This window comes from Indicator indicator, chromosome 2 (genome assembly GCF_027791375.1).
Source record: "Indicator indicator isolate 239-I01 chromosome 2, UM_Iind_1.1, whole genome shotgun sequence".
Lineage (NCBI taxonomy): Eukaryota > Metazoa > Chordata > Aves > Piciformes > Indicatoridae > Indicator > Indicator indicator.
Genome location: NC_072011.1, coordinates 30,793,196 through 31,081,553, shown reverse-complemented (window position 1 = coordinate 31,081,553; position 288,358 = coordinate 30,793,196). Strand labels below are relative to the sequence as shown.

The window sequence follows — 288,358 nt, the reverse complement described above, 5'->3', positions numbered from 1 at the left end:
ATTATTGCTGTATCCCTCCTAAGCAGTCCAAGAGGAGGGGGCTGCTAGATATGGAGACTTGGGCAAGACGGATACTCCCTCCAGTTGTTTATGACAATTCCTGTCTCCTGATGACCTTTCATGCCTCAGCCATGAAAGAGGAAGCTCTCAGAACACCACTTGGAAAAGATATGACTCCTTCAGCACTACCATCACCAAACCCAACAAACTAAAAATACATTTAAGAAAAAATGTCCCTCGTTGGTGCTCATCACCAGAGTGGGAGAGAAATGAATGGAAAAATCCTCCCTCCAGCACTGTGACACATTCCTTGTACGCACTGCACAGAAATTCTCCATCAAATCCTCTGGGCTTTAACACCATAACATGTACAAAAATGCTTGGGACAATTACATATTTATTTGTTTATTATATTCTCTAGAAGTATGTACATCTAGGTGTTAAAGTCCATGACTGGATATTCAGGTTGTATTCCTCTTTTAATTACAATATTGTCTGAATCTGGTTTTACAAAGAATGTTTTTCTTTCTACCCCTGTCATCCTTCTTTCACCGTTATTTCTGGAGATGCCTGGGGTCATTGGTTCTGCAGTTAGTGATTGGAAGATTCTACTGTGCTAATTATATTCGACATTTAATACATATATCAATATTGATAATTGACAATTGATATCTAGGTATTTGCCATATTTTTCCAGAAATGCACTAATCATGTTGATTACCTCACCATCAATGGCAGACCAGACTAGATATGGAACATAGTGGCATGACAGGGTGAGAAAGCATTATATTTACCCTGTTGGGTCAACAAGTTTATGTTTGTGCCACCCAGACCCCAGCTTGTCCTTGACACAATGAAGAAGTGGGGAGGGAGGACACATCCACCTGCCTGCCAACACCCAGTGTTGGCATGGCCTCTGCCATCTTGGGAGAAACAGCATCACAGCAAGTGGCTGACTCAAGAATTTTGTGCCTTCTGGAGGAGTTCTACTTAATTTGAGGTTATGCAGATCTAGGATGGGGAGAGGCACACAAAGTTAAACATCTGCCCACGCAAAGCAGAAAGAAGCAAACCCCCTCTCCCATCACAAATTCTGCAAGACACAAGAGCAAAGACTTAGATACTTATTCACTCAGTTTTTGGAGAAGAGACTCAGATCATCCTGTACTCTCTCTCTGAGGCAGTGAGCTCTAAGCCTCCAGGGCAAGGGTAGGAAGAGAACCCCAGCATTTGCACCCTGCACAGCAGCTCACAGCTGCACCTAATCACTGCTGCCTCAAGAGCCAGAAAGCACTGCAAACTTGTAAGCAAATAGCCAGCTGTGATTTCAGAGCAAAAGGAAAGTGCGGGATAAAAGTACCTGAACTGAGAATGCCTCCACATTTGGGTAGGCTACAGAGCCAGTGAAGGGGGCTGCAGTCTAGGACGGGTGTTGAAGCAAAGGGATTTTGGTGACAAACTGCATAAATGCATTGGCACAAGCAAGGCAGGTCTCCTTGTCCTTAATGAAACCAGACATCTATCCTGATTGGATACAGCTCTGTACCAACTTCCTGACTGCTACTCACAGCCTGCATCTTTATTTAGCTTCTAAATTCAAAAGCTCTCTGATAAACATTGGGTAGCACACAATAGTGTGTTTATTGTCGCTTCTCCTGTGAGCAGATTTCTTAATTGTCTCAAGTGATGACTGTATATTGCACTAATTGTCCCAGGCCCCATGAGACCTCACGTTTGCCTGGTTTTCCTGAAGGGGTTTTCTCAGAGCAGATGGTTTTGCTCGCAACGGCTGCATTTTGTTTCTGTCAGGAGGAACTGTTACAGCCCAGCAGCTGAGTGGTCCCAAAGGCAGGTGTGGGACCATCTCTGGAAAGAGCCTTCTGGCAGGAGCAGGGATAGATCATATCTGGGGCTGCTACCTATTGAGAGTGTGAAGGGCCACAGAACAGAAACAAAGCACAACAGGCTGGGCACAACCCATTCCTGCAAACAGCAAATCTGAACCTTCTGCTAACTTTAACCAAATGTTGCAATAACAAAAAAATTTGATTAATTCTCATTCCATCTGAGCACTTTGCCTTCCTGTATTTTACAACAGCACTAGCTAATCAGGCAGTTTTTATGTATGACAATGAACAACTCTTTCCCATAATGATTTTCTGTGCTCCTGGTGCACTTTTCTTCGTTATATCAGACAGCACTTAGAAAGACAGTTATTACTACTCCACAAATGAGGAAGATGAGATGCACAAAAGTTATGTGATCAGGTCAAGACCCAATTATGATCACAGAAATAAGTAAGAAAGACCAGAAAATCCAGACAGCTGTATGAGACCTCTTGTTCCTTTGTCATGGTGCCAGCACCAGTACAATTCCGGGCACGCAGCACTGGATAGGAGTATTTATGACTGGTAAGGTTCATCTTCTGTCTTTAATTGTTGCATACAAACTGAGCTCTAACAGACATCCCCACTCTTGAGAAGGCACTGTGCAAATAATTATTTAATCAATCACTAATGGTTGTGGTAATTTGGGCACATACACATTTATACATCTGACATGAACTCTTCATATGGAATCTGCTTTGCGAACACACAAAGTGGTGGGTTTTGAAGGGTCATATTTTAATTTTTTTTTAAAGCAAATGTCAAAGGAATGCCCCCTCAAGCTCCTAAAAAATTCAAGTGCACGTTTTGATTAATCTCTTGCCAAAGTTTGCTTTCAATTGTCATTTTTTATATTTAGTTGCCATATATAAGTGCAGAAATGCAAGTCAAACCACAAAAAATTATTTCACACTCACAAAAAGCCACAATAAAATTGTGAAAAGCATATAATCTTTAACAAACTTGGAAACCTTCTCTCTAGAGCAGGGACAGTTGCATTTTTGCATCAAGCCCATTCTTCAATAAGGTCATTTCTCCAAAACCTTCCTATTCTTAGACTAGGGGAAGAACTTAGCAAGACACTGCTTCTCAAAAATAGAAACAGTATGTGCTCAGTAAAGCAGCAGGGGTAACCACAAGGACTTCCAACAGAAAGATCTGACTTGTATGAGCCAAGGCATTTCCACCAATGCTTGGGAGACAAAGTTTTGGGAATGAGCTCAGTCTCTGAGTTCCACGAACTCCAAATGTGAAATGCCTTTGGGCGCAGACCATTATGATGCTATTGAGAGTCATTTAAGGAGTGCCAAAACCATTTTGTCCTTGATGACACATTGGGAATTAGTGATGCTTTCTGAAGGTTGGGCTGGCAGCATGTCAAAAATCAGTTGCCTTCTAATGAGTTGCCAACTTTGATAAATTGATCATGAATCAAAAAAATCTTTTCAGTCATGAAGGTGTTGTCCACCTGATGCTGTCACTTCAACATGCCTTTCCACCAACTTTAATGGCCCTTGGAATAGACAGAGCTTCAAAAGGGGCTCTGGACCTTAATACAAACCTGCCCTCAGGGTTGCAAAGGCACAGACACTGTGAACACATCAGAGGTTTAACACTTTGGTAGTCTGAAGGCAAAGAGCTATGGTGCAGGTTGTATGGAATGAAAGTAAGTGGGATGACAATGAGAATTAAATCAATATCCTAAGAAACAACAGTGAGAAACTGTGAGCTAGTAGCTTTGTAGACACAATGGTACAGAATAATTTAAATCCACCCAAGTCAACGTCCAGGAAAGATGCTGTGAAGTGGCTTCTCTCTGACTCCTCCATAGATCCATAGACCCCCACTCTTTCTGCTAAGTGGGCAGAGTGAAAGTCTCACAGAAATCTGGGGTTTAAACTGGTGGTGATGAGCAGTGCTCAGCAGCCGGACACAATTACCCCACCACAAGGAAGAAAAATCTACTGTTAGAGACAGCAGATGACACCATGTCTGTAAGCAGGATGAAATACACCACATGCAGATGTGAAGACAGTAGCCTTAGTGGCATCCTTGCCTTGGAGTGCTGATATGGCTCCTGCCTGAGACACTGATATAAAGGTAGGCATCTTTTCCTCAGGGCCTCAGTGGCAGTGGACTAAAACTTGCTCTGAGCACCATTGCCTTTATTTTTTAACCTAAACCTTTAAAGGTTTGTTCATTGTCATGTTATGCCACATAAGATATGCAGTTCTCTGGCAAAAGGACAAAAGCATTGTGGGTGACAGGTAAGCTAGCCTGCCTGCTCCATCTTCCCAATCCTTTCTGAACCCATGAGCACATCTCTAAACCTGTTTCCTTTCTGTCATGCACACAGGAGACAGGGCCAAGGCAACGTTGCTGAAAGGCATTCTGTGTCATCTGTGAGAAGAGAGGATTTCTCCTCTTGTTCTGCAGCTGCCTGACTGAGATTGGTGAGAAATGGGTTTGAGCCATGCAGGGCATGCACCATTTCAGCACCTCCCAGCCATGCCCATGGGAGTCAGCAAGCTCGCTGCATGGGTCACACCTGCCATAGTCGATAGACTGGTGGAAGGGGATTTCAAAACTGCAGATGCTGTTCAGAGGCTAAACACTGTCTCTAAGTTGATGTTATGCTTACAACCGAGTCCCACAAATTCCACCTCAACATGACCTTCCTCCAAGAACCTAGGAGGCTCATTTTAGAGAGATTAATGAGTGCTTTTACAAGTTGCTGAATTTGTCTTAGTGTGTCCTCGAGCTGGCAACATCTTTTTATTTTGTTGGAACTGAGGCAGGTTACTTCCTCCACCTGTGCTTGCTGAGAGTAACCTCAAGGTGTTTGACAGTAACACTGTTGGGCTATGTTCATCATTCCCTAACACAGCTGACACTTTGATACATTTTCTGTCAGGTGAAATTTAGAGGCACATTAACCTGCTTGACAGGAACAGTGAGTCACAAACAGCTCCTAAGGAGAAACGTCCATGCTGTGGAAAAGGTTTCAGGGTTTTTTAGACTACAGTTTGATACATCTACTAATTATATTTTCAGCTTCACAGATACTTTAAAAACAAAATAAAAACAAACAAAAAACCCCAAACAAACCCCTAAATCATAAAAATACATAGCGTTTGTAGAAAAAAGAGCTGATTTTGCTGCCTGAATTTTCTGGACATTTCTATTTCCTTTAAACACCCAAAACCAAAATCAGCTGTGAGACTCTCTTCATACCAACTAATCTGCTACTAATTTCCGAGTTGTTTGGTCTGCATTGTGAGAGCTGGTTTTGTCCAGAGCATCTGCCTCAGAGTCCAAAAATCAAGAAGAAATTATCTTTCTCTGGCTGTACTTGCTGTCCTGAAGGGTCAAACCCCCAAACATGTCCTAGCCCAGGCAATAGGCTAAGCACCTGCAAATGTGCTAACCTGGACACTTCCTGGGGTCCAGATGGCCAAGGTAAATGTGTGGTAACATTGTAAGCACCTGTGAATGTGCAAACCTGGACATTTCCTGGGGTCCAGATGAGCAAGTACCACGTGTAATTAACTTTGGAACACAGCTGTGAACTGTGTGTGCCCCTGGACATGTTCGGATATGCCCCAGCCTAGAGGTACAGTTATCAGGGTTCTGTGATACTAAAGGGCATAAATTGTCAGTGTTTAAATCAGCCAAGAAGTCAGGCAACTTGCCTTGTTCTCACCTAGACAGCAACAAGAGAAAAATGCTGCCCAAGCAGCAGCTGAGGGCCTGCTTACCACAAAGAGACAAGAGCCAAATGCTGCCCAAGAGCAGCTGAAGAACCTGCTCTAGCAGACCAGCAACTTCACCCAGGCCTTGCACCTGGACCAAGGCAGAAAGGGAAATGCTCCAAGGGAATTGAATCCCAGAAGAGGCTACAGCCCAGTGATTGGGCACGAGAAGAGAGAGGCCCCCTAGCCCTCTCTGAGCCAAGGACTGCTCGAATTATAGCCACAGCATCTGGGAAGATACCAGACAGAGGAGCAAGTCATGAGGCACCTGCCACGGAATCCCATTTGTGGAAAAACCACAGATCACAGCAGCTGTATGTCCAATTTGAATTGCTGTATTGGAAAGGTTAGATCTGTGCTTAAGTCATTTAACTGTCTTTGTATGTGGAGTGTAAAACCCACACCCAAATAATTGAACATGTGAATATATTTTGTAAATAAGTTACTGTGGTGTCTGAAGATACCACTGCCCAAGATATTAATTATAAAATATATAAAAATATACATTTTATTACACTTGCCTATCCCTGCTTGTCCCACAGAGTTTCCAGTGCTGTTGGTACTGGTGGTGAGCTGTTATGTGTTGCTGCCTGGGACTGTGTAGGGGCTTGCCTTGGCAGCTTTGCTCTTAGGATCTCTGGAGAGCAGGATGGGAAAGGATGCATCGCCCCCAGGGTCCTGACTGCGGCACAGTGCAGGGACTCCTGTTTTTCATTGACAACCAGCTCCAGTTTGTGCCTGAATGAGACATTGCCACTCAGCTGGTTTCTGGAAGGCTTCCCTGGAGACATGCTACTTCCACCAAGGCCTATGAGGAGCCTGGGAGCAATTTGATCATACGAGGCAGCTTGGGAACAGCAACTGGCACTGTTTTTTTCTAGTAATTTTTTTTTCGGAGGTAGAGTCATTCTGGTGGTGATGGCTATTGTCCAAGGTGTTTAAAAACAGGGCTAATAGTGCCACTAGTATCTTTAACTTGAAAGTGATCACAGCTGGGAATAAATCTTTCTGTCAAACTGTTGGTTTGCTGGTTTAGTTTCATCTTCTGTTTAGCAGGGTAGTCAAGCCACATGAATCACTTCTTTCTTTCTTTTACTCTCTCTCACTCTATGTACTTCTATGGTTCCCATCATACTCATATCTGAGTACCTCTCCCCCAGAGGAATTTAAGAGTAAAAATAACTCTTAATCTCCTTTCCCAGGCTGGAGAGAACTGCCTTTAGTTTATAATTTCCTAAGGGGGTGTTAAACATACTATATCTCAAAAGAGCTCTTTTCTCCACGGGAATATGTTATGGGAAAAACTACATCAAACAACAGCTGAAGGTGAACAGAAAAGGGAGAAATCCTAGGACCTGGGTCTGGTCCTAAGTACATAACAGAAATGTGGTTTCTTTTTTATGTTCATGCAATCTGAAATTGCACTGTATAAGGCCCAAAAGTCAGTTATATTCCCTGCAGTAGTATAACTATGTAATTCAAGTGCAGGATGTTTTGAGATGCATTAGCTAATCCTGTAGGCCACTATGAAGATGTAAAATGCTATGTATGTGCTAAGTGTGGGGTGCCCCTGTCCATGGCAGGGCGGTTGGAACTAGATGATCCTTGTGGTCCCTTCCAGCCCTGACTGATTCTATGATTCTATGATTATTAAAGCTGAATTGAATAATGAAGTAAAGATTCTGCAGAGTAATTTAAAAGAAACTATTTCTTCCACTTGTTTGAGGGAACGAGCACAAAAAGATTAATGCCTTTTATAAAGAATTAGCAAACTGTTAACTGCACTTGCTGTAGGCAGTGAAGTGTTTGTTTCTGGGCAAAAGACCTTTTTCTGGATAGCCACATCCATTAGATACTTCCAATTAAATCAAACTTGATAATGGTGCTAACAATTTATATTAAAAGAATTGACAGTCCTAGGTACTTGAAAGTAGTGTCACTATGAAGGAAGGCATTTGTCTATAAAGCCACCTAGCAAAATCTTGAACAGGAAGATCAGAAGGAATTCCCAACCATACTTACAATGTAAGAAAGTGCACTTTGATTAGTTTATGCCACCACTTTGCTATCTTTACAGTCATTTCTGCCTTGTCACTCTGGCTTCCCAGGAAGTAATACAGGCTTTGATGCTGGTCCCATGTATGATACTATGTACCCCAAAATGACAAGCTTCCATTGATATCAGTAGTATACAAAGGGGGAAAAAAACAATAAAAATTAATCCATGTAGGCAATATTCTGTACTAGCAATGACACATTATTCAGAAGATGCTGCAAAGAACTGTATTTTGGGTATTTGAAACAGTATTTTCAGAGTAGCTGAAAAGACAGACCTTGGCACTTGGTGGGCCTTGGTGCTTAGCTCCATTGACTGCAGCAAGCAATGAGAAGTTAACAGAACAATTAACAAATGCTTTTGATCATCCGTGTGAAAAAAAGGGTCAAAGAACCTTGGAGTACTTGTTCAGAGCAAACCATGGCTGGACTGTTACATACTGTTTTATTTATCTTAGAATTCCTACTTAGAAAAACATTGCTTTTGTATACACTCCTACTTAGAAAGCTGACAGCACACGGAAGAAGAATTTTCCTTAGACTTCTCTGATATGTAAATGCCAGGTAAGTGGCAACACACATTGTTTATAAGGTGGCCAAACCCCCAGGTGATTCAAATTTGAAAGATGTATCTGAGCTGACTGATGTAAGAGTACATCTGAAATCAAAGAGTTTGTCCCAGGGAGCTTTGCAGTGTATCCCTTGCAGGGAAGGCAGGGAGGCACTCACATTGTTCTCTGGAAGCTGGCAGCAAGCTGAAATGGAATTAATCTGTTGAAAGCAATCTTGAGGCTGTTTTATCTGAGTGGCTGAACTCTGTGTGAGGTTACATATAGAAAGAAGTTACTTTGCATTAGCAAAGCAGATTAGATTTGAATATTTTACTCTTTGTTGTGACCTTGACTATACATAAAATGACAGTCAGGTGAGACCTCATCAGGGCTTGCTCTTTGGGAGGAAATGGAAAGAAATATATAAGACCACTCTTGATTCTACCATTATCTTTGAGAAGACCCTCAAAAACAGCACTGCCCTATTCCCAAGCATTGTGGCTGTTGGCCAGAGCTCTCTTAACCCCTTTCCTCACTTGGATCAGTTATAAAATCAGCATAACACTATACATTTCCAGAATAGGCTCGATCCTTAATCAATGTTGGTTCAGAGTGCTTGATAAAACTATGTTTTGCTATTTGATACTGAACTGTCTTGGAGCAATAAGTAACACAAATACATTCAAGAGCAATGTATATATAGAAAGGCTCAGGAAATGTGGCATAAACGATTGCGAAGTGGCTCAAGAACAGAGTTCAGATGGTTTGGATTGGTGGCACAGAGTCAACTTGGAGGCCTGTGGCAAGTGGTGTTCCCCAGGGATCAGTAGTGGGTCCAGTTTTGTTCAATATCTTTATTAACAACCTGGATGAGGGGATTGAGAGTACCCTCAGCAAGTTCACTCATGATACAAAACTGGGAGGGTTGGGGAGGGTGGGGGTGGCTGACACTTTGTCAGGCTGTGCTGCATCCAATGAGACCTGGACAGACTGGAGAGCTTGGTGAAGGCAAACCACGTGAAGTTCAATAAGGACAAGTTCAGGGTCCTGCATCTGGGGAGGAATAACAGCAGGCACCAGCTGCTGGAGAGCAGCTCCATGGGGAAAGACTTGGAGTCCTAGTGGACAGCAAGCTCTCCATGGGACAGCAATGTGCCCTTGTGGCCAAGAGAGCCAATGGGATCCTGGGGTGCATCCAAGAAAAGTGTGTCTGGTAGGTCTAGGGAAGTTCTTCTGCCCCCTACTCTGCCCTGGTGAGACCACACCTGGAATACTGCATCCAGTTTTGGATTCCCCAGTTCAAGAGAAAGAGACCTGTTGAAGAGAGTCCAACAGAGAGCCATGAGGATGATTAGGGGACTTCAGCATCTTTCCTATAATGAGAGACTGAGAGACGTGGGGCTGTATAGTCTGAAGAAGAGAAGACTGAGAGGGGATCTGATCAATGCCTATAAATATCTGAGGAGTGGGTGTCAAGCAGAGGAGGCCAATCTCTTTTTGGTGGTGTGCAGTAATAATACAAGGAACAATGGATACAAACTTGAATATAGAAGGATTCACCTCAATATGAGGAGAAACTTCTTTACAGTGAGAGTGAGAGACCACTGGAACAGGCTGCCCATGGGGATTGTGTAGTCTCCTTCTCTGGAGACTTTCAAAACCTGCCTGGATGCATTCCCATGTGGACTGCCCTAGGTGATCCTGGTTTTGGCAGGAGGATTGGACTCCATGATCTCTGGAGGTCCTTTCCAACCTTTGACATTCCATGATTTTGTGATAATCTGGAAACTGTCCTGAAGACTTGTTCACAAAAAAGTATTTGCATTTTATTATACCAGCAGACCAGGGGAGCCCCAGAATACAAAGACAACTAGACTGGCATGAAATTTTGAGTGTGCCTATTCTTCAACAGCAACTTTTACTGAGACTCTTAGCAAGGTCTTTTGGAGAATTTTACCCTTCTGCCAGCTGCAGTCATGTCCTGAATAACCCAGCCCAGTGGGTAGGGGTCCTGGCAACTGGCTGAGGCACCATCTGCAGTGGTGCAACTTCACTCTGCATTGAACAACTGGCAATTGCTTGTTTTGATATATCTTCATGTCCCAAACATCCTGTGCATCCTTTCCTGAATCAGCAATTAAACCAAAATTCCCACTAAGATGAGAAATAATTTTACTTTAGCAGGAATACCATTTGTCTGGTGTTTCTGTGTATCAGTGTTTTTTAAATGTATTACTGCTTGGCTGTACAGAACTAAATATGTCTGCTAGTTAATAAAACCTGACTCCCCCAAACTATGCATTTCTTTAGGAATGCTCTGGTGTCATTAAGTGGTGGAGAACTTGGCTGACATCCAGTGTCTTTCATGGGTGACCTCTTAAAATACCAAACTATTTAAAACCAAGTTGACTGAATTGCTTCAGCATATTTCATTGGACATTCAGGATGATGTTCATCTCAGCTACAATTAAATAATGAAGCCACACAGGACGCACTAAGCCAAGTGCCTAAGGCAGGTCAAGAGCCTGTGAGGCCTGTGTCTCTTCATTGGCAACAACAAAAAACTAAAAGACTAAGACGGATCAGGGTGTCTGATTTTTAGACAACTTACATTACCATACTCAGGATGTAAGAAAAATAAAAACACAGTGCAATTTTGCAGTCAGCTGACATCAGTTTCAGCCCCTGCTAGACGGAGGCAATCTGCCATCTCTTAATCCCTACCCTGACTGACGCTTTGCCAGAAGAGAAAAGGGGAATCCTTCATCTTTTTCTCCTCTTGTTTTTTCTGTTCATTCTTTACTTGTAAGATTATTTTAAAAGTACATGATCTGTCTGTATATACAGACCCCCTAAGTGCTACTGCCTTTAGTAAGACCAGTGGCAAGATGAATCTAGGGTTGTTGAAGCCTATCATGAAACTGCACCATGTCTGAAACAAAGTTTTGTTTTGCCTAAAGCTCGTTTTGTTCAGGAAGGTGTTACTAGTTACATTGGTAAAATATGTAGAGTTAAACAATATAGTTTTACATCAGACTGGATTTTTATGTGAACATTCTTGCTCAGGAACGATAGTGGCAATTTTTGATTTGTTGTAAATTAATTCATTACTGACTGAACTGCAGGGGGAAAGAAAGGGGGGGGGAAATCCCAAGCATCACAAGCAAAACATGTTCTCCTCTCCACTGTAAATTTTCCATGTAGGCTACCCCATATAGGGAAGTTGTATTTTACTGTATAATGAGGTTACTATGTACTAATCCCCTTGGACTGAAGCAATTATCACCTGCCTGCTAGGTGCCTAAATGCTGCATTACAAGGGGATTATTTTCTCTTTTATTCTGACTGAGGCCTGGTCTACCCACAAATTCACACTGGTTAAACTAATTCAGAAGGGAGTTTTTATTTTGCCTCCTCTGCATCTGTTATGTGTTGCATTAATAAAACCAGACTCAGTGACAATTCCCTTGATATGTTGTAATTTAAAGTAGTAAAACCATTATTTCTGTGCTACCTGGTCATTTACCATTATTCACTAGCCTAAGCTATTTGATTTTTTTTTAAAGCATATTTTATTTTATAGTTGTGAGTTTCCTCAGTTTAGCTTTGAACTATGTATTGAAGCACAGCTAAATACCATAAGGAAGGCAAGTTTGGGGCTTTTTCAGTCTGTGGAATGACACAAGGCATGTATAGGTGCCATGAGAAATAGGTCAGAAATTAATCTTTTTATTTGGCTTCTCAGTCAGTGCAACAAAATAGTGCCAGGGGACAGGTGGCTGTCAGAGGTGCTATCTTTTGAATAAGATGTAAACATCTAGCCATTTGTAGAGCTTCTCCAGCCCTCATGTCAATCTTCACAGCAGTAATGAAAGATTCCTTCCTCCAGTGTCCTCAATGAGCTGCAGTTTACATGACTTGATTTCCATATAACTTATTTGCATGAAGTAGTTATCACAAATCTTTTGTGTAGATATGCATCCAGTTTACAGGCATCTGTCTACCATCTCAGAGCAGATTGTGATGGTTGAGTGAGCTGTACCCATGCACACATTTTATACAACCACACATTACACTTCATCCACTGTCTCTAAACACAGACAAGGAGAGAAATACCCACTCCAATGTGTGACTCTAATCTCGTATACTGAGCTGGTCCTTTGCCACTTACTTCAAAGCTGGAAGATGTATTTTGACATGAGCCATTGCTCCCCATTCTGCTGAGCGTTCAAAACGCTGCCAGGCACAACCCAGACCCACTTTTCTGGGGCACAGAATTGCCAAGGTTGGAAGGGATCTCAAAGATTGTCTAGTTCTAAACCCCCTGCCATGGGCAAGGACACCTCACACTAGATCAGGTTGCCCAGAGCCCTATCCAGCCTGGCCTTAAGAGCTTCCAGAGATGTGGCTTCTACCACTTCCCTGGGCAACCTGTTCCAGTGCCTCACCACCCTCATGGTGAAGAACTTCTTCCTAATATCCAACCTGAACCTACCCACTTCTAGTTTTGCTCCACTCCCTGGAGTTCTATCACTACCTGACATCCTAAGAAGTCCCTCACCAGCTTTCTTGTAAGCCCCTTTAAGATACTGAAAGGCCACAATAAAGGCTCCTTGGAGCTTTCTCTTCTTCAGACTGAATAATCCCAAATCTCTCTGTCTGCTTCTACAGACATCTGACACATCTTGTCCTACTTTTCTCTCCACACTTCCTCATGGATTGTAGGACAGACAATATTTCCGTAGCCAGGCAATTCGTGACTGTGTACAGTTGTAATGGGCTTGCCCAATATTTTGAGAATGTTGTCTTATTTGGATGAAAGACATCATCCAACATCCCCTTCATTTGTTAGTTGCAATGTATCTGGAAACTCCTCAATCATATTGTGCCTATTGTTTCAGGAAGCTGGAAAAATGTATGCAAATTATTTCAAATAAAAATAGAATTTATTATGGTTGTGTAAATGCTCTTCAAGAGTCTGAGCCCTGCAGACGCTGTCAAGAAGAAAGTTAATTGCATAAATCTTTGTAAGACCATCTTGAAACCCACTTCATTGTCTTACTGATAATCTTGGTCCTACACTTAGTGCAATCAGTGTAAGACTAGCAATTTGAAAAATGAACTGACTTCAAATAAGTCAGTACTGAGCATCTACCTCACAGATTCCTACTGATTTCACCGTGTGTACAGCCCAGGGATGCTACAGGTGATGATTTTTCCCCCATTAGATAAGCAGTATGGCAAGACTCACCAAGACTTCCTGATTCTGCTGCTCTACATGGTGATACAAACCAAACACGAACCCAAATCAGATAGCAAAATCAGATTAATTTGCAGTTGGTTTGTACTGCAAACCTCCCACCCTGGCTTGTCTACCATCTTGAGCTGTGGTACAACAAAATCAGGTAGACAGAAAAACCCAAATAATCTCCAATGCCTATAAAGACCTGAGAAGTCTAGGCCCATTCAGAGGGAATGCAGACAATGTTTTGAAAAGATTATGTCACTTAGCAGAGGTCTAAAAGAAGAGAAAAAAGGAACTCTAGCTGAACTGTCTCAGTGAAGACAGGGTGCATGAGGAACCTGAAGATATAAAAGTCCATAGGGCCTGAAGAAATATGTCTCAGAGTCCTGAGGGAATTAGCTGATATAGTTGCCAAGACACTCTCCGTGATAGCTGAAAAGTTCTGGCAGTCAGGAGAAGTCGCTGGTGGTTGGAAAAAAATGGAACATTACACCCATTTTTAAAAAACGGTAGGAAGGAGGACCCTGGGAACTACCAACCTGGCAGCCTCACCTCCATGCCTGGGAACATCATGGAACAGATCCTTCAAGATGCCATGTTGAGGCACATGGAGGGACAATGGTTTCAAAGTGGAGAAGAACAGATTTTGATTGGATATCAGGAACAAGTTCTTTACTATGAGGGTAGTGGAACACTGGAACACGTTGCCCACGGAGCTGGTTGGGGCCCCATCCCTGGAGATATTCAAAGTGAGGCTCAACAGGGCTCTGGGCAACATGATCTAGTTGAGTATCTAGTTGAGTATCTAGTTGGATTAGATGACCTTCAGAGGTCCCTTCCAACCCAGACCATTCCATGATTCTGTGATTCTGTAAGACATGTTGGCAACACAGAATCATAAATCAGTCAGGGTTGGAAGGGACCACAAGGATCATCTACTTCCAACCCCCCTGCCATGGGCAGGGACACCTCACACTAGATCAGGCTGGCCTTAAACACCTCCAGGGATGGGGCCTCAACCACCTCCCTGGACAACCCATTCCAGGCTCTCATCACTCTCATGGTGAAGAACTTCTTCCTTATGTCCAGTCTGAATCTCCCCACTTCCAGCTTTATTCCATTCCCCCTAGTCCTATCACTACCTGAAATCCTCAAAATTCCCTCCCCAGCTTTCTTGTAGGCCCAGATACTGGAAGGCCACAATAATGTCACCTCGAAGCTTTCTCTTCTCCAGACTGAAGAGCCCCAACTCTTTCAGTCTGTCCTCATAGGAGAGGTGCTCCAGTCCTCTGATCATCCTCATGGCCTTTCTCTGAACACATTCCAGCATGTCCATATCCCTCTTGTAACAGGGGCTCCAGAACTGGATGCAGTACTCCAGGTGGGGTCTCACCGAGCTTGGGTAGAGGGGGAGAATCACCTCCCTTGACCTGCTGGCCACACTTCTCTTGGTGCAGCCCAGGATCTGGTTGGCTTTCTGGGCTGCAAGTGCACATTGAGAGCTCATGTTGAGCTTCTCATCCACCAGCACCCCCAAGTCCCTCTCCTCAGGGCTGCTTTCCAGCCAGTCACTGCCCAGCCTGTATTTGTGCTTGGGATTGCCTCGACCCAGATGCAGGACCCTGCACTTGGTCTTGTTGAACCTCATGAGGTTGTCATGGGCCCACCTCTCCAGCCTGTCAAGGTCCCTCTGGATGGCACCCCTCTATGACAACATGACAAGCAAGAACCAGTGTCCAGATGTCTCCTCCACCTGCACACTTCACTATCACTATTATTTAATTAGAAGATGAGCTTCTGCAGATTTCTCACAAAATAAGAAGGAATTATTATTATTATTTCCACAATTGTTTTGTTACTTGAGTCACATCTGCTCTAAATCTAGGTGGAAGCCAAAACTGGAACTGTCAGCTCTGCTGAAGTATTTTTTCTTCTGTTTATTAATGATGGCAACTGTAATCTTGATGATATCCTTGCCTTTTGTCTCACAGTCAAACCCAAAATCCTATATATTGTATGTGGCTTCCCTGAAGTGCTTTCCACTCCTGCTTCTGTAACGAGGAATGCCTTAAGATGTTCTTTGGAAACTGAAATCTTTAACTCCATTTGATGGGAGGGAAAGAAGAGAGTGCAGTAGGAAAGTCTTAGAGCCAGCTGCGATGGAGATAGGAGGGAACCGCATCTGTAGGTGATTTATACTCCACTAGTTCAGGTCTTTGCTGGTTTCCCTTCTGCCTGCTCTACCTGTGCCACCACTCTTGGAAACCAGACTTGCTTCTGCATCCTGCCAGGAAGAGAGAACTTAACAGCGTACAAAGTAGTGGCTTCTACAGGGTCAGCCCTTTTGACTAGGCCAATCATAGTCCTCATCCTGTCTATTTCCCCAGTAGCTGGAGGACCAATAAGACTGGTTTTGTAGATCCCTATATGCCCAGGGAGCCTTTGACCAGTGCTGACTCTGCTCCCTCCTTATGTTCCCCACTTCCCTCAGCCATGCCATAGAGCCAGCTGCTCCTAGACTAACTGGAGAACATTGCTGGAGAAAATTTTGCTGACCATGGGCTATAGTTAAGTGCTTTTGTCTCCAGCTGCAATCAAGGCAGATTGTTAGCATATTCCTTTGCTAACAGTCCTTTCAGAAGGCTGTGATTCCTGGCCAAACACTAACAAATTCATGTCAGTCAGCAGACAACACAACCTTCCTAAATGTTGTCTTTTTCAAAACGGTTTTGGTTGCCTCTCAATGCCTGGCTTGTGACATCTATGCTCTGATTTTCAGAGGCAACTTTTAACTTCAGTTCCTGTAAATATCATGCAGACTTTTGAGCCTCCAGCACTACTCAGAGACAGGCCAAATACAGGAATAGCATTCATGTAAATGTGACTATAAGTACATAATAAGCCTTTGTCCAGGTGTGTGAGAGCAATGCTGCAGAAATCCTCAAGTGCACAGCTTCTGCCTCTGCAGTGGAGTCACAGACACTAAGTGCTGATTATCAGCTCATATCACAAGGTATTTGAAACTTGTAAGCTTATTTTTTTTGTTCAGGTAAGACTTCTTGCTCTTTTTCTTTCAAAACTTGCAATGACTCAGTGTTCTGTGACTGTAACTGTAATCTTTTCAGGGTCATAAACTCCCTGTGCTGCTGCAATATTATTGAAGGAAGCAGTTTTCCTCATTCATGCCATCTGTTGTTCACTTAGGTCTGGGCGCGGTGGCTTGCAGTTGGACAGCAAGGTAAATGACACAGCGAGAAAACAAGGACAGTTAGTCATTGAGGTAGAAAATTATCTGTTTTCAGGCTGAAAATTTCCTTTTCCTTCAGTATTTGCCAGTACAAAACAAAGTATGCTGGGACACAAACATAAGTGCAGTTTACATAAATCATAGAATCATAGAATCAGTCAGGGTTGGAAGAGACCACAAGGATCATCTAGTTCCAGCCCCCCTGCCATGGGCAGGGACACCTCACACTAGATCAGGCTGGTCAGAGCCTCATCCAGCCTGGCCTTAAACACCTCCAGGGATGGGGCCTCAACCACCTCCCTGGACAACTCATTCCAGGCTCTCACCACTCTCATGGTGAAGAACTTCTTCCTCACGTCCAGTCTGAATCTCCCCACTTCCAGCTTTATTCCATTCCCCCTAGTCCTGTCACTACCTGAAATCCTAAAAAGTCCCTCCCCAGCTTTCTTGTAGGCCCCTTTCAGATACTGGAAGGCCACAAGGATGAAATTCCCTTCAGTCAGACAGTGAAGAAGAAAGATGAAATCCTACACTGCAGGTGCCGTAAAATATTAGTTGGATGAGCAACTGCTTTGCATTACATTTCAAAGGACTATCTCTGATAGAGAGGTTATTAATTTATGAACATGAAAATTGAAATATGAAAAACAATTTTAAAATTAATATTAAAAATTATTAGTAACCAATTAATCACTATTTTATACACAGATTCTAGTGCATGATTGTGAGATATATCCCATAACTGGTCTCGTATGTATGGTTTGAACCCAAATAGAATATTTACAGAAGGAATTTCAATTAAGGAAAGAAAGGTGCAATTCTGCCACTTGCCCACCAGATGGTGACTTGACAAGATGCTGAAGATGCTTTAACTATATACAGAGAAGTTACAACGTCAGAGGCTTGAATTACCAACGTCACACGGCTGGAAGCGGGAGGTTTTAAACTGCATGTTAGTGGGTGCAAAGCACGAGAAAGATACACTCATAGTAACAAACTTGTTCCTAACATCCAATCTAAACCTGCTCTTCTCCAGTTTGAAGCCATTGCCCCTTGTCCTGTCACTGCAGGCCTTTGTAAAAAGTCCCTCTCTATCCTTCATGTAGGCCCACTTCAGGTAATGGAAGGCTGCTATTACGTCTGCCTGGAGCCTCCTCTTCTCCAGGCTGAACAACCCCAGCTCCCTCAGCCTGTCCTTGTAGCAGAGGTGCTCCAATCCCCTGATCATTTTTGTGGCCTTACCTGAAAAATAGTTGCTAACAAGACAACAGAAATTAAAATCTGTTCATACTTTCCCAAGAATGAGATATGCAGTCACTGCAATCCTCTGTCACACATTCTGATACCTTGTCTCCTCTGGAATAATCTAATAACTGAAGTTTCCACTCCAAGAAGCCCTCTGCATTAATCATTTGATCCTTCAAGATCTCAGCTCAATTATTGTCAGCCTGCATCTCTGCAACTAGGAAATTATATCTAGAGCTACTCCAAAGTGATGTCAAAGTGCAAGAGTTGAATGAAGAAGGAGCTTCACATCTAACAGTCAAGCGTCCTCTCCAGGACACTGATGAGCTGGTAGGTAATAGTTTCCAAGGGGAAAAAGATATAATTAATGCAATCAATTTACTTCACGTTTTGCCTTGTCTCAAAAATTATTGAGTCATTAATCTTAGCAATGTCATGGTGCTGTCATTCACTGAGTTCAATTAAATAGCACCTCACCATTAGAAATCTGTGTGCTCTTCACATTCAGTAATACCCTTCCTGACCATAATGAGTGAAGCTCCCCTTGTTGAATTAGGAAGAATTTAAAGGAAAAGAGTTAATGAAGATGAATAAGGTACACTGCCTCAGTATATTGCATCCCATGCACACCTAACTTTGACAGTAAGTAGCCAAATTCTTCTTATACAGGCACAGGCATTAAATGGAAATACAAGTTCACAATCTTCATTTCAGGGCCCCTAGCTTTTGTGCTTTTCCATTCTCTAGTTTCTGTTTTCACAGAACTAATGCACAGTTTCTGGACCTGGACAATGTCTTACATGAGCCAGGGTACCCACTTGCCTTCTTCAGAAAAATGTACTATAAAGTGGCTTTCTGCCTTTGTGTTGTAGCAGCTGCTGCTGAAACAGCACAGTATTGCAATGCAGAAAAGTGTTCACCAAAGGAGAGGAGTCTGAAGGAAAAATCCTCCAGGTCTGAATTAGAAATTGGAAAAAAAAATGTGTGTCAAGAGGTTAATTGAACTGAAGTTAATTTACGCTGCATGAACAAGCAAAAGTTTCTGTGATGCCAGAATTAACATGGGAATATCAATGAAACTGCATTACATCAGATCAATAAATCATCAGGGGAAAAGAATCTGATTGTGTCTAAGGGAATTGTCAGAACAAAAAGTCACATAGGGGACTTATTTTTGTCCAGCAAGTTGAAATTATGTCAGTGGGGATGATACTAAAGAGGGCACCTGTATTCTGATGAGGGGAAAACATTGCTGCTGACCACTAGAGAATGCGTGGGGTAGGTCTTTGGGTTACCTCTATTTCACACAAGAGCACAATGCCAGGAATCCCAGGCCATCATTGACTGGTCTCAGGCCACCTCATGACACAGGCTGCAGGTTATTAGCAATAACAAATGTTTGATTCCCTAAGGATATATAGCACCTATGGTAATTAATCTTGCCTGTCAGCAAAAATAATCAGCTATAGTAATAGTTACAGCATGAGACTTCTGGATTTGGAGCTAGCCTGAATTAATGTGCTCTGCCAGCATTATGCAGCGCTCATGCCATCTCACATGCACTGAACTTGGTCTTAACTCCAGTCCTTATGCCTGTAAATGCTATAAGTGTGCTGGATACCATAGGGGCACACTTTCTGACCTGTTTCCCAAAATGACTGGTATGAAATAGAGTCAACACATGTATTTGCTGTGCTTTGGTGTCATGGGGCTATATAGAATGACTGGTATGCACTATAGCCACACATGGTAAAAGAGGGTTTTGGCATTGACTCCTGAGGTCTTCCCTGAAAAGAGACAGAAGAGGAAGAAGAGGCAGAGCACATAGATGCATACACAGAACCCATCATCGCTGTATAAACAAGGGACACAGTCAATGATTACAAAGAGATTCAACTCATTACAGGGTACAGAGTGTGTTAAATCCTCAACTGAGTAGACTGATTTGGATGTGTATTATATTTTCACTGAAGCATAATCCTCTTTAGAGAATGACTTTATTCCCAAATGAGGGCATCTGCATAGGAGTTTAATGCAGTTTAACTTGTCCTTATTGATTTTTTTATGATTAACTGATTTGCTTTCACTATCTAAAATGTACCTGTGACAGGCTGGAATTTGTGGCACTGCAGGTCTTATCTTCCTAAGAGTAAGGTATTGCTCACACTGTGCTTCTGAGAACAAGTGGTATAACTTCAGAGTTGCAAAGGCAGTGTTGTTGCTATCATTGGTACTTTCCAAGTCCCGTGTTGGGAAAGGAGCACCAAGACTTGAGGAGCTTTGCTCTATCCCTGACCAGATGTAACCCCTGGAAACCAGATGTAACCACTGGAAATGATGCACTGATTATTGTTCATACATTAAAGAGTTGTAGTGGCTTAATGCTGTATAATTCCCTATTGTGTTATTAACACTCTTTTCTTGGAGACATCCTTCCACAGAAGGATCCTTCCACTGCCTTCCTTTACAAATGTTAGTTCACACCATCTTTCTTAGCACAAGCTGGGACTGAATTTTGAACATTAGAAGAAAGGCAGATGTCTTGGCAACAGATTATATCAAAGCCCACTAAATTCTCAACTGGCTTAGAGCTATCCACTAGGATGCCATAGTCAGAGTCCTGCAGTCCTAATGCTGCAAGTGATCTGCAGCTGGTACTCATCAGGAAAACAGTTTTCCATGGAGCTCCATACTCTGAAGTCTTTGCTATATTAAGAGGAAGAATGCTTGCCTGGTGAAGTACAAATAGTTTTAAGAGCATGGTGAAATTGGAAAAGTTAGTGAAAATACTCACAGAATACTCCCTTAACATACACATTCTTATATCTACTTCCTTCTCCTTTTATTTCCACATGGTTGAGGTAAATTTATTCTCTTTCTCAATTATTCTTTTTGACTATTTATGGGCACTCTTTCGAAACTGGCAATTCTTGCAAAGTCTTCTGCTTATAGTTGTGAGGGTTTTGCTAGGGGACGATTTATTGTTTGACAGAGGGTTTATTCTGTATTATTAGGAAGAAAAATTATTTAAAGAGAGAATAGCAGAGAAAAAAAGCATGAAAGCATCAGGGAATGATTCTGACGCAAGAGCAGAAAAAGATAAAACCAACACTGGATATGGCTAAAGGAAAATGAAGCCATAACTCACAGTAAAAATTGTAGAGAAACGAAGGGACATTTTGCTGAGAGACAAAAGTGGTCTTTCTTCACATAGATGTATGTATTTGTAACTCATAATTTTGAGCAGATTTTCCAAGTAATTAGAAATACCAAGTCCTGTATATCACTGGTTTTATCATCTCACACATTTTTTTCCCTGCTTTCTACTCTTGTTTTATCATTGAAAAACTGTCTCTGACTAGCAGAATAAAGGAAGGAAAAAAGCAAAGATGGACATATCTTAAAAACGAACATATGTTTATTTGACATACTTGCACCTTCTCTTGCAATTCTGATAGTTTCTTGGTTTCCAACATATCTACCATGGAAATGTTAGTATTATTGAAGCAGCTGTTGAATTTTTACAGGATATGCCAGGAAAAAGCTTGTAATGTCTGTATGTGTAACCATTTTAATTGGCTGCTTTAGTTTGACTAATAAGGTGCTAAGAACAGTATGGAGCTACCTGTCTCCTACCCTGGGTCTGCTGCAGTACTTCAAATGCTAAAGGCAGCAGTCTGTGCTAAACAAAGAATGTCTTCCCACCAAAGCTTGCTGCAGACATGCTCATACCACACTGCCTTGAACATGGGAAGTGACTGGTGTGGTAGCTGATGTTCTTGCCCCCCCTGTAGGACCCCATTTGAGGCAAGGAATTAGGGGATGGAGAGGGCAAGCTGTGGTGGAAAAGAGGAGGAAAGGGAAACTGGCACCAAACTAAGATGGAGTTGGCAAGGGGAACTGGAACAGACCTGTGGGGGAATGGCCCTGCAGATGAGTTGGGGGAACTGGGAAGGTATGACGTTTACCAGCAACTGGGGAGAGTTGAAACAAACTGAAGAGAGGGAGCAATCTGGGCAAAGACACTGGCTCAAGAAGAAATCCATGGAGCACAAATTCGGATGGGATGAAAGGGAGAATGCATTTAATGCAGGAGGCAACACTGGGGAAGAAAAAGAAGTTTCATCTGCTGCAGAAATCAGTAGGCACATGGTGAATTAGGTGTTGAAGTACAGGAAGTTAAAAGCGTATCTCAAGGAGCAACTGACCACTAGTATGAAAAATCCTATTCTGTCCTTACGGTCATTAAAGAGATCTTATGTCACACCTGACATGCCACTTTAAAACTGACATTGAAGATCACTAGTACTATGCTTCTTTCTCTAGATTTTCATACCTGGCTTGGGATACTGGAGCTCTCCCAACCGCCAAGGCTGGTGGGCAATGGACAATGGACAATGATAGTGGGTGTTTCAAGCTCTCAGATCCCAAATATGCCCAAATCATCAGATTCTCATCACTTCAAACAAGGTGCTGAAATCAATGCTACCTTTTGACCTCAATTGTTCTATGCCTCAGCTGTGAAACAGGGATCAGACAGCTTCCTCCCTGCTTATTACCAATGTGGTACAAACTCACACAAAAATACAGCAGGTTCTGAAGTGTGAATCAACCTGCAGGGAGGTGGAGGGTCCATGGGACACATTGCAAGGCCAGGAGCCCAGGTGCAGAGCTTGAAGCAGGGCAGCAGAGGATGCCATGCCGTCTCAGATACAATGCAGAGGAGGAGGGGTGTTGCAGGACTCACCAGGAAGGCTGTACTGGGAAAAGCAGCTTGGGAATTGTTGGATCAACATTTGAGATGGATTGAAAGACTGTAGTGCTCAACTGGCAGACAGCCAGATGAGGAAACATCCAGCTTTCTGAGAAGCATTTGTATAGTGCTCTGAAAAGTAGGTTACATTTGCAGAAGGTTGTGCTTGAAACAGAAAATATTGGATATGTATCTATCAAGGGAGCACAACCCACTGTGCACAGGCACTGCAATAGGCTCTATGATAGCAAGAGGGATGTGGGCAAACTGATTTCAGATAGGATGCATTCCTAATCACCTAATTTTTGAGCACATAATTTGGTGATCCTAATAAGGCTTTTCAGTGATGCTTTTCCCTGCTATGACTGGTATTAGGGAATTTTTCAGCACCTGACTAGGACAAAAGCAAAATATATTCAGCCTCACTCAGCAGGACTCTTGGCAATAGTGAGACATCAGGCAAGCACCGCCTGTGTTCAGCACAATTAGGCATTTACCACATTTGGGAAGGAATGAGGTTAAAAGCACTGATGTTGCTGAATTCTATCATAAATTATCTAATCTCCTAAAGAAATTCTTATTAACAACACTGTAACAGGCTTTAAGCTGCAAAAAGTGCTGATGAAAAGTGAAGTCCAAAGCTGGGGATCTTTGGGGACAAAGTCAAAATGAATCAAAAGCATCATCTTATGGAAAAATAAATGAGATCATTTTCTCCCCTAACCTTTGATATTTGGCATTAAATTTCTTCAGAAAGTTGCATCTGTCTCACAGCAGGGAGAAAGAAAGAACCAGTAGGTAAGAAACCTTTACTCTACAGCTAAGGTAAAAAATTCCAATCAGGAAAGTCATTGGGTCATGGAATTTGTGATCTTCTCCATCTATTTTGTCTCTGTACAGCCCAGGATACCCAGCTAACTAGTCTTCGTGGCACCTGCATGCGCAGTTCCTATTAAGTGCAGAAAAAAAGAAAAGTGAAGACCCAGCCAATGCAGCAGCAGTACACATTATAAACAAAGCCAACAAAAGCTGAACATGAAAAAAGCCATATCAGAGGGAAAAATTGCCCTGTGTGCTCTGGCCACGTAGCAAAGTGATGATACTACAATTAGTAAGTAAACAAAATGAAGCCCAGAAGTGAGGTAAAGAAGCCAATCATCATGGCCATGGTATGGTGCAGACAAGAAGAGAATAACAGCATGTCACTGTGCATCCTGCAGTAGGAATCTCCTTATCATATAGCTTCCCAGGAGCCAAGGGAGGATCATGGAAAGGTAAGTATGAGAAGCCTACAGATTTGAGTAACTGACTGGAGTTATTCCTGAGTGCCTCACTGGAATATGCAGCTGATGCAGTTAGGCATTTGCCACCATGTTCCTTCCTGAACTCTCATTCCAAAAGTGAGGGTTTCAGTTTCAACCTGTCATAAAAAGAGAATAATCCAGCATCACTTTTCATTATTTAATATTTTTTGAACCATTTATATTTGTAGTTTGTGAATAACAAGGAAAAATAGGGATGCAAGTGAACCCATCTCTTTGTTGCCTGGCAAGATGGATTACTTTCAATAGATATGAAAGGCTGCAAGCAGCTACACGATACTCCTCTACTGTCATGTAAGCAGATTTTGACTCTGCAGTAACCTGTGTGGTTAATAATAATAATAAGGAAAATTCAGCTTTGGTTCCACTTAGAAAGAAAGTAAAAAAAAATCTTCAAAAATTATCAGTTATGTTTTCCATATCAGCCCCCTTTGAAATACAGAATCCTGGGCCAGATCCTGAGCTGATACCAAGGAAGATGTCTCCGCTGGCTCTGGCTGAACTCTCAATTTTATAAAGATTGCAGAACTGGCTGGGACTTTCACAACTCTTTTCAAACTGCCTTCAAAATTCTAAATAAAAGCAAAAACAATAGCCATACTTCCCTCCTCTCTGCCTTTTTAGGTATTCCAATTTTAGTATGAGCAGTGCCAGTATGAATAGTGAAGGTCAGATAAATCAATTTCTTTTTGTTAAAGTCAGTGGAAAGCTGCTGGTGATCCGTGTGAGGCCTTGTGTCAGGAAGATCTGTCGTCTCAGAAGCTGGGGCACAAGGGATTGTTTTATTTTTGAAGGGTATATTTTTAGTGAGACTGAGTCAGAGTATGACTTTCTCTTGAAAAAAAAAAAAAGATGGAAAAGTGGAGAGATGCTCCTCTCTTAGTTGCTAACATGTGTGGTTTCTCTGCAACAGACGTGTGACCACCTAGACTGACACTTGCATTTGAGCAGTGCCTGCAAGTTGCACCCAAGAGCAAGATCAGGCCATTGTCTGCATCCCACTGCCCCTCAATAAATAAATGTTTCCCAGGTGTACATTTTGCCTCTGTAGATTCTTCAGAAAAACTTTCCCTCTTTATGCTCTCATTCAAAGGCATCAAGGTAGAAAGATCTAGGCTTCCTCTAAAAATTATCATGACAATTTCTTTCTGAAAGAAACGAACCCAGATGTCTGTTTCAATCTTAAATGTCTTGACTCACACATTCTGTATTTGGTGCACCGTCTCTCAACATATAAACAGTTATTCCACAGAGTCATATCAGAGTGAGATCTCATTGTTTCCATTTTGTTCTTAGCTAATTTCTAATAACCCAAAGTCATGGGCCATAGAATTTCTTATTAAAGGATACAGAATTTTTTGCCTTAGTGCCGTAAAGAAATAAAAATAAATTACTGAACAAGTAATTAACACTTTAGTTCTTACCTATATAAGTTAATGAGGTTCTTGATTAACATGGGAACTTTGACATCTCATCCCAACCACCAACACCTGTAATGTTGTGTCTGTAGGGAGCTGGTCTGTAGGGAGCAGCAGGGCTGCTCCATGATCTGGCTAGGAGAAGTCTCCCAGTAGAAAAAAGAAAAGCACAACTGACGAATAAACAAAGGCTTTCTCTATCCTTAGCAGCCTTTACAGGGGAGAGGGGAATCTGGTGACAGGCTCACTGCTGTCATGAGTGAGCATAATGTAAATACCTTGACAGGCAGAATCTGAAATGTTGACAGATGTAACATAGCTGCAAAGCAAGTAATAACCAAGTGTTAAACCCCTGCAGTGAGGGCAAAGCCCATCTCTGCTGGCATTCTCCTTATCCTTTCTCCCCTGCTCCTCCTTTGTAAGATCTTCCTTCTATTTTTTAACTCTTTCTTCCACCTCCTTTCTCCTTCCTTCCTTTTATGCTTTTTCCCCCACCCCCTTCTTGCCTCTTGGGATCAAGCAGTTTGGGCCCCATGATTCTTCACGGTTCATCGATCTTGCTTTGCAGAGTTTCATTCCTTCATGTCAAACAAAGATTTCAAGGAGGACAGCAGAGGCTAGAGAAAGGAGGTTACATCAGGCATGTTGCAGACAGCAATGAAATGTGTTTGTAACCTTGCCAGATGGATGGACAGCCCCCACGCAGCAGGGGCTCTCAGAAGCAGATTTAAAGTCATACATACCAGAGGGTGGGGAGGGGGACAGAGAGGTGGGATGTTGAATTTCCATATATTTCCATGAGCTTACTGTCATTTCTGCCTAGCATGTCACTAGCAGCATATTACAAGGTTTTCCTGCACTAGTCCTGCTGATTTAAAGCATACCCTGGCCTAGATGCTTCATTTCCCCCTCAAAACAAATGCATGCTGTGAAAAGACTGTAGATGCTGTCTGGAGCTCGTAGGAAGCATTCCTTGTCATGGTTTGCTTGTTTGTGCTTATTGCAGCTGCTATTCTAAGACATGCAAAACAATTAAGTGACTATAAACAGGGATATCCCAGTCAGCCTTTGAGTGTATTGAGGATTTGATACAATATCATCCAAGTACAAAGGCACATTGTGAAAACAAGCAGATGCTTGTCACGCCAGCAAGTCTTATAGGTGTTATAATCTGCATTGCTCTTGTGCCTGCAGCCACAGCCCTGGATACAAATCCTCTGTGACAGGATCCATCCAGAGGGCAACAGGGAAGAGCCTGGACTGGGGAAATTACATTGTCCAGGCATCTGAAGAAGCAGCATCATGAAAAACAGCAAATAAGAGAGTTCAACACTGTTTATAAAAGGGACCTACAGCAATGTCCAGTCCTTGAGACTTCCTTTCTGTCAAAGCACCAGAAAAGAAGAAGCCTAATCCCAAATGCAGCCTCTCTTGGGCATGGTGAGCAGCCCAACCCCAGCCCTCCAACTCATCACCACCAAGCCACTGCTATCAGCCCTGCTCCATTGAAAACTAAAGGAATAGATCTGTTCAAGAAGGCTAAGGACCGAGTTTTCAAAACAGGGTTCTATTTAAACATATTTTCCATATTTCAAAACAGGCTGCAGCAATCAAATCCCAACCAGACTGCTGGAAAACTTTGCAGCCTGCACTGAAGACTGAGTTATGCCCTGGCTGTCCCAGCATCTGAAGCTTGTAAGAGATAGACAGAAATCTCCTTTTCCTTCTGCCAACTCCATGACAACAGTCTTTGCAGTGAGGACAGCTCTTCTCTGTCCCAAGAAGCCAATGTCAGCAAAGCTTCTTATAACCACAGCTTCTTCACTGGTCTTTCAGGATGGAGATGAGGGAATCAGTTTTTCTATTCTCAGAACAATATAGGGCATGTCATAAATCATACCAGCCAACCTTGGACCTTACAGGGTCTTACACAGACTGAGTGTTACTGAGTTGTGATTGCCAGAGGGAGGTACTTTAGCTGGTTGAGTGCTCCCTGCATTTGAAAAGGCTCAGTCAGGCTCTCAGCCCCAAAATACTGCCCATAACTGAAGAAATGCATTGGGAAAATCCAGATTCTCAATATTCTTGCCTGAGCAGGGCAAGACATTTTAAGAGGAATTACTGGTTTAGAAATATTCTAGGAGTTTTTATGTATTCAAAGCAGTATTATATCATGCCTGTCTAATTTTTGCTATATTTTGTCTTATGTCAGTGTCAACCATGAATCCATGTGTGTTTGGTTTTAGTTTAACCTAAGTCAGACAATTCTTTTTCTTACAGAATCACAAAATCTTTGAAGTTGAAAAAGACCTCTAAGATCATCAGGTTCAACCATCAACCCAACACCACTATGTTCTGAAATGCCATGTCTACATATTTTTTAACACCTCCAGGGATGGTGACTCCATTACTTTCCTGGGCAGCCAGTTCCAATGCTTGGCCACTCTTTCAGTGAAGGAACTTTTCCTAACAACTGATCTAAGCCTCCTTTGCTGCAACTTGAGGCCATTTCCTCTTGTCCTATCTGTAGTTACTTGGGAAAAGAGACCAGCCCCCACCTCACTACAACCTCCTTTCAGGTAATTGTAAAGAGCAATAAGATCTTCCCTCAGCCTCCTCTTCTCCAGACTGGACAACCCCAGACCCCTCAGATGCTCCTCCTAGATCATGTGTTCCAGGCCCTTCCTGAGCCTGTACTGGTTTGAGGCCAGACAGATCCTCTCTTGCCCCGAGAGGGACAAAAGAATGAGACTCACACAAACGGATTGGAGAGTGATGGAAAGTTTAAATGGAAAAGCAATTGGTGAAACTACAAAAACTACAAAGCATAGTGACAAGAATAACCCAAAGCATACGGAACCCCTTGCATAACACCCAAAGGCTTCCCAACTCTTCCCTTCTCCCACCTGAGGGTAAACCCAAACCCCCAGGGCTCTTTCTTCCCCCCCACCCCCACCCCCGCCTGCTAGGCTAGTCTCAGGCTGGCCAGGTCTGAGACTGCCCCCCCTCCATTCTCCTCCTGGCATTAGGCCTAGACAGGCCTAAGAGGCCTTGAGATACTCCCCCACCATTACCCGATAGGGAAGCATCTCCCATGGGAGCAGAGAGGGAAGAAAGAGGCAGAGAATGACTTTGCAGGTGGATTGATGGGGGGCAGGATTTATGGGTAGCAATACGCCGTTTCCAGTGTCCACCTTACTGGGTTGGACGCTCAGGACACCGGAGGTGGAGCTTGTGTGGCAGTGACAGGAGGCACCCAGCCTGAACTGCCACAGAACCTCATTACCCTTCTCTGGAAATGCTTCATCACTTTGTCCTTCTTGTAGCAAGGAGACCAAAAATGAACACAGTATTCAAGGTGTGGCCTCACCAGTGCCAAGTATGGGGCACAGCCACTTCCCTACTCCTGCTGGCCACACTGTTCCTGGTACAGGCCAGGAATGTTGCTGGCCTTTTTGTCTCCCTGAGAACACCTTTGGCTCATGTTCAGCCATCTGTCAACCAGGACCACTAGGTCCTTTTCTGCCAGGCAGCTTTCCAGCTAATCTACCTCAAGCCTGTAGCACTACATGGGGTTGTTGTGATCCAGGTTCAGAACTCTGAACTTGACCTTGTTAAACTTCATACATTTGACCTTGGCCCGTCAATCTAGCCTGTCCAGATGCATCCGCAGAGCTTTCCTACATTTGAGCGCTCAATGCTCCTGTACTATTTGGTGTCATCAGCAAATTTACTGAGGAAGCACAAAATCCTCTCATCCAGGTCATTAAAACATGTATTGAATAAGACTGGCCCCAATCCTGAGCCCTGGGGAACACCGTTTGTGACCAGCCTCCAGCGGGATTTAACTCCGCTCACCACAGAATCACAGAATGCCAGGTTGGAAGAGACCCTAAGGATCATCTGGTCCAATATTTCTAGGTGATAGCCTAGGCTAAATGAGATGGCCCAGCACCCTGTGTCCAGTGCAGGGGAATCCACTACTTCTCTTGGGAGATTATTCCAGCATCGAACTGCTGTGATTGTGAAAAATTTTCCTCTGGAGTCCAATCAGAATCTCCCCAGGAATAACTTGCACACATTGTCCCTTGACTTTTCCACATGACTCCTTGTAAAAAGGGAGACTCCATCCTCCTGGCAGCCACCCTGTATGTACTGGTACATAGTAAAAAGGTCTTTCCTAAGCCTTGTCCTCTCGAGGCTGAACAAATCCATTTCTCTCAGCCTTTCCTCATATAGCAGGTCTTCCAGTCTTCTGGTCATTTTTGTGGCCCTTCTCTGGACACTTTCTAGCCTGTCCTCATCTTTTTTGTATAGCAGGGACCAACACTGAAAGCAGTCCTCCAGGTGTGGCCTGACAAGCATTGAGCAGAGTGGGATAATGACTTCTTTATCTCTGCTGGTAACGTCCTTGTTGATGCAACCCAGCAAGCTGTTGGCTTGCTCTGCTGCTGCAGTAGCACTGTGTTCACTCATGCTGAGTTTCTTGTCCACTACAATTCTCTGGGCTCAGCTGTTCAGGCATTTTTTTACCTTACTTAGACAGGATACACCTGTCTAAGCCATAAGCTGAAAGCTTTCTAGGAGGAATGCTGTGGAAAGCAGTGTCAAAAGTCCAGGTGGACAGCAGCTACAACCTTTCCTTCATCCACTGGGCAGGTCACCTGGTTATAGAAGAAGATCAAGTTGGTCAAGCAGGACCTGCTTTTCATGAATCCATCCTGACTGAGCCTGATCACCTGGTTGTCCTGCACATGGAGTGTGAGTGCACAGAAGATGAAACACTTCAGATTTCTCCCTGGTACCGAGGTCAGTCTAACAGCCCTGTAGTACTTAAACCCTCCTTCTGGCCATTGGCAATCCTCCCCTTGTCTTGGACCTCCACTGTTAACCAGGACTGCATATAAATGATGGAGCATGTCTTGGCAACTAAATAATTTTCTTTGCTCCCCATCCCATTGTCTACCACCACTCTCTGCTTCAGCAAACATCAGAAAACTTTCACAGAACTTGCAGAACTCTCAAAAATTAAGAAGACAAGCCTAAAGACAACAGGTTTGGCGACTTGAGAGGGGTCAGCTGGACCTTCAGCTCATTTGTCAGCTCTAGGTGGCACCACAGATTCCAGCATGCTCTGGTACACAGTAAGCTGCTTAGCTGTTAGTTCATTTCAAGGAGCTTAAAACAAGACCTTCCCTTGGAAGCAAAGGCAGTGGCTGAGAGTAGGAGCATATGAATTTGCCCTGAAGTGCCAGAATGAGCCCAGTTTTGCTTTTATGCACAGCAGATTTTCATTGCTTTTCTAAAGCCATTTCTCTCCTTGGCACTCTGTAAAACAAGGAGTATCAAACCCCTCAAATGTCTTCAGATGCTGCTGAGAAATTTGTCACCAAACCTTAAAGCTGTTGTTTAATTACTTACCTCACAGCCAGATTCCTCTTCTTGCTTATAGAAATTTCTGCAGTCTGGTATGTGTTTTCAGGCAAGATCAAGCAGTTTTCCAGAAAAAAAAAAAAAAAAAAAAAAGGTCTTTTCAGATCTGCAATCATGTCATGTTTGAACTCCAGCTGGGCTCTTTTCTGAGTGCAACTTGTCAATGGTTTGCAACACAGTGTCTCCTTCTGTAGCTGGTGTTTTACTGTTCACATCTGAAGCTTACTTTGAGCTTCTGCTGTCCTATGCACACATCGTCTCCTGGTAGAATGCACTAGGAAATGAGGTCTGCCACCCTGCCATGCTCAGTCTGGTGTAATGCAGGAAATACATAGAGATGTTATGGTATGGTATGGTAGTAGTATGCTATGCTATGCTCTTCTATGCTATGCTATGCTATGCTATGTTATGTTTATGTTATATGTTATGTTATGTTATGTTATGTTATGTTATGTTATGTTATGTTATGTTATGTTATGTTATGTTATGTTATGTTATGTTATGTTATGTTATGTTATGTTATGTTATGTTATGTTATGTTATGCTATGAGTAGAACACTACTGCCACATGTGCAGAGCTACCTCTAGCAATTGTATGATGGCATGTGTGTTGGGTGGCTGGTTTGTCCAAATATCTGGTGAACACTTGACAGTTTACTAAGATAAATTGCCATCTAACTGCTGCTTCCTGCCCCCATTCATTGGTTTCTTGCCACTAATGAATAAAGGTAAGATTTCAGGGAATTACCATTCTTGAGACTTCAGAGAGATCCAGGTTGTCTGATTTTGCAAGTTAAATGATCAGTCCAGGAATCCCTCTTAACCTACTCCCAAAAAGTTTTTTTCTGTTTTATTTGTGTTTTTTTCTTTCCCTCTTGCCACTTAAAATAAGAAAATTCAACCAAAATAACAGCTTAGGAAATGTTAAGAATCTTTCAAGAGTAGTTTAAATATTAGTATTTTCCCCTCTTCCTAATTTCTAAATAATAATTTTCAAATCCCTGTGCCCTACCCTAGTGGGTATCAAGTGCAGAAGTAAACTGTCATAGTAATGCTTACATTAAATGCTGTCTAGGAAATGACAATTCTTTCTAGGATGACTCACTTGTGAACACTACAGTTTAAAGTGAATGCAGTCACTATAGCCTAGGTACCTCCCTGTATGAATACAGCAGTGTCAGCAGCCCGTCTGGGTTGGAACACAAGCCCTGTGAGGAGAGGCTGAGGGAGCTGGGGTTGTTTAGCCTGGTGAAGATCTTGGAGGTCTCTTCCAACCTGGCTGATTCTATGATTCTATGATTCATCCAGTTGGGTATAGCCCATTTTCACTGAACACAGAAATAGTTTGCAGAAAAGTATTTGGTCAATTATCTACTATTTGGCTTCATGGACAAGAGGGAGTAAAACAGAAAAAAAAAAACATAATTCAGAATACAAATGAGTCAGATATCAATGCAGTACCAGGACGTGTAGGATGACTGCTAACAGTAGCTAATTTCAGAGCTCCCAGATAGCACAGTATGTTATTGACTTGTGGCTGCTCTCCAGCAATAGTGTGTGGATGGATGGAAAAGGATATGGTAGAAAAAAAAAAAAAAAAAAACAAGTTTGCACTAAGTTTGTCAGTGTCAGCCAACAAAAGGGTCCCATTTGAGAGGGCCACAGCCAAGTGAATTGCAGGGTGCCCAGCACCCAGACATTGTTGCACCCCACCACCTGGACTGGTCCACTCAGACAAGGGTGACAATGCAGAGAGCAACATCTCCTTCCGCTCTGGTGAGACCCCAGCTGGAGTACTACATCCAGTTCTGGAACCCCTATTACAAGAGGGATATGGACATGCTGGAACATGTCCAGAGAAGGGCCACCAGGATGATCAGAGGGCTGGAGCACTTCTCCTGTGAGGAGAGACTGAGAGAATTGGGACTGTTCAGTCTGGAGAAGAGAAGGCTCTGAGGTGTCCTCCTTGTGGCCTTCCAGGATCTGAAGGGGGCCTACAAGAAAGCTGGGGAGGGACTTTTTAGGATGTCAGGTAGTGATAGGACTAGGGGGAATGGAATGAAGCTGGAAGTGGGGAGATTCAGGATGGACGTGAGGAAGTTCTTCACCATGAGGGTGGTGAGAGCCTGGAATGGGTTGTCCAGGGAGGTGGTTGAGGCTCCATCCCTGGAGGTGTTTAAGGCCAGGCTGGATGAGGCTCTGACCAGCCTGATCTAGTGTGAGGTGTCCCTGCCCATGGCAGGGGGGTTGGAACTGGATGATCCTTGTGGTCCCTTCCAACCCTGACTGATTCTATGATTCTATGATTCTATGATCCACCAGCAGATCCACAACCCATTGGAGAGATTTTCCTCCCCTCCCTCCCTCCAAATTTCAGTATATCTTGCTTGTAAAAATCATGGAGCCTACCAATTTGTTCTTTAAGTAAAGATTTAAATCTCATGTTTAGTGATGTGTATACACAAATTGGTCACTGGAGAGGAAAACTAAATGGCTTACAAAGCCCCAGAAATGGAAGACCTCAGCTCCCACTGAAATTACTGGGATTTAGGTACCTATTTTCCTTGGAGTGATGAACCAAAGTATATCCTACATCTTCCACAGTTAAAAGAATTCCAAAATGGGAACAGGGCTTAATTTCTAAAATCAGTAGTGTCCTCCATTAAAAAACCTGTGTTATATTTCATTTAGTGGCTGCTCCACAAATACTCTCAGCAGCTGTTGCATTGTCTTGGTTGGGATTCCTCTCACCTAACTTTAGCCTTCCCAGCAGAGACTTCCAGTCTGAACTTGATCCCTTGGCCTCCTTTGCAGCCAGGTTACTCCTCCATATGGTCATCCAGTACTCCAAAAATTTAGAGGCAGATTTTCTATGGCTCCGTAGTTGAATTTTCTTTGAACAATCAACTAGTTTACAAAGGCTTGCTCTGAGAAAACACCCCTTAGCCCACTAAAAGTCACTACATGAGACATGAAGAAACTTATATGTAAGATAAAACAATTGTATTTACTCTTTGAGATCTGAACTATTTCTGTAAATCAGAAGCTGTAAACCAGCAGGGAGCTGACTGAGGATGGCCCCTGGGAGCAGAATGCTGCTCTCCCAAGAACTCCCAAGGACCCCAGAAGAGAGATTCATTAATGGCTTTGGCTTCATTTCTATCTGGAAAAGGTAGCAGGGCAGAATGCTTTTATCTCACTGGTGTTAGTTTTTAGTTATAGGTGACAAAACCTGAAGTATCACTCTAGCTGGAGCTGCAGTCTTGAGCATTACAGTGAAAAGGGTTTTCCTGGGAACAGGGGAGGAAAGAAGTCAGGAAATTTCTCTCTGAAGTCCACAGTAACCTTCTGGCACTGCAGAAGCAGCTCTGGGCAACCATCAGAGCTGACACAGTTTCCACAGAGGTTGTGAAGAAGTGCAACCAGTTCCCCAAGGAGTACTGGTGATGTCCTCAGCACTACAACTTTGTCAAATTAGTAGGTTCTAGTTAAAAGCAGCTCATTTCTTCAGGTAAAATACAGATCTTCTCAAAACAGTGGGTTCCCTCAACTCTGGGTAAAAAGCAATATCTAGAATATGCAGAATTGAATCTTTGATTACTCAGGTATTGGAAAAAAGCAAAGATTAAGACAAGCACCAACTTTTGGTAAAGTGATAAACTGAGCTATTAACCTGGGCTACTACTCTTGTTCTCAGCCTAGAAGGTTTATGAAGGTTTTGTGTTTGGATTTTTTTGTTTAATTCTTTGTCCTCCCTATGTGTGAAGGTGGGGGCATTTGTGCTCATTCAGGCCACCTGAAGGAGGTAATTTAATCTGCCAGTGTGGTACCAAAGCTGTAACTACTCTCATGATTTGCCATATCTGGAGCCCCCATCAATGATGAGGTGCCTCTGTAATGGCCCTTTGAGCACACAGTTCAGAGCAAGGAAGTCAGTCCTGCTGAGCAGTGAGGTGGTTTCTGATCACCTTTGGATGCTTGCTGAAGGTGCTGAGAGCAACAGAAGCAGCTTTCTGTACCAAGCTTCATAGATCTCTCCTAAAATTTAGTGGTAAGTGATGATATCTACTTGCTAAGCCCTTGTGCAGCAGCTTGACCTGTTACTAGAACACAACGTGCTAAGACCTGACTACTGAAAGTGTCTGTGTCATTTTTAATTATATTTGAGCATCCCCTTAGCTTTTTGATTGGCAGGTTGTTGCTTTAGGAGGAGGTAATTGTATCTTTGCACGTTGACATTCTGGTGCTCTGATGTATGAAGTTTGCAGCAGGTTAAATCTGAGTCCTCTTTCCTGGTCAGACTTTTCTTGACCCCGCTGAAATCTGGGCACCTACTCCCTTTACATGGCATTTCCCTTTTCTTCAGCCCTGGCTCCTAGGGCCTCTCCGGATGATGTTGCCTCCAGAAACCAGCTTTGTCCCTGTTGGCAAGGAGGGGTCTCAAGCCACTTCTCAGAAAATGAAACTGCCCCCTTGCACCTGGATTCTACCCACATAAATCATGCAAGTCCCCATGTGTTGGCCCAGCACCATAGGGCAGAGGAATATTTCCAGAAAGGCTTTAATTAGAGGAAGGGGAGGCAGCAAGCTGCCAGTATGTTACTGCTGCTGCAGCTGTGCCTGTCTCAGCTTTGTGCTGTGGCTTGTACTCTGTGGGTAATAGAATTGAAATCAAAACATAACCATATCGCTCTGATGCTCTGGCTGCTGAATAGCAGTATTGTGAATAAATGAGAATTACTTCAGAGAATGGCTCTAATGTGGCAGAATTGCAGCAATCAGGGAATAAAGTTAGATTTAAGAGTATCTGGTAAAGGAGCTGATTGTCATTCAAAGGCAAACTGCTGCTGTTCAGTCTTTCTGCAAGTGGGGTAAGCATTGTCCAGAGGAACTGGCAACACTTGAGGGTCAGGGTAACTCCTCATTCCTGCCCTGCCTCTGCCTGTGGCTTTATGTAAACAATTTTGGTACCTTACAGTTTTCCCTGGTTTTAAGAGCATCCAATTCCTGGGTTCTTGGTGCTCCTTGAGACTGCTTGTTTCACTGTATAAAGAGCCACACAAGCAATAAAATTTACACACACATACACTCCCAATACCAAACTAGCCAGGTTAAAGGACAGAAAATGGAATTGTTCCATAGCGAAAACTGCAGGGGAACGGTTGGAAGGACCTAGTAGGATTTCAATCAATTAAGCCCTTGAGATAACCTTGTGTCTTGCCTTCTACAATGCATGTATGATGCCAGAGTTCAGTATCACTGCTATTCAGTGCTCCTTCATGTTGATTTTGTGTGTATCTCATCGTCTTTGCCATTGTTCTCATAACACATCTTCACCATCTGCCTCAGAATTAGCCTACAGAGAGAGGGGGCAAAAGGCAAAAGTGTAAACCAGTTTTAGAAACATAAACCTCAAGAGACTTTTTACTAGTTGGTTTGTGAAAGAAACTTGTGCCACAGGCATGGTAGGTCAGTGTGGGTGGGGAGGAGTTCTGGGTCTCCTGGCTTCCAGCAACAGCAAAGGGCAACCGGTGACCATTTGGTGATGCAGACCCCTGAGTCTCAAGCGGTTCAAGACCAAACTTCCTATCTTCAGACTGCTACAGCCATGCAAATGGTGAACAGGGAGGCTGATCAGAAGAGTACCTGACCTGGGTTTTTAAAACCAGATTATCTTTTGGGTATTCTGTTTAAGTCACTAGTTTTTCAGGGAGGCTGAGCGTCTGTGACTTCAACATAATTGAATTTGTCAGGTTTTAGAACCTCAGGAGGCTTTTATCCTAAGTCTATGGATCAATGATTCCTTCTTTTTATTTTCTTTTTTTTTTTTTTGCTTTATTAAACTTGTGGACTTCTTTCTCCTCCTGAGTTTGAAATGGGTACCAAGACTTTCCATGTAGCATGAGTTGTCAGAGGGAAAGAAGTCAAGCCTCACTCATGCTGTCATGGGGACTCACATTTTAATGAGTTCTAGTAAATGGCCCTGTGAACAGAGAAAAATGCAATTTGCTTTTCTCACCTCTTTCATGATGGCAGATAAAACAACTCTCAACTTGCCCATCCAAAAATGTTTATTCTCACCTAAGCATATGCAAATTATGAATTTGTAGATTTTATCAAGAATTATTCTAGCTTTACCAGAAACTGCCTTTAACTATTCTACAGTCATATTAACATTGCAAGTAAAAAACAAAGTCTGTGGCTAGATACATCCCACCAACAATAATACAGCATCACTTTTAAAAAAATAAATGGAACAAATAGATATGAGACAACTTGGTTTATACAGTCATTAACAATTATATGGATTAACTAACACTTGGTCTCATTTTGATGTAGTCTTTTTCTGTTCTACGTCACTTGTCTAAAAGAACATTTCTCTGTGTGCATGTGCATTTCATTTTTGTGATGGAAGGGACAACATGTAGCTTGAGTTCTTTCTGTGGTATGATGGCATGAATCTGATTCAGTGTAGATCAGGACCAATGAATCCATTGGTTTTGATCTGTAGGTCAAAATCTATTGCCTCATAACCTCCTGTATGATAACTTCTGGGTAAAAGGCCTTTATGCTTCACAGACAGGTTAAAAAGATGCTGAGAACAGATTTTGTTTCATTGGTGTTTATTTTTTTTTCTCATTAAACCAAGAAATTAAAACTGTTCTTGGAATCTGGCTAACCATAACACTAAGGCATTTCTTCCTCTGCCTGTAGATATTAGATATCCTGTTTGTACTGGAGCATTATATACTTTAAAGTATGCACTGTTGTCCTCAGTGCTATTCTTTAAGACATAAGGCAAAGGTTTAAGGCAAAAATGACAATTACTCAAGTATTACATGGGACCACCTACTTCACCTATCCTTGCTCCAGGATATTCCTCACATTCCTCTCATGTGAATAAAAGGGAGGGTGGGGGGTAGGGTAGAAATCATACAGGGAAGTCAAGTTCTTCCTTACAGATTTTCTATACAACTACAAAACAATATGACAGACGGTTTCTGGCACTCTTCTTCAAGGTCAGCAGTTTCAGAAGCCTTTCTGAAACCCCTTTGTTATAGTGGTAGCTGTACACCTTGGATGTCTGCTGTTACAAAAGCTCCTGCCTACCAATACAACTGTTTCCCTATGTAAAGTTGCCAAACTGGTTTCATCCTGCCTACAGATCTCACTTATTTCAACTCTAGAAGCCAGGTGTGAGCCAGAAGAATCTCTGAAATTGTGTGGTGTGAACCTCCCTCTCAAGTTTCATCAGCAAGATGAATACATTTGGACTGAAATCCAGTGGGAATAACAGGTTGGGGCACTTTTCTGCCTGTTTGTGATAAGCTATTTCCTCATGCAATGAAATGTATTTTGCATAAACCTGATGATCTCTCACATGTTGCTACCCAGGACATGTTGTTACCCATGGTTTACAAGCAATCAGAAACTGACCTGTCAGCACCACAGAAGGCTCTTTGGGGTTTGTTTTGGCAGCTTCCATGGCTCTGAGTTACTTGCAGAAGGTGTTCTGTGAACTTCCACTTCCCCAGCTCAACATTGTGTGTCAGGCTCCAGGCAACTTGCCATCCTGCAGGGTATTTCATGTTGTCCAAAACTCCTCACAATGTTGTCAGTGAAGTATCAGCAGCATAGAGACCCATGTGACTATCTGGGATGTAGAAAGGGCAAGACTAAAGCCCTTCTGATTTCAGGAGATCAGGAGTTTGACTGTGATTCTCCTGTACTCCAAGGAAGCATAAAATTGCTTGTCTACTGGCTGTGGTGGGAAGCACAGATGGTTCCTTATTACTGGGTGGTTGTGTTGGTTTGGTTTTCTCCCCTTTTCTTGAGTAAGAAGACTAACAAAGACTTCCCCAGGAGGGGTTCAAAAGGAAGCTTTCTTTTCATAGAGCTGGGCAGGAAATATTTTTCCTAATATCAACAATCTGTTAGTTCAGACAGTATTTCAGGTAAGCATTGTCTCTAGCAGCTAGGGAACTTCTTGAAAAAAAATATTTCCCCTTAAAAACATCTGTTCCCAGTATTTTATGGCTCATGTACAATTCTAGAACTAGATAAAGATGCTCTCTTATCTATGTCTACCCCTTATTCTTGCAGGACCTGGGGCAGCAGGGAGGCAGAAGGTGTACAGCAGAGGAAGGGGAGGCTTTGTTATTCATATTTGTGGTTAACCAGGCTTGAAAGGCAGCTCATCCTCAGTCTGAGATGAACTCTGTTTTGGCCAATGACTTTTACTCTGTTAACACAAATTCCCACATCCAAGTTCATCACAGTGATTTATAGGAGCCCTACCTAGGTGTTCTTGTCAGTGGAGAAGAACAAGCTACCAGATGCCTCAAAGATGACAGGGATGTGAGTCTTGCCTCTGTATGAGAGTAGCAAGCACCAGCAAAGCTCTTCAGAAGGACAATGAGTATCAGGGAAGAACGGGGATGATTTGACGCTTGGAGTGTGGTCCTTACATCTGTCTAGCATCCTCTGTATCTTCTCAACATGCTGTTTTGCTGGCTGGTGCTCCAGTGCCACTGTGCAGACAGCCTACAGCAACATAGGCTGGACAGAGTGTGCTCTGGCCCCTGCTGGGTTGCTCCAACCAGGTAGGGAACAGTCTTTGTAGATATTCATGTGTGCAAATTGGTTCAAGATGGCATTGACATCATATAAACCTGCAAACAAATCCTGTGCCTCAGTGCTTAGCTGCTGGGGATTCTCCCTAATAGAAAGCTCTGTTTCTCACAGCATTACACCAAGGAAATGTGGTTTTGTTGATGGATTTATACACCCAACTTGGAGCGTAGCCCTGATAGCTTTCCTCCAGATAGCAATTCCTAGTGTAGAACAAAGATGAATGTGAAACAATAAATATCCTTAAAAAGACAAGTTGGAGCCTTTTCTGATCTAAGCTGAAGTATTAGATGATAGATGAAAGCACCTATAGCTAGGCCAATTTACATCTGTATTGCCAGTGAAGTTCAAAATGCTACCTGCTGCCTCTTTCGTTCTGTATGAAGTGTCACACTCATGTACCTTGTGAATGGCAATACTGCTGATGGTGTGCCTTTTCAGTTTTGCTTTTTTGGCTGTTGTTTTTTTGTTCTTAATTTTTCCTTATAAGATTCTCCAGAGTCGTAACAGCATGAACATCTGCACAGGGTTACTTACTGGCCTGCTGGTCCTGGCAAAGAAGGGTGAAGTGTCCCTCCTCCTTACCCAGCAACGTTTTCTACCTATGATACACTGTGAAATGTTGGGTGAGAAGAAAGCACCAAGTTATGCAAGGCCATGCTGGAGAAATATCCAGGAAGGGCAAGTGCATGCTGGAAGCATTTAGATGGTGGAGAGGCTTTTAACTGTGGGAGCTGAGACTCTGCATGTGCTAAAGGAGCAGTGTGATTCTTGGGTTTGTTAGCAAAAAACCTGTGGTAAACACCTTGACTAATATTTGGGCTTTCTTGGGCAGTCTCCTAACTTATTTCAGGCTAAAGTAAATAAAAACATTAGAGGCAGCTCTTGCTTCCCATGAATCTGGGCTCACAACCCTGGTCTCCAGAGGGCTGCTGTGTTTTTTCAGCAAATGAGAACTCTGGTTTTAGTTTTAGTTCCTCTTCTCTTGTCCTTCACTGGCTGCTTTCTTGCCTTCAAGACTCCATAGCCATCTCCCAGTGACAATGCAGTGGCAAAACATTATTCCCTCTCCTGGAAAGGGAAATCTCATCCCTTTGGCACGTAGTGCTGCATGAGTTAATTCCTAGCTGGAGCATGTGCTTGAGTACTCCTCTGAGCCCATGACAAAGGAAACCAAACAGGAGGTGCTAACAAAGGAGGATGGGCCTGTCTGCAGCAGGAAACTGAGAAGCAGAAATTTAAGGGATGGAGTGTCAGCTCTGGTTGGCTTGTAACTCATGTCAATCTCTGGCAGTTCTGTGTTTATAGATCTTGTGTTCTCTTCCTGTTTACATCAGGTTCATCTGAGTTCTCCACCTTGCATGTGAAAATATATTCAGAGGGGAGTAACATCCTCTCTGAAATTCATGCTCTAAGATGCTCTCTCTTTTTTCTTTTTTTTTTTTATATATACTGATTATTTTAATTATTATTTAACCATGCTTCTGAGTTCCTAGTGTGCAATTACAAATCCATTGCTCCTTCATTACTTATAGCTGCTGCCCCATGGTAGTACACTGAATTGGTTTACATCCTACCTTGGGTTTGAAAATGTAGAGAGAAGTATGCTCAATAAAACAGCACTCTGCAGTAGGAACTTAACTATACAGCCTCCTTAGGAAGATATAATGACATGGGTTTTGACAGGATGTGAGTCCTTTGAAGTTCTGTGCCTAGCTTTTCTTGTAAACAGAGCCAGGTTCAATTTCTCATCTGGACAATGCATGAAAATTAACATATTGGTCTTGTCTACTTTGGGTTTGAAGATCCATCTTGTAACCAGTTGTAAAAGCCTTTGAAAGTCCACCATTGTGGATGTTGTGACGACTGATTGAAAGTGTGCCATGAGCTTGTAAGGAAAGGCAGCAGATGCTGGGCGTGCAGTCTGTGTGCAGCCAGGGGTCTGCACCGCACCAAGGGAAATTAATTTGTTGCATATGTTCTATCTGTGACTGAGCAAATGGAAGAAGGGGAGAGGACCATATTGCCTCTGACCTGCATGCCCCAAATTCACTTTTTTTTTCCCTTCCAGCTGCAGTTGCTGTATAAAAGCGTGATGAATGGAAGCTTTCACTTGAGACCTACTCGTATTATCTATGGTAAAAATTAGGCACCCCTGCACCCGTTCTACTGTCCCCTCTTTATCTGCCCCGATATCTATGGGGGTAAGACTGCTCAATGTTTGAGAGCTGATTGTAGTGGCTAAACAAGGGAGAAGCTTGCTGGAGTCCTTAAAGTTCTCTAGATGAGTTTTGATATCAGCATTTCAAAAATCTCCAAAGGATCCCTTTTCACTGTAACTACAATAGAAAATAAAATATAGGGAATTACTTTTGAAGTGGAGCAAAGGCCTGCTCTTTTCCAGGTGCTGCGTGCAAGGACAACTATTTCATGTGGAGGAGCTCAAAGTGAGATTAAGAGGTTGAAGGCACTTGCAAGATTTTGCTATCACTTGCACATTGAGTATCTTCTCCATTTTTGAGAACTACTTCATAGATGTTTTCAGTGTGACACTGGATATTCAAGCATAAGCATTTGCACTTGGCTCTGCTCTTTCCCAGCCTTTCTGGTGGATGGCTCTTCTTGGTATTGCCAAGCCTTTCTCTGTCCTGCAGTGATTTTGTTCCTCTCTTCGCCATTGATCTCCTGAGTCCTGATCCAGGCTGTTGCTAAATGGAACAAACTTGACTCAAAGAATGTATGTAGGTACTTGGCCTGAAGGATCTCAGTCCTCACAGGTCATAGTACCTGCAGTTTCTTTAGAAACTGGTGGGGAACTGGAGCACTCCTCTCCTTGGAAAACAGCATATTTTTGGCTCCCTGAAGTCAAACAGAAGGAGTCAAGATAGGAGAAACTTTGCTATTGTCTATTTAAGAGAAGATCTCAGATGCTAGTGAGATGTAGCTGTGAAAATCTAGTCACAGTTTTTTACTGCTTTTTGGAGGGTGGGGGGGAAAGTGTTTTTCCTGTTCACTGCTGTCTGTGCAGTCCCACTTCCACAAATAAAAGATAAGCAGAGTCTTTACTCCAGACCCCAGGTAATGCTGTTCCATCTAGTAGTCAGGGGTGCAGAGGGTAAAGGGGTGTCATGTAGGACATGCCTTCTCACTTGAAATACTACTATCTGAGGTTTGGTCTATGGATTTCTGATGTCATCCCCACAGAATTTGGCAAATTGTAATACCCCAGAGTATCAGCATGCTTTGTAGTTCTCCTGGGTCTATAAATGCTGCCTGATGGCATAGTGAAGCAGGTAGAAGTGTTAATCTCATCTTCATGGGAAAAACTATTTTGGCTTAAACAGAGCTATATGGTTGCCCCAGCTTAGTTACCTGGAAAATTTGTATTGAGCACCTGCTTTTTAAAAGAGAAAATCATTGCCACCACCAAAAAAAAAAAAAAAAAAAAAAGGCAAACGTTTTTCAGGTATTGGAGAAGGTGGCTATTTAAGGACATTATCCTTAGAGTGTAAGAGCTCTCAACCCCCATGTGTAAGAAATCAGGCAAAGAAGGGAAGAGACCAGCATGGCTGAGTAGAAACCTGTGGGTCAAATTAAAGAGCAAGATGTAATTGCACAGACAGTGTAAGTAGGAACAGGTAACCTGGAAGGAGTATAGGAACACTACCTGGTTGTGTAGAGATGAGGCCAGGAAGGCCAAGGCATGGCTAGAGCTGAACCTGGCAAGGAATGCAAAGAATAACACAAGGGGCTTCTACAAGTACATTGAAAAACAAAGAAGACGTAAAGAAAGTGTTTCCCCTTTGAGGAGTGTGAATGGAGAGCTTGTGTCAACAGAAAAGAAGACTGAGGTACTCAACGGCTTTTTTACCTCAGTCTTTATTCAGACCCCCTTCTGAGTCGATGGACCACTAGGTATGGATCAGCAGGGTAAAGTCCCTCCCACCTAGGGGCAGATTGTGTTCAGGACCACCTGAGGAACTTGAGCATACATACATCTATGGGACCTGAGGACATGCATCCCAGACTTCTGAAGGAATCGGCTGATATAGTTGAAAAGCCACTCTCCATAGTATCTGAAAAGTCCCAGCAGTCAGGTGAGGCAGACAGGAAGAAAGGAAGAATTGCACTCATCTATAAAAAGGGTAAAAAGGAGGACCTTGGAAATTACCAACCTGTCAGTCTCACCTCTGTACCTGGGAAGGTCATAGAACAGATCCTCCTGGAAGCTATACTGGAACACATGGAGGACGGGGAGGTACTTTGAGCCAGCCAGCATGGCTTCCCCAAGCACAAGTCCTGCCTGAACAACCTAGTGGTTTTCTATGATGGTGTAACTACATCAGTGGACAAGGGGAGACCAACAGATGTCATCTATCTGGATTTTGTAAAGCCTTTGACACAGTAGGCCATGACATCCTTCCTTCTAAACTGGACAGATACGGATTTGTTGGGTGGCCTGTTCAGTGGATAAGGAATTGATTGGATAATCTCATACAAAGGATAATGGCCAATGGCTTGATGTCCAGATGGAAACCGGAGACAAGTGGTGTCCCACAAGGATCTGTACTGGGACCTGTGCTGTTCAATGTCTTCATCAATGATATAGACTGCAAGACTGAGTGCACCCTCCACAGATTTGCAGGTGATACCAAGCTGAGAGACCTGAACAGGCTGGAGTGGTGGTCTGAGAAGAATCTCATGAGCTTCAATAAGGCAAAGCATAAAGTCTTATACCAAGGTGAGGGCAATCCTTGATATCAGTGCAGGCTGAGGGATGATGAAATTGAGAGCAGCCCTGCAGAAAAGGATTTGGTGGGTACTGGTAGATGAGAAGCTGACATATCAAGAAAGGTGCTTCTGCCACTCTGCTCTGGTGAGATCTCACCTGGAGTACTCTGTTGAACTATGGGACTGCCAACACAAGAGAGACATAGACCTGCTGGAATGGGTCCAGAGGAGGGCCACAAAAATGATCTGGGGCATGGAACACCTCTCCTATAAAGACAGGCTGAAAGAATTTGGGCTGTTAAGCCTGTAGAACAGAAGGCTCTGCAGAGACCTTATAACAACATTTCAATATCTTAAGGGGACCTCCAGGAAAGTTGGGGAAGTACTGTTTAGAAGGGCTTTTAGCGATAGGAAGAAGGACAATGGTTTTAAAGTGGAGCAGGGTAGATTTAGATTGGACAAAAGGAGGAGGTTCTTTGCAATGAGAGTGGTAAAATACTGAAACAGGTTACTCAGGGATGTGTTTGAGGCCCTGTCCATGGAGACTGGATGTAGCCCTGGGAAGCCTGACCTAGATGGAGGTGTCCCTGCTGACTGCAGAGGGGTTGGACAAGATGACCTTAGAGGGTCCCTTCCAACCCAATGCAATCTGTGAATTTGTGAATGGAGGTGAGTCTTAAACTGGAAATGACATAGCTCTTCAGAGACCAGAAGTGTTCTCTGTTGGGGTTGCACTAAATGGCTCAGAGCACTGTTAAATAAGGAGCCACTCCTCAGGTGTGGGCCTTGCTGATAATGCTGCAGCACCTCTTTGGGAGCTGGCTGCTCAGTGAAGTAAGGCAGGCTGTTTGGTTTGTGTCCCAAATGTCCTGTATTCACACAAGGAAGCAAACTCAGAACTTGTGCTAGCTGGCACAGCAGCCAGCCATCTGCTTGCAAAGAGGGGGTGAGCAGGCTAGGAGAGGACAGGCCCCATGCTGGGGATACTGCTTCTGCTGCTGACCAAACCAAAAGCAGTGAAATCAGGCTGACATTGAATTTGCTTTAATGGCCATTGTGACTTGCTGGAGATATGATTTATCAAGTGAGAAGCGAAGCCCTGACTCCAGACTGGGGAACCCAGTAGAGACTGGGGAGGGGTAAACTCTTCCCAGCTGGGAGAATATGTCATAGCTTGTTGAAACTAAGGCCTTTCTGCCTGCATAAAATGCCAGTGGTTCTGAAAAGTTTTGTTCCTGTCCAGCATGCCTTGAGAACCCTGTTCTGTGCTGAGACTTTACCTGAAGGGAGGTTGGAGGAAAAAGGGGGCCAGCCTCTTCTCCTTGGTGTCAAGCAACAGGACTAGAGGAAATGGTTTCAAGCTGCACTAGGTGAGGCTGAGGTTAGATGTTAAGAAGTATTTCTTCACTGAAAGGGCTATCAAACATTGGAATTGTCTGCCCCAGGCAGTGGTGGAGTCACAGGGTGGAGGTGTTTAAGCAGCCTGTGAACACAGCATTTACGGACATGGTTTAGTGTTGACCCTTAAGTGCTGGGTTGAGGGTTGGACTGCATGATCTTTGATGTCTCTTCCAAACAGATGTATTCTGTGACTACTGCTGCTTGTGCAACAGGGCTGCACCTCTGGTTCAGGTGCCAGAGCACCTCTGCTGTCTCCACATCTGAGGCCATGTGGGTGTGCTAAAGAATCACTTTGTATTGTTTAAGCTGGTAGGGAAGGATGGGGATGCTAGCTGTTACTGGCTTCTTACCTTTATTTCAGGTGAAGCTCACTGCAAGTAAGGTGTTTATTAACTGGAGGGGAATATTGGAAAACTGTCTGAAATAATATTTTTGGAGAATGGAAAAGAGCTTTGGAGCATGGAAAAGAGCTTTGGAGCTAAGCAAGTAGCATCTGTGGTTTCCAGTGAGGGCATGGTGTTTCTTCCATGCACTCAACTCTGCCTCTTCCCCTAAAATCCATCTGGGAAAATAAGTGAATCATTTCTCGTCAGGCTACAAGAATTTCAAAACTCCTCTCCAGGGTTCCTTTGACACTCTTCTGCATACATCTTAATTTCCTTGTAACAATCCCAATCCACTTCTCATGGGTATCCATGGGATCCTTGTTATCAGCCTCAGCTGGAAAAAGGATTTTTTCTTTTCCTTATTATAACTGCTATTAACTGGCATAGTTCTTGTCTGCCTCCATTACAGGGGCCATTAATATAACAGGTCAGAGAAAGCAAGCTCTGCCCATGCCCCTCAAAGGTGTTCCCATAGCATGGAGACAGAGTGTGCTGGCTGTGCAAAAGGGAGCTGGTCTAGCTGCCTGTTTGCTCTGGGAGCACTAAGGCCTGAAGCTGTCAGAAAGGGCATCCTTTGTCCCCATTTAAACCCCTGTGTGCACGTGTGGGAGAGTGATACAGGTGACAGGCTGGGAACTTCCTGACTGCTGTTTTAATTGCCTGTTCCTCAAGAAGCCTCTGGGGTGAACCAGTGCTCTGCAGCTTGTTACTTGCATGGCCTCCATGGGCATCCTGCAGAGCCAGTGGGTAAAAGCAATGCTGAGTTGCCCTTAGAGCTTGCCTTTCTCCTCTGCCTTCTCAGAGTAACTAGGTGCTGGAGTTAGGGCGAGCTGCCAATTTAAACAGCACTCTTCCTGCTGCAGCAGTGGGACAGAACACTGAAGTCTCACCTTCCTCTTCAGCATTGGAAATACCCAGGTCAGGGCTCAAGTGGAGTGACTAGAAAAAAGTTTTAGAGAGAAAATTAAAAAACAGTGAAGTCCTATGTGCTTGTTCTAGGAGCAAGTCACAGGTCCAACAAGAAAGATCCTGGGTTAGCTGTGGCTCCTGAAAACCCCCCAGGGGTTTTAGCTCTCTAAACTAGATGCATGTAGGACGAGGAGCAGGTGTAGCACAGGATTATCCGGGTCTTGGACTGGCCACTGGAAGGTGTTTCATATGACGATACCCCCAGGGAGGTCCATTTCTTTTGGAAAAGCAGGCTCTTTCCTGCCTGACTGTAGAAGAGAGGGATACTTGATCCTCTGTGTCCATGCTCTCATGTTTGCAGTGCCTTGAGCTAGCCTTTGTGCAAGATAGTTGAGATAGGGCAGGGCAAAGAGGTAGTCCTTCTGCCCTGTACAGCCTGCTGGCCTGGGGCAGGTCCAACCAATTCTGTTACAGCAGCAGACCTGATGTCCAGGTCTTGCCAGGTATACTCACACATGGCACTTAGCCTGTGCTGTATCTGGGATAGGCCTGTAGTTAAAATCTGGCTGGTGTTATAGAACTCATTGCCTGATGTCCACACTTCTAATGTGTTCTTGTGGCCATACAGACTAAAAGGGATGCATAGAAAGAGTTAAGAAAAGTAAGTTTCTGTGCTGGGCAGCATATAGTCTTCAATCCCAAGACATCAAAACCATCAAACTTCATTCTGGATAAAGGAGCTTAGTGCTATGCTTTTGCAAAGAAAAAAAAAATAGAAAACTAGATTAGAGAAGTCCTGGTAGTTCTGCTTATGGCCAGTATGCAGAGCTTTCTAAGAGCTGTAAAGATCTGTGATTACATTTATATAAATTACCCTAATCCACAAATTTGTAACCCATAAAACCTGGCCATATTGGGCTAGAGAAATACAGAATTATCAGACACTGTGGTGTGTTAGTACATGTCTTGTAGTGTTTTTTTTCTTAACCCAAGTAAGACAAGTAACAAGGTGCTTCTACCCTCCCACTGTTTGGGTTCTGGTTGATCGTGACAATTTTTCTCTGTGCTTCAAATATGCATTTAGGGGGCAGGAAAACCTCACCACCCTTTAAACTTGTCTTAAGAGACAGCATGACCAAGGAATCGATAAGTCAGTAAATACAATCCAGGAATTTACTTTTGTGTCCTTATTGTCTTAACTGTGGTGCTGGTTATACAGATGCAAGCAATCTTAAAATCACAGATCCTGGTTTACATGGCTTGCTTTTGAGAACACACTCATCTCACTTCATCTATTTGACTGCTAACACTTCTCATTCTCGGGCTTAATGCTGCAATTTCTGGGTCCCAGACCCCACAGAGGGGCAGCTTGGGTTGCTTGCTGGCATTTCACTTTTTGGATCCTAACTCTCTTTCCTGACTTTGGCAATTGCTATGTTATCCCTGCAGCACCTTTTTTATCTAACATGGCTCCATGGCTCGCTAATGCCTTTGCAGGGACTGAGGAAACACTATTTCATGTGCTCATCCAACCCTTTAAAAACTAGAGAGGCTATTGAGGAATGTGTCTACTTAAAATGTTCACCTGCAGCCTTTACTCAACGGAGGTTGTGTCCACATTATTAAAATGAGACTGAAAGATAAATTTTAAAATCCTCGACCTTAAGGGATTAGGTCATGGGTTAAAGTAACCTCAAATGTCTTTTCCAGACAGAATGATTTTGTGTTCTGACCCTTCCACTAAGCTGTTGAGAGTCCTCTATAACTCCTAAAACAGAGAATGCTGAAAGGGCTTGTGATGTGAATGCCTGACACCTGTAGTATTGAATATTTCATACTTAACTGGGGAACAGCAGGAAGATAACATTGGCTGGTAACATCAGCTCGATATTTGACTAGACTGTGTTTTGTGTTAGAGAGTTTGCATTATTAATGTGGGCTGAAGCCAGCCTGTGGAGGTCACATTCCTGTGGGTCCTACAACCATAACTTGTTTAACCCTGTATCTATTCAATGTAATTTCTTTAAAGAGGTACAAAAGGCAAACAAGGCAGATGAGTTGTGCTATGGAGCAACCCAGCCTGCAGACTTTCAGAAAATGTAAATGTTTGTAGGAATCTATGCTGGGGAAGAAAACACACAGAACCCATCTTCCAAGCTACCGGGGGTGGGGAAATAGCAATGTAGTCATGAAGGGGCAGCAGGGCTCACAAGTGCCATTTGGGAAATATTGGAAAAGTAGTAAAAGGATTTCTAAATGCCGATGTGCTTGTGAACCAGTAACCTGATGTGACTGCTTCCTGGCACATAAAGTACTTATAAAAATGTTCCAGCATGTGATGCTGCCATCTGCCATGAAATGGAAGCATCTTCATAGTCACCAGTAAGAGGGCTTGTCTCAGCAAGCTTCGTCCATTCCTCTACAAATGTGCATGTGTGCTCACTACCCTCCCCAGGCTCCCCAGAGGTCTTTGGTCAGATGAGCAGGCAGGAGCTGATCCAGGGCATGTCCACCCTTTGTCCCAAACACTAATTTCCCTAAGTTGCCATTAATTTCAGTGGCACTGGGATGCAATGCCTCTAGTGAGCCATATGGGAGTAGAGAAGAGATATCTGTCCTACACTGGCTCATACATCAGGTGTTCAGCACAGGGGTGCAGGCAAACACCCTTGCTCTGCTTGGCATATCAGAATCATGTCTGGGCTCGTCTAGTGCTTAATGTCCTTCTAACAGCCACACTTTCTAATTCAGAGTGTGTGGACTTATGGGTGTTAGGGTGCATGCAGGTCTTTTGGTTCTGGCTTACTCCAAGACAGTCAATATTCTCTATCCTGACAAAGTTTAGAAATACCTTCCTAAAATAAAATAAAATTCCCCCAGTTGCACTGGGCTCTGCCACCCAGAAATGCATGATGGTCTCCGAGGTCTTACAAGCCCTTACACAGAGGGACCCATGAAATAAGCTACGCTAAATTGTGCCCTCTGAAGGGACCTGCCTCTCATCTCCTGCCTCACTGGATAAAAAGTGTCAGACTTGTGGGGAACTTGTAGAAATTATGCCATCTGCTCTGAGTCTTCTTTCTCTTCCTTGCAAGAAGAGCAAGTTCCTATCACCTTCTTAAAGCTCCACATCTGTTCCTAAACTGGATGAACCAGACTTGTACTGTACTTCTGTAATGCCTACCTTCTGGTGCAAAGTTTTGGTGACAAATGTCATAATTCCTTTCTTATAGCAATTGAAAAAGGGAGAGATAAATGAGAAACCCAAACAGAGTTAAGATGCTAAGTAGGGATGTGGTTGCAGAAGTTAGAGCTCTGTATCTTGGTGTCATCTTAGGTCAAGCTTACCTTAAGCAGCTCAGCTCTTACTCCAAAAGGGGCAGTAGATTGCTCCTTGTGCTCAAATCTTATGTTTGGGTCAGTGCTGCTTGTAAAGACTCAATTCAGAAATTAAATGCAGTTACTGGATGTCATTGCAGGAATCTTACGTCAATATCTGTCTAATTTTAATTTAACATTTCAAGCACAGAATTTGGGACCCATGTCAGCAACATGCTGCTTGCCTCAGTTTTTCTCCTTGGAGAAGTCTAAGTGATCCTGCAGGCTGTAATGTTCCCTCCAGCAAAACCTCTTAAAGGATTAGTTTTGACTTGTGATTAAAAGTGGCAGGGAACACTTGGCAGATCTGTGACTTGCAACAAGGCAGTACAATCTCCTTTCTGGGCCTTTCTTTTTTTCTCCCTCTTATTTATGTTTGAAAGCTGTCAGATTGCCTACCAGGCCTGGGAGGGCAGGAGGGTTTTGGTTCAAGACTCAGTATTTAGTCTGGCAGAGGGTGGGGTGGGAATGTGTGTATTCGGGTGTAGGCAAAGCTTTCTGTTTGACAGCCATTGATATGAATTCTTGTACTGTGTCCTCTGCTAGAGAGGTTGTATATCTGCAAGGGAAGACTGAAGGAGGCAATGTCCTCAGAGGACATTTACAGGTGGAAAGAGCAGCTGAAGATCAGCATCAGGCTTTGGGGGAGAGGCTGAGGCTGCAATGGAAGTGGAGCTGCTTGCCATATGAGTGATGCCTGACAAAACTCAATCCAGGTCTCTCGCAGATGCAGAGCAAAGGCTTTCCTCCACATGAGTGGTAGTAGTTGTCAAGGCCTTGACAAGACTGTATGGTTGAAAAGTTACCACCAAATCATAGAATTATAGAATGGTTTTGGTTGGAAGTGACCTCCAAACATCATTTAGTCCAGCCTCCCCCTGCACTGAGCAAGGACATCCTCCAATAGATCAGGTTCCTCAGAGCCTTGTTGAGCCTGACCTCGAGTATGTCCAGGGATGGGCCCTCAACCTCCCTGGGCAACGTGTTCCACTACCTTCATAGTAAAGAATTTGTTCCTAACATCCAATCTAAATCTACTCTAATTTAAAACCATCACCCCTGGTACTATCACTAAATAGTCCCTCTCCATCCTTCTTGTAGGCCCTTTTCAGGTACTGGAAGGTTGCTGTGAGGTCTCCCTGGAGACTTCTCTACTCCAGGCTGAACAGCCCCATTTCCCCCAGCGTGTCTTCACAAAAGAGTTATTCCAGCCCCCTGATGATTTCTGTGGCCCTCTTCTGGAGCCACTCCAGCAGGTCCATGTCCTTCCTGTGCTGAGGGTTCCAGAGCTAGACTCAGTACTCAGGTGAGGTCTCACCAGAGCAGAGTGGCAGAATTCCCCCTCTGGATCTGCTGCCCGTGCTTCTTTTGCTGCAGCCTATGATGCAACTGGCCTTCTGGGCTGCAAGTGCACACTGCCTGCTCCCTCGGCTTCTCATCTGCCAGTACCCACCAAATCATTTTCTGCAGGGCTGCTCTCAATTTCATCATCCCTCAGCCTGCACTGATATCAAGGATTGCCCTCACCTCGGTATAAGACTTTATGCTTTGCCTTATTGAAGCTCATGAGATTCTTCTCAGACCACCACTCCAGCCTGTTCAGGTCTCTCTGGATGGTCTTCTGCCCTTCAGTCTTACCAACTGCACCACTCAGCTTAGTACCATCTGCAAATCTGTGGAGGGTGCACTCAGTCTTGCAGTCTATATCATTGATGAAGATACTGAACAGCACAGGTCCCAGTACAGACCCTTGTGGGACACCACAATAAAAGGTCTGATTAACATCCTATGCCAGATGTGTAGTGTGTTCCTGCAGGCTGTCCGGGAGACCTGACTGCCGACAGGTGAGTGAGCTTGACAAGAATAGAGAGGCACATGGAGTTCATCCCAGCATTAGCAAAGGGAGACTGACCAGAGAGCTCAGCTTGGACAGCCTTGACAGCATGCAGTGTTTTATATAGTACGGACATTGATAAAAGCCCTGAGAGACAGGGACCTCTGCCCTTTCATCACCCTTCAGTGAGGGCATTGCTGGGGAGTACTTCTGATTACTTGGGGGTAGCTTGGATTTGCCTATCAGGTATGAGAGGTTCCCCTTTCATATTTCTCTAAAGTCCTTCACAACTGTTAACTGAGCTACACATTAACCGTGCAGGACTGACATTAACTATAGCTGAGCTTGGTACAGTGAGGAGCAGAAAGCCTGTGATGACATTGCTGAGCTTCAGGCCAGAATCAGACTCTCTCTTGAATTTTTGTTTTACCTCCAGGCAGTTTGCTTTCCTATTGCAAAGATGGAAAAGATAGCATGTGAATGGATTACTGCAGCTGGTAAACCCCTTGAGAGCATGAGATCAGTAGCTCAGTCCTGTGCAGTGCCAATAGGATTATGCAGCTCTTCCTCCTCTGGGGGAATCTGCTAGGGCAAACTCCTGCATGCCCAAAATGTACCTTCTCCTCCCGCTTCAGCCAGTGGAACTAACCTTTGGTGGGGTTTTGTCAGTAGTTTTGCAGGCACAGGGAGATCTGTAGACACTTCAGGCATGTGGTTAGAGACAAATGGTTCTGCTATGTGCCTGGCTGGCCTCAACCTCTGAAGAGGCAGATGTGTGCCAGACTCAGATGAAAAAACTTTCTATGTGCTAACCCCCAGGGATCCTTAATTCCTTACAGGCATGTCTGTGTCCCCTGAGCATCAGGCTTTCCACAGGCTACAAACTAGAGGGGTCAAGGTGAAGCGTCTGGACCTTTTCTTCCTTTGGACTGAGTATGTGTGTGTGAGGAAGTGTGTGCATACTCACACACATCTGCAAGAGCGCAGAGGTGAGGACTGCCACAGTCACCCATGTCTTAGAGCTGAGGTGCCAGCCCATGGCAGAGGCAGGATGCTGTGCAGGAAGATTGGAGAGGTGAGGTGAAATGAAAAGGTGACTATCAGTGCCGGAAAAGTCTTGAATTCAAATGCAAAGTTTGCTTTTTTCTTTTAAACCTGTGAACCATTTTTAGGATATGTACAAGCCATATGTAGAAGGCATTAAAGGGATAAATATAGAGCAGATGTGTTTGCCTGAGCCTTTACCTGGGGCTGGAATGAGTGGATGAGCACCCTGGGAGCATGACACCTCAGCCACTTTGCTTAGGTCACTGTCAAGGAGAGTGTGTACATAGGAATTTGGATTATTTTCTCCTATTGATTCAACTCAAAGAGCTAAATACTACCTCCCATCATAAATGGTGCAGTAACCATTAACAGGTTCAGAGGTAAAATATGAGGGTTAACAATATCTTTAGTGAAAGATAAACAGGTTCTGTTACCAATTTATCAGGAGAGTGAATAAAGAAATCCCAAAATTATAGTCCCCCTGGTCTCAATGTATCTTTTGGGAAGAACTATCTGAAGCCTGAGAACTAAGGCTGAAAAAATGAGACAGTAACCAGGCCTGGTGATTTATTTATCTTCCAGGAGACAGCATTGCTGCTTTATATTTTTTTTCCACTACAGAAGATCTTTATTTTAACAGGATGATTAAGTATTGACATCTAGGCAGACCAAATCAATATTGCATTTCCAATTCAGGATAATAAAAATACCACACTGTATAAAGAAGGAAACCAAGCTGGTGATGCTTTACTGTTCCCATGTGTCATGGGTTAAGGATTATGCCTTTAAGAACCATAAAGTACAAGCCTCCAGAGGCTAGATGGGTCCAGGGAGTGAACAGGAGGTTGTAATCTTTTGGTATTTCATTCTCACAATGCCTGCATCTCCAATGTAAAACTGGCTGTATGGCTAGTTTCTTCCCCTTTTCCCCTTTTCCCATCTCTCTCCTTCCTGATGCTTCTCCCTTATCCGTGTGATGCAGGGGAGTGAGGCCTGGGTGACCTTGGCAGGGGCCTGAACCAGGCGAGCCAAATTTTAGCTGCGTCACTTAGTGCAGAATGTGCACTATGGGGGGGTGCACAGACATATGGGAGGAAGGGGGAGGGGATGTATTTGTGGCCTTTCTTTTTTTGTCTGGTTTGGTGGAAGTTTGGAGAAGGCTTTGGCCTGGTGGGCTTAGTATTAAGCCCAGCCTATGGATCTTTGTGTATGTTGCACTGCTTTGCACTATAGTTTGTAGTTGTTAATAGCAACTTCCATTTAATCTTCCAATAATATTCTGTATTTCCATCCAATCCAATCCTGTGCGGAGTCTTCTTTAACTACTTTGAGAGTAGTTTTAGAGCCTGTCTTCCCTCACTACTTAAATAAAGACACCATGTCATAACCAGGGGGTATTACTGTCCTGGAGGAGCTGCTGTGCTTTGCTATGTTCACAATTCTAGGGAGAAGTTTCAAGGAGAGCTGGGATTTGGTGCAGCTGTACCATGTATTCACCCAAAGAATTTGGGGCACTTGATGGGAAGACAAAGAAGAAATGCTTCCTGTCAGGATTAATGAAGAGACACCAGCTTCGCTTGCTACAGCTCATTACAGAAAATTAGCAATGACAAATCACTTACAGCTGTGAGAGACAGAGTGCTCTTTTCACCTTTTCCCTCTCATTTAATGAAAATTAGTGGCAATAGGTTGATCAAATGCCAGCACCATGAGCCAAGACAAGCAGTGCTTAATGACTACAGTTTCTTTAGGTTTCCTTCTTTTGCAGAGGACGTTGTGCAGTGGTGCAAATGGCTGTGCTGTTTCTTAGGCTAGAGTGCACTGTCTCAGCTCCCTGGCTACTGAGTCCAGTCTTGGCAACTCAGGAAAGATTTACAATCAGCCCTTCCTTAATGTTAGGTTTCACTTGCCCTTTTGAGCTATGGTCAAGATCAAAGAGTAGGCTTTTCCAACTTGCAGACACCCAGCTGCCCCATCCTCCAACTCCACCTCTGCAGCTAAGTAGCAGTTTATCAAAGCATTCCTTCCTTCTGTGCTTTTTTTTTTTTTTTTTTAAAGGATAATGCCTACATTAAAGGTAACAACTCCTTGCTGTCATATGTATTAGGAAGGGTGTTACCTGCATCATGATATTTTCTGAATCAAGTGCATTACATCTGGGAGGCCAAAGGACTTTCTTCACAATTTCTGAAAAAGAAAAAAACAAACAAACCCAACCACCAAAAACAAACAAACAAACAAATCCCAAAACAAACAAACACAAATAAAACTCCAAACTTGCTTTAACTTTGAGAGGCAGATCTTATTGCTCCAACAGTCAATTACTCTCTGTGCTAGAAATGTCTAATTTTTCTTGTTATGGATGAAATGGCCAATAGGCATTGGAAATTTTTCCCCCAGTAAATACTAAAGGATGTGGGCAGGTCACCTCTTGCTCTTTAGCTGGCTAAACTATTTGTATGGAGTTTTGCTGGTCTTCCACTATAAATTAGTTTTTCCTAATTGCCAACCATTCATGTACCACTTCTCCTGAATCCTTGTCTGCTTTAACTTCCAAGGAGCAGCACAGTTGTCAGCACTTGTAAAGTCTTGTTAGAGCCATGTGCAGATGGCAATGCTATGTTCCTATTCTTCAACACTGCCTATCTAAGTATGGGAAATAGTCTGGTCACCAGTCAGCTGGAACTCCAGGAACTCCTGTTATTGCAAGGAAAGAAGTATGCTGTGATCCAAACTCATCAGACAATAGCTATGAACAAATAAGTCTCATTGCATTACCTTACTGTATTTGAGCCAGGAGAAACTAAAGTGTCCTGTGGTTTAAATTTCAGTTCATGCAGAATGCATCAGGAACTTTCTGAAAATATGCTTTAAAGCAAAACCAACACAAAATAGTATTTTTTTTCTTTTTCTGAAAACACAGAAAAGTGTCTCTACCACCACCTCAGTGCTTGAGGTGTGGAACAGGTCAGCCCTGGTATCTCTAACCCATTCCCTGTGGCACAGACTCCCAGCACAGTCCTGGAGCAGCCTGGGTCTGGGCTGCTGCTCATGGGTTTTGCACTGGGGCTGCTCCTACAGAGAAGCCTGAGAGTGGGTGCAAAGCTCTAGGTTTTGAAATTGGGCTGATACACTTAAAGTCTTGAAAACCCAGAAAGCCCAGAGGGGTTCCATTTGGTGTTTTATACTCTCATTGTCAGAGAAGTAGTAAGTTTGAAGTTGTTTTCTTCCCCTTGTTAATTAGATTGTCACTGTGGAAAGAACTCCAAATTCTCCATTTCTTTAGTGAGACCTATCATGTGTCTCCAAGCTGTGACTCTAGTTATTATTATTCTCTTTCTCCACCTAGTATTCCTGTATGGCTGTTTATTAAGTATTGTCATCTTTGCAGGTGATTATAAGAACAGTGATGTATTGACTTTGTGTGTTTGACAACATCCCAATGTCCCCTTCCCTAAGACAAGAAAACAAGGAGTGACTGAGTAACATGTGTATGAAGAACTTGGACATTTCTTTGTTCACTCAGCCCCAGATGTTCTTTTCCCAAGCCTCATATTCGACCTACCATTAGAAATTTGAGAGAAATGCTTTACTGTAGCTGCTGGCTTGGCTGCTTTTCAGGTTCAGAGAGTTTCCTATGTTCACAAGCCCTTTTTTTTTTTTTTTACTTTTAAATATCTCTCCAGAAATTTGTATTATCCTCCTTAGTGCACAAAAATATCGACATGTGCATAACATTTTAGAGCTTCTTTGTAGCATGTTAATCTCAGACTAAAAACCTCTTGGTCCCAGTTTCATTTTTAATAGGATAGCAAACTAAGAGGATACATGAGGATTATTCTAATCTCACCCTGGAGCTGCCTCCAGCTCTACTGCCTATCTGGGACCTATTATGGAACTGCCTTCTCCAGTACTCTAGAAAAGATGTGCTTATCTTGATTTAACAAGTAATGATAGCAAAAGCAAAAGCCTGAGCTGTCACGCTTTGGAAAGAATGGATTAGCTAATTGATTGCAAAAATAAATGCTAGGCTGGAGGTAAACATTTTTGAGTGCTGTCCTCCTCTTGCTTTCTTCTTTAGTCCCTTGAGAATGTTTGTATACTGGGGGAGGGTGGGAGGGGAGAGAGGGGGAGGATGTATTAAACACAACCAGCCATTCCTCCTCCAAAGGACTGCTTGTGGTGAGCTACTGCTTCATCTTGCAGCTCTCGAGTAGTCCATTGCATGTGCTTTGGAAGAGCAATGAAACTGGTGAGGGGTCTAGAGCACAATTCTTATGAGGAGCAGACAAGGGAACTGGGGTGGAATAGTTGGAGAAAAGGAGGCTGAGGGGAGACCATATGGCTCTCTACAACTACTTGAAAGGATGCTGTAGTAAAGGTGGGGGTTCGTCTCTTCTCCCAAGTAACAAGTGATAGGACAAGAGGAAATGGCCTCAGGTTGTGCCAGAGAATGTTTAGTTTAGACATTTAGGAAAATTCCTTCATCGTGGCACTGAGGGTAAGGGAGAGCACACTGAGGATGTTGCTGTAACCAGTGTACAGTCATACTTCCATCCACCCTTCTCCATGGGTGAGGAACTGAGGGAAGATTCAGTTGCCACAGCAAGACTGGCTGAGTCACTCTAAGATTCAAGCACAAGTTTTACCTGTCTGTATAGCTCACTGCATGATGATTTCTCTCCCTTTCACACTGAAAATAGTTATGTTTTGCTGTGAGGAAACCATCACAGGTCTAGTCTTTAATGTGTCTTCCTTTGGCTTCAGAAGACATCACAGAATTTCCCAAGCAGAGAAATCACTCTTGTCAACAGCACAGGAATAGTCACACACACAGTTTCCCCTTTCCTCTCTTCCTCTCTCCATCCACCCCCCTGCCCCAGGATGCAATTTATACAATCTTGTACAAAATGCAAGCAGACACTAGGCTAGTTAAAGACACATTTCTCTTTATTTGAAAGCTTTCTATCCACAGTTAAAAGGCAGCTGAAGTATAGTATGCAATGTTTGGGTTTTTTTAGTAAGCTTATTATTCACCAAGTCTGAGAAAAGGAACAATTCTTGGCTCTGACTTCCCACGATAACAGTGAAGTTAGTGGAAGAATAAACTAAAGTAGTAGTAGTAGTCCACCTGATGTATAAAATACACGTTAGCAGATACAAATATGATGTGAGTGATGACTGATTCTTTCCCTTCTCAAGCATTCAGTGTCCAAAGTCCAAACAGCCCCTAGTGCCTGGGAGAGGAGGGTCATGTAACCTTAGATGTACTGGCCCTCGTCTCTAGGACTGCCCTCATTGTCCTGTATAAATGCTTACTGCTGGAACCTCAACATCAGAGAAGGTCAATGTATTAGCCCACAGGAGCTTCTGTAGGTCATCAGGACCCAGGTGTAAGAGACCTATCCTGTCAGTGTGCTTTCTTTTCTGTTTATCTGAACTCTGTCAGTTTCCATGAATCTTTTCTGGATGACAGTCATCCCCAGGAGCCAGGATTCCCAGGGTCCTGTGAATGGGCTAAATGTCAGGGTGCTACAGACTGCTTTGAGCTGAAGACAAATGCCCTACTCATATGTCTGGGGGAGTTTCAGGAAGTGCTTCCTTTAGGAAGATCTCCATTTGAGACTGGGAAATGGGAACTGAGTAGCAGAGTCCATGCAAGGTGAAGATCCAAGAGTGCTGCAGCATGGATGCTAGCCCATATATTACATAACAAGAAAAGTCAACCGTGTTCTCCTGTTCTGAATTACAGGACGGTAATTCCACCTTAATGATCTGACTACTACAGAAACCACCTGAGCTTTGCTCCTCTGTTTAGACAACCATATACTTCTGTGTGCAATTATAGTCTTGTTCTATGTTTCAGCTGCCTGGCATATATTTTTTTATCTCCATCCTTATATACTTAATATTGAGGTAGAAGTTTCAACTCGTATTAAAACACATAAAGAAAATGAACACAATCTTAGCAGGCTAGCAGTCCAATGACCTTCAAAATTTGCAAAAATCTTTCACTATGTGGCTATAAAATGAGCGAGTAGCAGAAAAATAGTTCTAAAAATATCAGAAAAAATAGTATTTTTTTAAAAGTACAGTAGTGAGTTGCATACACTTTTTTTCACCACATTTCTTAACAAAACTTCTTCCTTTGCAACAAATGGCAGAATTTTTTGTGACATCACAGATATTGGTATCCAAGTAAGAGTACAGGAAGAATTCCTGAAAGCATTAACTTCTTTGAACAAGGATCTAAATATAGGTAATTTATAGTAGTTGGGTTCAGTTAGGCATTGCTTTTATACATGTTTATTGCAGAAAAAAAAAATCTGCATTCCTTATTAAGTCTGTAAGGAAGATCAAAGCAATATAGTTATAAACTTTACAAGGACACTTAAATGACTTATTGTTCATACAGTATTTAAATATAAGAAACACAAATCACAACCACAGTCTTTTGTTGTTGGTTGGGGTTTTAAAATTTTTGTTTGGTTGGTTTGGTTTGGGGGGTTGTGTTTGTTGGTTTTTTTTATTTTTCTTTTCAACCTCTGTAATACTACAGCAAGTTTACATTAATACCTAAATGAAGTGATTTAAACTACTGCTATAACAGCTGCTGTTACCTGTACTCAATATTAAACAAGCTCCAAATTTCAGCTGAAAGAACTTGGGTAAGCTTGAATTTCATCCTGTTGATTTAATTATTGTCAGGAATGTGAAAATACATTCAGTGTAAGAAAGTTGTTAAAGCCAAAGGGAAAAAAGCAGTTATTATTCTTACAGCTATTTTCCAAGAAATACTAGATGTTCCAGCTTTAACACTACATTTTTAGATTGGGGAGGTGTGGGGGGGAACCATGAGTAAAGAAGACAGATACTGTTTACAAGTCTTCAAGGAGAACAAGTAACTGACATCAAAGGCAACTTTGCAGACTCAGTTGAAATGTATCAATTTGTAATCTACACATTTACAGGGGCTGCTCTGCTCTGAAAGCTGTTTCCCAATCTGTGCCAAAACATGTGAGGCTGTGTAGAATACTTCTGATGATAGACTTCCAGGCTCTGTTTCTCCATAATTGATTAAGTTATTAGTTATGGAGGGAGAGAAGAGATCCCTGAGGCTTGGTAAAACAGTATTCAGTTACTAAAAGCAGCCCTTGGTGAATTAATATCATTCTACCAGCTCTTTCTACTCATTATTCCTTCAAATCTTGTTTTCCTGGACACCAGCTGTCACAGAGAAAGTCTCCTGCCTTTTCTTCTCCTGCCTCTCTGGCTGGCTGAAGTTGGACGAGCACGGTCTGGAGCGTCTCCTTCACCACCTGGATCTCCCTCTGCAGAGACTGTGCAAGCTTTATTAAGGAATAAATCTATAGGTGATTGGCAGTCCCTTTCTTCTTTCCAAGTTATTAAACAAATTCTTGTTCTGCTGTTCACGACAGATGGCCATGGGTATCTAATTGTAGCTTCAAGTTCTTCCAAATTGTTGGGATTAAAGATGAATATACTTCTCACACTTCCCTTAAAAGAAAAAAAAAAAAAGAAAAAAAAAAAGATCGAGGCAAACTGAAGCTCTCAAGTTTAGCACTTTCAAAGAGAGAGGGAATGGATACTGCTGGGATACTCTTCTCATGGGAAGGAAGGAGATGAAGAAAGTGTATCAGCAGCAGCAATAGCTTTGGGTGAAGGGTGGTTTTTCAACTCAGAGACGCAGCCCTTGATGGAGCACACACCAGGTAAAGGCAACAGGGGCAGCAGGAGCAGTCTGAGACATGAACTGGATGTCCACAGCTTGTGTGGCATTAGTGAGCTCAGCAATGTGTGCTATGCAAGGCAGGCTGGGAATCTATGTAGTTTATAGCAGATAAAGTGTTTCCACTCCCTTACTTCCAGAAGGCTTTAATCTTAGCTGAATTATCAATATAATTGCAGCACAGAAATCACAGATATAAAGCTATATGAGGCCCTACAGTGAATGCTTTGAACAAGCTGAAAAGCAGAGAGATCAGCAGTAGCAAGGTTGTGCTGTTCTATATCAAAAGGAAAAAGGCCACCTGAAAAGCATCTGAAAATGCAGTAAAAATTCTTCATTTGGTTTGAGTTTTCCACATTTTATTTGCCATTGTCTAGTTTAGGTTTTCTGTAATGCACTCAGAAGGAAAATGATGGGTAGTGGTTCAGCCTCTTAACATATCTTCCACTTCCCTTTTTCCCTAGCTCCACAACAACAGAGGGAAGGTGTCAGGTGGGGATGACAAGGATAGGAAGGTTGTGACCAGTAGCGACCAGAGTGGCAGATGAAGGTATGACATGCACAGAGACAGCAGCAACTGCTGAGATATGCACAAGTTTTTAGGCAGCTGGGTCTCCTAGGCACTACACCTTTTTGTTCTGACTATTCTCTCCTGGGAATAAGCACAGCTTGTACTATTGATACATCAGCTTTTCTGATGATCATCTTATGCCAGTGAGACCATCCATTGTTGAATCAAATGCCAAGGACTGAGTGTAGTTCAGTGAGACAGCCAACCTTATCATCTCTTCCATAGCTTACACTACGTGGAGAGCAAAGCAAGCACAAGAAGAATTAGACCCTGCTGAAGCTCTAAACCAATGACCAATGTGAACAAGCACTAGAGCCCGTCCACACTGAGGCTTCCTGTGCAGGTATAGCTGAAGGGCAAGGACCCTAATAGGCTAACCCAAGTGGGTCAAAGGAGAAAGAAATAAGTTAATATCTAGCATTAAGACATCAAATGATCTCTGAGAGAGGCAGAAACTCACTTCAGGGGAAATGAAACAGGCTGACACTGGAACAACTCCATTTAAAAATATGACACACAGGAAGGATAATGCACAAGGACAGGCTTTAGCCTTTACAGAGCTCATCTATTATGAAATATTGTTTCAGTCAACCCCAATGTCAATGCAATGTCAAGAAAAAAAGACAGCCTCAGGTTATGTGACTGCAAGAAGGGAGCTGCTACTTTTGAAAAATTGAAATGAGGGAGGACCATGGTAAAGCTACACAAACCACCGCTCCTTCAAGCACAGTTATGCCTTTGAAAAGTTTTTTTGCCTTCTTTTGATTGTATCAGTTCCTCAAATTTTCACCTTTGTCTATATCTATATCTATATCTATATCTATATCTATATCTATATCTATATCTATATCTATATCTATCTATGTATTTACTATGGTGTTAAAATGTTTACCAGACATATCCATGCATAATTCTAATTTCTAGACAGCTCTATTAATCTCAAAGGTATTCTGTCTCTGATTACAAGTAATGGCAGTACACACAAAACTTTGCCTTTCCTACAGTCTCAAAGTACTGTACAAGGACAAATTAATTATGCTTTGCATCTTCTCTAAAGTAAGAAACATTATTATCGTCTTATAAATGGTCTGGACTGTCCACCCTTCTGCAATTTAATCATGAGGCTCTGATGAAAACCTAATTGGTAAAACAGAAATTCTTCAGTTTATGAACACCATGAAGCCTCTGAAATTCAATTACTTCTGAGGCACAGTCTCTGACTACATGCTGCTATTTGTAATATCCCAAGCAATTACAAAACTCTTTTCAGGTAAAGAGAATAAGCAAAATCAAAGAAAAACCTTGAGCATCATGACAGAGTCTGTGATTTACAAAGAGAGATTACTGCAAACTTATTTACTGCAAGAAAAATGGGTTCATCAATGTCCTGTTCTGTCACACAGAGGTGTCATACAAGAGGTGTATATTGCAAACCAGTTGCATTCCTATAGAGAAGAGTATGCTGTAAGACAAAAGGCCTTGAAAGGACAAAGACCACCACAGAACTGAGGTGTAAGGGCTTATGGGATTTTGGAGAATAGCAGAAATTTTGGACATCTGAATTAAAAATTAAGTCTTGAAAAACAGAAATAATCTGAAAGAGTTGTTTGTTTGTTTGTTTTTAACCTGGTTATCTATTCTAATTGTTTATAATAGTTATTACAGTGTCTTCTTCCTCCAAGAAGTTCAGGTAGATGTTCCACTACATAACTGCATGTGTCTCCTAATCACAGGAACCAGTATGTACACACAGAGGAGCCAACCACTTGAAAAGTAGCTCTTCAGAAAAGGATTTTGATGTCATGGTGAACAGTGAACTGAACTTTAGCCAGCAGTGTGTCTTGTGGCAAAGGTGGCCAACAGAGTAAGAAAAGCATTGCCAGCAGGTGGAGGGAGCTGATCCTTCTGCTCTACTCAGCACTGGTAAGGGCCCATCTGGAGTGCAGGGTCCACTTCTGGGCTTCACGGTATGTGAAAGATGTGGACTTACTATGGTGAGTCCAGCACAGGGCTGGGTCAGTGGACTGCAGCATCTGTCATATATGGAGATACTGAGAGAGCAGGGACTGTTTAACCTGGAGAAGAGAAGGCCCAGTTGCTGAAGGGTGGGAATGAAGAAGAGGGAGCCAGACTCTTCTTGCCAGTGTACAGTAACAGAACAAGAAGCAACAGGCAAAAATTCTAAACCAGAAAATTGAATCTGAATACAAGAAAATTACTTGGGTTTACTGTTATTTGTTTTAATGAGTGTCAAACTCTGGAACATGCTGCACAGAGAGGTTGTGTAGTCTCCATCCTTGGAGATACTAAAAACCTGACTGGGTATGATCTTGGGCAACCTGCTCTATGACCCTACTCGAGCATGGGTCAGGTCAAACCAGATGATCTCAAGAAGTCACTTCCAACTAAATGATTTTGTGATTATGCAAGCTGTGTGCCAAAGGATGAGAGAAGAGGAAAGATAATTCAACATTTATTTGGAATGACCTGAGCTTTGACCTTTTCAAAGTGCACTCTTGGGAGTGAAGGGAAGACGCTGAGCAAGTCCCTGCTGCTCCTATATGAGGCCTCTGCTGCTCCTATATGAGGCCTGTGTGATGTCTCTCAGCAAGAGAGCAAAATGGAAGTCCATCATTTCTCCTTACAAAATACAGGAGGTGCTTACGGTATTGAAATCAGATCAGAAATTTTGCATTTTCCCCCTCCATTACTGTCTCACTCCTTCACATACATGAGTCTGTTTCTACAAACTAACAGAATACCCCTCCCACATCAAAACCAAAATACTCCTCAGTGTTTTGAGAAATGGATCACTTCAGTGGTCTGCATATCAGCTGTCTCCAAATCAGCAGAAAATGGAAGGCAAAGAAGCTGCAGCACATGGGTGGAAATATACTGATCTACCTCCAACACAGCATGAACAATATAAGTGGAACCACAATATGACACATACTGGGAAGAACTCACTCTCCTGTCATCAAAAATAAAATCAGAGAGGCCACCATTGCTGCCTCTCACTCTTGTGGGATCCACAAATGTCTTGCAGGTTCACCTAGGGTGAAATTCCTCAGTAAGGCACAATCAGGGCTAAATTCTACACTTGTGATTCTGTCAAAAACCTACACTGGCATAAAGCCAAGACTTATGTGAAAGCCTGCTGGGTGATAAAGGTGAAGGGTCAGTAAAGTGACCTGAAGTGACTAATGAATGTTTAGGTACAAAATTCTATTTTCAAAACAACTGCTTAAAACACCCATTTTAGGGCAAGGAGTAGAAATTGCTTCTATAATAATAGTCCAGACAGGTTTTCTTCCAAGAAAAGCATTTTCACTAAGAGGAACCATTACATGCATTCAAATTGTCTATCAAAATGCAACTGCTAATTAAGAACAAAAACGACCATGAAATTGCAATACAGGCTCCATCTAATTTTACTTGGAATTCCAGGCCTTTACTGTCAGGGAAGTAACACTTCTCATTAGTGCTGTAGTCACCAGAATGAGTCACCTCTCCTCCTTTGGTTTTTCCACTACATCATTAAGTCTGTTTCCACACACATGCCAACGATTAACCATAACTGAACATTTTGCAAAGCTGATTTGGTTATACTACGTACAATTTAGCAAATGTTACAGCGCTACCGAGGAGTTCTTCCTCCCACTCTAGTGCTTGATGCTTTTAATGCAGAAGTACAGCTCAATATTTGTTGTGAAAAGCTTCAGTAATAAATGAGAATCTCAAGCAGGACTGTGCCTATAGTTGGGACTAAGAAATACCACTGATTTCTCCTTTGTTCAGGTTGTGCCGGTAATTATGACAAGCAGCATGGTTGATTTAAGTGTGTTCTGTCATTGAAAAGCAGAATCAAAAACAATGACATCTGGGGTTTTTCTTCTAATACAAACTTAATTAATAATCAAAGATATCACGGACTAAATATTAGCAAACGGGTTGAAAGCATCAGGAATTTATTTTATCAGTGGAGTCTTTAAAAGCCTTTTAATAATCAGACAGGACCAATCTAGATCTATGCAGCTTTACATTTAGATTTTTAATCTAGGACAGTTCGTAACATTCATGTGTAAGAGGTATGCATGGGCTGATGAGTTGAAGGGCAAAAATAACCAGTAAACAGGACTCTGAAGAAATTTATCCTGCTTTCATTACAATTTCAGGTCTTTTAAGCTCCTGCTCTCAGAGTTCTATGGATTTCCAATGCCAAATGCATAATTATCCAATATTTGGGATAAGAAATTGTTTTATTTAAAACCATTAATCATGAATTTTTCTTCTGAGGATACTTATTGACATCAATCTTGGTGCTAGTACCTGCAATATGGGTGAGTTACCAATGAGTAAAGTTTAGTTTATAGGCACTAAGCAGCTCTCATTTAAAAATCCAACCTATCAGTCTGCAGCACTGCAGTAGCTATTTTCTTCATTCCTCTTACAAGCACAGCACCACGATTACATGTACCAGATGGAAACATTTTACACACATTGATCTGGACTACCTCTGAAATAGCAACTGAATGTTAATGAGGGGTAGCTGAATTGCTGGACTGCCTCTTTGTATGTCCCTATGTCCGAAACACAGATTCTTATTTGTTAATAGTGGTCTTGCTAGGACCAGGATACTGCACTATGTGCATTTCTCTAGTGAGCTGAATTTCACCAACAGAGGATGTCTGTGTCAGACATCTGTGGCTTAGAACAAGACGAATCTACAACTCTACTCAAACTTTCAGTGACTAGGTTTTGTTTTTATAACTAACTCCAGCAGTTTCAACAGCTACAAAGAAATATACACACTGCATAGAAAATGCAAATACTACTATTTGACCTACTTGTAGGGTATTCTCTTCAGGGAAAAAACAATAACCAAAAAGTTTTTCGGTTTATTTCACCTTACCTAGTAAACTGTTAACTATGGTTAGACCTGATTGTTTGGTTTGAATACGAACTTAAGCCCACTGCAAAGAACCTGTAGAGACTGTAAATACAACTAAAAGAATAGTGCAAATTGGCCTGCAGCAAATATCAGAAAATAATCTTTCTGTGCATTGAAATGTGTAGAAGAAATTGATGTAGTAACAATTAGTGACTGGATTTCTCCCCTCTGATGCAACCCCTCACCAGAAACTTCCCTCTCATCTTCCTTTAAAGTTTATCATTTTGATATCTCTACAGAAATCAAGTTTCTAGAATGGGAATTTTGCAATGAGCTAGCAATAGATGCCAAATTACTTATAACACAGTGGTAATTCCACATACCCACCTCAGCTTAGGGGGAACCAAATGCTTCCTAGCACCATCATCATCTGATCTCACATTCAGCTGTCTGTACAGGCTCTTCTTCTAATCTTTCCAAGCTGAATTTATTAATCTTTCTTCATTATCCTATTGCCTGCCAACTCTTCTCCACTAAAACCTAAGCAGCTAAGTACTCTATCTTCCTTAGCCTCACTGGTTCTTTCTCTCTTTTCCCTTACTTAGAAGAACAGAATCTCTTTTTTGATAAGTTTTTCTGTAGGGAAAAGGGTGTGTTAAACAATACTCTGTGTTCTTAAATTCTGAAAACTGTCCACAGATGTAGGCCCAATGATTGTCTTATAAAGGTTAAGCAATTTTCAATCAGCTAATGAATGACAGATGAAGCACAAAAAGAGATAAGACAACATCTCATCTGGCTACTTGCACTGGAATGTTAGAGACAGATTAAATTGCATAAGATGCCACACGATGCACCTGCTGCCCATTTTTTAAAAGGAAAAAAAAAATCCACCAAACTAAAAGTGGCAATACACACATTGCCATATATACAAATGATGTAGCATTGAATTTAGCTAGATCATGTTGGAAATGCAGGTATATGGATGCTTGCATCCAGAGAGCATTTGCTGCACTAGATATTTATTTAAACAAGCATTACAAACAACAGGATTTTAACAGTAGAACAAAGGCTTTTCAGTGCCTAATCTCAATTTACTAACTTCTATTTAAATCAATTAATGGTGGATTAGACTGCAGTGAAAACACATTGTAGGAAAACTTGATACAACAAAAATGTCCGATTCAGCAAGACAACAGATTCTCTGTTGCTTAATGTATGAGTCAGCAGTGTGCTCAGGTGGCAAAGAAGGCCAACAGCATGCTGGCCTGTATTGGGAGTAGCCTGACAAGTAGGAGGGCCAGGAAAGTGATTGTGCCCCCGTACTCAGCACTGGTGAGGCCATACCTTGAGTACTGTGTTCAGTTTTGGGGCTCTCACTGCAAGAAAGATGATGAAGTGCTGGGGTGTATCCAGAGAAGGGCAACAAACCTGGTGAAGGGTCTAGAGAGCAGAGCTTATGAGGAGCAGCAGAGGGAACTGGGGTTGTTTAGTCTGGAGAAAAGGAGGCTGAGGGGAGACCTTACTGGTCTCTACAACTACCTGAAAGGAAGTCGGAGAGAGGTGGGGCATGGTCTCTTTTCCCTAGTAACAAGTGATAAGATGAGAAGAAACAGCTTCAAGCTGCACCAGAGGAGGCACCCAAAAAGGGTTCTCAAACACTGGAAGAGGCTCCCCAGGGAACTGGTTGAATCACCATCCCTGCAGAGATATGGTGTTAAAAGACATGGGTTAGCACCAGACTTGTAGAATTAGATAATGTTTGGACTTAATGATCTTAAAGGCCTTTTCCAACCAAAGGAAATCTATGATTCTATTTAGTCCGTGTCAAGAACCAGTGTTCCATGTTACATACTTACGCAGCCTGATACGTATCTCAAAAAGGATATGAATAACTCCTTCATCAACTCTGCAGGAGGAAGTTTGCAGCTGACCTTCCAGATGCACCAATTTCTCACTTATTGCTTCACATTTTCCTCCCAACTCTGCAGAAAATATGAAGAACTCCTACAGGAGGTTGAAAAAGAAAAGAAAACACGTTTGCTGCTAACTGCATTTTCTGCATCAAATTTGCATCAATTAAGCAGAAAATGAAATACTAGTAAGGGGATGTTGTATTTTGCAGTGCTACAATATTGCCTGAAGGGAAATTACCATTGGAGAGACAAAAAAAAATGTTAATATATAATAAATTAGTGATTTATATGAAATGGACGAGCTTGTGGCCTCAGTTTATTTCCCAGCAGAAAAAAATTTATGATCTCACCCTCAACAGAGGATTAAAAGACTCTGAAGACAGAACTGTTCTCCCTCTTCCGTGGTGTCTCAACACAGCAGGATGGGGAAATCTTATGCTGACTACACCATTCAGGCTTCTAAATTTCAAGTTGTTTATGTAAATATGATTTACACTTATAGGTCATTTAAATATTTCAAGCAGCAACACTTTTGCTATCTTTTATAAACACAAAATGCACTTTTTTTTTTTTTTTGAGGAAAAAATCTGGCTACAAAACTTAGGGACTTAACTCACCAGAGAGAATACATCAGAGTCTTAGAGATTGGAAGATGAAACAACACTTTTTTACTGTGTTATGAAACAAAACTTAATTTTTCAAAACTAGCGCTTCTCTACTTAGAACATATACAAAGATTTTTTTCTATTTTAAATTAAGTATTTCAAACCAGTTGCAAAATCCTTCCTGTAAGTTTGTCTGCTTTCAGATGTACTGCACAAGGGTAATTTGGATCTTCTGTATTTTCTATTGAGTACTTTGAGAAATGACTCAGATAAATGGCAATTATGAGAGGGAGAAGGGGGAAATATTTAAAATCAAGCAATTTCTGCAGCACTGAGGCAAGCCTCTCTTCTCCATCCCAAGGCATCATAGTGCTGCCTCCAGTGAATGATAAGAGTTCATTTGTAAGGAAAAGATTACAGTGCCAAGATGAAGTTCTGCTGGAGCCATGCTGAAAAAATGGAATCATTCATTAGCAGGAATCCAGAAAACTGGATTTTCTCTAGACCTAGCCTATGCACTGGTCCATAAAGCCAGCTGTACGTGTGGCCATATACAAACCAGAAAGCTTTTCTCCTTTATAAAAGTACTCAGAGTCCTTAGCAATGATCTCTTGCTATAATGGCAGCCATCAGTGATTGTTTATGACGAATAAAGACTTTGCAATCAAAAGCCTTCCAAAGAAATCCTGCTCATACTTTTTGGAACAGTGTCCATTGTAAGTAAAACAATCTGATTTTTGGTAGCACTTTTAACAGACCTCAGTTCTGTGCTGTCCTTATACTTTACATCACATAGTGCATACACAAATGTCTGAAGAGCTCTGCTTGCTGGCACGACCTCTCTTAACGCACAGAGCTTCAACTTCTGCTTTCCTAGGTCTTCTCCCAGACATGGAAATCCAGTGGATCCCATGGGTATGCAACCAGCTGCAGCTTGAAACCTGGACAACTGAGCCAGTTAAGAGAGGTTATGCTGCAAACATCCACAGCTTGGACACAGAAGCACAATATGAGAAACAGCTGGCTGAGTCCCTGGCTCGCGTCAGAAGACCTGAGCAGCTGTCTTCATAGTCATTACCAACCACGAGAATCTACAGCAGCACTCTGCAGAAAGCAAACCGTATCCTGGGTTGCATCAAGAGAAGTGTGGCCAGCAGGTCAAGAGAGGCAATTCTCCCCCTCTACACCACTCTCATGAGACCCCACCTGGAGTACTGTGTCCAGTTCTGGAGCCCCTATTACAAGAGGGATATGGACATGCTGGAATGTGTCCAGAGAAGGGCCACCAGGATGATCAGAGGGCTGGAGCATCTCTCCTATGAGGATACACTGAGAGAGTTGGGGTTTTGTTCAGTTTGGAGAAGAGAAGGCTCTAAGGAGATCTTATTGTGGCCTTCCAGTATCTGAAGGGGGCCTACAAGAAAGCTGGGGAGGGACTTTTTAGGATGTCAGGTAGGGATAAGACTAGGGGGAATCGATCCAATCTAGAGGAGGGGAGATTTAGATTAGATGTTAGGAAGTTCTTCACCATAAGGGTGGTGAGATACTGGAACAGGTTGCCTAAAGAGATGGTGGAAGCCCCATTCTTGGAATTTTTTAAGGCCAGATTGGATGTGGCTCTGTGCAACCTGATCTAGTGTGTGGTGTCTCTGCGCAAGGCTGGAGGGTTGGAACTAGGTGACCCTTGAGGTCCCTTCCAGCCATGACAGTTCTGTGATACTGTGACTTACAGATGTAAAAATGACCTACTGTTTATAAAATGAGAATAGGGGAGGAGAAGGAACATGTCCTCCCTGTGGCAACACACGTCCTTTTCTCAAGACCAGGAACAGAAGATGAGGAATAAATCTTTCATCCTACTGCTAGATAATTATTCAGTACACAAGTAGGACTTCCTATGCTGTTAGGGAATGGGATACTTCAGGTAAAGCTTTTAGGGAATCATTCTGTGACACATATGTACGAACAGGTGACAGCTGCCTAAAAGAACTTAGGCTAGAAGAGTCAGTAAATTGCAAAACTAAAGTACTCTAAAAACCATTACAAATTTAAAACCGTCTAGAGAAAGCTCCATCTCTGAATACTGATTTTTCTCTAACAGTTAATTACATAAGAAAATCAGGTCTTCCCATAGCCTTCTTTCTCAAAACAAAAGCAAGACAAAATCCACTCAGTGCTATGCAATCATCAAATAGTTAATTTAGGAAGAATGGCTTTTAATTAATACACAAACTATTTAGTACTGCTCTGACAGAAAAAAAAGCCATAAAAGAAATTTTCAAATCTGACTCTTTTTACAGACTGTAAGTCAACTAAATGAATTAGTCATGTACAGGTCTTACAGTGATCCACAAAAAAGCAGATTCTTGCTCTTATATCAAGATACTGAATACTTTAGTCTGATCTGGCCCCTGATTTTATCAAGATTTTGGGTGACATCCATGGTGTCAAGAAGGAAGACACTCCTAGTCATTTTAAATTATCAGTTACTACAGACAGCAAGTAAAAGCTATAGTACATTCCTGAATACCTGTGCCATTAAGTATACTTAAACAGAAAAAGCATTATAAAGATACACATAATAGTAGACTATCTCATTCTTTTTTCCTGTTCATGGCAGGAACTTTTATCCAGATAATTGGTCACCCAATTAGCACTAGAATCAGTTGCTGTAAGAGAAGATTCATTTCCTCCACTTTAAAACTGCCCCTACATTTCCTGACTTGTTGATGCAAATACAAGTTCACTGGGCAGCTAATGTAAATGATAATCACACTGGCTGGATTTGTGAAGATCCACAGTGGAAATTTTTTCCCTATTTACTGTGTCAGTGAATGTATGTAGCAAAACAGGCCTTTTAGACCTACCTTCTCAACAAACTTTGAGCTGAAAGATGCTAGAGACAGCATTTAGATACCTGGTTGGCAAACAAGCTTCAAGTTGCAAGTGTGGCCTTCCTCTAATGTGCACAGATCGTGAAAATCCAAGACAAAGCGTAGCTACAGCCTAAAATTCACAGTCACAGTGCAGCTGGATGACTGCACTTACTCGTGAGCTGCTACACAACCTGATTTCAGAGAACTGTAGGATGGTTTGGGTTGGAAGATCATCTCATTCCAACTCCAACCCAACCAGGTTGCTCAACACCCCATCCAGTTTGGCCTTTGGTACTTCCAAGGAGAAGGGATTCATAATCTCTTTAGGCAATCTGTTCTAGTGTCTCACCACATTGTTACTTTACCCCCAATTAAAATATTATTATAGAATCACAGAATTTCATGTTTGACATTTTCTTTTCCCTTTTAAAGTAAAATTTTTACAGCTGAGTAAAGAGAAGTCTCAGAACAGATGGAAGGAAGGAACCCAGCAAACTAGGCCCCAGACCCTAGGTGAACACTTATTCTGTAGCAAGGGCATCTCACGGTGCTTTGCATCAGTACTAAGCTGCACTCTGCGGTTCTAAGCTTTGGTTGGGACATTCCACCCCTCTGCAGTTCCAGGCAAGGATGCATAGATAAACTGATTTTGTACCTACATGATAGCTGCCTTTTTGGTTGAAATGAAAAAATTCTCCATAATTTAGACAAGTATTGTCCCTCACGAACTTACTTGCAGGCATGATACGAAAAATGCAGAAGGGTCATCATATAAATTATGATTTTCCAGAACATACATACACACACACGCACACACACACACACACACACACACATATATATATATATATATATATATACAGCCTTTCTTATTTGGGACTTATTGGAGCCCAGACTACTAACTTCAGTTTAACATCAGGAAGAGATATACATGAAATGAAAAAGAAAATATACAAGAACAAACCCAACTATTCAACCAATTCCATGGCTTCTGCCCCAGGCTCTCATTTGAAAAAAAAAGTTCAATAACCCAGAGTAGTAGGAAAGATATCTTTCTGTGTCCTTCATGCCTGGTAATGCCAAGGGTAAGATTTGTATGTGACATTGGTCTGTGCAGGCAAGGAAATCACTGTCAGTGACACAAAAACTATTCAGAACTGCTCCCAGCTGGAAAGCTCCACTTTACACCGAGTAACAACCCTGAGAAGAGAGTGGATTCTGGCTCAACATGTTAATAAAATACAACTCTTCAAGCTTATTTATCAAGCTTATAATAACAAGTAAGTTATTTCTTAAGAATTTTTAAGATTTATTTGGTTATTTTTTGTGCTAAGAGCATTTTTAGGAAGCAGCTATGAGAGACTGCAGGAGCCAGGAAAGAGCTGAGACGCAATACTGCTTTATAGATTTTTCTGTGAACAGAAGATTAATCTGATTGGGATTTTTTTTTTTCCTTAAACCCTTAAGCATGTGAAAATAGACCAAATGTGGGTGTGATTTGGTAGTTTTGAAGGTTAATTTTTTCTGCCTTTTTCACACAAAGCAGAAATTCTGTTTCCCTGAGATGCGAGTCTGATGCAAGAAACACGAAGAGCAGACAGTGTTCCAGTTGATGCACATCTGGAGCACAGCATATTGAATTAAGAGCAGAGGGAATTACTTCCACTTTATTCTTCTGCATTTCATTTCATCCCTTTACAGGTTATTTTAGTCACCTATGAGCATTGGCTTCTCAAAAGCATTACCCAAGGAAAATGTTTGATCAGCTTTTTCAGTGAAAACACCTTCTGTGCTGTCTTGGATCTAGTTTGGCAATTTTATATAGAAGAATTAGTATTGTAGTAGCTAGGTTAATCTAAGTCTAGTAGAGTCACTATTCAAGTCTTAGGTGATTGTGCTGAAAATCAGGAATCCTGCATATATCCTTAAAATTCATTCTTCCTACAGAAGAAATTTTGTAAAAAGGTGTTGCCTTATTTCCAATCAGCAATATCATAACTGAAATAAGACAAAAGCTTTAGAAGATCTTCTGAACAACATCAAAGCCAGATTTCTTCCATTTGCACTATATGCTGTCTCTCCTATAATAGTTGAAATCATTCAAAGTAACAGAAATAACTACAAAAAGTTGACCTTACAGACAGATGCTTCACATTATGACACAATGTTTAGAACAGTGACTTATTGTTGTCAGAAGTGCTGCATGCTTACCATCACCCCTTGCAGAAGTTAAGGGAAATTGTGAGCACTGAAACTCCAGAACATCAGGCCAGAGCACAGAATCATATCTTAAATAATTTCTAGAAATAAATGCACTCACATGTCTGCACTGCTTGACCAGATGCTTCAGTCACATGCAGGATAAGCACACACAGACTCCAGGAACTATATGGCCACGTAGTATCTGAAGAGCAGGTGGAGGAAGTGTTTGCCCCATCTCTGTGTCCCAGATCTCCTGCCCTGTGTGCAGCATCCTGCACAAGAGTTGTAGATGAGGAAGGCAAAGTGGCCACTGAATGGGTGGATTTATACTGGATATTTGGAAGAAATTCTTTACAGTGAGGGTGGTGAGACACTGGAACAGGTTGCCCAGGAAGGTTGTGGATGCCCCCTCCCTGGAAGTCTTCTAGGCCAGACCTTGAGCAACTTGGTATAGCAGAAGGTATCCATGACCACAGTGGGGGCCTGGAACTAGATGAACTTTAACGTTCTTTCCAACCCAAACCATGAACAACAAAATCCTAGCATCATGCCATGGCTGACTAGGAGGCAATCAGGGACAACCAAAGATCTCTCTGTGACTTGCAGTGCGATCAAGCTCACTGTGACTGTCCTCAGCTGGTCTACAGGGATCTTAGCAGCTGAGAGGGATTTGGTGATTCTGGTTGCAGGACACAGCCTCCCCCAGGGCTACATTGCCCTTGCAGTGAGCAAGTTTTCCTGCTGCAAACTTACCATGCTACAAACCAAGATGGTGACATTTGATTTTACCCTTATATAGCACACAGTGATAATGAATAGTTGTCCTCCCTATTGTCACTTTTTATGTCATCAAAGACTTTGACTTTCAACCAGACTAAACCTTTTCTTTTCTATTCCTTTCCTTCTTTTCTTCAGCATGTTCCTGTCTTTACAGATTGAGATGCCCAGACCAGTGCCTCTGAAGGTTTTGACATTCTCAGCTAAGCACAATAATTATTTTTGTCTTACAATTGACATTGCCATTAACGAAGCTGCAACTGTAGCTGACTACAACCCCAGATTTTCCATCTGTAGCACTGTCAGCTGCTATTTGCCATCTGTATACATAAATGCAAATCTTTTCTTCCTTAAATATAATTTGTACCTGTCTTTTAACACAGCTGGGGGCAGGAGTGCACAGATCTGCTGGAAGCTAGGAAGACACTTCAGAGAGACCTGGACAGGCTGGGGGCGATGGTATGAGGTTTAACCAGGCCAAGTGCAGGGTCCTGCACTTTGACCACAATAACCCCATGCAGTGCTACAGACTGGGGGGTGAGTGGCTGGAGAGCAGCCTGGCAGAGAGGGACCTGGGAGTGCTGGTTGACAACCAGCTGAACATGAGCCAGCAGTGTGCCCAGGCGGCACGGAGGGCCAAGGGCATCTTGGCTTACGTCAGGAATAGTGTGGCCAGCAGGACTGTCCCTGTACAGTGAGGTGTACAGGTGAGGCCTCACCGCAAGTACTGTGTGAAATTCTGGGCCCCTCACTTCAGGAAGGATATTGAGGTGCTGCAGTGAGTCCAGAGCTGACTGACGAGACTGGTGACGGGGCTGGAGGGAAAGTCTTATGAGGAGAAGCTGAAGGAGCTGGGGTTATTAACCCTGGAGGAGACTCAGGGGGGTCCTTATCATAGTCTACAACCACCTGAAGGGAAGTTGTAGTAAGGTGGGGGTTGGGCTCCTCTCCAGGCAACTTGTGGCAAGTTGAGAGGGCATGACCTGAAGCTGTGCCAGGGAAGGTTTAGTTTGGATGTTAGGAAGCACTTCCTCACGGAAAGGATAATGGAATGGACGGCCCAGGGAGGTGGAAGAGTCACTGCCCCTGGAGGTGTTTAAGATTGGATGTGGCACTTAGTGACGTGGTCTCGTCGATGTGGTGGTGTTAGGTCGTAGGCTGGACTTGATGATCACAGCCTCAATAATTCTGTGATTCTTTGATATCCCATCTTGATTTCAAGCTATTCTTTCAATCCATCAAGAACATTTGGAACTCTAATCCTAATTTAAATTATGTTGACTGTCACAAACTCCTATCCTACCTCCTTTAAAAAAAAAAAAACCAACATATCTTCCATTTACTGATCCGCTGGGACTTCAAGCTTCCTCTAAGAATTTTCAAAGAGGTTTGTTAATGATTTGGAGATTAATTTTCTTAGCTCCTATGCACTCAGAAGAAATTTCATGAGTACTTGACAAGAGTACACCTTACTTGCCTTGGGATCTTTTACTGTATTTGTCTCTCACTATCTTGCAGTGAATATTAAGAGCACTATATCTATGGACATAGTTTATAATTTTTAGAAATACCAAAAGCAAACAAACAAAACCCAACCAAACAAACCCCAAACATCCTCTGCAATCCTTTTGTTATTTTCTCAGTCATCTCTTTCTTATTAGAAGATACACAGCCTTTCTTTCACCTATCCTTTTTATACACCTAATCCCTGAAGTTCTTTTGTTGTTCTGCATGTCTTTTGTTTACTGCAGTTTAGTGTGTTCAGTGGTCATGCTGGTTCGCTCTCACACTGTGTAGTACCCTATTTAGGCTCATTCTTAGGAATATTCTTGTCTTGTCCTTTCCAAAATTTTTTTTTAACTACTGAAGAGTTACTGACATAACTACTGAAGAGTTACTGACATAACTATTTGGTCTGTTACTGTTTGCATTTTTCTGTATCAAAAGAAAATGGTGCTGTACTATAAACATGAAGTCGTCCAACAGAAACTCATCCATTGCTTCCTAACTTTATTTAGATGAGCTTTTCTTTCATGGAGGTGGTTATCTGCCTTTTCTCAAAAGAGGGTTCAAGGTTGCTTTCCAATTAGTTTTGCACTCTAGCCATATTCTTTCAGACCTGTTCCATCAGACTCTTTCTGTAGAGTTAGGAGAGCATTACAGCACACACCTCAGATTCTCATATGCAACAGTTCAGGCATAAAGCTTTCCAGACAGTTGTTTTCCAGCTGTGACCTACCTCCTCCCCATCATCACATGCTTTTCCCACATTCCCTTTGCTTCCCCCTTCCCTCCTCTGTAGGGATATGACAATACATGGAAGTGTTAAATGACTCATCAAAATTACAGCCCAACACTGGCACTTCTTTCCCTCGTGTATCTTCCACTACAGCTATGAAGACAAGTTTTTGAGAAAGCATCTGCATGGGAATAGTTTTCCACTGCCTTTGAGCACCTTGCTGTGGTCTGAGTAACAGCAGTTTTCCCATTCTCATCTCATTCCTGAGTGTGGACTTCCTAAAATGAGTGCACACTCCTGCACTGACTCATTTAAACAAACTGGGACAATTCCAGTTCCTGCTGTGGGAGGATGAGGCTCTTTACTAACTTACCAATAAAAACTCACACAGTGGGCCAGGACTTGGAAAAGAAATAAAAGCATCAAACTGTTTTCTGGTGTCCACATCCTGATGTGGTATGAGTCAGCATAGATGGGTATCATTTATAGGTGGTTTCTAGAAGTATTCACTCCTGTCTCTGCTCCCCAGACACTAAGATGCAAACAGGGTGCTCTACTGCAGACAGTGGTGAAACTGACAAGAGTGGATTAGGGGACCAGAGCATCAAAAGAACACTGAGACAAAACCTTGACACAGTACAGGGTGCTGATAGTTTCATAGAGCTTTTTACACTGTCACTGGCTTTGGTTCAGAACATACACAATTTTTAGCTTCCAGCAAATATTATTCTGTCTTGGCAACTATCACTACCAATGTGCCCCTGGTATTTTGCCCTGCTGGCAGAAGGGCTTTTTACTGCTAGGGATTACCTACCCTTACTTCACATCACCTATGGACACTAACATCTGAATAATTTTGCTTTACTTCCCAGCAAAATTCACTGATAAGAAAGGCTATTTGCCTTTTTTTTTTTTTTTTTTTTTTTTTTGCAAAGTTCACCTTTATTCACAGGGCTTCTTGGCTTTATTTATGCTGAACTCAGGCAGCCAAGCAGTTTGTCCTCTGTGTGCTCATGTCACAGTCTCCTTGTACACAATGTCAACAATCTGAGTTGGGTCTTGCAGTTAGATTATCTTTCCCAGCTGCTCTGCAGCCTTTGGATTCATTGGTGGGAATCCAAAGAAATACCTCATTTGAATAGTTATCCCAAAATGTAATTTTTATTTATTTGTTTAATGTTTGCTTGGCTGAACACTCCTCATTTGTACTTGACAAGTGGCATGTATGCTGTTATGGAAGGTGACCTGGGGGTACTAATCCATGTAATCAATATGCTGGCTGGACACAATCCTCAGATACTAAATTTCCTTAATATGTAAATTGCAGCCCAAGGCATACGAATATAAACATAAAACAGAGTGAGCTCTTAGAAACATTGTAACTCCTCTTACATGTTTATTACCTAAACTCTCAGTTTGTATATAGACAGCTTTTTGCATGTAAGCAGGTTTTTCTCATAGAGAATGCACCTCATGTTACTCAATTACCCTAGGCTTTCTTAAACATATAGACTAGGATCTAACATATTTTTATTTATTAAAACAGTGTAAAATGGCAAATATTCAGTATTTTTATTCAGATTAAATTCTTACTACCCTGTATGCTGCTGCAGTATGCTTTTATGCTTCAAAATTAAATTCAAAAGTAAATTCTAGTGCTACACAAAGAAACAAGTAAAGCATCATAACTTCGTTCCATTCCTGAGCATCACTGCAGTGCTACAGCAAGGCTGGCTAAATATTATCGGTCCTGGTTTTTTTCTGTGTTATTCATCCTGTTGTTGGCATGTGTTAAAAGCACTAGCACGGGATTTAACTATAAACTCCTCGAAACACACGCCAATTATGCCACTATCTTCAACGCCAAAAAAAAAAATTCAAACCAAAACAACAATAAAAAAGCCCACTAGCTTTGCCTGTGTTGTTTTTTATCCTGGGTTAACACAGTCCACTTCCACAAGCCCCCCCTTACACACAGACAGGAGGGAAATTTACACATAAAACTCTGGGTTGAGATAAGGAGTTTATTGAGCTGATCCAATGCACAACTACCTCTGCCTATTTTCAGAAACACAGCAAAAGCAGAAGCAGCAGAAGCCATTGATAAAACAGTTCCCCCCCACCAAAGCACCCAACCCAGCAGAAAAGACCAACATTCCAAAACAGGAAATCTGAAGCAGCAACTGGAACAGGAAGCCTCTCATGTTAGAATCTGAACTTCAAGCCCCATGATACTTTGCTCCAGCCAGCAGTTTTATTTTGAAGCTGTCATGATGGCAGCATGGTACTGAATACACATCAGCAGATCTAACTGAACCCATGACACTTTTCAAAGTGCTCACACAAACTGTTCTCTAGCAATTTTAATACCTTTTCAAAGTGCTCACACAAATTGTTCTCTAGCAATTTTAATACCTTAAAAACAATTGTCATTAGCTCTGAGACCCAGGGAAGCCTGTACAGTATCACCACTTTATCCTGCCTAGAAAGCACTTACCTCAGATAAATGACCCTCTGCTCCAAATGAAATGTCTTCCGTAACCTGTTAGAGACAAATTATTAAGTACACAGTAGATGCATGCTATATAAACAGTAAGATTTCAATGTAACTTATAACAACCATATAATTAAATAAGTTGAACAATTACATAACAACATAATTTTGCTTCACACACATGAAACATTTCAATTGAACTTATAATGGAGAAGTGGCAGCCACCCAATGTTTAAAGCTAAGTTTGAATCCATTTTATTAGTGCCTATCTTTGGCTTGCCTGTTAAAACCCACAAAGAATACAGCTTCTAAAACTGAAGGACTAAATATAGATTGAAACAAACTTTTCTACCAAGCTCTTAAGGAGCTACACATCATTGAGCTGTCTACAGATTTTTTTTTTTTTTGGCACAAATCCTGTAAGTGATTTTGGGCAGGAGAAATAAGAGACCCCACTGATGTTCTGAACACGTGCCAACTATAGTCAGTTCCTCTTTCAAAATGTGCTTCATCTGTAAAGTCTATAAGAAATTAGCCAACATTTCATTGATTGGCTGAGAAGAAAAGAAATTTTAGATTAATAGTATTGGAAAATCATTAGTATTTATCACACATAACAGTACTGACAGTCTTTAAATAAACTAAATTGGGATGTTGCTTTGGTAGGGCAATATTTAGTATCACAGGTATGTACATATATACACATAAAGTGCATGGTCATTACCATAGAGGTATTGTTATCTGAAAAAAGTTTGCTCAGGTTTCTTTTATCTGTAATTCTAATTTTCTGATTATATTTTTACTGCAAAATACACATAAGCATTAAGCTTACTGAGACACTATGATCTCTAGCTGAAGAGTGAGCATTTTTACCAGTAGATATTACCCAGCAGTATCACATGTAGCTAAGGGGCATCTTACTGCACAAAAAACGTGTGACTGTACAACAATGATCCGATCATTGTGTAGAAACCAGTTGCCTGTCACCACAGAAATCCTTTCCAGCTTAAATCAACACAACATACAGTCAGGCGCTGGCTTTCACTGATGCTTAATGCTGACATTGAAAACAAAGATGAAATTTAAAGTTTCTAAATTATTTTTGAAGCTGACAAATACAATGTTCAATTAAAACACACACTAATACACAGTTTATTTAGCTTTCTAATGGCTTTGTCCTTCACACACTGCACATTTGTCTTCTGGACCACAGGCTATCTCAATACACAGTAATGAGTTACAGCCTGCTGGCAGAGGTGTTTTTTGGTGCTTGCTGTCACTAAATTCTGGAAAAATTTGTGTTGTATGCTGTAATTACTTTTTTTTTAATGACAGACACCACATTGAATATTATTTTTTTCATGATAGTTCACTTAATATCATTTGGAACATTCAGTATCTTTTTAAAAAGTGAATCAAATGAAGGTTTTGCAATTAGAGAACATTTTCCCAACACCAGAGTGCTCTACAAAAGACCCCGAAACATCATCCCAGATGGCAAAACTGAAGCATGTAGAGGTGAGGAAAAGGCAGCAGCCCTTATGCTTACCCCTGATTTCCATTTCTTTTATGGTGAAAAAGTACGAACTAATCTACAAAGAACTCTGATTGGATAACTACCAAAAATGCTGACTTACAAAAGGTAACACTACTCAATTTTGGGTTTTACCTTGTAACTTTAATCACCTCAATTTTCTTGAAATCTAGTAGGTGTTTCTTCCCTTCATAGTGATTAAGAGGAAGCACTGCACAGCATGCCAGATAGCAGAAGAAGAAAAAAGGATTAAGTCAGGAACGGAAGCCTGCAGGTGCACACATACTCATGTTCATCAAGATACTTGGTGTTAGGCAGATCCCAGCACACACACATCTCTCTCTTACTAGTTATCGTCAGTGTTTCTGGTATTATAATAAGGTTTTGCTTCCACACACATTATCAACAAGCAAAAAAATAAAGCAAGATATCATAAGGAGTGGAACAAGCAGGAGTTAATGTCTGAAAAGAAATGAAATGTTACTGTGTATTTTAGAAATCAGCTAGATATCTAACTATGAATAATGGGCATAGCAATTTCCACCCCAGTTATCATCTGGGCATAAAAAAAAAAAAGTCCTGGTCAGTTTAAAAGTATGTAACATTTCTGGGATGACAACAAGAACTCATCTTTAACTCCTCAGAGACTTGGCAGAAAATTAAGCCCAATTAGTCACAAAAAGACAAACTATAACTGCAATGATAGGGTGCTCAAATTTTATCAAAATAGCTACCAGCTGGAAAGTAGATGCTTATACAAAAATTCAAGAATCTGTAACAAATAGACTAGACAACAAGCTGACTTTCATATGGTTGAGGCTATTGTCTCTAACTTTGCTTCAGCATTTTTTAAAGTTACCATAATCTAATGAGTTATCCATAGTTGTGAGGAGTGCACCTTAATTTTTAAGTAACTCTGAGTATTACACAGGATGACTTTTGCTGACCTCATGTTATTTAGTTTTCCCCAAAAAATTAGTAGTGATGTTTCAACAAGCTGAGCTGCCAAAGCCTATGATTGTCTTCCCTGGTTAACTGCCAGTGTTATAAAGGAAATCTGATTTACTGGATTATTATGGGATGCCAAAGTCTACCACATAAACTGAGGGAAAAAATAACCTATACTGTCTTAGAAAACACAGTTATGAAGACTATCAAGTAACTGTTGACAGTTAATAAACCTGTGCCCACACATGACAATAAAATATCAGAAATTTCAAAAAGCTTATATATCTTATACCAAAACATGTTACATTATATAGTCTACTAAGGATATTTAATTAAAATAAAAAATGGCCCCTCTGCAATTCTTCCCATTTGTATCCTTTGCTTTTCTTAATACTGTCATGTTTCTTATTTGTTTCCTTGTTTTTCTTCCTAATGAAACCTATGCAGTAAGATACAGTTATATGCAAATAAACTGTATTTATAATATACATCAGCAAAACCAATACCTACTCCATAGTAAAACTTAGCCAGATATGATACAATAAATGACTGGAGAACTTAATTTATAGAATTTCACCATAAAGTAAATCAATCACGCAGGAATGAAATGTGCCTGGTTGATTCTGTGATACGGTATTATTACCCTTTGTTATACTGTTTTGAAGCAAGTAATTCAGTAATCTCCAAATACAAGGAACACCACCCCTTGCTTCTAGAAATTCCCTAATGGGGAACAGGGTTGAACAGTTGAAGAGAATAGTCATTCTAGAAACATGGCAACCCCATCAAGCTACTCTTCTTACAGGGACACCACACCACAGCCTTGTTAAATATTATCAAACCAAGTATTTTGACCAAAAAAAAACAAAATCAAAAGAAAAACAAAAACGTGGTTTTTAGTCTCCAACATAGCCATTTCATGGAAAAATTATTGTTGTCCATTAGCAGTGAACCTTTTTACAGATGTTTAACAGCAAGTCGGGATCCCTAATAGAAAAACATGTGTGTTTTGCCAGCAAAAGTCATCCTGTGTAATACCTAGAGGTACTTAAAAATGACGGTGCACTCATTTGGTTATGATAAACTTTTTAAATTTTTTAAATTTATCATAACCAAATGAGTTACCCATTTGGTTATGGTAAATAACCAAGTAAGTTAGCCATCTGGTTATGATAAATTTAAAAAATGCTGAAGCAAAGTTATAGACAATAGCCTCAATCACACGAAAGTTGTCTAGTGTATTTGTTATAGATTCTTGGATTTTCATACAAGCATCTACTTTCCAGCTGGTAGCTATTTTGATGGAATTTGAGCATCCTATCATTATGTTGTTTTGGGGTTTTTTGCTGGTGTTTTTTTGGGTTTTTTGTTTGTTTGGTTGGTCGGTTTTTGCCACAAGCATTAAATTAATATTAAAACATAAAAATACAATACCATATAACAGAGCACTTAAGTGTTTCAGAAGTGGTTCATCTTTCAACTAAGTCCATTTACAAATATAGACATATTGTCTCTGCACTTCAACATGTTCAAAACTGGAAATTAGTGTGGTTTGTAACTAATGTCTCAGAGGGTTTTTTTTGTAGGCTTTCGGATTCTGCCTCATGATGAACTACTAAGAGACATTAGGGAATGTTATGCTATGGCTCTCCTCTAAAAGTTTGGACACTGCCTGGCATTCCTACTGAGATCCTACCAGCTTTGCTACCTAAAGTGCGCTCATTTAGGTAAAGCTCCTATACCCCACAACAAGGGAAAAAAAATCATCTCCTGAAAGTATAAAAGCAAGACCAACCCTAATTCCAGAACTATGATACAGTCTACACTTTGGGGGGGTTATGTTTGCAACGGGTTGCAGTCATCACTGACACATAACTTTGCCGCAACCATCAAAGCTGCAGGCAGCACTGTAGGAGAGGGAGACTAGTTGAGTAAACCATGATAAAACACAGCTGTGTTGCTCAGCTCCTTCTAAAAGCTGGAAAATGAATGAATGTTCTTACACTAACAGCCTGTTTCTTTTTTCCTTTCAAGTTTGTCAGTCCTAGGAGCGCTGTGGAAACACATGCAGGAACACCTCCACTGGTCCTTCACTGATTGGCATTTTCATGTTTGCTTTTACACATCAGCTTCTAAATGGATTTTGGCATATTCTCAAAATGGAGTTTGTTCAAGATACCAGCATAGGTCAGATCCTGGGCAAAGGCATTTATACCACAAAGTTTAAGCCAGATGAAGAGCCAAAGTCAGAAAGATCATGTCCCTAAGTTCACTCTATGGTAGATAAAGACAGAGAGAAATTTATCAAAAAGCTGCAAGTACACTTTCCTCTTCCATTAAACAACATGAGGAAAACCTGTCCCTCTTGAGACCTGCACCTCTCTCCAAAACCAGGAATTATCTCACTTCAGCTGCCTGGACAAATGAGTAAGAGGGGGAAAAACAAACCAAAGCTGCAGCTGACCACCAGGGGAAAAACAAACACTCTCTATGCGAAGTCAGCCAGTAAACCTTTTTCTGTAGGAAAAGGGCTGCAAGTACTATTAAAGCCCAAATTAAAACCAATTTTACTGAGAGGAAATTTTACAGTAAGGTAAGGGTCTGCTTTCCACTAAGTCTCAAGCAGTATAAATGCAAAATTAGGTGTCGGCTTTCAAGATAACGCACAGCTCAATGGCTCTTAATAGCAGGTACAATTAATCACACTTAATTTTTGCGAGTCCAATTCCAAGGTAATAAAATTGACAACTCGCGTTGGAAGACTCTTTTGCCATAGTGGTACTGTTTGGTGCTGAAACTTTTTAAACAGCTTGTTTACCTTGGCAGTGCAGTTAAAAGATTATCAGGTAGCTTTACATTTTTCAAGCAAGGAAGGAATTTTGCCAAGGAAATCTGACAAACCATTTAAGCCCTGTTATTTTTTTCCTCTTAGTATTTGTTGGATGGTTGAAGCCTACCAGCAACTGAGCTAGGAAGCCTTTGACCATTACACTAGGGAAGGAAATCTTACTCTCCACTTCAGCTGATACAGATTCATGCTTACAAATCAGCAGAACTCAGGGTGAAACTCATCAGTGAGATGAGGAACAGCTGACCATTTGTGTTAAATACTTAATAATTTTTCCCTTAAATCTTGATGTAAATTCTGTATTTATTGCCTGAAAAATTTGCACATTTTAGAAAGACTGATGATGAAAGGAAAAATGTTGAAGGGCTTCTGAGAAGCTAATAAGCTATTTTATTCATGTCCCAGATTGGAGGCCAGATGTTAAGTTCATACTTAACCTGCCCTCCTGACCTGTCACCCAAATTCAACTCCTGTCAAAAGAAAAACAAGCACTACCCCTTGAAATATAACTGTAGAATATTTCAGATACCTCTTTAAGCTCACTGTGCTTGGGGCAGGGAAGAACATCCCATTCTGTGTCCTTTGGGAAGTGATCTTTTCTGTTTTCAGAATCAGATGGGCCATCAGCAGTCATCTCCATCTTATTAATTTCGTTCTCCTCCTCAAAAGCACAGCAACTGGTTTCTTTCAGTTGAAACCCTTGCATCAACAGCTGACAGGCCTCCAAGTCAGCTTCCCACACTCTTTGTAGCAGCTGGCTCCCACAGCTGAAATAAAAGCCAAAAGAAATTAAAACTGCTGTTCAGGGAGAATAGTTGCTATTTCAAGTAACTGTTGGGGTGACTGTTTATTATTAGATAAACAAAACCAACAAAAAACCAACAGCATCTCAAACATTTCCAAAGATATAGCACAAGCTATGTCAAACTGAAAAGCAGTAAAATTATGTCCCTATTGCAAAGCCAATGCCACAAAAAGACTTGTTGTTCCTTCCTACTCTACGGTGTACAGTGGCTACATGTGATTTTCTCCTGAATGGACACAAGTCCAGGGGTGTTGTGACTGCAGCTAAAGCTTCCTTCATGCCATCAGATAGACATTTCATGCTAAAAGCAATTACATTGTGTTTCCCAGAGCCCAAAAGCCCAAGGGAACAGATTTAAGTCTCCTCCCCTCTCCCCTTTTCACAATAGGGAAAGAAAATTAGGCAGGAGGAGAAGAGAGAAGTAAAACATCGAAAAAAAGTCTTGCATTGATTTGGAAGTAAAAAGGAAAGTTTAACAAAAAATAAAAGGTATTTAACTAAAAGGAAGGTTACAAAGGTATAAGGAAAAAGGATAAATAAAAATATATACAAAACCAGACACAGCTGGCAAAGGATTCTCTGGATGTAAGATGGATTCTCTTTGGATGCAGTCCTCTTAGGTGTCTGGGACTTCATGGAACAGGCCTGACCACATGGTTAACAGCTCACAGCAGCAGGGTACCAGAGAGCCAAGGGCAGGAGAGAGAGTGAGACAGGAAACTGCCCCCTCCTAAATAGGGTTGTGGACAGGCAGTGGAATAAACTTTGACCCAGGGATCCCTCCCCCTGGGAGGAGGTCAGGTCTATCTGCCCACCTGGGGTCAGGTTTCTTCCAGCCCACCACTCCTGGACTGGACTTAACCCAGCACACATGGTTTTCCTGCATTTGATGTAGAAGAACATGTATGAACAATCACACTATCTACTGCATTAAATCAGCTCTACTGTTTTGAAAATAGGCACACTAAATATCTTGTTAGAAATGTGAAATGTGCTTGCATCAACCCTGGTGAATATGATTAAATAGATCAACTGTTGCTCCACTTTGGGGTGTTGTACTTATCTCTCACTAATGTGCTTTGTTGTTCAGTTTTTTACTTTGTTATCCCACCAAATAAAAGTATTAGGAAATTAAAAATACCAACCTTCTTCATACTATAAATCCATTAATCATCTCTCAGAGATGTCCACATATATTACAAATATTGGTCCCAAAATCAGTCCCATAGAAATTTTCACATAAAGTAAATGGGAATTCTGGGCATAGATAGTTTTTCAGACAATGAATACTCAAATTGCTCTGCTTGGAAGAGATGTGGTCACATCTCCTCTAAAGGTGTGACAAATACACACTTTGTCTAAGGAACCAAAAAATTCAGTTGTCTTCTAAAATAGGACAGATCAGTGGCAGAGCCTGGGATAGGACTCAGAAGAGCTGATTCCCATGGCAATACACACTTCCAGACAGATTTGAATGCTAATATCTAATAGCCACAACATTTTCTTCACAGTTCTTTTCAACTTCTGTCATTTACTATATAATAGTAAGCAATTTTAAGTGACTAAAAGAAGGAGAATAACTATTTGATTTTAACTTCTGACTAAATTAAATATAAGCTTATCTTTTATTCTAACTGAAGGATAAAGGATTTGTACTGCACACAATGAATTTATTAATCTAACAACGGTACATTTTTAACTCTACAAACTCTACAACATGTGAAGCTGTAAAATTAATATAGTAACATTTTAAGACTGAGAGTCGAACAAAGCTGCAGAAGCTGAGCTATATGATCTGTATCAGTATACATGTTTATTGAAGGCAGAATGATACATAGAGTGCAAAAATCAGTCTTCTCCAAGGAGCTCGGACTATAACCAATTAGAAGAATAAAAAATCTTCACTTCACACACTTCTGTGTTCCATCCAGGCAGCACTTCCCCTACAAAGCCAGGAAAATAAAATACCCCTCACTGTTTCCCTACTTGTCAGTCTCATTATCATGGGTACACAGTTAAAAGATTTCCCTGCAGACAAACATAAGCCCATTTACTTGCTTTTTGAAAAAAAAAGTTTGCTTGCAGCTATATATGGCTTATTGTTAAAGGCTCATAAAATGCACTGGAGACTTTAATCATAATTTCCAGTGGATAGCTTGTTTTGGCTATGCAATTTAATGAAGAGCTCTATTGACAAAACTAGGGCAGAGATAGTGATCTATGTGGAGAAGATTAATGGCATATATAAAAGGACAGCATAACAGTACCTGGGCTGCTGATAGTCAGTCATGACTTAGCTCATTGGTCAGCATACTTTTGATTGTGCCTAAGTTTTATGCTCATTTTAGTAATCAGCAATTACACAGCATAATGCTAATAGCTTGTGTTTATTTTAAGGACATCCTTGTTTTATCATTGCATTTGTAAAAAAATCAAATGTATGTTGAATTAAGATACTAAGAGGTTACACTGAACGTTTCAACTGAAATCAGTGGATGCACATATACATGCACACTCTGAACAAACTTAAGCCAAATGATCCTACTTTTTTTCGGTCTGCAATTCCAGATTCAGTGCCTAGAAACATCATTCAAACACATTTTTTTAAATAAAAATTACTTTATAGCTGCAAATAGATGATACATACCAAGTAATTATTACAAATTATGTTGTTCCCAGCTGTAATGGTTTAGCATAAGGACTAACCTGCCTGCTCCCCCAACAGAAAAGTGAGGGCGAGAGTGACACACAAAACTCAGGGCTAAGACAGAGATAAGAGTTTAATATAGCATGATATATCATAAGCAAAATGCATAATTATCTTAGCTAATAATCTAATTAATCTAAAAATTACAAGGCATGATTACCTTATCTTAGCCTATTTGCAGAAGAAACTCAGTGAAATACAGGGACAAAACCAGCGTAAAAGAGAAAACCAAAACCAACAGCTACCCAACTCCCACTCTTTCCACCACCATGCCTGCAGAAAAAGAGACCACACCCAAGAAGCTGAAACCCCAAAGCAGCAGCCAGATCAGGAAGCCTCCCATGTTGCAATCTGAACTTCAAGCCCCATAATACTTTGTTCCAGTTAGCGCTTTCACTTTTCTGAAGCTGGCATGACTGCGGCATGGTATGAATAACAGCAGCAGTTCAATTCAATCCATGACACCAGCATACAAAAATCTTTAGCTTTTATATCAGGTGTAAAATCAAGCTCAACTGAATGTCAGAGTTTAGTTTATTGATGTTCAATTCACACTAAAGCTGCATTTGCAGCCTCCATGAAGCCAAAAGTATGTGGATACTTGTACTGAACACAGTAAGTTTTTTCAGGTATGCAACTTTTCAAAATGATGGATAGAAATAACTTCTGATTTTCTATTAATATAAAAACATATCAATGTAAATACATTTTTATATAAATATGAAAATACATATTTTTATATAACTATGAAAATATATAAATGTTTTATGACGTATCAGTCTCAGAGTGTTACACATCTGTCTGTACATTACTATCAAAGTGGCAGATGTGGCAAATTCAGTGGAAACGCTAGGAGCAGTTTGCTGGAATCCACAACAAATTATAATCCATCAACCACTTACATAGACCCAGCAACAACAAAGCATACCTTAATCACCTACTGACAGGGAACTTCCAAGTGCCAGAGTGCTCATGAGTCAAAAGTGCCAGGTGTTGTACAAACACCAAAGAGATTACAGTGACGCTCCTTTTCTCAGAAAGACTTTTAAGTTTAAAAATAGCAACAACAGCTAGGATACAGACAAGAATGCTCAAAGAATCACTGAGGCAACAGTGGACTGAACATGCACAGTCTTTACAAGAGTAACTAGTTACAGCTTAACTAACATCTCTCTTATGAGGAAAGGCTGAGATACCTGTGGCTGCTTAGCCTGAAGAAGAGAAAGCTGAGAGGAGAAATGATCGGTGTTTACAAATACACTAAGGGTGGATGTCAAGAAGATGAGGCCAGCCTCTTGTCACTGGTGCCCAGTGACAGAACAAGGGGCAATGGATGCAAACTGGGACACAGAAAGTTCTGCCTCAACATGAGGAAAAATTACTTTACTGTGAAGGTGATAGAGCACTGGAACTGGCTGCCCAGAGGGATTGCAGAAGCTCCTTCTCTGGAGACTTTCAAACTCAGCCTGGATGCATTCACAGATTCACAGATTGTATTGGAAGGGACCCTCACAGGTCATCTTGTCCAACCTTCCTGCAGTCAGCAGGGACACCTCCAACCAGATTGGGCCACATCAAGTCTGATCTTGAATATCTACAGGGACGGAGCCTCAACTCTGTCCATGGGCAACCCAATCCAGTATTTTAGAACTCTCACCATAAAGAACTTCCTCTTTATGTTCAACCTACATCTACCCTGCTCCTGTTTAAAACCATATTGCACTGGAAAATTTGTAAAAAAAAAATTTCAGACAAATGAAAGTGTAATACTTATGACACACAAAGAGTGAGTGTAGTAGTATTAAGATCTTACCTATTAAGCAACATCTCATTTTCTGACCAGCCTCTATCTATAGTTAACAGAAATCCTGTGTGGCCTGCCCTGGGTGATGCTGCTTTGGCAGGGGGCTTGAACTAGATGATCTCCAAAGATCCCATCCAACCCCTACCATTCTGTGATTCTGTAATTAAGCTAATCACTGTCAAGCACTCTGAAGTATCACAGTGTATGTGCATTTTAAGGACTTGCAGAAGGCAAATGAAACAAGTCAGTGGATATCTAAGATCTCCACCATTCCTCTATCCTTACATGAAAGAAAGGATAAAGATGGTAAAAGATTTGGAGCAGCCTTGACATTGAAGGTTAGTAGTTAAGTTTGATGTGACAAGATCAAAACCACAAAAACAGTCATTGCAGTGGCAACAGCATTTTGAATGGATGAGAGTAGGGCAAGACTGCTTTTGTCAAATCAGAGCCAGGGAAAAAGATGTTGAAGTAAGTGAGACACAAGACTCCACAGTAGTCATTTTTTAACTGGATGGATAGCTGAGACAGGTCTTATCTCAAGGACGCTAAGCAGAGCAGGCCTAAGTTGACTTGAAGAATGGCTGAGACATCCACAGCAACATAAAAGGACACAGAAGGGAGAATTCTGGATTAGGTCAAGTTGATGATGACGAAAGAGCTGTCAGAGAAACAGAGATGTTTATGGAAAGGAAAAAATGAATGCGAATCATAGAGGTGTACCCTCCAGCACTCTTCAGAAAGTGGAAGTTGAAATTGTAATTGTAGATGCCTTAAGTCTCAAATATTTTTCTAGGAAGGAACACTGGAGACCAGAGGGTACAAGAAAACTAGAGGATATCTTCAGTCTACACATGTTGTTGGGTGAAATTCATGTTGAGACTCATATCCAGCAAGGATTCTCTTTCTCTTCTTTAAAGTCCAGAGAACATTGGTCCTCTTGTCTTTTCACAAGATTCTCAGAGGTATCAACGAGTGCTCTCTATGTGGCTCTCAGTGCAACTTTATTCTAAAGCTATTTATAGTGCTAACTGAAACTACAAGAATATGACTTTCCTATTGAGGGTTCTGCATACAGACAAAAGGCACATTCAGTTCCTGAACATTGTAGCCTAAATGAAAACATACCCATGTAAAAATAGCCAAAAGATTTGTATTAAATTCTATTAACAAAACAAAACAAAACACACCCAACCACAAAGTCCCTCTGAATCTCTTCAAGGGCAAATCGGAAACAATGCAAGGAGATGTTATTACTTTTAAGTCTCATAATTTCTAGTTTTTAGGAATACCCCTTGGTGAGTGAATTGTTAAAAGTGATTTGTATCACCCTGAGGTCAACACTGTGTGTTGATAAATGATGCTGATTATTTTAATGGAAATCCCTGCAAGAAGCCAAGAGTGTGAGACTGAAGCTAAAAGGCTATATAGTAAGTCATCTGTTTAGAAACTGCATAAACAAAAGAAAATTTATGAGAGGAAATTAATTATCCCTAAGAAGAATACTCAGCTTCTTTCTAATAGGTGAGCCACACTAAGGTACAGATTCAGGAAAGCTTGTACTTACCTTTTCCGAGTAACGTGTTAACAATGCATTCACTGACCCTTAAAGTGGTTTTCTTTGACAAGAAAGCAAATGAAATGCAACAAAAATAGTCTGGCAGGAACAACAGGGATTTTCATCACGCCAGTTAAAATGACTGCAAAGTTTTGAGGCTTACAGAAAAAAGCAATACAACTCAAAAGACTTTGTTCTATATCCCTATTCTTTATTGATCTATTGTACCAACTAGGGAAAGTTTCTCTGTATTTTGGTCACTCATTTCTATATATTCTTTGCACCACAGGGAAGGAACTAGCTCCTTTTACACTACATTTAGTTATACCTTTGTAGCTTTTTACGGCCACAGCCATGCAGTGAACAAAGAAGCCAAGTAAAGTATAGGTGATGATGGAAAGCAACCATAATTCTTGACTGTTAGCAGAAATTTACCCCTCTAATTTGGTTTATCGTATAAATTCACAATCATGCATTAATAGCCCTTGTTATATTTAACAGGTATTTATTACTTCAGGAACATGTTTTTCCTTCATTAAAAAAAAAAAAAAATTCCAATCTGATCAGTTCTTGATCTTTAACCTTACCTGTAATATTTTAAGATGTCTACCATGAATCTGCTGAATGAACCAAAGACTACAATGTTCCTACCAGTGGACCAAACGAGGCTTTAAGGAGAAGGAGGTACATAGCTCTCTTGTCCCTGGCTGGCTGGTGTGCAACGGCAGACTGACAAGGGTGAAGGTATAGGTAAGGCTAATCAGATCATAGGTCTCAGCTGATGAGCATAAGACATAGGAAAAGGAACAAAGAAAACCTGCACTCTGCCCAAACAACAATTTTTTTCCCCTTGGTCTGTGCACTAGGAATTCACTTTTTCTAAGTATCTGAAATCAAACCCTTTTGTTTTTCACTTGTTTCAAGTCTTCCTAATCTTATAAGACCCTTCATACAACTTCAATTCCACAACCCAATTCCTTGCACTGTCTCTTCTCTCCAATCTCCTCAGGAGCTGAAAATTTCATCAACTGACTTCATACTGTTCCCATCATGTAGTTGCACCCCAGTGCGGAAGACATTCTTCCAACTCTCTCATTTCAAAACTCACTGAAAACTTGTTTGCTGTTCAGCACTGTCATTGCATTTCTCCATACAAAAACAAGACTCAGTCTGAGAAAATCAGGAAACTCTACACTCCCTTGTCAGAGGACAACTTACTCTAACCTTGGACACTAGCTAGAACTCCTATCCAAAAAGCTCGAAGCATATAGTACTTTTCTTTGGCACAAGCAATTTACTTCTCTGACCTTACCTTTCCCTTATGAAACATAAAATAAGATCTAGAAAACAAGTAGCTGATCCTCTTTACAAGTACTCTGGACCAGAACCACAAGAGCCCAGGAAAGTAATCCTCACAATTCCCACCTAACTTGCATAATCCTGTACTTTTAATACCTAGAAAATTTTGCTCTGAGATGACTTTTCTAATATCTAAACATTATGAGCAACAGAGAAATCCTCTGCACAACAGTCCTATCCAAAAGACATCCTGGCCCACACATACAGGACATGATAGTGCCACACAGAGATATGGGTAGCACTCTTGTGCAGCTGGAAGAATCAATGATAGTAGTGGCTCTGGTTTCTACAGCATCCAAGGAGCAGAAGCAAACATGCAGAGAAGGATATATTTGAGGGAACAGGTAAGCAGATCTCCCAGACCACCTCAATGTGGTGGCTAGGGTATCTTTCCTCTACTCAGGGATGCATCAGAGCAGAGCATACTTGGAGGTGCAGTAGATAAAACACTTGGAGCAAAACCTCCTGTGTCTTTGTTGATTGATCTAACCTCTACAATACTTCTAGAGTACATCTGTCATGGTAGGGCCATGACATGGCCCAGTACAAACCCAGACAGGCCTTAAGATGTCTAGACAGGGTCCCTTTCTCTCCCCTCCATCCTGCAGGAAAACAGGGCAACGTGGGAAAAAGAACAAAGGGGACAGGACGCTTGCCTGTCTGGTAAACACAATGTTTATCTGGGATGAGAGCACGTAAGCTGACCACTGCTCCCCCAGATACAAGGTCCTTGCTTCTGCCTTTTATGGTTATAGCCTGGCAGAACGCCTTGGGTGACTTGGTAGTCACCCTTGCCTTGCTTCAAGCCTTGCCTTGCCTTGCTCAAACATCACTTCAAGCCTACTTGGACCTGTCTCGTACAAGCTGCCTCAAGTTGCCCTGCCCTGCCTCAAGTGCCTGGTCCAGAGCCTGGGATAAAGCCACAAGCCATACACATGCAAGCTGGAGAAGCCACGAGCCTAAAAGCCAGAGTTGCCTTAGCCTGCTTCCCCTTGCCACCAGAATCGTGCCATGCCTCGGTTTACCCAGGAACCAAGCAAGCGCCTGTCACCAAGAGCCTCGTTAACTGCCCAACGTCCATTGAAGCCAGACCAGCCTGGGACCACACAGTAATCTCTCCTTGCTGGCAATCTGCCGTGCTGCGCCGTATGAGAGCGCCCCAAAGCTAACACACAGCAGCAGCATCCCCCATGTGGGTAAAACTAGCTGTGAGTAATTAATTCACTGCCCCTTGGGTTTAAAGGTTCTTATCAAGCCTCCCCCCCACTGTAACTAAGTGCTACCTGCTCTCAGAGACTTTTTCTTTCCAAGTGGTTGCCTCCTAATTTGCATAGAATAGTTTGTATTTTGCCCTAAGACTGCATATTCCCATTGTAAATACATATTCCAACTGTACAATGATCCTATTCAGTGAGTTTTGGCATATTTTATTAATAAAGGGTTACTATTTTTATTAATACCTGTTTGCCATATCATTTATTATTGTTGCGAGGGCAATTAATTAATAAATAATTCCCCCCTCAACCACAACAACATCCACCATAGACTAAGTTATGTTGGGATTAGGAGCTATGACTTCTTGGCTTTGTGGATTAAAAAAGAAACAGTTTGATGCCTTCCACTATAGACACCCTAGGTTCACTATGACATTATCCTTACAGAATGGAACTGAAGTGGAATAAACCACTTTGGAAGAAAAAATACCACACTGGAATGCAACCACTCAAATGCTGTACAATCTCCTTCAGATTGCTGTAGCCTGCTGCACAGATCTTGCTGCTTTCACATCTCTCTGCTCCTGTTTAAACTTTCACTCCAAGGACAGTGTATTTGTGCAGGTCTGGCAACTGGGACAACATCCACAGGTTTTTATACTTCTCTCAGTCAGAAACTGAAATCTTTTCTTTCTCATCCCTATTTTCTCACTCCTCTGTGCTATTAGCTAACAGGTAGCACTGCCATTTGATTGCTCTTGGTAGCTCCGGGCAGTGTTTTTAGACAAAGATCTTACAAAAGGACGTGCACATGATGAACATATGGTGCACTATAGAACTAACCAGCTGAGAACAGCTAAATCATATATGATGCTTATCTGTATTATGTTCTATTTATAAACAATTTTAATTGCATTGATTTGTCGTTGTGTGAAGGACAATTGTATGTGAAGGTGAATGGATGGATGTGAAGATGAGTATACCTGAAGGAAATAAGCCTTCTGAACTTGTATAAATACTTAACCTTTTAACATAATTGTAGTGACATTGAAGCAAAGCCAACATATTATATAACAATTATATATTTCACAGTGCTACAAAATGAAACACAGTTTTCAAATGTGCATACCAACTTGTCAAAGCAGGGTAAAAAAGAGGGAGCTGTGAGTGTAGGCATTTTCCTACTTTGGATTTGTATCTAAATTATTTCTATCAGCTGCTGAAATACATTATTGAGAATACAACCTTTAGTGCAGAAGGCAAGAAAAAATATGCATTAGGAGGGAGGGCTAAGAAGCAAACCACTGCCCAGAACTGACTGCAAGTGGGATCAGCATATCTGATTTCCTTCCAGAATGCCATCTTTCTCTCTAGTTCCATAGAGTTTGATTTAAAGTTATATGTAATACATCAAAATATTTCTCACATGAAAAGTCATTAATTCTCACATTATTTTTTTAAATCGGTTTTGGGCATTTTGTACATATGCATAATGAGGTTATGCCACTGATTCTATAAATTGCATAATTAAGAAGCAAATTGATAAATGCATTCTATTATGATGGATGGATTCTAAAATTCCTAAAGAATTTTCTCAGACCTTTTATATGCCATTAATTTCAATTGATTAAAGAATACTTCCCATCTAAGACATCCCCATTTTTCATAGGAAGAGGCTAATAACAACAAATGAGAAATGTTAATGCAGAAACATATAGTCTCCCACAGTGAACAGAAAAAAAACCCAGAAATATCTTACAGTATTTTCTGTCAAGTGTTTTTTAAAAATGAAGTTACACAATTTATCCACAAATTCTTCTATTCAGTGAAACGTTACCTACTGGATCCAGTATATTAAAGGGATAGAAACTAAACTGAAATCTAAAAACAATCTGTTAAGAATCATGACATCTTTCCCTTGTCCATAGGAAAACAAAACAAAACCAACAAAAACTCAATCTCACCATTCTAAGGAGAGAACAACCACCTTCTATTTTATGTGAAAGTTACATATTTTATGCCTTCTTTTTGTTTTCTGGAAGGCTCATTCAAAACAAGGAGGAAGAACAGTTTTTCTTGTGCTTAAAACCTATAATGGATATCTGATTAGTGTTATTAACAAAAAAAAAAAAAAAATTAAAAGATACCACACATTACTGAACATTTTTGTCATTCTCTCTTCAGTCCTCCAGACACTTGTTTTACCCAGCACAAAACTTTAATCACAGCCTGCCATCTTTCTATCAATATTCCATGTCACTATGTTATACTTAAATTATCTCCACTGGAAACACAAAATGATAGACTGCTGCAGCTGATGGTTTTCGCTTTATTTCTTGATGTAAGGTGGATGCAGGAATGGGACTGACAAGTCGAATGCAGGAAGTTAAGTAATTTGCAAGGGAAGAGGGAAGGAATCTTGTTGCAAGAATTTACTACTCAGTACTGTCCCTACATTTACTGTACAGTTTATTTTTACAATATTAACTAATCTGTAATGTAAAATTTTACTACCTGCTTTCAGGGCTATTTATATATCTCTTAAAAAAAGAACAGATTAATGATCCTCTGCCCCTACCTCCACTGAAAAATCTATCATAAATAATCTGTTCTAAGAGTAAAGCATTTAACTTTGATAGATGAGGAGAAATCTACCATGGAATTCTTATTAAGCAGTCCCCATAAAGCCAGCTTCTCAACCATAGTTTATCATTCACCTCATTCACAAGCCGATAAAGCACCTTCAAGTTTGGTGCTAACTCTGATAACTCAGTCTGCATCCTGCCTGCCTTCGGCTCCTGCAATAACAGCAAAGCCCCACTATGTCATTAAACAGTTGAGCTCAGATTTTTTTTACTAGATTGGAATTGCTGGAATAAGGTATTTTTTCTGAACTACTTAATATTTGAACCGAAATCAGCTTGGAAGGAAAGGCATGAATTAGGCCTTGATTTTGGAAACCATGTACTCAGAATCTATGTATTCATCTAAGCTCTGCTCAAACAGAACCTAAATGCTTTCATGAGCTTGAACCCCACAAAGGATGGAACCTCTAGTGAATTCTAGTGAAACTGAAGCAATTCAGCAGCTTTCAAAGTCACAACCAGTTCTAATCCAAGAAAATACATTGTTTCCAAAAGCATGCATTTGCATTGAGGCCACATTCTCAGCTGCCACAAATCCACACTGCTGCAACAGCAGCAATGTCTATTTATACCAAGAGAAGAATGCATTCTTATTGCAAGCAATTAGAATCATGAGCCTGATCTCTTAGCTTTTATTGCAGAGGACTGCAAATGTTAGGAAGCATATAGAAGGTACCTAAATTTCTCCTCTCAATTTTATTTACCTCTGTTCTCCAATATAAAATTCAAGAGATTACAATATATTCCCACGTCTGAAAGGTTTAGACTTTCAGAGTCAAGTGAATTCACGAATGTGAATCACCCTGTGCACTACTGACTGAGCATTAATTAAGCATACATGATGATTAAAAACAACAGGACAAAGAAACACCCTTCTAGAAGAGATATAATTGAGAGAGATGGTATATTGCCATCATGTGGGAATGGACCTTGAAATTCAACCTTTATAACCAGGAAGACACACCTCAAAAAAATGAGAGTATTGGCCAAATACTGATGTCAATAGCTGTGTGCTTACAGGCTTCCTCTGAAATATCTGAGGGCATGAATTGACCTGCTCTAGCTGCAGGGTCAAATAAGGTCAGCAGTCAAATCCCATTCTGGCTCCAAGAGAGCAAGAGGGAAAGGGAAAGGTCTGTTGATCTTCCCTGGTTGGACTCCGTTAGCTACAACACACTCTGCACTGCTGATGACAGCACTCTGTAAACTGCTGAGGCCTGAATGTCTTCCCATACTGTCAGAGTATGCTCTCAGCCGTAAGTATATTAAGTAACGAACGCTTCCAAATGCTAGTGGGATAACTGTCCCAACTGCATGCAAGATAGAGCTATCCTACATCTTCACACTCTTGCTAAACAGGTAGTGATACTTCATTTATTTTCTTTTTGTTTAAGTATCATGATGCTTCTGTATAGTTGACCATCGAGGACTTTGGACAAATAGGAAGAGGAAGCCAGAATGACTGATGTCAAGTCATATTAGACATTCATCATTCACTAAATGGGATCCTCTCTGCATTCACAAGTATCACTGATTAACAAACAAACAAACAAGATTAATATGAGTTTCAAAATCTTAATAAAATTAACATAATTCAATGAAATAGAAAAAGGTGAAAAAACAGGGAAGAGAACAAGGGACTGAAAAAGAAAGGGGGGGGGGGGGAAGAAAATTAAAAAAAAAAAAAGGAAAATTACTTCTGCTCCAAAACAGGGAAATAGCAGCACACCAAAGCAGGGAAACAATACAGTTACTTATTCTCGATGAGGCAAGAGTTTGCAGCAGAGAGGACTACTGTGACACTAATGAGTTTCAGCATAGTGTTAAACTCCAGCTTTGCAGGCATGACTGATCAGCACCAGAACACAAGAAAAAGCACCAGCGCAAGAAAAAAACATACAGAATAAGAAAACACCCTCACAAAACTCACAATTAATAATCAGTTAGAGAAGCTGTGAACTTTCAGCACATTTTCTTTCCAAGCAAGGGCAATACTTTCTGTCTTTAGGGGGGCAGACTCAGCTTCACCCTCTGATGATTTTTGCTATGCTAATATAAACTGAATGGAAGACAAAGAGCCTGGAGGGAAGGTGGGAGGTGGGCAAGCTTTTTCATGAATGAGTGGCAAAATCCTCTGTCCCCTTGTCATTGCTAATGCAGCACACTAACTACTGAAGTTCATTCATTAGCTTCAAAAAGCCCTAGCCTGTACAGAACCTGAATTAATATGGACAGAGAGTTACTAAAGGTTGTGTGGCCACGTGCTTTGCTTTTTCTAAAGCTTTAAGAGGCACTGGAAACTGGCCCCAAATCTGACCCACTTTTTTTTCTTTTTTTTTTTTTTTAGCTCTAGTTTCAATGCTGAGATTAGATTTTAAAAGAACAAAGCTTTCTTCTCCTCATAAAATAGTACAGTCATGTGCCACATACTTCCTCCACCTTCCAATTACAAAAGAAAACAAGAGATTAATATTTGTGACCTAGTGTCCCTAAGCAAGCAAAATGCCAAGTAAAGACAATTGCTAAGCTTGTAATTCTTGTGCCGTTCTTTGCACCTTACTGTCTCATACAGATGCCAAATAGTCATTAAAAAAAGTTCAGGGCACAACAAAATACCAAATATACATTGGTACAATACTAATTCTTTGCTAGATTTTAAAAAGCCAAAGCAAATTTTGTGTTATGTCCCCTTCCTCCAAATAACTGCTGGACCTAAAAGAAAAACTCTCATCACACTCTTTGCCCTGGTGCTCACGGGCAACTTCAACCACTCAGATATTAGGTGGTAAGATCACACAGCCAAGCACAAACAGTCCAAAAGGTTCCTGCAGCGCATTGATGACAATTTTCTCCTGCAAGTAGCTGAAGAACCAACAAGGAGAAGTGTAATGCTGGACAAGTGCAGGGTCCTACATCTGGGGAGAATTAACAACAGGCACCACTACAGGTTAGGGACTGCCCTGCTGGAAAGCAGAGAAAGACCTTGGAGTGCTGGTAGACATCAAGTTCTCCACGGGACAGCAATGTGCTCTTGTGGCCAAGAGAGCCAGTGGTATCCTGGAATGCATCAAGAAAGGTGTGTCCAGCAGGTCTAGGGAAGTTCTTCTACCTCTCTACTCTGCCCTGGTGAGACCACACCTGGAATACTGAATCCAGTTTTGGGCTCCCCAGTTCAAGAGAGACAGAGAACTGCTAGAGAGAATCCAACAAAGCCACGAGGATGATTAGGGGACTTGAGCATCTCCCCTCTGAAGAGAGACTGAGATTCCTGGGGCTGTTTAGTCTTGAGAAGAGAAAATTGAGATGGGATCTCATCAATGTGTATAAATATCTGAGGGGTGGGTTTCAAGTGGATGGGGCCAAGCTCTTTTTGGTGGTTCACAGTGATAAGACAAGGAACAATGGGTTCAAACTAGAACATAGAGGATTTCACCTCAACATGAGGAGAAACTTCTTTACAGTGAGGGTGACAGAGCACTGGAACAGGATGCCCAGGGAGGTTGTGGAGTCTCCTTCTCTGGAGACTTGCAGAACCCCCTTTGGCAGGGGCATTGGACACAATGATCTCTTAAAGTCCCTTCCAGGCTCTGATATACTGTGATACTGTGATACATCCCTCTCCTTCTCCAAAAATCTCCCTCCACACCTTCAGTCAGCAGATGGTTCCTCAGAAATAAAGTCCTCCTGTCCTTGCAGCAAGCATCACTGCAGACTTAGAAGGATCCTTGCTGCTGCACAAAAGACATGGTGGGTTCCATCAATGCAATTATCTTCTACCTTGTGGAGGACATGAATAAAAGCAATAGTGGGAGGTCCATTGCTGGGTGTGGGGTTTATATTGTTCTCACTTGGTGAAAGAAGCAGACTGCATTCATTTCTCCATTTTCACTGCTTGTGCAGTGTGCATTTTATCCATAGATGGGTATAAATATTAATGATGCCAGTGCTGAAAGAGACAAGTTGGGAACCAAGAACTGTATCCTGGCATGAGATATGGGTCTATCAAAGGATCTCCACTTGCACGTGGTACCAGAATCACCCTGAAGATGAAATGTGCATTATGCTGCAGAGACATTATTACAAACTCTGATCTGCACTTCCCAGAAAGACAGTTTCAGTTTACACCTCCTGTGGGCATTACCTAAACTTTCTACATCCAGAAACACAAGGAACAACAAAGATTGCCCCCTTTCTCCCTGACCCAGTTAATCTAGGCTAATCCATTTCCAGGAAACAATGTAATAAAATTTCTTGTGAGATAATTTAAATTTAACTAAGAGCTTCCAAGTTACCATACTCTGTCAGGACATTGCAGACATTTTCAAATATATTGCAATTGATTGCAAAGGCAACATGATGAGAATCTGCACTGTAGTCATGAAGTCTGAGGTATCTTGCAAAATAATCTGCTGTGTTTTAAAGGTAGGAATAGGTTATCTGTGAATCACATGCTTTTTTTTTTATATTCCTACTAACCACCTTCACCTCCTCCCTGATATACAGAGAAGATACACAAACATAGGCATGGTAAGGGAATACAGTTGGAAATGAAAGGAAGAAGTAAGAAGAAAATTTACAAAGTGGAAATAAGACAACTGGAAGGAATGATAGAATGACAGAATGGTTTGGGTTGCATGGGACCTTTAAAGGTCATTTAGTCCAACCACCTTGCAGGGAGCAGGGATATCTTGAACTAGGTCAGGTTGGTCAGAGCCCCATCCAACCTGACCTTTCCAGGGAGGGTACATCTACCACTTCTCTGGGCAACCAGTGTTTCATCACCCTCATTGTAAAGAGTATTTCCCTTATAGCTAGTCTAAATCTGCCCTCTTTAATTTAAAACCATCTACAAAACAGTCTACCCACCAAGCCCATCTCTCTCCAAACGACAGAAGGATGTTGGGGGGGATCATGTCAAAGGTCTTACAGAAGTCAAGATAGGTGACATCCATAGTTCTTCCCTTGCTCACTGCTGTAGTTACTCCATCACAGAAGGCCACTAGATTGATCAAGCAGGACTTGCCCTTCATGCAGCCATTCTGGCTGTTTTGAATCACCTCCTTGTTCTCTATGTGCTTTAGCATACCTTCTAGGACGATCTGTTCCAACATCTTCCCAGGCACAGAGGTGAGGTTGACAGGTTGGTAGTTCCTTTCCACCAGTTTTAAAAATGATTGCAATATTTCCCTTTTTCCAGTCACCAGGGACTTCACCTGACTGCCATGAGTTTTCAAAGGTAGTGACTGGCAACTACATCAGCTAAGAGAGACAGAAAAGGTGATAAAGAAGCCACAATAAAGGAAAGACCAAGAGCAAAACCAGAAAGCCTCCTGCCTAAGAATGCTAACTTCAAGACAGACCAATTAAAGAACAGCAAATAAGAATGAGTTTAAGTAAGAAAAGCTACTTCAGTTTTTCATGGTATTTGAATTTACCATTGTGAAAATCAAGTTTCCAAAACTATTTTAAAAAGGGAATGTATCTCCCAAATAAGGCTGGGCTAAAACAGCAAACCAAAAATATTCCCTGTAATTTATTAATTAACATACTTAGTAGTTTGCTTATTATTCACATCTCTTTTTTATTCATTAATGGTTTTGGCATGTAAACTTCCCTCACTACAATAGCAGCAAAACCAAAGATCAGTGAGACCTTGCCAATTCTGCACCTGCAAGGACACACAAGCCCTTTTGATGTGTCCCTGAGTTTACGTTTAAGATCAGTGGCAGTATGAAACACTTCTCCCTTCAGTGTGTTCTGCTATTCAGAACATTCCATATCCAGCTCTGGTCCCAAAAACATTTCTGAAACTTACTATGCTATAAAGGAAACTCCAGAAACATGGTATGTAAGCAGGATGAATAGTAAGGGAAGAGCACAACTGTTTTAGGACTGTTTGTCTCAATTTGTAGTGGCAAATTAACCCTTGGCATGGGACCCTTGGGACATTGAACATCTTATCTGAAGGGATGGGGCTCAGTGAAAATGACAGTTACAAATGCAGTAAAAACATTGCCTGCATGAGAAAACTACGAGTTTCTGATATAGAATGTATGCATGTACTAGCAGTCTGAACAATCAGGTTGCAGCCACATTTGTTCTGTCCTAGTCAAGTGACATTTGGCTGAAACCCTTAAAAAAAAAAAATCACAGATGTACAGCACCAGGTAAAAGATACCTTGGGCTCAGATTTTTGTTTTTCATCAGGTTGTCCTAATTATGCATGATCCCCTTCACAGTGAAAAGGGAGCTGTGCAGGTGAGCACACCTTACATCAGGGCAAGACTACTACATGTCCTGTACTGTGCTCATCCGTGAGTTGAGAAAAGCCACCACTAACATAAACCCAAACATTACTGAACAGAAAAGAAATTGAGACAAAGAGTGAAAGAGAGTCAATTAAAGAAGAAAGGATTTACACATTTGCAAAGCTACCAGGTGCTGTATCATTTAGCAATGACAAAGCTCAGTCACTGCCATGCTACACCTTACTAGGAGACATATTTATTCACTTCCCCGTTCTTGCTGAATGGCACAGACAGCAGCTCAGTAAAACACTTTTGTGTAATTGTCACCAGTTATTCTTGAACAATATTATTTCCCAAAAGGAATTTCATTACTCCTATCTGGGAATTAGAAAATGCCACTAACAAGCTCAGTTTTCATGATGAATGGAAATCACAGCATAATCTTCTGAGGCCTGGAAAACAGTACAACCACGTTAAATTCCTTCAGCTCAAGAAATGTCATCTTTACATCAGCTGGTACAAAAAAAATTGTTTCCAGCCTGAGGCAGTTACGATAAGGGATTTAGAAGCCATCACCATGTGGGCCATGAGATATAAAGGACTGCATCACTGTATATAAAGTGCTTGCTGCTCACAATTTCAGAGCTAATGTCCTCACAGCTGTGTATGACTTCAACCATCTGGGAAAAAAAAGAGACTAAATGAGTCATTGGAAGGATCTAGTATTTTGTCTAATGCATTTAACACTCCTGTAGCCCAACTCTTGGTAAGCAAATCAAGATCAGATCATTATCCATCAATGGATGAAGCTATGCGCTCTCTTGGAAATTATGCAGAAAAAACAGTCTTGGGGGAGGTAAGCAAAGATGACATTTTAGTCCTCTCTGTGTGCTCTTAAGATGCTGCCAGCAGCTGAAATGGCCCTCAGTGCAACTTAGGTGGGTCACAGGTTACACAAAATTAACGCAGGCCATCTGGCACTCTCAAGCATGCCTGTGCTGCTGTGTATACAAGGGGGGGAAAACTTTTGGAAAGCCTTATTCAGCAGTCTTACAACAGCAGTTCTCTTCTAGCAGATATCAGGCTTTCTAGACCATGTCATACAGAACACAAACAGCTCAAGATAAAGATTGATAAGAATCTGTAGATGGCCACAGAGAAGTTTTAGCATTAAAACACTCAATATTTGCAAGTTTATACTTGTAGGTTTGGATAACACAGACTGCTCCTCAGCAGTAGTGTTGGACTTCAAACAGGGCTCTGGGTGGGTGCAGCAGGCTAAAAAGCTCCATCTGGACTCGGGGATCTCACTTCACTGCAGAGTATCTTTACAGTCTTGAGAAATGTTTAAATGCCCAATTGCTCAACTAGTGATAAAGGCAGGTCCTTCTGGGGTTTCTTCTGCCTCAGGGTTCAATTTCTCATGACAGGTCTAGCTCTTACACTCTTAATATGTGCAGAAAGGTAAAAGGGAGTCCCAGGATCTTTGGTTTCTCCTGGTATTTCATTTGGTCTCTGCCTTCTCTCCCCTCAAGGTGTATTTTCGCTTGTAAGATGCTCTTTCATTGAATATCGTATCCATCACTAATTTCTCAGGTAATCCTCGCCACCCAAATTTTGTGCTCTTATGTCTTTGTATCACTCTTTCCAGGGCTCAGTTCATGACCCTCTATCATTTACTTAAGGTCATTTATTGGAGAACTTGATGGTTCTTGAAAGACTCAGATTGTTGAAACTGAATTTAGTAATGCCCAGCAGTCTTCACGTGGAGTAGAAAGAAGCAAGATGAAGAAATACACATTTGGTGCAAGAACAAGTGTCCCTCAAGCAGATGCTCATCTGACTTTCAATGAGCTAGATCAAGCAACTTCTCTTAAATGGCTCAAGTGATGAGCTGAAGTTATGTAAGCAAAATTTCTAGCAGTTCAGATATCCAGCCATCTGCCTTCACTGAACGCATTTCTGTTATGTTAGCACTGACCACTTTTGCAAATCTCCTATTTACTAACAAAAGATAAGAGATTTGAAAGGTCTACCATGGAAGCAATGGCAATGGTAGTTACAAAAAATGCAGCTGGTGATTTAATGTATAAAATCTAGAATTACCATGAGGTATACTGGTGACTGGGAAAAAAAAGCCTACAAGATTATTAAACCTGTTATTTATTTGTTCTTCTCTTGAAAGATGCTGTCCTACTGCTCAGAATACAAACTGTATTTTAAAAGACAAAAAAGTGTCAAGTAACCTGTATACTTCATGGATGGTTAGCTTTCTTTGGGGTGAAATTATTAGATACTGGACATATTTTCTTTTGTGGCAATGCATATTTTCCCTTTTTTCTTTTTTTTTCCTGTAGGTGCAAGGCTATTAAAAGCATACTGTTCTTAATCAGATTAATATTCACAGTATCTTAATAACAAATTAAGCAACTTGAGAACAGATGCATCTTGTAGGCTACAGTTAAAAGTACTGCATTTATTTAAGAAGAAGGAAAAAAAAAAAAAAGGCAAGGAAAAAAAAACTCCCACACACTCCAGTGAGTAAAATTGATTCCCCCAGCCAAAACAAAACCCAAAACCAAAATAAAAACAAACAAAACACACAAACAAACAAACCCCCCCCCCCCCCAACAAGCAACCAACAGAGAACGAAAGCAACATATTCCAAAATTTTCTTCAGAAAATAGACAAAACAGAAAAAGGGGAGGGGAATTTAAATTTATTAAATTGATACTTTAAAAATGTTAACCTTAAGTAAAGCTTTGTTAGTCTGAGTTTTCTTCATTAATTCTTTTCTATTATAAAAGTAGTCAAAAATAATATTTCTTACAGTTGTACTTTATTTTGAAGTTTTATCTTAAATTGAAGGCTTTTGAATTTAGGTTGTTTCTATTTAAAACACTACCTTGTTTTGTTGTATGTCTCACCTGGAGGAAAAACTTTAGAAGGTTATTGGAAGTCATGCTGCATCAACCTGATCCTCTACCAGTTTCAAAAGCATTCAGAAAAGTGTATCCATGAGCCAGATGCAAATTTTACCTCTGTCTACAATGCAAACTTGAAACAGTCATTAAACTTTCCTGAGAGAGCCTTTCTTTAGGCTATGATATATAAGGAGTAATTTGAGAATCTATATGAGGAAAAAAAAAAAAAAAAGGAGAAACAGTCTCTCAAGTTAATTCCTTAAGAGGGAAGGAAAGAAAAGCAAGCCTCTCAGGCTTTTGCTTACTTTTTTTAATTACTTAAGCTGTAAAGCAGGTGGAGTTAATTACACAAAGTCCAAAGAACCTTTAAAAAACAACCATCTATAACCACTTTATTAGCATAAATGTATAAAAAAATAAAGATGCAGCATCTTAAGGATTTATTTCTGGCAAAACTACTGGAGATTTTATCTTCCCTTCAACATTAAAATACATTCTTAGCCCTTAATTAGTTAAGATAAACTATTATTAGAATAATGGCATTTGTACATATTGCAAAACTGTCACTGGTTCAGGACTGAATCTTTGCCATCTGGGGGCTTGGCCAACCCTATGGTGGGGTTTGGCAGGGGAGGAGATTTTTATTGCGTATATTTTATGACTTTTAGGGATTTTTCTTATTGTTAGAAGAATTTTTGTTGTTTTCTGTTATTGGCACTGTTTTTTAATTCTTAAGGGCAAGAAGAGACATTTTAGAAACTTGGCAACACTTCAACAGTCTGTTAGAGAAAAGCTGATGGCAAGCTCTGAAGCACATGTTAAATACACCAGAACAGCTGCAGTGATATGCTTGGGACTGCATTTGTGTTCTCAGCACAGGCTGGGAAGAACACTTACCTCAGTAGCAAAACTTTGAAGCCTGTAGCCTGGTTGCAAAAGAGAACCTACACAGAAACAGGCCTAGGCCTATGTGGTATGGAGGAAGGCAACCCTTGCATATAAAAGCAACAAAATATATTAAAATATTCAATAACACATCTGCTAAGCTAAATTTGAAGTGGTCAGCTGCTGTTCATAAAAAAAGGTTCCCAAATATAAAGCAGTGCCAAGAAGAGAGTTCAAATTTCAATCTCTCCCTTGAAATAATACTCCCCACAGAATCACAATAAATACCATAAGTTCAGCATGGAAATTTCTCCCACAAAGAGCAGGAAGAGGGGAAAAAAGCATGCTGCAAGCTTATTAACACCTATCAAGACACATAAAACTCTGCTGCAATTTAAGACACTGATATAGAAAGTCCAGATAGACAACCCAAAGATTATAAAAAAGGCATAAATTGAAACAAGCCACAACTGCTAATTCTATCTGATAAATTCTCAGAAGGAGAAAAAAAAATCTATACAGATTATTGTATACATAATTATTAAAAAAAATTTTACTTCTTTCTGGGAGCCCAATATGTCAGTTAAATCCACACAGCCCAGAAGCATCAATACACGTTGCTACATCTTGTATTTTAATAAAGTGTATGGTTTTCAAAAAGACAACCCAAAGAAAGTACTTAAGACTCATTTTAGAATTATAGGTTGGAGTAAATGGAGTATAAATACTATTAAGAGCAAGATTAGACAGGGCACAGACACATAGCTTGATGTTCGAAGTCTGTTTCCATTATTTTTCAGTCAGCTCTCTAAATTACTTTTAAATTTAAGAGTTAAACAAAATAAATACTTCTATATTCAAAAGTATAAGTGAACTAATCTAAAGATCTAGAGCTATCTCCTTATCAACACAATATAAAATAATGAGGGCAACAAGTTTATTCATTACGCCTGCTCAGTAAAAAAAAAAAAAAAAGAAAAAGGAAGTGGCATTAATTTGACGAGTTGCATGTTATTAAGACACAAACTGCAATTACTTCCAATGAAATATTTTAAATCTTTTTCCAGTATAAATATACTTGTGCAAGGCAAAGTCAGCTATAGTAGAGGATTCCATTACAACAGCAGAGCAATATTCACTAACCATATTTCAAGGAACAGCCTAAAACCTGAGGGTGATCTAGAGCCCCTTTCATATGGAAAGGGAAGGAAATATAAATGCTAGCATTTGTTTGGAGAGAAAAAATATGTAAAAAACTTCTGCATTAGGATTCAGTTCTTAAAATATCTCCATTGTTGTCTTGGTTTCTATTTGCTTTCCACAACCCCCCAAAATAGCATTATTTCAAAACTGTTATATAAAGAGTCACTAATTGTCAAAGACACCCAGAATACTGGTAAGATATCCCTTGGCTCTGCTCAGAGTTGGGATCTGGAGAGATGCACATCAGCCACATGCATGCTTTTGTTTCTCTGGCTGTACCACCACAGCCCCAGAGCAGTCCTACATACTAGAGGACACAGCAATTCTTTCTAGTACCTGCATCCATTGGCTGTCTGGTTGCAAAGCTGCTGAATTCATCTATGAACAGAGATCTTAACAATAACACTTACAGGATTTCCAACTCTGAACTATTTTTGGTATTATTCCAATGCAGGTTCCAAAACATTTCCTATGAAATTTATGCATGTTAATGCTGTATTAACAAGCGTTTTTTAGCTTTCAAAATTTTCCATGACATCATCCTTACCTATGTAGTTTATCCTCCAGCACTTCCATGTACTTCTCAGCATTTTCTTTCACACTGGTCACTGCAAAATAAAAGTTAGGTAATGCTATAACTATACCATTCTGTATTTTTTTTTAAACAAACTCATCTCTTATCCACAAATTTTACATATCTCAGTCAAAAATCAGAATTCTATTAGCCCTGTCCACAGTCAAGTTACAGTGTGGGGGGTGTCTTTCTATTTTCTTGAAAGACTATTGTATCCATACATTAATTTATTTAGTAATGCGTTTACCTCTTGGTCATGTCAGAAAACTGTTGAGACTAACATGGGCATGGTTTGTAGACATTTCCTCCTGACACATGAAACTCCCCAAATAAATCAAAAGAACCCAGCTCCACACAAAATAAGAAAAAAACCTTGCATATCTAAGTCCTCATGATTACCTTCGAAAGAATCACAGAATCATTGAAACATTCAGGTTGGAAAAGACCCTCAGGATCACCAAGTCCAACCAACAATCCTACTCTACAAGGTTTACCCCTAAACCCTATCCCCAAGCACCACATCCAAATCACCTTTAAACACATCCAGGGTTGGTGACTCAACCACCTCCCTGGGCAGCCCGTTCCAATGCCTGACCACACTTTCTGTGAAGAAACAAGCAAGCCTAACTGCTTTGTCAGTCCATGTCCTTTAAAATGTTATGAGTCTTGTATCAAACTTCTAATAGAACTGAAAACATAGAATTTCGAGAATTATCACTCAAGATTGTTGAGATTTGGGGGGAGGGATGTTTTTTTATGTTTTGGGGCTTTTTGTTTCTTCTTAAATTTGTGACGTAGATATTGCCTCCCTACAATTTCTTCACTCAGAAGAAACTCCAATAAACTATTTGCCATAACACACAATAATAAAACAACTCTTTTGGATGACTCTTGGTACTCCATCATGAGTACAAATTGGGAGAAAAGTAAATCCCCTCCAGGAAACTGGAGGCTTTTAGAGGATAATAATTTTCACACTCTGGTAACTCGGTTTTCCATTCTCTAATAGCTGGCTGCCAATTCCAGGCCTAGAATTACAGAACATTAGGGGTTGGAAGGGATCTCAAAAGATCATCTAGTCCAACACCCCTACCAGAGCAGGATCACTTAGCGTAGGTCACACAGGAACACCTACAGGTAGCTCTTGAACGTCTCCAGAGAAGAAGACTCCACAAGCTCTCTGGGCAGCCCGTTCCAGCGTTTTGACATCCTCACAGTGAAAAAGTTTTTCCTTATGTTCAGAAGACTGTTGATCACTGTGTCACTTTTAAACCCTTTATGTGTTGTACATCAACTAAATGTGAAGATGCTGTTTTTGTAAATCAATCACTTTTTATGGGCAAAGCTTGCTATGGGGATAAAGCACCTTGCAAATTTACCTGTCCATCACTCCGTATCTTCTTTACAATATAGTAGAGCACAGTATAATCACAGCTTAGACACATGAAGCTTTTCACATATTTCTCACTTCCCCCATTTATTTTACTTTTTTTTGCCTTCACAAAGCAGATTGTCACACACTAAAGCCTAATCTGAAAACTGTTAACCAAATAAGCTGCACTAAAGCAGTGTTCACACACACACATAGGAGTTTACTAGCTGAAACCACTTAGATAATACCATTAGCGGTAAGCATCAGGGTCAATGTAACATCAACTGTCTGCAGAAGGTGGTGTTCCTCCCACTCAGACAGCAGTCACACATCACTGAAGCAGTCCTCCATTGCAATAGCAAATATAAGATACATTTGGTAGAGCTGGTTTACTTTTTGAGTGGTTTTATTTTATGAGAAAATTTATTGGATTAACAGGGAAAAAAAATCCAAACCAACTAAGAACAAACCAAAAAGCCCCAAAACAACCTCAAAACTGAAACCCAAACCCAAAAACCAAACCCCACCATAACCCTACTACTCTGGAAAGAACCTTACTTTTGTCCTTAATATCTTTAATTCAGGTTCGCTGTCAGAACAGGTTCTGCAACACATCTTGAGCCAGTAGGATTCTGGAAGACTATAATGTACACAGAGAACCGAATTCATTTATACATTCACAGACCCATCTTTCCATTAGAAGAGCACTGGTGAATGTTATGCAAAAGGTTCTACAAAAATTTTTTCCATGGCACTGGAGACTAAATAAGTCTCTTTAGCTTGCAGCGGTTCTGTAACAACTGCAAAGCTTAGTAGAAGATCTCAGTTTGCATACCATGCTTTTATTAGCACACTTCCTGTGGAATTGTGGAGACTGTAAGGCTGCAACTCCTCCTACAGCTTTATATAAACTACCATCACTTTTTCCAAACTCCCTATCTATCAATCCCCAAAGCACTAACCTGAAATTCAGCACATGCTTTGACAGCAGATAGGTTAAAGGTGTACGGCTGCTATACTTCCTCTTCTCTTGCCATTGTTGCAGTATCTTTCGTGAGCTGTTACAAATCAGGGGCTTATTCTTTCAGATAACGAACTCAGCAGACATGATTACTTTTTGGAGAAGGAGAAGAAGTGGCAGAGAATCTGTCTCACACTCACTTTGTTTCTAACTGATATAGCAACTTCTGTGTTACATGAAAGATAAACCTTGCTCTCAATTTCAGCTTCTGTGTTTCTCACTTTTTAATTGGCTATGATCTGATAGAGTAATTTGCACTTTCACAGTTCAGTCCTGCCCCTATATGCAATTTTGCAATGCCCTTGAAGCACACAGCTTAATATATCAGCATTATTCAATGACAAAAAGTAACGGACAAGAATACACCACTAGACAAAAGTAGGTCAGTAAAAAGCTAATCCTCATGTGGAAATCACCTCACATCACTAAACCCTACTCTCTCCTGTCAAATGTTTTAACTACATTAAAAGAAATGCAAACTTTGCTGCTGAAAGAGAAAGCTCCCCAGACTAGCTTTGTCTCTTTGCCACCTTCTGCATGTAATTGGGAGAGCTATGACCTGGAGATTTTTCTGGAAGGAAAACACTGCTTAAAAAATCCAATGCAAGCTACTTCTCTTGTAACAAACAGCAAGCAGCACTGCAACAAATCCAGAAGTACTTTCAGCCTTCTCTATCATCCATTTGCAACAGAAGACAAGCAAGAATTGTAGATTTTTTTGTTCTACTTTAACAAATCTGTTCACCATCACTTCAAAGCAAAAAAAAAAAAAAAAAAGTAAACAGGAAGCTCTGATACCTTCAATCTAGCTAAGTACTAGATGACAGAGAAAAAAAATAATAATAATTTATGAGATTCTTTTCTGCCTAAGTATGACAAATGGTTTATTTTTATATGTAAGTGAATGGGACTGTTTTTTCCATCAGTTCTCCAGGGTTTTACATGCTTAGCTCATACTGGCCTTGAGGGGAGTTATTAAAATAAAGTAGTATAAAAACAGAAGATCAGGCACCAGGGTATTTACTAAGATTTAAAATAAGACTTTTCTTGTGAAGCTTTAATTGAAGATAAGTGATTCAGCATTTCTTTGTTATGTATTTTTTCTTCCTATTAGAGCAGCAAAGTCTTGGAATCAGTCTTGATCAGACAGAGTTGAGGGGCAGCTGTGAGCTCCTGTGGTGGCCTTTAGCTGTCACAGAGTGTAAACCTGCGTTTTTAAAAGCAACACAAATATTTTCCAATAATTAGCCTACATAGTGTTCTTTTAAAACAACATAATGGGTTTTTTTCATGTGAAAGCAGCTTCCCTGAGGTGGTGCTATTTCTATTACTTACAAATATTACTTGAACCTGCACATCAAAGCATATAATCTTTTTTAATCTTCTGTCTTGCACCTCACAAACTGAATTTACAAAGACCTAAGGCCTATAACATATGCTTTGGAATCTGTGATCAATATTTTAAAAAACTTTCTAAAACTGAGTACCTGACTACAGACACCTTGAACCCTGTGTCCACATGAAAGCTCCAGATGTAGATGGCTGGCACCTCAGAAAAGTTTCTAAAATTAAATTAGGTGCCTAATAAAATTGGTAGCCACCACCACAGCAGCTTTTAAATGCTAGCCTGTAGACCTGTAGGTCTACAGTTCTCTGCCAGACAAGTGATGTGTACTTTGAGTCACAGAGATACAAAGTCCAAAGTTAATTTTTCACCTTCCATTCTAAAAATAAATAATTTTTTTTTTTTTTGGTGAGTGAAGAATGAGGTGAAAAGGGACACACAGTTTTATGCAAAATTAAAGGTTGGAAGAGCCACAATGGCTGATAGCAGATCTACACACAGCATGAAAAGAACTGCCAGATATTACCTGCCTGTGTGACAAACCTACACAATTAGCCTCTCCAATCCACAAGCATTACACTCCTTCTCAAATACATTTTTTAGTCAGGTACAGAAAAACTTCCACATGCTTCAATAAGATTTTTGCCCAATTTAAGAATCTACAATGAGATTTAGCTCTTAGGAATGATATAAAAATAGAAATGACTGCATGGACATGCATTTATCCACCTGGGGTAAAGTCTAAGGGCAGAATTAGGTGTGAATAAGGTTGACAGATTGCTTGTTCTGTCACTATTCTATTTTTTAAGTGTAAAAATTAATGCTAACAGAAAGCAAAAGCAGGACAAGATTAGTTTAAAATATCTGATGTTGTCTGTTGTGTAAGACATGCTGCATTAACATGTGAAGTTGAGGCCTCAAAAATAACAGAATGGCTTCATTGCATTGAAAGGTTAACTTGAAAAGGCAGTCAGACTTCAGAGACAACATCTCAGCTGCTCGGCTACATGTCAAGATGATTTATCAAGTCCTAGTAACAAGATTTTGGATTACAGAAGGGTAGGGAATTTTGCTCTTTTTGACAGGGGAAAAACCCAAAGAACAAGCTCTGCATAAAGAACAACAGTCTCTTCCCAGTGCATTATTCCTAGGCAACTCAAGTCGAAAGAACAGAAAAATCTAGGATTAAAGAGTGGAAAATAGGCAGCTTGATACACACGTGTGTGTAGTCTGAAAAAGCTAACATTTTGGGTTAAGTCAATCAACCAAATTCTGTGCGGGTTCACTGATTGTCTTCCAGTACTGAAGTTAGTAGTGAGATATGCAGTTACTGTCTGCCTCTTTCAGCCACCAGAGATGAAGTAGCCAAAAGTCCTCTAAACGGATTGGCCATTCCATGAATCAGAAAACTACATGAGGGTGAACCGAAAAGACAAGAATTGTTACCAAACATCTATGAAATTAAAGCCACATGTTTAAAGACATAAACCAATTTTACTTGATGGAGTTGAAGATACTACCTGCCTAATTGGAGATGATTCCATAACTCAGCCACAAGGATTTTCATCCTTCTGAAAACAGCTGACCTGGAGAACAGGATGGTCTCCTGCCACACAAACACAAAGCTGTGCTTTGCAGTGACATGCCACCAGCAGGTAGTTCAAGCACATAACTTCTGCTGGGACTGAGTTGTGTAAATGTAACAGGGTTGCATTACACAAGGCTATGCAGTGCTTCTCATTCCCTTTGGATATAAGATTCTGCAGCAACTGCTGGGTGATTTGGTAATGTTGATCTTATCATAATCCCACCCCACAAGAGCACAGGGGGCTTCCAGGAATCTATCGTCAAATGCCACCACACTGTTTTCACAGCTCTCAGAGGGATGCAGTTTGTTGCTTCTTGTCCATATGGAGAATTTCACCATCAGATTCAGTTGCCTCTCCAGCACGAGACAGTGAACTACTCTTCAGATATCAGAAACAATTAAAGGTTCTAGCTTGAGCATTACTACCTTAAAATACTTTGCTCACTCTTATACTTAAAATGTTATTGTATACTGCCACTTCATACCGTCAACCTTTGTAAAAATATGGTAAGTCATTAAAATACATCAAGAGTAATAAAGAAATAACAGAATTGTCAAAAGACAGGAGAGCATAGCGTTTTACCACTTCTGCTGCACTGAAACAGGAAAAGAAGAAAAGTACAGAGTGAACTATTCATCTTCCTCAGGAAGTTCCCTTTGAGGCTGTTGATACAGAAGGTCTACTGTTAGCTTTCTCTCAAACACATGGGTACATCCTGAACAGGAAGAAGCATACAGCCTAACCTCTAGACATGCTGGGAGTGGGTGGGCATTGCAATACCCAAGACAAGCTTCCTCTCTTTAAGAGACCCTAGAAAGGCCAAGTACCAGCACATTTGGAGAGATGGAAGTGTTTTACACACAGCATAAGCAGGCAAAAAACATGTTCCATCTGCTTCTGTCTGCCTCCAAGGCTCTCAACATATTTACAGCTGGCTTAATTTGCAGGCCTTGGTGCAACAATGAATTTGAGCCTGCAACAAGTCAGATAATGCAAAACATTACAGTTAAATGTATGTAATATACAGAAAACTCTGGTTTGAACAGAGGAGCCACATCCTGCCCTCAAGTCAGATGTCAGGGCAGATAAAGGCTACAGAAAATCTCAGCATGAACGGAAGTTTGACAAAGAAAAGCCAGAAAACTAGACTGTATGAAGATAAATGACAGGAGGCACCCGCAGCTCTGTCTATAATAATGTACAATTCTGTCTCTGGACATGGCATGAAAGGTTTGCAGAGAAGAAAAGGGAGGGGGACAAGACCCTGCACAAAAAGGCACCATTGAAAAACAGACATTCCCAGAATTTACCTCCTGACCCTTCTTCATTTTGTGTGGTATTTTTTTCCAAAGAGATAGGTGACCCTTCAAGTTATGTGATGATTAAGTTGCCTAAATTGAAGAGAATTTCCATACTTTCACAGGCTTTCTAAGCTTCTTTCACATTTCTGCGAAACCTAGTGAGTCTGACAAACAGTGGTTCCTCCCATGCTACATGTGCAAGACAGCAGGTGGAAGGTGGTGAATTGCTTTCTAAATACTTTCAGTAAATTATCTACCATTAAAATTTTTTAAAAAATCAGCGTCATTTTACAGATTGCTTTTGTCATGCAACATCAAAGCAAGCACACCGCTTCTAAATCAAAGCAGCAGAAGGTGAGCTTATGATCCAGTAGCGACCAGAGGACTCAAATACACAACAACAGACCTGCCTTGACACTTTAAGAGGCTTTTTAAAGCATAGGGGGGGGTTATGAAGTGATTAGTCCAAGATCACCTACTCATCAAGCCAAAAGTCTGGGAGAAGCCTCCAGACCTAACAACTTAAACTTCTCTGCTGCACATGCCACCTCTGCAGTAACCACAGGCTGGGTGCAGACTCATTATCACAGGTTTGGTTACTTTCATTACTTTTCCACAAATTATTCAAAAGCTACAGACACTTGGAGTTCACAAAATGGAGCTTTAGACTGGCTACAGACTTGGAGAAAACCATTCCAACTTCCTCACACATTTGATACCAGATAGCAACGTTTTTACTGCAGGGAAATTTGAACTCAGACCCCAACTATCTGCTTTATGCTTCTAACATAAACAAGCCGACCTCCCCCAGAAAGGTCTTCTTCATTACATACAAGTTTTACTTTGATAGAATCTTAGAATTGTTAGGGTTGGAAGGGACCTCAGGGATCATCTAGTTCCAACCCCCTGCCATGGGCAGGGACACCTCACACTACATCAGGTTGCCCAGAGCCACCTCCAGCCTATCCTTAAAAACCTCCAGGGATGAGGCTTCTACCACCTCCCTGGGCAACCTGTTCCAATGTCTCACCACCCTCATGGGGAAAAACTTTTTCCTAACATCCAATCTGAATCTCCCTACTTCTAGTTTTGCTCCACTCCCTGGAGTCCTGTCACTACATGACATCCTAAAAAGTCCCTCCCCAGCTTTCTTGTAGGTCCCCTTCAGATACTGGAAGGCCACAATAAGGTCACCTTGGAGCCTTCTCTTCGCCAGACTGAACAGCCCCAGCTCTTTCAGTCTGTCCTCCTAGAAGAGATGCTCCAGCCCTCTGATCATCTTGGTGGCCCTTCTCAGCACCTCCAGATCCTTCTTGTAATAGGGGCTCCGGAACTGGATGCAGTACTCCAGGTGAGGTCTCACCAGAGCTGAGTAGAGGAGAAGAATCACCTCCCTTGATCTGCTGACTATGCTTCTCTTGTTGCAGCCCAGGATGTGATTGGCTTTCTGGGCTGCAAGTGCACACTGCTGTCTCATGTTGAGCTTCTCATCCACCAGCACCCACAAGTCCTTTTCCTCAGGGCTGCTTTCCAGCCACTCACTGCCCAGCCTATATAGGTGCTTGGGATTGTCCCGACCCAGATGCAGGACCTTGCACTTGGTCTTGTTGAACCTCATGAGCTTGGCTTGTGCCCACCTCTCCAGCCTGTCAAGGTCCCTCTGGATGCCATCCCTTCCTTCCAGCCTGTCTGCTGCACCACACAGCTTGGTGTCATCAGCAAACTTGCTGAGGGTGCACTCAATGCCACTGTCCATGTCACCAACAAAGATGTTGAACAAGACTGGTCCCAGGACTGATTCCTGAGGGACTCCACTTGTCACTGGCCTCCACTGGGACATGGAGTCATTGACAGCCACTCATTGGGTGCAGCCATCACCCAACTGAATGGTCCACTGAATGGTCCATCCATCAAACCCAGACTGCACCAGCTTGGAGACCAGGATGTGGTACAGGACAGTGTTGAAGGCTTTGCTCAGGTCCAGGTAAATGACATCAGTTGCTCAGCCTTCATCTATTAATGTTGTGACTTTGTCTTAGAAGGCCACCAGGTTTGTCAGGCAGGATTTGCCCTTGGTGAAACCATGCTGATTGTACCCAATCACCTCTTCATTATTATTCCGCCTCGGCAGTGCCCCCAGGAGGATCTGCTCCATGAATTTACTGGGCACAGAGGTGAGACTGACTGGTCTACAGTTCCCTGGGTCCTCCTCCTTTCCCATTTTGAAAATGGGAGTTATGTTTCCTCTTTTCCAGTCAGTGGGGACCTCCCCAGACTGCCATGACTTTTGGAATATAATAGAGAGTGGTTTAGTAACCTCATCCACCAGTTATCTCATCAGGTCCCATGGACTTGAACACTTTCGGGTTCTTCAGAAGGTCATGAACCTGATCTTCACTCACAATGGGCAGTTCCTTCTTCCAGTCCCTGCCATTATCTTCCGTGATCCCAGGAGTGTGGCTGGAGCCCTTGCTGTTGAACACTGAGGTAAAGAAGTCACTGAGAACCTCAGCCTTCTTCATGTCACTTGTCACCAGCTCCCCTGTTTCCTTTCTGAGGGGGCCCACACCTTCTCTAGTCTTCTTTTTACCATTAATACACCTATAGAAATTTTTGCTGTTCCCCTTGATCTCCCTGGCTAGATTTAATTCTAACTGAGCCTTACTTTATTTAAAATGAGTTAAGATATGGAACCATGCACAATAGTTAGCTCCCAAGCAACTGCATAATGACACTTCTGGAAGGATGCTGGAGATTCACACCAAGAACATCCTCTGGGGTTGGAGGCTCCTGAGTTCTCCTACATGCAAGACAAGGGTTGAGTTTTACTCTCCCATCCCATCACAAAGACAGGACTCTCATGTTTTGCTAGCTTCTCTGCAGCCACCCAAGTTACTGTTTTTGTAGAACATTATGCAATAATTTAGTAAGGTACTTTCTCACTGAAAACATCATATCCTTTCCAAAAACCATAAGGAAAATTTCCTTCCACTTTCTATTCCTATTTCCCTTCCATCTTCTACTGAGCAATTAGGAGTAGGACAGAGCAATTAGGGAGAGAGAGCACTATGCTTAAATTTTCTCCACATTTCTCTTACCTGGTTTTCCCCTCTGCCTGTTCATAACCTACTACTTTATTCCTCTGCTGACCATGTGTACAGAGCTCCCCCCTTCAAAAAAAAAAAAAAAAGTTTTTTTTTTCTTTTTTCTCATTTTTCTTTGCAAAACAAAGCCTGGACATCAAGGAGAAACACATGTCCGGCTTGCCCTCTGTGGACTGTCAGTGGCCACAAGAGATCATCTGGAAACCATTACACAAGCTAACAAGTCAACTAGACTTGCATGTGCATAGGCACCAAAAGAGTTCAAATTTGTAGCTCAAACTGCCACAAGTTTTTCCTGAAAGAAAGATTTATTTTAACGCTGTTAGATAAAGCAGAAAGACTGAAAATGAGTCATTCATATAGCTATCCAAGATAAACAGGGAACTTTATGCAAGGTCTAAGCTCTATGACAAACTTAGAGCCTGTATCACAAAAAGGAGGAAGAGTTCAAAGAAGAGACAAGCTATAAGATAAGTGAAATCACAATTCCATTTTTAGTTTAACAGGATATCTTATGGCTAAGAGGGATGACCCACAGACCATCAGACCTATGTTACAGCTGCTTAGCAACATCAAGGCTTCTAAAATACACAATAGCTGGTACAAAGTTCTCCCACAGTGGCTGTTCTGCTGAAATTTTAAGTATTCAGCATACACTTAATGTTTTATTTCCTGAAAAATTAAACGTTTTATTTCCAAAAAATTGAAATTAGGAAACCACTTTGGCTTTTTAATTTAAGGTTACAAAGAAAAGAAGGTCAAAGATTTCTTTGAATCACTCTAACTCCTCCAGATTTTTTTTTCCAAAAGGATTCCACAAAATTTCATGCTAGTCTTAATACTGCTCATTATCTTTTCTCCAGCTCAAACATGTTGGTGAGTCAGGTTAAAAGAATTAGCAAGAACGTAGGCATACAGAGAGACAAGCCTCAGACAGAGGATAATATGTATTTTGTATTTCAGCAAATACAATTATTTAATGCAGAAGGTGTTTGTGCTCAAAACTTATTTATGGAACAAAAACACAGCACTGCAGCATACCCCCCCCAAAAAAAAAAAATTATATATATAATTAGAATTTGCTCCCAAATTTTGCCATAGAATCTGGCTACTAAAAAGATTAAAGGGAAAGATGAGTGCAAGTATAAGAGCTCTGCAAAACCACCAAAAAACCTGTTTAAATAAGGCCATTGTTACCACTGACAAAGAAAAATGAGAAACTTGTCTTCACAACAGTAGAACAAATGCCTGCTGTAACATCAGTCCTTCTGATTATTTTTAAAATAGCAAAGCAGAGCTCAAAGGTATACACTGAAGGCAGAAGTAATACAAATTGCAATAGCAACAAGAAAGAGGAATATTCAGCACTGCAAGCAATTTTTAACAACCTTGAAATGACATCAAATAAAGCAGGGACTTCCTGTACCAACATTTTCAAATGACAACTGCAAATAGCACTAACTTGCACTTTATCACTGCTGTTCTCTCCAAGGATCTAGAACAGGTCTTCAAACTACAGAGAAGCAGCAATTTCTTTTTTAAAAAATAGCTGACAATGGGGAGCGATACAGAAAAGTGAAGCGTCCCACTTAGATACACAGCAGTTTTCAGAATCTCTTTGTGAACTGCTTGGCCACTGTTGGTGATATCAGGCATCCTTACTGCAATGGAATTACACAGCTTCTAAAAGGAAATTTAAAAAAAAAAAAAAAAAGTGAAGCTGCCCAGCAGAGAGGCTGAGCAGAGCCTGTTCTACAGCCATTCCAGACACAAGGAGTAAAGCAGACAGCTTTCTCATATCACTTTCCTTAATCCCTAATAATCTTTGCTCTGGCCACCACATCCTCCTGGCTTTATGCAACCTGAACAGAACTGCTTGTTTCACTAAAACCACCAGTAATATTTGGCTATACCTAACATATCAATGTAAACATGATGCTTTTGAACACGGACATGCAAACCTAGGGCAGAGATTTACAAAACATAACAGGGGAAGTTCCAGCAGCTGAGCAAGACAGATGTAGCTACAAGAATGCATGTGCACTAAGTGCTCATACTAGTTCTGAGCACCCTAAAGGGCAGAGTCACTGACACAAATGTGCAGTGTTGAGTGGGCAGACATTTTTGGAACTCCCTTCAAGACAAGATCAGTAATTTAATTGGCTGGTTTAAAAATATTGCTTACACTATAAAATCTTTGTTAGCTTTCATATTAACTTTTGAGTGCAAAATTCTACCACACTAAAGCTCTTGAAGGCAGTAGCTTTAATATCTCTAAGGTAAGGCGCTCATAATGAAGGCATAAGATTTCCCATAAGATCCTGGGCTGCATCAAGAGAAGTGTGGCCAGCAGATCAGGGGAGGTGATTCCCATCCTCTACCCAGCTCTGGTGAGACCCCACCTGGACTACTGCATCCAGTTCTGGAGCCCCTATTACAAGAGGGATATGGACATGCTGGAACGTGTTCAGAGAAGGGCCACCAGGATGATCAGAGGGCTGGAGCACCTCTCCTATGAGGACAGACTGAAAGAGTTGGGGCTGTTCAGTCTGCAGAAGAGAAGGCTCCAAGGTGACCTTATTGTGGCCTTCCAGTATCTGAAGGGGGCCTACAAGAAAGCTGGGGAGGGACTTTTTAGGCTATCAGGTAGTGACAGGACCTGGGGGAATGGAATAAAGCTGGAATTGAGGAGATTCAGGCTGGACGTGAGGAAGAAATTCTTCACCATGAGAGTGGTGAGAGCCTGGAATGGGTTGCCCAGGGAGGTGGTTGAGGCCCCATCCCTGGAGGTGTTTAAGGCCAGGCTGGATGAGGCTCTGACCAGCCTGATCTAGTGTGAGGTGTCCCTGCCCATGGCAGGGGGGTTGGAACTAGATGATCCTTGTGGTTCCTTCCAACCCTGACTGATTCTATGATTCTAAGATGATAAAGTACATTTTATAAATGAGCTGACACACTGTTTTCAGCTGTACAATAAACAAGGGATTCCAATGACACTCCAGTGGAAGACAAAAACTACTACATTGCAGATTACCATGTTAATTTCCACCTGTGCTACTCTACTTCATATCTCTTTTTCCTTGATATTCTGTTCTGTTATCAGAGCTAGACATAAATCTGCATCTTCTCCTTATCTCAATAAACTATGAAATATTTGAGCTTCCTCTAACCTTTTTTTTTTTGAAAGAAATTTAATTTGCACTTTTCTTAGAGAGACGATTTAAAAAGCAGCCTTATTAGTACTTCAAAATCTCTTTCTAGACTGAAGCAGTTTCAGCATCAATAGAAAATCTTTTACTTGAATTAAACCCTAAGACTTCTGTTTGAATAATATACATAAAAGAAAGGAATTGAAGACCTTGCCCTTGTCCTGAAGGGTCAACCCCCCAAACATGCCCTAGCCAGACAATGGGCTAAGCACCTGCAAATGTGCTAACCTGGACACTTCCTGGGGTCCAGATAAACATGTACGACATGTAATTAACTTTGTAACACAGCTGTGAACTCTGTGTGCCCCTGGCCATGCTTGAATATGCCTCATCCCGTAAGTCCAGTTATCAGGGTTCTGTGTTACCAAAGCGCATAAATTGTCTTGGGACAGTATTTAAACCAGCCAAGAAGTCAGGCAACTTGCCTTGTTCTCACCTAGACAGCAACAAGAGACAAATGCTGCCCAAGTAGCAGCTGAGGGCCTGCTCTACGACACCAGCTTCACCCAGGTCTTGCACCTGGATCAAGGCAGAAAGGGGAAAAGCTCCAAGGGAATTGAATCCCAGAGGAGGCTGCAGCCCAGTGAGGGAACGCTATCCCTCTCCGAGCCCAGGGCAAGCTCCAGACCATGAACCGGGCACGACAAGAGAGAGGCTCCCTAGCACTCTCTGAGCCAAGGACTGCTTGAATTATAGCCACAGCATCTGGGAAGATACCAGACAGAGGAGCAAGTCATGAGTACCCAGCTAATCTGCCACAGAATCCCATTTGTTGGAAAACCACAGATCACAGCAGCTGTATGTCCAATTTGAATTGCTATATTGGAAATGTTAGATTTGTGCTTAAATCATTTAACTGTCTTTATATGTGGAGTGTAAAACCCACAACCAAATAATTGAACCTATGAATACATTTTTGTAAATAAGTTATGGTGGTGTTTGAAGATACCCCCACTAGGAAATATTAATTATAAAATATATAAAAAATACATTTTCATTGCAGCCCTTCACATGCAGTCTCAGTATTGCTATACTGTAAGTAGGATGAGTGGATTCATTATTATTTTCTTGTTTTTTCTTCCTAGTGAAAATAACCACTTCTGGTTGATCTGACACTTCTGCTTGACTATTGACTATGAATTTCTTTTTTGTGTATTTTGTCTACCATATTACCCCAGCTCTCTTCCTCCCTGACTCCTAAACCTGCAGTGTTTGTACCTCATTTTCTCTCCATTCTTTTTTTTCTTTCTATTTCTATGCCTTTCAAATTCCTCTTTTTCAGTTTGTCGCCTTTGCTCTTTCACTTAAGCTATAAATAATTCATTATTTCACTTCTGGTTTTGCTCTCCATATCAAATTACTGCCAGAAAAGAAAACTTTTAGCACAATCTAATAAAGACTCCCAAGTCAGTAGCTTGTGGACACTTTTACATACCACATTCTAGAGATGTTGAAGTAACTTCCCAACAGTGCAGGGATTCCTGCAGAAGCTTAATTTAGTATTTTCTAATACCAAATGTTCTTTATGTATGAATTCACATGCTTAGTTGATCTAATCTTCATGATGCAAATTATTTCTTGAGTGGCACCTGGAACTAGAAGTCCAACTGCGGTAAAAGTCAAGGTCCAAATCTTCAGGACATCTCAAAACCCATAGCACCAGCAGTATTATGAGGCTGCTCCAAAACATACAGAATTAGGATTGCATGGCTCCTCTCTCTCAACCCTCTATTCTCACTAAGGTGTAAGAGCAGCAATAAATCCTACTTCTGGCCACTCTCAGGACAAACTAATCAGCTCTTCAGACAACATCCACCCATTTCTCATTGCTCCTTCATGGAAAAGAATGCCATGTAGATGGAATTGTCTGCAAACCACCAGCTGCACCACACCAAATTTCAGCTGTCATGACTATAGAATGAAATTTTTCATCAGTTCTACGGTCTGAACATAGAGAGGGTGGCTTGGGTTTCTATTAGACAGTTAAACATATATGACAGTCTGCCCAGGAAGAGACTGGAGTGGTACCAGAAGTGGATGAGGTCATACAGGAAAAAAAAAAAAAAAAGATCATAATGAAGAGCAGTTTGAAAAGTGCTGCTGGAGGAACTGAGTCCAAGGGGAACTCTGCTCATCTGAGCTGGTCTGCAGCTGATGAGCATGTTACAGCCCACTTTCTAGGGCACTCTCTTGAAGTCTGAGTAGCACTATAGAGCACCACATTGGACAATGTTTTTTCAGTTGAGCTGCTGCCTCTTTGCTCACCTGGATTGATATGTCAGTTGAACAGTTAAGAGTGGTTTGCCTGACTGGGTTTTTTTCCCCTCAATTGAATTTTAAAGGCTGAGCTAAAATGCCCACAGTCTAATAGAAGTGGACTTATACCAGCCTGTGCGTTTATGCAAAGTTGAAGAACATTCAACAGCTTTCTGAACTTTAAAGTCTCCTATGGATTTTGCTACTTACACCAGGTCAAACTGCAGAAATGAGAAATGCTCACACAGCAATGCTTCCACAGTGCTGGACTGCAAGTGGCTTTTTCAAAGCGCTGTTTGTGCATTTTAGCCATAAAACTTCTAGTGATATCAGTAGGAGTCACACAGCTAAATCCCCTAGCAACACTTTGGGAAGATGACTTCTATTTAAAGGAGGATTAGGAGAAAATACTTCTTACACAATTTTCCATGTAACATTATCAGTCTTAAATTCAGAGAAATACGGAATCATTTGGGGGAAATACATGTTTCACTGGGTATCAATTTTTCCATCCAATTAGGCTGGGCAGCTGAGTGTTCAACACACACCAAGGCTTCCCCCTCCCTTTCCACAGAGTGCATATATTAAACAAAAGTTAAGACTTCTAGGTTTTCAACTTTGTTGGTTTTACGTTCCTTTTGGGATTTAAAGTACTATTTTGTTTAATTATTTTCTCTCTACTCATGCACACTATTGAATGACAGCAATAATGAGCTCAGAATCACTGTACCAATCCCAGTAGGAACCATTCATAGTTTGCTAATAGGACATTATATTTGCATTACCAAGTTCAGTTCAAAGCAAGTTGTGTAAATTAGCTCTGAGGGTTACTACCACGAATCTAAAACCAGAACATCAGGTCAATTAGCACAGCTCTAAAGCACATTAGTTTGGGTGAAAACATAAGGGATATGATTAAAAATCTAGGAAAACCTCTCCCTTCTCAAGCTAAGTGCCTCACAAAAGATATCTGGTTTTGCTTCTGGGAGAAACCAAAATGCCTCAGCTCACAGAAATTAGTTCTGATGCCTACGACCCTGATGCCTAATAAGCAACACTTGTCTATTCGAAAGAGGGAGCAAATTAACTTGAAGGTGGTGTTGAAACCCTCAGAACCCCACAGAGATACTTTCTTCCCCATCCAAATTAAAAGAACAGGTGAGTATGATGAAGACTTGGAAGATCTGGGAATTTACTGTAAAAATATATTGCTTACATGAAAATGAAACACAGAAAAGCTATTTAGTTTCTACCACAGAGATAGGACCAAACTCACAGCCACAGACCAAAAAGTCACAGTTAAATAGTGATGAATACAGGTTGAGATGTGATCTGCTGGAGAGCAGCCCCATGGAGAAGGACTTGGGAGTCCTGGTGGACAAGAAGTTACCTATGGAACAGCGGTGTGCCCTTGTAGCCAACAAGGCCAATGGTATCCTGGGGTGCATTAAGAGTGTTTCCAGCAGATCAAGGGAGGTTCTCCTCCCCCCTCTTCTCTGCCCTAGTGAGACCTCACCTGGAGTGTTGTGTCCAGTTTTGGGCTCCCCAGTTCAAGAGGGACAGGGATCTGCTTGAGAGAGTCCAATGGAGGGCTACAAGGATGATTAATGGACTGGAGCATGTGCCCTGTGAGGAGAGGCTGAGAGCCCTGGGGCTGTTCAGTCTGGAGAAGACCGAGAGAGGATTTAATAAATGTTTATAAATACCTGAGGGCTGGGTATCAAGAGGGAGGGAACAGGCTTTTCTCAGTTGCACCCTGTGATAGGACAAAGGGCAATGTATATAAACTACAGTACATGAGGTTCCACCTCAACATGAGTAAGAATTTCTTTACTGTAAGGGTCACGGAGCACTGGAACAGGCTCCCCAGAGAAGTTGTGGAGTCTCCTTCTCTGCAGACTTTCAAGACCCACCTGGATGCATTCCTGTGTGACCTGCACTGGTCCTGCTCTGGCAGGGGTGTTGGACTCGATCTTCAGAAATCCCTTCCAGCCCCTAACATCCTGTGATCAGACCCACAAGAAATTAAGGCAGGGAGTACTGTAGGACTAACTACCTTTCAGGCAAACAGCACACATACATACACACACTCACACGCTCTCTATATATAGACACACACTACTACAGAAGTAGTTAATGGCCTTAATGAACTTCAGAGACCACGCATAGCATCTTTGGCTCAAACTACTGGAACAAAAGCATACAGATACCACAGGAGAAAAAGTATCCTAAAGAAGTTCTTTCTCAGTACTACAGCTCTGATGAAGACAAAGGACATCACATAAAAACAAAAGAAAGGGCCAAAGGATATTATTTGTTCAAGACAGTTGACTGTTCCAAACCCTCTAATCAATTCAGGTCATTCTTATCAAGTCAGAACAATAGATGGGCTGTACCTCTGCTCAACCAAAGATGATTTCAGGACCCATTCCTCGGATCATTTTGTGGTTAGCTTCTGAAGTTTCAGCTGAACAACTGCCTTACAAAACTGCTTATTCTGTAAATGCTAGCCCATAATACATCATTTTGCTCTGCAGAAACATACTTGAAATAACAACTAAGTGAATTCCGAAATTAAGAAACAGGACTTCGGACTACACAAAAACAATCAATCAATGGACAGGTTTCATAGTCAACTGCACAAAAATGTTCATTCCTTGTGCACTAAGATTGATACAGATGACACAGAAGAGGATTTCATCATTAATATTTGTATTTCCTTTCTTTGTAATCCATGCATGCCTGTTTGGCAATTGCCTAACTGATCTTTGGAGGCTGAACTCACCAAAGCTTCTGACAAGCTCTGGAGGAAATGACTGTGATATATATAGAACCTAGTAGAAAGATATTTTAAAGAAGAGAAAGATACTGGAAAATTATTTTGTGTGTTTGAGTCCAGTATCTCTGTGAGCTGGCCATGACCAGCTAAACAGCTGTAACCTCCTGGTGGATGAAATAGTGAAAATGTAAGGATTTGTCTATATAAAACACTGGGCATGCTTTTGGGGACAAAACAGCACACATAACAGATTCCACCCTATTTGTAATTCAAACTGTTGTCTGAAACAGAAAATAGTGTTTTAATAAATTATAAATAGCTGGCAAGGACTTGTGGATACTCAGTTGGGTGAAAAATGCTTTGTATGGATGACAGCAACACATGAAAGATTAGAAAGCATATGTAAATTGAAAGATAATAATTATATTGTCAAAATACAAACAAACAAAAGGCACATTTCAGAAAGTAAGCACTGTAAGATGCTTACTATTGTATGAAAACTCAGCAACAAAAACAGATGAGCTAGAGTGCCCATCGAAGTAAAAGCTCTTTGGTATAAGTGCTTCTGAAACCAGAGAGAGCAACACAAATCAATAGATTGCTTATTATATCTACCTATCTAGTAGCTCAGAAAGGCTTAGATTAGCCTAGGTTACAAGTACAAATGTATTTGCAGAGGCAGAGAAGTAACATATTACTGCAAGATTCAACAGGATATACTGTGAAGAAAATTCTCTTTAAGGACTACTCAGATAAATTTGAGTTCTCAAAAAATTTTAAACTCAATTGAGTTATTTTCTTTCCTTATTTCAATTACAGCTGTTCATTTCAATTTGTTAGGTTTTTTTTTTTTGGGGTGGGAGGGTTTGTTTATTTCTTTTTTTTTTTCTGTTGGGTTCTTACCACGTTTTATATTCATTAAAAAGGCAGAGAAACTGCTGAACATTTAATCGGGGTGGAGATTGTGTAAAATATAAAATGTTTTGTCTATATCCCACAGAAATATCAGTTAGAACTTTCTCTTTAACATATAACACACAAATGTACGGGAATACATGTCAGACTTTTCCTCAAGATGCATCCATGTAAGGGTCAGGACAAGCACAGAAAGAGGGAAAAGTTTCTCTCTGTTTTCTTTGTGTTTCACATGAGACTGTCAGCCTGTTGTCACTTCCCTAATGAGTGGTGTAACTATTATTCTTAAATGTGCATCATTTCAAGTTTCAGCATCTTAAAAAACTAAATTACCTAAAGAGATGTCCAAAGGGGAACCATTCCCTAAGAAAATGCATTTGAGCAGTAGCAATTAACTACTCCCTTTCTAAAAAGTTGTGGGACAGAATTGCTTAATAATGATTCACTTCAAATTATCCCAGACCTCAGATTTTTTTAATAGCTTCATTCTCCTTGTTCTGCCTCAGAAGATATTTAAACAGGACACTACACTTCATAGAACAGCAGGAAGGAAGCATTGCTTCACTAGCACAAAATGGAGCATGTCAGCAAAGGAAAATACGACTGCTTAACCTTGATTTCTGGCATTGCATCTTTGCTCAAAATACGTTATAGTGGGAAGTTATGTAACATTTGGACAGCTATGACTCTTAGAAATGCATTAACATACTGATTCTTTTACAAATTTTTAAATGGAGTTGGGAACTCTTGTTCTTCCACCAAACTGGACAATCTGTAGGAGTTATTGGCCATGTGAACTGGTCAAATAGACAACATGGGGTCAGGTGTGGCCATTCCAGATGACCACTGCCTGAAGTTACCACCTCTTCCTCTTGGCCTTCCTAACAGGTTCCTAAAATCCACTCTCTATGGTTAGAGTAGCTATCGTAAAATCTTTTTCCATCCTGCCCTCAGTTACTACTGTAGTCATCCATCTTCTACTAGTAGAACAGAAATTTCTCATTCATGAAGGTTTAGGACGAGGAGCATGCTAAGCAGCAGACACCCCAGGGCATGGTCTCAGGTCAGAGCACTATGGCAGGACTTAAGCCCTACAAAGAGTGAACAGTGCCACCTTCTGACCCATTGCCCTGAGCTGTTGGAGCATGCCAGCCTTCCACAGTCAGCCAGGCATGTAATGACTTACCCAGATTCAGAGGGCAGGACAGACCTGTCAAGCTTGAACAGTGCAAGCGGGAGCAGAGAGGCAGACAAAATAAAGGAAAAAGAGAAAGAAACCTCTCTGTAATATCTACCGTCATCTTGCCACAAAAATCTCCTTGTAGTCTAATATGAATTACCTTTGATTAATCTTCTATCTCCTGGCCTCCTTCGTTAAGAAATTAGCAACAAAGGCATTAAATTACATTGCATTTGTTGTATTTAATGTGTACTGCTTTGAGACTCCATCAGTTCTGAAAAGCGTTAATGTAATCTGCTTTCTCCCAGGGCTTGGAAAATACAACACAGACATAACTCATCCAGTTTGTAACAAAAAATAAGCCACTACCCTAGTTAGTCAATTACTTGAAAAATGTTTGTTGTTTTGACTTAAACTGTCCAAGAAACAAATTTTGCAGTTTCAGTGTTTACCTGTAGTGCATATTTACAGTGATTTCTAGAAAAGGATTGCTACTCTCAAGTACATTTTGTGGCAGACTGCAGTTTTCCCCAAAGGCAATTTCATTCTTAGAAACAACACAACAACACAGAGGTTATTTAGAGGAAAAATATACAAGCACCCTAATAGGCTATAAATTCTTTCCACAAACTTCTGCTGGCTTTTCTAAACTCTTAAATTATCTCTGGTGCTGTGGATTGTATGATCATGGCACTACAGATGTGGAGGAAGGGACCAGATGGAAAACAGGGGTGGGGGTGCAGGGGTGGGGTGGAAATCCTTTAGTGTTGAAAAAAGTCTATTTCAGGAAAAAACTTTTTATGAAAAGCACAGAGGTAGCAATATACTTTGGCTACCACGATGGAAATTCTAGCTGATGGGAACCACATCTATTTCAGATCAAGATGCTTCAGAGGAAAATGACAGCTTGTATGTCTGGACTGTATTTAAGGGAAAATCTCAGCCTCTTCTAAGTATGCTTTGTCCACTGCAACTGCTGAAATAAAGCAAGGATTCTAGATTTTGTCTAAAACGGTGAGTGGAGTGAGTCTCCTGGGCTGACCAAAATAGGTAGCAAGAAAATCTCTTTGCGAATTATGTCTTGGTGAAAACCAAACCAACCAAACAAAAACCCAACAATAAAAAAGCCAACCAAGCAAAAACAATAAAACCCAAACAAAAACACAGGAAAAACAAAAAACACTCAGGCTTCTGTCCATGATTGGACAATCCCTACCCAGCAGCTTCCAGATGACAGCTGCATGTTACCTCTGCCATGAGGAAGCTCCTGGGCCAAGAGTTCCTGCTCAGTGTCCTGCCTTTGAACAAGCAGTATTCACAAGACCCCAAGAAACTAAGTGATGTTCTTCATGGAGAGAGGAACTGTTTTACCATTTCACTGTTATATGAACAGATCCAGAAAGATGTGCATCAGCATCAGCAGAGAACATGAGGTAAAGACAGGAGCTGAATCCAAGTGTCCAACTGCCCAGTTTGTTGCTCCAAACTGAACACTGCTTCAACAGTTAAACACGTAATCAAAATTAAAGCTATTTATGGTATTTCATTTCTCAGAACATTACTGAGTTGAAACCAAATCCAACCTCTTAGCTGTAAAAGAGGACACACTGCATCCTGCCAATACACATTTCACTGCAGATGATGGGTCAGATCATCATATCATCTCAAGCACCAGAATGATTCAGAAGTTCAGTGGAGATATCCTCAATAGCAGAAATAGTCAGTGTTCAGGCAGATTGCTTTCCAGCCTCCTGCATAGGCATACAGCACTCCTCACCAAAGAAACATGAGACATGCCAACTGTTCATAGAAGGCTGGGCATCCTAGGCAGCAGATGTGCTGATCAATTGGGATTGACAATGTCTACCAAGGCAGCCCTCAAACTCTCCACAATGGGAGGCTGTAACTTGCAGAGGTCAAAGCAAAAAGTTAATTAGCTAGTATATACCACAGAACTAAACTCACTCTTCTCATCATCTCAGCAGGGCACTGCTTCTGACCTGCTTTTTTCCTCTTTTTTTTTCCCCACTTACATCTACCCCACCTCAACAGACTGTTAACAAGAGTATTTCATCTATCTGTAGTCACAGCTCTAAGTATCTGCGTCAGCTCTGTATATTCCTATAGTGATAGTGTCAGCATTTACCTTAACCCAGAAACCACATACAGAACATTTGCATCTCAGGTGGGCTGGTAGGGAAGGAAGCCTTTAGGGAGGGAGGCATGTCAAGGCATATCATAGCAGAGGAACTGCTGCAGGGAGAAGGTGTTAGGGGGTACCAATGTGCTTCGTTTTGAATCTGATAGATAAGCTGTTGGAATAGAAGAGGGAGGACAGAAAAACAGAAATGGCACAAAACAAATTTCCCTGTCAGTTCCCTGGACATTAAGGTCTCTGTCTCTTTGAAAGAATAACACATATAAGCAATTCCAGCAAAACCCTCTTTTGGCAGCATTAATTAATATGCTTCCAGCTCAACACTAGCATCTCCTCATATATAAATGGCCAACACATATAGAGACTGATCTCAGTGTGAACAGCTGTTTGTAGTGCTGCATCAGCAAAACTCATCACAGGCAAGTTATTTTCCATAGGGCATAACAGGCAACACCCAATCCAAACACTAGTCATATGACATTTCAATTCAATGCTTTTGTTTAGATTTCATCTTATTGCTATCATTTTTCACATTTCCCTTTATCATTTTAACAGAAATTCTTCCACCATCAAGCACAATGTTTTCAGATTTTGTAGTAGAACTAAAATGGATGGATGGATAAAGAACTGGCTTGATGGACACACCCCAAATGGCTGTCAATGGCTCCATGTCCCAGTGGAGGCCAGTGACAAGTGGAGTCCCTTAGGGATCAGTCCTGGGACCAGTCTTGGTCAACATCTTTGTTGGTGACATGGACAGTGGCATTGAGTGCACCCTCAGCAAGTTTGCTGATGACACCAAGATGTGTGGTGCAGCAGACAGGCTGGAGGGAAGGGATGGCATCCAGAGGGACCTGGACAGGCTGGAGAGGTGGGCACAAGCCAACCTCATGAGGTTCAACAAGACCAAGTGCAGGGTCCTGCATCTGGGTCGAGGCAATCCCAAGCACAAATACAGGCTGGGCAGTGACTGGCTGGAAAGCAGTCCTGAGGAGAGGGACTTGTGGGTGCTGGTGGACGAGAAGCTCAACATGAGCTGTCAATGTGCACTTGCAGCCCAGAAAGCCAACCAGATCCTGGGCTGCACCAAGAGAAGTGTGGCCAGCAGGTCAAGAGAGGTGATTCTCCCCCTCTACTCTGCTCTGGTGAGACCCCACCTGGACTACTGCATCCAGTTCTGGAGCCCCTATTACAAGAGGGATATGGACATGCTGGAACGTGTCCAGAGAAGGGCCACCAGGATGATCAGAGGGCTGGAGCACCTCTCCTATAAGGACAGACTGAAAGAGTTGGGGCTGTTCAGTCTGCAGAAGAGAAGGCTCCAAGGTGACCTTATTGTGGCCTTCCAGTATCTGAAGGGGGCCTACAAGAAGGTTGGGGAGGGACTTTTTAGGCTATCAGGTAGTGACAGGACTAGGGGGAATGGAATAAAGCTGGAAGTGGGGAGATTCAGACTGGACATAAGGAAGAAGTTCTTCATCATGAGAGTGGTGAGAGCCTGGAATGGGTTGTCCAGGCAGGTGGTTGAGACCCCATCCCTGGAGGTGTTTAAGGCCAATCTGGATGAGGCTCTGGCAGCCTGATCTAGTGTGAGGTGTCCCTGCCCATGGCAGGGGGGTTGGAACTAGATGATCCTTGTGGTTTCTTCCAACCCTGACTGATTCTATGATTCTAAAACTTAAGAATTAAAATAACTAACCAAATAAATAAATAAATAAATAAATAAATTGCATCTCTCAAAAATCCCATTGAAAAACTTATTTCAGTTCTGATCAGCTTTAGCTAAGTTGAAGTATTTATTGATTAATCAGTGGATCACAGAGATAAAAAGAAAAACAGAACATCCTCAACAATCAATGCAACACAAAACTCAAAGAGCAGAGGGGACCCAGTCAGCAAAGGCAAGTATCTTCATAACTCTCTTATCTAAAAAATATCAACATGTTAAAACACAAACCAAAACAAACCTCAAACATTTTTTTCATTGCAGGATTTAAAAGGACTCTCTCACCTCTTCCATGAAAGCTGCATCAGATTTGACACAGAGAGCACCAGAACAAATTACCAATAGATAGGGTGAGGCATTGCAGATTGAATCAGAGCTCAAATGGGTAGCGCTCACAGTACTGCCACTGGAAAAAGAAGCAAAAATCTCTTTGCTTTAATCACAGCTCCTTTGTCCACCCACAGAAAACTCCCAGAGAGAGTCTGGAAGCCTACTGCTTCAACTCCTGATGAGCATTCATGATTCACAGTAGGTAACAGGCACAAGAAGATGTAACAAGGATAGAGCAAGGGGTCAGAGGATTGAACTCTTAGTGTCAGTCCATATGGAATGGGAAGTCAAACACAAAATGTAGTGGCTCTGGGGTTCAACTGGTGTACATAGAACTGGCTCAAATGAGATAGGAAAGGTACAGCAATAGTTTGCTTGGGTAATATCCTTCACACTACCCTCATGCAAGTAATTGTAGATGGATTTATGTTTCTAATACCTCTAAGAAGTAGGAAGTCACCGTTTTCTTTATTGAATAACACCGTCCTCTGATGAAACTTAAAAAATGTACAAGTCTCAGTAGCATTAATATGTTTTTCAGAAGAACAGCACTATTTTATTTCTCTTATCTTTACTTCTTACAGATTTGTTTTAAATTAAGCAATAAAAGACAAAACAAAGATAAAATTAATTTTGCTAGTGTAGTTCAAAAAGAAATTATTTTTCCATTCAAATGTTTTAGAAGCATCAAAAAAAAAATCAGGTCAAGTGATGATAAGTTTATCCTTCTTGCTGATAAACAAGCCTTTCCACATATTACCTCAGAATGTGTTTTATCTAGTTAACGCAAACAGCTTTGATATGGGAATTAGGGACAAAAATAATTGCTTGCTAATCTCTTGATTATTTTCAGTTGAGATAAAATAAAACCTGTGACAGCCAGTTTCAAATATCATTCACTTGAAGAAAACATATCTACTTCTGTCTCAAAATATTCCTAAAGTTGCACTTAAGCAAAAAGTAATTGATAAAGCTAGCTAGAGACCACATTTCATAAGGAAAAAAAATACAACATATAGGCACATACATAAAGTAAAATTATAGTAATTATTCAAAAGCTAGGCTACTTTAAAGCCTGGAGAAGAGAAGGCTTTGGAGAGGCTTGATAATGATCTTTCAGTACCTGAAGATGGTCTACAAGAAAGATGGAGAGAGACTGTTTACAAAGGCCTGCAGGATAGGATGAGGGCCAATGGTTTCAAACTAGAAAAGAGTAGATTTAGATTGGATGCTAGGAACAAGGTCTTTACCATTAGGATAGTGGAACACTGGAACAGATTGTCCAGGGAGGTGGCTGGGGCCCCATCCCTGGAGATACTCAAGGTGATGCTCAACAGGGCTCCAGGCAACCTGATCTAGTTGAGGATGCCCCTGCTTACTGGAGAGGGGGGTTGGACTAGATGACCTTTGGAGGTCTCTTCCAAGCCAGACCATTCTATGATTCTAGGAAAGAAGCCAGATTACTCTTTAAGAAAGTAGGAAGTTTATCAATAATATTTTCTCTTTCTAATCAAGTCATTCATTGTTCTGGCCACTACTAACAAATCCCTTTAGCTCAGTAGTAGAAGTACATCAATCTGAATTAAATATTTTTGCGAGTTCAAATCACCTTGTCTGGACTCAGGTTATTCCAGACATGGGACAGTGGAAAAAACTTCCAAAAAGAAAAAAAAACTTCAATCCAAAGATAGCACTTCAGGGGCTGCAGGTTTGAATGAAATGACAGTTCCCTCTGCATAGTCCTAGAACCATGAGACTGAGAAAAGAATGATGTTAACCCATGTGCTTTCTGACATCACCTGCAATCTTGACTTCATTTCACCTGAAGATCTCTGGCTGGAGATGGGAAAAAGGGTCAGAAAATGGAATTTACATCTTTGTAACAGACTGACCATGATAACAAGACAGTGTGAAGGACAGCACGCATCTCTCTGAGATTAACCATTTATATAGTCTGCAGTCAGAGACAAAGGTGAGCTGGTTGACCATACAAACTGCTCCAGGCATGGTCAGTACCTGTTCTTCTCAGTCCTTCACCAGCATAAGACTAATGAATCACCAGTGTAAGTTCACATCTAGGGTGCAGGAGAAAGAAAAGGAGAGACCTGACTTGGAAGGAAAAGAAAGTGAATGAAAAGTGACGATACCTTCACACAGGCTTTTATATTGCTCTGTTGGACAATATCCAGCATGCCATAGATGGATCTCTTTGGGTGGTTGTGGGTTTTTTTCCCTCCCCTCATTCCCTCCAGCTATTGTTTTTTTGTTTTGTTTTGTTTTTTAAAAGCCAACAAACCCAAGACACAAGAACGCGTTCTGGGATATATGACCTACGACCTACTCCTACTACTTGTCCAACTACCCCTTCACAAGGAGCTCACTCTGTATGACAGGCCCACAATTGAGGTGCAGACAGAGTCCTCTCCAGCCTTACAGACTGGGGGGATTTTTGGATTAGGGGTGAACTTCAGCAACTTTCCTTCACTGTCTGCTAGCTTTTCCCAGGGACTGACTATACTGTCAGAGCACCTCACATCCAATAAACTCAGAGTAAGACCAAGAAAATGCAGACACATGGCAAGTGGTGCAACATCAGGAGACAGAAAAGCTGAAACTGCATTTTCTGGAGAAATTTAATCGGATCAGCAAAGAAAGTTTTGGAGTTTACCAGTAGCAAATGTTAAAGGAAAACCAGAGCAGAAAGTATCCTGACAGAAAAAGAACAAGCCTGTCTGCAAGATGTGACCAAGCGGCACAAACCACCCACCCAGTGGAGCAGAAGGAGAAAGAAAACCAAAAGAAGAGTTTTATTTTTGCAGTCAGTGTTGTAATTGCAAATGATTAGGCCAGCACAGTGCTTTGAATCACAAGCATAATATTGAGTCTCAAGTGTTCCCCAATCACGTCCATCTGGAGATGAAACAGGGTTTGCTCTAATGCTGGACTCAAACATCAGAATGAAAATGCTACACTTTAACGAAGTTAAAAAATGGATCCTGACAGAACAAGAGATGGAATAAGCTAGTGTAGTCATTTCTGTTGTAAAACACTGGCTAACTGAAAAACTGTGTAACTGCATCTTTGAAATATAAATTCAAAGTCTGTATCAAAAGAAAATCAGAATTTCTAGTTCATCATTTTACAGCCTTCGGAATCCTCTAGTCCTAGTCCAGATACAAAATGTGAGCTCTTTCTTGCTATGTTACACAAAATTGATGAATGCAGTTTTGACTGTTCACTGCATCCTATGAGAATCTAAGTAGAAAGTAAAACCAAATAAAGAAACTCACCAATGTTAGCAAAGACATTCCTCCTGCAATTAAAATTGAACATTCTCTCTCCTTTATTGCTGATCCTCATACTAAAATTTAATTGTTTCAGTTTCCCAGCATGTAGAGGATGCTGGGGAGATTTTCATCTAATCTCTACACTTCTCAGCTACTCAGTTCTACTGAACTCTAATATTAGCTGAGGGGGATACAGTTAGTATAAAATTAAAATTTATTTCTTTATCATTATACAGGTCATAAAATCTGTTGCTTTCAGGCACAATTTTACACATACATGAGTGAAGTTTCACCACTTCAATCTTCCATATAGCTCTTTTCCTTAGGGTTGTGGTATTGATGGGCAAGCTACAAAAGCTGTATTTTCACTAAATTCTAAGACAATTCTCATTTCTTCTGGAAAAGAACTCGATACCTCTATAGTTTTAGTCCGGTTATGATAATTATCATTCAAAGTTCTCAACTCCACATAGTTACTCAGCTGTAGAACTCATTACAGATCCATCAGAAATACAGTTGCTCCATCTTCTCTTTCAGATACATTGAAATGTAATAATTACAAAGAACTGTGGGACAATGCTGCAATATGAACTTTTCACTCATCACAAAGCTTTTGTGCTGGTGCACAGGTCTTTTTCAGGCTTAATTTGTTATTAATAAAACTTTAGATTATAGTCATTGTTGTGGTTTTAGATAAATAGGTAAATAAATAAATCAACACTGGAAAAATTCCTTATTTGAAAAAACGGTCTGCATCATCCTCCAAGTAATTCTCTACTTACACATTTTACCAAAAATATTAGGAGAGACAAGAAAAAGCAAATTACTTTTCACAGACACTGGAGTGTCAGACTACTTTTTTCTGGTTTGGGGTTTTTTTTGTTTGTTTTTTTTAACCAGGATATGGAGAAGTTCAGAAGAGAATAAAGCAAGTGAGACTTAGGGCAAGAGAGCACTCAGCTTGAAAATGTCCAACGTCAGTAGCTGTGGTAGTTACTTCTCTGAGGGGCACAGATACCAAGATGAGGGAAGCAACCAGGACACACTATGTAAGAATTTAATTAAGTACTAACCTAAACAAGCAGGGAGTACCTCCAAGATGTTTAAGCAGAAAAACAGACATCAAAGACATCTCAGAAGGATAAAAAGTTATAATTCAGATGCTTCGCTGCTGTTTAAACCTGGGGTAGTCTCCAAGTCTCATTATATTTTAGGTTATTAGTGACTTAATATTATTCCATGCTGCAACATTTAAATCTCCAAGCTAAATAAGGGGTGGGTGCTTTGAACTAACATTCATAGTAAAATTGGTGACTTGATACAGTCTTCAAAAATGGAAGGGATTTTAATTAGGCAAAATTGACAGTGATGAAGAGCAAAGATGAGAAACCGATTCCTGCTGTGGACATGAATTCTGCTTAACTAATCAATGTAATCAAATGCTTAAAAAGTCTTCACTCGGGTGCTGCACACAGCAGTTTCCCAGGAAAGAAGCAGAGCAATTTCATCTGCCACTGGGGCAGGCAAATACCACACCGGGTTTCACCTACCACATAGTTTGAAACTTCACAACAGATTCATCCGTTATGATCCCTTTTGTTGTTCCAGATAAACGAAGAAGAAATCACAAAAGGTACCGAAAGCCATTATCACAGCAAATTGGAGAAGAATAAAAGCAACCATGGCAAGTTCACTGCAGAATGCTGACAGCAACCCAAGCTCAGAAATTATATAATGAATTCCTGAAAAACTTCACAGCAAGGCTGTTTTTCAGGCAATACAAATATGCTGAAGGCTGGGTAAAAAAAGGAAGAGGGAGGAAAGCAGGATGATTCATTCAGCACTTTTTGTGTGAGAGAAGTGTAGTCGTTCACTGAAGGATAACTCAAAACACATCTATGCCAAGCTGTGCACTGAGAGAGTGAAAGCCAGAAAAACCAGACAACTGCTGTCTAAGAGTAACAGAGCTCAGGATGAAAATAAAGCATTCAAAACGAAAAACAAAATATACATACACACAAAAAGATATCCTTTTTTTCTTTTGTGGAAGAAATGAGGGAGGGTTTACAAAAAATTGCTTGATGCATGATCAATACACTCCTAATCATACATACTGCAGCATATATGCTTCCCAAAAGTAGCTCTCTCAGTAAATGAGCGAAGCGTGTTTTTGCACGAACAATTCAGGTCTAATCTCCTCTAATTTCCCCAATGAGATTCAATGAAGCAACTTTATCTGAAATATATCCGCTAAAGCAATGACTAAAAAGGATACACAAAAAAAAACCACCACTAAAATTGCAGTGCAGAGGTTGATCTGACCATGAAATGTAAAGCATAAGAAGACAATTGATACATCCATTTTGAGGTGAGAGCAAAGCAGTCATCAGTGTATTAAAAGTCACTCGGTTGCCTGACTACTGCAAAAGGCCTGTTCAATGTGAAACAAAACTTTCACTGACATCTCCCCAACACTGTTTCTCTTCAGGAGTGACTGACTGATTTGAACACACTCAATGCCACTGTCCATGTCACCAACAAAGATGTTGAACAAGACTGGACCCAGCACTGATCCCTGAGGGACTCCACTTGTCACTGGCCTCCACTTGGACATGGAGCCATTGACAGCCACTCTTTGGGTGCAGCCATCAAGCCAGTTCTTTATTCACTGAACGGTCCATCCATCAAACCCAGACTGCACCAGCTTGGAGACCAGGATGTGGTGGGGGACAGCGTCGGAGGCTTTGCTCAGGTCCAGGTAAATGACATCAGTTAAAACTGGCAGTACAAATCTTCAAGTCATAGTTGAGGGGAAAATAAATAAATAATCAAGCATGAATTTCTATTCCATAAAGTCTAGCATTAGACTTCAATATTTAACAGGGAGCTTGATTTGTTTAGAAACAGTCTCCTGCAGATCATGACAGCTTCTTGTGTAAGAGGTCATTTTGCAAGTCCTTAGTTTTAATGTCTGATGGAATTAACTAACTGCAATTCATCATTTACCTTTAAAGGTCTCTTCCAACCCAAAGTATTCTATGACCTTCTGAAGTCACCATCCTTCACTTACAATGATATTGATATTTCCACCACACCACTCTTCAGTATCACGGACTGGAATTCAGCAAGGGAGTAAGCAGTAGTGATCAGCAAACTTAAGTAGAACCACAAAATCCATTTGGCCACAAACCTCATTTAAGTTATCAAAGCCAAAAGAATTACACAGTCTACACTGCAAAATCATTGTGTGACAATTAAAATGATGCCATAATGAAGGAAGGGAAAAAAAAATAGCTGCTAGTTTTTGATACAACCTTTTCAGACTTGGAAAACTTTTGAAATATCAGTTGTCATCATCCTGAAAAGTGATGTTGTCATTACCCCAAATCCCCATTTCTTAATTATAAGAACTGATTGCCCAGAGGAACAAATGAGAAATAGGGAAGAAAAGGGACTGGTACTGTGAGTCTAGCCTCCACTAGCATCAAAAGAGATACTCTCACATGCCAAAATTGTTCCGTTTACATGGCTTCAGCTTCCAAATCATACTGGACTTTTTGGCAGTCATGACCTCTGTGCCCAGACACTAAGACATGCATTTGTAAGACATCCCTAATCAGAACAAAACTGTTCTCAGTACAGGAGATGTGATTGTGGTTAACACACATCTCCATCTCTCCCCCTTTCTCTATCTTCCTCTACTTCTACAGATAAGAGTTTTTGCCATGTAGTTTAACTGGGTTTATTGAGAATACAGTAAGGTGAAGAAAAGCCTTACACAGAACACCCCAGTAACAAAGTTCAGTCTTACATTAAAAGTGTCCTCTTTACATGGGATGCTTTTCTACATCATAATTTTAATTTATTCCATAATTTCTGCAGTAATTTGTAGATAGGACATTAGTGCAGTCACATAAGAAATACAATCCTATCTTAGCAAAAATGATAGACAGTGCTGACTCACAGTTGGCAAGAATGGAATAGATTCAAAAGTAATTTGCCAGTCCTTTGTACTCTAAGTTTTGATGATATTTCAGTAGAGATAAAAGGGCAAAGATTTTCCTTTGAAAACAAACTTGAAAAATATTTTCAAGAAAAAGTCCAGGGGAAGCTAATTTTTTGTAAATGTATTCTCTGTGCTACTACTTTTTGTTTCTAGTATTTGCTTGATGTTTTAAAAACATCTAAGTGTTAAACTGGAAGTAATTAAGGACTTGGAAAACCCATAGCATTGAAAACTTGCAGGAAGCCTTCATGCAATTTGACACAATATTATGTTAGATTTTTCTAACCAAGAGGAGTCGGTTCACAGCAAAATACAAACATTTCAAACATTTTCATCGCTACAAAACTGTAACCTACTCCACAAGCTCCCTGAGGACACAGAATATACCATTCTGGTATTTTGTTGGTGGTCTAAACCACTCAGCATGCCTCTGAGTTCACTGATCTCTGAGTGGAGGACAGCAATGACCCAGCAATGTGCCCTTGTGGCCAAGAAGGTATCCTCGGGTGTATTAGAAGGGGTGTGGTTAGTAGGTCAAGAGAGGTTCTCTTCCTGATGAGGAAAGGCTGAGGGAGCCAAGTCTCTTTAGCTTGGAGAGAGAGGTGACCTCACTAATGTTTATAAATATGTGAAGGGTGAGTGTTGGGAGGACAGAGCCAGGCTCTTCTCAGTGATGTCCAATGATAGGACAAAGGGCAAGGCATGCAAGCTGGAGCATAGGAGGTTCCATGTGCACATAAGTAAAAACTCTTTCAATGTGAGGGTGACAAAACACTGAAGCTGGCTGCACAGAGAGGTTGTGGATCTCCTTCAAGGCAGACATTCAAAACCCACCTGGAGGCATTCCTGTGTAATCTGCTCTAGGTGGTCCTGCTCTAATGGGGGGGCGTTGGACTACATGATCCTCCAAGGTTGCTTCCAACCTCTTAACATTCTGTGATTCCCTGAGTTCTGCCATTAGCTAAAGACTCCTGGGGTTTGTATCCCTATTTTCACAGGAGCATGACACTCAAGGGTCTATCTCAGGTATCAGTCTAGTCAAAATGCCACTGCTCATTAGAGAGGAAAAAGAGATCACCAGATAATATCGCTGTCTATCCTCTTGGTTAAAGACAAAGAGGACTGGCAGTAAACCTAGATTCCCTTTCTTTCTCTGGCAACATAGTGAAGTACATCAAGTGTCTCTTCTTCCAGGTGGTAAAGGAAATGTAATACTGCCTACACTTTAGAGGACAAACAGCTTTTCTTGGGGCTTTGGAAAAAAATGCAGTAAAAACTAATGACAACTAAAAAAATCACTTTATTCTGTCTTCAGGATAGTGCTGCAGGCTAAGAACTCAAACAGAAAGAAACATTTTCCTGAAGCTCTGTGTTAAATACCTAAGCTCTAGAGAGACACAAGGCTAGAGACTTCTCTCTCTCCTTAACTTTTCTTATTGGCTAGGCCTAAACAGTTCTGCAGATCCCCATTCGAGGCACTAAATTCTCCTGTATAGGATGCTCATAGTCATGACTGTGCTGTACCACACCCAGCAACTAGAAGCCAGCAATCCACTTTGCAGCATTTAGTTCTTTCAGATCAGTAACTTATTAAAGAACAGTAGGGAAAAGCCACATTAGGTTGTCGGAGACATTAAGAGAGCATTTGCCTGGCATATACTAAGGGCAAAATCAGACTAAACTGGCTTCAGCCCTGTGTTAAAGGATCTTTATCTCAGAGGGGTTGAGAGACTAATTAATTTGTGCTTAAAAAAAAAAAACTTCAGAAACTTGGAAGAATGATGCTGCTCTGCTTGTAAAGCATTAATTCTTCTTCAGTTAATTAAATTCAGACTCCTTTTCCTTTAACATATATGAGTGTATCCCTCAATAAGATACATTGCATAAAGCACAGAAGCAGAAGGTGCCTTGGAGTTCAAGGCTGATGACTGCCTATGTTCCTTCAACACATTCCTTTCATACACTGTATATGCTAAGGTGACTGAAAAGCTAAGAAATAAATTAAAACTTTAGACTGTAATGAGGCAAGCAGTTTTGCCCTTTGTTCCTCTTTGCTGTCCTCAACATGCCAGAAGGCTGGGGATGACACAGACCTACTTATTTGTGGTGGAATATGATCACCTGCAATTAAAAAGGAACTAGGTACATCTGGAAGGCTTAATTTTCTTTTGTATTATCAGGAGATGCAGGCTTGCTCCATATGAGAGTGAAATAAAACATTGGGAGCATCCTACCATGTCTCCTGCACTCCACACTAGGATCTGCCTCCAACTGAGTACTCCAGGGAGAGTACTCTGAAACACTGAAGAACAGCTGTCCCAGATACTAGGATACTAAACCAGACACTGAGAACAAATCCCAAAGCAGTGCTAATACAGACCATGGCTTGCCAGTCTGGGGACCAGTCAGACACTCTCCACCACATTTATGCACTGAAGTGAATGGTACAAGAACAATTTATGCTGATAGTTACTCAAGAACACAGGCTTTGCACAGGAATGCAGGAACCAAAGATACAAATCCCACTGCATCAAATACACAGCTGGAGAGTAACCAAAACTAAAATTGTGCTGGTCAGCAATGTTGTAATCTTGGACTATAACTAGAACAATGCCTGAATTCAAATCAGTCTTCACCTGCACTACTACTTTTTAGGTAGTCTTTAAAAGATGTGATTATCTTTGGATAACAACTATTAAAATGGGTTCACCCACAAGCAAATCAGGCTGTATGCCAGAATATATAATGTATGTTTTGAGAGCAGATGACATAAACACTATTTAAATAGCTATAACCTTCCAGAGTTGTATCTTTATATTATCTTCTTATTTACTTTATTAGAAAATAGTAAGCTAAGTTTATATGATGATTTTAATATATTTATAACAAGTTCAACTTCAATGAAAGTGAATTCTTCTTAAAAAGCATAAAAAGAATACTGCAAAGAGGTATTCAATTACTAAATGACATCCAATTACTTATGCTCAAATGAAAGAAGCTAAATTGCATTTTAAATCATCAAAGGCAAACAACGCCTCAAATTAGAGAATGGATATACAACCAGTTGTGGGTCCAAAATTCTTCCAAGAATACAGCCCTGGAAGACCTGTATGTCCAAACAGTTTTTATTTGGAGATTGGAAGAAGGGAAACAACTTTCTTACTAGTTTAACTCAGTCGGTTTCTCAGTGTTCAATAAATGAGCTACTAAAGCTGAATCAAAGTGAAAATGAAAATGACCATGCAGCTCCTGCAGGAAAGGCAAGAAAGAAAACATGATGTCAAAAGTTCAGTTTCAACCAAACTGATATTCCAGGTGCTTGAAGTCCAGACTTCCCTTTCAGATCAGCAGCTGCACTTTCCTGCTAAAACTGTAACTGGATATAGTTCTGTTCTGTGCACAAGCAGCTGAATATAAAAAATACATTTAACATGTCATAGCAACCTTATGTCTCTAATGCTTCATAATAATATCAAATCAAATGTAAAAGCAATTGTTTTCACCTTCATTTCTAACCCTATCCTCATTAGCTGTGATTCTGTAGCTGGTGGCTGAGACTGGCAGCCTGTCAAAGTGCTGTGCTGCACAAGGCACCAGCCTGGAGCACGCTGCCAACACAGGCTGCACTTACCCCAGCCTCTTCTCCCTCCCCACTGCCCTTCTGTATTTTGTATCTTCTGCTACACAGAGGATACAAACCGTGGCTGAAATTCCCTCAACGCACCTCAAAATAAAGAGGGTTAAAGAGGAGTACTCCCAGGAGTACTCCATGATCTTACCAGGCACAGAGGTAAGACTGACTGGCCTGAACCAGGGAACTATAGGCCAGTCAGTCTCACCTCTGTGCCTGGTGAGATCATGGAGCACATTCTCCTGGAGGCACTACTGAGACAGAAGAATAGTGAAGAGGTGATTTGGTACAGTCAGCATGGCTTCACCAAGGGCAAATCCTGCCTGACAAACCAGGTGGCCTTCTATGACAAGGTCACAACATTAATAGATGAGGAGAGAGCAACTGATGTAATTTACCTGGACCTGAGCAAAGCCTTCAACACTGGCCCACACCACATCCTGGTCTCCAAACTGGTGACACATGGGTTTGATGGGTGGACCACGAGATTGATAAAGAACTGGCTTGATGGCTGTCAATGGCTCCATGTCCAAGTGGAGGCCAGTGACAAGTGGAGTCCCTTAGGGATCAGTCCTGGGACCAGTCTTGGTCAACATCTTTGTTGGTGACATGGACAGTGGCATTGAGTGCACCCTCAGCAAGTCTGCTGATGACACCAAGCTGTGTGGTGCAGCAGACATGCTGGAGGGAAGGGATGGCATCCAGAGGGACCTGGACAGGCTGGAGAGGTGGGCACAAGCCAACCTCATGAGGTTCAACAAGACCAAGTGTAGGGTCCTGCATCTGGGTCGGGGCAATCCCAGGCACAAATACAGGCTGGGCAGTGACTGGCTGGAAAGCAGCCCTGAGAAGAGGGACTTGTGGGTGCTGGTGGATGAGAAGCTCAACATGAGACAGCAGTGTGCACTTGCAGCCCAGAAAGCCAACCAGATCCTGGGCTGCACCAAGAGAAGTGTGGCCAGCAGATCAAGGGAGGTGAATCTCCCCCTCTACTCAGCTCTGGTGAGACCCCACCTGGAGTACTGCATCCAGTTCTGGAGCCCCTATTACAAGAGGGATGTGGACATGCTGGAATGTGTCCAGAGAAGGGCCAACCAGGGTGATCAGAGGGCTGGAGCACCTCTCCTATAAGGACAGACTGAAAGAGTTGGGGCTGTTCAGTCTGCAGAAGAGAAGGCTCCGAGGTGACATTATTGTGGCCTTCCAGTATCTGAAGGGGGCCTACAAGAAAGCTGGGGAGGGACTTTTTAGGCTATCAGGTAGTGATAGGACTAGGGGGAATGGAATGAAGCTGGAAGTGGGGGAATGGAATAAAGGGGAGATTCAGGCTGGACGTGAGGAAGAAGTTCTTCATCATGAGATTGGTGAGAGCCTGGAATGGGTTGTCCAGGCAGGTGGTTGAGACCCCATCCCTGGAGGTGTTTAAGGCTAGGCTGGATGAGGCTCTGGCCAGCCTGATCTAGTGTGAGGTGTCCCTGCCCATGGCAGGGGTGTTGGAACTAGATGATCCTTGTGGTCCCTTCCAACCTTGACTGATTCTATGATTCTATGAACTGCAGGAGCACTCTTCCTTTATCCTTCCCCGGGCCACATATCCTGATTGCAACATCAGGATATGTGTGAGAATTTATTTATTTTAATCACAAGCAAATAAGACACATCTACAGAGCACCAGTTCTTCTGGCTGCCACTTCCCTAGGGACATCTGCTCAACCAATATATTAAATTTGGGGTTAATAAACCATAATGAGTCAGCAGAAATCAATCCTACCCTAACCACTCTTATCCATTAACCCCCACCACCAAGAGCACCAGCAGATGTTCAAAGAAAAGATCAGCAGCAGAGCACTGCCAACCATCTCAGCATTATTTTAACCTCATTTATCTGTCCAGCTTTTAACTGTCTACATTATAAAAAGGAGGCAAAAGAAACAAATGTTTTCAATGAATATAGTTCACTCCTGCAGAGTAAAAAAATCTAGACAATCCCATTCACAATTTCATGGAAAAATATAAATAAGATTGTTTTATCACCTGAAATTATATGAAGCTGTTGACATCTGAATCAATTGCTCTCCTCTTTGCTGCACAATGAAGAACAATAAAGGTCAGTGGGTTTTGTCCACATTTGCAGAGAGCTGGAAGTCCCCCTCTGCAAACCTCTGGCACAGGCACATATGAAATACTGCATTCAGTTCTGGACACCTCATTACCAGAAAGATAACAGATTAGAGAATGTTATTAGAGAAGCTGTAAAAATTATTAAGGGGAGATTGAAGAGATTGATTACATCAAGACACCAGAAGCTAACGACATGAAGGTTGGCTAAGGAACAACTTTGCAAAGAATCACAGAATTGTTAGGGCTGGAAGGGACCTCAAGGTTCATCTAGTTCCAACCCCCCTGCCATTGGGCAGGGATACTTTCCACTAGATCAGGTTGCCCAGAGCCACACCCGACCTGGCCTTAAAAACCTCCAGGGATGAGGCTTCCGCCACCTCCCTGGACAACCTGTTCCAGTGTCTCACCACCCTTATGGCGAAGAACTTCTTCCTAACTTCTAATCTGAATCTACCCTCCTCTAGCTTGGATCCATTCCCCCTAGGCGTATTACTACCCAACACACTAAAATGTTCCTTCCACCAGCCTTCTTGTAGGCCCCCTTCAGATGCTAGAAGGCCACAATAAGGTCTCCTAGGAGCCTTCTTTTCTCCAGACTGAACAACCCCAACTCTCTCAGCCTATCCTCACAGGAGGGGTGCTCCAGCCCTCTGAACATCTTTGTGGCCCTTCTCTGGACACCATAACAGCCTCTAAATATTTAAAGGATACATACACGAGTAAGGTAAATTGATTATTTAGGATGACAAAAATTAGGCACAATTAGGAATAACAAGACGAAATTGGGGAAAAAAATAATCTGTCTCGAGAGAAAAAAAAGAAGAGTTATAGAAGGAAGGGTTTGAGAAGTCTACCGCCTTGATGACTTAATAGGTCTTTTGTATCTCTGCCTCCTGTAACTCAATGATAATAATGATGGAGCAAAAGAAAAGACTCAAAGTATGAAATCCAATTAATTCTTTGCCAGTAGGCAAACCATCTTTATCAGATATTTTGGCTTAGCAATAAGCTTAAGCTTGGCATGATAGATCCTACCTGCCAGTTATTCAGATGTAGCTTTTTGTAAAGTCTTCAGGGAAGCCAAGTGTATTTTTATACTTTCATTAAAACACAGACTACATCCATCAAAGGAGGAAGCTATATTAAAAAGATTTGTGACATTTTAAGACTAATCTCTGCACCTGACCAGTGGCATATTTAGTGTTATCTAATCTGTTTTGTGCATCTTACAACTGCAAACCCTTTGAGGCAGAAATCCCATCCTCCTCTTTCTTTATATTACACAGCACCGAGTGTGCTGACAGTGCTCAACAAATAATAGTCAGTTCCAAGGCAGAGAAGTCTCTGCTAGTACACACTGTGCAGTATTACTTTCAAGAGATGAATCTTTACATTAGTAATGGAGTTGGGAGTCTTCACATACCTTCCAGCAGAATAACTACTCCTACTTCTCTCAGCAAGAAAAGTAACTTTTTAAAACATAGAAAATGCCTCACAACACTCAAAAAAAAAAACATCTGCAATTTTGGTAGGTACAGAAACTGGCAGGAAGCAGTAACAAAGAGAATACAAATTATTTAGAAAAGGAAGAAAATAAATATTGAGACAAAAATTTAGCACTCATAGGGAAGGACTCTCTTTAAAGGTACATACAGGCATTTTGTATGCATCGTAATACTATCTTTAAATGTACAGTCAGGCATCACTTCTCAAATTAACAATTCATCACAGTGTATTTATGTATTTCCCAAGCCATATTTCATCCACAGCTCACGCTATTTATTAACACTACTTTGGCTTATGCAAAACTCTTGTAGAAGCAGGTCCTGTATGTGGAGCCAACTAGTCTGCTCTCCGTTTTAGTAACTGCCAAGGTTCATTTTTGAAAGAGCATACAGGGACATACGTAGTTATTTATTGACATGTTGCCCTTTAAGGTGTTCTGAATTAAAATATAACAAGGCACAGACTATAAGATCAGTTGGAGCGACTTATTGTATTACAGTCTTCACACTCCTCTGATAAACTCCTCCCTTTAATATTGCACAAGCATATTAATATCTTATGGGCTCCTCAAGTTTATAAACTCCACCTTGGAATCATGTACCAGTAACAAGTCTGTTCTCCATCATATTAAATGTTTGGGTTTGGGCAGAGATTCTGCCTGTGCAGCTCTTAGATGAACTTTTTTTCTGAGAAGTATATCTGGTGCCAGAGGAAATACTGATGGCTAAGAAAGGACAGGGTTTACAGAGGTGCTTTGCTTTTAAACCGATGCTAATTCAGCATCTGAAGCATCTGTTGTGTACTGCTCCCTGCACACAGAAAGGATATTCAGGAAGTAATTTACATTGAAGTAGTACAGTGAGTGAGATGAACACTCCTACCTCATTTGCCACAGCCTTCAAATGCTGTGTGCATTTACAGAGTTGCTAACTTCAGAAATATTTGCACTCTAGCTTCTCTTTCCCAGGATAACATTAGCTGGAAGAATACAAAATACAAAATCAGAAAATTGCATTTCTCTGGCTCTGGATTTTTGTAATCCTTAACACTTGATCAAATGAATACCAGGTTTTGATGAGAATCTTGCAGCTTTTTCTATTCATAGATATTCAGTTTCCCTGTCAAATTATTGTTTAGTATGAAAACTACATTTAAAAAATATATATTGCAAGTCTTTACTGCAATGGCAAAAATACATTTTTTTTTTAACTTATGTTTCATTAAACAATTAATGAACCAAAATTTTAAAAAGAAAACAAAAACCTGTCTAAAAATATACTGGAGACAATATATAGAAAATGAGATTTAAATCTTATTTTTATAACCACTTATGTCATTAAACAGCCTACACTCTCATCCAAGTTAGTGGGACCTCAGCATCTGGGATCATTTACATCACTGGACAAGTCAAGCAGAGGAAGACTCTCAAGACACACAACAGTATCCCAAACTAGCTTGCTGCTAGCTTCACCACATCTGCTGTCAAGTACTACTTTAAGACATAATTTTTGGGAACTCCTGAAACTCAGGGGCAGTAACAACCACAATGACAGATAAATTTTGCAATACTAGTGAGAGACAAGCTCTAAATAAAGAAGGACAGGAGAATTTCTGTCATCTCAAGTAATTTTACATATTTTTAATTGTTTGTGCAATATCGGTTAGAAAGTCCATCTAGAGTGATTATGTGGCTGCTAGAAAATGAGAAACCCAAATTAAGATAAAAACCTTCCAACCTTACATTCAGTTTTATCAAACATAACTGAACCTTTCAAAGTGCCATGCAACCAAATTAGCCATTTGTGATAAAAATAATTCAGAAAGTTACAGAGTAGCTGACCTTCTAAATAATTTAGACTAAATGGGAAATTTAAAGCCACCCTTTCATTGTTTAAAAATGTGTTGTCTTTTGGGAGGTTTTGCAGGGAATTTTTTTCCTAGCTTTTTAAAATACTTTTTTAGGGTGCCTTAAATATTTTAACTGAAACCAAAACTTTTTAGCATACTGCTGTAACAGCAAGAAGTAACAGTATAACTGCAACAAATAAAGGAACTCAAACAAGTGGTGCTCCCCAGCACTCAGTTTTGGGGCCAGTCTTGTTTAATGTATTTCTTGGTTATCGGGATGGGGTAATTGAGTGCATCCTCAGTAAGTCTGCAAGTAACACCAAATTGACTGGGACTGCTGCTGAAGGGTAAGAAAACTCTACAGAGGCATCTGGACAGGCTGAATCGACAGGCCAAGGTAGGTTGTATGAGGTTTAACAAGGCCAAGTGCCAGGTCCTTCACTTGGGTCAAAACAACTCCATGCAACACTACAAGCTTGGGTCAGAGTGGCTGGGAAACTATCCTGTAGAAAAGGACCTAAGGGTGCTGGCTGACAGCTGGCTGAACCTGAGCCAGCAGTGTGCTTAGCTGGCCAAGAAGGTCATGAGCATCCTGGCTTGTATCAGAAACAGTGTGGCCTACAAGGTTCTGAAAAAAAAACAAAAAAAAAATTAAAAAACCACCAAAAACAACACCAAAGAAACAAACAAAAAAAAAAAAAAAAAAAAAGCCACCAACAGTTCTTCATGGTATTGATGCATCAATAATAATTGCATTCTGAACAGAAAAACCTACTTTCATGTATTCAGAGAGGAATGTAGATGCATGCGTTCCAGTAGCCACACACAATACAAATTTGCCTTCACATTCCTGTCCTTGTCCAGTTTCAGAGTGAACTGGAAAGACTCGAGTACAGCAAGGCAGGCATTGTGGACATGCCAGACTAACTGTATGCATATCAAATGACTACACTTACAGTGGCCTTTTAAGAACAATCACCTAAATTAATTTCTTTCCACCTATATAACCTTTCTGGATGGAAGATACGTGTCTTTACACCAATCATGTCCAAGGCTGCATCAAAAGATATGTGGCCAGCAGATTGAGAGAGGTGATTCTGCCACTCTAGTCTGCACTGATGAGACCTCACCTGGAGTACTTATTGTGTCCAGTTCTGGGGCTCTCAACACAAGATGGACATAGACCTGATGTGCAGAGGAGGGCCACAAAAATTACTAGAGGGCTGGAGTACCTCTCCTATAAAGACAGGCTGAGAGAGTTGGAGTTGTTCCACCTGGAAAAGAGAAGGCTCCAGGGAGACCTTATAGCAGCCCAGTGCATTCTATGATTCTATGTGTCCCAGCATACACAGACCAAACGAAATGTACTGAGCCAAACAGAGCTGTACTCAGAATTCAACAGAAAAATGGTTCAAAGAGAAGCCCTTTATAAAAGGACTAAACAAAAGAATTAATTAAAGTGTTTAATAATTAGAGCTTTAAATAACTGATGGCATATCACACAAACCCATAGGAAGACAAATTACTGACTGCAAGAGTTGGGGTTTGAAAACTGCAGAGGCTCTCTAGGGTCCTGCCCACCGTTTTGAAATTTCCTTAAGTGGTATTTCCAGGGTAGTTGGGTGATGATGACTTGGCTGTCAAAAGCTATCCTCATTCTTTCCTTAGCTGTCATTCTAATTGTGCACAAAAGGAGTTTGTAAGTGTGCATTCATTAAAACTGTCCAAATTTCATCTTATACCAGGTGTTCTTATCCTAAATAATTTTTTAAAAAAGATATACAAAAAAAAAGAGAAAGCTCAGAGAGCAATTTAACTGCAAGTCAAAAGGAAAGTTTTCCTGTCTTCTGTAATTAGTAAACTCACTTAAAAAAATAAAAATAATTATGAAAATAATAATTTCAGTATGGTCATTTTCCTCTTAGTGCTAAACAAATGCTTAAACACTAGCACTGAAAGACAAATGACTGCATACCTCAAGATAACAAATGATATTCTGAAATAGTAATTTGCCTGCAAAGTTTGTATTGATTCTAGCAGATAATATCTCTCCCTAAAACATATTTCATGTTGTCTTCACTCCATTGATCAGGAGCATTTTACAAATATTTTGATCAGTCTGAACGGCTTTTGGCTCCACATAATCATCTTACAATTTTATCGAGCTCCAAAAACACGCAGGTAGTGCATGCTAAGTAACAAGAACCTGTATTTTTGTTATAGACTGTTTCCTTCTATATATGCACCACCTTGCTGACAATGTGCTACACTAGATTTACAAGTAACAATCAGCCAATTGTGTCTTCTACAAGGAAGTGGCTGTATCAAAAAGGAGAGGTTTTCCAACACATATGTTTGGCAAATTACTGATATTTCAATGTTCCCTGTTCATACAGATATTTTGTCATCCTAGCACACAGTTCTAGTTCAAAACCTTATTGACATAGTAAGTCTGACACTCTAGCAGTGCAGTATGTTGGATGGGCATATCAAGACACAGGTAAGCAGTTAACACTCATGAAAATGGGAATTACATTTATTGCGTATATTCTAAAACTCAGAAGTTTGTATTAAGGTAAGTAGTCAAAAGACAGACACTTGAGAGCTATTAAAATCATTAACAATGTATACAATCTTACTGGATTACAAAGATGTTAAATGTGACACTCTGAAGTCAGTCTATATACACACCACTTGTGCATTAGTACCCATTTACAGCAGCCACCTGATTGCATTTCACTATTCCCTTACTTTCGGGGAACAAACACTAGCACAAAGGTAAATGGTGCTTTCGCTTCTGACAGTAAAAATTATCACAGACAGAAGGCTAATTTTGCACACACAGTAGCTACACAGAAACAAATCAACAGGAGTGTCAATGCACTCATTTGTTCCCTCTTCATACTGACATTTGAGGAAATTTGTCCTCTAAGAAGCAGCACTTTATACACCTCAATCGCTCATTACTACATAGGCATTTGTAAAATTGGCTCCATTACATGTTGCAACATCACCAGCACTGACCAGGAATAATAATTCCATTTCAAATCAGCATTCAAGTATGTTGAAGAAGGGTTAGATAATACTAAGACTTATCTGGTCACTGCCTCAAGAAACATTAATTCTCTCAAAGTGTCTGGGAAAATGGATCCATCCACTCTAGGAAATCTGGTGCAGAGACAAAGGAGGGCTAGAGGCTCAGCATGACCTCTTTACTCCACCACCACCTCACTCTGCAAAGAAATCAGTATCCAAGATGCATGGACCTGTACAGAGACACATTTCCCAGACTACTGTATTTGCTAACTGTTTTGCAGCCTTTGCTTGAGGAATTTTCAGTCATGAGGAAAACATTTTCTGATGCTCCAAAAAATAAAAAAAACTAGCAAAGGTTTTACAAAATGTCTTCTCAGCAGTTCTACTTACTGCACAGCCTGTGCCACACAGTTCACCATTCAGCACCTAAAGGAAAAAAATACCTTGCATGTCTTGATATTCTGTCTTTGAACAAGTATATAAGGAAACACGGCATATCAATATTCATTATGCAACACCCAAAACAGCACAAAACATGTGGGGGATGCTCTCTCTCTGTGCCTATGATAATTTTTAGAGTCTATTATTACTGCAATGAACCAAGTTCAGCTCAGTCATGAGTGCACCTGTGTGTGACACTTTCCCACCTAACAGAGGAAGTTGGGCTTTTCCAGAAGTAACTCTTCACCTGTAAGTTTCTGAGGCATATTCTTCTCTGTGAAACAGCTCCATCTCTATCACTTTAATAATTTACCAGTGGGAAAGGTGCTGGTGGCACAATATCCTAATTTAAATAGCTATTTTACTCCTTGCAAAATCCTCAAGCATTTAAGATACAGCACCAGGGCATAACAGAATGTGAATAAGAAATGAAAGATAAAGAAGTGGATTTAAATAAAATATCCCTTATTACCATTCTTAATTCTTATCTTTTTGTGAAGATGACAGCCATCTGGAATATTACAGCACAGTGTGCTCAAGAGGAGCCCGGACAGAACAAAACGCAATTCAAATTCCTCAATAACAATTGTAAATTGGGTTTTAAGAGGTCGCCTGGCTAACAGGACACACCGCGGCCGTGCCGGTGTACCGCGTTCCGTCCAGCCCACACTTTGCTGGATGCCAGGCTGGTGGTTGGGGGCTTGAGCGGGCGGGAAGCAAGGTTCTGCGCGACTGACGGAGGCTGGAGGCAGCGCAGGCTTCCGCGGGGCGCTGCTGGCCCAGGGGGGCGGGGGAGTGTCTCTAGCGATTCTCGCGGCAACAGCGCCCCCTGGCGGCGGCAAGCGGGCTCCGGAAGGCTCGAATTGCATATTAAATACAGCCTTTCACCAAGGGCGAAAAGAACGTTAGCAGGAGGCAAAAATGGCATTGTGTGGAAAACGCATGTTAAAAGGCTCTTTTTTTTCATTTATTTTCTTTTTTTTAGTAATGTAAAATTTGACATTTGCTGCTTTAATGAGTACAGAGGCCGCCTCTCACACCACATAAAACCCTGCAGTATGGCACCTGTCTCCTGTACCAGGACAGCAACCCTTTAACCCACATACCAAATAAAACTCAAACATGAGGCTTTGCTCTGAATTAAATCATTCTTGAAAATAATTTTCACTGAAATCAGTTCTTTCCCAAATGAGATGGGCCAATAATGTTACACTACCTGACATATTTACATGTTATTTGTAAAAATATCAAACATTTAAATGGATCCAATTCAGAAGCAATGGAAACAGCAGTACAGAGTGGCTGCTGAGTGCAAGCAATAAATCATATAAATTGCATAAATACAATTTCCCTTGGCTTTAGAGATAGTTTGCACCAGGAAAAACAATGAATGATAAAGTGGGATGAGTTTTATAACCTCTAAATGAGAAAGCTCTAGTATGATAGTCAGGACGCTGAGGAGATTGCACAGTCCCTCCTCCAGAGCATGCTCAACTGTTGGGAACCCACAGATCCCAGACATACAAGAAACAGAATCCAGATACTGCACACAGAGATAGCACTCTGACCATTAGGCCACTGATCTCCCACCTTTGCTTTGGGGGGTGGGGTACGGGAATTAACTTGCCTGATTCTGGAGGTTTGCAAGGAGAGGAGACTTAAGCTTTGGTTTTGGCTGAAGGAAACATTTCATGTATTACTAAATCAAGAGCTTCTTCCAATCTACAACACTTTCTCTTCAAACATATCCTCGAGCTTTCATGCCTCCTCCCTGCCCCATTTAAAATCTTCCATTGCAGCTTTTTTTTCCTCCTTCAAATCTCTGGTTCATTAGATAAAATGAAATATAAATTACTTTCAGTATCCAAATCACAGCTGCCCCCTCAGGACGAAGGAGGAACAGCCCCTTCCCTTCATTGTAGCTGTTTTGTTACCAGTCACAACTGAGCTGAGCCAGGACATGTGCTGGATGCTCTCTGATAACACAGGCACAGAGTAGCAAAGTAAGAACTAGCATGAGGAGTCTCATGATACTTAGTTAAGTTGGCGTAGCTGATGATTCAAGAATCCAGTGAATGCTACACCAGTTTAATGTAATGCTACTTTCTCTCTGCTGGCAAATTGCTCCTTTTTTCCAACCAATTTACAGCCCACATACCTCCTCTGCTGTTATAACTGTTTACAGTAAATCAGATTTGCCTGTGATTGTTGAAGCAATAACCCTTGGCAAAGGAGACAGCAAGAACATATTTCAATCTAATAAAATAAATTATGGCAGATTAAGCTCTCTTTTAAAGACTGCTTATGAAAACCTACAGAGACTGTCATTTCACAGAGGTGGGGGAGGGGGGGGTGGTTTCCAAAGCTAGGAAGAGTTAAAAAGCTTGCTGTCACTCACACAGTATGCCAAATTATCAAAAATAACATGTGAAGAAAGTAATCACCTACAATAGGAGTGAGGAACAAAAGCTAAATGAGTTTTGCCTGTGCTAGTGACCTTTGACTGCTACACAGTCAAATAACTTTTCCTACTTAACTTCTTATTACAGAGTTATTCTTGGACTGCAATTCTTCTATCACTGTGCTTTATACCTACTTTATAACATTAAAAGCTCACAATACTCAGACTCAAACTATTCCCTGAACAATATCCTATGTACTGAAGCAGAATTCTTCATTAAACAATCATTTTAGGTAGGTTATTTCCAGAAATGTATCTTTTTGCCTTTTTAAACTTCACAGCTAATGTAATTTCCAGAAATATCTTAGGTATACACATTTATCAGCAGTTCTACTTCTCGGCAGCTTAATACAATGGAGGAAATAAAGACTGAAAGAAAGAAATAATAATTCCAAAGCCAAGTCATCCTGGGATCCCTGATGCTTAACATAGGAGAAATACTCCTCTGCGGGATCATCACACACTACCTTTAGGGCTTAGTACTTCTTCACAGCTCAACATAGTCCTTCCTCTAACAGAGAAATAAAAGAACAGATGGGAACTTGGAAAACACCACTGAAGGAAACACACATTTGGGATGTGTGATAGCACAACTCAGCCAGAGTCATCCAGTCACAAGCCCTTTAAGCATGACATCAAACACAGATAATAGGTTTGGTAAGAAAAATAGCAGGTTTGTGATAAGGAAACTGTACAACAGTCTATGTTCACCTAAGGGCTGCACAGTGTTGCCTCCAGCCTGGTTATCATTAACGAAAGCAGACCACCTTACAGCAAGGGAGAGCATTATTTTGAGTGAAGGCATTTAATCATAGCATCCACCTGTTCTGGGACAGGAAAAGGACATGGCAGCATAGAGCACTACTTAACAGAGATGGGTCTCCTGCTTTGAGAATTTCAGACATGTTGCTGCTGGGAGAGAGCAGTGAAATATGGTTGGTTAGTGTCTGCTGGTTTCCGTTGCACAAATAGTAAAACAGAGCCTAAAGAAATTTCTTGGGATAGTATATCTGAATGTAAAAGATTTGAACAGTGATTAAGAAAGATAAAAGCAAAAGATAAATAAAGCAAAAATACCAAAAAAATGGACTTAGGCAGATGAATTCTTACAATTAAAGTAAACATAAGAAAAGTAGTAAGGAAACATTGTAAACAACTTAATATCCAGGTTTTTAGAGGTTAAAACTTTTTTTTCCTCCCACAGAGATGCATGGCATTTATCAGAGATGGAGAAGTATTAAAGCATGCACTTCACAGAACATTTACTGCAAGAAAGAGGGTATAGAATAGACATAGGAATGTCAAAGTCAGCAGACACTTCTACAACTCCCATGACCCAAGAAAATTTTAGAAAATACAGGTTTTATTAATACTTTATACTTCTTTGAAAGGCATAGAAGAACGCCTGGTACCCTACCTAGGGAAATGCTATAGAAGCAGAAGTAAGAAATGTATATACCCTGATGGTTCTCAGCTGCAGTTCAGTATTTTAGCACTATGACAAAGTATTATAACACAGAAAAAGATCCTGGTGTCCTGGTACTTTACCCTGAAAAACTGTGAACATACCCTCCATTTAGACCAGTGAATATCAGCTTTCAAGGTCAGGCAGACAGCTTGTAAAATGCTCTATGCTTTTAGCGTGTTCTGTGTTCTCCTGCAGTCTCCATTTCCCTAACCAATCCACTCACATGCTACATAAGTAACCTCAGCAGGGGTCACCATGAGAAGCAAAAATGCAAGCAGCATAACAATAAGGTAACACCTACATACTGTGCCTTTGAGGAAATATGAAAGTCAGAACAGACATGGCTGCTTCTTTTCACAATAAATAAATCAGGCAGAGCGGTCTTGGTGAATTGTGCACCGCCCTGGAAAAGGTGTGAAATTGTGCTTCACCTGATTAGGAGCTCAGATGAGCAGAACTTCAATGAATTACTGAATTGTATGAAAACAATTTAATATAGCATAAGATAATAAATCATGCAGAGACTGAACAACATATTGGAAGATAGCAACTTAAATGAAAGAAAAATGGGAGAAGGAAAAGAACCACAAGTTACTGCAGGACCCAGTTAATTGTAACACTAACAGAAACTGATAATAACATTCTGCACTAGGCTTCATTCATCTAAAAAACTACCCAACTAGACCAAAACAAACAAACAAACAAAAAGAAAACAAACAAAAAAAACAATACCACCAAACAGTTACTGGGAATTTACAACAGTTTTTGCTGAGCTCTGGCAAAAGGTAATTGTCTTGTCAGTTAAAAGGCGAATGACTCATTTTTTAATCTGAAGTTGTCAAGCTTCAATTGCTAGCTATTCGAAATGATGACTTTTGCTTTTGTCTATCACCACAAAGATCTTTCCACTATCAAGTTCTGGTCTCTGAGCAGGCAGTTTGCAGACTGCCATCAAATGATCTCAGACTTCTGTTCATTAGGCTGAGCAGATGTACTAAGTACCTTGAGCCTTCCATGTCTAGGCATGTCTCTCAACCCTTTAATCTCCCATGACTGCTCTACAAATTCTCTTCGATTTTTGAAAGTACTGACTTCATTCCACCATTCAGTGCCTCTATGACATTCCAAAAAAATATGAAACAGAAATATTTCCAAATTTTTTACTATAGTCAAGCCCATAGGAGATATGGTTGATGCCTATTTGCTTTTCTCTGGCACAGAACACATTTTTTTCTATACAATTTTTCAGAATACAGGAACTAGAAAAAAGTATCAGAGAAAATAATACTATGACTTCTGAGCTAGATACAGGATTATCACCACAAAAATACACATAGTTTCAGCCTGCCATTTCCAGCTCACATTGTTAATGCACCTCACTAGATAAGAAATATAATGCAGCCAAAAGGGTATAAAGGTTGTAGTCCAAATTATGCAATGTGTCTTCCAGCTGATAATTCCACCAGGTAATGAACTGTTTAATCTTATGCAGCTTGGCAAACACTGCCTGTTTATCTTTACCCGAGCCTTCAAATGCACATCAAACCAAACATATTCCACAAATATGGTGACTGAATCTTATTTTCAGTTACCATCAAAATCTTAATTACTTTGTCTACTACAATACTACAATAAAGAATCAAACCTGAATTTGAACACAACAGCAACAACAACAAAACAAACAAACAAAAAGAATAGTCTTTCAAATACCCAGTTTGATGCATTTCTTACATTTCTTAAAAGATCTCAGCCTATCAGTTGAAACCTGGCAGGTAATCAGAAACACTAATCTCTGGCACCTGCTGTACACGGACCACAGATTCTGTGCAACTTTAAGTGGCAAAATTCACAGTTTAATACTATATCCTGACACTTCTGTCTCCTATGCTGAAGTATTGAGTCAGTGGATCACAGACCTCACAACATAATTGCACCAGATGCAGTCATTGCCTCTGCTTCTCATACAAGGAAACTACAGCAGAAAACAACTGAAACATGAGCAAACGCATTTTTTCCTGTTCCAGTGAGAAAAGAAATCAAACTGAAGGATACAGAATCCCAGTTTCTGACTCCAGGAACTACCAATTTTCTGCCTTTCATTCCAGTTTATTTCTCCAAAGACAGAGGAAAGAAGAAAATTCTGGGATGAAAACTTTCAGTTGTTGCACGGGAGATACAAGGTACTTAACTCTGCTCTACACAATAAGATTTCCATTTCCTCAAAGAAATCAGTTAGGTTTTAATAGAAGTACAGAAAAAGACAAAAAGCTTAGAGAAAAATAAAAACAGAAACAAGAAAAACCACCACAAGAACTGCAAATACATTTTCTCTGGGGAATCATAGAACAAATAATCTTTCTTTTTTTCATGTAAATTCTCTGTATTTCAATTTTTGTATCTTGGTGCAAGGTGTGAATTGGAAGAGATTTTTCTATTGTAAAGCCTTCTTTGGGGTAATGCATGCAGCATTAAAATAATTTTGAGGACAAAATCCAGTTGTTCTGGAAGGGATTACATTTTCAGGTTTTTCTGGTTGTATTATCAGATATTATACCTCTCCCATCTTTTGAGAAATATTTTCCATTACTCCAGATTTGGTTATACTTCTGCATATCTGTGGGTATAAAGCCCGCAGCAATGCTTGGAACCCTGTGGTGATCCACATAAGCTCTACAGCTGATAGTAATTTCATCCATTTTAAGTAAACAATTGTTAAGTGAAAAGTCAGTCAAGGATGCTGATGTCTCTATTTTACAATATCCCAATTACAGAAATCTTCACTTAATTTGCGTCTTTGCTACTGTAATTGCAAATGCCTCAAAGAAAACTTTAAAGCAATAACAACAAGAAAGAATAAGACCGACAGATCTAACTACTCTGTATCTGACAATCAACAGGAACAAATCTGGAAAAAAAAAAATCACTGTATTTCATGAGGGACATCTTGCTTTCCAAATGGAATTGTATCTGGGGGATTTCTTTTGCTTAGATGCTTCTATTCCCAGATGTTGTTACTGAGTATTGCCAGTCAATACCAAAGCAAAAAGGAAAGGTAATGACTTTCATTAGCTGTCTGTGGTGAATTTACCACCAATGTAAGGAGGTAAAACTCTTTATAAATTGCATGCATTTATGCAAGGATACAGTTAGATTTGTATACTGTAACTCAAGAACTCTGCCAAAATCTTACATGAAACTTTTTTGGATTCTGAATCAAAATTCAGGTTGGTTGGTTGGTTGGTTGGTTTTTTTTTTTTCAGATGTAACTGAAAAGTTAAACACTATCTTTATACTCTCTGATTCTGCTGCAGTATAATCCTGTTACAGGACATTGATTTTATATTAGTGATACCAGATGACTCAAAACTACAGTTTTTGCTTAGGGCTAAAAAAATTAAATAAAACCCAAAGCATCGGAATGTAAAATACTGTATTACATCTATCTTCAACCTGCAAAAAGCCTGGATCTTTGGAAACATACCTGGCTGATTAGTTTAACTGAACTACTACTCGAAAACAAACTTTATACATATGATCAAAAGAAAGCGAGGCAAAGCATCCTATAATCAGTTACCCAAGTGTCTCAGTTACCTCATCTGTGACACAAGGAAAGCAGTGTTTACCTTTCTTGGGAAAGTAATTTGATCCTATTTAAGTGTAACAGCAAGGTTTTTTGTTGGTCGTCTTCTGAGCACCCCACCACCCTCAGACAGGTTCCACTTCTCTGCCTCTCAACAGTTTCAGCCATACACAATTTAATCTTTCTGCAAAAACCCAGAATTCTCTTTAACATGAGATCTAGAAATGTCAGCTGTATAATTGCCTATCTTACTATGGGAGAGGAATGCAGGTTGGTTTAATAGCTTTGGGACCAAGGTCATTTACAACCAGCTGGCATTTGCATTAAAACAAAGGTCTGTGAAGCTGACCTGCCAAACGGCTGAAAGGAGGACTGTTGTGAAGATAAGACAGCCTTGTTTTGACCAGCAGGATCAGGCGTAGCATGGACCAGCAGCACCAGCAGTCAGGAAGGGAAAAACAGAGACAAGGATAGTCAATGGGCTGTGCTCCTTTTCCTCCACCCAAGACAGGGTCAACCATTCTTGGTGAGAATTGCACCTTCAACATGAGCTGAACTTTGCTGCATTTCTGTTACGTATCAGAGCTACTGCAAAGGTTTGCATCTCTGACTTTGGCAGACATTACCCAGGATTTATTAGCTTGAGCTCAATCTTGCCGTTAGTGCCTTTTTCACTGGCAATCCCCAATCTGTTGTATGTGTCACCTTAATAAATTAAACAATTTGATTGGTTTAACTTTCTGAACCTATGTGAGTGCAAGTCCTTATTTGCACACTGGAAGAAGAACAGGCAAATGTTATTCTTGTCAAATAGTTCCAGTAAGAGTCGTGGACTCTGAGACAGGCAGACACCAGGATCTTGCCCATAATGCAACAATACTATCAGAAGAAAAACAGTGGTTGATGGTCAGCACCAGGGCTAGTGCCATGCTAAAGTAGAGAGAATGGCATACAGGAAAGTGCTCCATCTGTCTGTCTTTCTAACCCTAGCTTTCTGGCATCTTAGCATCTCATTCTTCATAAAACTACCTATAATCATTACCAAAAAAACCCCAAACCAAAACAAACGAAAACAACCACCAAACCAAATAAAAAAGAAAAAAGACTGAAAGTTCAAGTCTGAGCCCAGCACCTCAGAAGATGCAGCTGCAGAATTAGAATCTAATGAAGAATCATTAAAATTGGTTGTATACACTTCCAAACCTATTCCAGATTCACTCTTCTGTGTTGCTTTGTATTTACCCTGTTGCAACTAAATCAGTGGCAACACTAAAAATTGAGTAATGAGGAAACTTAGAGCAGAGATGGCAAACCAGGAATAATTTTATATTACACACCACCCCAAAGTCTAATGCACTGTGTATATAGCCAGCAATAGCATTTCAGATGTAAAGAAAGAAGTTGCCTGGCATGCTACCAGAAGTTTCTGCTTGCTTGTTTGTACATACACCAGCACATTAAAGTATGTATGGTGCATGATGGGGTTGAGGTTGCGTGCCCAACTCTCATTGCAGCAGAAGCTTGTTCCGTAACACTTTTCACTTCTACAATTCCAACAGGGCCACTTTGTATTTCTGTGGCACTACAACTTAGGAAAACTTGATGTCTCTACTGTTTATTCTAGATCATTTCCCTTGAAGAGAGCCAGCAAAACACTCCAGACCAAGCTATATTTCTTGCACCTGCTGCATAACTACCTCTATAATTTTCAAACCAGTACTAGATCATGTCAGGAATTTATCATTCTCTGCGTAATTAGATCATACTGCTGTCTAAAAGAAAAAAAAAAAAAGAGCATTATACAGGTATACAGAACACTTCAGTAAAGTTCATACTATTGCATCTCAGAAGAAAGAGGCAGAAGCTCACTTTTCAGTATCAACAGAGAGATAGCCTGATGAGAAAGCCTCCACTGCTATCAATGGGCTTCAAACCAAGCTGCTGTGTCAGTTCATGCTGCTTGAACACATATTTCAGATTTCCTGCATTACAGATGTTTGCATCTAATTATACAGAATGACCAGATTAAATCTAATACATCCATTACATTTATGTCAACTAAACCTCTGTCCTCCAAGTTAAAACCATAAATTATTTTGCATGTTTAAGTGAACAACATCAGACAAGATGGACTTTATTATCACCATTGCAAGAAACACAATTACAAGTGTCTCAAGACTTATGTCCAACTTAATTATGCGAAACAGATTGGGTTCCAATCTTTTCAATCCTAACAAAAAACCCAATGTGTAAAATAAAAATGTATTACACCTTTTAGTTATAGGAAATGCTTAGCAGAATGTTAACAAATTCTACAGAAAATATTTATCAAAAAAGGCAATTCCACAGCACAAGAAAATCCTCAACTACTTATATTTGATATTACTTAACAGAAAGGTTATTAAAAAGGAAAAAATGTTTTTATATAGATTCATAGATTTGGTGGAAGCATGACACTGAATAAAAACCATCAGTCTGAATTTCATCCTTAAAGCTCAGTAACAAATTGCAAAGGTAGTGACTGCTGTCATAGAATTATAAGCCCAAGAGATGTATGTGGTATACTTAACCAGAAAGATTCCAAGTCCTTTAAAAATAACCAAAGAAAATTAGAATCATGCTCACAATTATTGAAACACAGACAAGAGCACAATATGCATAACAGTACAAGTCCAAGCAAATGGGGAAATACCGATTTTTCAAATGAAACAGCAGAGAATATGATGAGCAAAGTGCAATTACTCATGCTGTATTTGGCCATGACAACACAAAAGGAGCTCTGCAAGGTTGGGCTCCTTGTGGGGGTTTTTGTGGGTTTTGATTTTATTTTTTTCCTTTGTATTGTTTTAGTGTGGATTTTTTTTTTCTTATATTGACCTGGGTTTTACATGCTGCCTGACAGAAGGCTGCTGAGTGCTACTTTGGAGCATCAGTTGAATGTCAGCTCAGAATAAAGGATGCTACCAGCTGCAGTGTCAGTCTCATTCTTACATCACAACTGAGGGCTTTATACTTTCTGAGAAAGCTAAATAGAGTGAACACCGGCTAAAACTGACAAGATCACTATTTAAATAGAGACAGTCATAGACAGAAGCAATAAGGCATTCCATTTCACCACTCACTTGAATGACAACAAGCATTTCACATAGGTGTGACATGCAGAATGTAATGACCTTGCACAAATTAGAAGTGGACACACAATGAGACTCAGAACAGCTTCTTACTCATGGAAGCCCATCTGTTACACACTATGTGGTTCTCTTCTAATGATTTATTTAAACAGAAGCAATCAAAAGGGTCAGCTTTTCAGTATAGAAGCAGATAATTACTCGGACACAGAATGAACTGTGAAAACAATATGGAAAGCCTATTTGGTCCAAAAAAAATACAGCACTGACAAAAAAAAATTAAAACTACCACTCAGGGACAAAAAATAGTGAAGTAAAACACGGAATGTTTTTTGCCATATCTGCCATAGGCAGATACTGAGTTGGTATTTTTTAAATAATTAAAAACAATATAAAGATTTGAATAAACTTTTTTCAAAAGACATTTTCAAAAGACATTACAAAATATCAGTTACGAAGAGACAGAGAAGCTATTGTGTAATGGCTATTATTAAAACAAATATTTAAACTGGGGGGAAAAAAAAAAAAAGGAAGAAGAAGAACAGTTTCCCAGAGGGAAGCACATTGCATGTGCTCTATAATATAACTATCAGTGTTAAACCTGTCAGAATAAAAATGTGCCTTTCAAAGAGAATAAAAATGCTGTGCAGTAAGTGTCTATTAGCAGTTTGGTAAATCACATCCTATACAATTATATATCAAGCGTGGAACCTGCTGTTCGTAAATATTTCAGTATGCAAAGCCAGTATTACCTTAAGCAGCACCACTAATAGTTTCTCCTGTCCACATGATATTAAACTTTAAACTGATTAATTGCATCCTTCATAACAGCAAAATATGCAGCTCTTTGAACAACAACTGTAAAGAGACTAGGAGAATTTTTGCTATTAGTCAAAGTACATTCTGAATGCATTTTATTCTTAAGTAGATTTGCCAAAATGTTTGGGTTTTTTTAAGGCAAAACTTAAAAAATGGACTTATCTAAGTTTCTCTTCTATTACAGGACAAAAAGCTGAGAGATATTCTGTGCAAGCTTGCAGAGTACATGCATAAACAAGAGAAAGAATGGAAAGTGAACGAAAATTCCCACTTCCAAAGAAATCCCTCTGCTACACCTAATTCATTTTGAATAAATATATCTGTTTAATTCCACAAAGCTCCAGTCTATAAGCAGGCTGGTAAGAGCTTTAAGACTTTTACAAGCAATTTCTAGGACAATAAAACTCAATGACATCAATGAAGGCTGAACACTAGAGTCTGAAGTATTAGCCTCCCAACAATAGTTTATACCAAAGGGTTAAAAAACTTTTTTGATGAGCATGATAGCATTTATTTTATATTTCCTCTAGAAATTAATTTGGTATAGAAATTCTACTTAAGATGACTCGACAAGCACAACCTAGCAATTAGACTGTGAAACACAGTCCCCTCTAGTGTTGTGCATACACATATTATTTACCAGGAGATGCTTTCCCAAAGTGTAATAGGGGCAGAAAATGGTTGAGTGCAGCCAGAAAAGGAATTCAGCAAATGAGGCAGGAAAATCTGCCCGTCAGTACCAGTAATGAGAAAACCAAGACAAGAGGTTAGGTCTCATTTCTAGCTCTAGGTTACAAACACCAATCAACCCAAGCTAGGATTTATAAATGCAATCCACAGTTTGGCAGACAGGCAAGTAATTAAGTGTCACTTGTCTGGAACACAGGTTTGGTTGTTTTGGGCTGCAAAGCACTCTGCTCTTTGCCATAACAGAACCTGACTTTATAAGGTAGCTGTGATCACGTTAAGGCACAAGACCTTCCGTGATTTTCCCCAGAAGGATTATATCTCAGACTATAGAAACACCCACAGTCTAGAAGAACATAAAGCTCAGACAGAGAATCACTTGATGTCAAATCTGTTTATTGCAAGCAATTAATTCAATCATAATTGATGCTAGAGCAATCGGGAAATTTGGTTTCACCACCATTTGAGGTAAAATTACATGACCTCTCTGTCCTTAGCTTTCCTGTCTCTAAAATGATAGAGATGATGATGCTCCCAGAAGAAATTACTACTATTCATCCTAAAATGCTAACAAACAGCATCATTTGCCGATGCTTCCATTATCCATGGGGAAAAACATCTTTTTTTGAGCATCTCCAAAAATATGAAAGGATTTTTGTCAAATCTTTACAAGGAGCACTAACAACTCTCTGCACAGTAAGCCAATCCTGATTTTTGCTCTACATCTGCAATATCTTTTATACTTGGGCAGCTGGCACAAAGTCCTATTTAAAATTCCAGCTCTAATTGTGTGGTTAAGTCTCTTCCCTTGGTGTCTGCTTCCTTATATCTGCACTGCTGCGAGAAATCAACAATAGGTGATTAATTTACACACAACAGAAAGACAAACGTACACATATTTTAGCATTTCAATTTCTTTTTTTTTTTTAATTTTTACAGACAAAGTCATATTATCTTCAGTAAAACCACACGAAACAAAACAAAAAAATCAAAGTAAGTTTTCAGGAAGTTCATAGGCATGAAAGAGAACATTTGAAGTGCTAGACGATGCAGAAATAGCTATGTGTAGGAATATCTGCACAGAAACTTTAAAGGTGCTATCTTAACAAAATAGGAAGAACTCCTGATGAAGGAAAAATTATTCACTGGAAACAACGCAAAAGTAAGAATGAGAGGAGTCAGCAGCTCCAGCTGATCTGATTACCTTCCCTGGAGAGAAATGAAGCATCTCCTTTTTACATTGAAAGACATAAAATCATTGACTTATTTAAACTAGCATAAACCTTCAAAGACAAGATGACTAAGGGACCTCTTTGTCTCAGGTATTTTCAGTAAGCTATGTTTAGGTTGTCAGTTGGTGTCAAACGGCACCAAGTTCATAAAGCATCGAGTCAAAGCCTAGCACAACTGCGCTGCAAAGAGGAATCGCAGGTGCATCCCTACTGCGCACCAGGGCACGGAGCAGACATCCTAGACCAAGATCATTTTTCCTACTTAAGCTAGCATACACTGTAAAAAAGCTAGAGGACACTAACATTGTCAGTTAGTAGTTAGATGGAGGAAGGAGATTTCTCTCCTTGAGGACAGAAGTCAAACTAACCAGGAACAGACTGCACCAAGCAATGAGATCAACCACTCACACTACTAATTTAACCCAAAACAATGAGCAAGCTGAGCCCATACTGCACTACTCGCTCAAGCTGAAGCATTTGAGAAGACATTTTCCTTCCATACTACACACTCCCAAAATCAGCGTCAGCAGGTCAAGACATTCCCGTGTTGCATCTCTTATGCCTATGCTGGCATTCCCACTGTGTGCTGGTGAGTCTCACAGTTGTGCCACTGTCCTGCTCAAATGAGGTTTCTGGTCAGCACTGCACTGGCATGTTGGATGGGGCAGAAACATGAGGAAAAGGCAAAACCACTCATCTCAGCAGAAACATGGATTTTACTGGCTTAAATGAATCACAAAGCCTGAGGTTGCACAGTGAGTCAGATCACCCAGCCTGACGCAAGTCACACCATTCACAGCACAGACAAATCCAATACAATTACCTCCAGTTCTTTTGAACAACAACAAAAGCAAATAGTAATAAAACCATATTCCTACTTTTTTTTAAATGCTTTATTCCCCAGACATGAATGTACCATACACAATAACAACTGGTTCATAAAAGTAGATGCCATCTTTCAGATACAATCTGTTTACTGCTTTCTAGAGAGTATCAGAAGGCTTTTATTCAATTAAACGTGTTGGTACCAAACTCATGCTAGTGTTCTCCAACCTAAGTAAGTTTCCACATGTGCTTGAAGGAGTTTTATTTTACGTAAGAATAAATTTCTCCTTATACCTACAGAGCAATCCACATAGTGAACACCTAGTGTCTTACAATTTATTGTTTTAAATTGTAGGACAGAAGAGGTCAGGTCAAGAAGACACCTCATTACAGCTATATAAACGCAATGAGGAAGAAAAGAACCTATGAATTGCAACCAATTCTGTTGCTTCAGCAAGTCTTGCACAGGTTTTATTTAAAACCCTGAAGAAAAACACAAATGAGAAGCCCATGCCCATGTGTACTACAGGAAATTTAATTGTCCTAGAAACAAAGCACTAACACATTGGAAGGTCAGAATCCCCTTCAACTCGTATGCAAATCCAAGCAATGAGGATGTATGGTCTGACACAGATTTGAATGACACAGCTTAGGTAACAATGTACTACTATGAATAATCTTATTTTAAAATTTTTAACCATCTAGTTTCTAAGAAAGTTCTCATTTAGTAGAGTGTATGTATATATATATTCCTTTATGCATATTCAAAATACTGTCTTAGTATTTCCACCACCTACATAACTATTTCTAAAATACTTTTTGCCTATGAAGAAACTTCATATACTTTTAAAACACAAGCATTTTCCTCCCTTCAAACACATAAGATCCTGAAAATGAAAAAAACATTTCAAACCCCAAGAGCTTTACTATAGCTCTCAGATTCATACTTAGCTGTTTGGAGGTAACTACAGTAGCTGTACATTTGTTGTCAATTAAATTGTTTCCAGCCTTTTCATTTAATCAAGCAGTAAGACCACTTTATCTGCTTAAGTTTGGGAGAGGGCACAGCAGAAAAAAGGATAAGCCAAGTCTAGGAATGACTGCTGTTTTATCAGTAGCTTGCCCAGTAATATGTGAATAAATGCATAGTATCATCATCCTTACAAAAACGGGCTTAGAAAAGAAACGTTTTGAAAACTGGGCTAGAAGAGATCTCTAAAAGCTGTATATTATTGGGATATCCCTTCTCCCATCAACCTCCCCCACCTGAAAGCATACCCACCATATTGCTTATCTAGGTTCTGTCCAAACATTCCCCCCCAAAAAAATCAGTATGTTTTGTGAAATGCAGGATGGCTCACCCAACCCAGTAGAATCTTCATGACTGAGCAAAAGTTGTAACAGCCTGTGAACTACTTACCAAAGGCAGCCTCTCCTTGTTCAAGTTCTTGTTTCAGTCTGGTGTAATCATCTTTAACTCTCTCTAATTTTTGGACATTCTTGGCACTCAGAACCGACAGTTCATTGAGAAGTCCTTCCAGCCCCTCCTTCTCAGATGTTAACAATCTTATTTCTTCTGTCAAATCCTTCGCAGTGCCAAAATTACTTCCTGCATGTTTTGTGGGGGCAGAGGCAAGAGGAAGAAAAGAGACAATGAAGCAGACACTTGCAGTATCAGTAGGTTACACAGTAAATAAGAAATGAAGCAACTATACCTCCAAACAGCAACTGAATGATGGATTGGGGGGGAAGAACAAAACAAAACAAGAACACAAACCAAAAACAAAAAGGCAAAAAAACCTGCTTTTCAAGCATTCATTTCCTTAACTTACTACAAAAAAAAAATCATAATTGTAGCACATTTAACCTTCTGTGCACAGAAATAGTCTTTTTAAATTATTATTGATACCATTTACATTTTTGGAGAAAACTTTTTCTTAAGGTCCACACTTCAGAAAATGTCATACATCAATCATTCAGAAAATGTCATTCATCAGTCATCATGGTGTGATCTGGCAGTCTATTTACCTACTTTGGAGGACACCTGAACTCACAATACTTTTGTAATAAATTCTATCAACCTGCTAGACCCTTAAGTATTTCTGCATTGAACAAACCAGCATTATGCTGTTGTTCATAACAAGCACCAGAAGGTTGTTTACAATCGACATACTCCATTTCTTAAATGGCATGCACCCTGTACAAAGACCGCCAGGATATGTTCTTCTGAGGGAATATATTTAAAAGTCAAATCTCTCTATTTCTGGCTCTCCCTGAAGGATGAAACTTGAGACAGACTCAATACCTCAGTATCATCAGCTCACACTGGTCTGGAAGTTTTAAAAATGTTCAGCTCTGTCTTACAAATAATTATATAATGAAATAATTAGAAATATGCTTTACAAATACTAGAATCTGATATCCTACAAGTGCATTTATTGGGAAACAACATGAATTTTATTCTCTTCATCTGTCACATTTCCAAACAGGGAAAACATAGCAGCAAGATAAGCAAGACAAAAATCAGTGGGAACACAGAAGATATTCAGATACTTACTTCTAAGGCAACAAGATTTACAATTAAACAGTGCACCTTTATGCACCACAAGCAGCAAAGCACAAGAGCCTTAATAAAACATGAAGGCAAGAGATCCTTCATTAGCATCTGGAGCCTTCTCTTACATTTCAGAAGACAGCAAGAAAAAAGGCGTGATATTACATACGAAACATATGTATATAGAATGGATCTTAATTCCCAGAGGGGAAGTTTATATCAAAATTGAGGCTATGTGAAAATGGCATCAGATACACACCCAAAAGCCAAAATAAAACTGCCTTATGCAGCTCCCCATGACAGCAAAAATGTCTGAAAGTCAAAAAAAAAAAAAAAAAAAACAAATTGGGGAGGATGTGTAAGTGATTCCCGGTCAGAAAGTTATGTAACTGCCCTTAACCCAGAGGTTGATGGATCAAAACCATCCTCTGCTACCAAGGGGTGGAGATTAACAGTCAGCTATCGTGGTCTGAACAAAGTGAAGCCACCACTGAGTGCTGCTGTACCAAAGATGCAGGAGCTCCAGCATGAGCTGGAGTCGAAGGCAGCCAAGTGGTACGCTATGATTGACATCGCCAATGCATTCTTGATTCCGTTGGCAGTGGAGTGCAGGCCAGAGTTTGCTTTCACATGGAGGGGTGTGCAATACACCTGGAACTGACTGCCCCAGGGGTGGAAGCATAGTTCCACCATTCGACAAAGAGCCATCCAGACTGCACTGGAAAAGGACGATGCCCCTTGAACATCTACAGTACATTGATGACATCATTGTGTGGGGCAACATGGCAGAAGAGGTGTGTGAGAAGGGAGAAAAAAAATCATTCAGATTCTTCTGAAGGGCAGGTTTGCCATAAGGAAAAGCAAGGTCAAAGGTCCTGCAAAGGTGATTCAGTTCCTGGGAATAAAATGGCAGAATGGATGCCATCATGTACCTACAGACGCAGTCAACAAGATAGTAACCATGTCACCATCTGACAAGGAGGAGACACAGGCTTTCCTAGGCCTTGTGCAGTTCTGGAGAATGCATTTTCCAGGTTATAGTCAGCTTGTGAGTCCTCTCTATTGAGTGACTGGAAGGAAGAATAATTTTGAGTGGGGCAGAGTGCTTGCTTTGGCAGCACATATACTAAAATTGGAATGATACGGATAAGATTAGCATGGCCCCTGTGCAAGGATGACACACAAATTCATGAAGTGTTCTTTAAATTTTACTGCAAAACACAGCACTAGAAAGATGCTCTGAGGAGAATTAACTCTAGCTCAGGCAAACCAAATACATAACAGAAATAGTGTATTTACCTTATCTACAGCTACCTAGTCTCTGCATATCAAGCAGCTTTTCTCTATACATACTTACATGCCAGAGGCTCATGTTCATTATAACAGCTCAATATCAGATTTTACTGTATTGGGCAGATTGTTGCCCATTTAGTAATCTCAAACTAACTTACCATTATTTTGATGCCCTTTGCCAGCAACTAAAATATGGTTTGAAATCTGTTCCATTTTGTAAAATCCAACAATGTATTATTTAAGTTTTGTTAAATATTTTCCCTTCAAAATACAAGGCAATGTTAATAGCCCACAACTTTTTTTACTCCCACTTTTTGTCTCATTTATGCCAGAAATGACACACACTCATAGCTTCCATTATTCATTCTTAAAGCAGAGAGATATGTCCCATCCCTACTATGTTTATTGCAGTACAAGCAAAGGAGCCATTTTTGATTAATGGTAAAGCATCCACACTGGACACTAGCTTCAATGCAGTTAAGAATAGACTGGTCATTATTTATGGTTATCTGTAAGAAAATTCTTCGTAGACTAACACTATCTTTAATAATAAATAGGGAAGTGAAAGTGAAAATTTACATTTTAGCTTAGAGCATTCACCACTATGGTATTCATCAATGGCACTGGAATTCAAGGCTGAAAATCCTCCACCCTGTGATTAATGAGAATACAAACTGATTCCAACATCAGAAAAGAAGCTGGTAGATGTACCAGGAGACCTGCATGGATGAATAAGGAGCTTCTAAAGGAAATTGCATGGAAGAAAGATACTTACAGTTCATGGAAGAAGGGATTTGTCACTTGGGAGAACTATGAAGTAGTTGCCAGGGCAGGTAGGAAGGTAACAAGGAAGGCCAAAGCCCTCTTGGAACTAAAACTGGCACAGGAAGTCAAAGAGAACAAGAAGGGCTTCTTCAAATGTATCAGTAGGAAAAGGAAGAACAGGGAAGGTGTTGGCCCATTGCTGAACGAGGAGGCAGCCCTGAAAACTGAGGATGCAGAGAAGGCAGAGTTGCTGAATGCCTTCTTTGCTTCTGTCTTTACTTCTAAGAACGAATTCCCCAATGAATTCCAGACCCTGGATGAAGGAGAAGACGACTGGAGGAGGGAAGACTCTCCATTAGTCAATGAATTCTGGGTTAAAGATCAGTTACACAAATTGAATATTCACAAGTCCATGAGGCCTGATGAGATGCACTCAAGAGTGGTGAGAGAGATACCTGATGTTACTCTACCACTCTCCATCATTTTTGCAAAATCCTGGCAGAGAGGAGAGGTACCTGAGGATTGGAGGAAAGCCAATGTCACTCCAGTCTTCAAAAAGGGCAAGAAAGAGGTTCCAGGGAACTACTGACCAGTCAGCCTTACCTCCATCCCTGGAGGTGGCTGCGTCTGGGAAGGAATAATAAACTGCACCAGTATAGGCTAGGAGGTGATCTGCTAGAGAGCAGAGAAGTGGAGAAGGACCTGGGAGTCCTAGTGGACAAGTTCTGCATGGGACAGCAATGTGCCCTTGTGGCCAAGAGGGCCAATGGTATCCTGGGGTGCATTAAGAAGAGCGTCTCCAGCAGATCAAGGGAGGTTCTCCTCCCCCTCTATTTTGCCCTAGTGAGACCACACCTGGAGTGTTGTGTCCAGTTTTGGGCTCCCTAGTTCAAGAGGGACAGGGATCTGCTTGAGAGAGTCCCATGGAACGCTATGAGGATGATTAAGGGACAGGAGCATGTGCCCTGTGAGGAGAGGCTGAGAGCCCTGGGGCTTTTTAGTCTGGAGAAGACTGAGAGGGGATTTAATAAATGATTGTAAATATCTGAGGGCTGAGTGTCAAGAGGAAAGGGACAGGCTCTACCCAGTTGCACCCTGTGATAGGACAAAGGGCAACAGATATGAACTACAGCACAGGAACTTCTTCACTGTGAGGGTCACAGAGCACTGGAATGGGCTCCCCAGGAGTTTGTGGAGTCTCCTTCTCTGGAGACTTTCAGGACCCACCTGGATGCATTCCTGTGCAACCTGCACCAGATTCTATGGTCCTGCTCTGGCAGGGAGGTTGAACTCGATCTCTGGAGGTCACTTCCAACCTCTAACATCCTGTGACACTGTGATCCTGTTTACACACCAGAAGAGCATGCACTGATTTCCAGAGATTTGTCACCTTGGCTCACTAGATAGTCACTGGAAAGAGGGTTATCACTGTCCCCTTTCACAGACTGCACAGAGGTGTTCTCAAGTCACCTCTGGACCATAGCACAGCCTTTCCATGGTGTGCGAGTGCCTTCCCCTCAGTTTTCCCTGTGGCCTTCCCCTAACATTTTTCCTTTGAGGACAAAACCCCAAAAAGGACCTGCCAAACACATTGCTCAACCTTCTCTCTTACTCCAAGGATAGCAGCTTAAGTAACAGGAGAGAAAAAAAGTTGTTTCATTATTGACTGCCTTCTGCAACAGAAACAATGATTTTCTCCTGTCTGGTCACAAATCGTGTTGGAGTTTCAGCTACAACAAATTATCCTTGAAGTTCACTGAAAGCTAGTAACGTTGGCCAGTCTCACTTGGAAATGAGATAAAAAGATAAAGAGCATACTTGCTATGGTCACTGAGAGTTGGTTAGGGGGGCTCTCTAGCAATTAAAAAAAAAATTCAATAGGCTTCCCAAAAAATGAATTACTCGCAGCAACGCATGGAAGCAAATTGTACTTCACAGAGCATAAAGTGACTGTTGTAGGAAGACATGACAATACACAATATTCTGTGCTGGAGTCAGACATTGCAATACAGGCATAAAGAAGAATTATCTCAAAATACTTCTGAGTGATTAATCCAGATCACCGCTGGAAGCAAGAATCTGAAAATGAGGGACCAGCTATGTCTTCTGACAAGACACAGACCTCCCTCAGATTCCAGTTCATCAAAAAACTAAGCCTTCATGAGAAGGCAGAGAAGTTTTGGTATTTTTGCCTAGAAGACTAGCCAAGTTCTCCAACTGTTATCAAACTACAGTTCTCAGAAAGAGGAAAGATTTTTTTTTAAATAAATAAAACAAACAAAAGAAAACACACACACCCCCCCCAAAAAAAAACCCAAACCACAAAACAGGAGCACAATTGCCTCCCAACAAAGGACAAATTAAGAGCTACAGGTAGCATGTCTGGGGAAGATCTCAACACCGTGTCAAGAACTCAATGTCATACATGTTCCTGCATGAAATGAATATAGCACAGGCATGAAAATCAAGGCTTACACATTACCAAAACACACAGATATATATCACCAAAAACGTCCCTCATCCTGCATTGGCATCTTCCAGCCACCTGTGACAGACTGCTACGTCCCCTTCCTGACATACTCATTTCCAACAGTAGTGCTTTGCACCAAAGCCAGAAGAATTGGTCTTTTGTTGTTGTTGCATTTGCTTTCTAAGCAATGCAGAACTTGTCCTAAATGAGCAACAAAGAGCAGGCAAAAAGACAACAGTTCTAGCAGTAAGTTTTTTAAAAATATGGCACCTAGTATTTACGTCATGAGATTTATAAACTGCACTTCTAAACTGACGTAGAGAAAAAACCCTTTTGTTGTACTGAAAATCATCCCACATCAGTATTTCCAGGCAGCTCCCACTTGCAGGTATCTAATGAAATAGTGCTAATTATAGGATGATGACATATCATCTCACAGAATGGCAGGTTGGAAGGGACCCAAGGATCATCTGGTCCAACCTTTCTGGGTAATAGTACAGTTTAAATGAGATGGCCCAGCATCCTATCAAGATGACTCTTAAAATTGTCCAGTGCAGGAAAATCCACTACTTCCCTTGAGAGATTATTCCAATGTCTAACTGCTCTCATGGTGAAAAATTTTCTTCTGGAAAGGGCTGGTAAAGACAGTTTTAAGATCAGAAATAATATTTTTTTCTTTAACTACATAGTAGTTACCACCTCCTTCTAACTTCCGTGTTTGGATCTAATTAGTATTTGCAGACATAAGGAAATTAATTACATGCATCTCAGATAACTACATAATGAATTCAGTATTTCATTCACATCTGCTTCATTTCCTGCTAGCCACTTTCTGGCTCTCTAGTCCCACGCTATTGTGCATTCTCAAGAGAAAGAAAAAACAAAAAAAAAGATCAGTCACCGAATTTATGAAGACATTGTAAAATATACCAAGCAATCTATTTTATTTAAATATAGGAAACAGATGAAATTATGACTAAAAAATCATTTTTACATTCTCTCTCCTATTCCCAAATTACTTCCTCACTAAGGAAAAATGAGAAGCACACCATTTCTCACATATGATTTGGTCTCCTGCAAAACAGCTCAAAGTAGGAAAATACATTTTAATACTTCTGCAGTTACATTCGGACTTGTTTACATATGGTCCTATTTGAATTTTCTTACTCACAGGATTATTTCATCTGTAATTTATTCCCCCAAAAAATTTCACACTAAATAGACACACAATGCTAACAGAACAGACAACACCAAAATGAGTGGGGAGGTTGACACTCCAGAAGGGAGAGCCACCCTCCAGGAAGACCTGGACAGACTGAATGAGTGGGCTAGCAAGAACTTTATGAAGTTCAGTGGGGACAAATGCAGGGTCTTGCACCTGGAAATACATAACCCAGAACAGGAGCTCAGACTGGGATTCACTTGACTGGAGAAACCCCTGTGGAAAGGGACCTGAGGGTGTTAGTGAATAACGAACTCAGCATGAGTGAACAGTGTGCTGCAACAGCAAAGAAAGCCAAGAGGACAGTGAATTGCATCGACAAGAGCATTAACAGCAGAGATGAAGAAATCACTAACCCACTCTACTCAGTGCTTGTCAGACCCCAGCTGAAGGACTGCATTCAGTTTTGGTCCCCACTATACAAAAAACATGAGGACAGGGCTGGAATGCATCCAGAGAAGGGCCACAAGAACGACCAGAGGACTGGAAGACCTGCCATATGAGGAAAGGCTGAGAGAACTGGATTTGTTCAGCCTTGAGAAGGCTTAGGGACACCTTGTTACAATGTACCAATAAGTACGGTAAAGGGTGGCTACCAGGAGAATGGAGACTCCCCCTTTAGAAGGAGTCACATGGAAAAGACAAGGGGCAATGGGTACAAGTTACTCCTAGGGAGATTCTGATTGGACTTCAGAAAGATATTTTTCACCATGAGAACAGTTAGACAATGGAATAATCTCCCAAGGGAAGTAGTGGATTTTCCTACACTGGACAGGTTTAAGACTCTGCTTGACAGGGTGCTGGGAGATCTCATTTAAACTACACTATCACCTAGAAAGGTTGAATCAAATGATCCATGGGGTCCCTCCCAACCTGGCATTCTGTGATTCTGTGAGAGTATCAGGTACTGCCATATTCTTTCTATAACTTTTGATGAACATGGTAAGAGCTACTCTACAAAGCAACTGTTATAATAATCACAGACAGGTTTCTAAACACGGACGTTAAAATGCTTTGTTTTAATAAAAATCCCTACTAGATGCTAAACCATAAGTATTTATAAACATGTATCTCAACAGCAACATCTCATGCAATTAGGCATGCTTGTTAGCCATAATTAACTAAAGCTACTGGCTTTAGCACAGTGAACGCTATAATCGGATGTTATTAATTACATTTGGAGAAAAATACTGGACTAACTTCTCAGGAGTATTAACTGTAAGTTATTTATCACAATAGGCAAATGCCAGTCAGAAGTAAGGGAGTTTTTGCTTTGACACCGTTCCAAAATCATTTAGCTCTGTCTTCTTCTTCAAGGAAAATGCTATGTTAAACAAAAATGGTGCAACACGTATTTAGAGAAAAACAGTTGTTCTCAGTATCCACTAGTATGGTTGTTTGTTTGAAGAAATTGTTTGAATGAATTAGATAATTGTTATGTTAAAAAAAAACAGAAAGCACCAGGCACTCATCCCTACCTTATGCTTTCAGACTAAATGAAAATATCTACAGCCACTAAAATTTATTATTACTGCATATTTACATAAACACTACAATTACCTCTGCATTTCATGCTATTCCAAGTCTGCCCTTAAATAACTGCATATTACCTAACTGAAGATTCTCTCACCTTTTAGCCATTTAGTAAGACCATGCTGTTCATTAATGTTTTGATAGCTGCCTGACAATTCAGGGTATGCGTACATACAGGATCTTGCTTAAATTTTAACCAGTAGTTAACAGGTTAAGACTTACTTCTTAACTATGCATTATTTAAGAGGTGTCTACTGATCACCATTTCCACATAAGGGGGGAAAAAAAAGGGGGGGGGGGGGGGGAAGCAAGCTATTTTTATCTCTTCCTACCTCTTTCCTCTTCTGCATTTACCAAAACTTTCTTTCTTACTCACTTCTCTGCTAGCCACAATTCATTCAGGATCTCAGCATCCTGGCTTTTCCAATTTTTTTACTTCATGCTCAAAGACTAAATTTTTTTTTATTATTTCAGGTGTTTAGACAGACAACGTTTTTTTTATTCCTAAATTTCCACTGTATCCTCTGCATACTACTCTACATTTACCATAAACGAGTGCCATCACACCAACTGATGCAAAAAAATTAACAGTATCCACTATCACCAAATTCACAAATTACCTTTTGCCCTTGGTTTTCAACCACCTCTTTCAAGAGTTTTGCCTTAGTAGTAACTTAGGATTGTACCACTGACAGTCATTAAAATTCTCTGAAGCAAGAATTTTTCAGAGTAAGAATAAAAAAAAAAAAAAGAAACAATGCTTATCAGTACAAAGAAAGAGCACCAATATTTCTTCAAAAGCATAGGAAGGCAGTCATAGTTACCGTAGTGTGAAAACAGTTTATAGACTTGTCTTTTGAATTCACTCCTGAAACAAGCAACTTTTAAGGACTATCAAGTATAAAATATTGTTATGAACATCTTGGAAATCATCCTCAAGTTGCCATTTATTCTCTCAAAGTGTTAGGCTGAGGTATATCTTTTCCAGCCAAACCCAATTTGCCACCTATTTTGTTCTCAATAAAGTCATAAAATGGCTGGGGAAAACTCTGACCCTTTTCTGAAAGGAAGGAAATGGCCTACATTCAAATAGACCACAGGCAGAGAATGGTGATTGTTCAGCCTATCACAGGTGGACACAAAGAAACAGAGAGGCTTTCCATTTCCAAGGGTGTTATGAGTACGAAATTGAGCATGCTCTTAAATTCCACTAAGATTTTACTCAAGCCTGATGTTATTCACTTTTACTAAACAAATCATGTGACACTGCATAAAGTTCCATTTTAAAATAATTTCCATATGCCAGTACTAGATTCTTGTACATAACTGAGAAGGTAAATCACCAACACACAGCTACAATGTGTTGTCCTGATGTATTAGAAATTCTCTAGCCTTTCTTGGTATAACACTGGAAAATTTCTTGTGCCCAAGTATACCTTTTCCTCCTATTCACCTCTCTCTCTCCAAGGCAGGTGTCTAGCAAAGAGACATCTACTTAACACATCTGCAAACTGATGTGTTGCTGAATAAGAAAACCCACCTCTTCAACCTTAAGAGACAGAACTGTGCTTTGCTTTTTTCTTTAGTGAACAGGGCAGTAATCCCAAGTAAATGGCACGTTAAGCTGTTATGTATCAGACTGTGTAATCACTTTAATGTTTTACTTTTGTAAATAACATGCACGAGTGCTCCAAGGACCAAATTGCTCTTTTGCTGCCAACATTAGTTGTTTAATGTTCTGAACAGCAGAAGTTGCCAATTATTGTATTCCATTTAAAGCTGTCATTTAAAGCCACACTTTTCATTATTATACCTGTGTTGTAAAATTATACTCTTAAATAGAAAGGTCCAGAAATCTCATAGAATAATAGAATTGTTTTGGTGGAAAAAGAGTCAAACTATCGACCTAACATCACCATGACCATTAAGCCACATCTCATCTCTATGCATTTCTTAAATACCTCTAGGGACAGTGACTCCAACCCTCTGGGCAGCCCATCCCAATTTCTGACCACTCTTTCAGTAAAGAAATTTTTGCTAACATCCAATCCAAACCTCCCCCAGCACAACTTGAGGCCATATTCTCTCATTCTATCACTTGATACTAGGGAGAAGAGACCAACACCTACCTCACTACAATCTCCTTTCAGGTAACTGTAGAAAGTAATGAGGTCTTCCCTCAGCCTCCTCTTCCTCAGTCTAAACAATTCCAGTTCCCTCAGCTACTCCTCATTAAGACCTGCTCTCCAGACCTTTCACCAGCTTTGCTTTCCTTCTCTGGACACACTTCAGCATCTTTCTTGTAGTGAGCACACCAAAACTGAACACAGTACTCAAGGTGTGGCCTCACCAGCGCTGAGTACAGGGGTATGATGTGTCAGGTTACACCCATCCTTGATGGGAGCTGAAAAGAAGCCAGCCCTGAGGTGAACAAAAGAAACTTGATCCAGGTGGACAGACAGAGAGACTTGGTTTTCACCCTCCCAAGAGGAGGGGTCCTCCTGTGTCAATGGTGGGCTATTCCACTCCCCGTTCCTGTCCATCAAGTCTATTTAAGAAGAGACACATCTGAATTGTTCCTTTTTTCTCTGCTTCACCTACTCAAGAGAGGTCATCTGCTGCTGCTGCTTCCTGCATCAACCACATGGTCAGGCGTTTCCTCACCATGATGATCCACGCTTTCTAAAGAACTGAATCCATTTACATCAAGGGAATCCAATGCCACTTGGGCCTGGCTTTGTATATTTTTCCATTTATGCTTACTCTATATCTTTGTAACCTCCCCTATTATTGCTATATATATGTATTTTGTTAAAAAAATTACTTTCTTTACTTCCAGACCACTTTCTTTTGTGATTTTTACCTCTCTTTCCTCCTGCCTAATTTGTTTTACCTTACAGGGAAAAAGGGAGAAGGGGAGGACATCTAAATCTGTTTCCATTTGGGCTTTTTCTTTGCTTTTGGACTCCTGGTAAAGCTCAAACCAGAACACACACGATCACTTCCCTGCTCCTGCTGGCCACACTATTTCTGATAAAAGCCAGGATACTGTCGGTCTTCTTGGCCATCTGAGCACACTACTGGCTCATGTTTAGCCAACTGTGAACCAGCATTCCCAGGTCCTTTTCTGCTGGGCAGCTTTCCAGCCACTCTGCCCTAAGCATGTATTGGTGCTTGGGGTTGTTTTGACCCAAGTGCAAGGACCCAGCCTTGTTAAGCCTCATAGAAGTGACCTTGGCCCATTGATTCTGTCTGTCCAGGTCCCTCTGCAGAGTCTTCCTACCCTCAAGCAGATCAACAGTCCCATTCACTTTGGTGTCATCTGCCCTTGTCCAAATCACTGATAAAGATATTAAAGAGGACTGGCCCTAAAACTGAGCCCTGTGGAAACACCACTTGTGACCAGCTGCCCAACTGAATTTACCTTCATTCACCACCACTCTTTGGGCCTGGACATCCAGCTAGTATTTCACCCAGCAAAGCATCCACCCATCCAAGCTATGACAATCCAATTTCTCCAGGAGGATGCTGTGGAAGACCTTGTCAAAGGTTTTACTAAATCCAGGTAAACAACATCCACAGCCTTTGCCTCATCAGCTACATGGGTCACCTGGTCATAGGAGATCAGATTCATCAGACTGTGCTGACTGGGTCTGGCCACTTGGTTGCCCTGCACAGGCTACATATTGGCACACAAGATGACCTGCTCTATGACCTTCCCTGGCATCAAGGTCAAACTGACAGGTCTGTAGTCCTCTGGGTGCTCCTTGCAGCCGTTCTTGTAGATAGGCATCATGTCTACCAAACTCCAGTCAGCTGGGACCTCTCCACTTAGCCTGCTAAATGATGGAAAGTGGTTTGGCAAACTCTTCTGTCAGCTCTTTAGTACTCTTGGGTATATCCCATCTGGCAACATAGACTTAAGTACGTCTAAGTAGTGCAGCAAGTCACCAGCCATCTCTTCTTCGATTTTGGGGGCTTCATTCTATTTCCCATCCCTATCTTCCAGCTCAGAAGGCTTGGTGTCCAACAAACAACTTGTCTTACTGCTAAAGACTGAGGCAAAGAAGGTATTGAGTACCTCAGCCTTTTCTTCATCCTTGACCTCTATGTTCTCCCCCACTACATTCAACAAAGGACAGAAATTCTCTTCAGTCCTCCTTTTGTTGCTAATATATTTGTAGATGGATTTATTGTTCTCTTTAACAGCTAAAACTAAATAAATTTCCAGTTGGGCTTTGGCCCTTCTAATTTTTTTCCTTGCATAGCCTCACAACAACTTCGTAGTCCTCCTGGGTGGCCTGCCTCTTCTTCCAACAACCTGTGATGGTTTCAAGGCTATGCCTTTAATTTCTTTTCACAGAGTTCAAGCAGAAAAGTAAAAGAATGTAAATAAATCTCTATTGGGTGTAAGAGAAAAAAAATAATGATTATTCTAAACACTTCCATTGGAGAGAGAGAAATGTTTAAGAGTCAGTACTCAAAACAAAGTACAGTCTGTCAGTCCTTCTGTCTGGTGTTTCTCTGCTGGGCAGTCTGCATTTCTCTTCTGGCTTTTGCTTTCAAAGATAACATACTGGCATACTGACCTTGAAAAGATAAGTTTAACAACCTCTCTGCTTCTTGTTTTTCTTCCTTCTGTCAGGGGGGTCTGGAGAAGGCAGGGAAGGGGGAGGCAGGGGGGGCAGCTTTCCTGACTTTGGCCAGGAGGGTTTTGTGCTGTTTCTGTTAATTGTACATATTTGTAAATACTGTATATTTGTATATATTCATTGCATTTCATTGTAGACTGTAGTTCTTGCCTGTAACATACAGCTTCATTTGCTTCTGAACTGAGGTCGTCTGGTGTTGTTAATGTGGGAGGGGAATTTCAGCCCACCACACTACAACACAACCATAAACTCTCCTGCAATCTAACCTCTCTGTTCAGCCAGGCCAGCCTTCTCCTCCATCTCTTCTTTTGGCACATGGGGATATCCTGTGCCTTCAAGACTTCCTTCTTGAACAGTGTCCAACCTTCCTGGACTCCTTGACCCTCTAGAAAATACTGCCCAAAGAACTATGCCCACCAGTCTCCAAAACAGGCCCAAATATGCCTGATGGAAGTCAAAGGTGGCAGCTCTGCTGAACCCCCCTCTTTACTTCAAACAGAGAACTCTACCATTTCATGATTACTGTGCCAAGACAGCCTCCAACTGTTACATCACCTGCACATCCTTCTCTGCTTACAGATAGGTCCAGCTGGGCACCTTGCCTAGCTAGCTCCATCACCAGCTGTGTCAGGAAGTTCTCCTCCACACACTCCAGGAACCTCCAGGACTGTTCCCTCTCTGCTGCATTGTATTTCCAGCAGAGCTCATGGAAGTGAAGTTCCTCATGAGAACAAGAGCTTGTGGATCATAAGGCTTCTCCCAGATGCCTAAAGAGTATTTTATGCCTCTTCATCCTGGCTGGGTGGTCTATAACAGACTCCCACTGGGATATCTAGCTTGTTGGCCTTCCCCCTGATTCTTACCAATAAGCACTCAACCTTATCAGCACAGCACCGTTATTAAGCTCAAGACAATCAGAACACTCTCTGACATACAAGGCCATCCCACTGTCTCTCCTTCCTTGACTATCCCTCCTGAAGAGTTTGTAGCCAGACTCTTTCAGTTGTCCTCATAGGAGAGGTGCTCCAGCCCTCTGATCATCCTCATGGCCCTTCTCGGGACACGTTCCAGCATGTTCAGATCCTTCCTGTAATAGGGGCTCTAGAACTGGATGCAGTACTCCAGGTGGGGTCTCACCAGGGTGGAGTAGAGGGGGAGAATAACCTCCCTTGACCTGCTGGCTATGCTTCTCTTGATGCAGCCCAGGATGTGATTTGCTTTCTGGGCTGAGATCTACTGGCTCTTCTTGTTTATTCTATCATCACTCCCCACAACTGGGGCAGGGGTAGAGGAAAACACTGCTTGTGCTCCTGACCCCTGTCATGGTAGGGCCATGACATGGCCCAGTACAAACCCAGACAGGCCTTAAGATGTCTAGACAGGGTCCCTTTCTCTCCCTTCCTTCCTGGAGAAAAACAGGGCAACGTGGGAAAAAGAACAAAGGGGATAGGACTCCTGCCTGTCTGGTCAACAAGCTATTTATCTTGGGTGAGAGCATGTAAGCTCTGGGTGAGACCACGTAAGCTAACCACTGTTCCCCCAGAAACAAGGTCATTGCTTCTGCCTTTTATGGTTACAGCCTGGCAGAATGCTTTCCATTGGGCAGATACATGTTAGCTTCAGTGCCCCAATGGACCAACTGATCTCTGGCAATTTGTATATATACAAGTGACTTGGTAGTCACCTTTGCCTTGCTCAAAACTTGCTCAAGCCTTGCTTCAAGCCCTGCCCTGCTTAAGCCTTGCTTCAAGCCTACTTGGACCCATCTCGTAGAAGCTGCCTCAAGTTGCCCTGCTCTGCCTTGAGTGCCTGGTCCAGAGCCTGGGATAAAGCCACAAGCCATACACAGCAAGCCGGAGAAGCCACAAGCCTAGAAGCCAGATCCACCCAGCCTGCTTCCCCTTGCCACCAGAATCGTGCCATGCCTCAGTTTACCCAGGAACCAAGCAATGCCTGTCGCGAAGAGCGTCGTTAACTGCCTGCCATCTGCTGAAGCCAGACCAGCCTGGGACCATGCAGTAAACCTTTCTTGCCGGCAATCTGCCATGCTAGCACCCTATGAGAGTGCCCCAAAGCTAACACAGCAGCAGCATCCCCCGTGTGGATAAAACTAGCTGTGAGTAATTAATTCATTGCCCTTTGGGTTTAATGGTTCTTATCGAGCCTCCCCCCGCTGTAATCGAGCGCTACCTGCTCTCGGGGACCTTCTCTTTCCAAGTTATTGCCTCCTAGTTTGCATTGAATTGTTTATATCTGTCCTAAGACTGCATATTCCCATTGTAAATATATATTCCAACCGTACAACGATCCTATTCAACGAGTTTTGGCAATTTTCATTAATAAAGGGTTAGTCTTTTTATTAATACCTGTTTGCCATATTGTTTATTATTGCTGTGAGGGTAATTAATTAACAATTCCCCCCTCGACCACAACAACCCCTTAACCAGTTGTCCCAAGGTCCTGAATTCTCTTTTCATTGCCCATGGACTGTCATTACTTCATCACTGCCTACCTGAAAGTCCAATAGTGGATAGTCATCTGAGGGCTGTACTAGGGAAGGAACCTTCCCTGAGGCCCTGGGAGACAGCAGACTTCCCAAAGACACAGTTCCAGTCTGCATATCTGGCCTTCCATTCCCTTCAGAAATAACTTGTAAGGTTCAGAAATAGCTATGGATAATTATTTATTAATTTCACCTATGGAAAAGTACCTTGCACATTTACTGCCTATCACTCAGCATCTGTTTCACCAGTAGTTCCCAACCATGGCCTAAAGTACCTTACACAAGGCATGATACAACCTGGATCTGCTGGACTTGCCTCGACTTCAAGGGATACAGACAAATGCATATCAATGACTTTTTCTAAGTCTCAACTACAAAGAGGTCAACAATTTCTCTGGAGACTTCCAAGAGCCATCTGGATGTGTTCCCGTGCGACCTGTGCTAGATTATGTGGTCCTGCTCTAGCAGGGGGGCTGGACCCAAAGATCTCCAGAGGTCCCTTCCAACCCCTAACATACTGTGATACTGTGAACTGCTCTAACACCACTCTTCAATGTCAGTTCTTCTATAATTAACATAGACTAAATTATACAGAATCCCAGTCACTTGTCTGTCTTTCCTTAGAAATGGGACCATAAATAAGTTTTGATGTCTAGAAGCAATCTTCTGAAGTTGTTTTAAAAATACTTTAATTACAAGCATAGTCTTTTTAGTCCTTTCATTACTTTAAAAGCAAGAAGAGGAAGAACTTGGAAAGGGCACATTTATAAGGGTGAAAAGAAAACTTACCTGAAACAGCCAGCATTCTGGCTTCAAGCAGAGATGGTAGTTGGCACTCAATATCACTCACTTTCCTCCTCAAAGTACTGCAAAGTTTCTGACTGGTACAAACCTAGATTGAGGCAGACAGTCATGATACATAATTCATCCAAGTAAAAAGTATAAGGCAATATAAACAGGGCTTCAAATGTTCTTGGTTTACAGGCATAACATCCTACAGGAAGGTGGAGAAGCTTAATAAAAAGTGGTATCTTTACAGAAATATCCAATACGAATCAAAACTTTCAGGCTGTGCCACACATTATGCTATAAGAATAGGGAATGATACCCGCATTAGCCAGCTGCATGACAGAGGACACATTTCACATCTAGATACCAAGACTCTCTTACAAATTCTGTACAATTTTAGCATTAACAGTGATACTTGGAGCACAAACAAGTTAATATTGAGATGTCACAACAAATGTACAGCAGTTTGTATACAAAATATACCATGCTGCACATTTTAACTGGAAAAAAAAAAAAGGCAAAGGTGCCATCATTAATTCTCTGCACAAGCAATAAATAAGGCTATACCAGTTCAATACTATACTTTGTTTCACAATTAGGAGACACAGCTGACTGAGGTTCAGGTTTCTGACTTTTTCCCTCTCTCTTTTTAGCCTTTTCAATTGCAAGTTCCTTCAGTAATGAATCAGGAATGGCATTAAAAGTATGGAGAGAGATAGGAGATGCAAGAAAGGAAGTTCAGCTCTTTCTGTATTTCACATTTAAGTGCACTTTACCACCTTGGAATGACCTTTTATACAGTATATACAAGTTATATAATTCCCACACATTCCAAAACGTTGGTTCTTACTCCACATTGTGAAGGAAAGCAAAATGAACAGAGAAATCACTCATGAAGGTAAGGCAAGTTTCTTGTTCTGAAGGCAAACATCAAACACTTGTTTAAAATTGTAGCTGACACTTGGGAAGACATTGCATTCATTGGAACTAAGGGCAAAGCAATAGTCAAGAGAGGCACAGGCCAGCTGTGAAGAGATCAGATGTAAAATGAAATCTCCAGAGGAAAATGTCCCTGCCCTCCTTGACTTTTCTCTGTCCCTCAAAAATAAGTGTATATATTATGCTATCACAGAAGGCACAGCTATCACTTCATTTTTTAAGAGCAAAAGCCTTACAGGTACAATGACTTATCTATTTGCACAATTAAAGTATACTAATTCAGATATGACACCAACTGTAAATTCTTTTAAATGGATAATACTCTCATGCTTTAGGCTGAGAGTATCTGTTAACCATAAATGGGTCATATTTTTTCATGAGTTAACAGAACTATCCTCCAAAGCAGTACCTGTTGCTATCTAAAGACTTCAGAGTTTTCCTATTAATTTAAAAACACACATCTCATCACTTCTATGCCTATTATAATTTTTCAATTCCCAGATAATTCACTGCATTTAGTATACCATTCTAAAGGACTTGCCTACTAATTCCCTTAGAATACTTTTAAAAATCCAAACCTGTCAGAGGTGAATAAATCTGCTCAAAACACCCAAAGGCCATTTTTTTCTCACATCGCCCAAATAAATCCGAGTGTTTCTAATGATTTCTTCCTAAGCAGTGCTTTCTCTTTAGCAGTACTGAATGGCTCAGTGAATTGCAATTAGATGGGGAATCTTTCAGCTCCAGGAAAACTGCATTAACATATCCCATGCTGGTAGTAACTTAAAATCATTACCAGCAGACAGCTGTTTGGCAATTATGCAAAATAAGCTGGGAGGTTCAATCAGTTTCTAGAGAACACTGTCCACTTTGTAAGCACTACTGTCAGAATGAAGCTTAATGATACTTTTATTAATGGACCAAATGCAGGGACCAGAGTCTGAAAGGAAGTTCCTCTAGCTCACAGGGATGATTCTTCTGGAACATGAGATAAGTATGTTACCAAGCCACTGCTTGTGTCTAGGTCACATGTATTCTGTAGATAAATGATCAACATTCTTCATCAGAGCTATCATACAGCATAGCTCAGCAAAACTAAATGAGTGACTCAGAGAGGCAAAAGAATGTAACATCCTCTAAACTAATAGCACTGTTTTTATGTTACATCAGTTCTGCTCTGAAAGCTCCTATTTTATCTTTTTCTAATTATTTTGTCTTAATAACAGCTACCATTATTCACTACAGCAGCTTATTCGGCCACTCAGGAAAGGTTATTTCTTAGCTAAAATGATGAACATTCACAAAGCCAGCACCCTCCTTTTGCCCCCAGAGAACATGTATCCTTCCCTAATCAGTCTGATTGCAAGCGCGTCTGACCAGGCCCCAGCAATGCCCTTTCACTTTTCTCAGTGACCACCTTTGCTGCAGCTCATGGACCAACAAGCTCCACGTTTAAAATAAACTCCCCTTCAGTTTCAGGAACCTCTTTAAAGCCAAGCATTCCTGCATCTATTTTAAAATACTTTTCAGTGGGGCTTGTGGGGAGATCTAAAGCAGACTTTCAAAACAAAAAATTATACCTTACAAATCTGTGTTCAGACACATAAATGCTACCCCCAAAAAAGTTTATCTGAAACCAGTAGGATGTTGGTTAGCAAAGCTATGTGGAATCAAGATGAAAAGCTGCAAAATATCAAAAGAAAGTTTGCCCACTGTCATCTTCTTCCATCTTTCCTGAGTATGATGTTAATCTAAAGCAGCAGAAACTGGGACAAGGACACTGACTAAAGCATTTAAATTTGTTCTTTCTCCAACAATCTCAAGGAAGGGAAAAAAAAAAAAAAAAAAAAAAAAAAAGTAACCTTCACATTTCTTTACAACAGCAGCCTGGTAAAAAGAGAAATTCTCTTTACATTGCCTGAAAAAAAGACAGTATACCTGCAGTTTCTGTGCAACACAATCTTGCCATTAGCACAAGTGGATATTAATTTCTGAAGGAAATTAATGGATAAGGGAGACTGTTCACCAGAAGCCTCATCTGAAAACACAGATGAAGTAGCAAAAGCCATATAAACACTGCTGTCAGTGGAGACCAGTGAGAAGACTGATCATTAGTAAAGAGAAGCCAGAGAAGCCGAGAAACAATAGATTACTCCATCTGCTTCCTTAAGCATAACCTTTATGACCTGCCCAAACAGAAAAGTTGGGATGGGTTTTTTTGGAGTGCGTGCCTAAAAATACTTACACACAAAATTTGTTTAGACAAACACTACCACAAAACTAACTTTCTCAAACACTGACAAGTTATTAAGATGTAAGTTATCATCTGTTTCTCTGAGTAGTTTGAAGAATTGAAAGATGATGTGTACTTACTTTGGCAGTAGTTTCTTTAATGGACATGCTGAATGATTTTTCCTTTTCCTGAAGGCTAGAAGGGATTAAAATTAAAAAAAAAAATAATAAAGTTGGCCTCTGCTCACCATCATCTGCTACACAAGGCACATTTTCACATGGAAGCATACAGGCTTTAACGTGACTTACACCAACACAAAAGAACCAATACCAAAATAAAATTTCTGTGTTTGGTTTCAGCATTGCTAGTGGCTAACCAATATTTTTTCCACCCAATTTCTAACCACACAATCCTGTTTGTTTGCAAAATGGTTCATATGCTAGCTTTACAGTTCTTCAAGAATTTATATGCATTTTACATAAAACCTGAAACACAGTTATGATTATCTGTGTAACCATAATACTTCAGAAGTTCCCAGCGGTGTCCAGGGCCAGTGCTTTGCTAGGCTACAATCCAAACAGCTAACAAAAAGGTGTTTCTGACATAAAGAGTTTGCAGTTAACTATCCTCTTGTAACCCAGTTTCCAACTCTGCCAGGAAAAGTTCAGCTGCAGTCACTTGTTTATATGAAATATCACTAGTCAGTTTGTTTAGTTTCATAAAAAGCCCTGAAAAGTATTTGTACCAAATTGATTAAACAGTGGGCTGAAACTGGGGCATCATCCATATGAAAAAATTCAAGGTTTTGTTCCACACATGAAAACAGGTAGGCTTACTACTTTCACATTACTTAACCTAATGTAAACCTGTGCCTTTGATACTTGCAAATAAAGCCTCAATACATTTTTAGCATTAAGTTCAAAAATCCAATTCTAATAGAACACTGAGTTACTACAGAGATTATTTTTGTAACATTAACACTTCCCTCCATCCTACTTACAGGAATACACTTTTATACAGTGTTCAATCACTTTATCACAGTTCAGTGTACATGACAGTCAGCATTCCCCACCAGAAGCACTTCAGTTCTTCCTTTTAGCTGTGTAGTAAAAAATGTGCTTCGTTCTTCCTAAGTAAAGAACTATTAATTTATTTCTGAGCTTTCCTTTAGCATTTGGCACTGAACTATCCAAGCATTTCAGAAACATCACTGGATTTATTACAACAACACTCTTGCAAGATAAGTCAGCATTGTATTCCTTTTACAGGTGGAAGAAATACAAGTCCTTGTAATTCACACAGCACATTAACACTAAGTGCCCGTTTTGACATGCACAGTCCCTGCTGCCTATCCTCTATGCATTTCAATTTTCTTTCAAGAACCTGCTCCTTCATATATTGGAAGCACAGCAAATACAAAGTCCTGTTTCAAGAGTCAACATTTATGTAATCCTGACCCTCAAACACAAAGTTGGACCTGCACTCAGTTACTGACCACCTCACTCAGTTGCACGAGTGAGGTAGAAGCTGTCAGGCATATCATTTAGTGTGTTAATGGGACAGCCGTTTGCATTGCTTCCCCTAACGACCTGCATGGAGCACACACCTTTTCAATCTACAGCCCAGCAAAGCCAGTCACTTCATTACCACCACAGCACACAGGGGTCCCTCCAGCTCCAGATGTGGCAGTCCCCTCAGAAATAGCTCATGACAATATAAGTCAATGTCTGTGTATGGCAACAAACAAAAGTGGTTTTAACAATGTTTCCCACATAGCATTTTTCGATTTCTTCCGTTTCTACAGCAAAACACAAATTACATGTGCTATGACGCCACTATTAGCTTCCTGCCTGCCTCTGGGCATGCCAGAGGGAATGAACTATTTAGCCATTGCTTTTCTCAGGCTCTGGAGCTCCCAGCAACTTCCAACATCTCCCACAATCAGCATCTGAGCTGGTCAGGTTATGTAAAAAAGAGCTGGGCTTTGTGTACAGATGTCAAGAGGGAGCGACAAGGCTGCAATGTGTAATTGAATGATTAATGGGTGACTGACACAATTGTTCTGAAACTGCCTTATGAAATTCAACTCTAAAAACTCAGGCCATAATAAAATGTAAAGTGCAGTTGTAGCCAGAAGAACAGTGTAAAGATGGTACCTCTATTTAACAAATCTCTTCCTTCTTATCTGTTTACTTTCTTCACAGAAAGCCCCCCAGGTTCACACAACAATTCACTCCTCTGTAGGACTCCCATGACTAACAGGAAGAGAAATCCATTTTTAATTTCTTTCTAAATAAATGACCCAGAACAGTTTTAGAACTAAGCCCCCGTTGTAGAGCCCATATTACTATAACCAGGATGCAAAAGCCCACGTGGACTTGCTAGTCCAGGTGTTGAGTGGGGCGGGAAAAAAAAAAACTCTTTATAGTCAGATTTTTTTTCATTAACGTCTATCAAGTCACTGAAAAATAAACAAGGAATCTCCCACTGCTATTCCAATGGCACAACTATAGTTTTGAGAGATTTTTGCAGAACTATAGTTTTAAGAGACTTTTGTATTAAATCTGATATCAATAAAAATATCATTAGTAAATCACTGTGTGACTCAAGCTAGTGATAGCTGCACTAAATATCATCTTGAATCTGAAGAATCCTTTTGTTACAGCATTCATGCAGTCTTACAAGTATATTTTTATTATTTATGGTATGAATTTAACAGTAGTATCCAATTTGGAATCCTTATTATCCTTCAGAGCAATACTGTAGGAATCTGTTAGCCCGTCTGGAGATTAGTCCTTCATAAAATTCACACACAGCACTCAAAACTATGTACAAACAAGCCACGGTTACCAACTATGAACAGCTTCTGACTACGTTATTCCTGGGTTGTTTTTTTCTACCACAAAAGACCATCTCAGAGAAGCCCCTCACAAGCTTTCCAATTAACTGACAAGAGAAACCAGGCAGTCAATACTGATTCATTCTACTGACAAAGGGCTTTAACAGCCATGATCTGTTACACGTGACTTCAACCAGAAATAGTATTTTCTTTTACTATCACTCTGGAGCATCATATTTCACATTAAGAGGGGTATTCTGTATGCTTAAAAGTTGCTTTACTAGTCACTACCAGGAAAAAGGCTTTAGAAACAGTTTCTTGGATTAAATTCTTGCTTGGGAAGATGTCCTTAGTTTTGACTTATTACGCTCTTGCAGAACAGCTAATCAAGAATTTGACTGCTTGTTCTCACAATTTCTACAACCTATTACAAGAACCATTTAGAAGATAACACCATCTCAGAGAAACCAAATTTCTTGATCCAGCTAATGGAAGGACTAGAGTAAGACAGGAATTTAGGTAATGCAAATTTAACTGACTAAATGAATGAAAAGTTTTTAACACTTGCAGAACTGACAGCAATCCATACATTTTGTGTAATTTCTTTATTCACACACATAGCCATGTAGTTCTATCATTTAAATGGCTTGCAAAGGATTTATACACATTAGGATCCATAATGAGGAATGAAGAAAAAAATAAAAGGAATATAAATGTGCTACATTCTAAAGCCTCATTGTATACACACTAGACCAGGAAAGCAGGAGCTAAGGAATTACCCTTTCTGGATGATGAATGAAGTAATACTTTGACAAATTATGGACTTCAGCTGGGGAATTGTGGGAGGATGTGGGAATGCTGCATATTCAGGAGCTGAGGCTGATTTAGCATGTAATGCCAAAAGACAGTGGGAAAAAATTTAAGATCCAAATACTTCAAGCAAACCAGTACCTTTAACAATATCTCATTGTAGTGACCTTGAAAAACAGAAACTGAGTATGTTGAATTGTAATCACAGCTGGAATGTGCTGAAACAGTGATGATCTTAATCAGGAATGGTGTGTTGGCAAAATAAAGAAGGCATATTCAATGCAACAGGGAAGAGAAGGAAGACTGGTTATCAAGTAATGTGGTTCACACATTTGTCACTATCACAGCCTTCCCACATGACCACAGAGAACTTTAAATGTCGTAATATAACAGATTATGTTTAAAAAGCCTTTAAAAGAATATTGTGAGACGATGTGATTTACATGTAGGAATTACACATACTATGGATGTGGCTTTGTTCAGAGGAAGGCTGACTAGCACAATAGTGGGAAGAATGGCCTTCTACTAAGGAAGGCATGTTTCTGAACGTCTTTCCTTCCATTTTGCTAGTACACTTCCCTTTGCATACCAGGCTATTGTGTAGTGCTGCTCTGTTTCCTAAGAAAAAAAAATCAAAGAATGAAAACTGGCAAAAGACAAGTTATGCTGGTTTTTATATTCAGTATACATAAACATACATACTGTTTAAAGAGAAACAGTTCCTGTATTAAGGACAATATATATATATACAGTGACCAAAATTCCTATTTTCATGTAGAAACTAAGCAACAACCTCTGGTCTCTGCCTGAAGACAAAAGGATGCCCATTAACAGCAAGTATTCTTCCTTACTGTCAACTAAAAGATTGTTCTAAACCTCGTTATTTCACTCCGTCTCCATACCACAATACAGTTCTTAAGCAACAAGCACTGTCTTAAAGCACAACATAAAATTGCCCATATATGAATTTCTAATTCAAAAGCAACAGCCTAGAAGCCTATGCACATGAGATAGTATGCTGAGCTAAGCCCTCAAATCATATGAACATGTATTCCCTCCTAGATAAAATAATTAAAGAGTATTTTCTTGACTATCAGCAAATTTAAAGTTTACAGAAAGTCTGAATTCGTCCCAAAGTAATCAGATTGCCTGGAAATGAAAACTTATTGTAATGGTCACAGTCTGCAGAGAGCATGACTTTTCCAACTTTAAGTCTTCTAACATGATTCTTTTTCTGATTCTGAAGTCGCAAAAGCTGTGCTTACTTAGAAGATGAAAACATATAAACCAAGCTCTACACTTGTTAATCTTGCTTTTAACAGCAAACAAAAGCTGACCTTCCAAAAAAGCCTTTGTCCAGTCCTTCGTAAAGGAAATCAAATGTGCTTCTAGAGGAAGATTTGATGTAAACATCTGCTACAGTATACATCAAGGCAAAAATCCAGCATAAATCTAAAGTCTGGGGTCTACAATGGGCTTTTAAAGAAGTCCATGATACAAAATTAAATTCCTCAATCGATAACTTCCTTGTACTTTTGCAGTTCCCTTTATGTGCATATCTCAGGAAGTTTAGAAAACAAATTGGAGAAAAGAGCTATTGAACAAAACTACGCTTAACAAGAGGCAGCTTTAAGCTAGACATGCACAACTAGGACTAAAAGCAAAACCAAAACATGCATGTACCCAAAGTTTCCTTGAGCAAAATCAACAGATTCCTTATTACAGACACCACCTGCAGTTTTTAAATCAGGACAAGCCCTACAAAGGTGTTGCCCATCCTACACTTCTGCTCAATTAAGAACATTCGGACCTATATTAGATGCATTAAGGTGAAACAAGGCTTTTGTTTCGGTGCTCCATCACAAAGTTTGGTTCTAACTAATCAAGGAAAACACTGAGTAACAAGATTTTCATCCTATGTGATCTGTTCATAAGCCTGGCTAGGTTACACATCATGTAGTATCCTAGTATTACCATACTAGGAAAGCATTTTTTGTTTAGTCAAACATGTAAGTTCCTTTCCATCTTTTTTAATTGATCCACAGGACTTTAACTTGAGATTTTCACAGCAGCATATCCCCATGTTGGGAAGCAAAACCATCCTTTAAATATGAAGTTAAGAGTTTTCCAAACTCCACCCATTTCTTAGATAATTTGATTGACGATCTTAGAGGTCTTTTCCAACCAAAACAAGTGTATGCTTCTATGATTCTGTAACACAGCCTACGGAAAACTTCTATGAGATGGCAAAGCTGGTTAAACAATTATAAAACCACAAAATTTCTGCTGAACTGATGTGGTAAAAATCCAATTTCTCTGTCTAAACTTGTCAGTGCTCTTGAGGCATGGACTTTGACACTAAATAGGGGAAAAGAGTTGTGTTTAATTCATTTGTAAAATGCAAAGTATCACCTTGCAACGCTTCCAACCTCAAAAAATTAATCTGATATGAGAGACAAATTATCAAGAGATGCACTTTAAGGTATGGGATCATTGCAACTTCTGCACATTTCAATCTATAGAATTCACCAAGGAATATGAATGAGAATCCAAAATTATGTATCTACCTCTGAGTCATGAGAGAGTTGATTTTGATCAGGCAATTTGCTCTTTTCCTAGCTATCATTTGTACCATAGTATTTGTTCATTGCTGCTTAATGTCAAGGACTGCTTTAAAACATGTGCCCATTGCCCCTTGTCCTGTCATTGGCATCACCAAGAAGATCCTGGCTCCATCCTCTTGGCACTCACTCTTTACATATTTATAAACATGAATGAGGTCACTCCTCTCCAAGCTGAAGAGCCCCAGCTCCCTCAGTCTCTCTTCATAAGGAAGATGTTCCACTCCCTTCAGCATTGTTGTGGCTCTGCACTGGACTCTTGCAAGCAGTTCCCTGTCCTTCTTGAGCTGAGGGGTCCTGAACTGGACACAATATTCCAGATGTGGCCTCACCAGGGCAGAATAGAGGGGGAGGAGAACCTCTCTCAACCTACTGACCACACCCCTTCTAATACACCCCAGAATGGCATTGGCCTTCTTGGCCACAAGAGCACATTGCTGGCTCATGGTCAACCTTCCATCCACCAGGAGCCACAGGTCCCTTTCCCCTTCGCTGTTCTCCAGCAGGTCAGTCCCCAGCCTATACTGGTACATGGAGTTGTTCTTTCCCATGTGCAAGACTCTACACTTTCCCTTACTGAACTTCATTACAATTCTCCCTGCCCAACTCTCAGCCTGTCCAAGTCTCACTGAATGGCAGCACAACCCTCTGGTGTGTCAGCCACTCCACCCAGTCTGGCATCATCAACAAGCTTGCTGACAGTGCCCTCGGTGCCCTCATCCAGGTCATTGATGAATATATTGAAGAGTACTGGTCCCTGAGGGACTCCACTAGACAGAGGCCTCCAACCAGACTCCGTCCCATTGATCACAACTGTCTGACTTCTTTCCTTCAATCAGTTCCAAATCCACCTCACTACCTGATCATTCAGACCACACTGCCTCAATTTAGCTGCAAGGATGATGTGGGAAATGGTGTCCAATGCTTTACTGAAATCAAGATAAAAAGTGGACTACAATAACTCATCATTCTTCCCAGAAGCTCTTACATACAAAAGAACTCCTAACTGACATGATCCTTATTTGCTGCAGTGCTGCCATAAGCTAGCCCCAGTTATGGGGCTTTCAGAAAAGTCAGGGCATTAGATGGTACTTCACAACTTTTTGTAAGAATGATTAATAAGATTTTTTTTTTACATGCACTCAGTAGGAGGACTGAGGTAACATCTCAGTCTGAATAGTATGGTAGCTGTTTTTTTTCTAGATAAAAATCACTTTCAACAGGAATGACCAGTTCACAGTCACTTGAAGATGCTGCTGACATCTTTAATGATGATTCCAAGACAAATTTTCATTGCCATGTGTTAAGAAATCTTCTGGTCCTATAATACACTGTTCAGACAGCCAAGCTGGCCACATGTTTCAACCAACCATTCACATGGTGCTGTATTTCACATCACTCTTCTGTCAGCTGCTGCCACAGAGTAGTTGTGGCTGTTGTTACTCCAGCTGCTAGCTGAAACAGGAGCATGAGACTGAAAACAAAGGCACAATCAAAACAGTGATCTGCAGCAGAAGGTCATCCCGTCCTCTTTCCCTGGATTTTCTGACATGTCAAGAGATTCCCATTCTTCTGCTACATCTGTCTGGAGCGCAACAAAACTGGAGCTTGCCTACAGCAGCTGCAATTATTCTCCTAAGAATAACAACCATTGTTATTTTGCTGACTGAAAGGGCCTGTCCCTGGGTATTGTTGCTCACTGTTTCTCTTTATTATGTACAAAAGATTTCAATATCACACACTGACTGGACAGCTGGTCAGTTTCCCCTAAAGAGAAATAGATCTCATCATATGCATACCCAGAGGAATCAGCACATATGTAGCCCGGACTTTATAGGCTGCTACATCCCACTGGATGTGGTTCAGGCAAGCAGAGGGAAACAGATGCAAAGCAGGGAAAACCAGATTCCTCATTACACTGCACACATGGGTACTCAAGCTGGCAGTATTCATCTTTCTGCTGGGACTTTTCCCTTCTATAATGCTTCTTGGAAGGACATAAAAAACCCTATCTCTTAAGACTGGTCCAATATACTTCATGTCACTAGCAGTGGCTCTGTCCTCCAAGTTAGAAGACTTGCTCTCTCCCTTCCCTGCTGTGTTATCAATCCCTCTTTCCCACAGAAGGCCAGTGCCTACAGTGTGGGAGCAGACTTTACATAAGCCCTTTTTCCTCCCCACAACAGCCAGCCTCAGTGGGATCAGAGTCACTATGAATTGCTGAACCACAGAACAAAGGATTCTGCTCAGACCCAGGCAACTCAATCAAGAAGCTCTCTGCCACACTTTCAAACTCTGGCAGCTCTTGTGCAATGACTTTTGTCTGCACCTTTGCAGGAAACAAATTCACTTCATGTACTAAAGCACAGACATTGCATGCCAGGCTTTCAGTACACAGTTTCTTCTAGAGCTGCTCCCACAAGTAAGGAAAAAAAGAAACAAAACCATTTGCCCAAGGAGTCTACCCTTCAATCCTGGGCATTAATTCTAGTTATACAAAACAGAGAGGAAAACACCTATCTATCTACAAAAAGAATGATGAGTCCCTTTGTGGTCTGACTCAGTAGGAAAGAGGCAGCTCTTTTTCACCTATGACTTGTCTTAGCCTCTCACAAAAGCCTGCAGCAATCTTCCTTGAGAAATCCAAGATGATGGCCTCCTCAAAACACAAAACCAGCTGTGGGACTAGCTGAAAATGAGATAACCCTATTATCAAAAGCTTGAATTGGGTTATAACATTTGACACAAAATTTGGAGTTTCTCCTCATAACCCCCTTGTATAGGAATAAACTGGCTATGTGGCCAGTCATGCTGTAAGCAGGAGGTTGAGAGAATTCCCAGTGCAGAATCCTCCCCAGGTGCAGAGGAACGTACTTTCGGGCTCTGCTCCTCTGCTGCAAGCACAGTACTGAAGGTTTTGTGAAGCTATACCACACAGAATTAAATGCATCATTAAAGAAAAGAACTGCAATTAGAAAAACAGCACCATACCACCTACATTATACCACTGCTGCAACTACAGCTATCAGCTATATTTTAAGAAGGCCATAATTGCATTTCAATTAACCTCATGTAGCAGACAGAAACATGATTTCTGCCACAGAGAACAGTTTTAAAATTCCTCATTGAGCGTTAAAAAAGTAATCAGAGCAGCATGAAAGGGCCCCAAGTCAAAGCAATAAGACAAATAATCGAAGTGACCTGTGCATTGTCCTTGTGTCATGAAAGATGACGTCACCAACTGAAATTCAGTCAGGATGAACAGGTCTAGGGGTGGAACTAAAGCTGTGTCATGGGGTAAGTTGAATCTGCTGCTGATCATCAATACTATGCTGCTGTCATGCCAGCTTCAAAATGAAAGTGCTGGCTGGAGCAAGGTATTGGGGGACTTGAAGTTCAGACTGTAACATGAGAGGCTTCACGTTGCTGTTTTCAGTTTATGGCTTTGAGTTGTGGTTCCTTTCCGCTGGGTTGGCTGGAGGATGGGGAGATGTGGAGGGTATGTCACTGGCTTCTGCTGTTACTTCTGCATTTTACCCTGCTTTTTCTGCAAATAGGCTAGGGTAATTGTGCATTGTATTATCTCATTTTTCTCAGTAAAGATCTTTATCTCAACCCTGAAGGTTTTTTTGGTTACTCTCCCTCATTTCTGTGTTGGGGGGAAGCAGGCTGTATTAAACTACCACAGTCTACATATTTGGTAGCCCAACATGCAGCTCAAAAGCAGCTGTCTTAACTAAGGCAGTCAATTTGGGGAGGACAAAAAAAAGGTTTGAGATAACGAGAAGCAAGAAAATGAGAGGATTCAATTACGGCTCAAGGCTTTCTAAGAGAGTTTTACGTAAGTTTTCTTTTTCTGTGGCGTGTTCACTATGTTGATGTATTTGCTTCCTCGGGACAGCTGTGGCTGATGTGCTAGCATTCTGTATATATTCCTTCTGGTGATATATGCCGCCTCAGGGGAATGGCTTACAGGTTTTGTTTAGAGCAATACAGGACTCTTCCAAGAATACCACTGAGAAATCTGAGTGGCAGTGTTCCCCTCCAGTGGTTTGGAATTTCATCCCTGAGCAAGTACAAAATCCTGATAAGCTGGTGAAATGTTTGGGAAAACTCTGTAGTCAGCCCAGAGGTTTCTGAGAGACAGAAATCACTCTGATGTTGGGGCCTGGTCCATTCCTATCAAACCCTTTTCATCACTGTCCAGAATGGTCAGGGACAAGCAAAGGCTTCTGGGCCTACAGACAGACCAACAGGCATGGCAGCTGCACCAGAGAACCAGTCTGTGCCAGTATCCACTTCCCCTGTACAGAAAAAGAAGTATACAAGGAAAGCACCTCGTCCTGCAAAGGATGAGGATGAATTGAGGTCATCATGGGAACAAGAGAAAGAGCCAGGGCTGCTCTCTTGGTTTTATCTCTAGTTTTGGAAGCTGGCCAAACAGTGGACGGAAAAGACTAGCAGGCCACAGCAAGGCAAGGAAATCTCTCTTCCTCTGTATAGGCCTGTGTTTCAGCTGTGAAGGAACTGACTGGGAGGTCCATCAACTCAAGAAGAACACAATCTATTCCCCACCTGTACACTATGTTTCATCCATGAGGAGAAGGTGCTCCCCTATCTAAAGAAAAGAATGCGGGAGGTACACACCACAGCATACCCTGCAATTTTACTTACGTGGCCATCAGGAGGATGTGAGGAAGTGGACAGAAAACTCACTTCAGTCCTAGCTGCATGATATCATGAATTACAAGGGAATTCTCCCTCAAAGAATGCTGCCCCAGTTTCTAGTAGAAAGTCACCCAAAAAAAGTAGAAGAGATGATACTGCTGCCAATACTCCTGACAGAACTCCAACAGCAGCTTCACAGCATGCAGGTGATTCCAGTCAGCATTAAAAGGAACCTGCCTCTAACCAGATGGAGGAGAGGGACAACTGGGTTTATTGGACTGCATGGAACAGATGGCTTGGCAAGTTGAACCCAGGGGAGTATAAAGCTTTAATAGATACAGGTGCCCAGTGTAATCTTATGCCATCAAACTATGAGGGGCAGAACCATCTGTGTTTCTGGTGTGACAGGGGCATCCTCACACCTGGGTGTATTGGAAGCAGAACACTGGAATGCAAGCCACAGTTTGCTTTCACTTGGAGAGGTGAAAGGAGTCACTGGACTCAACTGCCCCATGGGTTGAAACACAGCCCCACCATTTGGACTGGTCATGGACTGATCCAGACTTTACTGGAACAGGGTGGGGCTCCAGAGCACCTGCAGTGAGCAGTCTTCTGTATACTGCAAAGCAATCTGACTTTGAGAATGAACCGTGACTGATGCATGATATGTATTGTTTGATGTTGATTGCTGCTGGGCATGATGCAGATGGTATAGAATAAGGGGTGGAGAATATCAGGGGTTGAGTTGAATCTGATGCTGATATTCAATGCCATGCTGCTGTCATGCCAGCTTCAAAATGAAAGTGCTGGCTGGAGTAAAGAATCATGGGGCTTGAAGTTCAGATTGCAACATCAGAGGTTTCCTGTTCTGGTTGCCGTTTTCAGTTTCTGGGTTTGGGGTGTGCTTCCTTTCTGCCAGACTGGCTGCGGGATGGGGGCTAGGTTGCTGGCTTCTGCTGCTATTTCTGCATTTCACTGCACTTTTTCTGCAAATAGGCTAAGGTAATTGTGCATGGTAATATCTCATTTTTCTCAGTAAAGATCTTTATCTCAACCCAGGGTTGTTTGTGTGTGCGTGTGTGTGTTACTTTCCCTCACTTCTGTGTTGAGGGGAAGCAGGCTGTGTTAAACCACCACAAGCTGTCAGAAGAGTTGAAGACTTCCAAGCCCAGAGTTTATGACTGGGAAAGAGGTGAACATCATTGCGAGCAGTTTCTGGGTCTGTGCAGCACTTTGTGTTTTATTTTAGTTGCAAACACCATTTTTCAATTCCTGCAGACGTGAAAAGCAAAAACTAGGGAGATGACAAAGCTTTCACTTTTTCATTCCTCTTCTTTGGTGATGAAGCCTTAGCTGTGGTGGCCACTACACAAGTCACCTGTTTTGCCTGCACATCTGACAGCTCAAGATACTCATTCCATCATGCATATTTATAAAATGGAAACAAAGAGGAAAAAGATCTCTTCTCTCATTTATCTATTTTACTTATTTGCATTCCTCACATATTATCCTTTCCCTGGATTTTGATATTTTACAGCAGGAGGATATTTGATATTTTTGATACTTTACAGAAGGGGATATTGATATTTTATGGAAGGGGAAAAAGAAAGATTGCCATACAAAGCAGGGAACAGTGCAGAGAAAGGAGCACAGAAGACACATGGCAGAGGAGCTTACACAGATCAGGCACACACAAATACACATGCTTGCACCAACGTTGGTGAAATACAAACATATCTGGGAAGGCAAGTGCCTATCAATTGGTGGCAATTTACAGCAGAAGGAGGAAAGTCTGGTCAGAAGGGTAGAAAGCCTTTGCCAAGGGAGCACCAAGGTATTGCTGACATCCTCCTAGAGCAGACACACGGTGATGCGGCATGCAAAAAACCACCCACCAAGTGAAAGACCCAGAAGTAAAAGTAACCTACCAACATCAAGAAAAAGCGTAGACAACAACAACAAAAAACAACCTCCAAACAACCCAAAACCCTAAGAAGTAAACCCAGATTCTGTATCTGTATTGTACTCTGCATAACTCTGCTCTCTGCTGTCCCATTCATGGGCCTAGCAAACAGTCAGGAACATTAGCAGCCTGTGCACTGTCACAGAAAGTTTTGATATTATAAAGCCATGTCATCACCCTAACCCTAACCCTGCATTATCACAGAAATAGCCAAAGAAAACCTCAAACTACACATTTAAAAAGGACTTTCCTAGACAGACTGCACATTATCTTCCTGACAAATCTCTTTTTGAACAGATAGGGTGCAATTTGTTTTGCTTCTTCTAAATACAATTCTTTAAAGCTAAGGTTTTTGCTAAAAGGTTTATGTGAATAAACATGGCTATGTTCAGATTTCTTCAGCAATTTCACATAGCTTGCCAACTGCTGATGTGACTGGGAATAGATACTTTGAACAACAAAACATGTACAAAGCAATCTCGCCTAATAACAGCACATGATAGTCCATTCTGAATGGCCCTTTTCCTAAGTCAGTATGTGAAACTATGTACAAGTCTTCATTTCCAATTTTTCCAAAGTAAACCAACTTCTCTAAAAACAAAAGGGAAAAAAAAAACAAACCCACAAACACTTTTGTGGCTTTATCAGGCTTTGACCTCAACTGAAACTGCTGAACACTTTGAGTATATGCCAACTAATAAGGTTTTCAACCCCCTGAGCATTTGTATTTCACTTTGAAATAACCTTTGTCAGATAAGCTCCAGCCATCACTAAAGCAGAGTGAACTGGTTGCATAAAACTCAATGTTCAGTTCCTTGTGCCACTGGCTGTGACAGTACTATAATAACTAACAGACAGAATAAAGACTTTCTCTATCTTCAGAAGATCCCACACACTCACTGTGCAACAAATTCCTACTAATTAAAATTGTTCCATGGAAAGGGTGGAAGGAAGAGGTGACTCCACCTCTTTCAAGTATTTTGAAAGATATTTCATTGAATTTATTTCTTTCAACCAGCATTCAGTGGCCAGACAATAGTCCAGATGGAACTGGGCAATTTAATTTAAGGATGACACACTGTACAGTCACATACATCTGTAGATATGGATAAAACCAAGCAAAAAAAAATGCCAAGTGAAACTAAATGTGAACAGAAGTATAACAGACTTCCCCAATTTTCATTGTGAAATGAAACGAAACAAAACAAAACAGAAACAACAGGTACTGAAGAGAATAAATCAAATAATTAACATGGTCTTACTTTATAACTAGAAGTTTCAAGTTACACTAATTAAAATTGTATATGTATATGAAATGGTGTCCTCTTCAGTAGAGAATATGGAAATTAGTTATTTTGTTACCTTTTGCAAACTCCAAGAGAAAGTACTCTGCACCAAAACACTCAGACCTATTTTCTTCTGATTTCAGTATGTCATTTTTAGTTAAAACACCAGCATATGTCACGGTGCACACAACACCAGCTGCTCCCACCTTGTAAACACATCTCCATGCAACCCCACAAGCAAACTGAGCTTTTGCACTGTAATTTCCTCATTTTATAATAATGATTACACCTTCTAGTTTACCAAGAGCAATTAGACTTCTCTGGATGAGTGAAATGACCATTTTCTGTGGTCTCAGCCTTGATGAGAATCCCTGTTGAATCACAGGAATTGTTTGCACATTATCTGGCCAGGTTTTAACCTCAGCTTTCAACAGCTGAAAGAAAGGGCCCAGGATAATATTTCTCAAGTATGCTGCAGTTACTGACAAAGGCTTTTTGATTTCCAAAAGCCCACCACTTACCAAAGATAAACAAGACAAAACAAAAGAAGTAGTAATCTCCCTGAAAATAACAATGTTTTACAAGAAAAATTAGTTTAGACACAATACTCGGCCCAGTGTTTCATTAACTTGCTCTTCTGCTTGGGCACATTTCTGTCTGGGCAATTCTTCATTTATCTCACTTTACCTGAAATTTACTTTAATAGCATGTAGACCAACAAAACCAGAATAATTTCTATTTTATCGTGAGTTGCAAGCCACTGAATACAACTGATTATAGCACAGATTGGCTTAAGAGATGCTTCACATCAGCCCTGTATTATTCTGTGGCTGAATCCAATTCAGGTACCCAATAAATAATTCTGCAAAACCACATTATAGCAGTAGCTAGGATAAATACATAGTATCCTGCAACCCAGTAACCAGAGGCTTGTAATTTACAGCCCATCAATATTGAATGACTTTCTACATAATCACTGATCTTTAGTATATGTGCATGTGTAATAGCTTTATTTCTCATACACATAGCCCTCTGCTTTAGAAGACTTTGTTTCTAGAAAAAGCTCTTTCACATTAAACATCCTAAGACTTTGGAATATAAAACCAATATGCTATACTGGCTTCATCAAGTATTTAAACCTGTAACTTAATATGCAATTGCCTTTCACAAGAATTACTGATTTAGGAGATGCCAATACAAGTTGCAATCATCGAAATGCTGGGCAGATGTGAGACAAAAAAAAAAAAAGAAAAAAAAAGATTCACAGAACGGGTGGTGAAACATAGGATGCCTATCTAGCAAGGCTACAAAAATCTCCATCCTTGGAGATACACAAAACTCAAGACAGATGGTACCCTGAGCAACCTGATCTCATTTGGAAATTATGACTCTACTTTGAGCAGGAGTTTGACCAAATGACCTCCTAAATGATTCTTTAGTTGTACTGCAATATAGGGGATGTCCATAGGCACATGCAAAGCATGTCCACACCAGATGTCTTACTAGCTGCACTTTTTCATCTTACAGAAAGACAAAACAGAACATGACTGGATGCAGACATAAGATCACTAAACCTGATGTAGAGTGGACTGCATAGCTTTAAAAAGGAAGACACCTATCACTTTGTCCAGTTTAATGGCAAGTCTAACACTCGCTGTTAAAGAACGGCAGCCATTGCAGGAGCACTTTCCCACCCTCAGACCCCTATGCACATACAGTCTTTCCTGAAAGCAAAAAGTGGCAGAGAACTCATGCTGGAAAAATGCCTCCTGACTACTACACAAGTGCATCTCTGGAATGTGTTCATCCACCCAAAGCAGCAAGAGTTTTGAGGGAAGAAGTTTGAGAACTAAAGGTAGGGAAGAGGCCACATGATCAAGCCAAGTGGCTGAGTCACACAGCTGGACTGGAGATTTCAGTCTGTGCTCCCAAGATAGCTTGTACAACTTTCAACAGAGCAGCAGGGACAGCATATACAACACTTAAGCACATTTTGAATTTGATGTACCAAAACAAGAAGCCACATCATGTAAAGGGAACACCTGCAGGAAGATTTTGATTCAGAGAGAGCCATCATCTCCTACAGAGAGGAGAAAAGCTTTTAAATAGACTGTGAGTCATACCTTGTTTCTAATGAAAGGTTGCATCAACCAGGTTGTGACATGCTCATACCAGCTCACTTTACTTTTAAGTTGGGAAAAAAAAAAAAAAAAAGCCCAGCATTTCACTGATGGACAGTTGCCAACACCCTCAACAACTATTACCACCAGGCCAGTCTCTCGCCTGAGTGCTATAATCATTAATCCTCTCTACTTCATCTCTCCCAGTCAAGTCTCCTGCTGCCTGTTAGCCGTCTGGCTTTATTTCTACCTTTGCATTCCTGGATACATTGTGTCCCAGCTTAAGATCTGTGAAGAAGGTCACTCCCTATCAGGACATCAACCTCTTTGGCAGGTAAGAGGTTGCTCCGAGGATGTAGGTTCAGATCCAGTCAGGCTGCAGAGGACATAAATACAGAGCTTCCATGTTTTAAACCCAGGAATTTTAAGTTGCATGTGACCATGACATAGGTGGGCATCTACATCATTATCATTAGTTCTGATCAGAAAAGCCTTTGGGAACAGATAAGAGAGCCCAACTATAATCTGATAGAGGAGATTTAGCCTGTTCCCAAAGGCTGCCACATATGCCTGCCAAAGTGTGCTTACTTGTGCAATTCAAACGAGCATTCATCTGTCCCCACTTGCAATAGGGGAACTTCAGCTATGGCAAAGAGAGTAGAAGCACCTAATCATTGGCCCTGGTGGCACAAAGTTGATCAACAAACAAACGAAAAAAAAAAAAAGTTCCATTCAAGGCATCTTTTAAAAGTGGACAGAAAGAAAGATTCTGAACCCACTTTGAACAACAAATGCCTACTTTCCCTCAAGTTATTGTGTTATTCATGGTGGTAGTTAGCAAAGAACTCAGAGCGGGTTCCTCCTGAACCAATACTAATTTAACTCATCTTTAAATAAGCTCCTAAATAGTTAAATGCAACTCAAACGTTGCATCATCAATGTGATAAATAATAAATCTGAATATTCTTTTGTAAGTAAATCCAAACCTAAGAGAGAACTCAAATCACAGCATGGGTTCTCAGGCTGAGGAATGAAAGGTCTCAAGCAATCTCATAAACACAGGTATAAGATACTATTAAAACAAATTAAAGGTAATTCAAAAACTATTTCAACACAACCCAGTTTAAAATGTTAAATCTCAAAAGAGAGGAATATGTCCTCTGCAAAATGTTCTGCTGACTTAAAATCATCATAGATTAGTACACATAAGCAGCAATTTCTCGTGAATGGTATTATAATCAAACTAAATCAAATAACCACAAAGGGACTGAAAAAAATGCAAGCAACATGGTTGTTGCTTAACTGGAAGAAATGCAAGTTATGATAAACAGGAATTTTATTTTGTCCTGATGGTACAACAGCAGTGACACTTTCAGAGTTGCATCATTAACTGACGCATTGACTGCCTACAGTACACTGCACACCCTGAGCACTTCCACTGCTTTTGTAAATAAAGATGAGGTTACCAAGAGTAGCTTCCATTTAAAGGAACTATAAGATGTACATTAAACTGTAGGTGTTCCAAAAGTCCTCATGTTGCATTTCTTTCTCCACTACCCCAATGTCCGAGCCTAACACTCATCACATTGGATTTTATTATGATTGCAAGTTCACTGAAGAAATAAACATCTCTAGCATTGATTTGGATGGTGCCCAGCTGTGTGAACTTTATCTTGTAATTACTGTATTACCAAGATGGGGTTAACAAGAAATAGTTTAAAGAGATGAGAGATATTAAGGGTTCATTGATGATACATATGCTTTCTGTAGGTGGCTCTCTACCATAAAAAAAAATATCGAGTGCAAGACCTTCAAATAACTACAGTCTCCCTTCCTGAGGAAGTATATTAATATTAGAACTTCAACATATGTTCTTAGAAAATTTTAGTGTCTGAATCCAGGTAATTAATTGGCACAATTGTGAAGAAAACAATGGACAGCCAGTTCAAAAGTACATTGGGGGAGACACAAGATTTTGCATCACTGACAGCATACTGAAATTTAAATACCTCTTTATTGTCCCTGGAAGATCCAGACTGAATGGAATTTGATAGGAGGATGCTAAAGTCTCATCCACAGCCTTGCTTATTTCCTGTAGTTCTCTCAAAGAAATGTAGCCAAGTAAAGCAGTCAGTTCACAATCCTGTGACTGAGTAAGACTATCTTGTTCTTCAATTTCTCTTCTTAGCTGTCGATCTTTTGCTTCTAACATGGCCAGTCTTTCTCGGAGGTCTTCAATTTCCTTCTGTGTAGAACAGAAATCTGAGTTTACTATGAAGCCTATTAAAAGAAACTAGAAAAATGCAGTACAAGTCTCAGCTGTAGCATAAATTAAGGTTGTCCAACTCAGCACATTAAATGAGAAGATGTTCTTTTGCTGAGACACAAAATTTCTTATGCCTGTTGTATTTAGAAACTTTAGTGCTTCCACAGTCTGGAATACCCCATCTCAACTTTAACACCAAATTTCTAGTCACTTTTTACCTTTAAAATACACAGGCACTTCCCAAGTTAAAAACCTCTCCCCAAAAGTCAAATATTTCGGTTCAACCATGACAACAGGATCTTGCTACAGACTGGAAGCCAAAGTGATCAATCATTTATCTCCCCTCCTGCAGAATATCCCTGCAATGAATCCTCTAGGCTTCCAATTCCATATCAGGCACAATACGCAAATAGTGAATCACTGACTGTCTGGCCAGTCTTTTTGATTACTACTATTTTAATTAAAAGCAAAAACTCTCTCCCTCAACTTAAAATGACCAGAGCTTCAATCTCAGTTGCACTCATTCTTGCCAGAAGTTCAAATCCCATTCATTATGATACTGATGTTTCTTGCAAGAGCATGTTCTGATTTTTCCTTGAAAATTAACAGACAGCTGCACCCATAGAATCATGGAAGAATCATAGAATCAGTCAGGGTTGGAAGGGACCACAAGGATCATCTAGTTCCAACCCCCCTGCCATGGGCAGGGACACCTCACACTAGGTCAGGCTGGCCAGAGCCTCATCCAGCCTGGCCTTAAACACCTCCAGGGATGGGGTCTCAACCACCTCCCTGGACAACCCATTCCAGGCTCTCACCACTCTCATGATGAAGAACTTCTTCCTCACATCCAGTCTGAATCTCCCCACTTCCAGCTTTATTCCATTCCCCCAGGTCCTGTCACTACCTGATATCCTAAAAAGTCCCTCCCCAGCTTTCTTGTAGGCCCCCTTCAGATACTGGAAGGCCACAATAAGGTCACCTTGGAGCCTTCTCTTCTCCAGACTGAACAGCCCCAACTCTTTCAGTCTGTCCTCATAGGAGAGGTGCTCCAGCCCTCTGATCACCCTGGTGGCTCTTCTCTGGACACATTCCAGCATGTCCATATCCCTCTTGTAATAGGGGCTCCAGAACTGGATGCAGTACTCCAGGTGGGGTCTCACCAGAGCTGAGCAGAGGGGAAGAATCACCTCCCTTGACCTGCTGGCCACACTTCTCCAGATGCAGCCCAGGATCTGGTTGGCTTTCTGGGCTGCAAGTGCACATTGAGAGCTCATGTTGAGCTTCTCATCCATCAGCACACCCAAGTCCCTCTTCTCAGGGCTGCTTTCTAGCCACTCACTGCCCAGCCTGTATTTGTGCTTGGGATTGCCTCGACCCAGATGCAGGACCCTGTACTTGTTCTTGTTGAACCTCATGAGTTTGTCATGTGCCCACCTCTCCAGCTTGTCCAGGTCCCTCTGGATGCCATCCCTTCCCTCCAGCCTGTCTGCTGCACCACACAACTTGGTGTCATCAGCAAACTTGCTGAGGGTGCACTCAATGCCACTGTTCATGTCACTGACAAAGATGTTGACCAAGACTGGTCCCAGGACTGATCCCTGAGGGACTCCACTTGTCACTGGCCTCCACTGGGACATGGAGCCATTGACAGCCACTCTTTGGGTGCGACCATCAAGCCAGTTCTTTATCCATCCAGTGCTCCACCCATCAAACCCATGTGTCACCAATTTGGATACCAGGACGTAGCGTGGGACAGTGTCGAAGGCTTTGTGGAGTCTGAGTTGCTGAATTAACGAAGTTATTTAATACATGGCCTTTGGCTCTTTTGTCCTAGAACTTGATATATGATTAAAAAAAAAAATAAAACCACACACCTAAACAAAACACCCACAAACAGTAAAAAAAAAAAAGAAAGGAAAAAATAAAAACTACTTGCTGTCAAAGTAGTTGAATGCCATAGTGGAGAATTTGATTCTATTTCTGTATTTCTTAAAGTCTCTGTGAAGCTTTGCAAGTCACTATTATCTCCACACACAGCCTCAGATTAGATGCTCACCATTTTCTGTACAACAAGAGGTGTCTATGAATTGCTAACTACAGACTCTTAACAGAAATTAAAGCTCGTCATTTCATGCTCTGACCGTATTCAGTCCAGCTAACAATAAAAAAAACCACCACCAAAACAAAACACACTTTGAGGTAAACATCTAGGCATTACAAAACTGGCATCAGAAAAGACCATATAGCTTTTTATGGCAATTCACTTCATCCTCTGTCTGTGAAAGGGCAATAGAAACACCTCTTCACCCAAAGAGATTTTACAAAGATAAAATTAAGTGGTTTCAAATCACTTAGATGCCATGTTGATTAATGTTGTAAAAAAGAACCCACTGATGAATTAATAAATCTGCATTCCAAGGAGGGTTTGAGTTGCATACAGTGAAAGGATTCTTGGACCAAATACTGAGTAATGAAGATAAAATGGTATTTTGAATATCTGAACAAGTGCTTTACATCTTCAGCAATGTATGAGAGGCAAGGATCCGGGAAAAAAAAAAAGGTCATGCTCATATAATTAAAGACTCATGAAACATACATACGATGCACAGATAACCAGCTTCAGCATTTCTGTGCCTTTTGAGTATTTCACTTTGAAACCTTAACATTCTTTTGTTTTCAGTGTAAGTTTAAGTGAAGCATAGTTTGCTACACTCATTTTGTCAAGAAACACTTTCAGGTTTGCTGCACTGCAACAACTTCCTTGAGCATCACTTAAAACAAGTAGAATGTTAAAAGATTGACTGTCTCAAAAATTTCAATTTATGTTACTATCATGCTCTAGATCCATCATTTTTTTTCATCCTTTTTTGGTTTGAGATTTAGAGAGAACAGAGTGGCCCATGTTTCAACCCACAGGCAGTTATCAAGGACAGAAAGGTTAGCAGGCCAAAACCATCAGTTTTGTTTCTTTCAGTCTCAAATTAGGCTTTTAGTGCACACAAAGGACAATTCTGTCTCTGTGTTACTGCTTTGGGAACACAGCCAAAAATCTTAATAGGTCCTACTTAATACAAAGACTGTCATATTCTGTGAAAAGGTAGCACTTGCAATCACTGCAAGCAACCTACACAGGAACATAAAGGGATGTGAACAGAATTTGGGTTTACAAACACATTTTTAGTACCAAAACGTTTTCACCACACAGATTCCAGAAGCACACAATCTGCATTCACAGAGAGAAAGCTGTTCTGATTGAGAAGAGTTCAGAGGCATTCTTGGGAGAATGGAAATTTTAGCCAATGAACCAGCACTCTCCTGCGTTCTTTTCCAGAAATATCAAGAAGACTTCAGTGTGCCCTTGGTCAGCTTCCAGGGACAAATAAAAAGGACTTAAAAGTCTCACCATGCAGCATCGGATAATATCCAGCTCACTAAACATAAGCTGGAGTTCTACTTTGTGGGTTTCAGTTTAAACTGAGATCTGCAACATGACAACTAATCAGTACTGGTTGTAAACCTTCAGCTTCACTTATGGGCTGGTGTTCTACGTGAGGTACAGATTGCAGTAGAAACATTAATACATAAATTTTAGATACTGCTACAGGCTCTCAACTCCCTGAAGATAAATACAAAACCAACAGGATAGAGGGTAGAAGGGAATTAAAGCAGGGCTGAGAGGAAAATAATTCAGGTTATGTGAGATTTTGGGCAGAGGCAATTCTTAAGGTATGCTGAGAACCACTGAACATCACAGGTCAACCTTCTCCAGAACCTCAAATTTATTATAATTTTGATTGAATGCTTATAAATAGCATACTTGTACAACAATGTGTCTAATTTGTCTCTAGTATAACTTTACAGGAATAAAGATTCACCCCTTATATGTTGATGAAATAAATCTAAACAATACCAAAGTGATAACTAGGATAAGAGATTTTAAGACAAAACCACAGGGAAAAAAAAAAAAAAAAGAGACAATGTGACATCCTTGTAGTCTAATTAAGTGTGATCACCAAGGTTTAAAAGGAGGTGAAGCCAAGACTTGTACTAGACAGTAAAATGAGATTCTTGGACAGGTAAAGAAAGCTAAATTTTGCTTTAAAGTCTTGCAGATTTAAAATTGGACAGAAGCCATCTCAAAACATTTCATTTGCCAAATTACCACATCGTGACTTTGCATCGATGTAAAGTTATTGCTGGCAAATGCTGACTGCTCTGTGACAATTCCTTCATCCTTATGAAACGCATCAATCACCTTTCAGAAACAAAAGCTGGTAAATCATGTATTTATAGTCAATTCCAACCAGAAATGGATGAAAACCTTTTTTTATTCTTATAAAAACATCTGAAGATCAGTGAAATAATAAAATGGCAAATTAGAACATATAAAGAGCACACTTAAAAAGATAATGAGGAAAGTTAAAGCACACACACAAACCACCAAGCCTTCCAGTTCTGCTCCTCCATAATGAGATTAGCACAACTCCTGTGGCTGCCATCTCCAATCATCACTTATATGATCAACTGGACTACAGCCAAGGCTCTAATTGCTGCGTAGAAGCAAAGCCACTATTACAATAAATTTGTTTTATTCTGTGTGACAGCTTACAAGCTTCTCCCCACACAGCACTGGTTCTTACAGACAACTTTTCAGTCCTGTTACCTGTAAACATATCTTTTCTTGAAAAAGTTGTTTTCGTTTTGTGGCTGAAACCTGCATCCTCTCCTGGTAAGTGGATCTCAAAAGTTTGTGTTTGATTTCATGCCAAAGCTGAGTTTCTTCGAGTCTAATCCTTTGGGGAAAAAAAAGGACAAAAACTAAAAATTAGCATTATTGCTGCATATCAACATCTCAAAGACTAAATAGATCAGAATCTCCATGTCACCTTCAGAGTCATAACACTGTCAAAGTGAAGAAGAGAACAAGAGATATTTTTCGTTGGCATATCTTCCTTTATTATCTCTAACATTTATACTGTTTTTACAACACACTGTAGAAGGAAAAAGGAAAACTTGTATAGCTTCAGGCTTCCCTCAGCTTTTTCATATTTCAGAAATTTACCCATCACTGCCTTGAAAGAGACAAAACTAAGGCATGTAATTTCTATCAATACAGAGAAAATTCTGTCTTAGACAGAAGTTTAGAAACTTGCCAAAGCCATTTTGCAGCTTCTGTCAGCTTTTGGAGATTACAGCAGAGATCATCTGGAGTGTATGCTCCACAATGCCAACTATTTCTTTCTTGCACAGTGAGTTCTTTCAAAATTGCAGTCAGTAGGATTCCTCACAGTGGTTGGTATAATGCTCAGCTGTAAATCCTTGCATGATTGGACCCCAAGGTAATCAGTGCATTACATTAAATGTCAAGTCTACAATCAGCATCTCAAAATGCACCTGCAAACAATGCAAACCTATATTGTCTTGCTTTTTCCTGTATAATGGCATGCGAGCTTGCAAGGCCGAGTGCATTTCTGTGTTCATCTCTAGAGACAAGTGCGTGCATTTCCACATAAATGGTACAGATGTATTTCAGTATCTTGTTTAAAAACGTACTCTGTCTCAAAGAAAGAATGTTTATGAAGTGTAACTTCCCATCACAATCTTGCAATGCAAATATATCCATGACACATACAAAACATGCATCAGAAGTCTGGTTTAAGTGTTAACTACACCATTACGACCTCCAAGCACAGCTGCTTAACAAGTGTGCAGAACAAGGGCTTCGTGTGTCTCCTGCATCGCCATCAGAACACACATGTGCTTTTCTCTCTAGACTAAATGTACTGAAAAGGCAAACCAAAAGCCTGGCACTAAAACAAATAGCATTAATTCTTAACCAAAATAGGCATAATAACAGTGTAACTGTATTTTTGTAATAACAAAATTGATCAAAAAGAGACTCATATTATGAGGTGCTAGGCTATGTTTTCTTACAATCATCATAGGCTGCTGTGGCTCCAGCTGACCTCACTTCCCAGCAGCTCTGAAGCCATGTTTAGAAAGAGCTGTATCTTTCCCAGAGCTATATGGAACAGAAATTTCTAAGCGGCTGGTCAAAATTTAGGAAATATTCCCCGATAAAAACAGGTTATTCTCAGAAATCTCAGGTACATCTGCCTACCTGGTCTGAAGAAGTAAAAAGATGTCTCTGATCTCACTAAACCTGCTGCCTATGTTTAGCCCACATCTGGGACTAAATTATAGCAGTTACTCTGTCACCTGATAGCCCCTACCTAGCAGAGAAGGGAATCAAGAGAACGAGAAAATCCACAGGTAGAAATGAAAATAGAGTGAATGAAATAGTCAAAGTGATACCAAAGTATATAAAGTTATATTCAGCTCAGCAATAGTACAGCAATACAGTCCTCAAGGGCTGAAGGAAGGGGAGGATTCCCTGTCCACAGCAGACTTCCTCCTCTATACTAAATGTGATACTCATGGTATGTGATATACCTGCGAGACACCTCAAGTCAGCTATCCTGGCTGACTCAGAACTAATGGCCTGCAGCCCATGTTTGACCTCTGAGTCTGTCCCAGAAAAAACAGGACACTTGGGTTCATTTCATGAACATGGTATTGTATCTAAGCTCAACATAACCAAACCTGGCTCCTACCACCTGCCTCAAATATCCTGTGTCGACACTGAATGCATTCACCTAAAGCCTTATCTCATAATGTAGTCATGTAAAACAAAACCAAGGCAGGAATTTCAGTCTCACGTATTAAACAAATAAGCTGCCATATGCACTTGTAATTTAAAAAGTTCTTTATTTGCAGCACTATGAGACTGGCTTAATTACAGCAAAACTGTAATGATTTGGTCTTCTGGGGCTAGTCTAATTATGTTTTTAATTTTCCATGTGAAAAAAAGAAATATTTGGTGTATATTTTTTCCAGTTCAAAACGAGAATAAAAACTGAAGCACACAAATTTTCCTTGAAGAAGTGGTCATGTTTTCCATCATGTACTATCTAAAATATTTTCAGAATAGAAAAATGTTAAACACCCCTGTTGAAGATACAGGGTACATTTCCTGCATCAAGACTACAGACAATGTGGTGTGAAAGGCTACAAGAAACAAGTGGTGGGGGTGGGGGGAGGGGAAGGTGGCACAACATTCAAACTCAAGCTCAAAGAAAGGAGTACACAAGACAAAAAAATTGAAAATTGAACAGAATATTTATCAGACCCTGAAGAATAGCACTACTCTCAGACCTGTGCAAAGAGAGGAGTTACAGATATAATCATCTGAAGAACAAGCACACTTTCATAAATGTATATATTTTATATATAAAAATTACATATACATTATTGAGGAAAAAAATCCAAACAGACTATGTACTTCAAGGATGCTTTAGTGACTCAGCTTCTATGACACCAAAGAGAACACTACCTCTAAAGCCAGTCATCATTGCAAATTAATGCATAGCATAAACACATCTTAATGACAAAATACAAAATTTTGTATCTTAATCTCTAGGGAACCAGGTTCTTAGGAGCTTTAGAAGGTAATAGGAAGCAGCTCTAAGTGCAGTTTGTTTTAAACCTGCCTTATTACTATAGAGGCTAAAAATACCCTTAAAAGTCTCACATTTTGCAATAAAATTCTATTATTTTTACTGATTTTATCTAATTATCGAAATTACAAGCAGATGGAGCACACTGCAGGCTTTATATATACAAGATTCCAAAAACAATGGGGTTTTCTTATTTCATTTTTATTACTGCATTTGAGAACAATTTCCAATACCGATGAAGAATTCTCTTACTTCCAATAACAGTAACCAGGAGCATTGCTGAAAAAAGAAACAGAGACAACTTTTTCTTCCTAAACTAACTACCTCCCTTGGGTAATCCAGCACACCTCATATTTCCCCAATCTTTGAAGTTGTTATCCTTTCAAGAGAAGGCTGAGAATTTATTTTTGTGGCTTTGTACAGTGCTAAGCACATTACTGCCACCTAACAAGTGATGAAGCTCCCAAAGATCTATGTAGATCAAAAAGAATCTGCTTTTACTTTATATTTAAATATCCTCTAATTGCTTGAAAAGGAACATCAGAATTAACTCCATGGGGTAACTCCATGGGGAACCACTGCTCAAGCTGCCTTGCTGTTGCAAGCTCAGTCCTCCATGTCATGGATTCAACTCATTCCCACTCAAAACCACAGAGAAGAGTTCTATTTAATTCACCAAGTCATGATGACCAGTGTTTTTTCAGGGCAACTTCTGGAGACACAGGCTAAGGAGAAGGGGTGGAGGGGTGGCCCTGTACATTAGGGAGGCTCTAGACACCATGGAACTAGAGATTAAGGATGATGGGGTTGAGTGCCTGTGGGTGAGAATTAGAGGGAAGGTCAACAAGGCTGACATCCCAGTTGGAGTCTGTTATAAACCACCCAACCAGGATGGAGAGGTTGATATATTATTCTATAAGCAGCTGGAGGCTGTCTCAGGATCACCAGTCTTGTCCTAGTGGGTGACTTTAACCTGCCAGATATCTGCTGGAAACTTAACACAGCATTTTGAGAAAAACAGAAGTGTCATTTTACATAATAAGGAATCAACAAACTTACCGATGATCAGCAGCCCAGCGCAATGCTACTTGTGTTTGGGTAACAAACCTATCCAAAAAACTGCTAATTGAAGGATGTCTTGAAGGAAGCTGAAACTGTAAAGATTTTTTCTCTTTCTCCAGTTCTTCCAGTCTCCACCTAAATTTATCAGCTATAAATTACAAAAAAAAAAAAAAATTACTTAATAGTGACAAAAATATTTCATTTTACCTGAAGAAGAAAAAAGGCTGATAACTACGATGCAAAGTTACTTTCTTCTATGAGAAGGACAAAACTGCAGGCTGCGTAGAACTTTCATGGAGTTTTAATTTGGCAAGGCTCCAGTGAATTGGCTCAAAGTTATCATCTGTGCTCTTTTCCTGGAATAACAGCTCCGAATTTAATTCTAAGAAAGATCCTACTTTTCACTGCTCCAGTATAAAAACAACCTTTGATGGCAGATGTACATTTAAATTCTGGTATTTTAAAATAAAATTACATTGTTAGCAGGCCAAGAAATAAAGCATCACATATGCTATCTCAGCAATATATTTCAGCAGAAAATGCACACACAATTAGGGCAAATAAACAATTATCTGATTCCAAGCCCTCCTGAATTATACTTATTTTCTCATCCAACAAAAAGACTTCAACTGCAAATAAAAATAAAAATGGTCCTTAGGACAGTGCTTTAACTCTACTATAACTACCAATTTCTTAAACACTTCTCTATATAATCTAGTTCTTTGTTTTCTTTCCCTGTGCAGAGAGTAAAGGAATATAGTTCCAATTGGAAATTATTATTTTTAGTACCTATATAATGTTAGTTATTATAGAATCACAGAATCACAGAATTAACCAGGTTGGAAAAGACCTTCGAGATCATCAAGTCCAACCTATCACCCAACACCATCTAATCAATTAAACCATGGCACTAAGTGCCTCATCCAGTCTTATTTTAAACTCTTCCAGGGACAGTGACTCCACCATCTCCCTGGGCAGCCCATTCCAATGGCAAATCACTCTTTGTGTGAAGAATTTCTTCCTAACATCCAGCCTAAACCTCCCCTGGCACAGCTTGAGACTGTGTCCTCTTGTTCAGTTTCTGGTTGCCTGGGAGAAGAGACCAACCCCCACTTGGCTACAACCTCCCTTCAGGCAGTGGTAGACTGCAATAAGGTCTCCCCTGAGCCTCCTCTTCTCCAGGCTAAACAACCCCAGCTCCCTCAGCTGCTCCTGTGGGCCTGTGCTCCAGACCCCTCACACCAGCTTTGTTGCCCTTCTCTGGACACATTCAAGCAACTCAACGTCTTTCTTAAACTGAGGGGCCCAGAACTGGACATAGTACTCAAGATGTGGTCTAACCAGTGCTGAGTATAGGGGCAGAATGACTTCCCTGCTCCTGCTGGCCACACTATTCCTGATACATTGGCCTTCTTGGCTACCTGGGCACACTGCTGGCTCATGTTCAGCCTACTGTCAACCAGTACCCCCAGGACCCTTTCTGTCTGGCTGCTCTCCAATCACTCTGTCCCCAGCATATAGCTCTGCATGGGGTTGTTGTGGCCAATGTCTAGAACCCAGCACTTACATGTGTTAAATCTCATGCTGTTGGACTCTGCCCATCTGTCCAGCCTATCAAGGTCCCTCTGCAGAGCCCTCCTACCCTCTAACAGGTCTTCACCTGCCCCCAGCTTGGTGTCATCTGCCAACTTACTGATGATGGAGTCAATCCTCTTGTCAAGATCATCAATAAAGATACTGAACAGGATGGGGCTCAACACTGATCCCTAGGGAACACCACTAGTGACTGTCTGCCAGCTGGCAGTGGCACCATTCACCACCATTCTCTGGGCCTGGCCCTCCAGTCAGTTCCTAACCCAGCACAGAGTGCTCCTGTCCAAGCCACAGGCTGACAGCTTGGCCAGGAGTTTGCTGTGGGGGACGGTGTCATATTCTCTATAGTGCCAGTACACTACCAAAATCACATACATGACAGATACCAAGCCTGGCTAGTCCAAGTCAGAACACCTTTGATGATACATCAAAGGATTTTGAGAGTTTTGAGCTAGCTCACAAATGGAAAACCTTTACAGCTCAGTAATTCCCTCATGACCTCGCTGCCTACAGTTTTGCATAATTAGCATTCCTTCCCTTCTAACATTTTTAATACAATATGTTACTATCAGAATAACATCCATCTGTGCATGCTTTTTACTGCTTATTTTCTTTCTCTATCCTCAAAGGGTTTTTAAGAAGAGGGATTGCTTACATTTTCTGGTTCAGTGAAATGATCCATTTTTATAATAATCTATCATTAATATTGGTCTCCTTTCTGCTTCTGTGCAAATGGGGTGGAATAAAGACACTTAATGTACTGAGACTGTATCTTCTCCCAGACTGTTCCAGAGCAGTTAAATTAATCTTGTTATTATTAGAGTGCAAAATGCTGCCAGAAGACACCCAAGTTACTGCAGTACTGAGGCCTCATCCCAACAAGCACAAGTAGGTGAGCCACATCTACTATGTGTTTCTCAGGGACCACAGCTGATGAAGAGATTTGTCCTATCCTATCACCACAAGGAAACTGTCATTTGGGGCCACAGAGACTCACAAGTCTACACTTTGATGAGAAAAAAAACATTAGTTGCATTTTGTATGGAAATTCAAACATAGCCATCAGAAATATCACTTGTTACAAACAGAAAAGCAAGGGTTGGATTGTGACCAACGACCACTGAATGCCAAAATGGGTGGAAACACCTCTTTTTACTCAAACCATTCACCACTGGACCTCCTGTGTTACCCAGGTGGGAGTTGTAGCAACCCCCTACAGCCACTTAACACTGTCATTGTTCTTTGGCGTAATTATGCTTGCAATGTGTTTGTGTCCAGTTGTTTCATCATTCTACTCTGGCCCATCCTGGCCCCAGAAACAGGCTATTTTGGGAAGAAAAACAGATGAGGGTATCCACATGCCAATTCATTTTCTCTCTCATTAATTCTTGGCTGCCTCCTGCTTGATATATTCTAGTCCACACAGTATTCAATTAGTTTCTACTAACAGACGTTTCTAAATAATTTGTTCCACTGGCATTTTATAAGTACTACTGCTGGCCATAGCCGCTTGCTACATCTCAGCACTAAATGTTTTTTCATTCTTTCAGTATTGTGGTTAGGATTTCCATCTCAACAGATTCCAGCAACACCAAGGCTTTTAGGCTTGTCTGCTAGAAAGGAGACCCCTTGGTTTGACCTGACTGATGTCTTCAGTGTGTGGAGAGACCAAGGCACCTCACTGCCAGCTGCAGAGCAGGGAGCCACATAAATAAGGTTCATCTCAGTCCAGCTTCCAGCACTGTGGTTCAAGAGAGATCTGGATCAAGCAGAAGTAATGGAAAGGATCAGCAGTCTAGCAAATGGAACATGTGAAAAAGAGAGTAATAAGCAGGATTCCTCAATATAGTGGAGATAAAGACCACAGGGAGTAAATTCCAGTACTATTGCATATCAGGAAGCTGCAAAGAGTGGCAATATCATGCTTTTCACCTCTTCTCAGAACTTGAGTGCTCAGTAATGAGCCTGAGTGGCAGGGCAAGACGTAAGAAAAATACCTTAGATATAGTAAAACACAAAAACTAATTGCTTGGGACAGACAGGAAATCTCCACTACTGTCGGTCTCACATAGTTTTTAAGGTTGAGACCAGCAAGATCAAATGTGATTTTCTGAGATCACTTCCAAACACATTTTCTAGGATTTTTTTCAGCCAAGAAGCAGACATAGAAGGCCTTTGCTATTCATAAGCCATCAGACTCAAGGACACCACTTTTTAACCTTCACTTTAGTCTTCTAAGCATATTATTCCATCACAGAATCCCAGAGCTCACCATTGGACTGAGACATCGAAAGAAACCACAGGCACTCAGATGCCTCCCTCACACACAAAGGCTTAATGCTTCATTTCTTTGTCCCACACTTTGATGTAAAATGAACCAAGGTATGCAGTTTGCATTAAAAAAGCAATCCCTCAGTTTGATCAAGTTCTTAAATGAAGCAACTTTAACTTATGTATTCAATACATACTGCTCTACAGACAAGCATTTAGAATAAGGCTTAACTGTCTTTACCAGCCTTTTATTTCACTGTAGCTAGCTATATTACCAGCTTTTTATTTCACTCTAACTAGCTATAGCTAGGTTGTTGCTTTGGGGCAGGCCTATGGATACCCTAGAGGAAGCTTCCACTTCAGTGCAAACAGCAAGAGTTAACCCTTAAATTACTCTCCATCCTGATTTTTTACTTCCTGGTGCACTTCAGGCATCCTACTCAATTTCAAACCAACTGAGAGTACAGGCCTTGAAGATGCTGACTAATTGAGAACATTAAACAGACAAGAGTCAGAATTGCATTGTCTCCGAATATCATGTTTGACAATGGTTTGAGCAAAGGAAGCAATTTCCATCATTTTTAATTGACCATATGAGAACATCCAGTTACCTCTCTACTTTTTTTACATTTTCTATTATTGTTTTTATTCCTTCAAAGACAAGGTTCACTTTGTCAGAAGTAATTACTGTAATTTAAAAAAATATATATATTTACAAAAGTCATCATAGTAAGAGTAGAACCTCATTTGCCACACACTGCTATTTATACTTATTTATGTCTGTTCTTTGCTGATAGGTGGGAAGATGATCAGCTATGCTATTCTACAAATTGCTGTACATTACAAAGTGTTTCTCCAGCTAGTTCAACTATATAGGCTACCTGGTCCTGCCCCACAATCCTGTAAACAGCCCTCTCCTTTTTCCATTCACTTTCCCTAAAAATCTGAAGGACCCCATGCATTGGAACACAAGTCAGTAGAGCAGAAGACCAGCCTGGCTAAGCAGAGAGCTTTGGGTAGAACTCAGGAAGAAAAGGAAAGGCTACTGGCTATGGAAGGAGGGGCAGACAACTCAGGAAGAGTATAAGACTCTTCGTAAGAATATGTAAGGAGTAAATTAGAAAAGCCAAAGTGCAATCAGAACCAGTGTCATTAGAGATAATTAAAAGAGCTTTCGTAAGTATGTTAACAGTAGAAGAGCAGCTAGGGAGAACCTCCACCCACCACTGAGTGAAGAAGGGAACCTGGTGACTAAAGACAAGGAAAAGGCTGAGCTGCTGAACTTTGCCTCAGTATTTGTCAAAGACACCAGGTGTTCCATGATGGTTCATCACCTGGATCTAGAAGACAGGGATGGAGAGCAGAAAGCAGCCCCCACAATCCAGGAGGAAATGATCAATGGCCTAGTGTGCCACTTACATGTGCACAAGTCTATGGGACCAGATGTGCTCACCAAGCCACTCACCACTATTTGTCAACAGTCGTGGCTAACCAAGGAGGTCCCAGTTGACTGCAGATTAGCAAACGTGACACCCATCTACAAGAAGGGCCACAAAGATGATGCAGGGAACTACAGGCCTGTCAGTCTGACCTCAGTGCCAGGAAAGGTCATGGAGCAGGTCATCCTGAGTGCCATCACACAGCACTTACAAGACAGCCAGGTGATCAGACCCAGTCAGCATGGGTTTATGAAAGGCAGGTCCTGCCTGACTAATCTGATCTCCTACAATAAGGTGAGCTGCCTAGTGGATGAGGAAAGTGCCGTGGACATTGTCTGCTTGGACTTTAGTAAAGCCTTTGACACTGTCTCCCACAGCATTCTCCTTCAGAAACTTGTGGCACAAAGCTTGGATAAGTGCACTCTGTGCTGGATAAAAAACCGGCCAGATGGCCAGGCCCAGAGTGTGGTAGTGAATGACACCCAGTTACTAGTGGCATCCCCAGGGTTCAGTAGTGAGGTCTGCCCTCTTCCATACCTTTATCAATGATCTGCACGACGGGACTGAGTGCACCTTCAGTAGATTTGCAGATGACACCAAGCTGGGTGGCCATGTCCATGTGCTTAGAGGGTAGGAAGGCTTTACAGCAGGACCTGGACAGGTTAGACTGATGGGTCAAGGCTTACTGTATGACGTTTAACAAGGCCAAGAGCCAGGTCCTCCACCTGGCTCACACCAACCCCATGTCAAGCTACAGACTTGGGGATGTGTGCTTGGAAAGCTGCAGCTTGGAGAGGGGCCTGGGGGTTCTGGCTGACAGTTGATGCCAGTGGCATCCTGGCTTGTATTAGAACCATTGTGGCCAGCAGGGAGGTGATCATCCTCCTGCACTCAGCACTGGTGAGGCCACACCTTGAGTACTGTGTTCAGTTCTGGGCCACACACTACAGAAAGGACATTGAGGGGCTGGAGCACATCCAGAGAAGGGCCTGGAGCACAAGGCCTATGAGGAGCATCTGAGGGAGATGGTTCAGTCAGGAGAAGAGGTTGTTGAGGGGAGACCTCATCCCTCTCTACAGCCACCTGAAGGGAGACTGGAGTGAGGAAGGGTCAGCCTCTTCTCCTTGGTAGCAAGCAACAGGACTAAAGGATATGGTTTCAAGACTCACTAGGGGAAGGAGGTCCAGGCTGGATGCTATGAAATACTCCTTCACAGAGAGGGTTATCAGACACTGGAATAGTCTGCCCAGGGCAGCAGTGGAGTCATCATCCCTGGAGGTGTTTAAGCAGCCTGTGAAGCTGGCGCTTAGGGACATGGTTTAGTGTTTACCCTTCAGTGCTGGGTCGAAGGTTGGACTGCACGACTTTTGAGGTCTCTTCCAACCAGATGTTTTCTGTGATTCTGAGACCTAAACCAGGATTTATGTGGTTTACACATAAAACACACGTTACAGCCCAAAAATATTTTTCTCACCTGCTAGATACTTTCAGGTAACCTCTCCAGCACTGATTTTCTTAAAAGTTAAAGCTTCCAAGATGATGTGGTTTGTAAGAACCAAAGAAGTCCCAGGATCAGATCCAGAGACTCCTCCAATGGCCTGTCACACAGAGCAGTGGGCCCTTAGCAAGAAGGCTGAGAATCAGAGTGCAAAATGCCTCTTTACCTTGATACTGTTCATGAACCTTCAATGTCTGTCAGCTGAAAGACTTCCTGAGCAAGACTCTATCCCTAGTTCACTTCACTGCTCCAAGACGGAAAGTGGGAGTGAGGGGTGTTAAAAAAAAAAAAAAATTCACCAACAGGTGGACATCTATTGACCAGAAACTTCTCTATTCCCAGACTACTACCTATGCTTCTAGTCTCCAAAATATATTGTAACATAGAATTTCAAAATGGAAATATGAATTATTTAAATACACACCCTACTTGGTAATGTCAAAATTAAAGTTTGTCAGCCTTATTAGGTATTTCCTTTCTATGTATTTTCTACTTCAAATAAAATCAACATTCCTTCTTCACTTTCCCTGCACATTAATAACTTTGCCACCATCATGTTCAAATTGTATCACTCATTTTCTAGGACAGAGATACTTATATTAGCTAAAGCAATGCTACAATGACTATAAAGTGAGGAGTCTGATGCAGAACTCGAATATGTGACTGCAAACAGCCAGAGAACAGACTAGCAAGTAAGGTGTCTACAGCCCAATTACAAGCATTGGCCTTCCACAAAATTACTTGCAGGAAAAGATGCAATTCCTTGCAAGTCCTAACACAATGTATATGCATAAAAGGGACCTTCAGATTACATTTGAATAGATGAATAGCTAGCCCTTACCATGTGCTGTCTGGCCACTGGGCAGAGGCAGCATGGGGCTGGGGGCAGACATTAGAAGCACGTGGTACAACAGGTGCAGCAGCTGTACCTCAGACCTATGGCTACCCTGACTATGAGCACATCTGCAATACAAAACAGTTCAGTACTGAGGCCCCAACACCTGCAGTTCAGAGGGTCTTACTTCAGACTAGGTTTATGTAGTCCGTCCCATGGATCAAAGGCTAGTTAGTAGTTGGAGCCCCTCAGATACACCTCTAAAGCACATCTTCAGACTTTGTTTCACCTGAAAGAAAACCAGTCCATGCATTCCTAGGCTGCTCTACAATGCACAACAAAGCACAGTAAACAGGAAAAAGCTCATGCAAGTATTCTGAACTGAAATGCTATTTGGTCCTTGGAATACTTCCAGCAGTCAATGGAAAAAAATACCTTCTGGAAAGGCCAGAAAGCAGGAGCTGAAGTTTTCCAAATAAGTCAAACACTCATGTTCAGTTCATAAAAGGCTAGAGCATAATGGTTGCTAAAGCAAAACACAAAGGAAATCACCCCACTTAGCCACCACTTAGTTTTTTCCATTCTGACCAAAAAGGCAACTTCAAAACATTCAGCACTCCAGATGTGCTCCAGAACTATCAAGGGCACCTTGAAGAACAGCTGAGCAAACCAAACTCTTGGTTCTGAAACACACTTTGGAGTCAGAAGCAACTGCTACAGAATTCACCCTAACATAGTAAGGCCAAAATCCGTAGATGGTGTCACAGCTGCACAGTTCTTTATTTTGCGCATATTCCTCGGTTATTTGAACTCTTAATACAGATGACCGCTGTGGTTTAAGCTTTTCCTGGAGTCCAAAAGCCCAAATTAAACAGATTTAGATTGCCTCCCCTCTCCCTTTTTCCCAGTAGGGAAAAGCAAACTGGGCAGGAGGAGAAAAGAGAGGTAAAATTACAAAAGAGACAGTCTTGACTTGATTTGGAAGTAAAAAAGGTAAGTTTAACAAAACATAAAAGGCATTTGAGTAAAAGGAAGGTTACAACAGTATAAGGAAAAAGGGTAAATAAAAATAGATACAAAACCAGACGCAGCTGGCAAGGGATTCTGTGGATACAAGATGGATTCTCTTTAGATGCAGTCCCTGGGAGTCTGAAGCAGCCTGGATCAGGCCCAACCATGTGGTTACACAGGTAACAGCAGCAGCAGGCTGTCGGGAAGGTGAGGGCAGGAGAAGAGAACAAGGCAGGAAATGGATTCCCTTAAAAAGGGTTGAGAACAAGAAGGGGGAGTGGAATAGACTTTGATCCGGGGACCCCTCCCATGGTCTCTCTGCCCACTTGGGTCAGGTTTCTTTTGTCCACCTGGGGCTAGGTTCTTTTCAGCCCACACCCTCCTAGGCAGGGTGTAACCTAGCACAATGATGAACCTAATTCCTGCTTTACCTTGCTAAGATGCTAGAGCAACGTTTGCCCCCAGTTCTGGTGGTATTTAAAGTTAGAAAACTAGTAACCTGAAGAACACAAGAGACTAGGTCTCTTGCATTCCCAAACAGACTCACGGCATTGGAGTAGCTAAAATGCACAGTGATGACCTGATGTCACACACGATGCCACAAGCTTCTGCTGCAGGCCACATCAGCTGTTACTACCTCTCCAATCCTTTTTTTTTTACCTAGCAACTAGACAACAGTACACATAAATCAGGTGAGGGAGCAAAGGGAAGGAAACCTGGCATTTGAAATAGTCTCTGTGAGAGAAGCAACAGAGAACATTGAAGGATTTCTTAGAAAAATTGCTCAAGCAGACTCCTTGTTTCCCAGCAAGCTCTCCATTTTGCCCCCATCAGTCCATAGCAGTTACAAGCCAGGAAATCGCTGCACCCTTGAATCTTATGTAACATTCCAGAATTTAATGAACCAAATGTCAGTGCTTCAGCAAAGTTGGGAAGTCTAAAAGTGAAAATACAAGAAGAGACGTATTTCAGAAGCTATACGTTTTATAAGGAGGAGGTCGGGACATTGGTAGATATTGATTTCACCCCTCTCATTCATATTTAATTTCAGAACATTCATTTAGGCTTTGAACAAAAAAGCTAAATTCTCAGAAGTTTCAGTCGTGCCCTGAGGCACAACACCAAGTTTCCCACCTACAGCTCACATCCTAACATTCAAGAGTCTGTGCTGTATACAAAACTTCTTCCTAGAAGGGTACTAGTGCAAGCCTGGAGTAGACTTTCAACCTAAGTTTTGACCAGTGCCCCAATTTCATAGAACATCCATAGCTGCAATGCTGATGACAGATTGCCACTCAGATCTGTAACGTTCTCAGTCTCTCAGCAATGAGAGTTAAATGGAGCAGTGATTTATGGGCACAAGCCCTAGGGCTCATTGAGATGTGAGGCTGCAGGCATCTGTGTCAGCAGGAAGATGAGCAACAACCCACAAAGTCAGAAACGTTCCCCCACACAACTTTGGGAAAGAAGGGGCTGAGAGCCCAGCAAGATGTGTCAGAATGCTGCCTCGGGTGATTAAGCTGTTACTGGTTGAGGACTAAGTGACCTATCATGGAGCTGGAAGTCCTCCAGAGCACCAGAGAGCACCCAGGGGCTGGACAGCCCACATATAAGGGGAGTTCACAGAGAGTTCTTCCCCTTTTCCCCTTGCCTCCCTTCTGCCTGCAGCAGCAGCCACCTCTCTGGTCTGCAGGGGAGCGTGGTTTTGTTGGCCTTGCAGCATAGCTGGGGCCTGGCGTTCTCAGCTTGAGGGGGGGAATTGAGGCCTGGTAAGCCTGGCTTGGGGGGTGCAGTTTGGCCTACTTGGGGCCTACTGAGGCTGAGGGGCAGGGAGAGAGGGGAAGGTTTTGGTCTGGTCTTGGCCTGGTTGAGGCCCAGTGGGCCCAGATGGAGAGCTAGGCCTGAGCTGGTTTGGAGCATGTGTCTATACACATCCTTTAGCCTCTGTACCTTTTGTATTTGATTTACTTTTTAAAGAGTATTTCCAATTCTGTGTGAGTGTGGTTATTTGCTTCTCTGGGTTAAATTCATTCTGTCCTCAGTCCAGAGCTGTTTTCAGCTCAAACCATGACAATCTCTTAAATCAATTGACTAGCACTAGAAAAATGTTGCTTTCCCATGTTCCTTTCTCATCATCACCTGCAATGATGTAGGCTGAACTATCCTCCTAGCTGTTCTTTCTGAGCTGAACTTACAGGACACCAGGACATCGCAAAGTCCTGTAACAAACCAAGCAGCTATTATGCAACATTGTCATCTCACAGAGGAGCCTCCAATGGATTTTTACCATACTAGAGAAAAAACAGGGTTTTTTTCCTTTTTTTTTTTTAAATCCTACTCCAATAAATTTACAATTTAGGTTTACAATCCTACTCCAATGAATGGCAGCCCAGAGAGGACAAAGAATCGGACACAGTACAGGTGAAAGTGACCACAATACTTTCAGCATGACCAGAAGCAGCTTAATCTTCACCACCCTTAATCTGATGCTTCTGAAAAACATTAAGGTTTTATAGTATTTTGAATAGCAACATTTGTAATAGTAAGAGCTTTATAAGTATTTTATGCTGCAGCATAAACTAGCCACTTCCATGATTTTCTAAATGTTGGAGTAATTACTTTTTTCAGGAGCATAACATGAATTACAGTTGCTGAAATTGTGGATGGTTTTCTGTTTGTGACACCACCTTACTCTTCTCTGTAAATGCACTGAAACAAAGGTATAATTCTGTGTGTCTATTCCAAATAGTCCTTAGCTTCAAATTTGCTGCACAAGGGTTTTCATGCATAGGCATTTTTAGAGGCATCATTGCTGTTTCAGTCATGTCACAATACAACAAAGAATGTGCCCTGTTGACTGTTTGCTTTTCATGTTCTTCTGCAAATACAAAATTTCCAATAAAACCAAAACTGAGATGCTTACATTTCCAGTATGAATTTAGAGTAAAAATAATTTACAATAACATCAAAAGGTACATTAAGGGAAAAAACAAGCTGATAGCTGGTGCACTTTATTTGATATCAAAATTATTTTGTAAGCAGTGCTGACAGTACTGTCACTACATATGAAATTGTACAGAAATAAAACCGTACTCCACTGATTCCAGGCTGATTCTGCATTTTTTAAAAGTAAGGCTATGCAGTACAATAGCATAGCTTCCTACTCTGAATTAAATTTAACTCATAAAAAGATCCCACAGGACAAGGAAGCTAGCAGAAATCAATGTAAAGCTCCTTGGCTTGCAATATAACTCCTTTATTTTTATTGGAGACAATGGAGGATGAGCTTCGGTAAAGGTTTCCAGTCAGCACAGTTCACATCCATGAACAACCAACATCAATATATTAATGTTGACTGAGGACAATTCAATCCCATTTCACTGTGTCACTTCCCTTGCTCCAGAAAGCTCTAAGCCAACATCTGCTTTTCTTCCCTACCTCTGAATAAATGCCATGGGTTGATTAGAAGGCAGGCCAGTCAATTAACAGTGCAAAAATGCAACACTCTATAACCAATTGCACTATATTGTGAGATACCGACCATTTTTTAAAAGCAAATTCTATATACTCTAACAAGAAATTTAAATAAGTAAATAACATAATAGACTAGAACTGGGCTTTTATATCAAGGATTTTATGACTAGAGTCACAGTTACACTATGTTGAGATTTTTTTGTACCAGGCTGTATTTAAGCAGATATTGTGAATCTAAAGTGCTTTGTTCCAGCTGTCAAAGGAAAGGCTCTATTGTTATTGCCTAACCTGGATACACTGAAAATACCATCCTAAAGCACAGCATTTAAAAGATGATTTATTTTTTAATTTAAAACTAGTATAGATAATTTAAGAAGCATTCTAGAAAGGTTTGTCTTCGTACTTTTAAAAGGCATGCTCTAAAAATGCACAGTAAAGGAGCAAAAAGTCTAAGATAAGAAATACCAATTAGTAGGTCTAGAGTTGATTTAAGTCAAAATTTGAAAGAAAATAGCAGAGATTTTTTAAATGTGGCATATATTGAATTGTGCATTGTTCCCCAAATGCTATAATACATGAAGAAATTGGTTTGCAGGTCTGCTTAAGAGACAAGCTACAGATCAGCACCACAAAACACTGTCTCATAGCATTTTGGTTTATCTTCCCTCTGTGGCAAGACATCCCGATGAAAAGGTATCAAATGTTCTTTCTTACCGAATGGATATTACTGACAGAGAACTATAAAGAGAATGTAAATACATGCACACAGCTGCAAGCCAATTCTCTGAAAATTACAGTGGGGAACTCTACAAGGAAACTTGAAACTTTGCTCTAGAAACAAAAGGGAAGAGAGCAGGTAAAAAAAAGTCTTTGTGGCAACTGAACTGAAAACACCACATGCATTCATTAGGGATGAGTACCTGAATGCCACACTTTTGCTTTTGGTTAAAGAAAACCTGTTTTCTTCCTCTCTTGCTCCCTGCATTCCTCTTCATGAGTTCCCACAGTAGTGCTCAATGTTTCCTTGTATTCCAGGTCTTTGCTCTCATATTTAGTAGTCTACATAATCTCAAGCATATACATCTAATTTCTTCTTTCATTGTTCCTTCCTTATCCCAGATGCTCTGCAAGAATTAAAACCTTACCCTTGATTAAGCTGATACCCTTCCCAAGCATTCTAGATGAGTAGCAAAGAAAAAAAAAAAAACAACCAGCTGTTCAAAAACTACTGAAGATGCTAACCTTATTCAGCCCAGACACTTTTTCAGCCTAGACAGTTTTCAATTTTCACCATCCATCACCATTCCAGCACCAAAAAACCTGCTGTTCTACTTCATCCAGAAAAGGCCATATTCTAAGAAAGCATGTAAAAGAGAGAATGGTTTATAACATTTGTAATTTGCACTCAGACTATTTTACCTGTCATAAGTTAAAAATCAAGTTAGAAATTTTTTAATTTCATAGAATTACAGAATGGTTTGGGTTGGGAAGGACCTTTAAATGTCACCTAGTCCAGCCTCTCCACAAGCAGGGATACTATCATCCATCTAGACCAGGCTGCTCAGAACTGTGTGCAACCAGACATCGAATGTTCCCAGCATCTACAACCTCTCTGGTAAAGCAGTTTCACCAAGTTTATCATAAAAAAATTCTTCATCTAGTGAGATACAAAAATTTCCACTAGCTCAAGGAATTTGAATTCAATGGCAAAGGAAATCATTTAAATACAGAGTAGTTACTGACTGTATCTAGTGACTTACTTCACACCCTTCCCTTTAAACTTGGCCTCACTGACCAATTCCCACTCCTCAGCAATTCAGAAACACCCTTATATCCAATTTCTCTCCACTTTGTTTCTGCCCCTTCATCCTCTTCCTTTCCCATACCCTCCACCCAAACTAGCATCTGCTTCTTAGGTCCCTTTTCTTTCTTAAAAGTGATTTGGGTTCCTCTTGGATTTCTGATGGGCTGACAGATATACATAGCCTCTCTTTTCCCCAGTCACACTCCAGATTGTGATCAAAGATTAGAATAAAGTTAACTCTTAGTGGAGCACAGATACGCAAACCCAGACAAAATACAACTTTATAGCTATTTGAGCTACACGCACGGTTTACTTGGCTTACACAAATACTGAGCTCTTGCCCGTTTCCTAACTACCATCTTCAACGGTGCTTTCCCAAGACTGCTTTTGGTACCAAAGCATAAGCAGAGTAAACAAAACAATCTAAATAATTTTGGGCAGTGACAACTGTAGTTGGATCCTGCAACTGTGGAATTAAAAAAAAAAAAAAAGTTAAATCAAAACAAAAAAATTAGAACAGCAAGTGTAAAAGTTGGAAATGTACCTTTTTAATTTTTTTCCTGTGTCTTAAGAACACTTTGTCCAGTTACATTCTCAAAATGGCACCAAATTCTGTAAAATAATCAGAAATTTTGTGGGGTTCAGAGGATCATGCAAAGCAAATTCCTCTGTAGAAACAGATTCTCAATCTGACCTAGATAACCTCAGAGGAGGCACTTACTATCTAAAAATTCAAAAAGCACCAGTCCAGCAAGCTCACACTCTAAAAATCTGTTTGGTAAGCTGTTTCCCCTTTTTCATGGCCTGCAAGTTTCCATTGTGAAGATGAGCAGATAACATGCTTCCCTTGAAACAGTAGCTCTGTGTTCTGCATATGGGTGTCCTGAACGGACAAACGCCAAAATATGCCCTAACCCAGACAATGGGCTAAGCACCTGTGAATTTGCAAACTTGGACATTTCCTGGGGTCCAGGGAAACATGTAGCATGTGTAACTAACCTTGTAACACACCTGTGAACTGTGTGTGCCTCTGGACACATTTGAACATGCCCCATTCTACTGGGTGAGCTATCAAGTTTCTCTGTTACCAATGGACATTAATTGTGTTCGGACAGTATTTAAACCAGCCAAGAGGGTAGGTAATTTGCCTTGTTCTTACCAAGAAAGCAACAACAGCCAAATGCTGACAAAGTTGCAGCGGAAAAGCCCATCCTAGCAGGCAAACTAAACTGGGCCTTGTACCTGGAACAAAGCAAGAGCCAAGCCCCACCAACAAGCATGAGAGATCTTGTCGAGCAGAAGGGGGAAAGCCCCAGGAGAACCAAATCCCAGAAGAGCTGTGCTGCTGCAGCCCGAAGCAACCAATGCTCCAAGAGCCCCACACTGGAGACACTGCTTGCCCAAGAGCAAAGAATTACCACGAATCGGTCTGAGAACTGAGATTAAACCCAAGCCCTCTCCACAGCCTCAGCGCCCGAGAGGAGAGAAGCTGGCCACCACAGACTGCAAGCACATCGAAGCTTCGAGAGCCCTGTGCTGGAGCACATGAGAGGAGAGAGGACACCTGAGCCCTCTCTGAGCTAAGAACCACCCACAGCCCATGAACCAGAAGAAACCACTTGAATTATAGTTACAGACACCGGAAACATATCGGACAAAGTAGCAAGCTGTGAGTAATCAGCTAAGTTGCTGCAGAATCCCTCTTGTGGGAAACCACAAATTGTGGCACCTCTATTTCCAATTGCTGTATTGGAAATTCTCAGATTTTGCTTAAACCGTTTAACTGTCTTCATATTCTTTGTATGTGGAATATATTACCCAAACCAAATAACAGAACCCGTAAATATACTTTATAAATAAGTTACAGCAGCGTCTGAAGATACGACCACCAGAATACTAAATAATAAAATATTTACATTTTATTACAGTGGGGAACAAAGCCTTGAAACACTACGATCTTCACCACAACACAGTCATTTATAACTAATCCAGTCCATATGGTAGGACAACAGGCTGCAAACAGAGCTGGTAACTCAGGGGTACCACCTGTCTGAAACAGTTCTATACCAACACATCTCAGTAGTAGCAGAGTCAATATACCCACCACATTCAACCCATTATGGAAGTTTCCAGACACAAGGAAGGTGGCAATTTTTACAACCTTAGTCAGAGCTGTCCAATTCCTCAAAATTCTGTTTTCCCATCCTCATCCATCCACCAGTACTTTTACAGAATTTCTTGAGGAATTAATGTCAAAAATATTATAGGAAGAAAAACAGCAATTAAGAGTTGTTTGATTTCCTTGTAGGAAGCTCACAAAACTATTCATCTACTCTGCATTGGAAAGACTGACATGAACATGTGAAAGGAATTAACATATAAAACCTCATGAACACAGGTATATTTTCCTTATTACTGGTTCCCATAAGACTCTAAAAACACTGAATGCTAACCAAAATAGCACAGAAACTTGCAAATATTAAGCACAGAGTTACGGGGGTAGGAGGGAAAGGGAATAACCCAGAAGTAGTTTCAGGCATAATCAAGACAGCCCATGTGGAAATAACCTTTTTTAGCCTAGTCTCTTTAGTTTATGTACATGTACATTTACACACACACACAAAAAAAAAAAAAAAGAAAAAAAAAGGCAAGCAGTAGGGGTATACAAGGGGTATAGAGCACTGTTTCATGGAAAGGGTTCTGCCCATGGATTTGGCTTCAAGTCACACCCTGTGTATTCTCTCACACACAAACAATCTCAGATGAATAACCTCATTTCCTTCACCTTCTAGGTGCTGTGTCTGTAAAAATGTAGATAGTAACAATTGCTCCAGAGGGGCCTCATTAGGCTTAATTAACACCTGTGTGAGACCTTCAGATAAAAGGATTGCTGTAATTACAAAATCTGAAGTGCTTCTTGCATAAGCAACCTTGTATTATCGCTTTCATATTTTGACCTTTTCTTAAAAGTTAGTGCCTTTTGTCTTTTACAGGACTCTATTCTCCATAAAAGACTACTACCTCCTGGAGTAACCTCTTAATTTTTTTTATTTCAAAAGCAGATAAAGCCCAGCCTCTGTTTCCTATTTGAACAAAAAAGATCCTGGAGTAGTTTGGGGGTGTTGCTGTTGTTGTTTTAGGTTTTTTGTTGTGGTTTGTTTGTTTCTTGTGGGTTTGGGGATTTTGTTTGTTTGTTGTTATTGGCTGGGTTTAAAAAAATTTAAGAAAATTTTGAAAAAAAAAAAACCTTTGTCCCCATATCTTCCTCCTTTTCCCACTCACACTTTACTTTTTTCCACTTTTTTCCATCATATGCTTTTCATCCTGGCTCTGCAGCTGTCCTCATTGCCCAGCACAGAGCACCGGGAAGTGATTCAGGCTTAAGAATTACCCCTAGAGCACACAAGGCAGCAGGGTGGGCTGCACAGGAGGATGTCAGCAGAGGCCAGTGTGGAGAAGACCAAGAGGTTCTTCAGGCAAGTTCCACAGACCTCTAAAACCACTTGAGTCCCCATTCAGTGAAGCAGTTATAAATGAGACATTGACCACCAAACACAGTCAGAGGTGTGGCTGGACTGTGTTCCATAGGAACTGCAGAGCTCAGCCTACAACAGCCATTGCAAAGAAGCCTGCTCTCCCCCAGCCTGCATGTCCAACTGGAGTAGAGCACAGCAGTGCCAATACACCTTCACTGGTTCTCCATACTTCAAACTATAATGCTTCAAAATTTTAAACACAGGCTTAGGGCCTTCTTCCAGCCTAAACTCATGAAGTTTCACTGCCTCCCCAGCAGGCTCTCCACCTGCTCATCACAGCCTTGTCAGGCTGGAAATTAGAGCTGCCTGACCCATATCTGTGCTGAAAGCCAGGTGACAATCAGAGCCAGGAGGGAACAGGAAAAAGAAGCAGAACAGGACTCTGATAGAACTTGACCTGTAGAGGCAAGGGCAGGAGCACCTGCTAGAAACCAAGCTTAGGGAGAGTGGTTTGGCTACTGCCACGCTCTCCCAGAAGGGATTCAGAAAATCAGGTACTCCAGAAAGCACAAAGGGTTTTCCCTTTTCATATTATCCTGTTGCAGGCCCCAGAGTTGCAGTTAATCAGACACAGGTTTTGCTTCCAGCTCTGCAGCTGAACTTTGTGTCTCCTGCATGCACGTAAAATAAACACATTAAAGCCTACAATCTTCTGTAGCATGCATTAACTACAAATTAAAACACTTCAAGAAACATGTTTTTAATTAGCACACAAAATCACAACAACTAATCCCTACTTTCTTAATGAATTACAATTAAATAGTATTGCTAGTGGAGTGAATATTGTTTTGTATTTCACTCCATATCAGCACACCCACCTGGTTTACCATGTAACAAAATAAGCATTTCTATCCAGCTTCACACCTTGACTCTGTCCAGCAGCATTCCTTTCTATGCAAATTGTTTGTGCACACTTTGAAATAAAAAAATAAGGATTACCTTAATGTCTCTAAACAGCAATCTCTATGAGCTTTTTTTTTTTCCCTATCCAAATACCTCCTGCAAATGCAACAGAACATAGCTGAGCTGCTTTCCCTTCCCCACATCCATTCAGTTCCTTTTACTTTACCTCAGCTGGACAGTTTGAAAAGAACTGTGGTAAAATATGTAGATCAGACAGATGGTATTTGCTGCTCTTTTATCAGCCCTGCTGCTCAATAGTTTTAGAAAGTCATGATAATTCATTACTTGACTAGTCACAGATCCTGGGTTCTGTTACAACTCTATCTTGCCCAGTTTTTAGGTGGAATGATTTTATTTACAGGAAGTATCAGAACTTTCATCCAGGGCAGAAAGAGATGCTGGATGTTATAACAAGACTTTTGTTCTTTGCTTCTAAATTTCTCCTCAGAATCACAATTTTCTCCTTGTTTTATTTCAGCAGAGAAAAGCAGCTGACCTCTGTACCTCCCAGATGGAGAAGTGGGACAGAGACTGCTTGACCCTCCTTTATAGTTCTCTTCTTTATACTATTTACCCTCACCCTAGCACATGCTCATAGCTCCCAATTCTTCCCAATAACCAGAATTTTTCTCTTCCCAGAATTATATCTGCCCATTATTTCTTTCATTTATTAATTAGCAACCAAAAATACTACTTATTTTTATATATATATATATATATATATATATATATAAGTATACACACACACAGAGATAATCTTTCAGGGAAGTGTATACAAATAAACACATATATCCTCCCATCCTCTTGGAAGGTGTCTTCCTTGTCAAATACTGAAAACTTTATCTGACTTTTATTTCTCTTCCTTTCATGGACAGAGGTGTTACGACAAAAAGTGAGGTTAAAATACAGAAAACCATGAGTATTTGGTTAGAGAAAAAGAGAAGAAAAAAGAGTTAATCCAATAGATTCATTTGAAATATCACTAACTGAGGACTATTTTGCTAGAAACTCAGTTAATTGGTGTTCAAATTGCAGTTTAGGTAGCAGTCATTTCTAAGCAGGATGTTTCTTAGCGATAAAAGCTATTTCCATATCTTTCATCATATTATTTACTAGAGGCTCTGCATTTCAACAGAGACCTTCTTCCAAACAATAAGCTCCTGTCAAGTTAGCATTCCATCAAACCTGTCACTTGCAACTCATTTGCTGCTATAGGACAAGCCGGCACATTGTATAAAGGTCAAGCGGAAAAATTTCCCTTCTACTACATCAGTGTCATAAATTGGCAAAGGTCACTCCATACAATAATTGCTACTACAGAAAATAACTTTGTTATCATTCACATTTCAAGTCATTCAATTTTTTTTCCCCAAGATATCTTTATCCCAAGCCATTCCATGATTCTATATGACAAACTGACATTACAGTAATTTTCTTGCAGCCTACACAGTCTAATGAGAACAACTTAAATTACAGGCTCTACAGCTTTCACAACTACATCAATTATAATGCACAAAATTACACAAGGACAACTTTTCTATAAAAACATGAAAATTAAAATGTCAGCATTTACTAGTAGCAACACCTTACAACTCTGAAGTTCCAAACATGACAGGAGCTCAAAGGGCTTTTACTGTATTTAATTAAAACTTTGAAGACTGGTATGGCAGGTTGATAACATCCCCATTTTACAGACAGCGTATCTGAAGCAGAGTGAAGTAGCTTGTCTATGGTTAAAATAGCAAGAAGCAAATATGATCACACATTCTAACAGAAAAACAATAACAAGAAAATCTGTTGTACTTTTCTTTCCTTTATCTCTCTATTCCTGCATAATAATTTATTCTCTCTCATCAAACCTTTCATGTAGTTCTCCAAAAAGTATTGCTCTATCATTTGGAACATCACAGTGTGTTGTAAAATGTAAAATTAACATGTACAAATACAGGAGTTAGCATTAGGCCACTGTAACACTGAAACTGAAATTCTAAGGATAAGCAAGCAACAACCTGACTTACACTGATGCATGACCCTTTTCAAACAAAGAAGTCTGCATTGTGTTGCACAATGATGGAAGAGAAAGGGAAGGAAGATTGTCAGTTTTGCCTCATCTCACTGTACCAACCGAAAAGAGATTCATAGACAACTCTGTGTACTCTCAGTTTCCATGATTAATGAAAGATTAAAAATTGAACTCTAGTGCATAAGATTCGGATCCTGTATCTGGGATGCTGGATAATTTGCAGTGTTGCTTATGTCTTACCAAATTTCCCAGATGGGAGAAGAATACAAATAAAAACTGTGTGCATCCTAAGCAAACTTTAGATGAAATCAAGAAGAAACAAACTTTTTGTTAAAGAAACATAAAGTCAGAGACAGCTGCAACTCTGTCCCTAAGATACAGAATAAATGTTAACTAGCTGAATATCTCCAGAACGAGGCTAATGGAAATCATAACATAATCACCACTAAAAACAGAATGAGGCCATCCTATCAATAAGAACTGCAAGAGATACAGTACAGATATATGAATACACACATATCTCTTTCAAAGCATTATTGCTCCATTAAAAAAAAAAATGTCCCATAGCATGGTCACATACAGCTCTTTTCACAGATTTTCACTTCGACAGGGAAGAGGAGGCTGGAAGCTGGCCAAGGGACATGGTGGCATTCTTCACAGACCACTGCCACTTCAGCTGCCACATGCAAGAATGGGAGTGATGTTTGTTTTACCCTCTGGCACATTTCCTAAGTGTGTCAAATTCAACTAGTTATTCAAAGATACTCAATAACAACACTATCAAGACCTTAGAAAGCCATACTGGTTTCTTCAGTGACAAGCACCGTGAACGATGGCAGCATTGCAATTTTTGGTTGCAGGCAGCTGCAGTAAAGCACATCCAGAAGAAAATAAAATTAGTCTCACTGAGCTTTCTTTTCTAGCTGTTTAGTAATGACGAATGTTCGGTGAATGCCCCTTGAGATAAGGATGCTTCAACCTTAACTGCATTAACACACTCATTCTGGAGAATGTTATTTATGTTTGGCTTTGTTTTTTTTTTAAGCTTCAAAGAGATTCATTCTTGTGTACATAAAATCTGGCCAGTTGTCTCCTACCTGAAGAGGAGAAAGCTTAAAAATTCATAATCCAAATAATCTGATATCCACTGAAGTCTGAGATTCTCAGGTGCACAGCCTAGCTACAGGCTGGAGTGGTTATATAAACCTAAGCTGCAGAAGAAAAATGGAGGTGGGTGGGAAGTGTGTGGGGTTTTGTTTGTTTGGTTGGTTTGGTTTTGCTTTATAAAGAACTAGAAATAAAGTTTACAGACGATACATTATAGTCTTCCAAGCACGATCCAACACCACGTAAGTACATACAACAAAATATGGGCAGCTTACACCAGCAGAAGAAATAAGGAGCCTTGAAGTGGTAAGAACTGCCAGGCTAAATCAGACTCAGGTCTGCCCAGCAGACCCAGCCCAGGATCCTGCTTGGAGCAGTGACAACTGGATATTTCGACAATTCCAAGGATGGGGAGAAAGGCTTACACAGGCAGCCTGCCAGCCTCTGGAACACTGCACATGCTTTTGGTGCCAGAAAACCCTACAGATCCCTTCAGCAGGCTCCCAGGACTACCATGCTGCCATACCTTATACTTAATGTAATTATGCTATGATTAACATTAATAAATAAACCCTTAAACAAAATTCTATTGTGCTAAGTTTCAAAAGCCTTTTCCAGAAATACTTTTTTTAAGAGATTTATGTCAAAGGTGCAATCAGGTATGATAGGGAATGCATCAAATATATATAAGAGAACAATAAAAAAATGCAACCAAGAATTTGCATAAAGTTTCAAAGAAAGCAATAATCTGAATGTTATGCTTTCAGAAAACTCCTCTGTACAGTTGTGTTGTCTCCTACATTATATCCTTGTTACTGACTTTCACTGATGATCAAAAGCCTTTTATTTTCAAACAAATTATACAGAAGTTCTCCCTGATGCTGCAAAATTTGCACTGTCATCATCATAATTTACTGTGGTGGGTCAAAAAATTCCCCCCAGCATTAAATTTGCCAGACCAGCTCAGTTGGAAGCAAATGAAAGCTGTATTTACAAGCAAAACTACAATGGAATGCAATGAATATGTACAAATATAGAGTATTTAACAATATTTACAGATATTTACAATTAATAAACAGCACAAGGACCCCCCTAGTCAAAGACCAGGTGAAGCTAATAGCTTCTCCCTCCCTGCCTCCCCCATATTCCCCCTGTACAAAAGGGACAAGAGAAAGGAGCCAAGAGATGTTAGACTTAGCCAAAACAATGAAGCCAAGGTCAAGCAGAAGCAAGTTAGTATCTCCCAGAGCAAAGAGGCAAGAAGAGAGAGAGATTGTTTTGGTACAACTAGTTTAAGTCTCCCATCTCTTCCAATGGGATCATTCAGAGCCATTGTTCTTTTCCTTTTCACACCCAACAGTGACTTATTTACGTTTTTACCACTTTCTGTTCAAGATCCGCAAAAATTTCAAGGGCACAAAACTACCACACTTATCTTCACCTTCTTCCTTCAGTTTTATCAGACAAGAGAATTAATGTCAGAAGTGCCAAAAAGTTAGAAATAAAATCTTTTATAAATAGCAAAAATATCTTGTGTCCAATTCAGATATTCCTGGTCACACCATCCAGTTTCACAAATCTTCCTTTGGGAACCAAACAAACCATTATTTGTCCTTATACTTAAACTAACTCTTTAAATTATTTACTTTTTTCAGGAAAGGACTGACATAATATATTTAGATATTAAGATACCCTCTAGCACTACAGCTTCTTCTCCTTTCCTAGCATGCCTTTATTTTCTTCACCTATAAACAAGACTTTGGCTTATTTACCTAAATCGATGAGCTCTAGCTGTGAAACAAGTACAGTCCTCTCAAATTTGGCAAAAAGGTTTGGAACAGGTTTAAAATCTTGATGGTGACTGGCCAGAAGGCTTTCATCAAGGCAGCGTGTGAAGTTCATCCAGTGTGTAGTTAGAGGAAGGGGCAATTCTGGCTGAACCCACAGAGATGCAGGCTGACAGTCCACCTGCAGTCATATCAGAACTATGAAAGCAATCACACCACCAGCAGCTTTAGCTTCAAGCAGTGACTTGGAAAGGAAAAAAAAAAAAAAAACAAAGATGTGTGAGCTTCAGGAGTCACGTCCTCCACTCCCAATATTAAAGCTAGCCTGGGAATTTCCTGGAGATACCAGGGCCAAGAAGAGTGACAGAACAGGACTAACAGAAACAGAGGAGGGAGGAAAGAAACGAACAGTGACATAAAGAATTACAAAGGTGCAAACATCACCTGCTACAGTAGGAAGTATGGCAGAAAACACCAAAAAAGACAACTCCAAGCAGTGGGCAAAGACATTTCGAAGAAAATACTCCATATTTAGTGGTTAGGCTAGGAAATAACAGAAAGCAGCAAAGGAGCTGGAAGAAAAGTAAAGTATACGAGGCCAGACATTTCATGTATCCTCCACCATCTCTTGGAGAAAAGAGAAAAGAAAAAGTATATGATTCAATGTAAATATTCGCAAAATAAATAAATGCATAAACAAACCAAAACAAAATAACTAATCCGCCTGTTCTTCCAAGACAAAGGACAAAAGGTATAGGTAAAGAGCAAGCCAAAATTAAAATCCTGGTTTATCACCTGCAAAATAAGCAGAACAGCAACATCTTCCTGCCTGAATTCTTCTCCTACCATCACACACAGAAGCCAGAAGCCTCAGAAAGGGACAGGGAACTTTGTTAGGAGCCAAGGATGGCCTCAAAGATTCCAGCTGAAACCTTTTACAGCCAGTAGAAAAACAACACACACTATCACCCCCCAAATCCTTGTTACCAGTTTCCAGAGAGAACAGATTCAAACTACCAGCATCTAATTTTGATGCAAGCAGGTATACTGTGTGAGGCTCCCTCCCATACTAAAGAGCAGAGCAGCTTGACCTCCAGCTCCTTTCATACATGCACTACTGTTCCTGGTAGACTGCTGTGAATAAAGGAATGTGGGGAATGCATCACCTGCTAAGCTTTCTAAGGTCAATAGCTTTCTAGTTCGGTGAAAATAAACTCATTGAGAGAAGGGGAATGAAAGATGCACCTTGTCGTCATGCGCCTAATCTTAACTTCAGATTACAGGAAGGCATCTGAAAAACTATTTGTATAAACTTGAAGCCTGTAGCCCTGAAGACAGTTACAGCCACAAAAATGCTGCAGAGCAGAGGGCTGAAAATATTCATTACAACCCCTAGGAGACCACAATTAGCATCTGAGGAACAAATTCAGGTCCTGCTCACCAGGTGGCAAGCAGAAATAGCAGTAGCACAGCCTAACAAAGCCTTCTGGCTGAATAAATACATAAGAAGGACACGGATGAGAAAGAACCTGTAACTCAGAAAGAGATAGAAAAAACACTTACCAAGCACCTTCCTAAAACACAGTTAGGAGGGAAGAAAAGCTACTGCTAGGAGATATCCTAATGGAAAATGAGGGCATGGTAACAGAGGACATCAGGACATGGGAAAGCCAGCTTCTTGCCTTACAGTCACTAATGTTTCTCATATTGCCCTGTGCATGCAGGATTCACTCTTCTTCATGCACAACTCCTATGGCTGAAAGACTGGAAATCTTAATTTAAAAAAAAAAGAATCTGCTGGGGCTAAATTTGCACAGTCAAAGGCCTGGCAACTCCTCATGGCCAAAGTTAAGGTGGTAAAGAAACATCTGTTTGTCAGCCTTTTCACCATAAAGGAACCCAAAGTGGTGTATTTCTGAACAAACAAGTGCAATATCTGAGAGTAAAGAATCCATCCAAGGACAGCAGTTTGACAGAATCATATTTCCCTCTGGGGTTACCCTGGTAATTAACACTCCTTTTTTCAACACAATCATTCTCAAAGACTTCCGTAGCAAGCAGCTGCCTATGCTTGGGAGCAGGTGGGCAATAAGGAAGAGCGAGGCCATTTAAATATTGATTGAAAAAACAAGCATGGCAAGAGCATCACCTGCACAAAGACCATGCACAGGCAGTACAACACTGAACACATCATGATACATCTCAACATATCGCAGACCTACAGGAGATTTCTCAAAGAGGTATTCAAAGACAAATTGGCCTCCTCACTGATAGGAGGAAGCAGGACAGTCATGAGAGTTGGCAATGATGAAATAGTTACTCAACTTTTTGACCTTACCCTGAGCTCCCAAGAACATTCTCTGATTAGAAATAAGTATTGCCATAGCTTCATCTTAGCCTTCAAAAGAAATCTGCAGCTGAGTAGAGTATTAACATCAAGGAAGATACAGCTTCTCTGTATTTTTCTTCTGCAAGCTGGTTTGCGTTGTTGCTTTCAAGCCCCCTTTGCAGAGAAGAAGTGACTGGTATTCTTGTCACCTTTAGTTGGCCCCAGTATCTTCTGTCTACATACTTGGAAGCCACCATTATAGGTTTGTCCACTATACATCACTTCAAAACAGACCTCCAACTGTCAAGAGTCAATTGGCCTGCAGATGAGAATTGGGAGGTGGGGAAGGGCAGGGGGGTGGAAGGGGAAAAAAATCTAGCACTTCACACTGCTTTCTTGATTTTTTTCCAAAGGTATAGGCTGGATGCTGACCAGGGCTATATAAATGTTTTCTTTTCTTTTCCAACATACTTCAAAATATTTTGCACCGCAGATAACATTTAGCAATATTTCTTTTAGGCAGGCATTGGAGATATTAGGAACAATGTATGCTGTTGCATTACATGACAGATAAATCTTAACTATTAAAAACAGATTTGGATAATTTTAGGTAGAAATACAGCATATCCTTGTAATGGTTGGGGGGAAAGAAATTAAGATGACGTAAAACACCATGAGAAAGAAAATGCTCCTTGGAACTAATAGGCATCAGCTATACCTACCTGAACAAGCAACCATCCAAATGATGACTCTTCAGATCTTCCTACAGACAAAGAAATATGAACCCTGCAGGCACTGCTTTACGTGAAAGAATTTTTTTAAACCCATATCTATCTTGGCCAAGAACACTTCCACTTCAAGGATCACTGCCGCTGCAGTGTGGAAGGTACACAAGCCACCAACCTGCCCACATCTGCTATAGAAAGAAATAACTCAGGTAAATGCAGAGAACATCAGGCAGCACACAGAATTCCAAAGCAGGGAACTGGAAGCACAAAACAGAAATAAAGAAAAGGCTGCATCTTAAGAAATGGAGACTTGAGAAAGCTTTTACGAGCAAGGAGGATAAGTTTCTCAAAAAAACTAATTTTCCTTCCCTCCTAACTTCTGAAATAAAAATTGATTTTGTAGGGAACTATTCAGTTAATTATCAGTTGCTCTTAACAGCATTCACTCTGAACAGCAATTAGAGGCACTTCGTAAGGAAGTTTCTATTAAGCAATTGTACCCTATAAAATTACAGCAGTGAAAAAAGGGCTTCTACACAAATTAAAGCAGGCTTAGTATGCGAGGCAGACTTGACCTCTAACTCCAGAGAGACAGGAGATGTGATGCTATTTCTTGTACACAAGGGAGGCAAGGAAATGCAGCTGATGCCACTAATAGCACAGTCCCTATAGCAGCATACATGGAAGTACAAGAAACTTCTTGCCACAGGCTTGCTGAAGTAAAATTCCATGTTTGCTGCCTTAAAGGTACAACCCAGGGAATGCCTGACAAGCAGAACCAGACCTGCTGTGTTATACCCACAAATTACTCCAGCTACATGACTTATGCCTCCTATTGCCATAACATAACTGAGCTCTGGCTTGAATAGGAAAATTTTTTCCTCATCTAAGCAGAAGCAGCATTTTACAGGACACTTCAACAAACAAAACAAAGCTTCATTTCATGTTTTTGGACATAATGAATAAACTTTTTCCTGCATTCAACAAATAAGTGTGCCAAAAGATAAAGTCAGTCAAATCCAGCACAGCTGCTTTCCTGTTTCTGAGTAACTCCTTTGTGTTTAGACTGGGGAGGTATTAGCCACAGACATACAGCCTCGTCTTCTTCTCCATGCTTGATTTAAAAGGAAGGGGCTTTCCCTCTGCCCCCTCCCCAAGAGAAGTAATGGCAATTAAATCATTTTGCTGAGTGTGTGAGACTAACTATTCAGACTGAATAGGTCAGCCAGTACAATACCTATAGGTACAGAGCCTAAGTATTTTGAAAGGGAAAGACCTCTTGTATACAATAACAGGGAGGTTCAATGACAAGCTGTCCTGAAGGGATAAGCCCCAAAACATGCCCCAACTCAGACAATGGGTTAAGCACCTGTGAATCTGAAAATGGTCCAGGTAAACGTGTAGTACATGTAATTAACCTTGGAACACCTGTGAACTGTGTGTGTCCCTGGCCATTTGGATATGCCCCATCCTACAGTTCAGCTATCAGGTTTCTCTGTTACCAACAGGCATTAATTGTCTTTGGACAGCATTTAAACCAGCTGAGAAGGTAGGCAATTTGCCTTGTTCTCACCAAGGAAGCAACAAGAGCCACATGCTACCAGAGTTGCAGCTGAAGAGCTTGTCCTAAGAGGCAAACCACACCTGGGCCTTGCACCTGGACCAAGGCAAGTAACACTTGGAAAGCCCAGCACCAGAGGCAGAAAGGGGAAAAGCCCCAAGAGAACTGAATCCCAGAAGAGCCACAGAAAGGCCACAGCCTGGTGATGCAGCATATGAGAGAGAGGCCCCTTAACCCTCTCCAAGCTAAGAGCTGCCTTAATTATAGTTACAGCAGATCGCAGCATCAGGATTTCCAATTTAAATTGCTGTACTGGAAATTCTCAGACTCATGCTTGAATTGTTTAACTGTCTTCATATGTGGAATGTATTATGCAGAACTGAATAACAGAACTTGTAAATATACTTTGTAAATAAGTTATGGCGGTATCTGAAGATACCACTGCCAGAAAATGTTAACTATAATATATATAAATATATTTTATTACACAAGCAAAGTGACACATAAATGAAAACAATTAAGGCATCTGATAATAGCACACATATTGTGCATGGAATGGGGAATGCAGATGATTTGTTCCTTTGCCAGATTTCTCTTCTTACCATTTTTGAACTGCATGATTGTTTTTTAAAATATCCAAAATAAGTCATTTAAACGAAATAGCAGCATTCTGTGCATTCTCATTACATGTCCTGAGAGTTACAGGTGGGAAAAAAGTATCTCAGACAGGAAATATAAAACTGCACAAAACTCAGAGCTTATCTCCAAGCAGACATGAACATACTTGTTGTGGCAAAATAGCTAATATCAGAAAGGTATTCCAGTGGCAGTGCTTCTGCAGGCACAGCACGTTGAAACAAAATTAATAATTATTCCAGAATTAAAACTACTCTGGATTTTTGGGGGTATTTTCCCCAGAAGTATTTTTCATGGCTTCTCCTCTTTACCTCAGCACCTTCAGCACTTCTTTCCCCAGAAGAACTTGTCATTTTACATGAACTTATGGACCTTTTTTTTTTTTTCAGGGGGGTGGGGAGAGGGATTGGTTTTGGGGTTTGTTATTGTTGCTGGTTTTGGTTTTGTTTGTGGTTTGCTTGTTTGTTTGGGGTTTGGTTGGTTTAAAAAACAAAACCAAACACTTGCACATCCTGACTCTACTTCTCTAGGTCCTCTGGGGTTGATGACCCAGCATGACTGGAACCTCTTATTACAGTTTTAAGACTGACATCTTAGTTTTAAACAAATTTTTTCCAGAGGATTCGAATCTTGGAGATGGACAGCCTTTAGAGGCTAGACACAGAATAGAATAATGCAGGATAAGCTTATCTTATCCCATTGATCTGCTAAATATTTCATATTTTGCAGCACAAGCTTGTTTCTCTCTCTGGGCTGCCTCCTACTTGGCCTCTGGCTGCTCTGTCTCTGCCTTCTGACCCTGCATGCTGGCTGACTGTCCTCTGTTTTGGCTTGTGAGTTACTACAGGCGGAGGTGGAGGTGGGTAGAGACAGCAGGCTGGCTGTAATACAGCCCTCTGGGTCCTTTGTCCAGGGGGGGTGGCTTTGTGCTGTTGTTAAACTGAATATATGTAAATATATTTTGTATATGTTTATTACCTTTTATAATTTTATATTTAGTCTCTTTTGTAAATAGTAATTTCATTTTTCTTACTTCCAAATTCTGAGTGTGGTACTCCAGGGGGTAAATTTCCAAACTGTTGGGTGGTCCCACCTAAACCCACAACATTTCTTTCCAGAAGTCCTCACAGTTTTTGTTCTTATTAGGTAGATGGCACCAGAATAACTACGTGTTGATGTAAGCCTGCCTGTGACTGGGGCAACTTCAGCTCTTGCTCACACATCTTTTCCCTAGCAAGGAAAGGTCATAATTAAAATATCTCAAACCAACATCCCCTGTACTTCAATATTAATTTGGGTTTGATTTTAATTACTACTATGTGCTTAAAAGAGATAAGGTTTTTTGTTCTGCTTCTTTTGTTTGTTCTCTGAAAGGACAGGACAGAAGATTGTCTACGAAATGCATGCAACAAAGCATGACATTTGGCCTATGAATGCAGAATATCAGAAACTCCTTGTGCACATTTTGGTGAAGGTCAGGATCAGTGTAGCATCCTGAAGTCACCAGAGCTACTTTCTTAAGCCTGAAAACAAAAGACTGCAGTAGAGCTACTGATACCTACTGAACTGCTTCCAGTTCACCGGTTTGACTCTTGCTCAGATAAAGGACTAAAAAATTGCTCCCCTTGAGTGCTATTTAGCAGATGAGGATTTTTCAGCAATAAACTCCACTAGTAGGCTTTGTGCTACATTATGGTGTACAGCAGGAACCTTTTTTCTCTGTATGCACGCATCATTAAGAGAGACAATTAATTCCCAATGACTTCCACTAGGAAAGTTCTCATTGTTGCTCAGGGCTCATGCTGAAAAGCCCAGTGCAGAGCAGCTGCTAAAAGCCATTCCACTCCAAAACCACAGTGTCTGCCAGCACAAGGAGTCACCCAGACCCTTGAGAATAAGCAGGTGAAGGTCAAAACATGAAAAATAGAAGAAAACAAACCAACCCAAGAACTTTCTTTAGTAAAACATCTGAATGTCATTTGGGGGGCAAAACCACACCCTCAGCTGCTTGAGCTTTAACAGATAGGAAGTCATGTACATTGCAGTTTCATATCAGGTTGGAAGGGACCTAAGAATCATCTGGTGCAACCTTTCTTGGGAAAAGAACCATCTAGACAAGATGGCCCAACACCTTGTCCAGCTGAATCTTTAGAGTGTTCAATCCATCACTTTCCTGGGAAGATTTTCCAATGGCTGATTGTTCTCACTGTAAAATATTTTCCTTTTGAGTGCAGTCCTCCCCAGAACTAACTTGTACCCCACAGTAACCCTCATTTTCCGATGTGACCCTTTGTAGCTACCCTTTAAATGTTGGAACAAAGTGATAAGGCCTCCCTTAAGCCTTCCTTCCTCAAAGCTGAACAAATCCAGTTCTCAGCCTGTCATCACTGTAGCAGGCTTCCCAGTCCTTTGACCATCTTCCTGGCCCTTCTCTGGACTCTCTCCATCCTGTACACATATTTTTTTATGGGGACCAAACACAAACACTATATTTGAAGTGTAGCCTGACAAGCACTGAGTGGGATAATGACTTTTATCTCTGCTAGTGATGCCCTTGTTGATATAACCCAGCATTCTGCTGGCTTGCTTTGCCACTGCAGCACATTGTTCACTCATGTTGAGCTTGTTGTCAACCAGGACACCTGTTCCAGCCTGATTTGTTGCAGTCTTAAAAGTTTCTTGAACTCTTTTGTCTCCAAAAAAAAAAAAAAAGTACTGATGATTTATAGAATCATAGAATCAAGAAGGCTGGAAGAGAACTCAAAGATCATCGAGTCCAACCTGTCACCCTAAACCTCACGAGTATCTAAACCATGGCACCAAGTGCCACGTCCAATCCCCTCTTAAACACCTCCAGGGATGGTGACTCCACCACCTCCCTGGGCAGCCCATTCCAATGGCCAACCACTCTCTCTGTGAAGAACTTTCTCCTCAAATTTCCTACAACTCAGCTTAATACTTTCCCTTCCTGAAGCCTAGCTGTGACACCTCCTCATAATTTAGGCCTCCCCCTCTACTCAGCTCTGGTGAGACCCCACCTGGAGTACCACGTCCAGTTCTGGAGCCCCTATTACAAGTGGGATATGGACATGCTGGAACATGTCCAGAGAAGGGCCACCAGAATGATCAGAGGGCTGGAGCACCTCTCATATGAAGACAGACTGAAAGAGTTGGGGCTGTTCAGTCTGGAGAAGAGAAGGCTCCAAGGTGACCTTATTGTGGCCTTCCCCCCCCCTTCTGAAGGGGGCCTACAAGAAAGCTGGGGAGGGACTTTTTAGGCTCTCAGGTAGTGATAGGACTAGGGGGAATGGAATAAAACTGGAAGTGGGGAGATTCAGGCTGGATGTAAGGAAGAAGTTCTTCACCATGAGAGTGGTGAGAGCCTGGAATGGGTTGCCCAGGGAGGTGGCTTAGGACCATCCCTGGAGGTGTTTAAGGCCAGGCTGGATGAGGCTCTGGCCAGCCTGATCTAGTGTGAGGTGTCCCTGCCCATGGCAGGGGGGTTGGAACTAGATGATCCTTGTGGTCCCTTCCAACCCTGACTGATTCTATGATTCTATTTAGAGATGGAAATAAGTTGCCACATCCATCCGGTACTGAACTATAGATAGGACTTCAACCTATAGATTTAAGCTTGATGTTATACCATGCTTCCTGGCTGAAGAAATTCTTATTCTGTAATCCTAAGAGATGCTCAAATCCTGCTATCTCTTCCAGTGCACAAGTGTCCACAGACTTACAGCTCTTACCTAGACCTCCTCATTTTTCCAATGAGGGCCTTTATGCTGAAATCTACCTTAAGTTTCCCCAAAGCCAGGACCACACAAAGCATGATGAAACTTCACTCAGTGAAGTACCATAGCCACAAATATAGACTGTGAAGACTGTGCATTGACAGACCAGCTGCTTGTAACACTTCAGAAGAAATCAAACACAGTTTACATTGTACCACCAAATCTTGCTGTTTCTGCCATTTCTGTCCATCAGTTTAGCATTCAGTCAGCGATCATTTAATATCCTGCTCCACAAGCTGCTATCAGTCTCGCAGATGACATGGCTCTGGTGAGTAGACAATAAAGCAATTTTTTTGCCCAAGTATTTATGTAATGCAGGGGGGATGGATGAAGGGACTTGAACACTCGCAATTGAAGTTCACAGGGATTGTGCATATAATGTAGAAGACGGAGATGCACAATGGGAACATCAGTATGGTCAACTCGAAGAAATACTGACTTTTTGGGAAGGACTACCATTCTCAAAGCTGTTAAGTGCTTCACCTGAGACTGAAGGCTTTATGCAATTCTTCTACTGGAAGTATTCTTGCTGGCTCCTTCTGAACAGTTACTTCTCTGTGACCTTTCTGAAATTACTCAGATTACAGACAATTAAGGATGAAGGACAGGAAGCACAATGCCCAATATGCAGTCTTACAGCTGAAGCAGAACTCTCAGAACAGCAATTCATTCCAGAAAGCAAGCACCTCTTCTGCCTGAGTAGGCTGGTGGTCCTTCTTCTACAACTATCTACTGTGTCATCTAAATTATCCCTGTGAATTCATATCATATGTCAAAAGCCCTCCTTATATTAATTTTTATGGCAAAACCTTTTTCTTACATAGGTAAATCACATACTGTTTGGGACTACATCCTTAGTGGATAACACAGTGTGTCTATACATATTTGAAGAGTTGCCCTGCATTTTCCCTGAAAAATTAATTACATATTAGTGAAATTCTTATCTCAAGCCATAAACACAGCAGAACCAGGCGTAGAAAGGAAAGTTTCGTTGGCAAAATATGAAAACAGTGAACCACCTTTCACATTTCCTTTAAAAAAGAAAAAGAAAGAAAATTAAAAAAGAAATTTAAAAGTATATATTAAAACACTTTATACACATTTGACAACACAAGAAAAATTCACCTACAGTTTTGTATTGCTCAGCATTTTAACCATAAATTTTACTTTATAAAACTCTGAAGACTGAAAAATAAATTACTCCAAAACCAAGTAAAGTAGAATTAAGTTAAAGAATTAGGCCAATATTTGCACCCCTATTTCATATGTCTTTTTCTGATGCCATGACCTACAATCATGTACAGTTCTAAAAGTGACAGATCATTGGTGTGACTGCATGGCTGATGTTTACCTCTGTAATGAAAAATAAAGAAAAAAAAAAGTCACATAACTGAGTGATACCAGACCTTTTCTATCTGTGCTTTCAAAAGAAATCCAGCACCTAAATTAAATACTCTTAATCTACCAAGATTTTCATTTTATTTTTTCAAATTTAAACATCTCACTACTAAATGATTAACTTTATCTTTACAAAATGTTTTACAAAACATCTGCTAGCTGAAAACAAAACTAAAAAAAAACCAGTTTCTCCAGTACTTGCTACACCTGAGAACTTTGTTTGCTAACAATTCTTCCAGAAGTCTCTAAAAATATTTTTCATTCCAATAAAATTTCTTTTACTTTTATTGGTATGCACAATGGGAAATTCCAAACTACTTGCTTTCGGATAGCTAGTTTTCTAATACACAATCAGCAATTTGTTTTTCATGAAAAGAAACCTTCCTAGTTAGTGATTTCAGTTATTTATATGTATGTTTGGTTATTCAGATGCAATGAAGCTGGTAAAATTTGTAACTTACTTGATATTATCAGTTATCAATTACTGCAAAGTACCAAGCTGACATCTTTGCAAGAGCAACTGTCATCTTCTCACTGTGACGTCCCAATAGTAAGCACAGTCTACCATTTTGCAAAGCAAAGCTAGAACTGGTTTTTCGCCTCACATGTATCACAATACCATGACGCTGTTTGTAATGCATTTAACCACAACATCATGAAAAAGGTAGCCCAAAGCTTGTTCAGCTAACCAGGGCAACTAGTTAAGTTGGAACAATATGGCAAACTTGCAGGCATATAAACCCTTCCTCAAGCTGTTGTGTCCAAAATGTTGCCTGATTATGATTAGACTCCTAAAGACGTCACAAATCGTGTCCGGAAGTTATAATGCCCTGCAGAACAGCACTCTGAGGAATCAGTGTGTTTCACAGGACCATTACGGTTGAAAAAGACCGTTAAGATCATCAAACCCAATCATAACCCAACTACCGTAGATACTAAACTATATCCTGGAAGTGACACATCTACAAGCTTCTTGAACACCTCCAGGGATGGTGACTCCACCACCTCCCTAGGCAGCCTGTTCCAATGCCTCACCACTCTCTCAGTAAAGAGGTTTTTCCTTACATCAAATCTAGACCTCCCCTGGCACAACTTAAACACATTTCCTCTTGTCCTATTTCTAGTTACCTGGGAGAAGAGACCAACATTGGCCTCTCTACAACCTCCTTTCAGGTAGTTGTAGAGAGCAGTAAGATCTCCCCTCAGCCTTCTCTTCTCCAGACTAAACAACCCTAGTTTCCTCAGTCATTCCTCTTATGATATGCCCCTCCAAAGAGTATTTAACTCCAGGAAGTCAACATTTGTGCACACAGTCCAAGACTCATGTTATTAGACAGTCTCACAACACAACAGAAAGAAAACAAAGAAAAATTTCCTACATCTTTTGCCCAACTGAAATTACAGAACTAGGCATATTATAAAACATTTAATCATATATTTGTTAAGTATTGAAGTTACACTGTTAGGCATTTCAAACTCAAGCCTCTGTGTCTGCTGTGTGCTTTCACCAGCATTTCAGGATATATCAGTTAGTACTTCCTTGAAACATCCCTTTGGAAAGTTTCTTCAGGCAGAGACAGAAATTTGGAACAAGACTTAGATACTGCAATTCTAGAGTTTAGATCAACTGCACCTATTCCAAGTTTAGAGATGGATATCAGGACATCATGATGAAAAATAATTCCAACAGAGACCCACTCATTTATAAGCAGATCTTACTGTGGACATCATTATCCTAGGTGCTTTAGTCTACAACACTGACCCTTTGGTGCAACGTGGCAAATGCTTTGTACGGTGCTATGGTATATATAACCCGAATTGGTTTTGCTCTTTACATCCACTGACACAGTTTCTAAACAAACTGAATGAATCTTAAAGAGCTTCTAGCAACCTTTTCTCTAGGATGCTTCTTCTCCAGGGAGCTACCATTAGTGGGGAGACATATAGAGGCATTTGGGAATGTGAGAGGTGTATATGAACGATGTTGACAACATCATGTCTGAATTATGCTTCTGATTCAGAGCACCTCATTTTGCTTTTTGTTTAACTTTGTCATACATCAAGCTAATTCAACTTATTAACTTAATCTACTATTTCACACTTCAAAATTCTCAGTGAGCATGGAGATGTTCCAATCACTTCCCACTCCTTAAATCAAAACCTGCCAGGAATCCTGACTAGTATTGGACTGGTACAATGGTATCAACAGTAGAAGTTCAAAACTGACATTATCTGGCATCAGTTTGGATGCTCCTACTGCCAACATTTCCCAGAGATTCATTAGAGTGAAAGGAATTTTAAATTTCCCCTCTTCACCTTTTTGATTAATACTCATCGCCACCATCCTATCACTGTCCTAAGGTGTCTAACAATGCCCATAAACAGCACAATTGCTACTTTTACCTTCCATGAGGCTAAAGAAAGGCAAAAAAGCTTGCATATGCCAAAAGCAGGGAAGTATTAGAGAGGACAGATTTGTCTGTAGAACTACAAACACAATCCAACATGGGCAGTTTGGCCTGGGCATGTGGACAGGGAGGACCAGAGGGAAAACTCAAGAGAAAGAAGTTAATAGAATTGAGGCAACTGCACTTTGCAGGGGATTTTGGCAAGCAATGGAAGGTCTGTGGAGATCTCCAATAAAAGCATTCTATTAAAGAATTTAAGCAGACACCATCCAGCTATCAGCAAGGAGCCTTATCAGTTTCCCACAGAGGATTTGCACTGAAAGACTTTTGTGTTTGCTTTGAAATGGTAGTCAAATACATACAGCATCATTTTTATCCCAAATTACAGAGAAGTTGCATTATCATGCCATCTAGAAGTTTCTGTCCATGCCCAGTCATTTATTAAGCAGACAGTAATTAAAAGGAGCAGGTGTCCCCTCACTCCCTTAAAATGTTTATATCCTAAATGTAAGACAGGGTAGTAAAATCAATTTCTAGTTGTTGGTTGAATTAATAGTAATACCATCTCCAGTGGTCAGATAAGAAAACTGTCTTTCATTTCCGGTGTGCAGTTAGTATTTCTAAAGAGCAAGGGAAAGATAAATCTGTCTTGAATACAAAATTGGGCTGAATGATTTTGCAAGTGCAAAGTAAGCAGATGGTAGCAGGAGAGCCATGTCACTCACTCAGCGGGTACTGTCCAGATAGCACATCAACACTTCCTCTGAGTTACACACATCAGAGCTTCCATGCTTCACAATGCAATCCAGCAAACTCTTAAATTATCCATAATTGCTTATTTTGTTCAGATTTTTTCATTGCTTGTTTGTTTGTAAAAGCCTAGCCAGGCTGTCTGGGAACAGCTTGGCTGCATCATGGACTGAGAAACTGAGCCCAACTATCGCAGGAGGGGTAGCCCACAGTGTCAGTTTTAGACAGCAGATGGCCAGGAGAAAGCTTCCAAGCACATGGTATGCCAAAACTTCAGCAATTTTCTTTTTGTCAAGCAGCTTCCAGAAACACAAGATGTAGCTGAACCTTTTAATGCTGGCCAAGATTAAAATAAGAGAATATAGTAGAATCCCACAAAATACTATCACTTCCTAAAAATATTTAGGCTGCACTATCTAAGCGAGATACTGCATGACTACAGCAGCTTCCTCTGCAACACTGGGTAAGGAATTAAAGGTGCAGAAAACAGGACTGGGCATAAGCAGACCAACAGCAAGATCCTGTTCTGCCTCAAAGACATGCCTTGACATGACAGAAAACGAAACAACTGGGGGTAAAATGAGGATTCACACCAAAAGCATTTCAAGGAGTTGCTGAAAATGCGTGTGTTACACAAGTAAAGACCACAAGCAAAAGTAGCCAGAAACATATAACAGACCTCCCTCTTATAAATATTGGCCATTACTGTATTCTTTCAGCATAAGAAAAAAAGCCTAAGTGTTCCAGCTGTCTACCTGAGGAGTTTCATAGCTTTACATTGTGACTGGCTCAACTGCACTCGCAATTTTATTTCAAACAAATGAACAAAACTAGACAAAAAAAAGCCAGCAAAAGAAAAATCAAAACACAAACCCACAAAAAGCAAACAAACAAAAAAAAGCCAAACAAAACCAATGAAAGCCCAACACAGGCTGCATAAAAAAAAAACCACCGATGTCATTACTGCTACTAGTAGACAGAAGTCAAGACCAGGCATTGAATGAATTTGAATGACAGCATCTTGGTCCACCTTTTCAGCTAACACCAAAAAACAAATGGATATGGCCAAAAAGAGTTCCATCTTTTCATTTCAGACTGGTGTCTTAAGAGAAACAGACAAGATGGAGAAGTTACAAGGCTTGAGCGGCCTCATTTTGTTTTAAGGAAAGTTAAGTCTATATTACAATTCACGTAAGCACTTACTTTGTATAACCACCCAAAGCCTTCACCCTTTTGTGAGGGTTATTTGAGTTTCTCAGAGAAAGACAGGACAAACAAGATCCATACAAGGAAGATACGGTTTTGAGAATTTGTACAAGCCCTTCTCCCCACCTTCCAGCTTTACTGGAAAGTTATAAAAATGAAAATCTAAACCCAAACAGACTTAGCCACAGATTCCAGGAAGCTTCTACAACATTGTGATGGGACAACAGAAAGCCCTATTTGTTCCAATTTTCTCAATACCATTTCCCAGTCATTGGCCTGCAACTGCAACTTACAAGCTTGCAGTAAGCCTTCTGTTTTACAGAAGCTCTGCTTCTCCAGTGTCCACCATCTTTTATTTTATCAGTATCCTCAAATACATAGCTTCAGTCAACATACAGCTAGGCTTAAGGATTTTATTTCCACAAGTACATGCCAGCCTGAAACAATCAAAAATAACATGTTCTTTGAGAGTTATTTCCAGATACAGTTTTTCTCAAATTCACTGTCCTTCCTCCAAAAGAAGATATCTTGCCTTCATTTCTGTGTCCTAACAGCCATCTGTCAAGCAAACATTTTAGTTCAGAATAGTCAAAGTACAGAATCTGTCTGTCCGTCCATCATCTGCAAATAGCTCTTTCAACGAATAAAAAAGAAAAAGAAAGGAGGAAAGGAAAAAAAAGAGCTGACTAGAAATAACACCTTAGCATGTCTCCAGTTTTTTCCCAGTTTAAACTGGAAAAAAAAAAAAAAACAACAACCATACATCTCACCAGGAATTTGGGGTTAATGTTGAATTCAGCATTTGCAAGGACAACCATTGAAAGTCGCCAAGACCTCCCCCGAATGACAATTTACAAATCACATTTTCAACTCAGACATTACTTAACATTTTGCCCTATTGTTTTCTCCTTCTGCAGTTGCCTTAATACAGATAGCCATTTCGAGTGAGAAGCAGCACCTCTTCTAGTGTCAATGTACAAGAGGCTAACTGCTTCAAAGTCTTTCCTTTCCTACACTTACAACTAACAGAAAGTGTGCAAAATGAGACTTCAACTTCTACACAGAACAGGGTTCTGTCTCTGATGTCCTGCAGATCAGATGGAAGGGACAATTGGTACGAAGAGATTTCAGAAGGCACAAGCCAAGCACAACTAAATGAAAACATACAAACACTTTTTTCTGAAGTGCACACAGTTCACAAGCCCATGTCGGCTCACCGATTTATACAGCTCAAGCTTTGAGCCCTAAATAACTAAAATAACTGAAGGGTAGCATGATGTTAAATATATATCTAAAGCAAGAATTTTCACTGCCAAGGTGGGATAGGTTTGCATGACAAGCATGAAGACTTCCATATTTGTGGCAGTTTAGGCTGGGTGCCCCCTGCCACTGCTACACGAGATACACCTCTGGTGTCCTGGGTGCTCACCCACTAGGGGTGGACACAGGAAATGACGTATTTCTACCCATAAATCCTGTGCCCTATAAGGCCATCTGCAAAGTCATTCTCTTCCTCTTTCTTCCCTCTCTGCTCCCACGGGAGATGTCCTCTCTTACCGGGTAATGCCGGGGGAGTATCCTCAAGGCCTCTTAGGCCTGTCTAGGCCTAATGCCAGGAGGAGAATGGAGGTGGGGGGGCAGTCTCAGACCTGGCCAGCCTGAGACTTGCCTAGCAGTGGGAGGGGGAAGAAAGAGCCCTGGGGGGTTTGGGTTTACCCTCAGGTGGGAAGAGGGGAAGGACTGGGAAGCCTTTGGGAATTCTGTGAGGGGTTCTGTACGCTCTGGGATACTCTTTGTCACTATGCTTTGTGGTTTGTAGTTCTCTGTAGCTTCACCAATTGCTTTTCCATTTAAGCTTTCCATCACTCTCCAATCCGTTTGTGTGAGTCTCATTCTTTTGTCCCTTTCAGGGCAAGAGACGATCTGTCTGGCCCCAAACCAGCACAATATTCTAGCATAAATAAATAATCTGTAGTTCTACAGAAAAATCGAGTACAAGATGGCATGTGACCCAGTAGTGGACTTTAACAGTTCTGATGCTTAGTTACCAATCCACTTGGCTCTTGCAGCACCAGGCAAGGTTGAGGAGCTCATAGCAAAGAGCAGGAAAAGGAGTTTTAAGTGTTTGGGTAATAGATTTCTACTGAGTAAAATACACTTGCTTTCACTGCAAGCACAATTCCCACAGATACAAAAATATGCCTTTTTTGGGTTTTTTACTTCCTGTATTTAGCAGTGTGTTTAACCTTGGAGTTGTCAAGCTCCATCATGAATAATGAGCCATGACAATGTTCCAAGTGATCCTTGGAGAACAGACCAATTTTTACCATATTCTACACAAGGCAAATCACTGTTATCATATTCCCATGGTACCATACTTGCTTTGAAAATATACAGTAATGTGGCCATCAAGAGGAGACCACAAGTAAATGCAGAAGAAAAACAATTTTCTGATATTTCATCACCTACAAACAGAGACCAAGCAATAAAACGTGTAAACATTCTAATGGTTCCTATTTAAAATTAAACCAGGACTGAGAAGATTTGTTACACTCAATATGCATTTCACACAAATGCTTCACAGCTGAGGAAATCTGCATTTGAAACTCATGGTGGCTACAGTTAAGAGTAAGCAGCACCAAGTTCAGTGACTTATAGCACTGTAGTGACAGGAGGGTGGCCTGTACCCCAAGCAGCTACCCATTCTCTCAGAACAAACAAAACCTCTTCCCTCAAACACATGGCACTGTCAGAAAGCACAGGAATTTGCTTGAATGACTGACTGCAGCTCCTCTGCACCAACACCCTAACCATGCCAATGCAGGTCTAAGAAAGCACAGTATAAATGAACAAGAAATTGCAAAAGCTGTTTCTGCTGTGCACCTCCCAAGCTCAAGGGGAGAAATAATACAGAGCAAAGAGATTCGTCTAAATAAAGAAAAAACTAAGCAGAAACAAGCTGAAATTTTTAAAAGGCATTTACTTCTCTCCTAAATGACAACAGAAGATTGTGGTTCCACATATTTCTTAAAATATTTTTTTTTCTTTTTAAATTAAAAATTATTACCTGTTCAGGAAACAAATGCTAATTCATTAACATAAGCCTGGAAAACACAAATGCTCTCTAACAGACCCAAGCAGCAAGCAGTTGTTCTTTGTTTCTGCAAAGGGGAGAAATTAATGTATCCTTACTCTTGATGTGTTTGTGAGAAGGTATTTGTTCATGGCTTAGTAATGGGAAAACCTTGCCTTCTTTTCTGTGCCATTTCCTGCCCTCACTGCCACAACTGAAAACAGGGCATCACTTTCCCTTCTCTGCAGGGGCACCACTTCACTCATACTTCAGTTTCAAAAGTTAAAACTGTGGGAGCTTTCAGCTCTAGAGAGCAAGAAAGCAGCAATGTCAGTTCCTTAAGCTGCTATTTGTAGTGTCAGAAAGCAGAAACCAGAAACCAGTCGTGAGCACTTTTGAGGAATTTTAAGTGCTAATACACCTCCATCTCACTGAACTGCTGTTAAAAATGATGCCCTCTCCTGCAAGACTGGATGGCTGTTAGAGAACAGAAGCCAGAAAATCAGAGTTCTTGCCTATGGTTGATGCTGGAGAAGAGCCTCTACCACTGAAGTGATAACATAGCTACAATAACATATTATTTGACAATTCCAATTTCCATTCAGGAGTATAGCCACCCATACCCCTCCTCCACCTGCTCTCCTTCCACTGTTCTCTCCTCTTCCACGTACAGGACGCTTGGCAGCTACTCACATCATACTTGATTTCCCCTTCCGCTACAGCACTTCCAAATCATCAAGACCATACTACCACCATAAACAGCACTGCTACAATCTCCAGGTCAAAACAGTTCTGCTTTTAACAGAGTATCTCTCTATACTCAAAGAAGTCCCCCACATTACAGGGACAGTAATTTTCTTTGTAGCATTGTAGTTAAAATATCCTCCACACTTCACATACACTGTGTCAGTTTCTCCCACTCCCTGATAATATATTTCCATTTATGGACCTCTGCACATTTAGCAATTCCATTCCTTGCTAGCAGTATCTGACAATAAGATCTCTTTAAAGAAGGCTAATTACATATTTCAGTTGAGTAGAAAGTGGTACTGGGTCAATCTATAAGCTCTTTAATAAATTTTCAGACTTCATGCCAGGCAAGATTTCGTTTTCGACAAGGAACAGTGACATAGTTCTAAAAGCAAAGGTGGAAAACTTGTCACTGCAAAAGGAGAAGAGAAGGTCACACCTCTAATTCTTCTTGCAGCACAGCATCTTCTCCTTGAGAAACTTTCACTGGAGATACACCGTCAGCGTTTCACAAAATAAAAGTAGCCATAAAAAAACCCTGCTAACACTTGTGTCAGAAAATAAACAAAAAGCAGTATGGCAGAAAGTGGGTCAAGGAATCAAAAACTAGGAACTGGTAAAATTAAGGATGAATGGCAATGTGCATGCATGGAACATGGCATTTTCTGAGAAAGCTTCTATGAATATGGAGGTTCCACTTTTCAAAGGGATGGAGGATCCCAAGGCATTCAAGCACCTAAAATGGTCATAGAAAGTGAGACACATGACAGTAGTAGACTTTTTTTCTTAGATATAGGCAAGCCTTTAAGAGGCAAAGGGAACCATGCTTGTATCAGGGCTACACACCTATTCTCTAGACACTACTGAAAAACACATTTTAGTTATCTTGAGAGACACCTTTGGGGAAGAGAAACAGAGTCATGCTACAACTGCAAAGCTTCACACAAATTTTGAAAGGCCATCCACAAGTCTGACCACTTCCCAACCTCTAAATGCTAAAAATAAAAAAGCCACAGAAAAATACTTATCTTTTCCCAAGCTTACTCTCCAAAGTATCCATGCAGATTTTATCAACACATTTGTAGACCTTCCCAGCTGAAGACAGATCTAGCAGGAAGAATTTAATCTAGAACCTAAAGGCTACCAAAATATGAGTACCTGAACACAGACTACCATAACAGGAAGCAGCAAGAAACTCAAAATGTGTGTTATTAGATGCTGTCATTATTAAAGTGTGTGCACACAAAGCTTTTCAGAGGTGCCAAGATATTGGCAAGAAAAAGCACTACTCAAATACAGATATTTGCCAGCAGCTGTAGCACCCCCTAGTCTCTAGGTGGTTTTGATTTAACTCAAAGGACATCACATTAATCCCACAGGACACTATCATTCACTTTTATAATAGCTGCTGACCTGATTTCTGTGTTTGAGCCTTGCTGTAGCGTCATGACTAAATGTGGCAAGCAACAAATCATTCAGCAGCTAGTGTCTGTCCTTTCTCCTTTCAAGCTTTCATTCATTTCTACATATTTTAAAGTCATGCTGCTTCAAAACAGCTGATCCAGATGGTGGATATTTGGATTTCAACCTTCCCACACGGTGATGTGGCTCAAGAAAATAAAAACTGTTGCTACCTGCTGTTGACCTACTTCTTTCTTTAATTTGTTTCCTGCCATATGACAGAATAAATAATACAGTTCATTGAACCAATCTTCCACACTTACCTACCACTACATACATATAAAATTACTAGAGGAAGGAGGGAGAAGGAAAAAAAAAAAAAAAAAAAAGCAGCATGATCCAAAACCAGGTAGTCACAGAATTAACCAGGTTGGAAAAGACCTTTGAGATCATCAAGTCCAACCTATCACCCAACACCATCTAATCAGCTAAACCACAGCACTAAGTGCCTCATCCAGTCTTATTTTAAACACTTCCAGGGACAGTGCATCCACTACCTCCCTTGGCAGCCCATTCCAATGGCAAATCACTCTTTGTGTGAAGAATTTCTTCCTAACATCCAGCCTAAACCTCCCCTGGCACAGCTCGAGACTGTGTCTTCTCATTCTGTCACTGGTTGCCTGGGAGAAGAGACCAACCCCCACCTGGCTACAGCCTCCCTTCAGGCAGTTGTAGACTGCAATAAGGTCTCCCCTGAGCCTCCTCTTCTCCAGGCTAAACAACCCCAGCTCCCTCAGCCTCTCCTCATAGGGCTTGTACCAGTGGGGGATAGGAGAGAGCAATTCTCACCTCTGTCATAGTCATCTTCCTCTATTGCTTTTTCCTGAAGCCTCTGAAGCCGTGAGATCGAGGATATTACCTACAGAAAGATTTAAAAGGGAAAAAAAAAAGTTAATTATGAATAATGATAGAATTGTTTTAGTTGCAAAACACCTCTAAAATCAGGAATACCACTTGTGACTGGCCACCAAGTAGATTTAACTCCATTCACCACCACTCTTTGAGCCTGGCCATCTTGTCCTTCATGAACCCATGCTGACTGGGTCTCATCATCTGACTGCCCTGCACATGCTGCATAATGGCACTCAAGATGACCTGCTCCATGACTTTTCCTGGCAACAAGGTCAGACTGACAAGTCTGTAGTCTCCCAGGTCCTTCTTCCAGCCCTTCTTGTAGAGGGGCATCACATTTGCCAATCTACAGTCAGCTGCAACCTCCCCACCTTAGCCAGGACTGCTGACAAACGACAGAAAGCGGCTTGGTGAGCAATTCTGCCAGCAGCTCCCTCGGTATCCTTGGGTGTATGCCATCCAGCCCCAAAGGCTCATGTATGTGTAAGAGGTGCAGCAGGTCACTAACCATCTCTTCTTGGATGATAGGCCTTCATTCTGCTTCCCATCCCTGTCTTCCAGATCAGGGGGATGGCTCTCTAGCAAACAACTGATCCTACTACTAAAGACTGAGGCAAAGAAGGTATTGAGTACCTCAGCCTTTTCCTCATGCTTGTCCACTATGCTCCCCCCTGAATCCAACAAAGGATAGCAATTCTTTTTAGTCCTCCTTCTGTTGACAATATTGTAGAAGCATTTCATATTCATTTTAACAGATAAAGATGAATTAGTTTCCAGTTGGGCTTTGGCCCTTCTAATTTTCTCCCTCTGAAGTCTCATGACAATCTTGTAGTCCTCCCAAGCAGCCTGCCCCTTCTTCCAATGATCATAAACTCCCATTTTCTTCCTAAGCTGCAATCAAACCTCTCCTCTTATCCAGGTCAGCCTTCTTCCCCAACAACTCATCTTTTGACACATAGGGACGGCCTGTTCCTGTGCCTTTCAGACTTCTTGACCCGTGTTCAGCCTTCCTGGACTCCGTGGCCCTTCAGGACTGGCTACCAAGGGACTCTGTCCACCAGTCTCCAAATCAGGCCAAAATCTGCCCACCAGAAGTCCAAGGTGGTAGTTCTGCTGACCTTCTCTTTACTTCAACAACTGAGAACTCTGTCATTTTGTTTGCTGTGCCCAAGATAGCCCCTAACCATTACATCTCCCATGAGCCCTTCTCTGTTCACCAACAGCAGTCCAGCAGGGCACCCTCCCTAGTTGGCTCCATCACCAGCTGTGTCAGAAAGTTCTCCGCACACTCTAGGAACCTCCAGGACTGTTCCCTCTCTGTGGTGTTGTATTTCCAGCAGACATCAGGGAAGTTGAAGTCTCCCATGAGAACAAGGGCTTGTGGATCATGAAACTTCTCCCAGATGCCTAAAGAATATTTTGTGTGTCTTCATATGGGGTAGGTGGTCTATAACAGACTCCCACCAGGGTATCTGCTTTGTTGGCTTCCCCCCCTGATTCTTACCCATAAACACTCAATTGTAATATCACCATCAACTTCAATTACAATCAAAACACTCTACTTCCTTGACTATCCCTTGTGAAGAGTTTATAGCCATCAATTATAGCCATACCACTCCAGTGGTATGAGACATCCCACCACATTTCTATGATGGCTATTGTAGCATAATTTTTCTGACAGACAATGGCTTCCAGCTCCTCCTGTTTGTTTCCCATGCCGTGTGCATTACTGTAGATACAATTCAGTTGGTCTAAAGGTCTTGCCACCTTTTTGTAGTGAGAAGTCCCAACTTTTGCCTGCTGTTCTTAGGCACTCCTGTGCTGTCCTTAGGCCTACTTCTAGACAGCCTAGTTTTGTGCCCTTCCCTCTTCGAATCTAGTTTAAAGCTCTTTCAAATGAGCCCTCCTAGCTGGTTCTCCAGAGAGCATTCCTTTCCCCCTCTGAGACAGGTGTATCCCATCTGCTGCCAGCAGACCTGGTGTCCTGTAAAACAACCCATGATTAAAGAACCCAAAGTCCTGCCCAAGACACTAGACTTGGAGCCAGGTATTGATTTCCTGGCTCTTCCTATTTATTCCTTCATCACGCCCCATGACTCGGGGGATAGAGGAGAACACTGCTTGTGCTCCTGATCCCTTAACCAGTTGTTCTAATACCCTTTGACCTCTTGTCCTTACTTCATCACTGCCTACCTGAAATATCAGCAGTGGAAAAAAAAAAACAAAAACAAAAACAAAACATTTACACCATTAAAGTCTACATCATATACATTTAATGGATTTCTACATCACTAGAATGGCCCAATTTTGAGAGTTAAACCCAACATTTGTTATCTGGACAGACCTATTTGAAACTGCAGCTACTTCAGCCAAGCATAGCCTTAGTCCAATCACATACAGAGAACAACAAACAATACATTTTGAAAAGTAAAAGACATCTTGTGATCATAGAATCTTTTTCACCCTTGGAATAAATCAAATGAGGATTATTAAAGGATTCTGTTAACATGACATCAACTTCTGATCACACTGTACTCAATAGCATGTTCTTGAGCCCATTCGAACATTTTTTTTGTCTGTATGAGCTTTACTCAGAACAAGGCCAGATTTCCATATGAAAACCAATTTCTCTTCTCCAAGTAAAAAGAGAAATACAGTATGAATATCTTGGAACAGGTTTACTCATGCTACGGCATAGAAAACTGCGTGTGTATATAGCCAATGAAGTTTCATTAAAATATAATTTAGGCTCATCCACACAATGCTGACTTTTACATTTTCAGAAATGTTTATACTGCAAATGTTAAGTTATGTTAATGTTTATGAGGTAAGAAAGCAAAACACCAAGAATACCTGTACCCCATACAGAGTGCCCTTTCACATCCAAAAAGAAACTCTTACCATAATAAAAGTTTTGCTTCAGAAGCTACTGCTTATCTTTGTTAAAATTAAGGGTCTGCACCAAAATTCTAAATTTACTAAAAATTTGTAAGGCTAGATGTGCATTCAAATACTATTAGAAGTTTTTGCTAAGAAAGTAGGCAGCCCTCTCTCCTCATTGCCATGCCAGCCACAGTCTAACACAGATACAGTTACAACACTGAAAAGTGTCTACTTCTTATTAAATTTATACATGACCTGTGCCAAACAAACCATTATCAACATGGACAAAGGTAGGCCTGGAAAAAGAAGTAGCATAGATCCCTAAAGCCTGAAAGAGCCTGGGAAAGCATTTTCCAACACAATCCATACTTCAGATACTCTGCATTTACAAAAGATTTTGCTCCTCCGTTCAAACTCTTTCATATTTAAATCTCCATATTTAAACTCTAAATTGCAGAGAAAAATAGGTACAGCCCGTCAGCAACTTAATAGAAGCACATAAATTAGTCACAGTCAACACATAAATTAGACAAGACATTTAAGTTCATGGTATTCCTTCTAAATACGGTATGTGAAAGTCCACTAGTCAGAAAAGAATAATTTTTTAGAAAGCCAGAAAATAATTCTAAAATACTTGATTAATAATATTCTACACGATGCCTCAGAGGAGAAACAAACAAAAACCCCACAAAAACACTACATAAAACCCTCACAAACAACATCAAAGGACCACAAACGCCCCTCCCCAATACTGTATACATTCCCTTTTCTCCAAGGCTTTCCTTTATTTTGTTTTTCACATCCTGAAACTCCAACCTTTTTTCTCTGAGGCTGGTGAGAAACATGGAATACATTGAACAGAAAAGCTGTGAATCCTCACCATAAATTATTTTCTGTATGTTATGCCACTCTTTTGATAGAGTTTTCAAGAAGCCTGCAGTAAAAATAATTCTAATGAGACTTTTTTCATATATATGATGTATAACAACCATTTATACCGAGAGTACAGCTTTGCTGCTATTTTCAGTGTTTATTCCATCATGCACTCATATTATTTAAAGATCATTTTAAGTTTGCTTGGGTACCACAGCCCAGGCATACCCAGAACAAACTTAACTGATGCTGTCACATCAAAATGCTTTCTATTTGCAGGCTTGGTAAGACATTTGGAGCACAACTAATCAAACAGTTGCTCCAGCATGGCATGTCTTGTATCTGTATCATATAAGAGACCATTTTTTTTGTAATACGTTCAGAAAAAGCATAATTTTAACAACTTTCATACCATCTCCTTTTCTTGACTACAGATGCCTTTGTTCCCTTCTGGAAAGCCTGAGACTTGCTCATTATCATTACAATAGGAAGGTGCTTCAAATTAAACTTACATCACTGGCTAACCAAAGGCAAAGACATTTGAGGACACAAATCCCCAATTCTCCCTTCAATGAATTTATGAATGCAGAAATTAAAGGTAGCGATGTTTCTTTTGTGGCTACCAAAAAAAGCATACTAAGAAGACAGAGAAATTATTTCCTATTTTGATTCTGTTATATATTCTCAAATTCGCAGCAAATTAATTTCCCAAACCACCTCAGACTATGGGCACATTGTCATCCCAGGCGTGAGGCCAAAGAAACTGCTCCACGTTAATGTGTGTGAAGTCTATAAACAGGAGAACCTAGTCTGACTCCCGCATGCATTCTCTCTGAAAAATATCAGAGCACATCATAAGCCCAGCTCAGATGTCATTGAGAGCAAACAAAGAATAAGAGTTCTTCAACCTTCTGTCTTACTCAGACAGCAGAGTTATACAAAGTCTTCCTATAGCAGAAAGTTTCATTGGGCCTAACAACAACACAGTGCATCTCAGCAGGTATGTCTAAGCTGAGAACTCACAAGAATCTGGGTTTTTGAAAGGCATTGCAGAAACTCAAGGTACTTGAGAAACAAAAAAAACCCAAACAAACACAAAAATAATCACCAAAAACAACAACAAAAAAAACCACCAAACCAAAAAACATACCACTATACTAGAAAAATGAACATTTGGCACTTATTGCAGGTAAGCTAAGAATGGTTTCCCTCAGATGCACACTCTGCCACCCCAAAAACACTCCATAATAAAATGTAACTGATCCTTCTTAAAGATTCCTCATTCCTCTCCCACAAAGAATACAGTGAATGAGACTGACTACCTATGTAGAAGGTATACATGTAAGTACACACACAAGCAAAAGGAAAGACTCCAGAGTCAACAGCCCAGTACCCCTCTGGAGTTGGAAGGTAAAAAAAAAAAAAAAAAGGGCAAAAAAACCCAACCAAACCAAACCAAACAAACAAACAAAAAACCACACGCACAAAAACCTAACCACACCAAAACAAACAAAAAACCACACACACAAAAAAAACCCACCTTAACCAACAACAGTGTGGTGCTTTGGCCCTGGCTGGGGGCCAGATATCCACCAAAGCTGCTCTGTGACTCCCCTTCTTAGATGGACAGGGGAGAGAGGAAATATAACCAAAGTCCCTTGAGTCAAGACAGAAGCAATTTAATAGGATGAAAAGCAAAAGCAAAGGCTGCATGCAGAAGCAAGAGCAAACAAAGATGTTATTCTCTACTTCCCATCTGCAGGTGATACTCAGTCACTCCCAGGAAGCAGGGCTTCAATACATGTAGTGGTTGCTCTGGAGGACAGACACCATCAATGAATGCCCCCAACACTTCCTTCTTTCCCTTAGCTTTTATATATCAGCTGATATTATTATGGCATGGAATACCACTTCAGTCAGTTTGAGTCAGCTGGCCCAGCCATGTCCTCTCCCAAGATCTTGCCCATCCCTCAGCCTACTGTTGGGGTGGATAACGCTGACAAAGCACAGCCTGGGTGCTTGGCTCAGCTGTAGCCAAAACATTGGTGTGTTATCAACACCCAGCTACAGCACTGCAGAACACAGCACTAGAAAGATTCTCTGGAGAGAATTAACTCCAGCTCAGGCAAAGCCAATATAAACAGAAGAAAAAAAAAAATAAAGACACCAAAAATACCAAACCGAAACAACACAACACATATACACACAAAAAACAACCAACCAACAAACCCCACGTATGTTCAGTTCCCAGCAGGAGTCACAGAAGAGAATTAACCCCTATTTTTCTTCATGCAGGGAGAGTACCCATCTATCAGCTTACCAGCTACGAGGCTTGGTGCCTCGCTCCAAGAAATCTTTGGCTAAACTTACACATTACCAAAGTTTACTGTTGTTAAATCATGGTGCTTCAAGGAAAGACTTCTTACAGACCCAAACTTTGTATTATGTATACTCCAAACTACTAACAAAACTGCCACCTGTGAAAGAAAATGGTATTTGTGAAATTCAGAAACTGATGTGTGACATACTAGAAAAAAGAGGATCATAGCTTTGGCAGAATGTAGGAACAGGATACTGCAACAACACTTTTCTTTTCCAAGAACCAGAACCAAAACAAAAACAAAAACGTTTCTCTCACTTTTATCATGTAGAGTGCTACTGTAAATCTCAATGAACAGATGCCACAAAAGATATTAATATCCCAGCTCCTACATCAGGGTTGTCCTCGGCACTGTAAATACAAATGAGGGCCAGGGGAATGAATCAGAGATGAAGTGAAATTACTAACCTTTAATGTACTGCGGTTGCCAAGCAGGCAGTCCTGTAGCACTGGTTCATATTTTTTCATCAAAGTATCCCAGTTATGGTCACTAACAGTAAAGCTACTTTCATAGCCTGAGGTGACAGAAGAGCCAGCAGATGCTGCATCCGAGGAATCTGTAGAATATGAAAATGCTGCATCTGTATCTGAGAGAGAAATAGTCTCACACTCCTGTAGTTTATCATTTGCTGTGGTGTCATTTTCATACTCCAAGTCCTCACTAGATCTGGAGAAGCAATGCAAAGCTCCCAAGTGCTCATGAGTTTTTGTCACCTTTTCCGGGTTCTGTGGATTTCCTGTGGTACTCAGAGGCAGAACATACTCAGATTTCTTGAGAGTTGGTTTGCCTTCAGCATCGCTTACCGTAGAGGCAGAGTTCAGGGAGAGCTGTATGAAGCTGAAACTTGAACTAAAGCTGTCATGTGTACCAACAGAATGAGAAACAGTATCTCCATTTCGATATTCACAGTTGTTACTCACTTCTCTCTGATCCAAAGCACATATGTTTGGGGACTCGCAAACTTTAGTGCCATGGCATTTCTGCTGTGTACAGCATACAGTAGAAACATCTCCTTTGCTTGCTGCTGCAGTGGCATGAAGACCCATCACTGTGTTTTCTAATTGTGGATTCTGGCAACAGGAAACATTTTTGCAGCGTCCTGACATATTTCCAGTAGCAGCCAATGCTGTTGCTCCATTAGCAGGAACTACAGCACTACTTGCTGCACTACAGCATAAGAATTCAAAATTGTTTTGGCATCTTCTGGGTATAGAGCAGTTCCCAAAGTCTCCAGAATGCTGCCTGCCATGTCTGAGCTCTTCTGGGCTGAATGGTTTGCAGGCACCCCGGGACTGAAATTCTATCTCTTGCTGAGCTTCAAGCCTCATGTATCCAGGTCTTCTTGACACTTTCTTTTTATGAAGAGAGCCTGAAGGCATTAAGTGTGGCTGACCATCTGAAGGAAGGGGGAAAAAAGTCATTAAACAATATTTCTGGAGTTTTCTAGGCTTAACACATCATAGCAGCTGAAAATAGTTGTTTCAGGAATTTCAAACAGCACATCACCTTCTATTTCAACAAAACAAAGACACTGACTATGCTGTCCAAGCGAAACTGTTTGAGTATACTGCTTAAATTAGAGTTTGATATACTGCACTGGTCCTCTAAAGAGGACCACTGATCAGGAGCTTTATTGTGTACAGCTGGTGAACAATGCATGCCTTGTTACAGACTATATCTTTGACGAGGGGATGAAAGATTGATGATGCCTAGCCTGTGCTAGAAATTCCCACTAAACGAACGCTGCAAGAAAACACTGAGGATACCAAGAAGAACTCTTAACTGGAGGAGTGTCCTTTGGTTTGTGCATGTTGGGGAACATATTAAGACAATGTGTCATCAGTGAGGACTGGCAAGAGAACTAAGATTAGAGGTACCCCTTCTGAGAACTACCCTCAGCATAATGTTAAAACCCACACTCCCAGATAGAAAGCCCCCTACCCAAATAAAACCCTCATCCTCTGAGCAGGTGTAGTGAATTTAAAAGAAGCTGTATCTTTAATGTGAAGTAAGAAATAAACTCTCTAATGTCTAAACAGTAGGTGCTAACATGAGGCATAGTGAACACATTTTACTGTGTAAATATCCACTGCAAATTGCAACTGGAGTGTGAGGTTTGTGGAGATACTGCCTAGTACCCAAACTTGCACAGCTTTGTATGAACTCAGTATCTTGTCTCAGTGCACACCAGGGGAAAGAAACCATTTCTGGGACAACAAAAAACAGTGCAGAGAGAGGAGAAATGGTGCTGCCAGAGAATGTTGTATATACTGATTCACTTTTTAAAGAGTTTACACCAGCTTTTAAATTAATTTGCTAACCAAATCACATCCATCAGTACACAAACCCAGGAAAGATGAATCACATCATGTTCCCTACTCGTGGCACCACTCCGCTTTTTCATTCCAAATTTGCATAGCAGCTGTGGGAGTTTTAGACTATGCTTTTAAAATTTTTCACAGATTTTGAGCAGAAAGTAGTAAAATATAAATAAATCACTATTGGGTGTAAAAAGGAAAATGAAGATTATTCTAAACAATCCCATTGGAGAGAGATCTACCATAAGATTTGGTTCCCAAAACAATTTATCTCGCTTCTCACTTCTTCATTCTGGGAGATACTAGCCAGCTTTACTAACCTTGGCTGCATCCATTTCATTTTGGCTAAGTCTAATATCTCTGCTTCTCTCTCTTGTCCCTTATGTACAGGGGGGTAGAAGGGAGGCAGGGAGGGGAAGCTGTTGCAGTTCCCCTGGTCTTTGACCAGGGGCAATCCTTGTGCTGTTTGTTTATTGCAAATACTGTGTATTTTGTACATTTTAATTTTAGTTTTGCTTGTAAATACAGCTTTCATTTGCTTCCAAACTGAGCTGGTCTGGCAAAGTTAATGTTGGGGGGGGGAATTTTCAACCCACTGCAGCAGCTCACTAAAGCATAGGCCTCGTTTAAGTCTCTGTTCCAGAATGACTTTCAGACTTACAAGAACATCTAGGATAGGACTGAACCTGCATCAAAAATATGAGAACTATATTTCATTTTTGCATATAATGTATTGCTTCTAACGTTCAGTTTCTTGTGTTCATATCCACGTTTCATTAGCATGAGCAAGTGATTCAGATTCTGCTTCCAGAACAGACACAACTCTAACACTCTGTGGCTGAAGATGTCAGTCTAATGGGATATTTTATAAGTTGTCATTTAGATTTATTGTACTATCTATTGTCCAAAATGCAAAGTTAAAGTTTTGCATACTGGACGATCAGTATCAGAAAAATACCACCACCATATGCTTGGTAGCAATACTGCAGTATTAATGTATATCACTCTGCTCTATAGCATAGTGAAAAGATAAATTTGCTCTTTGCAAAACAGAATAGAAAGAAGCAAGATAAATACCACAACAAGCATTAAAGGTGGGAGATCAGAATGTGGTATCTTCTCTTTGGTTTCTGTACATCTCTATTTTAAAAAAAAGATTATATGGTGACTGCTTTATTTATGGACATAGTGCTAGTCAAAAGGTATTCCACTCATCTGTCCCACACACAAGCTCTGCACCATTAGCCATCTTGTGACACAATAACATACCAACATGGATCTATTTGCCAGGAACACCCAACTAGCTGAATTATGCTCTCAGTTATCTGCCCTCTACTCACTGAAAATTAACTACCAGAACTTGAGTGCTTGTAATATTCTCACTCACACAGAGTTCTTCCAAAAGCACAAATTTCAGATTTTTTTTTTACATTTAAATGCACTATATTTAACATTAATCTCTAATCATAACCTTTTGATAATTTTTAGCCCGATAGATGTGCACATAATCTAAACTTCTTAGCAGCACCTAACATGGGTCTCTGACAGGCTTCGCTACAATGACATCCCAGACAAAAATTTAAGCATTAGACCTAAAACTTTCCAGGAGGCTTTCCCCAACATTCACTACACTCTCTTCAAATAACCTTCAACAAAAGCAATTTATACATTTTCCACATACTAGGATAGTGGCACACCTCACCATGGGACTGCAGTTAAGATTCTGTATTCTGTTTCCTATCACCATAAATTAGAATACCTTAGCTGTCTCTCTCTCTCTCTCCTTTTTTTTTTTTTTTTTTTTTTTTTTTTTTTTGTCACAGAAAAAAGCATCACAGAAGTCAGAAATAAAAAATGGTCACGGAGTCTATCAGCCTGACTACTATAAAAAAAACAGTGAAATGCTGGACTGGGAGTAATATAAATACAAATTGGAACCACTCTTAGAGTAAGGGAACAAAAATTGAACAAAATGTCATTAATTCCTTTAGTTTATATATAAAATAACAGCCTAAATTTGCCTTCAGCAGAATTTTGTTACAAATACTTTATTCTCTGCATAGCCTTCCAACTGCAGCTTGCTTTGTCTGCACATCAGACACAGAAGCTACACTGAACCAATTCAGCTAGCTTGTTGGAAAAAGGCAAGCCTCAAGTTTTTCTTATATTTCTCTCAGCTTCAAACATATCAAATAACTGATGGCAATTAACTAGACTATCAAAACTATACTTTAGAACACTGTGAAACAATTGAAGGTAATTAAAAACCCTATAGTGTGTCATGCATCATATGAAACATGCACCTAGAAAAAGAGAAAAGTCACAAATGGAAGAAGGGCCTCTCAGCTGTAATATTATAAATCAGCTTTAAAAAGAAAAAGTTACAATCCTAGAAGATTATGCAATGTATATTCTACTGACAGATTATGTGCAAATTGCTTCAAATCCAAATTATGAAAGCCCAGAAATAAATTATAACAGCTCTTTCACCATAACAATCTTTCCTGATGACAAACATTTAATAAAAACTAATAGCTCAGGGCCAGAGCACAAGAAAACAGAATCACACAAACAAACAAACCAAAACAAAAACACCACCAGAGTGTATTGGTATAAAGCAAGGCATGACCAGCAAAGTTGTTTACATCTTAGTTGCACCAGTAAGATGAAAAAGGGAGAGGTGAAATCAAAGAACATTTCCTACTGAAGGAAAGTGCACATTCTCAAATATCCAGTCTGACACAGCAGACAGAACAGCAGAACAGTCATTTTTGACTGACTTCAGTCTTTGATTTCAGCCACAAAAATGGCAGTTCTGTTTTTTGATCGAATGCTCTTAAAACACATGTCCCTCCACAGATGCAACTACCTTACATTTTTGTATAGTTCACTAGGATTTTACGGGTGGGTACAGAAGCTCTGAAGCAATTACCTCCCTACCCTGCTTTAAGCACATAATGCAGAATGCTTGCAGGCTCTCCTGGTTTAGGCCCAGTCAGCAGCCAAGCCTCACGCAATTGCATCCTCCAGACCCCTCCCCTCAGTAGGGTGGGAAGGAGAAGCTGGGACAAGAATGCAAAACCCTGCGGGTTGAAATATGAAGAGTTTAATAGAACAATACAAAGGAACAACAATAATAATACTACTAAGTCAAATATAAACTGAGTGATATAAAACCTGAACAGATCACCCAACACTGCCAACGTTTGTGGTACATGCCAAAACCACTGTGCCAGAAACCAGTCACATTTGCCCACACCAGCCCTCCACTTATATAGTGGGCACGATGTTGTATGGTATGGAATACTCCACCGGTTGGTTCTGGTAGCTATCCTGGATGTGGCCCCTCCCAATTTCTTGTGAAGGAAATTAACTCTATCCTAGCCAGAACACAAGCTCATTAAGTTCTTCCTGATAATAACTGAGAAATTCTATATGCAGTTTCAAAGAGAGCTTAGCTATCTGAACACACTTATAATAACACACCGTTGATTTTATTATAATAACAAATTCACCTTCAGAGCATTTGTAGGTGGCAACTGTTGATGTGGAGGAAAAGATAAATTGGTCACATCCAAAGCCAACTGACAAAGCACTGCTGCAAGCATTTTCTGCCATGCTGGCTTCTGTCAAGGAAGCCTTAAACACCTGCATTAAAACGCACATAAAGTAAACGAGATGAAAACATTCTTTCAAAAATAGAAGCAAATGTTTAACATATCAGTATCAAAAATGAACTGTTCTCAGGGATAAATCTAACATGATAATAACCATTATTGTTTAGTTCCTATGTCATATATGTATGTAAAATGCTGCAAGTTCTTAATCAGTTATATTGTGGTCATTTGCTGAATTTCAGATACCACTAAGTATTCAAAATAAGGTGGCACTGATCTCTAATGCAGCCTATGTTAAACCACACTAGCACCACCTCTTCAAACAAGTAAGCCTTCAATGAAAGTTATTTTAGAATAAGATTTTTGTAGCTCTTAAAATGCAAAGGTCTCATTTATTTTTTTCATCTCAATGAATGTTAACTATACTTTATCTGGCATTTTATAAAGTGTCCCTACAAAAGACAAGTAATAGCTACATTGTATCTGATACCATTTACAAATTATTTCCTCACCAAGGGGTTCCTTTCTGTGATTTCTAAGGTCCCAGGCTATCCAACTTAAATTTCTAAGATATCACATATAAAATATTCTTTGAAGTCATTAAATGCATGTTAGTTTCTACTCTTCATTAAAAAACACTTCAGGAGTTGTGCATCTTAGAGTGGTCTTCCTTAGCCATTGTTTAAATAATTGTCTTTTTCACTGACATACTCCTATGAAGCACATGGCATTGAGTTGCTACATTTCATCCACTTACTTCCTTAATGCAACAACTTATTTTAAGCCATTTGATGAAACTGTAGCACCTCTCTCTAGAGAATTACATTAGCAGATATTAGTTTCAGTAAGACCATAAACTTCTTTCCCTGCCTCAAAAAAAAAAAAAAAAAAAAGTGTTTTAAGCCTGGGTTTGCCTTGACATTAAGAAAGAAAAAAATATACACACTGAAAATTAAGCTGGTAAATATCAAACACTTCTTATGCTAGTAACAAGCACCTAGTCAAGTGGAACAAGAGAAGCATGTCTTCCCTCAATTACAATTTGTTTGATACTATTAACACTTTAAACCACATCTGCATGATCAGTATTCAGCAGCACATTGCTTTTTTCTCAATTAAGTGCCTTGCTGAATCTGAACCTAAGGGCCTTGATGTGACAAAACCAGAAATATGCCTTTCTGATCTTTTCAAATTTAAAAATGTAAGTATCCAGCTTGCAAAAGCAGACAGTTGCACTGTGAAAGTCAGTTTGATAACTCATCAACATGCTATGGCTGGCAATCTGAAACTCACAGCTTGGCTGTTGTAGAAAACTGTATTTCTCCAAGCTGAATGAAAATTATACCACCCAACCTCTCCATTGCAGCATTAAAAGGAAACTTGTTTTGTTGGCCAGAAAAGGAAGTGGCCAAATTCACTCTAGAACAGCCAAGTGACTCTGTGATGTCTCTATAAAGCAGGACCGCTTAGGCAGCGTGATACTGGTAAATGTAAAAGATACATCTGCTCTTCTTGGTTTTGCTTTCATGCAGTCACTGTTACACAAGTCCCAAGGGAAGAAAAAAATGCCAGAGAAGCCCAAGACCTTTCCTATAAATTTCAGGGTACTCTTGTTACAGATACTCCTCACATAGTTCATTCTCAGGCTGTTGCTACATCTCACATTCAACACCCCCTGGCAGCACTACAGGAGTGGGGAGTGGCTGGAAAGCTCCTCAGCAGAGAGGGACCTGGAGATGTTGACTGATAGCTGGCTGAACACAAGCCAGTAGTGTGCACAGATGGCCAAGAAGGCCAACAACATTCTGGCATGTATCAGGAAAGGTGTGGCCAGTAGGACAAGTGATTTTATCCCTGTACTCAGCACTGGTGAGGCCATATCAAGCACTTTGTTCAGTTTTGGGCCCCCCACTACAAGGAGGACACTGAGGTACTACAGTGTGTCCAAAGGGCAGCAAAGCTGGTGAATGGCCTAGAGCATATCTTAAGAGGAGTAGCTGAGAGAACTGGGCTTGCATAGCCAGAGAAAAAGAAAAAAAAAGAGTTTGAGGAGAGACCTTATCACTCTACAACTAGCTGAAAGGACATTGTAGAGAGGTGGGGGTTGGTCTGTTCAACCAAGTAACAAGTGATGGGATGAGAGGAAATGGCTTAAGTTGCACCAAGGGAAGTTTAGATTGGGTATTAGGAAGAATTTCTTTCCTGCAAGGGTTATAAGGCACCGGAGCGGCTTGCTCAGGGCAGTGGTAGAGTTCCAACCCCTGAAGATATTTAAGAGTTGTGTAGACATAGTGCTTAGGGATATGGTTTAGTCAAGGACTTGACAGTGTTAGGTTAATGATCATACTCAATCTTAAAGGTCTTTTCCAATCTAGACAATTCTGTGATTCTGTTGACAAGCTCTCAACCCAATTAATTTCCAAACTTTCTTACATAGCTCACTCCTATGTTTCACTCCACCCATCAGCCCATGACACCTGGAACTGCCAAACTCACATAACAAAATGCCTAACATAGCAGTTATCTTTTCACACTCCCAGTCATCTTACCCGATACCTAGCTCTGTGATCCATTCCATAGATGACTTGATGAACAATTGTGTCGGTGTGAGCTGAAATTCCCCCCCCCACCAACAATAACCAGGCTAGCTCAGTCTGGAAGCAAATGAAAAGCTGTATTTACAAGCAAAGTCTAAAATCTACAATGAAACGCAATGAATATGTACAAATACACAAAATTCACAACACTTACAAATATATACAATCAACAGAAAAGCACAACCGATCTCCCTTTGCTTCCCCCCAAGGGGACCCTCCCAAAGGGGCCTCCCTCTCCCAGGAGCTTCCCCCCAGACCCCCCTGGACAGAGAAGCAGAGTTAGTTAAACAGAACGTTGTTAACTTAGCTGCCAAGGTCAGTACATGTTATCTTCAGCCAGAAGAGAAGAAGAAACAGCAGCCAGACAGCCCAGCAACTGCCCCCACTGCCGAACGCAGAATGTGCAGAGTGCCTACTTTGTTTTGGGTAATAGTTCTTAAACATTTCTATCTATCCAATGGAAGTGTTTAGAACAATCGTTATTTTGCTTTCTTACACCCAATAGCGACTTATTTACATTCTTTCACTTTGTCTGTTCTGAACTTTGCAAGGAAAAACTAAAAAGACAGTTTCAAACCATCACAACAATGAAACACCCTGGGGAAGAACACAAGCAGGCCTTGGAAAAAGTCAGTACAATCACTGGGTGCCTTCAGCACACTCAGCAACAGAAGATGCCTCCTACAAGTATCCAGCCCCATTTCTTTTACATCGTGTTTGTTCAATAACTTAGAATAATGTATCCACTGTCCAAAGAAGCAAGAGGACACACAAGTTGAAAGCCTACAGAGAAGACTCACAATAGAGAGCCAATGCTGATTTGGGTAGTTTTGGGGGGTTTAAAGGTTTGTTGGTTTTCTTCCTGGGGAAAAAACTACTTTTGTTCCCAGTTTCAGTGCAAAAGTCTGTAGAGGCAGTCCATGCAAATGTCTCAAGTGGACAGAAAGCTCTGCTTCTTTCAGTGAAGTTTTGAAAACAGCTTTAAATATTACACAGAAATAGGGGACCAAGAATTTTGCATAGAAGTTGTGAAATTTGGTTAGGTCCTAAATTAATTTGCAAACAACACTTAATGGGTTTGCAGTTATATCCCATAAACATATATCACCAAACTTGCATTAACTATGAAATTAGTACACCGCACTCCCTTTCAAGGACAGTCTACTTAACACACCACATTTCTCTTTCATCACTCTGTCTACAGAGTGACAGTGTGGATTCCCACTACTTCTGCTCAGTCACACCATCTACAGCAAGGCTCTAATATAAAACTCATTGGGTGGGGAGAGGAGAGAGGAATAAAAAAAAAAAAAAGGGAAAAAAAAGAAAAAGGAAAAGAAAAGAAAGAGTGAAATGTGAGAGCACATTGACAGCAGTCAATTTCTAATTCAAGCACAGTTTGAGTGCTCCAGCTTGGAGATTTGAATTTTTAATTTCACCAAGAGAGTGGGTTCCAAATTAAGCATCTGATGCACAGTCAGTCTGAACCAGAATTGAGTTTACTGAAATAGAAAGCAATTTTCTCTTAACAGCTCAGTAGTGATCGCATATAATGAAAATAAAACAACGTGGCAGTTCCTATATTGCCAGGGTGAGGAGTCAGAATGCTTTTAGCTTTACAATTTAATATCAAAGTCCCAGGACAAATGCTTCTCTTTTGCCTGCTGAAGGAAGTTTACCTTACAGCCCAAATCAGACTGTCAGGACGTGATATCAATGCTGTCTAGACAAAAGGTGGAAATGGAATGGAGCTCCAGGGATCAGGAAAGTAGATCAGTAACTTCTCAGCAAAAGTATAGCATCTTAGGATGTAGCTTAAATACAAGACACTGCAAAAAGTGAGGCATGTACACAAAATGCAGTTACAGCAACGCATGGGACAGAGCCCACATGTAGAGAGGAGGCAGGCAAATGAGCAGCCAGTACTGGTCCCTAAATCTGCTCTCCCCAAAAGAAAATCCCAGGGCTTTGCATGAACCTGTAACTCTATGCTCCAACAGAATTTCTGTACTTGGGTATTTTCCACTCTTTGCAGCAGCAATAGTGTGAATTGTGCTTTTGCTGGCTAACAATAAATCACCAGACAAGCAGCAAGATGAAGACTCTCAGCTGAACCCACTAGGCACAGACTGCAGTAGAGCTCTCGTATTCTCAGTGGCTACACTGACAATATCAGTCAATGCAAGTCCTTGCTGAAGGCCAGCAGATTACTCAGCATCATCAGTCTGTAGATGTTGCAGCCTGTGAGGGGTCAACCTTTGTGCTCCAGCAGGACGAGTGAAGTTCCCTTAGAGACTTACAGTGGTAGACAGGAAAGACACACATGGTATTCCTTTTGAGATCTTCAGTGAGCATATGGCTTGACCTTTACGACGCTTACCCAAGGCTGCAGACAGACAAAACAGAAGTTGGAAGTTTGTTTTATTGGGCCTGAGAACACAAAAGTGAAGACATCACCTATATGCTTTTCCTCTAGCGTGGAAGAGAAAAGTAGATGGCACAGGTGAAATTCTTAGATTATTTTATGAACACACTGTGGAAGAAGTATTATAGCAAATACTGGTGAAACTGCAGCAGAATACTAATCACAGGCACAAACACCTCTCTTCTAGCAGAAATCACAGCTCCTTCTCCATAAAATGGGAAATAAATCATGCCACCTACAGCATGTTAGATATCTAAAAAAAACCCTCCAAACTACAAGAACAACAAAAAAATAAATGTTCAGTAAAGAATTTAGTTTTTCTCTAGAGAGTAACTGCATTGAATTGCAGAAATTAGCATATGTGCCACCACATAGAACAACAATGGCAATTGATATGGAGGATGAGAAGATCTCCAAAAAGGGCTGGAGAGCACTCAAAGAAGACATCAACATGCATTAGACAGCTGGTAGTCTACACCTAGCTGGATAAGAGCCCTGCCATTACAGGCCAAACTTCGTATTACCTACCCACATCACCAGGTATTGCAAGAACACTGCCTCTGTAACCAGACTTCAGGAGTGACTCAGAGGAGATCCAAGCAACCACTACTCAGCTCCAGGCAGGACCTGAGAGTTACCCTACACGCCTTGCACCAGGACTGGAGACTAAAGACTCAACTGGACCAAAGTCCTGTCTTCACACACATTCAAAAGCTGTGCCCACTAGAGGTAGACAAGAATGAGGGGATACAGTCTAGTAGCAGCCAGTCAGGACCCAGGCTGAAGGATCTATTTTGTCATTCATTCGTTTTTGTCTCCATCCCAGCTCTGCTGATACCAACACTGCACATTGCTCCCACCAAACCCAGACTTCTTCTTCATCAACCTCCATTGCATTTCTCTCCTTGGTCCCAAATTAATTCTCACAAATCAGTTGTTCACTTCAAATTAATGAAAAAGGCAGTCCAACCAGAAATCTTCCCTACCACTGTTCTGGACTTTTAACTGAACTCTGCACGTGTCACACTTAATGCTACATAATTCAGGGTGTTAACCATCCACAAAGCTCCCAAACAATGCTCAAGGCCATACAGATACACTCTCTCTTTCCCAGTATCATTCCTCAGCACCACCTCTTTGGTCCTTTCTAGTTGATCCTTTTTGTCATGACCCCAACATGCACAAGTATCCCCCAGCCCCCTAACAGCATTCCCCTCACAACAGCAAGCAAGCACATCTCAACCTGGCTCCAAAAACCCTTCCTGCATGAGCTTCCAGGCCCTCTAGCTTCCCAGTTCCCTCAGACAATTTCATCCTTTCCTGCTACAGACTCCTGGTCAACAGGGCTCAGAAGATTCTAGGCTTTTCCAGGTACATTTAGATGCCACCCAACCCCATTCCAGCTGTGTCTGCTGATTTCACTGCTTGCCTCCAGGCACTCAGCCTTTTGGCCACCAGGACTTCAGCCAGTTCTCAGGGCTCCTGTTACCTCTTTCACAGCACACACACAGCGTTCGTAGGAGCATCTAAACCAAACCCCACTCTAAAGGCACACTGGCTCCATTCATCCCTTCTGAAATCATCTCAATGAAAACACTCCCGTAAGAGCTTCTTTCCCATGACTGTAAATCACTGCTATTCACATCTAGGAAACCAAGACAATTACCTGCCACAATTTACTCTGACAGTCTCCCTGGGCCAACATATATTAGCTAATACAGGTTATGCTTATTAACATATAAGCATATTGAGCCTATGATGCTCAATAAAAGCATGATTTTAGCCAAAGGCTTTTTTAGGTTATGTCACACGCTATTTGTAATTGACTTAAATATTCCTACCTAAGTACAAGGCCACAGGCACTGTCATCTTCTGTTAAACTTTGCCTGTCTGCTTTTATTATTCAAATAAATTAAAGAACAGCAGTAATCTACAAAGAAATCCTACCCTTATAGGTGACAGCTTGCAGATGTTTCTTGGGTGCCAAGTACTCTTTTGTGATATCATAATGAAACAAAGGCTTAAGCAAAATAATTCAAGTGAAAAAAAAATATAGAAGTCAACTCAAAAATGACTGACCTTTCAAAAATGCTCTCTATATTAAAAGAAGATTGTCTTGAATAAGCCAGTGGAGCAGTTTTTCATGTCAACATATTATGGATTTAACTTAGCTTCTCTAATGGATACAAAAAGGAACAGATTGTACCATATGGTGTTAAATATACACACCTGAAAAGATCTGCTTCAGTAACACAAAAAGCTTGGCAGAGAAAAGAATTGAGCATTACTCAAATTGGTTTCTAGAATAAGTGTATATCATTAACTCATTATTTCAAAATCCAGGGTTAGCAGGATCCTGTGCAAGGTAGCTCACATTTGCCTGTGAGCTGTTGTACAGGACAGTTGTACAGGACAGATCTCTGAGCAGCATGAGTATAGTAGCAGCAGAGGATTTCTTCTGTGCTTCTTCCAGGTTTAGGGATAGTACTCCTGACTAGGAATTTGAAGCAAATACAAACATCACACTCAGATGACTCCTTAACATTATCTTTAATATGACCAGCACCTGCCTACATTTTAGTACTCCAAAACTAAACAAGTCTATACAAATCCACAGATCTGATACAGAACAGTATATTTGCAAAATATCTGTGTCAAGTCAGTCCAGTAGGATACTCCATAGACAGAGGTTCATTGACAGACTCCTTTAATTTCCAAATGAAACAGTGCCACCTTTAAGCTGGAAACCTTTTAAAACCTCACCTGACAAAAAGGTAAGAAAATTTTCACAACCTGAAAAACACACCCTCTCCCTTGAAGCCTCAGTGATCAGAAATACCTTGCATGTACAGCCTTACAAAAACAAAGAGGTGTCAATAAAACAATGTGAGTTACTGAGCAGATACATGGATTTTCATTTCTGCACAATACAAGCATCATAGTGCTTTACTAAACAAAAATGTACAAAATATCTTAAACTACCTTAAAGTCTGAGTCATAAGCAAGGACCTCTGTATCAGAGAAAGACAAGAAGGCAGAACTAAGGACATCTGTAAGGTTAGAATGCCCTCTTTGGGTATAAAGATATATTTGCAGCAACAGTCAATTTCAGCAAATGCAGTGCTATTTTATGCTATAGGAAGGAAAGTAAATCAAAGAATGCCAAGGGTGCTGCTCTAAAACTCTAAGGTGTTAGAAATGGCATCTGATCACCCTCTGTTAGCAACAACGTTCCTAAGATGCTACATAGCAATAGTGAAACTAACAGCAATCCATACACAGCAGCACACAAGAAACAAGGACAAGAAAGAAACGGCAGTAATTCAAAACAAGAGATGTTCAGGCTGGATACAAAGGAAAACCTTTCACCCTGAGGGCAGCCAAGCAGTGGAGCAGGCTGCCCAGAGAGACTGTGCAATCTTTGGAGATTTTGAAGACCTAACAGGATAAAGCCCTGAGAAACCTGGCACAACATCAGAGTCAGTCCTACTTTGAGCAGGACCAGAAAACTCGTGAAGTGCCTTCCAACCAAACTTTTGCATCAGATCTCTAGGCTTTAAATACATCTCAGAATTTGCAGTATTCCACTAGTTATCTATACACATAACAAAAGCTCAAGAGTTTCATCTGTGAAGATGAATCCAACGTAGCAAGAAAGCAGTTTATCAAATTTAACTCCACAAAGGATCAACAAGGAAGTTGGTAAACAATAGTTCATCATACCCTGGAAGATGGAAACAGCTGACTCAATGAACAAAATCAAGAATAAAGTTCAGGCCTTGAAATAGATAGGTTCTTAACTATTATTTAAGCATTCAGCATCCACACACAGACACAAAGGAATCACAAGCTTAAATGATGGTCAGTGCCTTAAGCAAGACAGACACAGTGAAGCATAACAATATCAGAACTCCTTTTATTCCACAGCAGCAGACCTTTAGTATTTAGCTGGTGATGAAAGGATGCTCATGAGCATCACTTAAGTGTCACTATGACCTATTGCAGTTGTTTCACAACATCTTTATTACTGAGGCTTTTTAATTGGCTGTACAAGTATTGGAGAGCATCTCTCAAGGCATTATTCAGTTTGCTGTATTAAACATTACTTTGATACCTTTTCTTAGGCTGCTTTCCAACTGGAGGACAAGATAGAGCCATCTGCAAGACTATAGCCATATGAAGACACTTGCCTTTCAAAAACATAATCCCTTAAATGGTGCCAAGGGCATTACACACAAGAAAAAAAATCTACCATCACCTCTGAACAGCTGCAACAAAACCTGCCACTCACAAATTTCCTGGCAAAGAAAGAAGGGGGATCATCTCTGCCCAGGGAATACTGCCACTATCCTATCCAGTCCATGAAAGTCTAATTATAACATGGGCATGGAAAAGGCAAATCTGAGTACTCTGCCACACAGCTGTATTAGGCAGCCATAACCATATCACAGATGTATAAGTTCCATATGACTGAGTTGGCAAATGCAGTTGTTTCTGTATTTCCCCTTCTCTCTCCTGGTTTTGTTTTGAATTTGAGGAACTTCTGGCACCGATCTCTTTCTTCTTCAATCACATTACAATGTTGGTGCTTGAAATACATATACAGGCTGCTACACAGAATTCTTTAGAATACTCCTCTGTATTGTCTTCACGTGGTCTGTTTGGTTTTTTATTACTATTGCTGCTATTGTTATTCCCTACTTATCTCCCTGCATTGTAATCTTCCTTTTAAAAACATTTCTTATATTTTATATCATGATTTTTTGAGTCATTAGAGGTCATTTTGAGACATAGAATATTTACTCCCAAGAAGATACCTGGAAGAAAGACAGCAACCCCATGTACTTCTCATACAGCTTGCACTAAACTCATATTGACCTTTCAATATTGAAGCCACAGCCAATCTAAACTCGTTAGGCTTAATGCTTAGGCTTCCAACTTAATGCTTAGGCAAAGCACACAGTTTCACTAAGACCTGGCAGCACAGAAAGCAGTAACGTATGAAGTGCGTGTCCAGATCCAGTAGAAAGATGTGAACCCTCATCAAGAAATTCAGTGGCTTGCCAAGCTCAACAGAAACACCGTTAAGTGTTGTTATACAGTGTTATCACTAGTTATAACAAAGTTAAATTCTTTTTAAACTACACAAAATTAATTTGGAAAGTGAACGGCATGAGCATACACAGCCTGTTCAACCCAAGATGAAAAATCTTACCGTGCTCTAAGGGGTAAACAGAAGACCCTGAAGAACAATAGGGCAAGCTGGCAGATTTCACAAAAAACCAATGAGAAGTCTTATGGATTGTTCTTCCCAAAACAGCAGCACTGAGTCCTATCTCGTACAGAAAAAGACAGCTACAAATGTAGTTCTGAAAAACTAAACATCGTATCTATACTCCAGGCAGGCAGAGAACACCTCCTTGGTTAATGTGAAATGGTTCCTAACTTGGCCTTGGAGCAAATGGTCCCATGGAAAATTCTGTTCTTGATAAAAGCTGGTGCCATAGCAGGAAAAATCGCAATCTGCTGAAAGATCAACAGTGTGGCCAGGAGGCCAAGTGAAGTGATTCTGCCATTCAGCTCTAGCGAGTACTTACCTGAGTACTGTGTCCATCTCTGGAGTCTTCAACACAGCAAGGACATCGACCTGCTGAAGCAGGTCCAGAGGAGGGCCACAAAGATGATCAGAGGGCTGGAGCACCTCTTAGAATCATAGAATTGTTAGGGTTGGAAGGGACCTCAAGGATCACCTAGTTCCAACCCCCCTGCCATCGGCAGGGACACCTCACACTAGATCAGGTTGCCCAGAGTACATCCAGCCTGGCCTTAAACACCTCCAAGGATGGGGCTTCTACCACCTCCCTCAGCAACCTGTTCCAATGTCTCACCACCCTCATGGTGTAAAACTTCCTTCTTAACATCCAATCTGAATCTACCTACTTCTAGTTTTGCTCCATTCCCTTTAGTCCTATCCCTACCTGATATCCTAAAAAGTCTCTCCCCAGCTTTCTTGTAGGCCCCCTTCAGATACTGGAAGGCCACAATAAGGTCACCTTGGAGCCTTCTCTTCTCCAGGCTGAACAGCCCCAACCCTCTGTCCTCATAGGAGAGGTGCTCCAGCCCTCTGATCATCCTTGTGGCACTTCTCTGGACACATTCCAGCACTTCCAGATCCCTCTTGTAACAGGGGCTCCAGAACTGGATGCAGTACTCCAGGTGGGGTCTCACCAGAGCAGAGTAGAGGGGGAGAATCACCTCCCTCGACCTGCTGGCCACACTTCTGATGCAGCCCAGGATCTGGTTGGCTTTCTGGGCTGCAAGTGCATATTGACAGCTCATGTTGAGCTTCTCATCCACCTTTTCTTTAGGGCTGCTCTCCAGCCAATCACTGCCCAGCCTATATCAGTGCTTGGGATTGTCTTGACTCAGATGCAGGACCCTGCACTTGGTCTTGTTGAACCTCATGAGGTTGTCATGGGCCCACCTCTCCAGCCTGTCAAGGTCCCTCTGGATGCCATCCCTTCCCTCCATTGTGTCTGCAGCACCACACAGCTTGGTGTCATCAGCAAACTTGCTGAGGGTGCACTCAATGCCACTGTCCATATCACCAACGAAGATGCTGAACAAGACTGGTCCCAGGACTGATCCCTGAGGGACTCCACTTGTCACTGGCCTCCACTGGGACATGGAGCCATTGACAGCCACTCTTTGGGTGCAGCCATAAAGCCAGTTCTTTATCCACTGAATGGTCCATCCATCAAACCCAGACTTTGCCAGCTTGGAGACCAGGATGTGGTATGGGACAGCATCAAAGGCTTTGCTCAGGTCCAGGTAAATGATATCAGTTGCTCAGCCTTCATCTATTAACGTGGTGACCTTGTCATAGAAGGCCACCAGGTTTGTCAGGCAGGATTTGCCTTTGGTGAAGCCGTGTTGCATGTACCCTGTCTCCTACAAAGGCTGAAAGAGTTGGAGCTGTTCAGCCTGGAGAAGAGAAAGCTCTGGGGAGGCCTTATAGCAGCATTTCAGTATCTGGAAGGGACCTACAGGAAGGCTGGAGGACTGTTTAGAAGGGCTTGTAGTGATAGGATGAGGGGTAGTGGTTTTAAATTAAAGCAGGGTAGATTTAGGTTGGATATTAGGAGGAAGTTCTTCACAATGAGGGTGGTGAAATACTGGAACAGGTTGCCCAGAGATGCTGTAGAAGCCCAATTCCTGGAGACATTCAAGGTCAAACTTGGTGGAGCCCTGAGCAAACTGATCTAATTAGAGATGTCCCTGCCTGCTGCAGGGTGGTTGGACAAGATGATCAAGGGTCCCTTCCAACACAATGCTTTCGTGATTCTATCTTTGTGCTTGCTGCATACAAATGAAGAAGCAAGAGCTGCTTTCCATTACCTTAGAGCCACTTGAGACCCCTGGAAAAGCAGGATTTTTCCCATCTTCATGCTAGGAGTAAGCAGACAGCCAGCTCTGATTCACTGCTCAGAGGGCACCATTAACTGGAGCTGCTCTTCTCATGGCCAAGTCTGTACAAGACTGGCAGACCACAAGCATGGGAACACTACAGCAGCTGTCTTGCCATGACTGTGTTCAGGTTTCACAAGAAAATGCAATACCTGTTGATTATTAACCAGTTTGGGAGCAAAACCACACAGAGAATCAGCTGCACTCAGCAGGGGCAATGGCAACCAGGCCTTTATCACACAATTTCAGCAAGGGTTTCCTCGAGACTTTTATCTTGCTGTAAACAAATTAAAATGTATTTCTTTCCTAAACAAGGGCTCTAGCAGAATAGGACCTGCTAGAGTTTTATCACAGTGCCCTGCCAAAACAGTGCTGCCCCACTGCATGACAGCATAGTCTGGGACCATTCTGGGTGTTAGAGAGCATCTCATGCCTTTGAGACTCCACACTAATGCTGATGCATAGAAGTTGGCACCCCTTCTGTATCACCTCCACTGCTTGGGATATGAAAACCTTGCTGCAGAAACGTAAAACACCACCAAACACAGCAGCTGTCCGTCCTGCTCTCCTGAGATTGGCTCTTCGAGAGCACATCCACAGCTCAGCTGCCTGATTACAACCTCAGCTATTAGTGCAAGAACTGACAGGTATAAATGGGAACAGCGAAGTCCCAGCAAACAGCTGTGCTGCCCATTTCCCCCATTACCTAAGTCTCCACAGGCCATTAGCAAAAGGAAGCATCTGGACTTCAGCCCAGCACATGAAATGCAACCTCATCCCTGCCTCAGTAAATATCCCTGGCCAAAAGTAACAGAGAAGGGAAAGCTCTTTTTCCCAAAGCCATGCTCTCCAAAACTTGGGGAAGAGAATCCCTTCCTGATATGATCAGCTTAGCCCTCACAACAAAAAGTCAGATATTCTATGGAGCTGAGGCTGCTTGGATTTACCACACTGCATAGGCAGTGATGCTCCTTCCTTGGAAAATCGTTGTGTTTCCCTGAAGTAAAATGTTTGGGTGTGTGGGAAGAGGGACAACCAGATCACAAGAAATTAGCCACAAGGTAAGAGAAAAGCCCGTGGCTATAAGCATGTGGCCTTGCAAGTAGTCCCCACAAACACCATTCCAGGTGCCTGTATGTCTGCAGTAGTGATAATCCATAAAATTAAGCTGATATGTCAATGGAAAGGATGCTTACCATATTATTAAAGATGGGAAACAAAATGCTTTCTGTATCCCACTAAGACAGCAAGAAAGCAGTTTACCATCAGGAAAAACCTGTTCTTCCACTTCCCAAGCTCTCTGGAGAGTTTATGTCTTTCCAAAAACAAAACAAAAAAGACAGTAAGAATGCTTTGTTTAAACGCTCAAAAAATACTTTTCAGAATCAAAAGCCTCACTACTGATTTAAATTCCAAGTGCTGCCAGATAGATGAGCTCAGCTAGGAACCACTACTGCTCACCTCAGCAAAGTTGTGAAGCCATTGTCAAACTTCATTATCTGCAGGTACATTGAAAATATCACTACTGTTTGATTCTACTTTCCCGTTATTATTATGCAGAATTTACCAAGGTCTTTAAAAGCTACACCTCTGCTTCATGCCTTGCCTTACATAGATCTGGAGACTTGCAAAACAATTCAGAAAATCTAATGATAGCAACTTGCAGTTCCTGCCTCTCCCACAGATACTAATCCTTTCATTCTTACTCAGTTTTACAATACTCACTATCAACCTCTTGACTTCGCTCCACAGGTTGCCTTGAAGTCACTCTACTAAAATATTTTCCTCTGTAATGGTTTCCTGCTCCAATGACTTCTAAGCTCTGCAAAAGAAAACTTTCAACCACTAAACCCCTCCAAATAACAAACTCTTCTGCCATTGCAGAGAATAGGGAAAGTTCACACACATTACATTCTGCTCTTCATATTCGAGCAGCCACTGCTCTGAGGAGATTTTACCCCCCGAGTGTATACTCAGCGTATATATACACTGTGTTTAGCAAATTATTGTTACATTTGCAGGTTTGTTTCAGCTGCCATTTGATCCAGTCTGTAAATACAGGTAATGCATACACCTTTGAAATGAAAGGCATTAGCTAAACACTATCTAAAAAATGCATTTTCCACTTTTCATCCCTAATTCTGTTCACATAGTAAATATTTACTTTTCAGGGTAAAATCTACTTTATGTATTTTTACACTTCTTGTTACAAATAAGGACATTGACAGAAGGCAAAAAGAGGAGTAAACAGACAATTTAGTATGACACCAGGGTCACACACCTAACACATCTATCTGCAAGGCATCATGAAAGGAAGGAAAAAGAGGAGGCAGTAAGAATAAAATGTGCTACCAATCATATTCATTAGACAGCAGAGTCCCAATTAGTAATTTATGACATAGAGATAATAAGAGATTTACTGGAAGGAAGCATGGCTATAATGGTCTGAAACTGAGAGAGCAGCATTGTACAATATGCACGAAGGGAAGCCAGAATCCAAATTCTGCATGCCCCAACGGAATTGCACTGAACAAAGAAACCCTACTGAAGCAACCACGTGATCTCACTCCTCTGCCTGCAGACTTCAAATTAGTCATTAAGCCACTTCACATTCTCAGCATCAGTAAATAGGGAAATAACTCCATGTCAATAGCTAATTCAATTTACATACAGAAAACTCATGTTTAACAAACAAAGTATGTCAATAGCAGATCTATGCTTCCACAGTAGCAGTAGCTAGGAGGCTCAATAAAGAAATGTTTCTCCCTGACAGCATTTTTCAGGTGAGCCTTTAATGGAATCTCTGCTAAAAGAGAAGGGGAAAAATTAAATGAAGTGTTAAATAGTTAATATTACATAGAACTAAGCAAACACATCCAACTAAGGATACTACCATGCTTAACATGGGCACAGTAAGTAGCCTTTGTTCAGTGCCAGAGGGCCAAATTTTATCTCGTGTGACTGCTGATTTACAAAGGGCACATTCATTTGGAATACATAAGGGTTTTGCAGCAGTTTTCCTTCAAGAATATTGAATAGTATTACAACATACCCTGGGCTCAATCCTTATCTAAGTGACACAGCATGAAAGGGCTGCTTTCTGGAAAAAGATACAAGATACTAAGGATGAACTTGGAAATCACTATGGCAACTCCACAGGTTCCCTTCCGATCACCTTTGAGGTGGTAAGGAGGTAAGGAAACCTCTTTCCACAAGAGTCCTTAATATGCATTACGGTGGAAAACAGGAAAGGCCACAAGGTTTGCTTGAGGAAACCCAATGTTAAAATGAAAAAAAAAAAATCCTGAGAAGCGCTTCGGAGGTGTTATACACTTCAGTAAATTTCATTTGAAAGGCTGTCAGAGACCCAAGTTATGGTGAGCATAAAAAAGCCTAACCAAGTGTGCTTAATTTGTGAACAAAGTCAGAATTAACCTTCAGGTTTTTCTGTTGTACTCTGTGAGTACAAAACATTGTTTGCGGTGCTTTCTGTCTCATTCATCACAATTAATTTATCTCAGTCCTAATAAATCCTTTTGTCTTACACCAACCCACTGCAATTCCAGTAGCCACTTAAGATCAAACTTTTGACTTAATTTTACCAAAGAGAACAGAGGCTGATTTATCTAAATTTAAAGAGGGAGGAAGCCAGTGGGAATACAATACTTGCTTCTGACCTCTCTTTAGACTGGAATCATCAGTAGCATGTAAGAGCGTGTTATTTTCAGTGCCCAAGCATAACTTTGATAGAACAAGCACTGAGAAGTAAGAAAAAAGTGACATTGTTGGACAGGGTCTTCATCTCAAGCACACAAACACCATTCATAAGCATTTGGGGGTCACTTACATTCTCTCAACCCAACATGACCACAACATTTAAAGTAACCACAAACCTCTAAACTCATCTTTTTTCTTTTTAAAAATCAAAAATTTATTTCAAACATCACAACTTTTCAGTTTCATAAAAGCCTGAAAGCCCTACCAACAGTAAAAATCTACTGCAACATCAACTGGAAAACCACTGTCAATGCCTTCTAGAAGGAACCACAATTTTAATTTCAGCAATGAGATGGCAGAAAACCTGTACAACATAATTAAAGGGACTTTATTATTTAAACAATAAAAATTTAATAAACTAGAACTACTCCCATTTTCATGAGTTCCCTTAAGTTCAGTTTCAAATTAGCAAGTAAGTGAACGGATACTAAAAGACAGAACCAGAGATGTGTCACAGCATACTTTGGTCATTGGTCTCATTTACTTTTAATTACCAGTAGTGTTTGCTGGTATATGTTCTGCA

General features: G+C 40.8%; 1 protein-coding gene and 1 non-coding gene across 2 annotated transcripts; one reads left to right on the top strand and one right to left on the bottom strand.

Moving 5' to 3' along the window:
• Positions 1-60,417: 60,417 nt before the first annotated feature.
• On the bottom strand, positions 60,418-267,013 carry DISC1 (DISC1 scaffold protein). Its single transcript, XM_054395013.1, has 13 exons — positions 266,042-267,013; positions 259,435-259,504; positions 215,268-215,418; positions 211,355-211,484; positions 206,432-206,667; positions 188,256-188,310; positions 184,944-185,046; positions 168,583-168,771; positions 108,775-108,835; positions 85,405-85,642; positions 79,549-79,593; positions 68,333-68,443; positions 60,418-60,573 (listed from the first exon to the last, which is right to left on the bottom strand). The coding sequence occupies exons 1-13, from the start codon at positions 267,011-267,013 to the stop codon at positions 60,418-60,420; spliced, it is 2,517 nt and encodes an 838-aa protein (XP_054250988.1).
• Positions 170,819-170,925, top strand: LOC128980799 (U6 spliceosomal RNA). Its single transcript, XR_008489487.1, has one exon. It is a non-coding gene; the product is annotated as a U6 spliceosomal RNA (small nuclear RNA).
• Positions 267,014-288,358: the final 21,345 nt, after the last annotated feature.

Bases quoted from the DNA above. Each gene is read 5' to 3' on its own strand.
- DISC1 (XM_054395013.1), bottom strand. From the start codon at position 267,013: ATGCCTTCAGGCTCTCTTCATAAAAAGAAAGTGTCAAGAAGACCTGGA. The intron at 188,311-206,431 runs GTATTTAAATTT...AATCCCTTCTAG, and splicing joins CTTCCAGGGACAATAAAGAG to CCTTCAGGAAAAGGAAAAAT. The intron at 168,772-184,943 runs GTAAGTTTTCTT...CAAAACATGCAG, and splicing joins CAGAATGCTGGCTGTTTCAG to GAAGTAATTTTGGCACTGCG.